Here is a 282592-nt window from a genome sequence, read left to right as displayed (position 1 = left end):
ATATCCTGAGATGAAAACTCATATTTGTCCTTCATTTAAATATTTAACGTTCAACCACCCATCATTACTCTTCAAGCGCGTGTACTCACTTTCTCGACCACCATCGCCACAACCAATTTCTCACGCACAACTGAACATTGCACAACCATTATTATTCAATACTGAGCAGTAGCCAGTATTATTGAACACCAAACATTACTCAGTCGAGTTCTCATCGCCATAGCCATTATTATCAGCGATGGATGATTATTATTTGCAAATGTTTACGCAGAGTTTGACAAAGAAGATAACGAGTATTCATGTTTCGGCAAGAAAAAACACAATTTATAACATCTATCAGTAGTTCAATCACATAATTTATATATGCATACACTATGGATAAATTAAAAAATAAGATTAATTAAAAAATAAAAAATACACTGCCTTGGAGGCTAGGGATGCCCCGAACCTCGGGGTTCGGGGCTTGGGGGATGCCCCGAACCCCGAGGTTCGGGAAACCCTTAACCGCCCGAACCCAAGCGTTCTGGGTGTTTAGGGAACCCCAAATCTCAAGTTTTGATAAGCACCCCGAATTCATAAATTCAGGAAAAATCAATTCTCCCGAATTCATGAATTCGGGAAAAACTATTTTTCTCGAAATCAAAAATTTGGGAGAATTGTATTCTCCCGAATCTATGAATTCGGGAGAATACAATTCTCCTTAATTCAATTATATAATATATTATATAATATTATACTATATAATATGTATATAGAATGCAATTGTATCCATTCTCCCGAACTCATGGGTTCGGGAGAATGGATACTATTATATTTATATTATATTGTTATATATTATATGTATATTATAACTATATATATTATAACTCTATATATATATAATGATTTTGTATATAAATTATTTTGAATTATTGTCTCCCAAATCTTTGGATTAATATTATATATTTTTTTTGAATTAATGTTGCTTTAATCTTAATTTTTTTTGAGTTAATTTTAATTTTTAATACCAATAAATCAACCTAATCTGATCCAAATTTTACTGTGCAAAATTAGGTAAATTTGGTTTCAATTTTGTATATCATTTACTTTCATATTTTATATAATTGGTATAATTGTTTTTATATTTTTAAAGAAACTCCTCACCCTTCGGGGAAGCCCTCACCCCCCGAACAACGAGATTCGGGGGATATGGGATTCCCCAAATCTCGCCATTCGGGGAAGCCCTCACCCTCCGAACAACGAGATTCGGGGGTATAGGGTTCTCCGAATCTCGTCATTCGGGGAAGCCCTCACCCCCCGAACAACGAGATTCGGGGGTATGGGGTTTCCCGAATCTCGTCCTTCGGGGAAGTTCTCACCCCGAAGAAGGGGCATTACCTAGTTCTGAGATTTCGGGGAACTCCAATGAAAAATGTAAGCGAGGCAAGCGAAGTGGGCGACGACGAAAGGTCGACAGTGGTCTGTGAGAGTGGTCTAAAGAAGAAGAAGAACAGGGTTTGATGCGCGAAGAATGAGAACAGGAAGAAGCCCAGGGTTTGATGTGAAGAAGAAGAACTTGGATGCGCGTGGGGTGTGTTTTTTGAGAGATGAGTGTTTAGAGGGTATATTTGGTATATAAATGGTTGGACAAACTAGTAAATGTGGCTACGAATAGTAAAATTTAATATTTTACGTGTCGTGGTTACGAAAAGTAAAATTTATGGTTGTAAATAGAATTTCCCATTGACAAACTTGTTTAAATTACAATTTAACCCTCCATCTAAAATTACAAATTTAACCCTCAGTCTCACTATCTCTTTACTGGCAGCTCCCGTTCTCTCACTTTCACTCCCTCTCTCTCTCAAAACCACTTTCACTTTCCCTCCCTCTAAAACCACTTTCACTTTCACTCTCTCTCTCAAAACCACCATCTCTCAAACCCACCATCTCTCCCCTATTCTCTCTCTCAAACCCAGTTGCAGCAGTGTCTCCCCCCTTATCTCAAACCCACTCCATCTCTCCCTCAGTTTCTCTCAAATCCAGTCGAAGTGTCTTCCTCCCCCCCTTCACCCTGTCTCAAAACCATTCTTGCACTGCCGTGGCCCAAGAATGGCCCCTCCGTCGTTGCCCGCCGTCGACCTCCCGCGTTGCTCGGACCGCCACCATCAGGCCCCCTCGCGGCTGTAAAAACAACATTTATATATATATTTATAAATATTTTTATTTTTTACATATACATATATACATTTATATATATTTATATATTTTCTTTTTTTTTTTTGGCTGTTAGTTTTTTTGCTTCTGTTGTTTTTTTATGATGATTTAGCTGTTGAAACAAAAATTAAAAAATATAATTTATTTTAAAGTATGAAAGAACATAATTTATTTTGATTGTATATTTGACAATTGAGTAAAAAATATTGCTTGTGTTAATTTTTCTTCAATTTAAGGATATTAATTAAATTACTTAATTTAAATTATTTATTTATAAAATTATAACATTTGTGTAAAATAAGATTAATATTTTACTTAAATCAGATTGGAGTAAAATTACTTGATAAAATTGGAGTAGTGTAAAATAAAATTGGAGTAAAATTATAACTTGATAAAATTACTTAAATCAGTGTAAAATAAGATTGGAGTAAAATTACTATTTTTAAGATCAAATCTAATATAATTAGATATATATTTTTATTATTTTAAAATTAAATATAATAATAACTTTTTTCTTATTATTTTACAATCAGATTTAACAGCAACAATCTTAATAGTTGTTATTAAAAATGTTAATATTAATATATATAATAAAATCACACAAGTAATTAAATAATTTATTTTTTCATTTAAGATCACTTTAAATACCAACTTATTACAACAGGATCAATTATATATTAAAATCATCTCTTATTTTGTATTAAAATTACACTTCTTAAATTAAAAAAATACATAACAGAGAATGGGTGAAGTTTGGGCAGTTCGAGCAGCCGAGGGGGGGGAGGCGACAGCGGGTGGGGGCGAGGCGATGTAGAGGGCGGGCGACGGTGGTTAGTGGTTGGTGGGGGGTGACGGCGTCGGCGATGGCGATGGCGGGCGGGCGGTGTTTGCAGGGTAGACGGTTATGCGAGCAGGGGGCGACGGCAGGCGGTGTTGGCGAGAGAGACGACGGTGAAGCCATCTTTGGGCAAGGCGATGCGAGAGGCTGTGTGGGGGGCGGGCGATGGTGGTCAGTGGTCGGTGGGGGGTGTTGACGACGGCGATGGCCATGGCGGGCTGTGTTTGCAGTGTTGGCAGGGGAGATGGCTATGCGAGCAGGGGGGCGACGACAGGCGATGTTGGCGAGGGAGACGACGGTGGAGCCATCTTTGCGCGACGGCGGTGCGAACAACGTTGGCGGGGTTGACGGCGACGGAGGCGTGAGAGCGGTGTGGGGGGCGGACTCTACACCCACAGGGGTGGGTTTGAGAGAGATTGAGTTTGAGGGGGGTGGTTTTGAGAGAGAAAGAGTGGGGAAGAGACACTGAGATGATGGTTTTGAGAGAGAAGAAAGAGAGAGTGTGGGTTTGAAATAGGCTTGAAAATGGGCGGTCAACTATAAAACAACTCAAAATTGTTTCAAGTTATCGCGAGATTTTGACACTAAAATCTCGCGATAATTTGGGTTTGTCAACTCATGCGTCGCCGCGTTCATCCGTCTAGCATAATCCATTTTGTTATCACTAGAGTGTTATTTCAAAATTGAAATTAAGGGTCACCAAATTCATTGATTTCCCTCCTACACTATCTGTTAGACTTCGGTGTGGTATGGGACGTCTGGACGCCAATCCCAAGCTTATTAAAAAATAACTAAATAAAAATTTAGTAAATCTCCTTTAATAATTATAAATTACTTTTTAATACTATTTTATATAAAATAACCTATTTAAAAAATTAATTACTAATACCAAAAGAAAATATTCACTTTATACTCTGTAAGTCAACGGCCCAAAGAAATGTTCTGTTTGAAAGTCAAAAGTCCAAGTCAATTTATAATTTTTTAATTGTTGTCTCTTTTTATTTTTTAAATAAAAATATCTAAATTTTGTTTATACTAGGCCCCCTAATATTGGAAAATAAAATCATATTCGACTATTAAACATGGGGTTTGAAGGAGTTTAATTAAGATATCTAGTTAATTTGATATATATTATTTTTTTTATAAATATAATCTTATATCTTATGGATAGAACTCAACCCATCAATTAGATTACTAAGATCGAGACTCGACAGGTTGAGATAATTTATCCCTTTTTCTAACTGTTTGTGGTTAGACATTAGGGTTTTATTATTTGTTTTTTAACACACAATTTAGACATTTTTAATTTAAATTTCTTTTTTCAAGAACGATTTTAGATCGAAAGTTTTAGTTCTTTAAAAATCAAATTTGTTTGTTGGGAGTTTAATAATTAGTGCTATAAAAAGTATATACCTTTATTAGCCCGGTACGTAGAGGCAGAGGATTTATCACTTGTTTGTTAAATATATGAGTTAAATATATGAGGCAAGGATTTATCAATTGTTTGTTAAATATATAATATAGGATCCATGATGTCAAAAAGAGTAATATATATAGGAGTGCGATTTTGTTCACCCCCGTTTAATGGGGATTAAAATAACCCCTGTGAAAAGCTAACGCCCATTTCTTTTCCTCTCTGCTTCCTTCTTCTTCTCTCTCCTCTCTTCTTTTCTCCTCTCTGCTTCCTTCTCCCTCTCTCCTCTCTCCCCCCTTTCCTGTTCTTCTCCAGTCAGCCCCGTGTTGCCTCTTCTTCTCGCGCGTCGACCATCTCTTCTCTCACGTCGACCGCCTCGCCTCGCCGACTGCGAGGCGGTGGCGCAATGCAGCAGCGAGGCAGTGCAAAGATGCGGCAAGGCGTTGCAGAGGAGCGGCAAGGCGAGGCGGGGCGATGCAGCGACGGGATATGATAGTGGGGTAATACCCAAGTTCATGCGTTGATGTTGTCCTTCTTAAACAGGATTGTGTTATGTCAATGTGTCAAATGTGGTTGTGTTGTCTTTAGAGAGATTATTTTTTCCCTGTGATATAGATTAAGCATTATACGCGATTCTCTTGGGTTGGGATATTTCGGGATATGTCAGTTTGTTCATAGTCTTGCATATATTCATGGAAATGTTTTGAACTCTCACTTAGATGATTTAGCATCTAATTTGAATTATATCCCTAAAATATTCAAACGTTCTAGTTGAAAGCAGCGGTACCAAGGGAAAAAAGGTTATCAAGATATAGACGTTGATTACATAGGTGATCCTTAATATATCTTTTGACTATGTCTGAGGTGTTTAGTTGTTGCTAAGAGATGAGTCTTTATGTATTTTATTTTGAAGATGTCATGTCAAACAATGATACGGTTTCTATATTATGAATAAAGAAATTACGGTTATGTATCATTTGAGATTTCGATTTTGTTTCTGCATTTATGATAAAGTTACTTGTCTTAACTTATTCTTTTTAACTTTGATACATTGAAAAGGTAGAATGAGATTGTTGAAGAATGATTTATGTTAAATGTATCTTAAAAAAAATAATAATCTCAAAATCCTAAATTAACGCATCTTGGAAAAAGCGAGGTGTTACACGAGAAATGGTGAATTAAGCATTCAATGAACTAAAAATCTTGTAATTTTTATTAGTAGGACACCTAATTCGCCTCCTTATTTCGAGCCCGGTATCATTATTCATATATATATATATATGTATATATTAGATAAAAAAGAAAAAAAATCAAATGACTAATTGCAACATATTGACTATTAAAAAAATTTATTCTAGAAGTGAAAGAGCCAGGTTACCCCTAATTTTCTACTTAATGACGTTAATCAATGATACAACCACTTAAAAATCATTTAGTTGAAAGCCAAGCACTTAATCCGATCCATAGAACAATTTTATTGTAATTTAATTAAATTGACTACAAACTGTCTTAATTTCTATGGTAACCAATTATTGTAATTTAATTAAATGGACTATAAAGGAAGAAGCTAGTTAAAGACTTGGGTGAGTCTTTCCTACAAATCTTTCAACACTTATGTCAATCTCAAGCCTGAAGTTTAAAAGATATGTAAAATTATAATTTGAATAGAATTGTGAACATATCTTTACTAAATGAAGAGTCTCTCATTTATAGGGGGAGCAAATTGACAAGTGGAAGGAAAGCCGTATTTCTTAATGGACATTCATAGGCGGGAACACCGGAAGTGAATAGTGTTTGAAGATTCAAGTCTTTTAAGATTTATACTCTCCTGAAAGAGTCTTTCCCGTAATTGAGAGAGAGGCTTTCGGGTCTGCGTAATCTTCAAGAGTCTCTCGAATAATAATGGTTAAGCAAGGTGTGAGATCTCAAAATGGTCTCTCAAAGGCTCAGAGAGAGATTCTTAGATGAAATCCCTCAGCTGTCTCTTGGTTTCTCGATTATCTAATAATTTCACTCATATTAAATGAATTTATTCTTTTGATAGGTTTTTGAGCCCTTTTCTTTGGATTGAGTACACTTTCTTAGACATAATCAAATTAATTTCTTATAAAATACATAATTCAGTAACTAACCGTGCGATTTTACGTCTTTCTAAACCTAACTCGTATTGACAAAAACCACTCAAAATTCATGAGGCAAGACAAAGAATGATAAAAGTGAAAGAGAGGGGGTTGAATTCAAGGCCTTTCTAGAACAATTGACCCTCAAGTGACAATGATACGAGGCTTAGGGTCAAGAGGGTGTTTAGCTTTGCAATTAATCTTTTCCACAAGGTACATTGACCTCTCAATTGTTCAGTAGCAGCACATAAGGAAGAAAAATATTATCTCAATACTCAATATTTTAAATAATGTTTATATATTTATATTAATGTTACATATAACATCATATATATATTTAATAGTATGACATATTGAGATACTATTGAGATACTTATATACCCATTGCGCAGTCGATTGTTTGTTTTTGGATACTGGTTATTGTGATCATAGAGCTTCATGCTTGATATTAGAAGCTTTGAGTTTAGATATTGGTTTCAATTTTTTTCTGACTATTGTATATATTTTCAGTACTTTTTTTATCTTTTTATTTTTATTTTTTGGCCCAGAGGATGATCGTTGCTATGTCTTAGCCCCTGGTTTTCTTTGATGATTTATATTGAGTTAACTTGCTCATATTAATTAAGTTTTGATGATTAATAAAAATATTTTTATGATATAAATATTTTTTTTATTCATGTAAAAAGTGAATTTATTTTAAATTAAAATAGATTATTTTTAAATATATTTTATTGTTTTAATCATTTATGTATCAAAATCTTATATTTAAAATTTTAATTAAAGGAGAATTATTTTTAGACATGATTTCTCTTACTTATACAAAAAATAAATTTATTTTAAATTAAAGAATATTATTTTTAGAGACACGTTTTCTTCTTTTAATCATTTATGTCTCAAAAAGCTTATATTTGAATTTTTAAATCTTGATTTCTCATGTAAAAAATAAATATATTTTTAATTAAAGGTGAGGCATGTTTTCTTATTATTTGAGAAAGTCTAAACATTTTTTGAATTTCAAACTTCATATTAATCATTTCTTTAGTGGCTAAAATACTTATAAATACCCCCCAAACTCATTTTTTGATAATCCATTTACTTCCATTGCATATCCAAAGTACCCGAAAACTCTCAAACTCTCTCAAGCAAAACATTCAAGCAATCCAAGACTCTCGAAATATTATTGCACATCCATCGAAGAACCACAAAACAAGAGGAGAAAAGTTTGTCAAGTCTTCTATGACAAATCTGAACTTCTCCATTTGATGTTACAAATTTATTTATTTATTTAAATATTATTGTTTTGTATAATTTGTTCTTAATTATTTATTTGTGTCCAAGTGTGGACAAATTATTTGTAAACATTTAAATTATTATTGAGGATTGTATAAGTTTTCTAGATCTATTAAAATCTAAATGAATCTAGTTTCTAAGGTAAGCTAGGAAGAAAATATTGGTGTAGTGGTTGTTTAGAACTATAACATCCCGTATCGAGCGATAGGAAGGACCATAACAACTTATCCTGATGGGCCTACACGAACTTCCCAGGGGGGTCACCCATCCTTGGATTACCCGAGATTAAGCACGCTTAACTTGAAAGTTATTTGCCAACATTCAGCCCAAAAAGTATCCAGCTAGTGTTGTTTCCTTTCTTACACTATCCTCGATATATACTAATTTCTCTGGGCTCTCAGGGTATTACATTCTCCCCCCCTTGAGAAGTTCGTGTAGACCCATCAAGGTAAGTTGTTCCGATTCTTCCTATCGCTCGATACGAGATGTTACAAATGGTATCAGAGCCGACCCTCGAGCCTCTGAGCGCGGTGGTGGGGCAAACTTCAGCGAGAAAGCTGAGTCCCGATGGGGGTGTGTAGGCCCCTATGGGGGGTGCGTGTAGGCACCTTAGGCGAATCCCACATTGGCCATGCAAGGGGGAGATCTGGGACCGGTTGTAAGGTTGCATGACGAGGACGTCATGTGCTTAAGGGGGGAGAATGTAATACCCCGAGAGCCCAGAGAAGTTAGAATATATCGAGAATAGTGTAAGAAAGGAAACAACACCAGCTTGATACCTTTTGGGCTGAATGTTGGCAAAAAACTCTCAAGTTAAACGTGCTTGACTTGGGGTAATTCAGGGATGGGTGACCCCCCTGGGAAGTTCGTGTAGGCCCATCAAGGTAAGTTGTTCCGGTTCTTCCTATCGCTCGATACAGGATGTTACAAGAACCCATTGTAATTTAGGTGTGAATCTAGTTTTCAAGGTGAATTAGTGTAAGCACCCCTACCCGGATATCCCAGCTGCCCGGACTATCCGAACGGGAGCACTTACGGAAGGGAAAAAATAATGAAACACGAGACAAAGACCATCCTGGCATACATACACAAAAATAAGAACAGCGGAAGCTAAACTATATACACATGCATGCACTATGGGTACCCCGCTAGCACAGCGGTCACAAGATAAGTAAAAGAATACGAACTCCTGTGCCGACATACACGAGACTCGAGGAAAGACCTGGCACAGTAAGAAAATAAGAGAATAGACCCTACACAACCATCAGAGTTGATAAGGATTGACGGGACTACCTGTACACCATACCGACTCGGCCGCTTGACGCTGACTCCCTTGCTCGAACCCATGCTGGCACTACCTGGAATGATGGAAAGCAAAGTGAGTGGAGAGACTCAGCAAGCATAAGGAAAAGAAAGCCTGAAGGCTGAACATAACCAGAAAACTTTCCCCAAAATAAACCCCCAGGTACACACAAAGCGTGAGACGCTACAACACAGCAAAATAGCATAATAAAACACATACCAGTCCCTAGGGCCCACACAAGACACACGACACCCAAGTCTCATACCAACCTGTCGCTGTCTTGAAAGGCAACAAATATCTCCACAAACCTGCGCACGCGATCCCGGGCTGGTACTCCCGATAACCGAGCCATAGGCTCCCTCAGAACGGTACTCCCGTCCGAGAACTAATAACTACTAGTAGCCATGCAATGCACATAAAAATGCAATGGCGTAGTGAGCATCAACGTGATACAAGGCGCCCATACATCCAGGCATCAGGCCATGCTCCGCCCACATAGTAAACCACACACCATGCATATGCTGCGTTGGATGCAACCTAACCAAGCTAGAATGTCCGTGTCCAAGCATTCTCAATAGATGAATATCCCAACATGCATCCCGTACCCATGTGCATATCAAATCATGAACAATAATACAATGTATCTAATCATGCAGTAAATCATATACCGGCAGAGCTTGTCAGCAATGCGTGGCACTGGTCAACGACCAGTGACTAGGGGTGTCCACCCGACGGTCCACATCAGGGCTGAACAATAGTCTACCCCAATGTCACCAACAATCGACCCCTGCCCTACTGCTCGATAACTCTAACCGAACCATAAATAAATCCTAGAAAAACTGTAAATAAACCCGATAAAATCATAAATAAACTCGCCCGTCTAGGAACCTAATTCTCAGGCTGGTTCGGCATCATTCCCAAGGGAGTGGGGACGGTACAAACTCTCATAAGCTCACAACAAACAAAACTCTAGAAGCCTCGGATTTAATTTAAATTAAAACAAATGAATAAGAATAACAAATAAGGTTAGGAGCCGAATTAGAGTAAGGGAGATGATAAAACATAGGAAATCACGGGGTCTTTCATGGGAATTAAAGATCAGGAAGAGAGGGTTAAGAGCTTGCCTCTATACGGCTGTTCCTTGCTTTTCTTGCGCACCCGCTGCGAAGTAAAACGTTCGCTGGCAATAAATAAAATCGCGGTTTTAATTAAATAAATCTACTGTGTAATATAATTAATTTAGCTGTCTAAAATCCCACGTAAGCGCACCACAATTAAAATCTCAACAAGTCTCATATTTATTTTAAATTAAATCACGTTAATAAAATTCTCGAAACCAGCTTAATAAATTAAATTTAAATCAAACGACTCAAATTTCCATAATTAATAAACGAATCGAAACAGACGAAGCGAGGGTATAAAATATGAGAAATCACAGGGTTTCTCACGGGAATTAAAGAATACGAGGAAAGTATTAGGAACTTGCCTGAAACTAGCTGATTCCGACCTCTCTCAAGCTCCCGAGACAAATTAAATAATTTCCTAGCAAATAATACAACCGAGATTCAAATTAATTAATTTTAATCACGTAAAATTTATAATTTAAACATGACATGCTTCGACTAATTTTTACCCACGTACCTGATCACTTTCCATGCCGAAAAATCCCAAATTCTATTATTTTTTTCACTTATTTTTCTTTCCTTCCCTTTCTTCTTTTTTCTTCTCCTCTTCTTTTTCTTTTTCTTCTTCCTGCAACAGCGCACCAGCGGCCGCTTGTCGCGGTCGAGCTCCACCGACCGCCGCCTCGACCAGCGCAGCCCTCGCCCGCCCCTAGCCGGCCTCCGCGCGCCACCACGCCTACTGCCACTGCCGCTACTCGCATCGCTGCCATGGCCGAGCAAAGCTCGGCTAGCCTCCCATGACCGCCACCTCATTCTCTCCCTCTCGTTCGATCTCTCTTTCTCACTCTCTCGATCTCGATCTCTCCCCTTCAATCTCTCCTTCAGCCGAGCCCTCTCACTCCCTACTCACTCTCGGCTCCCCTGATCTCTATCTCTCATTCTCTACTCCTCTGCTTTCCATTTGACCAGAAGCTTCCATGAGACAAAAAATAAAAATATCAAATTTTGGCCACTTTGCTTACTCTCTAAGCACACGCGCATCGCCTCAAATTTTAACACAAATTAATTAATTTAAATTAATTAACTAAATTTAGTTAACACTTTTATTATTATTATTATTATTTTTGGGATATTACAGTTAGTGTAGAAACATTGGTGATTTTGATTTAATGGAATCCCAATGGTGGCTAGACATTGAGAGAGTAGATTAGGTGTGTGTGGAAATATTGAACCATTATAAATTGTGTTGTGCTCCATATTATTTATTTTTCTTATATCTTGTGGTTTACATTTATTATTAATCTTAAACATAATTTATTATATTTATCAAATATATTTTTTAATAAAATATTTAATCAATAATATTTATTAAAATTAAAAAAAATTAATCACTCAATTCATCCCCCTCTTGAGTAGTTATACCCTAAGGAACCAACAATTCGAAATTTGTCTTGACCTTAATTTATAGTCGTTCTGGTGTTGTTTTTATTTTATAAATTCTTATTTAAAAAAAAACACATATTGAGATAAGGCTGATGGTATAGGAAGAATATATATATATATATATATATAATTTCATAATAAATGAATTATTATTTTTGTTACAATAGCCACTAAAATTAATTTTTTATATAATTTGATTTTTAAATTTTTTAATAAAAATTAATATAACATATATTAATATAAATTTTAAAATCACTTAATTATAGAGTTTGTGTCAATTCTAACACTAAGTAATATTGGGGTTAACATTAATATATCTCATATCAATTTTCGTTAACAAAATTTGACAAAAAATCAAAAGAAAAACTGAATTATAACAAAAATTAAAATTTAGTGGTTGTGGGACAAGTATAATAATCAATTTGTTATGAAATGTAAAATTTTAAAACTAAAAGTGTAATTTACCCTAAATGTATAGGCAAAATCTATATTTTTGTTTTTATACTTTTGTGATTCTTTCACAATTAAAATTTTTAATTTAATTTAACTCTTATACTTTAATTTTTTTTCATGTGATAATATAAATTTTTTATTCTTTCGATTACATTCATAAACTTATATTTTTTAGTCAATTTAACCCTTGTCCTGTGATATAAATAAAGTATGATATGTATTTTATCTTTTCACTTTATCTTTTATTTTTTTACACATGAAAGTATAAAGGTTAAATTAATTTAAAAATACATATCTAATAGTGTAATCAAAATAATAAAAAAATTAATTTGTCATATGAAAAAAATTAAAATATATAAGTTAAATTAACTCAAAAATTAAGTTTTAAAGATGTCATCAAAATAGTAAAAAAAATTGAATTATCACATAAAAAAACATGAAAACACTAAGATAAAAATATAGACTTAGACTATATATACACAAATACATGATAGAAGGATGACTCGTGCTACACATAGCGTAAAAAGTTAAAAATTCTAAATGAAAGTTTATCGGGTAGTATTTAACAATTAAAATATATTTTTAAATTTTTAGACAAAATTTAAATAAAATGAGTTATAATGTAGTGGTAAAATTATGTGAAAGATTAATTATTATTTAGAGGTTACAAGATCAAAATTTATTAACATAATTAATTTTTATTTTTAAAAAATATTTTATTAATATAACTTCATAACGCAAATATATATATATATATATATTTTTGAGTTTGGGGCCATTTCTTACTCAAAATAGAAAGTGGTGTCTTTACGTGTTGAGTAGTATTCCACAATAAGAACAAAATTTCCTCTGGGTTATTCTCCTCGTGAATGATATTTTTGAGTATAGTCACAAACAATTCTCGTTATGAAATTTCATAAGGTTATTTTTAGGGGTACAAGCCCATCGAAAATAGATTTTAAAATCAAAACTCATCGATTATGGTTTGAAATTCAATCCAATTCTAATCCACAAGATTGACTAACAGGAAGTGTTGCATCATCAAACAAACAAAGTCTTTGATTACACGTAAAGGAAAACAATAACTAAAGAACAGAAACCAGCTAGAACATTCAAATCGTGGAAGAAGATTAGTGGTTGATTACCCATTTTAAAAGATTTCATTTCCCAATTTGGTCATAAGACTGATTAAAAAGATTTGATTTGCTAAATTGGATTCGACAAAACTTGAGAACCATCTGTCTAAAATTAATCATATTTAAGGGAAAATGATCAAGAATTGATCCATTTTAAAAGAACTCATTTGTCTGATTATAGCATTGATTAATCCAAACTTAAGTCTAATATTAAATGATGGCTTCCAAACACTGCCAAGTTCAAGGATTGGTTCCTCATCTTTGTGCATAAAACACTTTGAGGAGGGGGAGAAATTTTTTTATTTTTAGAATTTATATAATTCTATATTTAGTTAGATTTAAACATTTTTAGGAATGTCGGATATTCTTTTTTGTAAATTTTACATTCTTATGTTTGGTTTAAATACAACATTCTTGGAGATTCATATTTTTTTTCAAAATTATCCTTATTTGATTTTTTATTTAAGAATAATAAATTATTTCTAGTATATAAAATATTGGGACCCATAACTTTTTCAGAAGTTTAAAAATGTTATTTTTTTTACACATTATATATATATACATTATATATATACATAATATATATATTTGTATGAATACGTTTGTGTATATATATACACATTTTATATGCTTGTATAATATATTACGTATATATTTGTAAGAAGTAAGTTATGACAAAGATAATCGTGAAAGGGTTATGGGGTTATAAGAGAGTAAGAGGTGTTTTAGACTTTTTATTTGTTAAAAGCTTTTCCAAGTTCATGGGAATTCAAGATTTCCAACCCCTCAATAAAAATCTTTTTGTGGAAAAGTTGATTAAAAATAAATTCTAAGAATGTTAATTTTTTAGAATTCTTTTTAAAAGAATTGTACCTGACATGAAAATATAGATTTCTAATTTAACATTTTCAAGAATCTAAAAACTTCTTATGTACCAAACGCCCTAAGTACATTATCCATCCATTTTCCAGCATTGGGAAGATTTTATAAATGCTAATTAAACTAAATTATCCAGACAAACACAAATGAAATTAATTAATTAAGAATTAGAGAATGAAATGTAAAATTACTTTTTGATGATATAAGGAATAATCACCAATAATAAATACAATATGATTTGAATTAGCAGATAAGTAATCGCATCCACAACTATCCGACCTATATGTATAATAAAAAGTTATCGAGAACCTTCCCAAAGTGCTAAGTTAGTGGAAAATTGAAAAAAAAAGTAATAATATTACATTTAAAGTTGTTCTTAATCTGCTCATCATAATGTTAGTCCTAATTAACCCCTCGGGTAGTGCAAGTGGTTGTCCGTGTGAGATTCGAGTGTTAGATATCCCAAAATTGTGTTCAAATCCTGGGCAGGGCAGGGTCTTCAACCCAAACTTATTCTAATTTGACCTATTTGTTGGTGTGAGTCTGATCCGTAGATTATAGAAAGAAATCGACAGCCCTGATCGAAAACTGTTGTATACCAGACTTTCTAAAAAATAATGTTAGGCCTAACTACTTACACCGTTGGTTGATAAAATGAGATTGCTTATCTTGGTTTCTAGATGGTTAGATACTTACCAAGAGCTTCAATCACAATGTGGCTCCACAGTCTGTCGACCTTGTGACACTTCCCCTGTGTGAAGGGTTTTATGGGTAATCATTTTTTTATTTAGTGGAGTTGGACCAGGAAAGAAGGGTCATTGGAGGAGACTTCAACTTTGATGGGACGTTGGAGCAATTTAAAAAGAATTTAGAAAGAGAAAAAAAAGAAATAAATGTGAAAATCCATCCAAGTGTGTGTTGTTGTGGAGGTTGAAATTTCTAAGAAAACGAGTGATGGAAAGAAGAATTGGAGGCATTTAAGTAAGCATTTATGGCCAAGTGTTCTAGAGCTTGCTTTTGAAACTAATTAATATGGCAACCCTTGCCATCTCATAAATGAATTTTTTTTTATAAATCCCATAAATGAATTATGATCACATATAATGTGTACACACACATGTATACACATATGTGATATTAATTCACCAAAATGGTGAGAAAAATAATGACACCTACAAAATTAGTACAAATTAGCTCAACAACTTATGTCAATAATGTCCCATGAAGAGATAATCGACTAGCTAAAGAAAACTAACTTGGGAGTTTGAGATAATTGGTCACATCACACATTAATCTTTTAATTATCAAGTTTTAGGTTGCACCAGATATACAACTATAATAATTTGATTATATTTCTCTATAAGTTATTATAATTGGTCCATCAATTACTATACCAGGATTATCTATTTATAGGTACCAAATTACAATTATAGGAGAATCAAAATGGTCAAACTTATTCTAATCATTTAACTAAAATCATCATCTGATTAAAAAATATCTGAGAGAGACTTCCCCCATCAAATTAATATCATAAGATAAGATAACAATCTTAATAAAACTAGAATTTGATAAGTTAGCTCAACCGAACCATTGCTCAAGGAAGAACGTAAAAAAAAAAAATGAAAAAAAGAGAGGGTATTTTTGTCTTTTTAAATATTTTACATGCTTACGTCACTTTTAGACATACTAGCATCATCCCTCTAAAACGATATATATATATATATATATATATATCAATGAACAGATTTTCCAAGGGCACTAGTGTGGTGGTGTCTTTTTTCTAAAAATTAAAGTTTTTGCCTTTGGAAAGTCACCAAAGTTTATCAGACTAGCATGCTTGATGCATTGACTAGAAGACCAAGACAAAAAAGCAAGTCAAGCACTACATATTAACGTATAATACTTTTTCTACAATTTTTATTCTTAATTATAATACCCATGAAAATGATACAACAATAGTGTTCTAACATTTTCTTTAACTAAAAGTTTACTTGACAAAGTAGCTAAAAGATACAGCTTAATTCGAAACAACTTAATTACAATGGCCAAATCTATATTTTTGTCTCTTGCACTTTTAAATTTTTTCTTATTTCAATTACACACCTAAACTTGCATTCTCTAATCCATTTAACTCATATATTTTAAACTTTTTTTTCGTGTGACAATTCAGACTTTTTTATTATTTGATTACACCTCTTAACCTTTATTTTTAAATCAATTTAACATCTTGTATTTTGACATGAATAGAGTAACATGTACCTTATCATCTCATTTTAAGCAGTTTCATTTTTTATTTAAAGATTTTCTACATTGAATGTTAACTGACATGACAAATGACAATTGGAATGCTTCAATTGAGTCACAAATGCCACTTTTGGTATCTATGACAATTAATGATAAATCATGAGAGTTCATTCATTAGGTCTGAAATACATTTAATGAACTCAAAAGATGAAACTGACAACATTAAATGTGTTCCGATGGGATACTGGTATGTTCTGGGTGGCTATTAGATGGAGTGGCAAGGGTACGTGGCAAGTCGCAAGTAGGCTAGCACTTCATGCTTTGGTGTATTTCATTTGGAAGGAACACAACAATAGATGCTTTTGAGATCAAGAGAGATTTGTTTCTCAGTTGACGTGTAAGCACCCTCGCTCGGATATCCCAACTACCCGGTCTATCCGAACGAGTGCGCTCACAGAAGGGAAGAGGAATAGACAAAAGACAAAAGACAAAAATACCCAGACATGCATACATAGACAATACGACGGCGAAAGCAAAAACAGTAAACGAGCATGCCCACAAGTACCCCACTGAAACAGCGGTCATGGAGTATATAAAAATACATACAGACCCTGTGCAGACAATAGGAGATACAAGAGACAACCTGGCACAGTCAAAATAAAAGACAGCAACTCTATTATCATTAATTAATATTCTTTTTTAAATTAAATTACCTTGATAATGAATAATTAATTTAAATCTTAATTATGGATCATTACATGACGCATCAAATCTAGTGTGTTGTTTGGGTCCGTCTAGCGACCGTTCACTTCAGGTCATCTTTGTAGAGTCACGCCTTTCATCTTGTCTGGTGGCTCTTGAGATCCCTTATGAGTTGATGTTTTTTGCTTCTAGATGATGGTTGATGTAATCTTATGGTTTCATGGTTAGTGCCAGTGCCTCCGATGCTTATGTTCCCTTGATGCCCTGCTAATCTTGGATGCCCTATTACTCTGGGCTCGTGTTCTTCTTAATATAGCATTTGCTGGTGATCATCTCAACGGATTAATCCTATATATTTTCGGATGCTTTCAATAGTTATCTTTTGGCCTTTGTTTATTTCTTTTACATATTTTTTTTATTTTTGTTGTTGTCCTTTCTCTTTTTGTTTTTCTTTGGTCCAGATAGTGATTATTATTGTTTTTCCCCTGATTTTTAGTGGTTTGAGGTATTCCTTGACCTTTATTTGTAGTCCATTTGGCGTTGGTTTTCGTTTTATGAAATTCCTACTTACAAAAAAAAAAAACATTAAATGCGTCCAACGATTATATTTTTTAAAATTTGTCGGTCGATACTCAATTAACATATAAGCTTATTCAACTGATACAACACTTTACTCAATTGGATATTTAATATAATCGATTATATGAAGGACTTACTCAAGCATGACCAAGTCCTTACTTAACTAACATATAAGTTACAAAAGCTTACATTAATTACTCGATTATAAGGCTAATATTACTTGAGTACAAACACTTGATACTTGATTATCTTTAAAATCATAAACTTAGCCAGCATCCAACCTTTGTTTATTCAATTAAAAAAATTATACACTCGAGTATAAAAACATATTGGTTAATTAAAAAGAAAGTTTTACTCGATTAGAAAGATACTCAAAAAATTCAACACTAAAATACTTGATTCTCAAAAAAATTTTACTCGAGTATAAAAGATTGATACTCAATTAGAAAAATTCCTTACCCTATTAATTTTTTAGATGATAGAAGATTGAGTAACATATTTGAATAGGAAATTATGATAATTGATTATAAAATATTTTTACTCGATTACCTGCTACATGCAATTGACTAATTTGAAAACAATCTGAGCATTACTTGATTAGATTCAAAGCATACTCGATTGATTTTTTCACAAATCTTTACTTGATTAACACAAAGAGATTACTTAATTGGCGGGTTAATTACACCAATAATAACCTAACTTTGCATTCTATTACAATTTGGTCACTAAATTTTGAAATATTATCTATTAGTCACTGAACTTTGAAATGTTACATGTTAGTCATTAATATTTCAAAACTGTTACTGTTTAGTTACTGAACTTTAAAATGTTACTTATTAGTCACTGATATTTCAAAACTATTATATTGAACTTTAAAATATTATCTGTTAGTTACTAATATTTCAAAATTGTTCCTTATTCGTCACTCGTGAACTTAAAGTTTAGTGACTATCGAGTGACGGGTGAAAAATGATTTTGAAATATCAATTATTAGCAGATAATATTTTAAAATTCAGTAACTAAGCAGTAACAGTTTTGAAATATCAGTGATTAATAGGTAATATTTTAAAATTCAGTGATTAAATAGTAACAATTTTAAAATATCAGTGACTAACAGATAATATTTCAAAGTTCAGTGATTAAACAGTAACCGTTTTGAAATATCAGTGTAACATTTCAAAGTTCAGTGATCAAAGAGTAACAGAATGCAAAGTTAGAGTTATTATTAGTGTAATTAACCCCTCAATTGGCTCTCATAAGCTTTATAAAATACTCGATTAATATAAAGATCTACTCAACCATTTTGAAAGTACACTTGAGTATAAAATCATCACACGTAAGAGTTCTTAAAAAATGTTTTGAAATTCATCAATAAATCAAATTTATTGAAAATATATGTTTCAAAAACTATTTTTTCAATAAATCAAAATATAAAATTTTCAACAAGAATTAATATATATATATATTAATCAAATCTATATTTGGGTCTGCAACTTAATGTCTTGTTAATTGCTAAATCAGGCCGATCATAAAATCAAAACTCTATCTTTTATGGTTTGAAATCCAATCCTAATCCACAAGACTGACTAACATGTAGTCTTTGCATCGTCAAACAAACAAAGTCTTTGACTACACGTAAAGTAGATTGGGAAAGAGGCAGGTTAAAAGACAAATAAAAGCACGCAAAATGAAATAGCAAAAGCGGTTGCCGTTTTGGCCCTCCACCCAGGGCCCAAAACGCTGCCGTTTTGGGCAGCCTTAGGGGTTGCCAAAAGGCCTTCCTGCCCTTGCCAAAAAACGTTGTCTTTTGAAGCTTCACCCAAAATAACGAATAATTAATTAATCACTACATTTGATTTAATGTAAGTTTTTTAGAGAAAAAATTCACCATTGATTGACACTTGATAAAATACTTTGTTTAACTATCATATTTTAATATTATATAAATATATATAGAATAAAGATATAAAGATAATATTATAAATAAATGAACAATTTTCTATAACTTAATTAATAGTTTAAGTTGTCTATTAATACTTCTCATAAAACCCATGCAAATGTAATACAAATTTTAGAGGCAAAAAACAGTTTGGCAAATTTTTGGAGGGAACAAAAATTTGCAAACTATTCTACTTTAATATAATATATTATATATTATTATATTATACAAAGATAAGATTTTATTTAATGAATAATTTTTCTTGACTTAGTTAATACTTTAAGTGCCTATTCATATTTATCATAAATAGTATTTATTTTTAATTGATTGACGGATTAATTGATGAGAAGATCTAACAGAAAATATTTATTTTTGATTAATTAATAGCATTAAAAAATTCATGCAAGTTTAATCAAATTTTAGATGTAAAAAATAGTTTGGCAAATTTTTGGAGGAAAAAAATATTTACATATTATTCTACTATATATTATTTATATTATATTATATAAAGATAAAATTTTATATAAATGAATAATTTTTTGTGACTTAATTAATAGTTTAAGTGTCTATTCATATTCTTCATAAATATTATTTATTTTTATTGATTGACGGATTAATTAAATATTTAATATTCACATAATAATGTATTGAAAATCCTATGATTAGCATTGAAAAACTCGTGTATTTAAAATTCATTATTAATTTTACAATAATTAGTACATATTATTTCAAAACAATTGAAAGATTTAAATTATTAAGGCAAATTACAAAATGTAAATTATTAATACAATAAATATTAAATGTAAATCATTAATGCAAATTTTGGGAGAAATTTTATTACTACTTATTATTTCAAAGAAATTGAAAGATTTAAATTATTAATGCAAATTACAAAATATAAATTATTAATGCAATAAGTATTAATTACAAATCATTAATACAAGTTTTGAGGTGAAATTTCTTTTTTCAAGATTATCCTACTTTTATATATATAAAGATTATAATACCCATGAAAATGATACAACAATAGTGTTCTAACATTTTCTTTAACTAAAAGTTTACTCGACAAAGTAGCTAAAAGATGCAGCTTAATTAGAAACAACCTAATCACAATGGTCAAATCTATATTTTTGTCTCTTACACTTTTAAATTTTTTTTCTTATAATTAATTAAACTTTTTCTTATTTCAATTACACACATTAACTTACATTCTCTAATCCATTTAACTCTTATATTTTGAACTTTTTTTTCGTGTGACAATTCAAACTTTTTCGTTATTTAATTACACCTCTTAATCTTCATTTTTAAATCAATTTAACATCTTGTATTTTGACGTGAATAAAGTAACATGTACCTTATCATCTCATTTTATCTTTTTTTTATATATATATATATACATTGTCATCTCACTTTATTTTTTTTATATAAAAGTATATTGATTAAATTAACTTAAAAATCAAGTTTAATGATATAAAAATTTAAATGATCACATGAAAAAAGATATAAAATTAGTGAAAAAAAATGAATTTGGCCAACTTTAAATAGAACAAAACTATCCCACGTGTGTTCTTATCTTCTTGAGCTTCTAGAAATCTTTCTTTTTTTTGTAATATAAAAATTTTATTTTTTAAAATTCTTTTTATAAAAAGTTATACCAAATATGAAAATATAAATTCTCAACTTAACATTTCTAATAATCTTAAAATTTCTTTTATACCAAATGCCTCGTAATAATATTATACTCTAGAAGTTAACAGCACAAAAAAATGTTTTATTTGAAAGTCAAAAGTTAATTATTATTATTTTTTTAATTTTTTAAATAAAATATCTAAAAATTATTTTTTACTAAGCCCCCTAATATCTAAGTGAGTACGGGGGTTTGAATTCAAGAAATTTTTAACACCCATGTTAGGATGAACAATTAACACTTAGTGACAATGACATTAGGACGAGGATAAGTCTCACACGGTCGAATAAGTGATATGTCGGTGTCAGCTAGGTGAGTCATGAGATCGATTCTTGTCCTACGCATTGAAGCGAAGTCTCATACTTACAATTTATCTTTTTTGAGGTAATCGAGGATACGAATATCAAGAATCGCGCAAAGACGATCATCCCAGATCTCAAGAAAGTGTTTAGCTTTGAACAATTAATATTTTCCACAAAGTACATTATCCTCCCAATTGTTCGGTGACATCACATAAGGAGAAAAATATTATTTCAATACTCAATATTTTAAATAATAGTTATATATTTATATTAATATAACATATAATATCATATATTTAATAGTATGGCATATTGAGATAAGGCTTATGGTAATTAAGAGGGAGACTTTCGGGTCTCGATGATCTTTAAGAGTCTCTCAAATAATAGTGGTTGAGTAACATGTAAAGTTTCGAGGTAATCTCTTGAGAGGCTCTTAAATGAGGTCACTCAGTTGTCTCTTGATCTTCCAATTATCTAATGATTTTATGCACATGTAACTTATTTACGTAAATTTATTTTTTTGATAAATTTTTTAGCCCATTTTTTGAGCTGGAGCACACTTTCTTAGACATAACATAATTAATTTATTATAAAATACATAAGTCAATAACTAATCGTGTGATTTACCTCTTTCTAAATCTAACTCGTATTGATAAAGACCAAAATTCAACGGGCAAAACAAGAATGATCTAAGTGAGTGATGCGTTTGAAATCAATACCTTTCTAGAACAATTAACACTTGGTGACAATGACATTAGGATGAGGATAAAGTCTCAGGAGGGTGTTTAGCTTTGAACAATTAATAGTTTCCACAAAGTACATTGACCTCCCAATTGTTCAGTGGCATCACATAAGGAAGAAAATATATTATTTCAATACTCAATATTTTAAATAATGTTTATATATTTATATTAATGTAACATATAATATTATATATTTAATATTATGGCATATATTGAGATAAGGCTGATGGTATAGAAAGAATATATATACGTGAGAGAGATTATACTATCACTGCTAGAATTTTTTATTTTATAATAAATTAATTACTATTTTTTTACGCCACTAAACTTTAATTTTTGTTATAATTCAATTTTTCTTTTGATTCTTTTTAAATTTTATTAATAAATACTAATATAATATACATTAATATAAATCTTAAAATCACTTAATTATAGTGTTTATGTTAATTCCAACACTAAGTAATTTAGGGGTTTATATTAACATATCTTATATCAATTTTCGCTAACAAAATTTGATAAAAAAAAAATTAAATGAGAGATTGAATTATAATAAAAATTAAAATTTAGTAATTGCAGTGATAAAAATTAAAGTGTAGGTATAACACTTAATTTTAAGTGTTTCAACTTCATAGCACTAGAATGTGGAAGTGAATCTTTGACATTGGGATGTTGAATGTGGAAGTGATTCATTGAATTTGAAGCGATGAGAATTGATAAAATTGTTACCTCAATAAAGGGTGATTTAAGGTTTTTTCACTTTTTTAAAAATTTAAACTTAATTAAATAAATTAAGTTGAAATAAGAATGTAGCACACTTGATTTAAAGTGATTCAGTTATAAAACTTAGTCTATTATCTTGATTCATAATCAAGGATTTTGAAAACACACAAAGTGTATTTTACTATATCTTATAGTTTTTTATGGACTTAGCTGCACAACTTTTATAGTTGATTTTTTTCAAATAAAGCTCGGCCACAACTATTGTCTTTCAAGGATAAGAATAACCTATACAGTTGGTTTTTTAAAACAAGGTTCAGCCACAACTATTGCCTTTCAAAGATAAGGCGTAGCCTATACAGTTGGCTTTTTAAACTTGGCTCAGTCATAACCAAATACAGCCCTTCAAAGGATCATGTGTTACCTTTTTCAAGTTTTACAAATATTGTGAAATGATTTATTAAGAGAAAAATATAAGATAAAATAGTAAGCATTTAACCTTTTTCTTGAAAAAGAGTTACAAGATTTGAATGTAAATCACTCTCTTGAAAAATCTCACTGAAAGATTTTTAAAATAAGCTCGTGAAAAATAGGAAGCTTTGAAAACGTTTACTAGAAGCTCTCGAAGATAGTTCTTGAGTTTGTATTCAATTCTTCTAACCATTTTCAAGCAGTTTCATTTTCTATTTATAGATTTTCTACATTGAATGTTAACTGACATGACAAATGACAATTGGAATGTTTCAATTGAGTCACAAGTGCCACTTTTTGTATCTATGAGAATTAATGATAAATCATGAGAGTTCATTCATTAGGTCTAGAATACATTTAATGAACTCAAAAGACGAAACTGACAACATTAAATGCGTTCCGATGGGATACTGGTGTGTTTTGGGTGGCTGCTAGATGAAGTGGCAAGGGTACGTGGCAAGTCACAAATAGGCTGGCGCTTCATGTTTTGGTGTATTTTATTTGGAAAGAACGCAACAATAGATGCTTTTGAGATCAAGAGAGATCTGTTTGTCAGTTGGCGCATAAAATCCAATGTGATGTTTGGGTCCATCTAGCGACCGTTCACTTCAGGTCATCTTTGCAGAGTCACACCCTTCATATTGTCTGGTGGCTCTTGAGATCCCTTATGAGTTGATTTTTTTGCTTCTAGATGATGGTTGATGTAATCTTATGGTTTCATGGTTGGTGCCAGTGCCTCCGATGCTTATGTTCTCTTGATGTCCTACTACTCTTGGATGCCATGCTACTCTGGGCTCGTGTTCTTCTTAGTATAGCATTTGTTGGTGATCATCTCAACGAATTAATCCTATATATTTCTAGATGCTTTCAATAGTTATGTTTTGGACTTTGTTTATTTCTTGTACATATTTTTTTTATTTTTGTTGTTGTCCTTTTTTTTTTTTTTTTTTCTTTGGTCCAGATAGTGATTGTTGTTGTTTTTTCCCTGGTTTTTGGTGGTTCGAGGTATGCCTTGACCTTTATTTGTAGTTCTTTTGGCGTTGGTTTTCGTTTTATGAAATTCCTACTTATAGAAAAAAAAAACATTAAATGCATCCAATGATTATATTTTCAAAATTTGTCAGTCAATACTCGATTAACATATAGGCTTACTCAACTGATATAACACTTTACTCAATTGGATATTTAATATAATCGATTATATGAAGAGCTTACTTGAGCATGACCAAGTCTTTACTTAACTAAGGGGTGTTTGTTAATCAAGATAAGAGGGAGAAAATGTCAGATATGGAAAGCATTCCGGATGTTTGGTCTTTTCAACGTGTTTGTTAAGCTTATCTGAGCATTTTCGGAAAAGGCCTCACGTGACCTATTATCTCCCCATTTCAAGATAAATTTATTCAATCTTCCCATTTAGATAAATTTATTTGGCTCTTTCAAGATAAGGCTCAATTACTTATCTGTCCCTTGTAAGATAGTTAATGCCATTTAATGTATTTTAAATATTTAAATTTATTAAAAAAATTTATTTATTTAACTCTTACAATTAATATTATTTAATATATTTTTAAATTATTATATGTTTTGACAATTTTTAAAATTTAAATGACAATATTCATTTCATTGATTTTTAAAATTTAAATTTCTATCTATATATATTATTAACTAATATAATTCCTTTCTTTAATTTTTAAATTATTTTATTTAATTTTATATTTTATTATCTATTATGAAAATATGTTTTCACCATTTTTAATTATCTAGGTGGAATTATTGTAATTCTAACAATTATTTATACTTTTAAACTCTTTTTAAATTTATTTTTGAACATGAATTTAGAAAATAAAATATTATTTTTAATTTTAATCTTAATTTTTTTGACAATTCATATTAATCATAAAATACTATTTTAATCATAAATTTGGTAATAGAGATATTTTGATAAAACAAAACTCTTATCTTGGTACTTATCATATGTATTAACGAACATATGAAAAGAAAAAGTACAGTTATCAGTGGATTCTAAAAAATTTAATAAACAGTCTGATAGAAATCTTGGAATGCTTCACGGCCTTATCTTGACCATTTCATATCTTGGTCCGGAAAGCATCACAATCTTATCTTAATACCATCATATCTTGCTCATTTTAACAAACACCCGCCTAACATATCAGTCACAGAAACTTACATTAATTACTCAATTATCGTTAAAACCATAAACTTAGCCAGCATCCAACCTTTGTTTATTCAATTAAAAAGATTATACACTCCAGTATAAAAACATACTGGTTGATTAAAAAAAAAGCTTTACTCGATTAGAAAGATACTCAAAAAATTCAACACTAAAATACTCAATTATCAAAAAATATTTACTCAAGTACAAAAGATTGATACTTGATTAGAAAAATTCCTCACCCCATTAATTTTTTAGATGACAAAAAATTGCGTAACATATTCTAGTAGGAGATTATGATAATTGATTATAAAATATTTTTACTCGATTAACCTGCTACATGTAATTGACTAATTTGAAAAAAATCTAAGCATTGCTCGATTAGATTCAAAGCAAACTTGATTGAATTTTTCACAAAATCTTTACTTGATTAACACATAGAGATTACTCGATTGGCTCTCATAAGCTTTATAAAATACTTAATTAATATAAACATCTACTTGACCATTTTAAAAGTATACTTGAGTATAAAATCATCACACTTAAGAGTTCTTCAAAAATGTTTTGAAATTCATCAATAAATCAAATTTATTGAAAATATATGTTTCAAAAACTATTTTTCAATAAATCAAAATATAAAATTTTCAACAAGAATTAATATATATATATATTAATCAAATCCGTATTTGGGTCTGCAACTTAATGTCTTGTTAATTGCTAAATCAGGCCGATCATAAAATCAAAACTCTATCTTTTATGGTTTGAAATCCAATCCTAATCCACAAGACTGACTAACACGTAGTCTTTGCAGCATCAAACAAACAAAGTCTTTGACTACACGTAAAGTAGATTGGCGGTTGATCACCCATTTTAAAAGATTTCATTTCCCAGTAAGACTGATTAAAAATATTTGATTTGCCAATTTTTGGATTCGACATGCTAACATCGCCCCTCTAGAATGATATATATATATATATACATGAGTTTTTTCTACATTATTCTATTTATAAAATTTTACCTAATTAATTTAAATTGTATGAATTTTGAATGGCTAAATTCATATTTTTACTACTATACTTTTATGTTTTTTTTGTATGTGTTCATTTGAACTTTTTATTATTTTAATTATATCTATAAACTTGTATATTTGAGTTAATTTAATATTTTAATTTTAATTTTTTTGTGTAATAAATTAATTTATTTATTATTTTAAATAAACCTAAATATTTGTATTTCATCATATGGTATGCATTTTTATATTCATAATCTTGTACTGAGTGCCGGACCTGAGTTTTTAGGGTCCTGAGGTGAGATGTGAAAAAGAGGTGAATTGTATAGTACATCCAAATTTTATTTTTTTATAATAAAATATAAAAAATAAATAAATATTTATACCATAAGAATAAAATTAATTTTTTTTAAATTATCAATTAAAAACTACCATAAACAACGAAACGAAATAAATGATACTACCATAAGCAAAACGAAATGAAGGAGCAACTAACCGCTGAAAGTTGAAGTAGATCTAGAGTTAGAGCATCTGAAAGACTGAAATTGATGACCCAATCGACAATTGAGAAGCAACGAGTCACCGGCCACAACCCACAAGGGTGAGCGACGGAGGGCGGTGGTCAGCCAGCGACTGAGCATAGCAGTGAGAGGTGATGCTTGTTAGGCGAGCGCCCGAGCAGCGAGCCACCGGCCACGAGAGCGAGGCAAGTTGGTGAGAACGAGCGATCGCCGATCGAGCAACGAGAGGCGAGAAAACGAGGGCGAGGGCGAGGGCGAAGAGCGAGGAGTAGCAAGAAGAGAGAGAGAGGCAGCGAGCTACCGGCAACGGAGCAGCAGCGCGAGGCGAGAGCAAGGGCGAGGCACGACGGAGCCAGAAAGGTAGGGCTAGGGCTGCGAGTGAAAGAGAGGGAGAGAGAAGGGTCGCAAGAAAGTGGTGGGCCAACGAAAAATGTATGAGGCCCTAAGTTGTGAAATTTCTATGGGCCCTTAAGTTGTGAAATTTGCATGGGCCACTTTCAATTTATTGGCCCCTAAATTGTGAAATTTCCATGGACCCTGAGACAGCCGCCTCATGGGCCTCATGGAAGGTCCGGCCTTGCTTGTACTTGTAGTGTATAGTTCACTGGCAAACCAATAACTTAATATATATGTTGTATCTAAGTGACATATTCAATGCCAAGATCATTTCTTATGGATGGCAATTGCAATCGAAATTGTGGGGAATTGAATCAAAACTAAATTGATCAACGAGGTTAAAAACCGTTTGACTGGGTAATGGTTTAGTTTGAAAAAAATTAAACACTGTTTCAATGGGTATGGTTTAGTTATAGTTTTCACTAAATCGAAATCAAAATCCGAACCGAATATACATATATATAATATATATTTATTTAATTAATATATTATATATACACATAATATATATTGATTAATACATTTTTTTACAAGTATTTTAACTAATACATTACAAATATATAAAATATTTAATATTTATAAAGTAATTAACAAATAAAAATAAAACATAATCTTAAATTATTTTATTTTCATCAATCAAATAATTATATCCAAGAAGTTTGAAGTTAATTTGTAACTTTATATAAGAATAAAGTAACTTTATTAGAGTTTATTTTTATTTGTTATGGAGTTATCAAAAATTTTTATGAATATTATTTGCAAGAGTTTGTCTTTATTTGTTGGTATAGATCAAACTAAAAAAATCATAGTTAAAATCGAAATCGAATGATTTGGTTATAATTTTTAAATTTTAAAATCAATGGATAGTGGTTTAGTTTTGATTTTAATAATTTAAATTTAATTTAATTATAATTTTGACAAAAATTAAAATCAAATCCAACAATTGCCAACCCTATCATTTGTGTCATGATTTAGTTACAATGTACATATAAAATTTGCCCCACGTTGTCAAATTGGGGCTGCGGGGTGAAGCCCGCGGTCAACATAAAATTAGGGACAATAAATTGGCGCCCATTTATATTTCGAAATCTCTCCAAAATTGGGGACATCGCGAAAAAAATTGATACATCGCGAAATCAACTAGATCGAATCGAACCAAATTGATCGGATCAATTTATGTTTTTGGCAGTTGAAAACAGTTTGAAGACTATCCAAACCGTGCAGTTCGCGGTTTGAACAGTAGACGGTTTGATTTTAACCGAACCGTCCAAGAAAATATAAAAAAAAATATTTTTATAAAAATCATCCCAACAGCCCCAACAACTCTTATTATTATAAAAATCACTCTATATTTTTATAATAATATATAACAAGTTTATAATAGTATATAATTATTATAATTATCAATAGATTATAATAATTTATAATAATATATAACTATTATATCCAATATTTTTATAATATGTTAAAATTTTAACAAGTTATAATAATATATTATATATTGCCAACAAGTTATTTTCAAATTGCAGTAAACCATATCAAATTAGACCACAAATGCGGTGCGATTTAGCCGCACCCAAACCAGACCGCAGTCTGATTTGGTCAAAAAATTGCACCAACAATTTGACGTGTTAAAAATGATTCAGAACGATCAAATTGCACCGTGCACACCCTTAATAAATTGTAAGTTGGCTTTGCATGTGGGCCCTCACAACCACAAAACATCGTGCGCCCATTTATATGATATATATAATCAATGGTACATGATCATACTAACACGAATTAATCTACAATAGAAGGAAAGATGGCGTTTTCCGGCAACGGATGGGCCTTCACCGTCCAAGTCCTCAACGGCCGATGGTTCAAGTTATTTGCCTCCTTCCTCATCATGTCCGTTAATGGCACGACCTACTTGTTTAGTCTCTACTCTAATAACCTTAAATCCTCCCTTGGCTATAGCCAAACCACCCTTCTCCTGCTGAGCTTCTTCAAGGACTTAGGTGCTAACGTCGGCATCCTCCCTGGCCTTATCAACCAAGTCACGCCGCCGGTGGTGGTCCTCTCTCTCGGCGCCGCCCTCAACTTCTTTGGCTACTTCATGTTTTGGCTCGCCGTAACCAAAAGAATGGCCAGTCCTCCCTCAAGTCTGGCATATGTGTCTCTACATTTTTCTGGCCGCCAATTCCCAACCCTTCGCGGAAACTGGCTCCCTCGCCGCCTGTGTTAAGTATTTTCCAGAATGTCTTGTCCTTGTATTGGGGTTACTCAAAGGCTTCGTCGGCCTCAGTGGGGCAATCCTCACCCAACTCTACCAACCATCTATGGCGAAGACGCCAACGGTCTCATTTTGCTTCGCGCGTGCCTTCCCACCGCCATATATATTGCCAACCTCCGAACCATTCGAACCATCAAGGTTGTCAGGCAGCAGCCAGGCAAGCTCCGAGTTTTCTACAAGTTCCTCTACATATCATTGGGCCTAGCTGGTTTTCTCATGATTGTCATCATTCTTCAAAACAAAACTCCCTTCAGTAAGTTTGAGTACGGTATCAGCACCGCCGTTATATATTGTGATCAAGGAAGAATATGAAATTTCTAAGAGCAGGACATAAGCTGTACTGGATGTCCCAGATCATTGGATAATCATCACTAGGACACCAGTCGCAGCACCACTGGAGCAAGAAGTTTCGATGTCCTGGTTCAAAGATGCATTTCGGCCACCGGAGAGAGGTGAAGACTATGCCATTCTCCAAGCACTCTGCAGCATTGACCTCGTAATCCTCTTTTTTGCCTCAATTTGCGGCATCTCAGGCATTCTGACAGCCACAAACAACCTAGGACAAATCGGGGCTTCAGTCGGATACTCAACTAAAAGCATTAATTAGCACCTTTGTTTCGCTAATAAGCATCTGGAACTATCTCGGCCGTGTCGTGGCCGGATTCGCCTCTAAAATCTTGCTAACCAAGTACAAGTTCCCACGACCTCCACAACTCACCATCGTTCTCCTCTTCAGTTGTTTCGGCCATGTCCTCATCGCCTTCAATGTCTGGAACGGTCTCTACGTCGCATCGATCATCGTTGGATTTTGTTTCGGGGCAAAATGGCCGTTGTTGCTGACAATAATCCCTGAAATATTTGGGCTCAAGTACTACTCGACGCTATTAAATTTTGGGGTGGCTGAGAGCCCAATCGGATCATATGTGCTTAACGTGGTAATCACTGGTCGATTATACGACAAAGAGGCTGAGAAACAGAAGAAGGCGCTGGGGATTGCTAGGAAGGGTCAGGACAGCATGGATTGCAAGGGTGAAGAATGCTTTATATTGGCTTTCATCATAATCACAATAGTGACGGTGGTTGGTGCAATGGTTTCGGCCTTATTGGTGCTTAGGACTTGGAAGTTCTATAAGAGTGGCATTTATAAGAGGTTCAAGAAGACAACGGAGGCCAAGGAGGAGGTGGAGATGGAAGTTGCCGGAAATAATAGTGATAGATGATCGGAGGTGATGCGGAGCAGTTAGTAAAAGAACATCCTAAACTAGTTGGAGAAGAGGAAAAACAAGAAACTTTGCAAGAGAGCACATTCTCTTTCAATTCTGCACAAACTTTGGCCAACATCGTCAAACTTTTAATTTTATATTTTATTATCTATTATAAAAATATATTTTAAATATTTTTAATTATTTATGTGAAATTATTGTAATTCCAACAATAATTATTTCTACTTTTCAACACTTTTTAAATCTATTTTTAAACATAGATTTAGAAAATGAAATATAATTCTTATTTTTTATTTTTTTAACAATTCATATTAATCATAAAATATTATTTTAATCAAAATTTTATTATTGATGTTAACAAATAATTTTCAATGAATATTTTAATTTAAAAAATATTTTAAATTTATTTTAATATTTCTTATCTTGCTATTTTAACAACCGCAAGGCTCATCAAAGATGAAAACATGAACAGAGCTATCACTACACAAATAATTGGAGTATTGGTGCTTAGGACAGCTAGAGCTTTAAACAGTAGACCCCAAGACAGAAACACAGATTGTTTCTGACATTTATGGCAATCTGATGAGATTTGGCCCCAAAAAACAAGAAGAAAAAGGGCACCCTTTTACGGCCACCAAATGAACATCACAAACCGGTGGGGTACCCCTTTACGGCCAAACCAGTGGGACAAACCCCTCCCTTTCAATTCTGTACGTATGTATTTGTATCAATCGACCTGCCTATATATTCTTACACCAATCAATCTCTTTATCCGACCTTGACCACCGGCGTCGCGGGTCCAACGCCATTTCCGGGGACTGTCATCTGCTCCGCCGCCTCGGCTGCCTTGGCCTCCTCCCTGAACTTCTTATAGATGTCACTCTTGTAAAATTTCCTCGTCCTAAGCACCAAAATCACCGAAACCATTGCCCCGACCACTGTCGCTGCCATGATTATGATGAAAGCCAATCGAAAGCACTCTTCCCCCTTGCAATCCAAGTCCTCCCCGTCCTTTCTATCAATCCCCAGTGCCTTCATCTGCTTATCAGCCTCCTTGTCGTATAAATGCCCCGCGACTCTCACGCTCAGTATATACGATCCAATCGGGCTAGCAACTCCACCAAAATTGTAGAGCGTGGAGTAGTATTTGAGCCCGAAAATTTCAGAGATGATGGCGAACAGCAGCGGCCATTGCGCGCCGAAACAAAATCCGATGATGACTGATGCGAAGTAGAGGCCGTTCTTGACATTGAAGGCGATGAGGGCGTGGCCGAGGCAGGATAGGAGGAGGACGAGAGTGAGCATTAGAGGCCGGGGAAACTTGTACTTGGTTAGGAAGATTTCGGAGGCGAATCCGGCCACCACTCTGCCGAGATAGTTCCAGATGCTCACTAGCGAAATGAAAGTACTAATGCTTCGTTTTGGGTATCCTAAGGAAGCCCCGATCTGTCCCAGGTTGTCTATGGCCGTTAAAGTCCCTCCCACGCCGCAAATCGTGGAGAAGAAGAGAATTAGCATGTCGATGCTAAAGAGTGCTTGTAGAATGGTGTAGTCTTCTCCTCTGTCCGGTGGCCGGAATATGGTTTTGAAGCAAGAAGGTTCTTGTTTCTTCTGGGTATTAGGTAGAGAACGATCAATTTGCGACGAATTTGAAGTTTGTTGCAGCTTTTGGGAACTGGGTAGTTCGATGGTGGACGGCGGGGGGGTCAAAGTGTTGTCTGCATTCACTATAACATCAATTTGCGGCGGATTTTCCGCTGATTTTCGGCCGGCAAATTTCTTGCTCAACCAAATGTAGTATTCTTCTTTGAAGACTACAGCGAGTGGTAGAAAGAGCAGAAGCAGGACGACGACGGCGCTGCCGGAGTACTCAGCCTGCGTGAAGTTAAACCTTTTCTCGAAGATGATGATGATCATGAGAAATCCGGCGAGGGCCAGCGATATGTAGAGAAAGTTATAGAAAACTTTCAGCTCGTTCGGCTGGCGCACAACCTTCATGATCCGAATCGTTCGGAGAAAGGCAAAGGATATGGCGGCCGGAAGCCAGCCGATGAGCAGAATGAGCGAGCTGGGGTCGTCGCCGTAGACGGCGTGGTAGAGCTGAGTGATGATGGCGCCGCTTAGGCCGACGAAGCCCTTGAGCAGCCCCAGCACCACGCCGCGGCTCTCCGGGAAGTTCTTCACGCACGTCACCAGCGCGCCAGTGTTGGCGAAAGCCTGCGAGTTGGCTCCGACGAAGATGTAGAGACACATTTGCCAGACGTGGGGCTTCGCTGTTCGCTTGGTGACGGCGAGCCAGATCATGAAGTACCCGAAGAAGTTGAGGACGGCGCCGAGCGAGAGGACGACCCACGGCGGCGTGACCTCGTTGATGAGGCCTGAGAGGACGCCAACGTTGGCGCCGAGGTCCTTGAAGAAGCTGAGGAGGGTGAGGGTGGTTTGGTCATAGCCCAGGGAGGATTTGACGGTGCCGGAGTAGAAGCCGAACATGTAGGTGGCTCCGGCGGCAGACATGATCAGGAAGCAGGCGAATACCATGAACCATCGGCCGGTGAGCACATGGAGGGCCAGGCTCTTTGTGTTGGCCCATCCAGAGCCTCCCCTCCCACCGCCGTCGCCGGAAAACACCATTTCTCGACCGATCTCCCCTTTGGAGTTCACAGAGACAGTGGTACTGGTGTGTTAATGGAAGCTCGGTCAGTGTGTTGAAAGCAAAAGTAGGGGTCTTTCCTACTTCACAATATATAAAGGAAAAGTCCTTGGGGCAGGTGGTCCTAATTCTCTATTCCGTTATGATTAAAATATTATTTTATAATTAAAATTAAGAGTCATTAAATTTCTTAATTTATCTCCTACGCTTTGAGATTTGATGGTGTAGAACGTTCGCGAGGGGACGCAAATTCCAAGCTTATGAAAAAATAATTAAATAAAAATTTAAAAAATCTCCTCTAATAATTATAAATTACTTTTTAATACTATTTTATATAAAATAACCTATTTAAAAAATTAATTACTAATACCAAAAGAGAATATTCACTTTATACTCTGTAAGTCAACGGCACAAAGAAATGTTCTGTTTGAAAGTCAAAAGTCCAAGTCAATTTATAATTTTTTAATTGTCGTCTCTTTTTTATTTTTTAAATAAAAATTTCTAAATTTTGTTTATACTAAGCCCCCTAATATTGGAAAATAAAATCATATTCAACTATTAAACGTCGTTCCTTGGGGTTTCAAGGAGCTTAATTAAGATATCTAGTTAATTTGACATATATTTTTTTTTTATAAATATAATTATACATCTTTTAAGTAGAACTCAACCCATCAATTAAATTACTAAGGTCAAGACTCGATAGTTTGAGATAATTTATCTATTTTTTTAAAGGTGTGTTTGATTGTATTACCTAAAATTTAATTCTAGGTAATATTGTCTAGAAAATAAAAACCACCTCACCCCCTTAAAAAATGAATTTCATGAAAATAAATTTTAAATACTTGTACCATACATATTTTTCATAGAAAAATTAATAATATTTGATTATTTTTCATAAAAAATGTGTAATAATTACATATTTTATATGGTAAATATGTGTAATCAAACACACTCTAAGTGTCTATGTGAATAGACATTAGGGTTTTATTATTTGTTTTTAACACACAATTTAGCCATTTTTTAATCTAAATTTCTTTTTTCAAGCACGATTTTTGATCGAAAGTTTTAGTTCTTTAAAAATTAAATTTGTTTGTTGGGAGTTTAATAATTAGTGCTATAAAAAGTATACACCTTTATTAGCCCGGTACGTAGAGACAGAGGATTTATCAATTGCTTGTTAAATATATAATATAGGATCCATAATGTCAAAAAGAGTAATATATATAGGGTCTAATGTTGGACATTATGATGGAGTCAAGATAACATGCTATAGTAGTTATGATTTAAATCAGACATTTCCTATTGAGGAAAAGTCCTTATAATTATATTTAGAAAATATTATTATACTAATCATTCCACCTTACTCTTCATAAAAACAAATATAAAAAATTTAAATTAATAGAGACACATGGAGTTTGGGTATGACATTGTGCATTATGATGGAGTTAAGGTAATGTGTTTGCTTTCCTGACAATAATTATGGTTCAAACCAGACATTTTCTAAGTAAGGAACCGTTCTCATAATTATATTTAAAAAAAGTCGTTATGCTAATCGTTTCACCTTACTCTTTATTAAAAAAAAAAAATGAAAGGTCTAAATTAATATAGACACATAGATGTAGATGATTTGTCACATGTTTGTTAAATATATAATATAAGATCCATGACATCAAAAAGAGGTTATAGATATAGGGTTTGACATTAGGCATTACGATGGAGCTAAGGTAGTGTGTTCACCTTCTTGACAGTATTTATGATTCAAACCAGACATTCTTTAGTGAGAAAGAGCCTTCATAATTATGTTTAAAGAAAATGATATATTAATCACTTCACTTTACTCTTTATAAAATAATTGTGAAAGATTTAAATTAGGAGAGACAGGTACATGCTCTTTGCATTGAGTGTAACCATTCAAAATTAAAAGCTCACAATTTTGGCATGATCTTCTCAGTTCTATAAAATAATAAATTATATTTATTATATTTAATTTTAAAAATATATTATTTTATTTTCTCATTTCAAATATTTAGATAGTAGCAAACCGCTTCAAGACAAGTATGAGTTGGTCAGCTTAAAAAAAGACAAAGAAACAATGAATAATCACAAAAATAAATTTTTAAGTGGCTCATAACTAATCTAATTGCTTCAAGTTTTGTATCTTGTACTCTTAAGAGTGATGGCCCTTTGTGTAACAAGTAAAGGGGTTCACTTGGTTTGAATCGAAGACTAGATCAATTATAACCCCGAATCGAATCAAATCAACTAAATATATTATATTATATAATTTAATATATATATATATATTATCGTTGATTTTTAATTTTAGATCGGATTGAATCAAAAATTTACCAGAGCTTCTAAGTAAAGTACGGATCGGATTGAAATTTAAACTCCTTAAATCATAAGCCATAACTTAACACCCTAGACATTGAAAAATAATTAATTAATGGGTTTATGATGGTTTGTGTATGATTATTGGTCAATTGTGAGGTTAGGATGAATTATTTGTGATTTATTAAAGAATTGAGGTTATGGGGATATTTATGGAAATAGTGAAAAAAAAGAATAAATTAAATTAATGAGTTTTTAGAAATTTTAGGGTGTAGGTGAAATAAGGAAAATGAGGTCTGGGGGTGTGTGTGTGTGAATTCTGAAAGTTCGGGGGGCTGAGTGCGATTTTTGGAAATGGCCTTGGATCACTTTAAAAGTAATGGGAGAAGTATAATGGTTGAAGGCAAGTGGCAAAGGAGTCCGGCGACCGAGCTGGTGCGGGATCGAATTCGCGCAGGGGTTGGGGGATTTTTTCACCAATATACGTCAGCCGGCGCGCACCCTGTCACGTGGCGCGACCATGCCCCCCACCCCAGCCACTCTCCCTCACTCTCTTGCTGCAACGTGACAGCATCTGGGGCCTCCCTTAGGCCCCAACACTTCACCTTATCGATTTTCCTCCCTCTCTCTCCTATAAATAACAGTGTTCTCAACGCAGTAAATTTTGGGAAGTACAGAAATATTTTAAATTTATTTAATAGTATTAATTAAAAATTAATCACATATTTAGTTATATTATTTAGCAATGTAACGACGATAATTAAAATTAATTGTGTATTTAATTAAATTATTTTATTTTATAATTATATAAGAAATTAGGGTGTGAAACTGACGCGGAGCAGGTGATTAATGCGCGGTAAGGTTTAATATGATTTGTGAGTAAATTTATTTTAGCGTGGTTTATTTTTGACTGTGGGAGAAGTGTCTAGGCATGGGGTTGTAGATTTGGGCCATGTGAGTCTCGAGATGGGGTCCTAAATGAAATCAGTGGGGCCACCAAAATTCGGATCAGGGTGAGGTGGACAAACCTGCGTGCATGATACACTTCACATTATTCTATGATTATCATGCATTTTAATTTACTGCAACTCATATTATCCTTATTGAATCCCCGAACTCACCCCTATATTTTTTTTTCCCACTAACCCAACAGGTGACTCAAGATCCAAGAAAGAAAAGACGATACTGATAGATGAGCCGCCAATTAGCAATTACCGTTAATAGTGAGGGTGTGGATTAACCCCTATGTTAATAGTATAATATATCTACTGTGTGTTAATCATAAGTGATGGTTATGGTTTAACTAGAAGTAGACTGAAATCAAGTTAAGATTCCCACTATGAGTAAACTCAGTAAGTGTAGGGAACTTATACAGGTCGATTACGGCTGGAATCTGGGATATGTTTAAATATGTCTGGCTGTTGGGATATTTATTTGTGCATGATGGTATTTGTTTACTTGAAATTGAATTAATACTCCAAGGGCCTAATCTGGTACGGGACTTAGGTGAGTTTTCGATGTCTACGCATTATACTCCTAAGTTCTTAAGCGATCGAAGACAGCGAAGCCTAAACCCTACTCAAGGCGTCCATATTATTTTAATACTTTATATTGGCATGGGCATAACCGTATTTCGGAGCAGGTCGGGATTGTATTGTGAGTTATGGTGGCACCCGGTAGTAGGGCCCGGGGCGTCACATAACTCTTCACTATATTTTTTCTTTCTTTTATATTGTTGATCTACTTAAAAAGAAAAAAGAAAAAGAAAAAAAGACACATATCATAGTCCTAAAATTTGTGTTTTTCGAAATGAGATGTAACACTCGAGATTTTTAAACTTAAATATGATGTAATACCTAAAATTTTTGGATTCAAATATTTGATAAAGTATGACATCTCAAAGAGTTATGAAGGCCTTGATGGAGAAATTCAGTTTATGAATCAAAGACAAAATCATAAATATTGAAATTCAGGTAAAAATATAATTTATCTAAAATCTTGGGGTATTAGCATAGTAAATCCTTTCTCTAAGGACATAAGTGCAATTAAAAAAATAGCAAGGGACCAAATTGCATGGGGTCTAAGTGCAATTACTCAAAAAAATTTGGTCAATGCATAATTCTTGAAACCTAGTAACTAGACCATTAAAACAACGAACAGAACCGTCTAACCATTGGAAGTCATGATGAGATTGTAGATGTGAGTTTATATTCCAATTCAATTTTGGATTATTTTGCATTTCAAATAACATTCAATTTTAACTTTGGATTTCAAATCTTATCTTTATGGACATGTGAAAACCAACCATTGACCACTTGAAGATAAAGATAAGGCTTCATAATAACCCCCTGAGGTAGCGAATAAGGCTTCATGATAATCTCCTGAGGTGGCGACACGTGATTCGCCAGAAAAGCTTATAAATAGGCCATATGTGGATTTGAAATCAAGCATTTCATTATAGCTTTAGATCAAATTGAGATTCACTTGAGAAGATTTGAAATGATTGTAGAAAATCTTAAAAGATTTGGAATGATTGGAGAAGATTTAGAATGATTAGAAAAGATTTTAAAAGATTTGAAATGATTGAGAAATGTTATAATATAATATAACATACTTGGTGGCCAAGTTTCAAGGGCTATAAATAGGAGGCACCATTTAGAGAAATGGGAAAAAGAATGGAGAAAGGGAAAAGATTGAATGTATACGATTGTCAGGGTACGTTGAGACTCGGATTTGAGAACCGTTAGAAGCCTAGTATGAGAATCAAAGTCGGGTACAAGATTTGAGGTGTTCTGAGTTTTGTTCAACATGAATGTTCCTACCTAAAATTTGGTATATACTTGATTTGGTTTCATGTAAATGATTAACCTGTGAATGGTTGTCTTCATGTGGGAGGTTCATCCCAAAATATTGTATACATGTGCATTGAATTTCATGCGTTAAAATACATGCATTGAAATGTTGATTTTATATGGTGCATGGTATGTGTTGTGACATTGGCATATTTATGTGTTGTTCTTGTGAGATGTCAACTTGGGGTATAGCCTTGGGTGATAGCACTAGAGATACGCACCAAGGATTAATGCTATGTGACTCACTTGTGATGGGACTGAGAATGGACATCATACTATGATATTTAAGTGACAAGACTGAGAGTGGACACTACCCCAGATGTTGATTCAAGTGGTGGGGCTGAGAGTGGACACCACCTTATATATACCTTTGAGAAATAGTATTATTATCGAGGTGAACATTGAGTCCAGGGATAGTGTTAATGTGATCCTCTTGTGGTCAGGGTTATGTTAAAATCCGAAATGCTTTTGACTGGGAACGTAATACCTAACATGATAGTGGGGTGATATCCAGGTTCATGCATTAATATTGCCCCTCTTAAGCAGAATCGTGTTATGTCAATGTGTCAAACGTGATTGTGTTGCCTTTAGAGAGACTGTTCTTTTCTCGTGGTATGGGTTAAACATTGTATGGGATTCTCTTGGAGTGGGACATGTCGAGATATGTCAGTTTATTCATGGTCTTGCATATATTCATGAAAATGTTTTGAAACCTCACTTAAATGATTTTGCATCTAATTTGGACTATGTCCCTGAAATATTCAAACGTTCCAGGTGAAAGCAACAGTGTCAAGGGAAAAGAAATTATCGAGATGCAGCCATTGATTACATAGGTGATCCTTAGTATATTTTTGTACTATGTTTGAGGTGTTTAGTTGTTGCTAAGAGATGAGTCTTTATATATTCTGTTTTGAAGATGCCATGTCAAATAATGGTACAATTTCAATATTATAAATAAAAAATTATAATTATATATCATTTGAGATTTCGATCATTCTTTCACATTTATGATGATATTACCTATCTTAGCTTATTCTTTTTAAGTTTAATGCGTTGAAAAGGTAGAATAAGATTGTCAGAGAATGATTTATGTTAAGTATATATTGAAACAAAAAAAAAATATTTCCAAAATCCTAAGTTAATGCACCCTTGAAAAAGCAAGGTGTTACACAAGATATGGTGAATTAAGGTGAGAGATTTCACCTTTTTCACCCAATTAAGCATCCAATGAACTAAAAATCTTGTAATTTTAATTAGTCAGACACCTAATTCGCCTCCTCATTTCAACCTAATATCATTATTCATATATATATATATATATATTAGGTAAAAAAGAAAAAAAATCAAATGACTAATTGCAACATATTGACTATTAAAATATTTTTAAAAAAAATATTTATTCTAGAAGTGAAAGAGCCACGTTACCCCTACTTTTCTACTTAATGACGTTAATCAATGATACAGCCACTTAATAATCATTTAGTTGAAAGCCAAACACTTAATCCGATCCATAGAACAATTTTATTGTAATTTAATTAAATTGAGTACAAACTGTCTTAATTTCTATCGTAACTAATTATTGTAATTTAATTAAATGGACTACAAACTGTCTTAATTTCTATGGTTACCAATTATTGTAATTTAATTAAATGGACTACAAAGTCTCTTTCTCAAATTTTGTTAACCAAAATCCACGTAATATACATTAATATAGCCTAAAAACCATCAGTATTAAAATTAGCATAATTGATTTATACAGGCGTGCTATGTTGTCCACTGGCAGGGCAACATAGCATGTGCCCGCCAGTGAGGGGGGCGCAGGCCCCATGCACGTGGGACTCGCCTCTACACATGAGTCCCACGTGCATGGCCCTCGCCTCCCTCACTGGCAGGCACCTGTCAGTGGGCAACATAACAGGACTGTTGATTTATATTAATGTATACAATGTTACTTTTTGTTAGCCAAATTTGATAAAAAAATCAAAAGATGAACTGAATTATAACGGAAATCAAAATTCGGTGATTGTGATGATAAAAATTAATGTATAAGAACATATTATTGTTCAAATACAATAATAAATTATTTTGTGAGGCAAAGTATCTCAATGAATTTGCAAATGACCAGTTAGCGAAAAAGTGTTTCAGGAGTAATCTTCAAGAGATTTGCAAATGAAGAAGCTGGTTAAAGATGTGGGTGAGTCTTCTCTATAGACCTTTCAATACTTAAGTCAGTCTCATGTCCGAAGTTTAAAAAGTAGATAAAATTATAATTTGAACAAAATTGTGAACATATTTTTACTAGTGGAAAAGTCTCCCCTTTATAGGCGGAGCAAACTAATAGGTGGAAGAAAAGTCATAATTCTCGACGAACATTTTTAAACAAGAACATCGGAGATTAGTAATGTCTGGAGATCAAATTTTTTGAGATTTATAATCTCCTAAAAAAGTCTCTCCCGCAAAATTCAAGAGGCAAGACAAGAATGATCAAAGTGAAAGAGAGGGGGTTGAATTCAAGGCCTTTCTAGAACAATTAACACTGAAGTGATAATGTTACGAGGATTAGGGTCAAGAGGGTCTTTAGCTTTGAACAATTAATCTTTTCCACAAAGTTAAGTACATTGACCTCCCAATTGTTCAGTGGCAGCACACAAGGAAGAAAAATATTATCTCAATACTCAATATTTTAAATAATGTTTATATATTTATATTAATGTTACATATAATATCATATCTATATTTAATAGTAAGACATATTGAGATAAGGCTGATGGTATAGAAAGACTATATATATTTATATATTATTTCATAATAAATAAATTATTATTTTTGTTACGATAGCCATTAGCCACTAAACGTTAATTTTTTATTATAATTTAGTTTTTTTATTTTTTTAATACAAATTAATATAATATATATTAATATAAATTTCAAAATCACTTAATTATAGAGTTTGTGTTAATTCTAACACTGAATAATCTTGGGGTTTACATTAATATATCTTATATCAATTTTCGTTAACAAAATTTGATGAAAAATTAAAAGAGAAATTAAATTATAATAAAAATTAAAATTTAGTGGTTGTGACAACAAATATAATAATCAATTTGTTATGAAATGTAAAATTTTAAAACTAAAGTATAATTTATCTTATATATATAGGCCAAATTTATATTTTTATCCTTATACTTTCACGTTTCTTCCAGGAGCTTTTGAGTTAATTTAATTATTAATATGTTTTAATTTTTTTGTATAATAATTTAAATTTTTTATTATTTTGATTACATTTATACATTTAAATTTTTGAGTCAATTTAACTTCTACATTTTAACGTGAACATAGTGTAAGGGTGTACATTGTCTTTTCACTTTACTTTTTTATTTTTTTTAATATAAAGGTTAAATTAATTCAAAAATATAGATTTAATGGTGTAATCAAATGAGTAAAAAATTTAGATATTGTCACATAAAAAAGATTAAAGTATATAAGTTAAATTAATTCAAAAATAAAGTTTAAGAGTGTAATTAAAATAATAAAATATTTAAGTGATCACACAAAAAAAATATAAAAATATTAAGACAAAAATATAGATTTAGCTTATATATACACACATACATAGTGGCGGAGCCAGAAATTTTAAATAGGGTGGACAAAAATTAAACCCTAAACTCTAAACTCCATCTAAAATTAAATAATATAATATTAAAAATATATATTAATAAATTATACAATCAATATATTTTAATAACGTCGCATAATAATATCATTATTAATTTTATTAAATATCTATTTTTGAATATAAACAACTAAATTGTCATTCAATCATTAATCTTTAATTTGATTATACAGCCGAGTCTTGATAAGCTTCCTGATAGACTGTTGTTCAATTATTGATCTCTAATTCAATTATATAGTCGAGCCTTGATTGTCATAGTTTCAAATATATAATTGATAAATTTGTAACAAAAAATAAAAAAAATTAATCCTTTTAATTAAAACATAGTTAAAGAAACGATCAAAAGAGATTAACATACACAAAGGAAATGTAGGTCAAATTTTTATATATCTTATTTTTAATTTTCAGCTAATAATGAAAAAATCACTGGCAGTTACCACCAGCTATCATGACCGATGATTTCCGACGATCAGAAACAATCACTTGACACCCTTATTCTCATCAACCAACATACCCAAAAACCAATAAAATCTAACGACCAAATTTCGTAAATCTAAAGTTAAACTTCGGGCCAAATCTAATTTGCATAAATGCATTGGTAATTGCCACCGGCCACTTTAGCTGTAGTTTTCGACAATCAGAGGCAATTATCGAACACCCTTATTCTCATCGATCAAAGCACTCCAAATCTAGAATTTTTTTAAAATTTAGGGTGGATATTTAAAAATAAAAATTAAAAAAATATTATATTATTATATATAATAATTTTTTAAAAATCTAAGATGAGCAATTGTCCACCCTTGAGTGTACGTGGCTCTGCCACCGCACATACATACTAGAAGGGTGATCCGTAGCACGTGCAAAAAGTTAAAAATTCTAATTGAAAGTTTATCACGTAGTATTTAATAATTATATTTTATTTTTAAATTTTTAAATAAAATGAGTTCTAGTATAGTAATAAAATTATGTAAAAGACTAATTATTATTTAGAGGTCACAAGTTTAAATTTAATTAATATAATTAATTTTCTATTTTTAAAAATATTTTATTAATATAACTTCATAACGCTAATATATATATATATATATATATATATATACAGACAGAAAGAGAGAGAGAGAGAGAGAGAGAGAGAGAGAGCGATTTGAGCTGAATCTTTGACATTGGGATGTTGAATGGGGAAGAAGTGATTCATTGAATTTGAAGCGCTGAGAAATAATATATTAATCAAATCCGTGATTGGTTCTGCAACTTAATTTCTTGTTAATTGCCAAATCTGCCACTTTCCTTTCAACCTTATTGTTTCTTAAGGATTTAACTACAACTGGTAGATCATCATCATCATCATCATCATGATCATCGTCATCTCTAAATCCAGATTTTACATCCACGTGTGATTAGGATTGATTGATGATTAAAGGTTTGTTTTTAAAATAATTATTATATAATAGTTATTGGATGAGTCTTTCACCCGACCCGTAACTACTCACACGCGACTTAATTTACATAGGTATTTAAATGGTGACTCAGTCTAAATTAGTTAATCTTATAAAATTCATTACGTCAGTATATTTTTTTTAAGATACACATGAACCATCAAATTAGAGACTAAACTAGAGCAAAAGATCCAAAAAATTAAAGGAAGTTTGGGGCCATTTCTTACTCGAAATAGAAAATGGTGTCCTTACGTGTGTCGAGTAATATTTTATAATAAGAATAAAGTTCTCTCCGGGGTATTCTCCTTGTGAATGAATTTTTTTAGTATGATCACAAGCAATTCTAAATTTGTAGGGTTATTTTTAAGGATACGAGCCCCAAAATCGATCATAAAATCAAAACTCATCGATTATGGTTTGAAATTCAATCCAATCCTAATCCACAATATTGACTAACAGGAAGTGTTGCATCATCAAACAAACAAAGTCTTTGATTACACGTATAGGAAATTAAACAATAACTAAAGAACAGAACCCAGCTAGAACATTCAAAGTGTGGAAGGAGATTAGTGGTTGATTTTAAAAGATTTCATTTCCCAATTTGGTCACAAGACTGATTAAAAAGATTTGATTTGCTAATTTGGATTCGACAAAACTTGAGAACCATCTGTTTAAAATTAATCATATTTAAGGGAAAATGATCAAGATTTGATCCATTTTAAAAGAACTCATTTGTCTGATTGTAGCATTGATTAATCCAAACTTAAGTCTAATATTAAATGATGGCTTCCAAACACTGCCAAGTTCAAGGATTGGTTCCTCATCTTTCTGCATGCGTTTCATACGGCAGAAATTTTTTGATTTTTAATATTTACGTAATTTTATATTTGGTTAAATTTAAACATTCTCAAGAATATTAAGTATTTTTTTTTTGAACATGTTACATTCTTATGTTTGGTTTAAATACAACATTTTTAGAAATCTGTGTTTTTTTTTTCAAAAATTATCCTTATTTGATTTTTTATTTAAAAATAATAATTTTTTTAATATATAAAATATTAGGGCCCACAACCTTATCAAAAATTAAAAAAGATCATTTTTTTACACATTATATATATATGTGTGCATATATATATATATACATAATATATATATTTATATCAATACGCATGTGTGTTTATATATATACATATTTTATATGTTTGTATAATATATTATGTATATATTTATATATGGCAAAGATAAGCATGAAAGGGTTATAGGATTATAAAAGCATAAGAGGTGTTTTAGAATTTTTATTTGTTAAAAACTTTCCCAAGTCCATGGAAATTTAAGATTGCCAACTCCACCTTCCCGATAGAAATCTTTTTATAAGAAAGTTGATTAAAAATAAATTCTAAAAATATTATTTTTTTAGGATTCTTTTTTAAAAAAAATGTACCAAACATAAAAATGTAGATTGTCAACCTAACATTTTTAGGAATCTAAATACTTCTTCTATACCAAATGCCCCCTAAATATATTATTCATCCACTTCCCAACGTTGGGAAGATTTTATATATTCTAATTAAACTAAATTATCCACACAAACACAAATGCAATTAATTAATTAAGGAGTAGAGAATGAAATGTAAAATTATTTTTTGATGATATAAGGAATCGTCGATAATAAATACAATATGATTTGAATTAGTAGATAAGCAATCGCACTCACAACTATCCGATCTACGAGTATAATAAAAAGTTACCCAAAATTTTCCCAAAGTCTTAAGTTAGTGGGAGATCGAAAAAAAAGTAATAATGTTACATTTAAAGTTGTTCTTAATCCAGTCATCACAATGTTAGTCCTAATTAATCCCTTGGGATAGCGCAAGTGGTCTTCCGTGTGAGATCCGAGTGTTAGATATACTAAGGTTGTGTTCAAATTCTAGACAGCATGGTACTATGTCAGCTTTTGCTAACTGAGAGGTCAAGGCATGAGTTTCAACTCAAACTTATCCTGATTTGGCCCGTTTATTCGTGTGGATTTGATCCGTAGATTATAGAAAAAAATCGACAATCCTGATCGAAAACTCTTGTGTATCGGACTTCCCAAAAAAAAAAAAATGTTAGGCCTAACTACTTACACCGTTGGTTGAGAAAAGGAGGTTGCTTATCGTGGCTTCTAGATGGTTAGGTACTTAGCAAGGGCTTTAATCAGTATGTGGCTCCATAGTCTTGACCATGGGATAGTTGCCTTGTGTGAAAGGTTTAGGGGTAATCGTATTTTATTTAGTTGAGTTGGACCAGGGAAGAAGGGTCATTGGAGGAGACTTCAACTTTGATGGGACGTTGGAGCAATTTAAAAAGAATTTAGAAAGAGAAAAGAGGAAATAAATGTGAAAATCCATCCAAGTGTGTGTTGTTGTGGAGGTTGAAATTTCTAAGAAAATGAGTGAAGGAAAGAAGAATTGGAGGCATTCAAGTAAGCATTTACGGCCAAGTGTTGTAGAGCTTGCTTTTGAAACTAATTAATGTGGCAACACTTGCCATCCCATAAATGATTTTATTTTTTTTATAAATCCCATAAATGAATTATGATCACATATAATGTGTACACACACATATACACATATGTGATATTAATTCACCAAAATGATGAGAAAAATAAAGACACAAAATTAGTACTATTTGGCCCAATAACTTCTGCCAACAATGCCTCATGAGGAGAAAATCGACTAGCTAAAGCAAGCTAGCCCCGGGCTTGAGATAATTGATCGCACCACATACTAAATTTTTAGTTATTAAGTTTTAAATTTTAAATTATACGAGACATACAATTATAATAATTTGGATATATTTCTCTACAAATTATTACAATTGGTCTATTAATTTTTGTACTAGGATTGTCTATTTATGGGTATCAAATTACAATTACAGGTGAATCAAATTACTCAAACTTATTCTGATCATTTAACTAAAATTATCATCTGATAAAAATTATCTGAGAAAGACTTTTCCCATCAAATTAATATCATAAGATAAGCTAACAATCTTAATTAAACTAGAATTTGATAAGTTATCTCAACCAAACTATTGCTCAAGGAAGAGTATAAGAGAAACCCCCAAGACATAAGTTGAACAGTTGGGCAAGTAATATGTCAATGTCAGTTCAGTGAGTCGTGAGTTCAATTCTCACCTTACGTAATGAAGTGAAGCCTCACAAATACAATTTATCTCTCCTAATATAATCGAGGATACGAGCACCAGGAGCCGTGCATGTGCAATCATCCCAAGGAAAAGTACAAGAGAAAGTGAAAGAGAAAAAAAAAAAAGATTTTATTTTTTAAAATATTTTACGTGTTTACGTCACTATTAGACATGCTAGCATCATCCCTCTAAAACGATATCGTTGAGGTAAGGGAACTAACTTATCTACTCTTGGTAGTCAATGGAAAGATTTTCCAAGGGCAGTAGTGTGGTGGTGGTCCTTTTTCTAAAAATTAAAGTTTTTGCGTTTGGAAAGTCACCAAAGTTGATCATACTAGCATGATTGATGCATTGACAAGAAGACCAAGACAAAAGCAAGTCAAGCACTACATACATATATTATCTGTCTTACCATTCACACCAAATGCATAATACTTTTTCTACAATTTTTATTCTAAATTATATTACCCATCAAAATGATACAACAATAGTGTTCTATCATTTTCTTTAACTAAAAGTTTACTTGACAAATAGGTAAAAGATGCAGCTTAATTAGAAACAACTTAATTACGATGGCAAAATCTATATTTTTGTTTTTTTGTACTTTTAAATTTTTTCATATAATTATTTAAACTTTTTCTTATTTCAATTACACACCCAAACTTACATTCTCTAATCCATTTAACCCTTATATTTTAAATTTTTTTTCGTATGACAATTCAGACTTTTTCGTTATTTGATTACATCTCTTAACCTTCATTTTTAAATCAATTTAACATCTTATATTTTGACGTGAATAGAGTAACATGTACCTTATCATCTCATTTTATCTTTTATATATATATATATATATATATACATTGTCATCTCATTTTATTTTTTTTTTATATATATAAAAGTATATTGATTAAATTAACTTAAAAATCAAGTTTAATGATATAAAAATTTAGATGATCACATGAAAAAAAATATAAAATTAGTGAAAAAAATGAATTTGGCCAACTTCAAATAGAACAAAACTATCCCACGTGTGTTCTTATCTTCTTGAGTTCCCACGTGTGTTCTTATCTTCTAGAGCTTCTAGAAATCTTTTTTTTTTTTTTTTTTTTTGGTAATTTTATGGGATTCTAAAATCTTTTGAATAGTCAATATTGGTTGGCAGCAACAATTTAAATAGATATAAAAAAAATACTATCAGTCGTATTCGTTGCAAATTGACTTCCACTTGGTTCGATTATTGTCATGGAGAACGGCCATTCATGCCAATAATATTTTTGGAGATATCTTTTTGTGGGGTTGTTTCCAAATTCAGATACTTTTGAGTGGGCCAACAAGGCCCGATGGGATTTGTTTTCTTCTTTTTATTTGTCATCATCCTAATTACATTCCCTTTCTGGTAGACCTGACCATAGTTTATATTTAATAAAAATTATTATTAAGAATATCAATTATTATGTATTGAATTATATATTTTATATTTACTTAATTTATTTTTTAACAGTTTGAAATAGTTCTAATTCTTTATTTTTAAGAATTGGAACTGAACCATAAATCTTTGGCTTCAATTTCGATTTTTGAACTGAAAGAACGGTTCACGATTCAAATAGAACCATGGTCAGGCTACCTATTGGTTGGTTTTGCTTTTGCTTTCTTTTGTAGTTCCTCGGGAATTGCCTTGGCATATATAATAACTCTTTACATTATTTGATCAAACCCACGCTCAATTTTGGTAAGGGTTGAGACTTAGGGAAGAATATTTGTCTTTTTGAAATTAAAATATATATCACTAAATTAAGAATGCGTAAAATTTTAGTTTAATCAAAATAACCAAACTGAATTAACTGAAATTGTTGTTTCGATTTGGTTTAATTTTAAAATTTAGCAATTTCAATTTTTTTAATTCAGTTTGATTCAACTTTTGTGTTAAAAAAATCGAAATAATCGAACCAACTGAAATTGCTATACTTCGTCGTTTTTTACCTAAACTGAGGAAGAAAAGAAGAGGAATAGAATAACAAAAAAAAATACGAATTGATCCTTTCACCTTTGAGCCTTCCTTTGCAATTATAATACTACAATCCCCAAATGTGAGTCTCTTGTCGTCGTCTTCGATTGATCCTGATCGTTTCTCTCTCCCTCTAACACTGACACGACTAGCCTTGTCTCCATCACTATCAATATATCTCTATTCGATTGTTTCCTCCCATCACAAGCGATTGGCTCCATCACGCCACCATACTTGGCCATCGATGGCGCCTTGGGCAACCACCATCGCCTCAAACGTTGCCTCTATTTCTCTCAGTGATTTATGACATCTAGGCTTTAGGCCCTTTCGATAACGTTTTCGACGATCTTCTCAGTTTTCTAGTATATCCACATATATGAGGTGATTATTTTAAACATTAAAACATAAATCTATTAAAATTTAATCCTGAGATTCTTTTATTTTTTGGGTACGTGAATCAATGAGTCAAATCAATGCTAATTTGATTATCAGTTCCAATTGTTGTAATTCGTCACAAATGCTGGCCTACAATGTTTTTCTAGAAATGCAAGTTTTGATGAAAAAAATTAATTTTAAATCTACAAAAAAATCAACTGTTAAGTCAAAATTTATTTTTAAATTATATGAACCATCACGATTAGAAAAATTTGATGACCAATTTCAATTATTGAAATCATAAGCCAGCATGATGCCAACAACAATAAGGTTAAAAATTATTTTGATTTTTTTTATTTTTTTAGTTTGTTAGGTTTTGTCAATTTTTTTGATTTATTGGATTTTTTATTTTTTTCAATTTTTTGGTTTTTTTTATTTTTTTGATCTATTCAATTTTTGATTTATTTATTTTTTTTTATTTTATTCGGTCAATTTAGTTCGATTTTTTACGCAACTTTAATCTATTTGATTTCAACATTTTGATCAATTTGATTCAACTTTTTACATAACTTTGATTTATTCAGTTTCATCATTTCGGTCTTTTCAATTATTAAATGAACTGTATACTCATCCCTACACTAAATCTAAGTTTAAAGTTTTTTTTTTTTTATTCACCTAGGGTGTACTACAATAATCAATAGCTAAAGACATACCAGTCCTCTCAACTTTCTCTATTTAACTATTTTGCCCTTTGAACTTAAAAGAGAGACCTATTAGCCCCTCAACTTTCAATTTTGAACCCATTATGTCCCTCAACTATCAATTTTGTAACAATTACATACCTAAGTCCAGCAAGTATTGTGCATGAGTTACAAATGCGATCTAACATGGGCCCCACATTGACCATGCCAATGAAAATGTGTCACGTGTCTCGCTGTTACAAGAGATGAATCAAGTCGAAGGCTAACGACACAATGAACAGTCGCCGGAAGACGACCGAGAAGGGTGTAATAGCCTCCAACGACACACCTCCTTGTTGATGATGAAAGAGGAAGACGACAGCCCACACTACCACGTCATTACCCGTCCATCTCCTACGCTGTCAAACCGACCGACAACTCGCCTCCCATGTCGTCGACCCAGATCTGTTCGCCCACACCCAACCTTTGTTATCACCGGCCTTCCCAACCCCAATCGACTTCGTCACCAACCACCAGCACGAGAAAGGTGAGTGACTGACCGCTAGCTTGCCTCCCACGTTGTTGGCCTAGATCTGCCCGCCCAACTGCTACTATCGACAACCCCTTGACCCCAATTGATGTCGTCGTTGGCCACTAGCACGAGAAAGGCGAGCTACCAATCAACCTCTCGCCTCCCATGCTATTGGCAACCACTAATAGAGAGTGAGAGCAAGAGCGAAAGAGAGGTAGCAATGAGGAAGGCTAGGAAGAAGGCAAGGGGTCATGCGGAAGGAGAGAGGTCGTCGACAACGATAAAAGCTAGGAAGGAGGAGGAAGAAGAAGAAGAAAATGATAGCACACTTCAATCGCATGTGTAACTCACACGCTGACCCATGTGTGTAACAAGTTCAAAATTGAGAGTTGAGGAGGCCAACAACTTTTAGGGGACAAAATGGTTAAACACTGAAAGTTGAGAGCGCTGGATGTGCCCTTAGCCATAATCAATTGATTCTTTCTCTGTTTGGCTCAAACAACAGGTTTTTTTTTTATACCTTTTTCCATATGATTCCACATCCAAATCCAACACAAGAAGCCAAGCAAATAATCCAAAGCAAACTTCCCCTTTCCTCAATCAAACACCGCGCAAATAATTTTGTCTTATGGTACAAGACCCCTCAATCATTCATTGGGGCAATGAAAAGCCCATATGAAATATGTGACATTTCCCTAAACTTTGAGGGCACCCTTACCAGACCAGACAGGGACGCATGAGAATGGAGATGCTGTCGCTCCGAACCTAACCGTAAAAAGCAAGCAAATCACAACAATGGGCAAACCATCTTAGTAAATAACAAGATAGATATAGCAACGTACTTCCACCATCAGACTCAATTTGCAGTTGGCAATATCAAAACATAGAACAGAGTTAAGGAGAAGCACCCATGGCCAAGGTTGCAATGCATCTAACCTAACTACCCAAGAAAATAGATATAGAACATCCAACAAGTTCAACAACTGCAGAATACTGAAAGCACTCAATATCGATCAAAAGAAGTTGGGCGGCCTCCCCTCCTAGGGCGGTCATAAGGACCCGGCCTATCCCTGTAGCTTCCCTCATAGCGTGACGACCCTCCACTTGCATACCTGCCACCGCCGCCCCTCATACCACCATCCCTGTCGTAGTTTCGATCTTTGCCATACCCGTTTTCAGGATAACGGTCTGAACTGACATACCTGTCGCCAACAAAGCGCTCTCCGCTGGATGGATATCTGTACATGGAACAACAGCTTTAATCAACTAATTACAGTTAAATTGCAGCAGCACCAACGGTCCTAACAAACAACATTAACATATATGAAATATTTGGCCGTCATTATAACACTAGGACCCAAATGCGAAATCATTATTTATAATCATATGTTCAGTTAATCATTCACTCTCTCAGATACAGATATAACCAAAAAATTAAAAAAGCCAAGAAATATGTGCAGCCCAGTTGTATCAATTGTATAAATATATTTACCACCACTTAATATCATATAATTAATTTTTATCTAAGATTACCTGTCACTGACATAGCGATCACGGCTACCATATCTCTCTTTACTGTCAAAACGGTCCCTATCTGCATAGTGCCCTCCGTCATATCTGTCATCAATGTATCGATCACGATCTCCTCCAAAGCGGTCCCCACGGCCACCACGCCCTGTGAATCTAGAACGAGAAGAGAATCCACCACCTCCTCGACCGCCACCTGCTGAAGGGCAATCACGGGCCCAGTGACCTGGACGCCCACACTTGAAGCATTCATCGTGACCTAAAGACCTATCTCCTCCCCCATAGCTGCCCCTGCTACCAGTTGAATAACCTCCACCATAGCCACGGACTGGATCCTCCCCCATCCTTGGCTGAGCCTTGTTCACTGAGATTACACGATCACCAAATTCCCTATCATGCATTTCCCTGATAGCATTTTCCACTGCACGGTGGTCTGAAAATGTCAAAAACCCAAATCCACGAGGACGCCCTGTCTCTCTTTCCACCATAATCTACACCAACAATACAGTTGTTGTAAAACAAGAACAATGGATGCACGCAAATAGAGTGATATTTCACAGAAATGAGATGATAAACAATTGAAACACACACATTTAAGAATGATGGCCAATAAATGCTATAAATGAGGTGGAAAAGCTGGCCATAAATCAATCATTTGAGTTTGATTAGAAGCATTTAAGGAGGAAAAGATTTAAGATCAATTGAGGATACAAGGAAAAGGAGCAAGAAATCACTTAGGGCTGTTTAGTTGTGGAAAACAACTCCAGTTTTCCAGAAAATTACTCCACAAAAAATGCAAAATTAGAAAATTTGTTCAAATACAAAAAAAAATCAAATATTTAGGAGGTTTGGAAAACGACAGTTTCCCAAAACTGAACTAAACTTGGAAAGAAAGATAGAAATGAGAGGGAGAAGATAAAAGCAACTTCTCAATAGAATATTGATTAAAAATTGAGTTATAACAAACTATCTTCCTTTATGCCCCATACTGCCAAGCCAGAAATCCCATATTTCATGAAACTCAAGCACAATCTTAGCCCACCACGCAATTAATATAATGGTCTTGGGCCAGCTCAAATATTGCTTGTAACCATGGTCCTTACCAAATTATGTAGTTGAAATTAACTCTTTTAACTTCTAGGACCAAGTAATATACCCAACAGCTCCCCATTAGGATACCAACATGGGGTTGAGTCATGATATTATTAAAATCATCGAGTCCTTAAGGGACCTGTGCATATCAAGTTATTTTATTTGGGAGTTGTTTGCCTCTCAATACTAAAGGTGTGGGCCCTTCCAAAACTTGTGATAGAATAGATGAAAATTCCATCTATGTACATTGTTACTTTCCTAGACTTGACATAAGGAGTATAATTGGTCACAGATGATAGATCAACATAAAATGCTAAAACAATCATCTAGATTTGTGTGCCTGTGTGTGTGTGAGAGAGAGAGAGAGAGAAAGAGAGAGAGACCTATTATATGTGTTCACAAATAGAAACCCGCCAACCACCATCAATAGAAAGTGCAGGAGCAAATACTTTCAGTTCAATCAGTTGATGACATTTCCAAGAAAATATAGACCAGTATTACAATTCCACAAGGAAGGAGGGGTAGGAAAAATTATGACTCACCAGAAGCATTCCATCTTCCTTTCAATTGAAATGAAGAACTTAAAGCCATAAAATACTTCAAGAAAGCTTCTTGCTAAGCACTTCTATGGATGACAGATTTACTATGGATAAGACTTCTTAAAGATCCTTGACAAATAGACATCCATCCATTTATAAACCAAATTGCATCTGGCCTTAATTCTTCCCAAAGCCGTTCCCAGCAAAACCAGATGAAATCCCACACTAACATGTATCTAATCCCTCTGGAAGTAACTAGAAGAGGACTTTTCATTTGAACATCAGCATCATAGTCTGTTAATTTACTCAGTCATTGCTAATAAGCCATTTAACCTCAATCTTAGACTGGCCAGCAAAACATACTGTTAACAGTAGCATGGCAAACTCATCGCAACACAATCAAGTACCATACAGATAAAAGAAGAAAACATAAAAGGGCATCTGGCTAGAAGACACCTGTAACAAAATCTTGTTCTAAAACTTATCAGATTAAATTCCATGTGTAGCATTCTCTTCTCATCACAAATCTTCGTTCAGATACTATAAACATTTCAAACATATTTTTGCAGACCATTATGTCATCTCTTCTAAACAGTTGGCACAGATATCAGTCGAACCAGCCAGTAGTGTGTTACTAAATGACACCATTGCCAATCTGAAACTGAGATAATTTAGATTATGTCTGCGAACTGAACTTTAACTTGGAAGAACCTTCATTTGCACATTGGTGAAATTATTAAGGTTAGAAACAGACTGCTCATTTGCAAACTTCAATCTAACTAATACAAACTGCTGACTCTCAGGATGCTTGCCACAGATAATCAGAAGTACTATTAACTGCACCTCTGGCAATAGAACTCTCAGAGGATAAGGTGAGGCTCATGAGAAAGAAACATAATCATTGAAGTATCAACAGACCAGTTAAACACAGAGCATTCTAAAGAGGCCAATGAAATTCTTCTGGAGTCCGTAAATTCTTATTTCAGTCCAAACACTACAAGCAACAGCTTTTAAGTACTAAACAAGCGCATCAACTTAGTAGTAAGTAGCAATATATTATTTTCCCAGTGCCCATGAAAGATACAGCTCTGGTGAGGCATAGTCTGAAAAAGAAATTTCAAAAGGTAGCTTCAGATATTACATGAACAGCACCTGAGGTACCTTGGAGACACATTCAAATTATTGTGTAGCCTAAATTTTCAGGAATGGAGATGTGTAACGAAATGGTCACCACTATGGGTTTAATAAATACGAAACAGAACTAATGTCTGACCAGCCTCTTCATAAAAAAAGGGAAGGACTTATTCCATCTCAAGAAACCTTTACTTCTTTTTCCTTAAGAGCATGGAAGACGTACCCACTCTTATTTTCCAGCAACAACAAACAATGTTCTCTCTTAGTTCTACCAAATTGTAAAAAGGGTCCGACAAAAAATAAGCTTGAAAGTAAAACCTTCCAAGCAGGAACAAAATCGTGAATATTATTAATCACGATAAAACAAACGGTCTGGAATTAATTGCAAAAATTTGCACTCCTGCAGCCAAAAGAAGACAAGGCCACTTCCTTGAATCACTTGCACATCATGCTGTTGGTGTCTCAAGTTCTCCCTACTACAGAACAAGCAAAATCACCTTTGTGAAATCATAATCAAATGAAACTGAGTATTTTCCGAATATGTTTTTGGCATCTAAATGTGGGAACATACACCTATGTATGTTATATAAGATTGTGATATTGGTCAATAAAGCATGATTATGTAGCAGATCAGAGTTGAAAAGTCCATGCACTTTTTACAGCAGGGACACTTTCATAGCAGTAGATGAACCCTTTGGACTCTGTGAGATAAGAATAGCACATCAAATAGATTTCTACAGATCCGCATCCACAACACAGCCTATCAAAAACACTGTCAAGAATCCTCTTTCAGAAACCATAGACAGCCTTGACCATCACAATCACTTAAACATTACGCACTTTCCTTCAGATACAAAGAAGCGTCTTCAGGTGACTGATGATGCCATTTATCCAGATCAAGTAAAAGTCAATTCAAGCTCTATAAATTACTAGTCACAATCCAAAACAAATATCTGTGGACGAAAATGGTGGAGTTCACCATAAAAAGTGAAAGCATTTCTAAGATTGCTACACCAGGAGCTTGTTGATAATTGAACTTCCCAATATTGGATGGACATAAAATGCATAATCAGAATTCTCTCAAGTATCTCAATCCGCAGTTTTCCAGGGATAACAATCCTCAGAAACAAAGATGCAATAAAAACAGACAGTTCATCACTTTCCTTCAAGAGAACCATGTTGTGGATCCAGAGGCATTTCTCTGTGGATACTTCTATAGATGACAGCCTCAACAACCATCCATACACTCTCTAAGCACCTAAATACTGTATGGCTTCAGCAACTCAGTCAAATCCAACTGTACCAAGACTTCTTCACATATTTGATTTAAATGAGTCTTAAAAGTGACAACAGAATCACAGAAAAAACCACAAATAAAAAACATAATCAATATGTAATGAAGAAAATAAGAGATGGAAATAACTTTAGGGCATGCAACTAAGAATCTTCAAATGAGAATTATTACAACAAAGCCACGAATGAGCAGATAACATAACAATGTGATCATTAAAAGAAATACCTTGATGGTAACAAAAAATTTACCAAACAATTTGTGATCTTCTTTCATAAAAGGATTAAGTTGACACCCTCATAATAAAACTGATATTTGAGTGAAAAAGTTATTTAACAGACAAAAATGTATAAATCCATTCAGAAAGGTTGCTTAGGAAAAGATCAAACTTTTGTTTCAATAATATCAACTAGAATGTCAGTCACATTTAAGTTTGAATTATGAAAAAATCCTGTACTTTCAGATGCTGACTTTTAAAGGTTCTTATCATATAACTAACCACAGATTTAATGATTACCATGTAAATATCAATATAAATGTCTTCAGAGAGAAAGAAAAGGCAAAGTTTATAACAGTTCCCAAAGAGATGATTACCACTCTATAGCTTAACTTTTACATAAAAACTTAAAAAATAAAAATATTATGTAGAAAACTTATAAAAGCATAAAGATTATGCAAATACCAAGACATCTTGTGTTAAACTAGAGATTATAACACCTGTCTATGTCAAAAATATGAAGACACACATCAGATATACCTACGGGTACCATATAGAACATTTGGCATAGAAGGTGGAGAAAAAAAAAACGGAGAGTGGGGGTCCGAAACTAAAAGTCCAGAGTAAAAGTGAAATTTTCTCAGAGACCATCTTTTTTGGCAACCAACAGAGCGTACATAAGTTGCTTACTTTCTCAATAAACAATAACAGACAAATTCCAAAAAATTTCACTTGTTCCATAATTTCCAACCTTTCGAGCAACCAAACGGAAGACAATGAAGCTTCATAGTTTCTCAAACATCCACAATAACAATACAACCTTAAGCCCACTAGGTGAAGTCAGTTACATGAATCTAGACCTCCAGCCATTTCTATACATGGCCACATCCCACTTTAAGCACACAAATTCACCAAAATTCACTTGTATCCATATTTCCTTACTTCTTTAAGAAACCAGAGTTTTTATAGCCCCTCAAATATCCTACCAACATTTGATTCAAGTTCGGTAACAACGCCAGTCAGCCCACAATTCCCTACTTTGAGCAACCAAACACAGGGTAATGAAGTTCTTCGTTCCTCAAACACCACCAGCAACAATATTGGGCACACAAATACACCAAATTTTCAGCTTGATCCATAACATCCTAATCTTCAAAACCAGCGACCGAGGGTGACCTAACAAAAGAAAAAAAAAAAAAAAAAGAGTAAATGAGACGGCAAAACCTGAGAGTCTATTATTTTGCCGAATCGGCTGAAAGCGGCTTCAAGCTGGCGCTCAGTGATGTCCCAACCCAACCCTCCCACAAATATACGGTGCTCTTGCTCCCTCCCTGCCATCTTCTTCTTCCGCTTCTACTTCAACAATTGAAAACCCTAAAACGTGCGGAATCACAAAGAATCGTTACGACCTTACAGAGACGAAGAGAAGCCCTAGAAAAGGGCTCAGAAATCAGAAGCGCCAAGTAGAGAAGATTGCTTACAGTCGGTGACAGTGTCGTCGTCCTCGTCGAGTCGGAAACCGATAGAGAGATGAAACCCTAGAAGCACGATCTTTACAGTATCCTAACCTGCGTCCGCCGCTATTTGAGGTCGCACGCGCCTTTAGCCACAAACCTCGCGGATTCTATTTTTATATTTTAACGAAAAAGTAAATATAACATTTTAAATATACGGTCGGCTATAGATTAATTTTTATTTTTTAAATAAATATTACCAAATATAAATATTGATGTAACAGTTAAAATTAATCTTATACAAATATTACCTTATATAAATAAATATTTGTATAAGGTTAAAGTTGTTCTTTAGTAAGAGATGATAAACGTATCAAACAGATCGAGTCACTTTGACAGTTCATCAAGTAATCTAGTCTGACATAACTCGTCACAATAATAAATAAATTATATTAACCCAACTCTATAATATAAGTCTATTTTTTAATTTGATTAAAAATTTTAATCTTTCACATAAAGGTTTATATATATTTATTTATTTTCTATATATTTTAATAATATATATTTGATGTATATATTTTTTAGATTATTACTTTTATATATATATGTATATATATTAATGACTCTTTTTAACTCTTTCTTTGATCAATTAAATCACTCCTTAATTTTACAAACATATTCATACATTTACTTATTTAATTTGATTTTATACACACTCATTCAAATCTTACCAACAATCTCGAATTTTTTTAAATTAAATTCAAATTTATTTTATTAGGCTTCCAAATATCCAGAAAATAAACTATAGTTTATTTAATATTTGAATAATAAATAAAACTTACAAATTTAATTAAGAGAAGTTCAAGACTAGCTGGTATTGAATAAATCAAATATAATATTTTTAATTCGTTTAAATTTAAGACAAGTCTTTCGTCAACTCACTATTATTTACCTAACAATTAGTTATGAGAAAGATTATTATATATATAATAATTTAAAATAATTTTATGAGATTTACAATTTAAATTTCAAAATTGATCAAATGTGAATTTTAAAATGGTTAAAAGTTTTTTAAAATTTTTATAAACAAATTAAAATATGTTTGAAATTTTTTTATTTATATTTTATAACAAATTTTGTATTTTAAAATAATTATAAAATATATTTTTAAAAATTTTATATAAAGCGACCCATTTGGCCTAATATTCTAAGTCCACTAAAACCAAGGTCGACTTGGCACATGGTCCTATTTTCTTGACCAATTATTTAGATTGAATCTTTTATTAAGACATGAAAATTACGTTAATCTATATATTTTTTTGCACGAGCCTTGTTAAGATGACCCATTTAAAAAAAAAAAATTAAACTTGGCTTGATCCAAAAATGGGCTAAGTGGGGGCATGTGTCCTAGGGGTATACGCGGTGCGGTTTGGTCGATCTGAATCATTTTTAACACGCCAAACTGCTAGTACGATTTTCTAATTAAACTAAATCGCGGTCTGATTTAGGTGCGGCCAAACCGCACCAAACCACACCGCATTTGCGATGTGGTTTGGTACGGTTTACCGCGATTTGAAATGCTAGTTAAAATTACTAAAAATAATATTTAAAAATGGTAAATAAAGATACAAATATTGATAAATAAAGATAAATAAATAGTAGCAAAAAATAAAGATAAAATAGTATAAAAAATAAATAAGAGGGGGCTATCAATTATTAGGTTTTTATTTTTTATATTTTTTTTATTATTTTCTTGGGTGGTTCGGTTTAAAACCGAACCACCAATTGTCTAAATCGCAAACCATGCGGTTTGGACAGGATCCAAACCGTTTTCGACCGTCAAAAGAAAAATCAACCAATTTAGTTTGATCTGACCAATTTTCACAGTGTACTGATTTTTTTAAATACCCCTAATTTTTAAACACCCCTAATGTGTCCATTGCTATTCTACATAGCAAGGGATATAATTTTACTTATTAAAAAATGTTGCTCTTTCTCAATTGTGGCATAGATATGAGTGAATAAAAAACATATATGTTTATGGTGTGTTTGTACTTTTAAAACTAAACTTAAAAAATATTTTATTAGCATAGCTTCAAACACCAAAATAAAATATTAACTTATATAATAGAATAAACAACTCATTTAATAATTAAAATTATCACCCATAATTAATATATCGTCATTTTATTACCATTATAGGGAATATTTTATCATATTTCACACATAATTAAATGGATTTTTTAATGTATTATGAAGATTATGTAGAGAGAAATCATCTATCCTTTTTTATTATTGACAATATTAAATTAAGAATTTTTATTAGTTTTAATTTAATATTTTTTCTCTATTTTATATACTAGTTCATCCCCTATGTGATGCACGGAAGTTCATATATATATTGAATTTATTTAAAATTAACAACCTCACAATCATAAATTTCATCTCTAGATTTCAAGAACTACACATTTTTTACAAACTAATAATTAATTTAACATATGATAAATATAAATAGTTTATACAAAATAATAAATAATATGACAACATATAATAAATTAGTAACATAAATAATAAAAATATAAAACATAATAAAATTTTCAAAAGAAATATGACAACATACGATAAATATAAATAGTCTATATAAAATATTAATTTTGTCAAAATAACTTAAACAACTTATTTAAAATAATTCAATTTTACCTAAATAACTAATTTAACATAACCTACAAACTAATTATTTTTCAAAATTAAGTAATAACATAAACATATAAGATTTGTACTTTTTTTTGTATGGTTATGAAACTAATTAAGGGTTTTAGAGTTTTGAATGGTGACTTTATTGAGAGAAAATGAAAGGTAAATTATGGAAAATAAAATAAAAAATTAATTTTATTTTTTAAAAAATATTATTTGGTAATCAGTATTTAGTGATATTATCTGATATCTCAAGATTTCTCTAGATTTAAAAAAATATAATTTTTATATAATTTATTTTAATTAAAATTTTATATTAATATTTAAAAATTAATAATATCGGTTAAATTTTGTCTCTTTATATACCAACATGCTTACACATTCTCTAAACACTATTTAATTATAAAAAAAATCATCTACAGATTCTAAGAATTACACATTTTTCACAAACCTAAAATTAATTAATGATCTATAAAAATTTCATTTCAGGTAAGCAAAAAAATAAATAAAATATCAAAATAAAAAGTGAAAATGAGCGAGAAAAATTTTGACGACTGTTTTGTTATAATATATATATAGATTCTAGATAAAAAAAAATATAAGAAAATATTTTATGTATAATGAATAGTGAAATATCTATTTCAAAAAATGTATTTAAATATCAATAAAACACTAAAAAATATAGAAAAAATATGTTTTATGTGCAAATTTTATCATTCAAAATTTTCTTAATAAAAGGATTAATCCAATGTCCCGAGCCCCTAATTTCATAAGATAAATTTAATATTTTGATATTTACGCTATGTGTAGGGGTCATCCAAGCCTTTAAGAAAAACCTTTTGATAAGTCACTGATAGTGTATCATAACCTCTTATCCCTTAATCTTTTGTCAAGCACATAGACACAACCCTCAAACTCGAGATTTTTAGTTCTCATTTGAGCGCGACTCTACCTAGCTTGTGACCCGAGCACATGGCGCATGAGCGTTGTTTCTTTTTCTACTTATTTAAGTTTTAAAACAACAGAACACATGGCCGGCTCAAGGGTTGTTGGGATCCTAGGCAGTCTGACGCCCGACAGGCAGTGTCAGCAGCGGACAGCGACACGAGCATCTCTTTCTCTAGCCTGGGTGTGCGTGAACTTCAACCGACGACTGCGCGCCCGTCACCGTCTCCTTCCTCTTGGGAGGTATCTATGTATATAAATACCTCCCCAAGTGTGGTGATTATTCAGATTTTGATTATTGAATATCAAATATGGATTATTTTTTGTGGTATTCCCCCTCTCTGATTCTTCCCCGTTTCTTTTTCTTCTTCCTCTCAACTGTTGCCTGTCTCTCCTCTGCAACTCTTCTCAGTTTCTTCTGCTTTTGGCATATACCCTTCCCTCATTATTTTCTTACCATTCTCTCTCTTCTTCATCGATCTTCTTTTGGTCCTACACTAATTTGTATCAGAGCTCAGTTTTGATCTATTGTTACCACTTGCTGTAGTCATCATTTGGCGAGGGCATAAAGTTGCTGCCGTTACAGTATCCCAGCATCTCAAATATCAACAGCTGACAACTACAAAAACTACAGAATCAATAGCCAACAACCACTGAATACACAAACAATCTCCCTTCACCATATCCCAGCATCCACTACCATTGGCCAGTCTCCTGAAGCAGCGAAGCTTCTGGCCAGCAATTCCCCCCCCACCCCCACCCCAACAGTGGCCTATGCCTTGAGCCGGCCGTCAGGACATGATAGCCGAAATTAGAATTGCTTGTGATGAGATGAACAATGCATAGCATTCCATTCCCTCAACAGAATAGAGTCACTTGGGGAAGAAAACGTGTACTGTACAATGGCAGCCTAAACTAACTAATTTCCCTGATAACTGTGGCCACACGATTCATTCCCAACCCATCAACTTCTTTGTAGCACACTCTTCGATCTCATTTCTGGGCAGAGGACAACCATCTCCATCGTCGAGCAAGATCCTGTAAACCTCCCACTCACGATCGTGAATCATGTGTCTCGCTATCTCCACCTGCAAACAACGAAGGGGAAGAGCAGCTAAAGCCTCGTCAGCTAGATAAGTATGCAGTGCAGGCAGTGCAGGAAAGATTTTGCAAATGAGTTATCGATGTATTACTGAGAAAATGTGTACGTCTAGAGTCTTGAGCGCGAGGGTTATGTCATGGAAAACAAGTGGTCGGCCTCTGCCAGATAGCTCGACGGGGTTTGCTACTAGTAGCTCGGTGTCAGGGCCCCGACTCAATACATCGACCCGGAGTGGGCGATCAAGCTCCATTCTCAGCCGAGAGCACAATGCATTTTGTTTCTCGGGGTCTACTATCTTCTTCCCGTCCACTTGCATTATGAACAGGTCCAACTCACAGTTCCCTTTTGGATTCTTGAAGAATCGACCATAAGAAATCTGAAAGGAAGTGCGATCAGTAGTCAGTCCTATCAGCACACCATGCCATTCTATGAACCCTATTGCAGTTTCATTTACTGGCCCCCAGTTTTCTTAACATGGAAGTAAAGCAACAAAGGGAGGGAAAGCATTTTCTAATTCAAGAGATTTTGCAGTTTAGCTATAACAACAACATGTCAAGCTGTTGTCCTACTCTGTAGGGTTAGCTAAATGAATTTTAGTCCATCAGTCATTTCGTGTCATTCCTACAAAAATGCCTTGCAAACAAGCGCTACGTGACTTATCCACCAAGAAGGAAGGTCACATGGGGGGGAAATGTTTCGGTAAAACAGGAGAATTTATTGAGATTGCAGGTCAAGTACCTGGATGTTGTAATCCTTTAGGGTTCTCATCACATCGTAGATGAGACCTTTGTGATCTTGGCAGAAGATTTGAACGTGGGTGTGAGAGGGGCTAAGGCAATTATCCACCGTAACAGATACAGGGGTGGAGGTGCGAAAACTATTTGGGTGTTTACTGGGCAGTTCTAAGCTGAAAATATCTTCCTTAATTGCTGAAGGGAGAAATGAGGACCCTTGCAAGCATGTGGCAACTTCTGGGCCAGCTGGTTCGATGTCACAACTTATCATGGCATCCCCTAACACAGCTTTCAAACGACCAGTCGCTTCCTCCTGTCTCTCCTTAGTGTGAAGAAGCTCTCTGGTCAAGAAAAGCATGCACATATATACAGTTTTAGGACGTAGCATAAATGAACGACAAATATTTAATAGAAGTAACTGCCAAGAAGGAAAATGGAAGGAAAGATCATTGTTCCTTATGGGTCAGAGAAATAAAGAACTAGGATATGAAGAAAAAAATGGAAGATTAAACGTCAATTTTGATTAAAGAACTATCACATTTATCCCCATGTTACAGGATATATTAGTGCAGGGTTAAAAGTAATTTTATACAAAAGCATTATAAAAGTTCATCTCTTTTACGATAAGTTATAAAAGTTCAATTAAAGATCAGATTTGATCACAATCTATAAACCATGATACAGATATCATATCTTTTCTTCTCTTTATTTTAGGAGTGATATAGACATCACATGTACCCAAGCATGCTGCCATCTTAGTACAGTCAATCCTTTACAGACCATCGACTGCCATGTGTGGTGTCACACTCATATGTAGAACACGATCACCTTAGAATGCTTTTTTTTGTTATGCCCTTTAGAAGAGGGTAATTGCTTGACAGCCCCAACCACCAGAAACGAGTATCTACTTGGTATTCTACCCTGGGATCCATAATTTTCTCCTGTATTATCTAGTTTCGGTTTTTTTCAGCTAGAACCATGTAGGATTTTAAGTGTTCATCCCAAACTGTCGAATGCCCATTACTACCCGTTGAGAAAACAATTGACAGTTGAAAGCAAACTGTCAACACTAATCAGATGGTTCAGTTTACTGAATGTACCCATGACACAAAGCAATTAAGCAAACACAAAGCATTTTCCAGTGCAGGGAGAACTTGACTTCCATTGCTGCTCTAGCCTCTATAGTTTCTGAGAATACGAGGCAAACAGCAAGATGTAGAGGAAATTACAAAACAATTGTGAGTTGACTCTCTGTTTCACACCTCTAAGGAGAATCATCAGATGAAGCATACAATATAAGATACAAAGGGAAAAAATATAGAGTAACGGTTATCCAATAAGTACAAACCTGGAATCTGTGACAAAAAAGAGATCCAATACTCTCCCATCAGGAGCCGTTGACACCTTAACTCTCTTTACCGTAAGCTCAAGCTCACACAAAACTTTGGTTACATCTATAAAAATGGAAAAGAACCAACAAATCAAACAAGAAAGAGAAGGCAAAGTTACAGAAAAAACAATACATGCCGGAAAATAAAACAAAAGTTGGATTGATTTTTTTTTTTTTCCTTTTTTTTTTGGCTATGCGAAGTTGGATTGATTTTAAGAGAGAACTCTACATAGTTATTTAAGCAATTATTCAAAATCCAACTTCCTTGATGTGACCCGGGATGAAGTTACTTTGCATTTTGATTTAGTAAAACAACTAACAGTTTGCTTTTAATAATTCCACTTGCATTGTATATAAGGCGATAATGTAGAGGAAGAGATTCCAATAGAGGCTTTTGAGAAAGAAAGCATATTTCCTTCAAGTAGATATAAACAATACAATTTAATGTATATGCACACTAAGAATCCTCTAAACATAGCAAGGTTCTTTTCCCAACATCTTTGGAAAATTTTGAAGTAACAAACCAATGCAGAGTCAGATCTAGACCTTGAATCTACGAATATACAACTAATCCCAAACCCCATAACATATCAACCCTTTATCCCATTACATGGGATTGGATACATGGGCTTATCTTTTATAAGGCTCTTATAACTCATATCATACAAATAACGTCACATTTGATTATATTGCAAAAAGGAAAGAATACCATGTAATAGGCCCTTTGGATCATAGTAACACCAGAACTTCAATAGGAACACATCTGGTGACTTGGGCTGCTGAAATTCTGGCCTGTAATAGTAAATTTCTGATGCAGCCGGTGAACAGATAGGGCAAACCTCCAGAAGCCTATTCTTTAACAAATCCCACCTTCTTGTTGGCTTCCCAACAACCCAGAAAACTAAGTAACACCATTTCCCATCTGTTGAAATATCTACACTCACAAAAAATTAAAATGTGAGTTCAATTAAGGAAGATTTGGAAAGAAATGAAGAACTAGGAATGACACGAGTTACATTGTGTTTGAACTTCAAGCACCCCCCCCCAACACCCAAAAAAAAATAGAGAGTAAATTATAATTGGGATAAAGAGAGAACAATTAGAATACCCTTCCTTTCTTTGGTAAGAATCTCACTGCTAGGAGAGAGAATGCCACATTGGGTGCGAGTCGGGAGAGATGTAGCTTATAAGCAAAGAGCCACTCCCATTCCCCCACATAGGCCCTTTTCGGGACAAAATCATGTGGACACGCCCAATACCTCTATGTCACAGCAGATAATATGCTCTCCCAGGCAAAGCCAAGCTTTGAGCGCATCACTCACAAGGACAGAATCATGAAAAATTGAGTTATCCATTAAATTGTTCCATCATTCATTCTTGAAGAATCCCAGATCCAATGACAGAACAAATTACAAAACCAAACAAACCCGACGTTATGTTTTGCCACAAATCTCAAGAATTAGCCCAGAAATTAAAGAATAAACTACTAAATTAACAAGAAAATACAAAAGGAGAAACAGCAATAGATTTGTGTATACCTCCCCTAGCAATGCTCAAACCAAACAGCAAGATGATTCTACACAAATCACAGCCCAGCCCAGTTTTGTCAGGGCAATTGACAGTAATCACAGTGTAATCACCTGCCTTCTCAGCCTCCTTTATCAACACTGCATCCTCATACAAAATGCCCATTTCTTTATTTATGCTCTTCTCTGTTAAAACACTGCAATAAACTCTCCTTCAGTCCTTCTTGCTGGTCACTTGCTCTCTTTGTGTTTCCAAGAGGAAGCAGAGATATATAGTGTGAGCAAACACAGAGCATTAATGGTTGCTCTCTCTCTCTCTCTCTCTCTCTCTCTCTCTCTATATATGACCAAAGGCCCGGACATTTCGTGAGAAGAAACCGGGGACGACCAATTACAACGGGGGTTAATTACAGGTAGACCCTTTAACAATAGCACTGTGTCTAGAAGACCCTTATGTTATAAGATATTACAAGCTAGCCCCTATAATGTAATGTTAATACTAGGGCTTAATGTTATAATGTTTGTACTAAGGCTCCTTTTGTTTTGAAGTAATGTGTTTTGCTTATTTTCTATGATAGCAAAAAATAAATAAAACGTTTTCATATCAAAGTATATTGAATAACTTTAAAATTTTTGATAAAATCTTATTATATCGATGTAAAATTGTAATTATATATATATATATGCATACTGAGAAAGAATATTTTTGTTTCGGTAATATTATAAAATATTCTTTTTGAAGTTGTTTATAAGTAATACGTATCTCAAAATATTCAAATTTATGTTAAGGTAAATCATTTTAGTGAACGGATAGATTTATCGTAAATTAAAATTTAAGAGTCTGATCCCTCAAATACACATATACAAATATATTTAAATCTACAACCTTGCAATATCCCAAACTCCTAAATGAATATGGTAGACTATTTGAGCTATTCCAAGAGATTAGAAAATAATTACTCATTAATATGATAAATTCAAGTTATAGTCTAACATGATAATGTAACAAATTCGAATAAAGGATTTAACACAAAAAAAATAATATTTTATAAAAAATATTTTAAGTAGAATAATCCATTTTTGGTAAACCCAATAAAATAAAAGGTGACAAATGAACACAATTCTATACCCAAAAAGGTTACCCACATTATCTGACTTTTAATAAAAATCATCCCAATATTGGATCATAGCCTGGGGGTTTAAATGCAATAAACTCATAAACACATGTACGACAAATGAGAGAAGACTGTAATTTTTGTCAAACTTTACAGGTCAAAAGTGTAATATTGCCTTTTTGACTAAATCCTGGGATCATGTGCCAAGATACTGATCTAATTTGACCAATTGTTCATTAGCGAGAGCTCTTATTTAATAATTAAATAGGTAATGTTAACTATCATTATTATATTATGATCATATAATAATAAATAAATTACTTTTAGATAATGTGTATTTATTATATCTTGTTTTTAATATTTAAATAATTATATTATTTGATTAAAATAGTTTAAAATACCATTTATTTATTATTAACTAATAGAATTGTTTGAAGGTTAAAAATAGAATATAATAAATGAATTTTATCTAAAAATGAAATTTATTTATTATTATTTAACCAATGTCATTAGAACAATAGTTAGCATTTTATTTATTAAATATATACATATAAGTATAAATTGTGAGTTTTATATGCATTCCCCATATCAAATCTAGAGTTAAATGTAGGGGTCAATGTATATATTTTTGACCTAATATAAAATTTGTGATTCTATTATAATATTCCAATTATAATTATACATTAATTACCAATACATGCCAACTATTTTTTATATGTAAATGACATATACACTTATAACTTGTGATTTAAATTTTAGATTAATACCCAATTTAAATGAATTTTCAAGTAAAAATTGTCACTTTTACCCAATTTAAATGAATATTTTTATAAATATTCTAATATTAAAAGAGAATAATATTTAACTTATATGTTAATATATTTTTTTCTTTTATAAAATATTTAATTTATACTAGAAGGATGGTCACATGCAAGTAAAAGATATAAAATTTTAAATAAAAACTCAATCTTAAGAGATGGCATTTAACACATTTAGTTTTTATTTGTTGTAAGAAAATTAATTTCAAACGAAGATGGGTCGTCTTGGGGGTACCCTAAATCAATAAACTCACTCAAAAGACTTTCATGATTTAAACGTGGATACAACCCAAATATATCCCCCACCCAACGCTTGGTTGCATGCATTTCACGTGCTGATGATTCCCTCCGCTTTCACACTTTAAAAGAGATCTGATCCTGATCCTGATCCTGGCCACACAAAATGGATAATGAATGCAGGAGATTATTATAGAGGACCTCCGCTTTCACGTGTTGTTGTTGTTGTTGGTGATTTCTTAATAGCCTAAATATTTAGAATACCCATAAACATATATATTTTCACTCAATTTGATTTATTTACTTAAATATCAAAATATTAACCATCAAATTATTTTTTTTTTGTATATGAGAAACCCAACCAAACATACATGTGACACAATTTAAGGAAATATGCCTGCAAATAGAGCATGTCTTCAATGGCTTCCATGACATGAACTTACAGGAACAGGTTTGTTCCACGCCATGACTGCATTGTCCTAGCCCACAAATAGCCAAGGGCATTCGCGGATCAAACACCCGACTTCACCAACATATCCAACCCATCAACACACTGCTCTGCATGGCTGTCCCAAACCCGCACCCTTTTGTTCTTGTCGCCGGAGTAAAGTTTGTCGGAGCAGGAAGGAAGCCCAATCCCCGAAACAACCTCCTCGTGCTCTTGTAGCTTTGCAAGCATTGGGAACCCATTATCATAGAATCATGAAAGCAAGAACTTGCGATCCAAATCACCATGTACGCACCCTTTTAACACAACGTTGTTCGGACCTGGCACATGAGCTAGTCTTGACACCACTGCTCTTTGTCTTCCTCCACACTCCTGCGCCAACTTGAAGATTAGCTGCCTTGCAACTGCTTTTGCTTCGATGGCGATGCTAATGCCAATTCTGAGGGCAAGGCGTGCGCAAACTTACATGGATGGCGAGTGCACCTCCCCATCAAGCCAAGAGGCACAAACAATGATCACCGGTCCTCGTCTCTGCAAAACCGAAGTCTGCCACCTCCTCTCTGAAACTCTTGCCACTGCTGTAGCCATACCTTCGAACCAGTTGGTGATGATTCTTGACAAGGGCGATGGTGGATTGACCAAGGTGATTTCCTCTGAAACCAAAATTTCTGTGGATCAGAGGAAATTCAACAAGAGATCAAACAAAGAAAGAGACCAGCAGAAGGAAGAAATGAGGATGCCAAGAGAAGAAGGGAAATATCAACAAAGAACCATAAGTGTTACAATTAAAACATGCAGCCAGATAAGATAAGGCAACAATATCAGCCCCTTGCAGAACTAGGATAATATATTTTGCCCAGGAACAGATCACAGATAATAGCTTCTAATAGGCAATAAACATGAAGCATGAAGAATCTTGTTGATAAGATTGTAATCAGATTTCTTAATAATCCCTAAATCTCCAATGCATAGTCTAAGGTAGGCTTTCTACTGAATTTCAGGATCAGTATTGAGCCAATTACCAATTAATCAATGGCGTATCCCAACGCATGTCAAAGCTCCAACTACCAAATGTAAAGCATAAATTATTTGAATTTGTGCATTGCCTAACACAAAGAGGGAAAAAAAAAAAAAATCTTTCACCACGAGGTAGTTGATAGATTCATACAAAGATGGTAGTACAAAAAAGAAATTAACTTATGTATTAAAGAGAATCATTATATATTCCATTATGTACAATGTAAAAACAGAAAGAATACCCTGAACAGGATATAGAAGTGGAAAAATATATTATGATATTATTCATTGATGACTATACATTAAAAAGTCAAGAAAAGGCCCATTAATTAGAATGGTCAGTAATTGCAAAAATATAAATATTATTGTATTATTTAATAGTTTTTACGAAAGTAATTTTTTTCCATATCAAAAGGAAATTTGTGATAAGAATTTTCACCTCATGTTCACATGGCACAAGGCGCTGTGAGATACAAAGAGTACTTCGAACTGAGACATGAGGCACACGCCTCATAGACACAAGGCACACATTTACTCAAAAATGTGTATAAAAGACTTATACACCAGCATTGTCAACATATACCCATAAAGAGGAAAATTCAAACTCATTAAATCATGAATAACAAATGATCAACACTATAATAACAATTAATTTTATGCAACACAATAAAACTGCAAAAGAAATTAGAAGAAAAACAGAAATTGCAAAAGAAATCCAACAATAAACAAAAATTCAAAAAAAAACACACACAGCTGCAAGCAAAGAAGCTGACTTGAAAAGAAATCACTCTGAAACAGAACAGAGCCACACACAAGCAGGCCAAATTTTTTTTATTGAAAAACAAAAGAAATTGCAAGATTACAGAATAGTTGTCAGAGGTGGTTTGCATGCCTCCAGCAACACTGTCAGAGAAAACAGGTCACAGGAGGTAACGCTCGGATGCCCACACACACAAGTTGTTTATTAGTGTGCGAGCCTCATGCCCCGAACGCTGCCTGGAATTTTCTTTTTAATTAGCATTCGTTTTAAAAAAAATTATGACATTAGCATCAGATTAAAATATTTTACTAAACTACCTTTGGCTGTTAGCCAAGCAAAAAATTTATGACATTAGCATCAGATTAAAGTATTTTACTAGACTAACTTTGGCTGTTAGCCAAGCCTGACCAAGAGAGACAGGCCAGTTGGACTTACAGGTCTCCAACAACACTTGGAAAAATTTGGTATGTGTTTTGGGGCAGCATAGAATCCACCAGTCTGAATGACGGGTCTTAGGCTGCGCCCAAAACATAAGTGAAACAGCCAAGCGAAAGACTGATGCAATTTACAGAGAAAGATGGAGAGAAGTGGAGAGGCCGTACTGCAATTTACAGATAGGCAAACGAGAGGGTGATGGAAGATACAAAGTGGCAGCAGAAGCATAATTTTTTTTTTTTTACTTACTTTTATTACCCATCTACCTACAATATAATAATCTATATGGAGCAGGGGTTTTGTTTTTCATCAGCTGTTGGGAACAAAATTGTTGGAATGAGATGAGAATGGCTAGAATAGGAAAGTGAAGAAAAGAAAGTCCTTTATATTTTCAGTGAGCATTAAATCTTGTCATCTGTTGTGACTATTTTCATTCTCATTTAGAATGGTTGTTCAAGATTCTGAAATTCCATGGTTTGAATGGACAAAGCAGTGTTATTAAAGGCCCAAGGCACACTAAGGCACAAAAGGGTGTTGAAGTCTAAAGCGCAAAGCGAGGCGCGCACTTGATGCAACTAGGTGCATGCTAACTAAATATATACATAAATATATATATATATATATTCTAGTTGAAGAATAAGGTATAAAATACTTCCTAACTCCTAATAATATATTCACAAGCATGTTATCAAGGAAATTAAAAAAAAATCAACATATACTAATGAAAATAACAATAAAAAATACCAAAAGATGCAATCTAAAAGTCTTCAAGTCAACTTAAATTAAATCTTAAAACAATTTATAGGTCTTAAATATTAATCCAAATTAACTAATTATGCATTTTAAATAATCTAAAAATCATCCTCATCATCAAGATCAAACATTTTCATATTTTCATCATTAGAAGCAACATCTCTAATATCTTCTTTCACATCATCTCCCTCTCCATCTTCATCTAGTTCAAATTCAATTGGAGCATTTCAAGTAGTAGCCCTTTTACTCATTGTCATATTTGTAGTTGAAGTAATAAATTTAAACCCTAAACAGTTAAAAATTAAATTTAGTAATAAATAGTAAAATAAAAATCTAAAAACAGTTAAAAAAACCCAGGCACGCCTAAGCTCAAGGCACCTTAGGCCTAGGCAGGCCTAGGGCGCCTTGGGCATGCCTTGATGATCTGTGCCCGCCTGGAAGCATTCCAGGCGCCCAAGGTGAGCCTAGGTGCGCCATTAATAACACTGGGACAAATGGCATTTGCCATTACCACTATACATTAAGCAGCCGGACAGGCCCCCGGGTAGAAGAAGAGAGTAGTACTTAAGATCTCAGACCCACCGTGAGGAAGTCTGGTCTAGTTTTGGCTGCAGTCTAAGACCTGCCAGTCAGACTGGTAGGTTCTATGCTGCCCAAACACTTGTTGGATTTTTTTGTGTTGGCATAGACCCGCCAGTTCGACTGGCGGATTTAGGCCAGAGGAAGACCAGCCAGTCCATCTGGTGAGCTTGGCGAGGCTAAGTTAACACCTAAAGCTAGTTTGGTAAAATACTTTAATCCAATGCTAATGCCATAAATTTATTAAAAAATTCATAATGCTAATTTAAGGGGAAAAATTGGCTGCCACAGCATGACATCTCTGAACACTTAAGAATGATAATAGTTTTTTTCTTTTTTTCCTCATAACAAGGATGATAGTTATTATAAAAACAGCGAAAAATGGTCAAGATGTTCCTAAACTATAGAAGATCAAGAAAAAAGATTGATAAAGGTAAATGCATATTTTACTCCCATAAACAAAAGGTCTTAATGATTAAAATCAGAGAAAAAGATTCATAAGAAAATACCATATTCAAAGAATAACAGGAATGCAGGAAAAGATGCACTAATCGTTAAGTTTATGAATCTACCTTTTACAACAAAGAGGATAACTGCCCTTAGATATGGCATACTCATTAGCAATGTTTGGTAGAGTTTTGGCAATTTTGGATAAACATTGAAAAGTTATGTGCCCATAGGAAAAGTTAAACATTGATCCACTTTGGCAACTCAGTAAGTAACAATTTAGTAAGATCGTAACCCTAATGGAACAAAAATTCAATCCCCACATTTCCAGTAAATAAATTAATTTTTCACTGGAATTCCCTGTTGCAAAGACAAAAGGTTAATCCCATCTCCACCAGAACAAACTCGTTCCCAGAATTATCCAAAAATCAACACGAAATTAACCAAAGATCAGAATTTTATGGTGCGTACCCGGCGGCATGGTGACCTAGGGCTTCGATCGAGACACCGCTAAATTGGGGAACATGAACGGCTTCTCGACGATCCGGAACCATCCACCAAATGCTTGCACTCATGGTTCTATGGCAATGGAATCTCAACACTTGCAAAACTACAAGGACACCATCGAGAATGTTCTGGGAATTGCGCTTCCTTCGGGCTCCGACAAACTTTGCTCGGGCATCAAGGACAAAACAGTACGGGTTTGGGACTGCCATACGGGGCAGTCGTCTTGATGGGATGGAGATGAATGATGAAGTTGGGTGTTTGATCGGTGAAGGGCCGTGGGTATTTGTGGTCTTGGAAAAATCTGTCGAGGCGTGAAACCCTAGTCGCAGAAATCATCATCCTCGTCGTCGTCTGATTCTGAAGATGCCGGATCCGTTCCTGCTGGGCAAGTTACTGCCATGGACGCCATTGACGATGTGCTCATTCCGTCCACGCAGGGTATCGCCGAATCACCGTGTTGGTACGGAGATTCGGCCCTGAAATCGGCAGAGACGAAGAAAATATGGACGTCTTCGTGATTGTGTATCAGAGATGGATGGGTATAAATAGCATCGTTCCTGTCACTCTTTTTGTTTTTATTACATTTTTGTAATAATGTTTTGGTAAATTTCACATTTGACCCAAAAGAAATTTGTAAATTTAAATTAGATCCATCAGTTTTTTTTTTTTAAATTAATATGTACCCCTCTTGAGTTTTTGTGACCCTAAATTACTCTTCTCTTCCCATTAATAAAGAGTTAATAATTCTTTACAAATCCTCTCAATATCTTATTCATTTTTTTTAATTTAATTACATAAAAAATAAAAAAATCACAACAAATGTTAACTCGTCATTTTCAAAAAAATTAATTTTTATGTTTGATTAAAATTTAAATATTTCAAATAAATAAAACGAATCTTACAGGGTCTTATCACGCAAAAGATGAATCAAATAGAAAAATATGTTAAAAAAAAAAACAAATAGAGATAAATTTGGAAGAAAAAAAAGAAAAATAATAATATATTGTTTAAATATAATAATAAATTAATTAATTTTTATATTAAATTAATTATACCGAGATTTGTATTATTTTTAAAAAATATAAAATTATTAAATGATTTAATTAAACTTTAAGAGTACCGTACCCTAACATTTATTATGTATTTTTTATTTTTAAAAATAATGATATCGAGTCACAATATCATGCCCAAGTGGGATTTTGAATTTATGTTATTCAAATTATAATAAATATTTGTTACCATGTATTTTTAATTCTTTCCATTTCCATCTTTATTTGTTACCATTTTTGTATCATTATTTCAATTTATATTAATTGGCGCAAATGATAAAGCATTTCAATTGGTTAAGTTTAAAATAAAATATTTCATTAAAGATGAAAATTTTGACACCTGGCGTGATCAGAAAGTCTATTCATTAAGAAATGTTATGTGTACCCAATTAATTAATTCCCTTATAATATCTCATTGTTTTTTAAAATGAACTCGACAGTTTTTTTTTTTTTATATCTCTTACGTTCTCTTTTATAAAATGATGGAGAGAGAGAGCAGTTCTTGCAGAGAAAAAAAAAATGATTTCTTTAAAAAGTAGAGAGAATTAAAAAATATATATAATTATTTAACAATTCAAACCATGGCACCAGATTTGAGAGTAGAGGTGTGCAAATGATTGATTTTGTTATTCACAAATAGAAATTCAAAAATTAAAAGAATTGCACCAAAATTTAATCAAATCGATTAAATTAATCAAAAATTCGAACAAATTAAAAATTCAAAAAATTGAAGAAAAATAAAAAAAAAGAAACCAAATAAACTGAACGATCACAAAAAAACCAAATCAATTGAAGATGTGGAAAAATTTGAATAACCAACAAAATCGAAGAAAATCGACATAATCCAAAACCACAAAAATAACAAAAAAATCAAATAGCCAAAATCCAATATAAGAACATATAATCATCAAAATAATAATGTCGTTTTAAAATTCAATTATTTTGACCAAAAAAATCAAATATCTAAACTTTTGCAAAAAATTAATTGAACCAAATCAATGTAAGAAAAAAAAATGAATTAAATTGACAAATTCAGTCGGTTTGTTTGATTCAGTTAGTTTGGACAGACCGAACTTTTTTCTTCTTTGTTTAAAAAATATAGAGGCGAGATAATTCTAAAATAAGGAAAAACAATCAAATTTTATAATTCATTAATTACAAATAAAGTGATTATTATTTTAAAAAACACAATAATAACATGGAGATTTGCATGTTGACGCATATACTTACTTACTTGGGTGGGGGTGTCGGCAGACGGTTTTCAAGAGTCCAGATTGAATTGGTATGTCAATAAGATATTAATAATGATTTAGTTTAAAGCAAAATTAATATGAAAAAAGAAAAAAGAACTCCGACCTGCCGGATTCGAACCAGCGACCTAAGGATAGCTATCAGGTATTTCACCCACTACAGTCCTCCGCTCTGCCAACTGAGCTAAGGTCGGCTTGTTGTTTGTAATGCTTCCACAAAAAGATATATTAACTCTCTTATTATTGATTGGATGTAAAAAAAATTTGCGAAAGTAATTTTTTTATATATATATATATTTTGTAATCTGAGTCATAAAATGTTTTAAAGTTTTTAATAAAAAAATATAAAAACAAAGAGTTATCAGAAACACTTAAAATGTTTTATAACCCGAAATATAAAAAATAAGTACATATTAGATTAAAAATAATCGTCAATTCTCGATGTAGATACTACACAATTCTTATCATTAAGAAACTACGAGTACAATAAGAACATTTGTCGATAAAATGATTACCCTAATATGACCATTTCATAATCATTAAGAACAAATCAAATTAGATGATTTTATTTCTCAAATTTTTTGACTTGCTCATATAGATTCATCTTAATCTATAACTCTTATCTCTTTTTTTCTCATCAATGGCAAAAAATTCTTTTAATTCCCAAAACAGGTTGGAAGTAGTAAAAAGTCTTAAAACCCATCTATTAAGTCTCAATGCGAGACGACCTCTAAGATTTATAAGTCACATAAATAAATTCAAATCTAGATAGGCATCCTAATCCTTCTTGATGCCATATGTCCATATCTCCATAAAATCAAATTAAGATAATCAGCACTCATTCAATAATTCTATATCAAAAAAATAATAAGGAATCAACTAATCCTCCTCAACAAAAATGGGATCATTTCATTCATACTATATCTTTTTTATTTCATTGAAAAGACAAAGAAGACCTTTTTTGTGCCAACAAATATAAAACCTTTTTTTTGTGCCAACCTGCCCCGTCATGTAACAAGAGAACTAGCTTGCAAATTAAGCTACTAATTATAGATTATCCACTTTATGAGCAGGATTGGTTGCTGAATGCCTATATATACATATATATATATATATAAGTCTTCGAGTCGGCCATTATTAGCGGATTCATTCGCCCGCCTGGATTTGGGATAATCAGCAACCATCTCATCTGCAGAGCGTTTTTCCAGTGCGCGGAGTTTTCACCATGCTGTGGCTCACTCACAGACTCCTGCTGCTGTCTAACCCCCAGCAGTCTTATGTGCTATCACTTTGTATGAATAATAGGACGAAGAGAGGAAATACAATACACGCACGAAAGTGGCCCAATGTATTCAGATTTTCACAACTGTTACCAATTTTCCTACTATTGTTTACATTCACCATGCTTGCTCACATGTAATTCATCTACTCAAATAGAAATATTATTGTCAGATCCTCGATCGTCTAGAGGACCGAGTCATCGGCGAGCTTTGGTCCAATTTTCGGATGGAGAAGCTTTGGCGTACGTTTGGGGAGCACATTCCTGACTTCGCATATCCGTCGCTTGAGCTCTCCGACGGTGTCGTCGCCGCACACCCTTACAGTGTACTCTTTGCCACTCCACTTCACCGTCAGCGTCAACTCCTCGTCCATCGATCGACGGCGATGAAGACGATGCCTCAGCCGCCATTGCAAACGGTCGGCAGCGGAGAGAAGAAAATGCTCACTTGGTAATTAAAGAGCAGGCAACTACTTACTAACATCGAAACTACGAGTACACAGCATGACTCTCGTTTGTGGCTAAAGAGTCAACACGAAGTTCACGTTTTGCTATTTAAAGAATTCTGTTGTACCCATAGTCTTGATGGCTTGAACTTCCTCATTTTGTGAATAGTCGGTCTTTCAACAAATAATATTGGCAAGTCACCAAGGTGAACAGAGTCGTCATTACACGAGCACAATACAATGGACTTGCCTTGTGCGTCTTCAATGCCTTGAAGCTTAAGAATGTCGTGTTTTTCTTTGCAAGTGTATATCATCTCTAGCCATTCCTTAGCAATCTCCTGAGCCTTGACTAAGTTGTAGTATTGCGGTGGCAGCATTCCTTGAAATTGGTCCTTTTAACAATTTCCAAAATCTCGTATTTTGCATGCGACAAGTATAGATGGGACAAGGTACTGTTTTATAAGAATTCAGATTGACATTAATTTAGTATCGGGCAATAATCATTCCTTTATTTTCTTTCTCCTTTAGATATAATTGTGTAAGTGATTGAGCTTAAATCTTATAATTAAACATAATTATTGACCAAGTTAATCCTGATAAATTTTGATTGAAGAAGGCGATTAGTTGATTTGAGTATATAGCATTGATCACTTCTCGTAGAGCTAGGGTTTTTTGCAATTCTAGGGTTGAAAAAGTCTTCCAAGTGTCAAAGTGTGGCAATTGCAATTTACTTTTTAATTTTTTAAAGTATTGACAAGATAATAAAATATTTTTAAAAATTAATTATTTAAAACTCACTAATTTAAATATTATTAATATACTTAATTTTTGTCATTAAAAAACAAAATACATAATGAGTATTTTAATATAACACTTTATTCGTAAGATTTTTTTTTTTTTTTGTAGAAAAATAAAGTAAAATATTTCATTAGAAGCTACCTTATTTTATTTTGAAAATGTTATCCGCACATTGTGCCATCTAATGTACCAGTTTTACATTGATATATTAAATTATATATCTAATTAATATAAATGTGCGATATATTAGAAGATGTTTTATTTCATTTCAAAAATGTTACTTGTACTTTCTATCATCCAATATAATACTTTTGCATTAATATATTGTATTGTATGTTTAATTAATATAAGTATATAATATATTAAAAAAAAATTAGTGTACTAAATTGAGTGTGCAAGTAATATATTTTTTTTATTTTTGTTTCTTTTCTTCTGAATAAATAGAAAAAAAATTAAATGCTCGGTAGGAAGCAAAGCGAAGAAGAGAAAAGGGCATTATATTGAGTGAGTGAGAGAGAGAGAGAGAGAGAGAGAGAGAAGGCAACTTCGTCTTCAAGAATGGTGGTGGGGGCAGCGGCCGTCCGGCGTCGTGCCCTGACCTTGACGGACGCGGCGGTGGAGAGAATACGGCACCGCGAACGTCCGTTTCTCAAGCTCCGCGAGAGGGCCTGCGGCTGCAACGGCTTATTCTAAACCCTCAACTACGCAGGTTCGAATCTGATTCCAAAATACCCTAGGAACTTCGAGTTTTGGATAAGTACATATTCTCTCCCTCCTTAAACTACGATGGTTTTCTGTTTAAAATCCATGAACGAAAATGGTGTCACAAATTGGCCCTCCAGGGTGGAACGAATTTGTTCTGGTGGAGAGAGGTTTAACATATTGTAATTGCAACAGGAGATTCCGGCGAGAAATTCATTTATTTCCTTGAAGTTTGGGATTTAACTTTTGTTTTATTTCCAGTGGGGCTGTATCCGTACTGAATTGCTACCTTTTGACCCCTTTTCCTCTTATTTATGGAATGAAGAAGTTTTGTGTGGGCAACGTGGATAAAGAGTTTGTGTTTCATTGAAATTAAGTTTACATTTTTAGTCGACATGGTCATAGCAATTCAAACAACAGTTTTCTGTTTTTCCAAACCACCACATGTAAAAAATTTGCAAACCACCACATGTTTAGTCGACATGGCTATACCCTAAATTTGTTCTGTCTCTTTGGAGGTTGCTGTGGTCATACTAACTCCAACCAAATTGCAAACTTAGAGCTTCTGTGTGTAGGTGTGCTCATCAGTTGCAAGACCTCTTAGTTGTATAAATCTACACTATAGATTGGTAAGAACGTGGTGTGCAATCCGGGCAAGTGTAAGTGGAAGATTTGGATTTGGGCCTAGGATGGATCCCGACCTAGAAACTATTTTGTTTGATAGGATACCAACATGAAACACTGCTGGTAGATCAATATGTTAATGACACCATACAACAACAACAACATATCCAGCCTTTATCCCACTATGTGGGGTCGGCTACATAAATTCTAGACTTCCATGTATTTTTGTCTTTTATCATATCTTCTTGATGTCCATACACTGCTGGTAGATCAATATGTTAATGACACCCTGTTGAAAAATAAATATATTCATAAATTCCAAAACTTCACAAAGCATTGCTAAGGTGATACAGTCATAAGTCTATTTTTGGGAAAAGATAAAGAGCTCAAGAATATGCCATCTGTAAAGTCAGTTATTCTCTTGTTGTAAAAGGTACCTTATTTTCATAAACTTTATGATTGGTGCATCTATTTTGGCATTCCTATTATTTATTGAATCTAGTGTTCTTGTTATGATTCCTTTTCCCTAATTTTGTTCGTTTAAGATTTTTGTTTATGAGTGTCAAATTTTTTCCTACCTTTTTCAATCTTCTTTTCTGATCTTCTATACTTAAGGAACATGTTGACAATTTTTCACTGGTGTTTGTATAATTGCTAGTACTAATATTTTTCACTGATGGAACGATGAAGGCTTCGGGTACTAGCGAACCTAGGGACACAGAGATCATCCACACACAAATAGCACATGGATTCCCACTTTGTTGCACTAGAGTCAAGATGCAGAAGCCACACACTATGTCTTACTCACGCAATTGACAACTATCTGCCTGTACTACTTGCTGTAATTCTCTGAAAGGGCCGGCTATTTGCAAACGAGAAGTTCAAGCTACTCAAAACAGTGATTTCAACCCTCTCTTTCATTATTGCTCTCTCCATCTGTGAGTGTTGGGCAGTTAAGAGAGTTGTGGTTGACTGGTATTGTTCTATCTATTTGTGGCATCCCACCACCAAGTTATCTGCAGGTTGACAATTGGAGCATGTAAAGCACCTCACAACAATCTTAATTGGCATTCAGTTGGTCACTGTATGGTTTCCATGGACACAAAACATTTTGAAATTTCGTGAACAGTTTTTCTTTTGCGATCAGACTGAGATAAAGTCACAACAATTGGGACTCACAAGATAACAACTAAAGATACTAGTCTATGCATTTTAGTTTTGTTAACAATTCTATAACACAACCCTACCTTCTTGTTTTTACAAATCATCGAGGCAACCATCTCTTGTTTTGGCTCTTCATATTTATTCTTGACTGTCCTGGAAAACATTTTTAGGATGTTCTATTTTTTCTTTGAATCCTGCAGCAGCAAGGAGCACCCAGTTGTTATTTAGCTTCCAGGAAGACCAGGTTGTAGCATTGCTGTGGCGATGTTCCTTGAAATTGGGCCTTTAACAATTCCCAAAAATTAGTCTCTTGCAGGTGGCGAGTAAGGATGGGACAAGGTACTGTTTCATGGGAATTTGGATTAACCAAACGCTTACATTGATTTAGCATCGTGCAATGATCATTCCTTTATTTTCTTTCTCCCATAGGACAACTGTGTAAGTTGGCCGAGCTTAGATCTTGAACATAATTCTTGAGCTAGTTAATCGTGGTAAATTTTTATTGAAGAAGATGATCATTTACCACCTATCTTCATGTTAAGCTGGTTTTACTGAACTACAATTTCGATTTACATAAAGTTAATTGCGCTTGCCTCTTAGAGCACTTTGTCTTGTCAAACTTTATTTCCATTTCTTACTTTATCATTGTTGGTTTACATCTTCAGAATCCTGCTGGATCGGCTTCTTGACATTGAATAGAAGAACCAAGATATGGTGATGGAGGGCATGGAGGTGCTGAAGATGCAGAAGATCATTCTCGAGAATGGTGTATTTCAAGAGATGCAAGCAGTGAAGGAGTATGATATTGTTAGGTTAACTGATACTCAAATGGGGGTAATTGTTTTAGTACTTTCCTTTCTAACTATTGAGCGGTTAATTCTCTTCTCTTTTGTTTACTTGGTTTTTCTGCATGTAGAGTATGCCTATTATTTGTGTGATTAGTTGATTTGAGTATATAGCATTGATCACTCGTTGTAGAGCTAGGGTTGAAGAGGTCTTCCAACTGTGACAGTGTGACTGTTGTAATTTACTTTTTAATTTTGTAGGTAATTTTTTTTAAAAGTATTTGACAATTAACAATTTTTTTTAGGAAATTAATTATTTACAGGCCATGAGTTTAAATATTGTTAATATAGTTGATCATCAACTTGTACAAAGGTATGGTTGCAGCAGTGGTGCCGAGAATTTTGAAGAAGGGAGGTGCACTCGCATCCATGCAAGTTCTTGCACGCCTTACCATTAGAATCAGTGTCGGCAGCGGGTTTGGTGTCGAAGCAGAAGCAATTCCAAGGGCACAAATCATCAAGAACTTGGAATAGGAATTCAGAGGAAGATAAGAGTAGTGGTGTGAAGATTAATTCATCTACCAAGCCTGAACGCCATCGCATCAAAAGGGTTGAAGGGAAAAAGGAAGTTTGCCAAGCTTGGTTTTCTAGAAATTGCGTGCATGGTGATGAAGATTTCCAGTAGTTGCATGCTTGGTTCTATGGCAGTGGCTTCTCACTACTTGCAAAACTTAATGGACATAGCGACATTGTCATGGGCATCGCACTTCCTTCGAGCTCTGACAAGCTGTACTCCGAAAATAGGGACAAGACAGTGTGTATTTGGAACTACCACACAGGTAGGGCAATGAACCACCCCCATTTACACAATGCTTGTTTTGATAAATTTTCAAATGATGCTTGTACATGTACTTCAATTTTGTATTTTTTTTTCCACTTTAAATGGGGCTAATTGGGAACCACCTGTTTACATCCCTGCATGCAGGGCAATGTGTTGATGCGATGGACATGTCGAGCAAGGTTTGTTGTTTGAAGAGTGAAGGCCCTTGGCTATTTTTGGGCTCGAAGAATGTAGTCAAGGCTTGGGGGATCGCTAAGGAAGGAGATCACTTGGAGATGATCAACACTTACAAAGAAGAACATGTCCTTAAGCTTCGGCGCATTGAAAACACACAAGGCAAGCCCATCATGTTGTGCTTGTGTAACGACAACCTTGTTCGCTTGTATGACTAGCCGTTAGTCGTTAAAAAAGGCCGACTATTCGCAAAACGAGAAGTTCGAGCTATCAAACCTGCGGGTACAACAAGACTCTTTAAACAACAACACGAGAAGTTCGTGGCTAAAGAGTCAACATGAACTTCTCATTTTGTTGTTTAAAGAGTCCTGTTGTATCCTTAGTTTCGATGGCTCAGACTTCTCGTTTTGCGAATAGTCGGTCTTTCAGCGAATAATGGCAAGTCATACAAGCGAACAGAGTCGTTGTTACACGAGCACATCAAGATGGGCTTGCCTTGTGCGTCTTCAATGCCCTGAAGGTTGAGGATGCCGTGTTCTTCTTTGTGAGTGTCGATCATCTCCAAGTGATCCCCTTCCTTAGCCGTCCCTCAAGCCTAGACTAAGTGGTATTAGATTGCGATATTAGGTAGGAGTAGTTTTGAAAGAGTTTTATCAAGCCCTACATACATGGCACTAAACATTGCAATTGCAGGAGCCATTCGCACTGTTTTTTTTCCTTGTACTTTATTGTTTTTACAAATTATCGAAGCAACCATCTTTTGTTTTTGCTCTTCATATTTATTCTTACCTGTCCTGGAAAACATTTTTATTTCCAATGGGGCTGTATTACACCATACTGAATTGCTACTTGTTGACCATTTTCTATTCTTTATGGAATCAAGAAGTTTTGAGTGGGCAATGTGGATAAAGAGTTTGTGTTTCATTGAAATTAAGTTTCCATGTTTAGTCGACATGGTTATAGCAATTCAAACAACAGTTTTCTATTTTTCCAAACCACCACATGTAAAAAAATTGTCTTTGCAGCAAGCCTTTGATTTAATTGGATACATACACACACATATACCTGGTTAGATGTTATGTGGAGTGTTTTAGATGGCTTACTTGTCTAATTGATGATATTAGTGGTCTATTGAGCTTTTTCTTTTTCTTTTCCCTCTTTTTTCAGGGAGAGAAATTTACAGTTTTCTACTTTTCTCTACAAGTAAAATAGAGTTCAGTTGAGCAATATATATATATTGACGCAGCGTGTAGCGCGTGTGTGAAAAAAACACACCAAAATAAATTCTTGAAAAAACAAACTTCAATGGCCAAAGCTTGGCTTTGAAGAAGACGCAAAAATAAAACTGTTTTGTTAAGAAAACCCAAATAGGTTGCTGAAATTTGATTGAGAAAAACTTGATTACAAACTCTAGATCCTAGGCATATTTATAGTATTTAGCTAATCCAAATCCATCTAATATTTGTAAACAAAATCCAACTAGAATCCTAATAGAAATAAATCCTAAGTAAAAGTTAACTAGAATCCTAATAAAAATAAAACCCTAATCAAATATGAAGTAGAATTCTAAATGAAGTAGAATCCTAAATCAAGTAGAAACATAAAGTAGAATCCTAAATCAAGTAGAATTCTAAATCTTAAGAAGTATTAAAATATTATTCCGGCGCTACTATTCCGGTGATACTGTTCCAGTTTGGTCGAGTCGAACTTGGTCCGAGTCTTGATTGGTGACCGCATCATTCACCTCCACTTGAGAAAAAATTCGATCTCGAATTTTGATTCGAGTAGGACAAATTCATGTTCGGTAAGTACAAAGAGAGATTAGCCACATTGAATGTTTAAAAATACCCATATAATTAGGCAAATCTACAACATAAGCATTGTCATTGGTCTTCTTTGGAATCTTGTAAGGACCATACTTCTTTGGTTTGAATTTGTTCTGCTTTCCTGCTGGAATCCGTTCCTTCTTCAAGAATATCATGATTTCATCTCCAACCTCAAATACTTTGTGCTTTCTATGCTTGTAAGCTGTCGCCTTGTACTTCTTATTTGTGCAACTTTTGCTTGGCATCTTCTTGAACCGCTTGAATTTTTCTGCTAAGAGAACATGAGCAAAGACATTCATCCCCCTCTTAGCCTTATCTTCGTTAGCATGGGTCCAATCATCGCCATGTTTGTTGCCCTCTACCTCCATTGTATTATTACTGTTAGATTGAGAACATTGAACATTCCATTTTGAGCGCTTTTCTAATTTGGTAATCTTATCACAGGTTCTTCTCCTTTCATAAGCTTTCTTAATTTTGACTCCTCAACAGCTTCTGAATTCATCTGTAGATTTTTCTTGTCTGGAGAAGCATTCTTTGCAATTGTTTCGAATAAAGGCTTATTCCATGACTACTAGTAGTCTCTCCATCACTTAAAATATTGATGCTTGAATCCCTCCTTTGGTGTAAGCACTTGATCAGCTATGGTAGCAGCTGTTACAACATTCTTAGTTTCGAAATCTAATTTCAGATTAATATCAAAAGCAGTTGCACTATCCGAGTTAATTAGCCTGGGAGATCCAACACCCCTATCCACAAAGCGACCCATGTGACCATCTTGTTTTTGCAATCGCAAAGGTGAATATGTTCCTATTGCCTTCGATTCAACCATGCCAGAGCTTGAACAAACTGTAGAAGAATTTGCTACCATGACATCCATCTCCTTTATAGTCGCATCCCTATCAGAAGAAACACCACCATCCTTGAATTGTGAAGCAATGCCTGAGCCCTCGGGACTAGAAAATACCCTAGTATGAGTCAATAACCTTGGAGTTTCTATCATGTTAGCAGCATAAATCAGACTTGAGTTTGCAAACGTTGAGGTTGCTGGGACAACATAATCTTCAAAATCAAGCTCCAAACTCATCGAAAAGCCATTCTTTAGTTTATTCTCATCGTTGCCCCAATGGTTGTGTTGCTGCACATTCCTCCTAACCCCTTTACCACTAGGATTGGCTATCATACGACCAAGATCATCTTCATCGTCTCTATCATCCATCATTGGTCTTCTAGGATTAATGAGAACAGGATTAATGGCTAGTCTTCCCGGTTTAATGTAGCCGGCTTGATTCACACCATTAGTCCAGTTCCGATTATCCTTAACTTGTTGTAAAATGCTCAATTGGTTGCTGATTCGCTCCAATTGCTACTCCATTGTACGAGTTATTTCCCGTTGTTCTTCGATTGCTCTCTAAACCGCGGGCAGCCCCTGATCACCGTCAAGAGGCTGGTTGTTACCATTACCTTCAAGATTGGCCATCTGATTGGTTGATGAACCGCTCTGATACCACCTGACGCAGCATGTAGCGCGTGTGTGAAAAAAACACACCAAAATAAACCCTTGAAAGAACAAACTTCAATGGTCGAAGCTTAGCTTTCAAGAAAATGCAAAAACAAGACTGTTTTGCCAAGAAAACCCAAATAGGTTGCTGAAATTTGATTGAGAAAAACTTGATTACAAACTCTAGATGCTAAGCATATTTATAGTATTTGACTAATCTAAATCCATCTAATATTTTGTAAACAAAATTCAACTAGAATCCTAATAGAAATAGATCCTAAGTAAAAGTTAATTAGCTAATCAAACATGAAGTAGAATTCTAAATCAAGTAGAAACATGAAGTAGAATCCTAAATCAAGTAGAAACATAAAGTAGAATTCTAAATCAAGTAAAATTCTAAATCTTAAGAAGTATTAAAATATTGTTCTGGCGCTACTATTCCGGTGATACAGTTCCGGTTTGGTCGGGTCGAACTTGAGCCGAATCTTGATCGGTGATTGCATCATATATATATAGAGAGAGAGAGAGAGAGTTCAGCTAAACGAAAGGGCATATATAAGCTCCCCCCGTCTCCCCCAAAATAGATTAATGGAATGTAAGTTCTACTAATGGGAGGGTTAGCATGTATTGCACCCACCTATGTCTTACTTGATAATGAGCCTGGTTTTAGGTTGTGCTGTATGGGGCTTATCTGTATTTGTAGCTCAATTGATCTCAATTACTATATGACTGAGTGAACTATGACTCCACTAAAAAGTGAAGGATCTGCTAGTTTGCACTTTGGTATGTTGCGTAATGGTAGGTGATACACTTTTCAGGGATTTTCTGCAAAGCAATTAGTCCTATGTACAAAAGGAAGATCTCTATTTGATCCCACATTATGTTCATGAGTTTAGTTTGCTTTGTTATGACTAAGTGTGGATTCAATTGTAAAAGCCTTGACAGATTAAGCGCTTTCTTTGGGATTTGAGGTGCTTGAATTATTACATCCTGATAATCTAGGGTAATCATACGCCTTGTGCTTGTGAATGGCTTCAAGCTATACCCTAGATTTGTGCTGTCTCTTTGGGGATTGATATCTTCATCATTACTCCACCCAACTTGCAAATATAGAGCTCCTGTGTATAGGTATGCCCATCAGTTGCACAACCTCTTTTTTTGTATGAACCCACACTATAGATTGGTAGAAATGTGATGTGCAGTCTCTCCAAATGTAAGTGGAAGACTTGGATTTGGGCCTAGGTTGAACCCCAATGAAGAAACAAAACCTAGTTTTTTTTTTTTTTTATTATCCAATTGACACCAATGTTTTTGTTTGATTGGATACCAACACGAAACAGTACTGGTAGATCAATATTTCAATGTTTCTATTTAAACATAAAATGATTTATGAAAAATTGCCAAAATTTTATGTAACATTGCGTGATATAGGCATAAGTTAATTTTAGAGAAAAGATAAAGAGCCGAAGGATATGCCATATGTAAAGACATTTATCCTCTTTGTTGTAAAAGGTGCATTCTATAAACTTTGCAATTGGTGCATCTTTTTCTTGCAGTCCTATTATTTATTGAATCTAGTATTTTTTATGAATATTTTCTCCAAATTTAATCATTTAAACCTTTTGTTTATGATTGTCAAATCTTCGTGTACCTTTATCAATATTCTTTCTGAATCTGTATTTTAGGAACATCTTGACCATTTCTCACTGTTGTTAGTGTTTCTTTTCTTTGGTTGCAAGGGAAAAAAGGGGAAAGCCAAGTAACTGGGGACACAACATGCTGCCACTTGGTGGGGGTCAGCACACTAGCCATGCAGAACATCTAGGAAAACCCTTGTTAAGAACCATCCAAGGCAGCCATCAGCAATTTTGGTAAGTTTTGATATGTTATCTCATAATTAAACCTTATGTGCATTTGGAATCAGACATACTTGGAGTTACTAAGATTGATTTGTACTAGATCAATTTTTCTCTTATATTAAATTTACTTCAAATTGATAACTTTGGCTGTGTGTAAAACGGAGTGTGTTTTTTTGAACACGTTGAATTATTTAATCAACAAGTTTGGATAAAATTTAGGTAGGTCTTTAGTTTTGTTTCTAGACATTTGTATATGTTTGTAATTTTTCTTTTCTGGTTTGTGTTATTGACATGTTTAAGAAAGAATCATGCTTCCATGTTAACTAAAAGAAGTAAATTGAAATGAGAATTTCATTCTTTGCCCAAACTAAGCAGCCATTACACTGTAAGAAAGGGCGGCATGTTTCCACCTTGTACTGTAAGAAAAGGTGATTCACAAACTTCCTTTCTCCTTCCAAAAGATGCTTCTATTGAGGCTTCATTATTTATTTCTCATCAATGACAAACCATAGTGCATTTATCCTGTGAGGATGCGTTCCTGAATTAATCTGAATTCATCAATTATCCATTAATGTTACAGGGTTAAAAAATATTTTCCTGAATTAAAACTCTGATTCCAAAATACCTTTCCTTGGTTAAAATTCTGGTACCACAACTGTAAAAGCCTGCCTAAAACATCCTGATAAATTATTCAATTAGGTAGTGTTTGTTAACCTAGATATAGACCGGAAAAAGTAAGATATGGAAAGCATCCCAGACAAAAGTGTTTTTCATTGTATTTGTTAAATTTATTTGGAAAAAAGTCATGTGATTTCTTATCTTAGACTTTCCAGATAAATTTATCTCTTCTCCCCATTCGGATAAATTATCTTAGACCTTACAGATAAGTTATCTTGATACAACCTTATTTTACTCATTTTAACAAATACTACCTTAATAAATTTTGGGGGATGAAGGCTTCTTCTTTTATTGTATATAATTTTCTAAAATCATCAACTCCTCACACCCCTGATTTTCCTGCTCCTTTTTCAAGTCCTCTTTCAAACAATTTTCAGGAAATATATTTCTTCAGGGAATAGACCCTTTACATTTTTTTTTTTTTTTAAACAAAATAATTCAAATTAAATCAAGCATCACAGTACAGAAATTACCAAAAAAAAAATTCATGTATTGAAATATTTTTTGCAAAAATATGAAATTATGAATAGAAAGGTAGAAGCATTTACCTAATGCCAGTTTAGTGCACATTTACTATTACCAAGTTTTTGCTAACCTGATATACATTATTGTTCATTATTAAATCTAAATTTTAATAAAATCTAAGGATTTTAGGATTTTTTTATAGAAAAATAGTCTTTAATCTATTTTCCCCTTTATTTTCATTTTTTGTACTCTCTTTGCTTAAACCTGGTGTGATCGGATTTTCATATCGGGTCGGGTCATGGGCTTCAACCCCTGTCCTTTTTCATCTGGGGGAAACCCACTTGAGTTTCATCTTCACGGGGACAGGCAAGGGAGAGAGGAAGAGATAGGGGAGAGAGGAGAGAAGGGGGAAGGTGCCAGTACTCCAACAAGAGCAAAGAGCCTCCACCAGTGGATTCGAAGGGCAATACAGCCTTACCTTAGGTCATGCACCACCAATAAGTTCACTGATTTCGCTCTTCACTTGTCATTTATTTCCCTTTCTCGAACAAACTTATTCTCCAGTGAAGAGCAATTTGCTGCCATTTTTCTGTACCCTTATTTAATGCCCTCTGTTAGGCTGCTCTGGTGGTCACCCTATATTGTAGCCACTGCCCTCCTTTTCGGCCGTTGACAGTCTTTTCCATTGCAAAGACATGCGGCATTGTAGAGCTAGGGTTTTATGCAATCCTAGAAGAAGCCCTCATGGGCTTGGTCGCTTGGGTTGAGCTTTATGTATTTGAACCTCTCACTTGTTGGGTTGATTTCTATAGTTGGGCACGACTTGCAATGAATTAGATTAGTTTAATCTGTTGCAAGGTTGATTTGATTGGGCTTACGCCTGGTTAAAAGAGATGAATTGTGCTCAGTTGTGTAAGAAAATTTTATAAGTTTCTCAAATTTTCCTTTTGGTGGTTACAGTCGCGATGGATACACAAAGAGATGACCAGCAGTGCTTCCAAGGTGTCGACAAGTCAGAAAAACAGAATGAACAAGCAGATAAACAAAGAGCTCACCACAGTTCTGATGTTGGCCAAACTCTGGTAAATCCTTCTTTCTCCTTTTTGATCTTCTGTAAGCATTCTTCAGAAATCTCTCTTCTCACTTTCTTTCTTGCTCTTAACTCTGACCTCTCCACCTTCTCCAATGTCCATCTGGTGGGTTGCCTATAATGCCCCACTTGGATGTTTCATCATGGGTAGATTTCTAGGTGAGAGATCTCCAAGTTGGATTCGGTTAAGTATTTATAGAGCTCAATCCTATTGAAACCTGTGATTGCAACATTAAGTGGGAATTCTTGTCCAACTAGTTATCTGTTAGGTTTTACAGTGTTCACACTTACTTATAGAAACATATTTTGGAATATTCTTAAAGGATTGAACAATTGAAAGATTATTATCAATTTTATTTCTCCCTTTCTATGAAGTAGCTGCATTCATTATATGTCTTGCCTTTAAAGATGTTTTTTGACATTAAGGCATCCATCTTTATATAGTTTTCCTGAGGCGGAAAAGGAAAGGAATAGACAAAAAGAGGTAAGAGTTGCATGTTTCAGCCAAATTACTGTCTTAAATCATTTGAATGCATAGATCTAGAAACTGTCAAGGCCCTCATTGTCGCATATCTACTTCTTTGTGAGGTGGCAGAATTTGTTAACTCTCTTTTGTAAATCAAAAAACACCTGTGGAGCTTTTACGGAATGTCTAGAAAGGTGAAGGGACCAAAATTTTGTGCCATCTTCTTTCTTCAATTAGCACAAGAAGGGAAACACTTTAAGATTGACAGAAAGGATACATTGGGCTGCTTGGAAGCACATATTCAAATCTAGCTGAGTTTTATTTGGAGAGGTTTTACTGTATTGGAGAAAACACAAGAATCATTCTATCATTATTGTTTTGTTTCATTTGGCAAGGAAATGGAATTTGGCATGTTATGATAGAAACAAATGAAGATGTTATTCCTTGGTGATGACTTAGGACTTTTACCTGCATTTCATTTGAATATGTTGCCTGCATGAAACAATTTATTGCAAGAACATGCATGCAAGGAACTTGCTCAAGTTGAATGACATGATTGAACATTGCTGGCAGTTCAAATTTCATTGGATAAATATTGAACAGTCCACCTTTTCTGATTTCTGTGAGAATTTCTCCTATAGTGACTAGACTTGTTTGAGAACAAAGCAACGTATCAAGCTTTAATCCCACCATGTGGAATTGGCTATAAGATTTCTAGCCTGCTAGTCATTTCTTTCTATGACCTTATCTTTTGTAAGATCTTTACAATTCATATACCCAAGAGTCTCCCACTAAGTTTTTCTAGTTCTTCCTCTTCTTTGTTTCGCTAATGACTTGTTCCGTTCTATCCACTCTTCTCACATGAGCTTGTATTGACTTTTTTTTTACATGACCAAACCATCTAAATTATGTCTCATGCATTATGTTTTCAATAGGAGGCACTCCAACTATATCACAAATAAACTTATTTTTTTTTCATCTTTTCTTGTATGGCTGCATATCCATCTTAACATCCCCATCTTTGTTGCATTCATATTTTGTGCATATTGGTGATCTACAACCCAACATTCTATGCCATAAAATTTCTACTTGTTTGAGAACAAATCATATCATTCCTTTTATATGTGGATCAACCCATTGGGATTTGCCACTGGTAATGATCTCACTGATCCTGAAATTCGGTTTAAACCCTACTGAGATTATGTATTGAAGATGGTGATTATTAAGAAATCTGATAATGATCTTATGAACAAGATGCTTGTCATTTGTGAACCAACTCTCGTATGCTGGTTTCTTTGCTAAAGTGGCTCTCAAGTTAGATCAGGAAGCTTTACCTATCAGAAGCTATTATATCTCTATTCTAGGCCTAATGATATTATCCCTTGCATGGACTGATGCTGCATTATCTTGTATGGTTTCATGTTTTGTTTGCAACAACGTATCTCTCAAGTTTGCTTCTCTATACATAGACAAGCATGCATGAGAGCAGATTTTTGTTGATATTTCCCTGCTTCTGTATGCATCCCCATTTCTTCCATTTGCCTATCTTTTTCTTCTTTTGATCTTCTATTAAATTTATTCTCACCGTGGCAATTTTGTCTTCAGAGGATACCTCAATTGATCCACCGTCACCATCATGAATCATATTTCACCAAAAGTATGACTACAGCAGTAGCTAGAGTTTCAGAAAGGAGGCTGTCACCTCCTCATTGGCTATCCAAAGCAGGACCGGTGAACATTGTTTGTGCCTTTTGGCTTGAGGGGAGGTGCAATCGCCATCCATGCAAGTTTTTGCACGCCTTACCATCAGAATTAGTGTCGGCATTGCCATCCAAGCAGAAGCAGAAGCAGAAGCAAGGCCACAAATCAAGAAGTTGGCACAGGAATCTGGAGGCAGACAAGAGTGGCAACGAGATTAATTCATCTTGTAGCGGAGAAGGTGGTAAGAGACGGGAGGTTTGCCAATCTTGGCTTTCGGCTGGGAATTGCTTGCACGGTGATCAAGACTGCAAGTACTTGCATTCATGGTTCTATGGCAATGGGTTCTCACTGCTTGGAAAGCTACAAGGACACAGTGAGGCTATTACAGGTATTGCCCTTCCTTCTGGCTCCAACAAGCTTTACTCGGGCAGCAAGGACAAAACACTGCGGGTGTGGGACTGCCACACAGGGCAGTGTATTAATGTGATTGACATGTCGGGTGAAGTTGGGTGTTTGACTAGCGAAGGCCCATGGGTATTTGTGGGCTTGGAGAATGCAGTCAAGGTGTGGAACACTCAGAGACCATCATCAGCATCTGAAGTGTTGACCCTTCCTACTGGACCTGTTCCTATTGGGCAAGTTCATGCCATAGACGCCATTGACAATATGCTTTTTGCAGGCGCAGAGAATGGCACCATACTGGCATGGAAATTCCGGTCTGAAATTGAAATCCCTGAATCAGCCACATCTCTCAAGGGCCATAGTCGTGCTGTTACTTCTCTTATTATTGGAGCAGGGATGCTCTACTCTGGTTCCATTGACAACACCATAAGAGTGTGGGACGTGCGTAACTTGCTCTGCGTCCAAATGCTGGAAGAGCATGCCGGCGCAGTGATGTCTGTTCTTTGTTGGGATCGCTATATGTTGTCGGCTTCTCTGGATGGGACAGTCAAGGCGTGGGGCATTGCCAAGGAAGGGGATCTCTTAAAGACGATCTACTCTCATCAAGAAGAACAAGGTGTTCTTAAGCTTCGTGGCATCGAAGATGCACAAGGTAAACCCATTTTGTTTTGCTCGTGCAACGATAACTCTGTCCGCTTATATGACTTGCCATCTTTTGCTGAAAGAGGCCGGCTGTTTGCTAAACAAGAAGTTGGAGCTATCCACGCCATGAGCCCAACTGGTCTTTTCTTCACCGGTGATGCATCGGGACAAATAACTGTGTGGAAATTAGGTTAAATCAAAGAGTTGGAAGATGATGATGATGATGATGATATGCCTTGCAAAGACAAAGAGAAGTTGATTAGATTGAGAAAATTAAAGATGGATTGTATCTTTCGTATTTGACTCTTTATATTATAGTTTCTGATTTAGTAACCTCTTGTTCGTAATATGAATAAAGTGCAAATGAAAGGTTTTTTAAATTATTTTTGTGACTTGTAATTATTATAAAAAAAAAAAAAAGACACAGTCTGGAGATTTAGTATAATTTTTAAAGTTATTTTTTAATGAAAAAATTAATTTATTTTTTGAATTTTTAAAGATTTTAAAAAAAGCCTCAAATATGTAGGTTTTCAAGTTTAAATTGTATTATTGTAAGATATACTAAATAAGATCTAAGCGTGATAATTTATAAACAGGGGACTTAGTAAAGATTGATGGTGATTTAAGTAATTTTTAATAAAATTAAAGTAAATAAAAAAGTCAACAATAATGTCTAAGCAGTAGACGTGAGCATTGGATTGGTTTGATTATTAAATTAATTAAAATATTAAAATTGAATAAATTAAAGTTGTTTAAACATTTAATTAAATAAATTAAAAAATCAAAAAATAAAGAAATATAAAAAAGTAAATCGATTGAAAAATTAAAAAAAACAAACAAATTGAAAAAAAAAACAAACTTAACAAACAAAAAAAATTCAAAAAATAAAAAAGTTTTATTTCAATTAAATAAAAATAATTAAAATTATTAAATTTAATAATCGAATCAAATTAACATTTAATTAAAACTGTATCAAATCAGCAGTTTCATCGATTTAATTTGATTATTTTAATTAAATTCAACTTTTATACACTCATACTTAATAGGAAAAAAATATTTTTTTTACTTGAATATTTATTTATAATATTAATATTAATATGAGATAAAATATAACGTGTGTGTGTCAAAATGTCACTTGGGGAGAGAGAGAGAGCAATTGAAAGAGATCGATAGAATGGGGGTGAAGAAGAAGAAGAAGAAGAGTAGCGATAGCGACGAAGACGACACTTTCTACCACCGCTACGCCTCCGCCCCACCCCCCTCCACCGACTCCAAAGCCCAATCGAAGCCCTCTGGCGGCGGAAGCGGCGGCCTCGCGCCTTCAAAGTCCACCGTCTACGTCAGCAACCTCGATTACAGCCTCACCAACTCAGACCTCTTCACCATCTTCTCTGCCTTCGGCAAGATCGCCAAGGTCACCGTCGTCAAGGACCGCCATACCCGCCAGAGCCGCGGCGTCGCTTTCGTCCTCTTCGTCTCCCGCGACGATGCGCTCGCCGCCGCCCGCGGCGTCGACGGCAAGGTCCTCAATGGCCGAACCCTAAAGGCCTCCATCGCCGCCGATAATGGCCGCACCACCGAGTTCATACGCCGTAGGGTTTATAAAGACAAAAGCAGGTGCTATGAGTGCGGGGAGGGTGGGCATTTGTCGTACGAGTGCCCGAGGAATCAGTTGGGGCCTAGGGAGCGGCCACAACCTTCAAAGCGGTCCCGGCGCGGCGGAGAAGACGAGAGGAAGGTTTGGGAGGAGGAAGAGGACGATGTTCCGGAGGTGTTTGAAGATGATAATTGGGCGTCCGTGGTAGATACAGGTGCAGACCAGAGGCTATTGACGAGAGATAAAGAGGAGGTTAGGAAGAAGAATGGGAAGAAAACTAAGAAATCAAGCTATTTTAGTGACGAGAGTGACGAGGATGAGTGACTCTGAAGTATCTTTAATTCGGAGCATCTGATCTGAAGGTATGGACTTTTCATTTCGTTTTGTTTGTGTCTGATTCTGCTTTATTTGGTTCTTTATGATGCCAATTCGGTTGCGTACTGTAGATGGGATTCATAAGAAGTTAAATCAGAGAAAATCAAGATTCATAAAATTCATCATTCATGTAATTTTTTCAGTTAAAAGATTCATGTTGGGAATGCAGCAATTATAGTTACTTAAAGAGTACAATTGTCTGGTCTACCTTTTCCCCTCTTGTCTAGCTGAGAAATATCTTTAGCTTGTAATGCTTAAGTTGAAGAGGAATTGGGAACATTTGTAATTAGGATTGAAGGTCAGTGCGTACAGCTTTCTCTGGTTCTAATGTCTAAAAAGCTAGAAGCTGAAACATTCATGTCATCATCTCAAAACTTTGAGAAACATATTCAAGTGATCATCTCATCTGACTGTAAACTGATGCAGAGACAATATTCTGATAGAAAAAAAAATGATGCATATTAACCCAACAACCAGAAGAGATTTACAAGCTGGTTAAGAATATTGACCACATTCATTTGCAATGAGTGAGATCACTGGAGTGCTATATGGTTTACCAAGGCATGCAGACTATTCTTGAAACTTTCATTTGCATTATCCATTTAAGGTAGACCTGTGAACTTTTGCCTCTGAGCTTCTGTTCGTGCTGGTCTGTTCTGTTGGTCACATGATAAAGACAGTTTACCAAATGCGTATGAACCCTGTGGTGCAAAGTTTGATCTGGTTGATGCTTGAGACTGACCTACACACAAATGTACGCCCAATTGCTTGAGAGATACATACACTTGGTCTTCCCTTGCATGGTAAATCATTCAAGTGACATTCTATGAGATGCGCTGAAGGCAAGGGAGCTGTGTGTTTTTATTTTATTTTACTTTTACATAGGAATGGTGTTGGGTTCTAACACACAGGTGGCTCCGGGAGGGAGGTCCCTCAATTCTATTTCTTCATTTCAATATGCAAGTGTTACCTTCCACAAATGATGAGGCTTCAGTGTGAGGATCCATGGGACTAGAATTAATTCCTGTATCACAAGATTGTCTACATTGTTAAGGATGACTGTTGAAAAGAAGAAAAACGAAATTGTGTGAAGATAGTAGTGGCTGTTGGAATAAAAATGTTTGCGGAGGTTATAACTTGTTACTAGTTTGGAAGGAGGCTAGTAAGTTTGTGCTTCATTTTTAAGTGATCAGGTGTTTCAGTTTTGGTGGTGGTTGTTAAACCATTACTTGCATCTTTGTAAGAAAATGGATTTTAAAATTATGCATATGACATTCAAATATAAGGGATCATTGCATGATAAAATGGTAAAAATAAAATTGTGGCTAAGAGTTTGAAGGCAGCCATTTCATGCAATTAATAGGGTCTGTTTTGTCCTGTGTAACAACTATTCCTTCATGTACATTGATTGACTCATCATATGGCTTAGTGGCAGAAGCCACGCAATCCTTTGTTCTTTGTGCGCCACTCCCCCCCAAAAAAAAAAGGTGAAATCTAGGTTTTTTTTTCCCCTTCAATGTATTCAATCAGCAAAATGAGAAGGAAGACCACTGAATGTGGTTAAAAGGATCTCAAAAGTCAAAACAAAGGAAAAAAAGGAGTACAAAAAGTGACCATTACCATTATTGGCACTTGAGCAAAGATACGTTGGGTTCATATTATTGCTCTCTCTTTTTAGTACTCTCTTTTTAGTACCAATAATGACCATGAAGTTACCCATTGTATGTTAAGCATGGATTTGGTAGCTGTAAATTTTCTCAGAGCAAAAAAAAAAACAAAAATATTGCAATTTGAGCACACCAATATAGAGTTGTTTACTCCTTGCTCACCAATATCAGTTATTGCTTTGGAAACATGGTTGGTTGATTTATTTATGCCAATCTTTTGACAGAGGACTTTGCACGGGCCAAAATCTAGTTGTGACCCTAGCTCATGGTGATAACTTCTAACAAAATGTTCGATTTAATTAATGACCCTAGGAGGAAGGGGAAGTAATGACTAGTGGTAGAGGGGAAGCTAGACCTTACACTCATTGAAGAGGGGAATTTTTTTTTTCAATAAACTTGTCAGTAAATCACTTTGTCCTGATTTTCATCTGGCTAGAGTTGGTTGCCTTTCTTGCCTCTATTTTTTGGCATTCTTTCTGAATATGGAATAAGATCTGTACTGGATCTAGGAATTGGCCCTAGGTACAAGCACAATCAGGAACAAAAATGCTTATAGTTGATAAGACTTGAGCAAAGATATATCAGCAGGACAAGTGAATCCAGTCTTTCCCTTCCCTGCTTAAAACCGTGAAGTTGATATCCATACCAACAGGTGATAAAATGACAAAATTTAAGATGCTACTTCCTAGGATTGGTTTTATCGGAATACTGCGGAGGGCATTCACTTGCTTCCTGAGGTGCAGAGTTGATGAATTTACTGACGAGGCTCATGGAAATCTGAAACAGGTTTGGATATTAGTGTTTGTGGCATTTAAAATGTAAATGACAAAGGTTGAGTGAAAAAGATTAAGGTTCATACAGGTTATGAGAAATGCTATAGGATTTCTTGATCAACTAAAAGAGCCGCGTGGCTAGTTTAACACTTCAAGTTGTCTGGATCTCACTTGTTCCAATTTTTTCCTCAGCTTTGTTTTATTTTGTTTATGCTTGACTATTTACTCAGTTTGTGATGGTAAATAATTCTTTCAACTTACTGATCAATCGACGTTCTGTTCAGAAATGGTCAGTTGGTCCCATCAATTGATACTTGCAGAATTTGCTGCTCTTGTGAAGCAAAACCAGTAAGCCTATTTCATCCATTCAAGAGCATGTGAAAGTCATTAAGAACCTGAGATAGCCTGCCCAGTACCTTGTACAATTGGAGGAAAAAGCTATATCCATAATGTGTGTGGAAGATGAGGAGAGATTTCTTTTAGCCATCTCTGTTTTGTTGTAGGGTAATGTACAATGTATATCCCTAAATCTTTCAAAAATAAGCTCTAGGGTCAAGGCATGTTTAAAGAGATACTGCATGTGGCATGGTAAGTTCAAATGGAATTATCATTGTTAGGCCTATATTAATTGCTCCTTGCCCCAGCCTATATCAGGCATCGGAAGGTAGGGTAAGACCATGTTTGATGTTGTTGTTTTGTCATGAAAATAATGTTGATAAAGTAATGTTTGATCATTGGGTGTTCTGATGTGCTTATTAATGTAAAGGCAAGTAATGCATGTTTAATTCAGATTTTATTATTAGTGTTGTAGATTGGCATGATGACTTAACAAGATACTAGGATATTGTTTCTAGGGTATAGGTCGAGTAGTCAAATGAGCCATATGTCAGTGTCAGTACGATGGGTTGTAAGTTTAATTTTCGTCATGTGCAAGAGCTAAAGGCTTAACTTACGATTTACCTTTCTTGACGTAATCGAGAGCACAAACATTAAAGATCGCACAAGGACAATCATCTCAAGATATTATGATATTAAATAATTATTTTTTAAAGTGGCGTAATTATGAAGAAATATTGTGGTTATTAATGATTGTGGTTATAGGATTTCTTGTTTTTGCTTAAATACAACTCTATATTTTTTTTTTTCCGGAAGTAACTCTGCTTTAAGAGCATAATACTACTTTACCAAATAGTACTTTTTAAAAAAGGAAAATAAAGTCACAAATAGGCACTAAGTTCATGACCTTGTAGCTGTTTTGCATGCGAAAAACTTTTCATACAGCTGCCAAATTTACCAGTTGACCAAGTAAAATGACCATATTGCCCTTGTTTTGGTTTAATTGCTAAAACCAAAGCAAGGGCATTATGGTCTTTTTAATTGGTTGGCGGGCAAATTTGTCTATCTACCTCAGCAGCTGCATCATTATTCATCCAATCATCAGAAAATCAACCTGGGTGAAACGAAAAAATGACACATTCAATTATCATAGAAGTGTCGAGATACCATTTACAAACAAGTTAATCTCAAAACCTTCCTTTTTCCCCGCAGCTAAAGACACTACCATCTACTGGGGTGTGCCAACAATAAGACATCAGAAATTTGATCTCTTGAACTTCCACATCTCAAATCAAATCCGCATTTTGGTGATCTCTAGCCTGATTCCTTTGCAGACTATTGAAGTTGAGAATCACTGTGAGCCGATGAGCAGATAAGCTTGAAAGAAAAATACATTTGCAGGGAGGGAGAAGTCAGCTTACCAGCATTTCATGATCCCCCATAATCTCTTCTATCAACTCCTGGAGCAGTTTATCTGCACTGTTGGGAACCAGAGCTGCAAATACTGCAGGTTCCAGTCCTGTAAAGGATCAAGCAATGAGGATAAAGTTTTAACAGTATTTTCATGGAAAATTTTGCATCTTCAGATGGAAGAAACAATGATGGAAAATCTTTCCAAGACAAGCTACAATGAGTTCCCAAAGCTGGTCACTTATCCCTGCTTACTATCATGTATTTAGAATCTATATACATGGCAAGATATATCTAGACTCGGGGTATCATCTTATCATGATGGCAAGATGTCGCGATTGAGTTGAATATTTTCTCTAGTTCTAGGATGAAAATTGCCATATTTTTCTCCGGGGAGAAAATTTTCATCACAAGTTTGGCCAGCCCATGTTCCAAATAATTCGATGTTTTCATTTAATACACACTGCTTGATGCTGAAGCATTTTGTTTTCAATATAAACCAAAACTTAAACCTATTAATATCGAAACCTGATAAGCTATCTAGTACCAGTTTCTGGGAATGCATCGATGAACATCATCATCTCCTCCCCCGTGAGGCCAGATAAGAAGCAAATTCGTGGCACTGATCTTGCAACCTGCAAAGATTGGGATATGTAGTATCATCATAAAGCCATTACTGAACTAATAGCAGAAACATCCATTTTGATCAGAAATGAAAAGGTATTAGAAACCCCTAAAGAGACTTTGCTGATTCACATTGCTTCCTGGAAATGAAAAGGCAAAATGGAAAAATGAAGAAGCCATGCAGGTTAGAAACCTTACCTTTAAAGTATCCAGATTGGGTTGCTTTGTGTTCACAGCCTCCCACAGCGAGCATGTAATCATGTCTTCAGTGCAAAATATAATCTGCAGAATAAAAATCACATGTAGAAATCACGATAAATACTAAGTGTTCGATCTTGTAAGTAAGTAAGAACGATCGGTTGTTAGACAGAATGATAAACAACCATAATGGCCCAGAATGAATTAGAACATGAATCACCAGAAAAAGACAGAATATCAAAAATTCCTGAATGATGTTTACAGGTAGTGTTTCTGGTGGTTGAAACCTTTTTGGGCTCGAATTTTGTATAGGCCTGAGAAAATTCATGACAGGGTCTAGAAGACAAGGCAAAAGAAAAAGACGACAGAAACTTTGAGAACTTGTTGAGCTGTTCTTTACACAGAAGTCATTTTTTTTGGGTGGGGGGGGGGGAGCTGCAATCTGGAAAATTACCTCTAGGAATTCACCATCCAGCTCTTTGAGAAGCTTCTTTATCTGAAACAGGATACATAAATTTAAGGACTAATTACGATAGTTATGAGACCACTTTGTGGTCATAGAATGTGGGAAGTGTGCTTGTGAGAAGTTATTGGTTTGTTCAGTTCGAACGGGATAGTTCCTCAAGAAACTATAACAGGTGTAAAGAGAAAAAGGAAATTCAAGAATGTTGAAACATTCTTGAACGACAAATATTGTCTTTAAAGATGAGATAAAATCCAAAATACTGATAACACAAAGATCATTTAGCATGCAAAAGAAAAAATTACCATTTTTGTTGGAGTAATAATTAGGCTTAGTTATGTGTTTTAGGTATCCAAAAAATCATCATATTTTGTAGATTTTAACCCAAAAAAAGTTTTGAAAACAAAAGTTTTTTCATCCCATCCTTACCAAACGCCCCACCCTCAATGAGTACCGTGAAAAACAATTTAACTGAAAGAAAAACTTAACTGAGGTGATCTGTGCATGTCATCAATAATGCAAAACAATTTGGATCAAACATCAGGTCAGATGGAAAAGGCAGCTCATAGATTATAAAAGTTTACCTTGACAGCTTCCTCCAATTCAAAGCCCAACAACAATAGAACCTGCAAGAAATATAAGAATCCCAGTTCTCAATTTTTGCACAATATGAATCTCATCCTCACCAAAATTGAGAGAGAATCCTGAAATTTCATTTTTCCTCAAATACTGGAAAGTTCATATTTGGTAATATTGATGTCAAAAAACTTTCTATTCTCTGAACATTTTTCATAAATAGAGAAGCAAACAAAATGGAAAAGGCTTATAGAAAGTAGCAGTCTCAATATACATACCACATACCTATATCAAGCATTTACATCTATGCTTCTATATTCTCATTTATATCTATGACCAGAAGGAAGTAAACATTAACTGCAACAAGAGAAAGGAAACATCAATAGAAACTGGCAAAGAACTAACCAGAACTTACAGGTGGGCCGTATTGAGGATCATCATCTTTCAAAGGAACAAACTTGGAATCTTCAATCAACTCAGTAGGAGCCCCTGTAGTGCGATCCAGGTAATTTATAAAAGAAATAACACTCAAAGGAAGTATGGGTATTCAGAGAATATCACATGTAAAGAGAACCATTTTGGTACAATTTAACAACAGCAAAAAGGAGTTGTATGCCAATATAGTACCGACCTATCTACCTAGTTTACTTATTGATCCTTCAGTCATATCTATAAGGAACATTTTCAAGAGATAGTGCCTGCATACAAGGAGGACTAACAAGGCATCACCCTCAATTTCTTTCATTTTAAACAACACTCATTCAAATGTTTTAACTCTTTTGGTCCAAAATCAGGTTGGATTTGAGCCCAAATCCAAATACTTAGGGCAAAATGTTTCCAAACAAATCAATTTTGCAGGATGTGAAATGTCAAAAATTCCAAATAATTGCCATAAATTCATTCACCCAAAGTGCACCCTAACCAAATTGTGCATATATATTGGGGTCATTTTATCACTCAAATACCCGTTTTTAAGTCTATAAATCAATTCTAAGAACTTCAAGAACTCATCTTTTATCCACTTGGGGAACCCATATAAGGGGGACGTGGAAATTGTAAAAATTAACCATATCTCAAATAAAAAATTCGTTTTTAACCCTTTTCCTGAAAAAAAAAACATTTTTAGTCTCTTAAACAAATTAATTGCACTCTATAATCACTTTATCAGTTTTAACCCACTTTACCAGCTATGGACCTTATTAAGATTTTAATGGCAGTAATTGGCTTGGCAAATAGGAAGTATATTTCTTCATCTTGACAATAGACCCAGAAACCAAATTTCAATTTAAAACAAAAGAGAAAAAAATATAAAACAGCTTCTGGATGTTATTTTCCAACCACAATGCTTAGCCCTAGAAGAAACAAACCGCTCAAAAATAATTCAATTGGACTTCCAATACTACTGGCAATAAAATCGTATCAAAAACAACCAACTATGCCAACAGATTGTAGAATCAAAGTCAAGGCAATAGAAATAGGGAAAGTGCGAAGGAAAGCAGACCATCGGAGGATGCTCTGGGAAGGGGCTTGACCGTCATGAAATTGGCAGTTTTTGGAGATGAAAACTTCGAAACATTTGAAACTGCAAATGGGTTTGATGGAACTGAAAGCTTTGGAGAACGCAGGAAAGAGAGGCCTTGAAGGGTGATTGAAGCAGAAGCCATGGCAGTCTCTCTCCGCCCTTTATCCTTCCCTCATTTATAGTTATACTCTTCAGTTTCTATTTGTATTTTCATTCTCTGTTAGGTAAGTGTAAATTTTAAAATAAAAAAATTATATTATATTAATTTTTAATTTAAATTTATTATTTATTATGATCTAAATATAAATATAATTTATATTTATTATATTAATTTAGGGTTTAGAATCTAAAATTTGCTTGTAATTTATAAGTTAAATGTTTAAATTTTGTTAATATAGTTTATAGTTCATTTTTATTTTTTAATCAAAATATACAAAAAATATTTAAAAAAATGCTTTATTAATAGAATCTCGTAACTTTAAAATAAGACACATGCTTATATGGTAGAATAAATAATATAGATAAAAGATGTTTTATATAAAAGTCTAAATACATATATGTATCTATACTATTAGATAAATAAATTGTTGTGGTGTTATAAATTTATACTAGTAAAGTGAATTTTTAAAATATTGTTTATATATTTTGTTGAAAAATAAAAATAAATTATATTAATAAGATTTAAACTCGTGATCTAAAATTTATAAGTTGGGATATACAAATAGTTAGTTTAATAATCAAACTGATTGAAATTTAATAATTAAAAATATTGAATTACTTTAAAAATTCAAAATTTACTTAAAAACAAAAAATTGAAAAAACCAAACAAATTAAAAATGATAAAAAAAATCTTAAAACCTTAATTGAAACTCAAGGATAACGGTGGACGACAAGAGATAAGGATGACAACATCAATGGACGAAGATGAAAGGAAATGTGACAAAAAAAAAGTCAAAGAGTGACAAAAAGAAAGCCGAAAACAAATGAAACTTGATTTTTCGTTTAACTTGAGGGTCATCAATTAAAGCAAATAGGATGACAGGAATGATGATGACCAATGGGAGAGGACAACGATCTTCAGTTGAAGATTGAGAATAAAGGGAAAAACGAAAGATGGAAAGTTGAAGACGAATGGTTAAGGCTAGGTTTTTCTTTTTTAACTTTAGACTTATTTTCCTTTTATTTTCTTCTTCAATGTGTGCAATAGTGCTAGCCAAAACAACATCATTTTATAAGTTAAGTTGGTTTGGTTATTTTTAACTCAAAAATCAAATTAAAACCGATTTACTTAAATTTCTAAAAAAAGAAAAGAAAAGAAAACAAACTGAACTGACAATTTCAGTTAATTCGATTCGATTATTTCAATTAAATTAAAATCTTACACAAACCTATTTATAAGATATTCAATTTTACAATTGTATTAAATATACATTTTATTTATTTTTTACTTAAATTTAAATAATTTTTTTTACGTAAAATTATTATTTAATTTACACGTATATAACACACATTACACTTATTTATTATCTAAGATTATTCAAATCTTGTTTGATGATTATAGTTTGTTTTTTAATTTATTTTAAATAAATTTTAGACAAAATAAGTCTTAATATAGTAATAATTTTGTTTTAAAAATCCGCTATTATTTAAAGGTAACGAGATAAAATATTTTTAATATATTTAAATTTTAATTTTTAAGTAAAAACACATGAAAAATATTCATTCACTTGAATGCATTTTTGGGAAGAACCCACTATTTAGTGACATTATTTGAAAACAAAAAAATAAGTATTTACTTAGAATAATATAATAATAAAGAGTATATATTATTAATTTATGTTTTAAAAATAATAAATATTGTCTAATATACCAATAATAAATATAATCTGATATCTAATTATCGTATTGATAATTATTAATAAATAATAGTTGATAAGCGAGTTAACATAATTGATGTCAATTTAACCTTTATTGTTGTTGTCAGAATAATATTTGAAGTTATGACTAATGATAATATTATTAATAATGTGATATTTTATTTATTAAAAAAATTAAAAAAATCATCTATTATTATTTTGGGAGTCGTTCTACAGAGCTTGATGAGCTTATTGAGCGACTAACAGAAATAAGGCAAAAAAATGATTTTGCCCTCGCCTATTTTGTAAATTTGCAAAACTGGCCATTGTCCCTTATTCTGTGTGTCTCTACTGCCATAACTGTCGTCTCACTGTTGTCGCATCACTTCTTTGCCATCGCCGCCTCGTCTCACCGACAGTAGATGCAGCGACTGTTAGAGAGGGTAAGGCGAGGCGAGACGAGACGATGATGGCAGAGAGACAACGAAGATGAGGCGAGACGACGATAATAAGACACAATGGCGAGGTGAGGCGGCGGCCATGGCAGGAGAGACGGACAGAACATGGGGGGAATCCACAGGAGAGGGAGGGAGAGAGCAGGGCGTGGGGTAAAATTATCTTTTTACCCCTTTCGATAAATTTGTCCATAAATTCATCGGGCTTTCTAGCATTTTCCTTATTTTGGTGCAGTAATATTTGGAGCATTACTTTTGCCACCGACGCTAGCGGGTCGACCCAACTGACGTCAACTCAACCCTCACTGCCACCGACACTGAGTTGGCATATGACGTGGCATTCGAAAAATTTAGAGTTGTAGATTGCATCGCATAGTTTCGTAAATTACACTAATCTTTAAGAAAAACTCTTCTCAGTTCTTTCCATGTCCTCTATCTCATTCTCGTTCTCGACTCTCTCTCTCTCGTCTCTCTATCCGAGCGCTGTCAATCACTCTCTCTCTCTCTGTTCGTCTCTCCCCTCGCTTCAAGTCTGCATCAGTGACTCTACTTCCTCCTTCAACGCGAGGTAAGTACTTATGTTTTTTCAATTTTATAATTTCTTCATGTCGTCTCCCAGATCCATCCGGATTCGGTCGACTCGCAGATCTGGGACTGGAAGTCGCAGCTTCATCTTCTTCTTCTTCTAGGTTTTTCCTTTTTAAATTGTCGTCTCGCATATCCGTCGGGATCAAGGAGTCGGCCGACTCCCTGAGATCTCTGGGAGTCAGCCGACTTCCGGGTAAAGGTTAAAAAATAGGGAGGTTGTTGCGTTTGTTGTAATTTTGCTCATTTGAATTTCTTGTTTTTAATGTTTACGATCTCCGGCCAGCTGATTGGTTCGAAATGGGGATTTTCGATGGGTTGCCTGTTTCCAGAGACAAAGCGGTACGTGCATTTTGTGAAAGGTTATATAACACTTTTGCACTGGTAATTGAGCTAGAAATAATTGTACGCTGTTTGGCCTTGCGAGCCGGCTAATAGAATTGGATTTTAAAGAATAATGATGTCTAAGATTGACTTTGACAAGAAAAAATCACTATTTCCAAATTGGAATGCAATACTATCTCAACTGAATTGCCTTTAAAAACAAAATTTTGATTGAAATTTGCTAATTATTCTGGGAGTTTCCAGTTTTTCCTGTTTTGATGAGCTGTTTGCCTCTATATACTTGTTCTTTTGCTAATCTTAACTTTATGGGCAGTGTGTTGATCATATTTCTTTTTATGATTCTCGATCAATGTGCAGTTCTTAAAGGAGGAACTTTCGAGAATAGATGAAAGCTGGGCTGCTGCCCGTTTCGACTCATTGCCCCACGTTGTTCATATTCTGACATCCAAAGATCGTGAAGGGGAAGTCCAGTTTCTGAAGGAGCAGAGTGATATTGTTGAGGAAGTGGTGGATGAAGTAGTTCACGCTTACCACGGGGGCTTCAACAAAGCAATTCAGAATTATTCCCAGGTTTCTTGATTCTTCTTCCTCTTTGATGAAAGAAGTCTAAAAGATTTTTTTGTGTTCATTTAGGGCTTATTTACTTGCACGAGTGGGATTATCTCTTGTAAAGAACTAATTCAAAATTTGCGAACATTTAAATGTGTTAATGACTCGGTCACTCATATTATGATTTGAAAGAGAGCTATGAAAAGAAGAAATAAAAAGGAAAGAAAACTATTATTTTAGTTGAATAGACATTAATATCACAATTTGAAAGAGAGCATATGCAGATTCTTCATCTCTCCCTCATTTTCCTTTTATTTTCTTTCTCCCTATTTTCTTTTTTTCAACCCACAAGCTGCTCTTGCTAAGAACCAACACCATTGAGACACCAGTGGTGGTTTCAAGCATCTCAGCTTCCATTAAATCCAGAAACCTCCATGGTTGCCCACCACTTCTTCCTTTCCCCAGAATCACCTCCACAAACTCCTCATCCCACTCAACAGTGGGCTTTGTGCTAATCTACAATAAATTAGTTCTTTTAAAGAGAATTAGTTATTTGACAATTTGGATTTAACCATGTTTAATTTTACATAATGTTTGGGTTGGAGTCATTCAAACCTAGATACATCATATTTCTATATCTTCCATTGGAATTCTCATGTGATGTTTGGTTTTTGAGATGGGTTTAATGTTTGTATGCTTTGTACTTCATATAGTCATTATGTTTATCTAAATGTTATCCTAGATTTTTTTTTCCTAAATTTAGTTTAGATATTATGATTTGTGTTATTCTTGTTGGTATCATTGCTTCTTCTTTATGTTTTCCTTTTCAAGCGTTTAACCTAATAAGACACGCATGGAATTTATTTTTGGCAAATCCTAGTAATTTTCCCTCCAACTTTTCTAGGACCACTTGGCTTCATGCATAAGGGTAAAGTGGTTTGGGAAAGGGTTATTCAAAGATGTGAATCTAGACTGGGAAAACAGGTGAATGCAATGCACAAGGCTCCCACATTGCGAGCTTTGGAGAAGGTTAATTGTATGCAACCTTAGCCTTCTTTAGCGGAGAGGCTATTGCGCTAAGACTCACCTTTACTACGAATCTAGATTAGCTTCTTGAAAATACATGCAATTGTTTATGGGTGGGAGAACTCTCTCTTATTAGACGTACTTTTATCTACTCTTCTCACCTATAGTATATCATTGTTTACCATCCCCACATTTTTGGCAATTAAATTGGAGAAAGTGGAAAAGATTCCTTCGGACTGGTCTTGGAGATGAGTTGAAAAAATACTACATTTTAAGGTTGGGATGCAGTCTATCTTCCTAAGGCAATTGGTGGGTTGGGTCACTTGGGTGTAACATACAGGGCCCTCGCCCAAAAGTGCTAGTTGAAGATGACTTTTGGGTTCATGGCACGAGGAATATACCTAAGACCTCACTTGTAGACTATAATGTGGGATTGGATCATTATAAACTCCCCTCCTTTAAGTCTTGGTGACCTCGCTAGTCTAGAAATCTGAAATCCCGTATCTTAATCTAATTCAAGTTAGTCTCAAACACTTTCCTATGGTGCACCACTTCTTAGTGGTCTTAGGTTGGCTTTGAAAATCAGTTGTAGCACCATGGATCCTCTCACTAATGTGTTAACTGAAGATGACTTTTGGATTCATGAAACTACGAATGGCAATGGACCAGGTAATCCTTCCTCCATCCCCATTTATAGGGAGTGAGCACATTAAGTTAAAACTGAATTTTCGAACCGAACCATTTGGTGTTTTACTAATTTGGTTTGCTTTTGGATTACCAAAAAAAAAATCAATTTGTGGTTTGAGGTTTGATTTTAACACTAGTGTTTCCTTTTTTAACCAAATAAACTGAATTGACCGAAATATACAATTATGAATTATTTTACAAAAATACCACTAAGTTTCAGTTCAATTATGACATAATTTGGAAAAATTGTGGGACTTGCTTGGATTTGATTTTAAGTGCTGTTTCTCACTTAAGTTTGCTAATCTAGTTGGTTACTAAGGGCAGTCCTGTTTAGAGGGTCAGTCTTTGGGAAGTTATAATTGTATTCTTCTGACTTAATATTTGTTCTTGGCAGTACTTGCTATGTTACTTGATAGAGTTGAACTCCTGAAGAAAACACATTCAGTTGAGTTTTCAAACCTGAAAGTTTTGTTGTTGGGTGTGTTTTTTTCCCCCTTCTGGTGAGCTGTTGATATTTAGTGGTAAGATCTTAAAAATTTATTGATTACATTCTGAAGAAGTGGTTTAAGAAGCCGTTTCACTATCTGGGAAGAAGTAAGTTACTTGAGAGTACATAGATGACCTCAGTTTACTGTTTTGAAGCTTTTTTGGAGTGGCCTTGCAATTTTTGTGCTTTGAATTGGTTTATTGTTTATGTACATATTTTTTTACCTAATGACCAAGGTTGCTGCTTATGTCTTATTTTTTTTCATATATTATATATTTTGACTTTCTAACTCATTCTATTTAAATTTATTTAACATTTTGTACAATTATAATCCTTACATCTTAAAGTGTCCTGAAAGTTCCATTTCTTTCATTTGTTATTTCAGCACTGGCTATATGTTTTAAGGGATGGTTAAGTTTTAACTTTATGGTTTATTCTCTTTGATTCGTTCTCAATTTGGAAAATAATTGTTTTTTAAAAACCATTTGGGAAGTAATTAAGCAGTCATGATTTATCTTGATTTGTGGCAAAAAACATGTAGAAACAATTAAGTACTTAGCAAATTCAAAGCTTCAAGATGACTGCAAGCAATGGTGGATCAATGGCATGAGTTCTATTGACATCGTTCTGATTTAGATGCAATTGACAAACTGTGGCTGGAAAGGTACTATCTATATGCATATTAACCTCAGAATGCTGGACACTGATATCTTTTATCACTTTTGCTTGACTAATAGGGATAATGGCTAGCAGACAATTTATTTTATTAGTATTTTTTTATAAGAAACAAATTTATTGAATGTGCCCCAAAGAGGGGGTGGACATAGAGTTTTGGTGCAGCTCGTGACCAGACTGCTTTAATATTCTTGCTTTGTTGATGCATATAAATTTCTTTGTGCATGAAATGAAAGCAAAGAACAAATATCGTTTGGATCGCTTTTGCCTTTCCTATCTTCTTATTTGACCTGTGATAAAATTTTGAATCAGGGCTTTTGTATGATTTAGTTGTATTTTTTTTTTAACTTAAAAATGCATTTTCGGTATGGTTTCATTTTTACCATACACAATCCTGTTCAGATGGCCTTATTCCTGGAATTGGTTTGTCATTTATAAATATAATTATATATGTATGTCCGTATGTATTCTCTGTTTCTTAAGTTCTTGTTCTTCTTGTTATTATTTGTTACCTTCTGAACTATTTCTTGTGGTCCATCCATTAGTTTTGAATTTGAGTGGTTGCCATGGATACGGAAAGTGCAGTCATACAGATTGATTCAATTCTCAGATTAAAATGGTGCAAATTTTAGACTTGACCCCAAAAAAATTGTTTTGTTTTTTTGGGTGGGGGGGGGGGTGTTCTGGAGAATACGCTGCAGGTTATATAATTCGAAGTCACTGGTGTAACATTTAGGTTGTTTGTTTCGATATACGATTTGGTTTTGAAATAAGCTTAAAAAACCTTGAAAGCTTGATTAATTTCTATTGAATACATGTGGTGCATATATACAGGTTACATCCTACTTTTTCTCCTATAAAGTAGGAGAAAATTAGGTCATTTATCCCCTAGAAACTAGGGAGAATTATCTCCTAAAAATTAGGAAACAGATCAAACTAAAAAACTTGAACAAAACTTTAAACTTTAGAATTATCTATCTGATTTAAACTTCAACGTGTGTTGCTTCCTTTATCCTCAACCTCTATCCATCTATCATGCTCCCATTTTAACTTTGAATCTTCTAATCTCGTCCAACACTCCCCTTCAAGCTGGAAAAGATACAAGTCATTCTCAACTTGCCAATTAATGATTCAAACCCTGGTCTTGTCACAACTTTTGTGAACACATCAACTACTTGATCAGTCGTGGGAATATAGGCCAAACTAATCTCTCATTCTTAATCTCCCTCTTTATGAAACTTCGATCTATTCTCACATGCTTCATCCGATCATGCTGGACCGGATTTTTCACAATACTGATAGCTGATTTGCAATCACTGTGTACCTTTGTTGGTTGAGATAAATGTATCAGGTTTTCCATTAGCCTCTCTAACTAGATCACCTCACAAATTCCTTGAGCTATGGCTTGGAATTTTGCTTCAGTACTGCTGTGAGCAACCACTGATTGCTTCTTATTTCTCCATATAACCACATTTCCTCATACCTTGGTATAATAACCAGAAGTTAACCAGTTGTCCTCATGATGCCCTGCCTAATCTGCATCAACAAAGCTTTCAATTCCCCTTTCCTTAGTTTTTTTGGAACATTAATCATTTCCCAAGTGTCCATTTGAGATATCTTAGAACATGAAACACAACATTCATATGCCTTTGAGTAGGAGAATGCATATACTGATTAATTACACTTACTCCATAGGTTATGTCTAGCCTAATAAGTGACAAATAAATCAACCTCCCAACCAACCTTTTGTACCTTTCTTTTTCTACAGGAGTATCATCATCTTTTTCTTCAAATTTTCAGCCTTTTTCTAAGAGAGTCCTTTCAGGTCTGCATGCTAACATTCATGTATCTTTCAGCAGATCAAATGTATATTTCCTTTGTGAAATGAATTGGTCTTCTTTGCTCCGAGCCACCTCCATTCCTAAGAAATATCTCACGATTCCTAGATCTTTAACTTCAAATTCAGCCCTTAATTGCTTCTTTAAGTTTTCAATTTCCTGCAAATCATCCCTTGTCACAATAATATTAACAACATAGACAATTAGTATAGATTTCTTTCCATTTGCTGTGGGTTTTATAAACAAGGTATGGTTTGCTTGTCCTTGTTTATACCCTAATCAGTTTAGGGTTATGCCGAATTTCTTGAACCAAGCCCTTGAGGACTGCTTTAATCCATATAGAGACCTTTTTAGTTTACAAACATTTCCACTGCCAACTTCATGCTCAAACCCTGGGGGGATCTTCATATATATTTCTTCATCCAAATCACCATTGAGGAAGGCATTTTTAAGGTCAAATTGGAATAGGGGCCACTCTAAATTAACAACAATAGAGAGTAATACCCGAATAGAATTAAGCTTAGCAACAGGAGCAAAAGTCTCCTCATAGTCAATCCCATAGGTTTCTGTAAACCTTTGGGCCACCAATCTAGCTTTATATCTTTTAACACTCCCATTTACATTATGTTTCACAGTAAATACCCACTTACAACCAACTACCTTCTTGTTTGGAGGCAGTTTCATAGTATCCCAAGTATCATTTCCAACTGGGGCAGCCATTTCTTCCATAAGAACAACCTTCCACTTAGAATCATTCATAGCACTTTGAATATTTTTTGGAATTTCAATGCTGTCAATTTTTGCAACAAATCCTCTGAATTGAGGAGACAATTTTGTATAAGTCAAATGGATAGAAATATGGTACTTGACACATGATCTTACCCCTTTTTGTTGAGCTATAGGAACAACCCAATCCAAATCATCCCCCCTTGTAGTATTGTTGTTAGTACTGTCTCCCCTTGTAGTATTGCTGTCAATGCTGTGAACAACAATGTTATCCTCTGATGGACTAGCCTCTAAAAGTGATGTTTGACTGTGCTGAGGTTCTTGATGGCCTTTAGGTTGTCTGGAATAGACGAGTAGAGGGCTGTTGGCTTCTGAATGTGGAGGCTGATGAGGGATAGAAACTGTCATCTCAGGCTTAGAGTCAATAGGAGAGACAAAAGAACCTTGTTTGGTTGTTCTAATGGCTGACTTGAGTACAAAACATTGAGAGGAGTTTTCCAAGTCCGAGTACATCTCTTGGACTGAATCCCATATCTCCTTTGTTGTCTTGTAAACCAGGTATGTTATGCGAATTCTTGGCTCCATATAATTTATCCGCCATGCCATGATAGTTGAGTTTTTCGCCTTCCAAATGCCATAAGTGGCTGCAGTTGTTGGTGGAGTGGGGACGGAATCGGTTAGATACCTTGCTTTGCCTTTTCCTTTAATCATCAGTATCACCGATTGAAACCACTCTCTAAAATTACTCTCATTTAACTTGTGTTTAGTAATTTGTAGAGGGTGATTATCAATAGGAATTGTGGAAAAATCTGGTGGATAAGGAGGAGGAGGAGGAGGAGGAGGAGGAAGGGTGCTCGGAGAGCTTGTGGTTGAGGCTTCGGTTAGGGTTGGATTTTGTTAGGTTTCGGCAATGATCGAAACAGCCAATACTTCAATGCTGTTTATGATCAAAACAAGGCTCTGATACCATGAAACAAGCTTAAAAAACTTTGAAAGCTTGATTAATTTCTATTGAATACATGTGGTACATATATACAGGTTACATCCTACTTTTTCTCCTACAAAATAGGAGAAAATTTAGGTCATTTATCCCCTAGAAACTAGGGAGAATTATTGCCTAAAAATTAGGAAACAGATCAAACTTTAAAACTTGAACAAAATTTTAAACTTTAGAATTATCTATCTGATTTAAATTTCAACGTGTGCTACTTCCTTTATCCTCAGCCTCTATCCATCTATCATGCTCCCTTTTTAACTTTGAATCTTCTAATCTCGTCCTACAGGTTTTAAAAACCTTATCCCCTTCCCCTTTTATAGTTTCATTAGTTGCATCAATCAGTAAAGTTGTGCTTTGCAGATTCATATTTTTGGGAAACAACATAACATTATCAACAGTGTTTAGATCTCCAGAGGGGGGAGGGGGTGATTTTTTTCTTTGCATGACTAGGACTTCATTGAGTGATTGTATGCCTTTGTCTTCCTTATTGGTCTTCGTTTTTTGCTTTATTTCCTCTCTCTCTTCTTTGGGGCTTTGAGATTGTACTGATTAGCTTACCTTTACCTTTTGATTTATAATGATTTTTTTTTTTCTCTTTTTCTCCAGATTTTGCGTTTGTTTAGTGAGTCTACTGAAAGTATTGCTGTCCTAAAGGTTGATTTGGCTGAGGCAAAGAAGCTTCTCGGTGCCCGTAACAAACAATTACATCAGTTCTGGTACCGGTCTGTTACATTGCGTCACATTATCTCCCTGTTAGATCAAATTGAGGGCATAGCAAAGGTTGGTTTGTTATTTTTGTTGATACTACTTTCTCTCCTAATGTTCACTTTATGTTCTGAAATGTTTTGTGATATTCTCATTCTTGTGGCGACTAAAAGATTTCTAGAACATATGTCTTCTAATAGGTTAATTATATTATGCTCTGGTATCATATCCAAAGTTATCAGATGTCTTCGAGGATGAATGTGGTGGCACGTCCTTGGTTTAGATTTTCTGTCAATTAAGTTCCTAGAAGAATGTCCCAACTGGGATGTGCTGGGTAAGAGAATATGCAGTGACATCTAAATGGCTTCCTTCCTGTTATCTAACCAAAGCTTTGTCACTGTTGGTGCTGTGTAATGGACTCAAGAAAGAATTGGCGATTTCCTGTTAATTCAGCAAAATGGTCTAATGATGTAGCAGTGTTCTAGTGTGAACCAAAATTACTACCCCTTGAACAGAGCAAGAAAAGGACATTAGGCTCCGCATCTCCTTGAATAGGTTTCTATCTTTAAATTAAGGGGGAAAGACCTTTGAATGCTGGGTGCTTTTGCTGTAGGAATTATTTTCTATCTTCAATGACTTAAATTAGCAACATAAAGCTGAATGAGAGCATGCATAGAAGTGTTGCCAGATATGGTGTTGGTTGAGATTACTGCCACTGGTTCCATGCTGAAATAACTGGAGGTTCATATGCCACCAAGTCTGACATCTCTTCAGATTATAGGGACCTTTTTCTTTTATGTTCTGGATGGAACTTGGGAATGAGGAGATTAAAGAGTTGATAATGATACCTGCTTATACTGTGGTGATTTACTGGATCTTGAAGTTGGCAGTTGGATGAGTTTTAGTGGTGGGAGTGCCATGATCTTCTCAGTATAGCATAACAAAGGCAAGGGTTTACTGCACTCATTGCACCATGGCATTATTTTTTATATGTCGTGAAAATTTCAGGTGAGACTATTGAATCTACCAGGTTAAAGTGACGCAGTGTGTAGCGCGAGTGTGAAGAAAACACACCAAAATAAATCCTTGAAAGAACAAACTTCAATGGACGAAGATTGGTTTTCAAAAAGACGCAAAAACAAGACTGTTTTGCTAAGAAAACCCAAATAGGTTGCTGAAATTTGTATTGAAAAAAACTTGATTACAACCCCTAACTTTTAGGTATATTTATAGTATTTGGCTAATCCAAATCCATCTAATATTTATAATTAAAATCCAACTAGAATCCTAATAAAAATAAATCCTAAGTAAAAGTCAACTAGAGTCCTAATAAAAATAAAAACCCTAATCAAACATGAAATAGAATCCTAAATCAAGTAGAAACATGAAATAGAATCCTAAATCAAGTAGAATTCTAAAACTTAAGAAGTATTAAAATATTGTTCCAGCATGGTCGGGTCGGCTTTGGGCCGGGTCTTGATCGGTGACCGCATTATTCACCTCTACTTGAGAAGAATTCGTTCTCGAATTATGATCTGGGTATGACAACTCAACATCTGGAAAATATAAAGAAAGATCAACAACATTGAATATTTTGGAAATACCCATATGATTAGGCAAATTCACAACATAAGCATTATCATTGATCTTCTTTGTAATCTTGTAAGGACCATACTTCTTTAGCTTGAGCTTGTTCTGCTGTCCTACTGGAATCCGTTCATTCTTCAAGAATATCATGATTTCATCTCCAACCTCAAATACCGTGTGCTTCCTATGCTTGTCAACTGGTCCCTTGTACTTCTTATTTGCCTTGTGCAACTTTTGCTTGACATCTTCCTGAACTGCTTGAACGTGCTCAGCTAAGTCACTAGCTGCAACATTAAAACCTAGTACCTTTGGCAATTTTACCAAATCCAATGCATGATTAGGAACTTTCATGTATATGATGGAAAATGGTGATCTTCCTGTTGAGCTATGCATGACGTTGTTGTAGGCAAATTCCGCTTGAGCGATGATTAGGTCCCATTGTCTTGGCTTGTCTTTGCAAACATTATGAATCAGATTTCCCGAGGTACGATTCACCACCTTTGCCTGTCCATCAGTCTGGGGATATGCTGTGCTGCTAAAATTCAAAGATGAATCGAACATCCTCCACAAGGTAATCCAGAAGTGACTCAAGAACCTTGTATCATGATCAAAAGTAATAGTTTTAGGGACTTCACGTAGTCGAACAATCTCCTTGAAAAACAGTTTGGCTGTAGCTACTGCATCTGTTGTCTTCTTGCATAGAAGAAAGTGTGCCATCTTGGAAAACCTGTCAGCCACTACAAAAACAGAATCCATATCTCGTTGGGTTTGCGGTAGGCCTAACACGAAGTCCATAGACAAATCTTCCCAAATAGCATGTGGGGCATATTCGGGATGTGTTGAGTGTGTTGAGGGAAAACAAACTTAGAATGTCAACTTTTAGTTTATACTCATCGTTGCTCTAATGGTTGTGTTGATGCGCATTCCTCCTAACCCCTCTAACATTAGGGTTAGCTATTACTCAACCAAAATCATCCTCTTCATCGCTATCTTCAATCACTAGTCTTCTAGGATTAACAAGGACATGATTAATGGGCGATGTTCTCGCCTCGGCTTGATTCACTCTGTTATTTAGGTTCCTGTCATCATCAACTCGTACTAAGGTGCCCAATTGATTGCTGATTTGCTCCAATCGTTGCTGGATGGTACGAGTTACGTCCCGTTATTTTTTGATTGCTCTCCAAACTACGGACAACCTCTGATCACCATAACGAGGTTGGTTGCTACCGTTACTTTCAAGATTGGCCATCTGATTGGTTGATGAACCGCTTTGATACCATTTGACGTAGCGTGTAGCACGAGTGTGAAAAAAACACACTAAAATAAATTCTTGAAAGAACAAACTTCAATGGCCGAACCTTGGCTTTGAAGAAGACGCAAAAAGAATACTATTTTGCTAAGAAAACCCAAATAGGTTGCTAAAATTTGTATTGAGAAAAACTTGATTACAATCCCTAACTTCTAGGTATATTTATAGTGTTTGACTCAAGGTAGTTAAAATCGGGATTTTAAGTGGGATCAAAAAAGGGTTCATAAAATCGAATCGTAAAATCATAAGATTTTAGAGACAATTAAAAATACTCTTTAATTTTTATAAATATATGTTTATAATAACACAATTTTATAAAAAATAAATTAATATCATTTAATAATCTGATTATTCTTTATTATAACTCAAAAGATAATGCTTCCAAAATATAACTCAAAACTAACATGTTGGTATAGGCAATTTAGAGGCAAAATATAGTTTAAAATTCTTTAGAGGATGATTCCAATATTCTCCATTAGATTTAAGTTGCAATTTATACTTGAAGCGTAAAATCGTTTGGGGGTCTCTGAAGCGTAAAATCTTAAAATTATACACTTAAAATCGGGATTTTATAGGATTTTACCCCAAATAAGATTTTACTTGGGATTTGAATCATTTGGGGGTCTCCAAAGCGTAAAATCGTATGAGTAAGATCGGGATTTTAACAACAACGATTTGGCTAATCCAAATCCGTCTAATATTTGTAATTAAAATCCAACTAGAATCCTAATAAAAATTAATTCTAAGTAAAAATCAATTAAAATCTTAATAAAAATAAAACTCTAATCAAACACGAAGTAGAAACATAAAGTAGAATCCTAAATCAAGTAGAATTCTAAAACTTAAGAAGTATTAAAATATTATTCCGGCATGGTCGGGTCGGCTTTGAGCCGGGTCTTGATTGGTGACCACATCATTAAGGGGTTGACTTTGTTTGTAATTTCTTTTTTAGTAGTGAAATGGAACAATTATCTACAGAACCCTTGGTGTGATGCCTAGAAGCTGTTCCTCCCTCTCTTCCCTAATCTTCAGTTTCAGATTATTATATTCATAACCCAGCTTCTGTACCTGTTTTTAGCCCCAAAATTTGTTGTTCCAGACATGCTTTACCTCTAAATTGCCATAAACCCATTACATATCTAAACCCTAGCCTTTTCAACAGTTTTCTTTATCCTTCTAACACTAAAAAAGCCTCCAGTTGGTATTCTCATGATATCCTATCTATCCTAAATCACAATAGTTGTTAGTACTCCATTTGGAATTTTAAATATGTTCTCCTGCCCCTTGCCCTTAATGCTTTAGGTTTATGGGCAGGTAGGTTCTAATGGCTTACCATATTGGTTGGAAGAATTTTCAGCATGAAATTTTTCTTGCCTCTTGCGACCCTTTTGAAAATTTCTTTACTTGTAATCTGTCTATTTCTTTTTCAGAACCTATCTGTCTGACTCATTTATTTTCTTTCTTACCTTTATTATATTTGTGTGATATATATATATATATATATACATATATATTTTTGAAGGGGGGGGGGGGAGTGCGATTTTGTTCACCCCCCTTTAACAGGGGTAACTTTACCCCCGTTAGTTTGGGGGGGTAAAAAGGTCATTTCGGGGGGGTCTTCACCCACCCGTTTCCCTCTCTCTCTCCCCTTCTCCCCTTCCCTTGCTCTCGCCATTGTCGACCCCCTCGCCGCCTTCCGCTGCATTGCCCCGCCTCACCGCGCCTCTGCAACGCCTCACTGCGCTGCGCCTCTGCACCGCCTCGCTGTTGCATTGCGCCATCGCCTCGTGGTCGGCTAGGCGAGGCGGTCGACGCACGAGAAGAGGCGGCGGCGGCGACTGGAGAAGAAGAGGAAAGGGGGGAGAGAGGAGAGGAGAGGAGAGGAGAGGGGGAGAAGTAGAGAGAAGAAGAGGGAAACAAAGAGCAGAGAGAAGAAGAGAGGAGAAGAGGGAAGCAGAGAGGGGCCTCGCGGTCGGCGAGGCAAGGCGATCGACGTGCGAGAAGAGGCGGCGGCGGCGGCTACTGGAGAAGAAGAGGAAAGGGGGGAGAGAGGAGAGGAGAGGAGAGGGGGAGAAGCAGAGAGAAGAAGAGGGAAGCAGAGAGAAGAGAAGAGGGAAGCAGAGGTGTTAGTTTTTCACGAGGGTTATTTTAACCCCCGTTAAATGAGGGTGAACAAAATCGCACTTGGGGGGGGGGGGGGGTTGCGTTTAGGTTGGCATTTTGGAATTTTGGAGTTATGGTTATGTTGCTGCTAATCACTTCTTCCCTCCTAATGAAAATCCTTATTTATTCATCTAAAGCATGTTTAGTTTGGCATTTTATTGTATAATTCCATTTTAATTTGACTAATTTCCAGATTAAAAGCCTTAATGTTTCCTCAAACCTTCAAAAATTAAAAAGATCAATGTTGTGAAATTTATTTTCTTAAACTAGATTGATGTTTCATTGTATAAATCTTTCCAACAAAAAATTGATTGCTATGTTGCAATTTTGGTTTATCGAAAGAGTTCTGATTGACTTTGTCTGAGATGTGCTCAGGTTCCCAGCCGTATTGAAAAGCTCACTTCTGAGAAGCAATTTTATGCAGCTGTACAGTTGCATGTTCAGTCAACACTCATGCTTGAGAGAGAGGGCCTTCAAACGGTTGGTTTATATAATTTTTCTTGCTCTAAATATCAGACTATTTTTTTTTTCCCAATGGAGAGACATCTCTAGTGAAAACTTCAGACTCATTTAACTCCCAAATTAAGATATCTAACCCAAGTGTCATAATTTGTTTCTTTGAGTTCAAACTTGTTCTATATCAGTTTTGATGGGCATGATCAATGTTTAGAAAACTGGACTGGGGTATCGAACCGGAAAGAGAAGAGGTTCATGGTTTAATGGTTGGACTGAGATTGAACCAGGATGTATTTTTATGAAATAAATAAATAAAAATTAATTAAAATGATGATATAAAAAATTAAAAAAAATTCACATAATACTTAATAAATTTAAAAGTGTATTAAGTAATATTATTCTACTATTAGAAAAAATTTATACAACAATTTTAACACAAATATATGATGAAAATAAAATAAAACTCAATCAAATATTTAAATTACAAATTAAAAATTAAACAAAATTATCCATGTATTAACAAAATGATAGATGTATTCAAATAGTAAATATCAACTCCTTTCAAATATCAGTATCAAAACAGAAAAAACTCCTTTCGAAAATCTCAAATTATTAATTTATTATCATATTTTCTATCATTTAAAAATAACATAAAATAATAAAAAGACAAAAATAAAAATAAAAAACCTTGACCGGATCAACCAGTTTAACCGGCCTGGTTCACCAGTCCAACTATGGTTCTTTGAAAAAAAAAAAATGACGATGTTTGCCATGAACTGAACTGGTTTTCTTGCTGGTTCAGTTCAATTCTCATATCACTGGGCATGATGTTATTTTTTCATTTTTGTATTTGGACAATGTTTTGAATATGTGAATTTAGACCTCTTTCACATTTTTTTTTATGATGTAGTGGCATCAACTTTAATTGGATAAAAACCATTGTTACTCCTTGCTTCTCATAATTATTATAGTTGTCTTTTCCCTCATAAAAAAATGGATTTTTAGGGATAAAACATGAAACCTAACTGTTGACATTTCAGTTATCTGAAATGTTAATTTTGGATAATATTTGCAAACTTGTGGGAATCGCATTATAAACATGTTGAGGGGTTACTTTTCATGTTTAATCTTATTTTGGCTAGGTTGGTGCACTTCAAGATGTTCGCTCTGAATTAACAAAGTTACGTGGAGTTCTCTTTTATAAAATTTTGGAGGATTTGCACGATCATCTTTACAACAAGGGTGAATATAGGTAGTTATTTTTGTTTATTATTTCTCCGTGAAGTTTCTTGAATTGCCATTCGTTTACAATACGAACTCCTTAACTTTATTTATGCTCTCTTTATTTTTAGACAAGGGTGAGCCAGGAATATTGCTGGTATTTATTTACATTTGCTTAGGGAGTCTCATTCTGGCCGTGCAATGCAAGTCATATTTTTGCTTTAGATGCTGCATTTAGTTCTATGAATGCTTGCCATTAAATTGTGCTCTTTTCTTAAAAGGCATTTGTTTCATTGCTTAAGCTCTTTACATCTTTTGCAGCTTAGCTTCGTCGAGTATAAATGACAGGGATGATGAAGTGCCGACCACCAGTGTTGCATTTTCAGTGAACAGTTCACAACCTCTCTCTCGAAGAACCAGGCTACTAAAAGGTGACAATCAGTTTGGTGCTTTTGGGCTTGGAGATGGATCTTATAGACCTAGTTCTGTTGATGGGGGGTAAGACAAGAACTTTGAGATACAGTTCTGTAACTGATGTTTTAGCTTTATTTTTAACTATTGGTGGCTCTTATATTTGTTCTGAACTTCTGTTCTACACTGGCATTCATATATATGGTCATATTGTATTACTGATAATATGCATTTGATTGTAATTTCCTTCCATTTCATTCTAAGAGTGCACTGCTGTGGCATTCTATGGTGTGTACACATATAAAAGAGATAAAGAATGAGAAGATTTGCATTATCGCAAATTTTTATATTTAAGATATGAATACTATGAGATACGACAGTACATTGCTTATATGGAAATTTGTATAGGCACATATGGAATACAACTGTTATATATTTTATAAAAGTAATCAGTTTTTCACTTCAATCTACTGAATATATTGAGTTCATGTTTACAATGAAAATCCTACAAGAAAGCAATAATTACTTGCATTCATTTGGTTTTGCATTCATTCACCACCATCTCATGAAACTTCTCCATATGAAGATGGTGTTGAAACTTCATTTCATCATTACTCCGCAAGGGGATATTATCCATTGCCGGTCTCAAGCCCGGATAAAGGAAGAAGATTACGTTAGGTAGCCGACAACCAACGTAAAAGTTAGTCGGATCCAAATAGAAATTCTAGGCAAACTATCTGTTGGGGCGTAACCCACATAGAAATCTAGAATTCATATAGCCGACCCCACATAGTGGGATAAAGGCTGGATATGTTGTTGTTGTTGTTGTTTTTGGATCAAATTTGTTACATTTCTATTTTTGTATCTCAGAGTTCTATTTCAAAATATTCCTTCATTGGAAAGCCTGCTTATGTTTTCCTCATTGTTAATTATTATAAGCCGCATCATGTTATTTAATAACATGTTGGATAACTTGGATTTGTGATGTGCTAAGGTTGAAGAAAATTTGAGGCTGTTCAGTTGTGGAAAACAGTCCTAGTTTTTCAGAAAATTACTCCACAGAAAATGGGAAAGTAGAAAAGTTGTTCAAATACAAAAAATTTCCAAATGGAAATGGAGATTTGGAAAGTCCGGGTTTCCAAAATTGAACTAAACTTGGAGAACTCCTAAAATGAGTTGTCTAAGTTTTCTTTATTAATTTGGAGATTTGAAAAATGTGGGTTTCCAAAATTTTTTCACAAATCATCTCCATCTCCTTCAAAAAAATTAAAACCTCTCTCCTTTTTTTGAACATATGTTCTAATTTTCTAGATTGGAAATTAGTTTCTGTATTTCTAACATTTAAATGGGTTTTCTAAATTTTCTATGGAAAATGAAAACTAGACATTTTATAGAAAGTTGGAGATAGAAAACTGGAAATTATTTTCCACAACTAAATAGCCCTTTTGTGTTTTAGATTTTACATTATCATATTTTTGAGATTAGGTTTTTGAATTTTGTATTTTGAAATAGATATAATGGCTTTACAGAGGATTTGACCTTGGATAGAAATTGGGGGATAATAATTGATGCACCCAACCCCCCTAGTGGGATTAGGACTTTTGGTTATTATTGTTGTTTTTTGCTTTTAAGTTTAATGGGTTTTGTGATAAAAGTAGTTTGAAAGTCATACTTGTTTGAGGATAGATTATTGATGTAAACAAAACAATATGATATTGGAATAACATTGATTATGTGGGTTTCTCTATGATTTCGCTCTTCCCATCTTGTCTTTGCCTCCCTTCTTATTTCCCTGATTTCTTCTTTCTGTTCTCTATCTCTCTTGGTTTCCTTTCCCTTCTTTTTCTTCCTTTTCTGCACATTCTTCTTCATCCCACATCAATTTTTGGTATACGAGCTAACCTTGATTCATCATCATAATCAGTCACAACAATCAAAATACCTCGGTATTGTAGTTCCATCTCCTTTAAACACTACGACTTGTTACCATTCTTCAGCAAGTTTTTTTCCTGTTGCTCAAAGTTATGTAGCTCTGTTTGATCCTTGTACATGAAACCTGAATGCTTTTCATTGATTCATCATTGTCTTACATGTGGCCTGATAGGCAACTGGAGAGAGGGGGGGGGGGGGGGGGGGGGGGTGAGTTGGATTTCAAATATGAGTGAGATTTCAAAACTTGTTAAACTGAAATCTTATTAGATAGTTTTAAGGGTGAGATATGTGCTTGCTCTTTTTAATATGAATAAAATAGATCCAAAGCAAATGCAAGCAAGAGAGGGATGACTCTTTCTGTCTTGGGAGGGAGGACTCTTTTATAGAGGTTTAGTTATGCTTGAAACGAAGCCTATGTCCTGTCTTCTCAAATCTCAATTTGCATGTTTCACTGTGGAAACAATAACCACCATACACACAGCACAATCCCCTAGCTTTGCAGGTGCTAGTAAACCTTCCACAATCGTTGATTCTGCAAGATCCCTTGCTCACAAGCTAGAATACAACAACTCCCTTACTCTCAAGTGAGAATCAATTAACGAGGTCATGGTAACTCACACCTCCATAGGTCAATGATTACAACAAGGGTAGTATATCAAATAAAAAGTGTTTCTCTTCATCTTGTTGTATAATCAAATATCAAATGCTAGAATGAATCGATGTAGGGATAAACAATAAGTTCTCAAATCTTCTGAAATATGATTTCTCAAAAGCTCTTCTTCCTCTCAAGATTTACCAATCAGGCTCAATATCACTTCAAGTGATTTTTCACAACAATTTCACATGAGTAAGGATTATAGATTTTGTTATGATCCGACTTAGACTGTAGTGATTCCCTTTGGGATTCATTTCCTAGTTGCAAATTCATATGGCTGGTCCTTCTAAAATTTTAAAGCAGCTGCCATTTGCATGTCATTGATATACCATCTAACTTTAAGTTTAGCTCTACATATAATGTCGAGGACCTTGTTGCATATAAAGTTCATTCTACTTCTCCAGATGATCTTTTTGTTGACCCATTAATCATTATGGACCTTGATCTAGAGCCCAACATCCCATTACAATCAACCTTTAGTTCTACATACAAAGGTAAAATTGATACTATTTTAGATGAGGGTTATTTTCACTACAGATGGAGATTCAACATTTTCTTGTTCGTTGGTGGATCATCCAGATATAGATTGCATATGAATTACTAGAGAGGAATTGCAATAGCTTGATCTGAACCTATTTGAGGTGCACAGGAGTTTGCATGATCTTCATGTGACAATGTCAAGTTCTTCTGCTCTTGGTGAGTTGGTGTTGACATCAGGTTTAGACCACTGTTTACACACATGCATGGCTGACACTGGCAAAAGATCATCCAACTACTGATCTTATGGTTGAGTGATTTACTCACCTTATGTTGGGTGATTGAGCAGGTTGCGTCTACAAAGCTTCAAGGTTGAGTTTTTTCTAGGATAAGAAATTTTTATATTTTAGATTTAAAATTATCATGTTTCAGAGATTCAGATTTTGGATTTTAATAAATTTTGTGATTGGATTAGTTTGACGAGTCAGTTGTTTTAGGATTTTAAGTCTATAAATAGAGATTATACATGTAAACAAAACAATGATTAATATAGGAATAACATCAATAAGTGATTTTTCTCTCTTTGATTTCTTCTTCTCCCTTCCCCTGATTTCTTATCTCCGTTCCCTCTCTCCCCTTTCTAATTCATCTTCCTTTTTTTCTGCACTCTCTCCTCCGTCCCACTTCCATGTGTCTCCAAGTACTAGGAGTTAGTAGACATATTTAAATTGAAAAACCTATGGGAGATTATACGTACTTTTAATCTGATAAGCAAATATTCAGCTCACAAGTATTTTGGAGGTCAGCAAGTACAGTCTGTTAAATGGTCACTTTGGTTTCTGAAACTCAAATATGCTTCCATAGGCTTCATTGAGAGAAATTCACATCTTTTTTGTTGAAACTACGTCTGAAGCTATATCCAATTGCTATTCTGAGAGAGTGCTTTTTTTCTTCTCTCTGTCCCCCTCTCTCCTGTTTCATTCTTAGTGATACATGCTTTATGAGCCATATCTCCTAATATGTGCTATCTGAACATGCTTTTCAGGTCATCATTTGATGGCCATGATGAAGATGGTGGTGTGGAGATAGGTGAAGTTGCATCAGATGGGCATACTGCAATAAGGGCCAATGGCGGTGATACTACTCCGAAGGATGTGAAATTAGTTTCTCGTCAGATTCCGACTTGGCTTTCACATTCCACTCCTGATGAATTTGTTGTATGTGTGCTGTACATAATTTACAATCATATCTATTACCTTCTAATTTGTTTTGTCTTGTCTTGTTTCTTATGATTTTGATTTTAAATTTGCTTTCAGGAAGTCATGACTAAGAGTAATGTTCCACTTCATGTGAAGTATTTACAAACAATGGTCGAGTGTCTCTATCTACTTGGCAAAGTTGCAGCTGCTGGTGCTATGATATGGTATGCAGTTCTTGATCTGGTTCTTTGCACACTATACCTGTTCTCACCCAAACCAGGCCTTTCTATGGTATGGATATATGAACTATAAGGCCTAGGACTAAATATGTTGTGTATTCTCTTTTAACTAGATTCTGATTGCTTGCATTGAAAATAAGGGTAGGAAACCAACAACAGATTGCTACCAACAATTCAACACTAGTATATATGTTACAATAAGTTTTGGATGCTGTCTTTAAGTAAATGTGATTTTTTAACATTTTAAGTAGTCTTTAACATTGTGCTATGATGATGTGATACTTCCGTGAAAAAGTGAACTGATCTGGATATGAATACCATGTTGAGAAATAATTAATTCCCATTTGGCCCCTCTGTTTTATTGATGACTGATGATGTTGGGTTTTACTTGCTTCGGGGAGCTCCTTTGCAGAACTGATAGTGATCATACTGTGAGGTTAACCTTTGATTGGTATTTCAAAATGATAATTTTTTTAACCTTTTTTTTATAATTTTCCTTTATAACAGCCAAAGATTGCGTCCCACAGTTCATGACATTATCGCTGGCAAGATTAAAGCTCATGCAGAGCACTTTAATTGCTCAAGGGCTGAGTTTGATCGGGTTGCCCAAACGGCTACTGCTGGTCTCCATTATCTGAAAGGACAGTTGGAGGGCTATCAGTTGACAAAGCAGAAGCGGCAAAATGGAATATCATTGACTGGAACGCTATTGGCAGTCAGCCCAGTTTCGCCTGTGATGGCTCCAATGGGAACTGCACAGACTGCAGCCAAGGAACTTCTTAATTCAATTTTTGATACTGTCGTTCGGATATTTGGTAAGATAGATACTTACTTTTTCATATTATTTTTCCCCTACATTGAATTTAAATTTAACCATTATAAATATTCAGAGAAGTAGGATAAGGGCTTGGGTTGTGGTTGTTGTTGTTGTGATGAATGTTCAGAGAACCATGTTATTGTTGGGGAGCTTCTAGAATCAAAATCCTCACAACAAAGTGACATGAACACACCAAAGTCAATGGCGGAGATAAATTGGAACTCTGATCCTGAAGCTTCTCATGGTACTGGAGGTTACAGTATTGGCTTTTCCTTGACAGTATTGCAGGTAGTTTTTCTCGTGTCATGTTTGTTGTTGCTTTTTTTTTATGCAAATATATTGGCTAATTGCTGAATTTTATGTAATGAATTTTAAAAATTTACACGGAGTCTTAAGTACTACTTCAGATCCTTATTCCTCATTTTGTTTGCCCAAGGATATAGACTTAGTCTTATAGTTCAAAAAATATATATTTTTGTTGTTGTAGAGTGAATGCCAACAGCTCATATGTGAAATTCTTCGGGCAACTCCTGAAGCTGCATCTGCAGATGCTGCTGTACAAACAGCTCGACTTGCAAACAAGGTTTCTTCCAAGCAAAAGAGGCTAGTAACTCTTAACTTCTACCTTATTCTTTCTATTTTTGTATGGTTTTCTGTATCCATTTTCTTTGCATACCCAGTTCTGAAATTTCTATTTCTGATTTGAATTTGAGGTTTTCCTGATAAGAATATTCTTGTTGTGTATTTTTGTATATACTCCTATTCTCACACACAAAGGTTGTCCAGGGACATGAAAGTGACTATTTCAAAATATAGTATTGCTTTCGGTAACAAAATCAAGCATGGAGATTGTGCTGGGGAGGTCTTTGATGTGTAATGATCATGAGATGGTGTTAGTTCTGATGGTGATTTGATGACTGCATGTTACAATGAGGAGGACAGGTGGGGCAGTTGCACTTTTATGCAGTTATCAATGATGAACTATCGCACATGGTGGGTGGTGACAGTGATGATTTGGTGGGTGGTTATGCATACTGAGATATGCTACACATGCATTTATAACGCAGTATTGGCTAGGATTATAATATTGGTTTTGATCGACTACAGGAACCAGTAGTAATGGCTAGCTGTAATGTTGCTGACAGTGAACTTCCCAGATTTATTAGTATCATGGTCCACTAATATGCATTAGTGGTGGAGTGGTTTCCTTCTCTAGTGCCTGCAGGGGGGGGGGATAGGAAAAGAGGAAGGTGGTGGTGACCAGCATAGCAACCCCTCTCATGAGGGCCCTTCCTTGCTAGGGAATGTCTGGTTTGAGTGGTAGGCCTTGCATCCATCCTCATTTTGGCTTCATGTGTTTGAGCCATCATGCAACTAGGATGGGTTTAAGGTTTGAACCACAAATCTAGGGGACACAACAGAATGCCTGAACCGCAGTGCTACCACCATGGTGACCACCGGGGGTGGATTGTTGATATTTTTCAAGGCCTCCAAGAAGGTGCACTTCATGTAACACTGGGAAATGATTGGTTTGCAAAGGCACTTCCAGTGACCTTTTCTAGTTTTTTTTCAAATGATGTCTTATTGAGGATAGTGACTTGGCTTTTGCTTTTTAACATGGAAGGTAATATGGAAGTCAACATAGGATAGGAGCCTATTTTTGCAATAGACTGCCTGGAAAAGGTGTATTACTATGACAGGCTGGTGTTGTCTAACACATAAGAGTAAGGTGATATTATCATTCACTTGTTACATTGTTTAGTGGGCAAGATATTTAGATTACCATCTTCTGTCTTCAGAACCAACTGGGGTAATGCTTTGTCTCGGTTAGATATGGTTTAACTCTGGATTTGGTATGGTTTGAAGCTAGGGCTCGATGGTAGATTACAAATATTGAACCTTATGAGTCTCCGTGTCATGTGTGGTGCAGCTGGAGAATAAGGAATATGAGATCTTTTGAGGAGTTTTCAGAGTTCTGTATGTCTTTGAAAGGATTCACGTTGCTGTTTATTAATTTAAATCTTTTGGATGTGGGGAAACACTCGAGTTGATTTTTTTTTGGGGGGGCTTGTAAATCACTGTAGCTAATTGGGTTTGTATATAGCTTTGTATATGTCCCATTTACAACTTGCCCCTCTTTTGGAACCTTTTAATCCTTTATCAATTCATTATTTAACAAAAGGATGGGGTTGAAAATTCTCTCTTAATTATCTTAATTACCCGTGATACCATCTGCCCTTGAATCCTGTTTCCCATTAACTCATCTAGGCTGGATATCGTGGCACAACAAAATGCATAGCTGGGAAGCCGTGGTCAGGCCATTGACACGTACTTGGAACCAGGGTGGACCAATTTATAAGTCAATTAGGGTGTTGGGTGTTATTGGGCATACTTGGGTACCTTTGTGGGCTATTAGGTTGATCTTAGCCTTATCCTTCATGGACTTAAGGTATGTTCTATTTTCTGCCACAAGACTGTTGATGGTTTCCTTCAAACTATCGACGATTATTTGTACTGGAATTGTTGATCAGCAGTTTTCTTCTCAACCATTTCACGCTTAAACCTTCAACCTTTTCATAACCCAACAGTTTTTCGGCGGAATCCAATCATCTATCGATGGAAACAATGCCTGTTCTGGGCTGGTGTAGCAAACTGTCTTCCATTTGGTGTAAATGGTCAACCATTAGTATTCAGTTGCCTAGCCAAGCTGACTGTCTCTGTTGTGCTCACTGTGTTTTGCTTACGGATTGTCAGTTGTTCCCATGGAACTATTGACAATTTACGATTCTAGGAGCCATTTTCTCACTGATTGTCAACTGAGTCTTGAATCCTGTCGATAGTTTTTGGTCTCCTGTGTCCAAATGCTCTGTACTTTGTTCTACTTCTCCCTTTCTGGTTAGGGCTTTTATTTCTTTTGCACTTAGTTCTTCACCTGTTCCTTAGTCTTTTAAGCCTTAAAAGCTCATGGTTTTACTGCATGAAACACCTCATTTAACCATTTCATGTATACTTACGCAGATTCACTGAAATGAATAATAGCACCAACACATCACTGAGTTAATATCCCCTTAAAATTCATTGTTCGAACATCCAACGTGAGGCAATATACATCCATCAAAATGTACCCAAATTCTTCATAATCACAACCAACTTCAATCCCAAAATACAACATGCTTCCATCACAAATATACATCAACAAAATCATCAAAATGAACATGCTCTAAGTGTCTATACACCTCATATAGGCAAGCTTCTATTCTTCATTCCAACCACGTCCACTTGCCCCCTCATCTGAAAAATGCTGAGAATACATGCATTGAGCTACAACAGCTTTGTAAGATCACATGTGCAAGCACAAGCCGTGAAAATGCAACGAAAACCATTTTCCACCATGTACCCCTATAGCCACAAGGCAAACCTGCACATTCCAACCCCATGGTTGATAAACCATCCTAGGCAGCTCCTATTGCTTTAAGTCCAATCTATCTAGATGAGTTTTACACCATATATGTAGCCAAATCAGTTTGTATGCTCATATTAGTGTGCAAAACATTAATCAATGCATAACATACTGCAATGTACCAACTCATGCCTAGGCTATGCACATGTATGAATGAGGGAAGTGATCTTGCCACAATGAAGATGTAATACCCTGGGTTGTAGCGAGACACGTGATGAGTGAGAAAATGGCCAAATTACACATTACACACACATGCCATGCTTTTCATGCTGAATGTCACAGTTACGTCCCAATTATGTATAGAAAAGTCAAACTTAACCCCTTTGCAATGATTATTTGATTAAAGGTATCAGGTGCTGGGAAAGAGGCTGGAGTCAAAAACCAACCTTTAAACCACAAAAAATGTGTACTGCAATCATCATTGGAAATAAATACATGTTCGGTTGGATTTTTTAAATTTCTTGTTACATGATGCAATTATGTTTTGATTTGCAATACCATAATATGGCTCCTCTAAGAAAACTAACTTATGTTTTAGTGTAAAATACTGATCAAGCATCCGTCTTTTGAACATAGTTCAACACTTACTCTGTCATTCTATTTATGTGAAACCATTGGGGAATTAAGGCGTGTTGTTCTTTCCTCTACAGGGATGCTTCAGAAGATGGTCTTACCTTTGCTTTTCGGTTCACAGATGCTACTGTATCTGTTCCTAACCAGGGTAAACCAACAATGATGCTGTTGTAATGCTTGCATTAAATGTTTTATGTCTGCTTTCAAAATATGGATATGTACACTGGCTTGATGTTTTACTTGGTCAGGATATTAGTGAACAGAAACCATCTATCCACATAATTAATGCCAATTAAAGTGGAGATCAAATTATATGTTCTGTAGAAAAATGCTATTTTAGTTTTTAGAGTTGACAAGCACTTATTTGCCTTTTATTTTTTGGCTGGAAATCAAGGGGTGGATTACAAGGGTAAGGTACAAAAAAGATTCTACAAATGAGGAGCTGTTAATTATATGGAGAATATAACCCATCAATTCTAGTTTTTATATTTTTATCCTTTATTTGCAGAAAATCATCATTCTATTTCCTTCTCTCATGAGCTTCCTATTCCATTTGGCAGAGAAGATACTTAATTGTAAAATAACAAGAATTTTGCAATCTGTCTTAGAGTTAAAATAGTTCCTTTTAAGAAGGTTCTGTTGGGTTTTCTGTAGTGTGTTAAATGTTCAACCTGCAATTACTTAAAAGGAATAATTGAAGTGGTCAAACTACAGTACTGCATAACTTGAAAGGAAATATGCCAATCCTCAATCTATTGCATTGATTGATTGTAACAAGTAACAACCGGCTGTTTGAATATCATGAATCTTCTTCTTGGTCTTTGATATTGTTGGTTCGATCAGCTATTCAAGAAAATAGTTGAATGGTTTCTAGTTATAGGTATTTTGTTGGAATGTAACTTGCTCTTACGAATTATGGGTGCAGGCCCTTGAGACAAATACAGTTATTATCCTTAGCTGCTAAATGATGTTCAGATGTATCTGTATGAGTAAGGGCTTTAAATCAAATTGTTTGCTATTAAACATAACATTTTAAAAACAAAAAGAAGGAAATGAAGTCAAAAAATAAGACAAGGGCCACATGAAAATTAATTGTGTGAGTAATGATGTTTTAAGCATTGTATTCTTGCCTGATATATTATTTATTATTTATCTAGGAAGAAGCTTTAGCTGATATTATCTACTGCATGTGTATGAATTTGTCTTATATGAAAGCTATGTGCTAGAACAACCTGGTTCTTATTTTATTGTGCTTTTTTATTTTTGATAGGTGGTGAAGACTCCAGCATTATAGCTGGATAGACTAACTTAAATCAACGAGGAATTAATGTAAATCTTTTTTGAATTAAATTCATGGAGCAAGAAAGACTGAAGAACTTTAACACTGTTGTATCAGATGCCTTTAAGATGTTAACTTGCTAGGCTGAGATGCAACCATGATTTCATGTTTTGGGCAGCTAATGCAATATCTTGTTTTGTCTCTATGGTTTCTTCTTTCAACAATTGTCTTAATAGGGATCTATGCCTATTCTTCATGGTGTTGGCTGGATTGTGTGTGCTAAATACTCATTATCTGCATGTTTGGCACTACAGGCATTGCTGATATTGATTTTTTACTTAGTTGAATTGGAAGGAGTCCACGTGGCATTTTAAAATTATGAGAACATAATACAGAAGAAAGTACAGAAATTCCGTGTTGTTTATAGCTGATAAACCTGCCATTGACACCCACATAACGATTCTTTGAACAGTCCTTTTCTTCTTGTATTCTTTTCATTATTCCTCTTTTCTTGTCATTCAATGATTTTTTTTTCTATTCTTTTTTAGAAATTTGTTGATGCCAATTTATGATAGATTAATAATTATTTCAGGGGCTGATCTTCTTCGCCAAGGGTGGGGTAGGAGTCGTCCTAATGTACTCCAGGAAGGTTATGGGACTGCTGCTTTCTTACCTGAGCAAGGCATATATTTAGCAGCATCTGTGTACCGGCCAGTTTTGCAGGTTTTTCTCTTTCATGCATTCGTTCATTTTATCTTGACTTTGGATATGGTACTCTGTACCTAGCCTTAGCTGACATGTGCAATGCAGTTTACAGATAAGGTTGCTTCAATGCTGCCTCAAAAGTATTCCCAACTAGGGTAAGTTTGGAACCTAATTTGCCTTGCTTTTTTAAGTAATATAAGTGCTAACTTCCTGTTTAAATGAACAAGCACAGTGGTGAGCCCCTGGAATTGTATGTAAAATGATCTCAGGAATGAAATTTTTGGAAATGACCACATTCTACTGCAAACTCCTTATTTAAGTATGGTGTTTTCCTTCCCACAAAATGCGGGGCATCCTTGGATAGCCTGGTATTTTGAGTAAACATAGTCAGCCAAAGTGGCTAAGGTACAGAGATACACTTTGCATTTCGTTTGTTCAATGGATCATACAGGATGAACTCTGCAGGCTGACATCTAGAGATTCAAGTTGAAAATTGGAATTGTCTTTTGTATGTGGTTGGTTCTTGGGTGTAGTTGATTCATCCCTAACCTAATTTTTGGAATTTGTACTTTTTTTTTTTTATAATCTTCTAGAGACAATAGATTTCCTTGTTTGGGTGGGCACACAAGTACCGCAAATGTGGTACCTTCTGGGTTGTGGTACGATAACAAGTGTGCGGAACATTAGTATGCTAATTTTGTGGTATAGAGGATATAGGATTAAATGGCTCGTTATTTTAAGTTGTGATGTGATACATTTTATAGTTGTAATCAAGCCAAAATTAGTTGGATTGATACCTTGCTATTTTAGAAGCTGGTTTGTTTTGTTTTGTTGAATTCTTTTCTATGTTCTTCTACAACTTATGCACTGAAAACTTCGTTGGCATTCTGATGCGGTCACCAATCAAGACTCGGCCCAAGGCTGACCCAATTAAACCGGAATAGTATCACCAAAATAGTAGTGCCATAATGTTATTTTAATACTTCTTAAGTTTTAGAATTCTACTTGATTTAGGATTCTATTTTATATTTCTACTTGATTTAGGATTCTATTTCATGTTTCTACTTGATTTAGGATTCTACTTCATGTTTGATTAGAGTTTTATTTTTATTAGGATTCTAGTTGACTTTTATTTAGGATTTATTTCTATTAGAATTCTAGTTGGATTTTGTTTTCCAAATATTATATGGATTTGGATTAGCCAAACACTATAAATATACCTAGGATCTAGAGATTGTAATCAAGTTTTTATTAATCAAATTTCAGCAACCTATTTGGGTTTTCTTAGCAAAACAGTCTTGTTTTTGCGTCTTCTTGAAAGCCAAGCTTCGGCTATTGAAGTTTGCTCTTTCAAGGGTTTATTTTGGTGTGTTTTCTTCACACTCGCGCTACACGCTGCGTCAGGTGGTATCAGAGCGGTTAATCAACCAATCAGATGGCCAATCTTGAAGGTAACGGTAGCAACCAGCCTCGTGACGGTGATCAGGGGTTGTCCGCAGTTTGGAGAGCAATCGAAGAACAGTGGGAAGTAACTCGTACTATCCAGCAGTGATTGGAGCAACATAGCAACCAATTGGGCACCTTACTACGAGTTGATGATGACAGGAACCTGAATAATGGGGTGAATCAAGCCGGAGCGGGAAGACCACCCATTAATCATGTCCTTGTTAATCCTAGAAGATCAGTGATTGAAGATAGCGATGAAGAGAATGATTTTGGTCGAGCAATAGCTAACCCTGGTGGTAGAGGGGTTAGGAGGAATGCTCATCAGTACAACCACTGGGGCAACGATGAGTATAAACTAAAAGTTGATATTCCTACCTTTAGTGGAGATCTTGATATTGAGGGGTTCTTGGATTGGATCACTGAGGTTGACCGTTTTTTCGAATACATGGAGATCCCAGATGAACGACAAGTAAAGTTAGTGGCTTACAGGTTGAAAGGCGGTGCATCTGTTTGGTGGGAGCGATTAAGAGAAACGAGATTGAGGGAAGGCCGACTGCCAGTTAAGACATGGAGACGAATGAAGCAGCTGTTAAGAGGTAGATTTTTGCCCCCTTACTATGAACAATATATGTTTGAAGCTTATCAAAGATGTACACAGGGAATGAAGAGTGTGAATGAATATACCTTTGAGTTTCTGCGATTGGCGGAGAGAAACCAATTATCAGAAAGTGACAATCAACAAGCAGCTCGTTACTTGAATGGATTGAACCCTGCTATTCGTGATAAAATTGGGGTTCAGATGGTTCTGAGTGTGCAAGAAGCAAGGAACTTAGCTTTAAAGGCTGAGTTAATGTTGAGTGAGAGATCTCGTAATGACAACTATCGTCGGTATAGTGGGAATGAAAATAAACAACCAGCTTTTGATAAAGGCAAGTCGGATCAAGGAGCGCAACCCTCCAATCCACCCCATACAGTCAACCTTAATAAGGTTACAACGGGGGGAAACATTCGAGGTACTACTTCTTATCTTCCAAAATCCCCTAATCCTTATGCAAAGCCTATTCTTTTAAAATGTTTCAAGTGCAATGAGGTTGGGCATCGATCTAGTGATTGTCCAAGGAGGAAAACAGTTAACATTGTAGAAAAGGAAGAGGAAGATGTTGCTGAAGAGGAAGTATATTGCGGGCTTGATGGGGAGGATGACGAAGAAGATTATGGACATGGGCAATATACCTATGTAGTGAGGAAGTTAATGCTATCTCAAAAGAATGAAGATACTACTCAACGGCATAAGCTTTTTCGCACGAGGTGTACGGTGAAAGGAAAAATCTTTGAGTTGATTATTGATAGTGGAAGTCAGGAGAACATCATAGAAAAAGACGTGGTGGCAAAGATGCAGTTAACTCCTGAAAAACATCCAAGCCCTTACATGATTGGATGGATCAAAGAAGTTGGTGGCATACATGTAGATGAACATTGCAAGGTGCCTTTCTCTATTGGTAAGTACTCCGACGAAGTCTATTGTGATATTGTTGATATGGATGCTTGCCATATTTTATTTGGGAGGCCTTGGCAATTTGATGTGGATGCTACGCACTCGGGTAGGAAGAACACATATCAGCTTGGAAAGAAGGTGTGCGTTATACTTTGTTACCCATAGTGGAAAAGAATCAAACCAAAGCTTCTAAAGTGGAGCTTGATTTCGAAGATTATGTTGTCCCAGCAACCTCAACGTTTGCAAACTCAGGTCTGATTTATGTTGCTAACATGATAGAAGCTCCAAGGTTATTGACTCATACTGGGGTATTTTCCAGTCCCGATGGCTCAAGCATTGCTTCGCAACCCAATGATAGTGGTGTTTCCTCTGATCGACTTGCTACTATAAAGGAGATGGAGGTCATGGTAGCAAATCCTTCTACAGTTTATTCAAGATCTGGCATGGTTGAATCGAAGGCAATAAGATCTACTAGATTAGAGAAGCGCTCAAGATGGAAGGTTCAACGTCCTCAATCTAACAGTAATAATGCAATGGAGGCAGAAGGCAACAAACATGGCGATGATTGGACCCATGCCAATGTTGATATGGCTAAGAAGGGGAGGAATGTCTTTGCTCATGTTCCCTTAGCAGAAAAGTTCAAGCGGTTCAGGAAGATGTCAAGCAAAAGTTGCACAAATAAGAAATATAAGGCGACAACTGACAAGCATAGGAAGCACAAAGTATTTGAGGTTGGAGATGAAATCATGATATTCTTGAAGAATGAACAAATTCCAGCAGGAAAGCAGAACAAGTTCAAGCCAAAGAAGTATGGTCCTTACAAGATTCCAAAGAAGACCAATGACAATGCTTATGTTGTGGATTTGCCTAATCATATGGGTATTTCTAAACATTCAAAGTGGCTAATCTCTCTTCGTACTTATCGGATGTGGATTTGTCCAAACAGGATCAAAATTCGAGGTCGAATTTTTTCTCAAGTGAAGGTGAATGATGCGGTCACCAATCAAGACTCGGCCCAAGGCTGACCCAATTAAACCGGAATAGTATCACCAAAATAGTAGTGCCATAATGTTATTTTAATACTTCTTAAGTTTTAGAATTCTACTTGATTTAGGATTCTATTTTATATTTCTACTTGATTTAGGATTCTATTTAATGTTTCTACTTGATTTAGGATTCTACTTCATGTTTGATTAGAGTTTTATTTTTATTAGAATTCTAGTTGACTTTTATTTAGGATTTATTTCTATTAGAATTCTAGTTGGATTTTGTTTTCCAAATATTAGATGGATTTGGATTAGCCAAACACTATAAATATACCTAGGATCTAGAGATTGTAATCAAGTTTTTATTAATCAAATTTCAGCAACCTATTTGGATTTTCTTAGCAAAACAGTCTTGTTTTTGCGTCTTCTTGAAAGCCAAGCTTCGGCTATTGAAGTTTGCTCTTTCAAGGGTTTATTTTGGTGTGTTTTCTTCACACTCGCGCTACACGCTGCGTCACATTCTATATAGTCATAGACTATGAAATTCATATTTCATTCATAGGAACTAGTTCAAAAGGTTACAAAACAAAAACTGCAATTTCAAAATAATAAAAATTAAACAGCATAAGACCTTAACGTAGTATTCCATTTTTCCTCTCCTATAATGCAATAGAATATACAAGAAAGTCAGGTAGGCAAGATTCATCCCTAAACTCCCAATTCATTTATGAATAGTTTTTTAAAATAGATATTAGAATATTTGCTCACACTTTTTTGATAAGACAAAATATGGAAATAATGTAGTAAGTGTAAATGTATTTGCAATGTGAAAATGAAAAAAAACAACATATCAAAGCTTTAATCTCACTAGCTAGGGTCAATTACATGAATTCTAACTTGCCAATTATTTCTATCCATGACCATACCTTTTGTAAGGCCCTGATAACTAATACCATATCTAAGAGTATCCCATCAAGTTTTTCTTGGTCTTCTTCTGCCTCTTTTGCTGACAACTTTGTTTCATTCCGTCCACTATACTCACAGGAGCTTTTATTGGTCTTCTTCTTACATGATCAAACCATCTTAATCATGAGTCACATGTGTTATTTGCTTATCTTCAATAGGTGTTGTTTTGGCCTTATTACAAATAAGCTCATTTATAATTTTATTTTTTTTATATGGCTGCAAATCCATTATGACATCCTCATCTCCATTACGCTCATGTTTTGCACATGTTAGAGCTTTACCACCCAACATGGTGTCCTATTATTTTTGTAAGACATGTAAAATACATATTTATCCTATTAGCATATTCTTCCGTATCATGTCCTAGTGTTTTCAAAAATTGTTGTGTTGGGGGTTATCCCTTTCCCATATCCGTATCTGTGCTTATTAGGTCAAATTCAGCTTTTCTATTTGGTATATGGGTGTTCTTAGTCCTGTTATTTGATATTTTACTTCTTAGACTATTTTGTTTTAAACCTCGAAGTTTTGCAGGAATGATGGATTGCTGGCATTTGTGGAGAACTTTGTGAAGGACCATTTCTTACCAGCTATGATGGTAGATTACAGAAAGTGTGTCCAGCAAGCTATATCAAGTTCGTCTAAACCCTTGAAGTTTTATTCAGCCAATAAAAGTTGTTTGAAAATCCATCTTCTTTACTAAACTTTTAAGCATGGATGTGGTAGTCAAATTACTTGAATTTGTTATTGTTCAATTCTGCACAATTAGGGTCAGTAATGGGTTAGTTCTTTAGCTAGCATGTTTGCCTGGTGCAATTTCATAGTTGTCTCTGGTGAAACCTTTCTTTGGTTATGATATTTTCTCCCATTGTGTATGATTGTTAAGAATATAAAGGATATATTTTTTTTTACACTACTTTATTTTGTTGTTTTCTTACCAGTAAAGTAGTTGAATTAGGAAGGTACAATGGGGTACCACCTGAGTAAAATGAATCAAAAAATAAAAACAAAAAGTAGGATCTTTGACATCTTCACATCCTAGCTTTACTCACAAAAACTCTGCAAATTCTGAATAATCAAAGAACAGATCTACTCTCTCTCAACGAATCAAACAATCTAAAGGGCAAAATTTCTTATTGTAAGTTTAAACGAGTGCACCTTTCTTCAATTGTTCTCATGTTGACTTCTTCCCAGATCCACAGAATGGGCAGTAGTAACGGATTTTTTTCATCTTTCCCCCACTGTAGTCCTTTACGTGGATGAAATAATTCCCTTATCTTACATGGATGAGAACTGGACAAGATTAAGAACCATAGTTCTCTTGCTAGTTGAATGGACAGGAAGATGGTTAATTGCATCTCTATCTTGTTCATACACAAATCAATAACATGGTTTTGCTGTCTCATTAAATTGTTTATCTTGGATAATTTTCCATGGGCAATGATCTTGGAAAAGAAGTTATTTTAGGGAGGACACTTGGACATATAGATGCTTAAGGGAAAGAGAGGCATCCTCATAGCCCATCAATACGTCATAACAAGGGTTCAGCTAAAAGATATGGATTTCAAAAGCATGCAACACGAAGAGTTTTCAGGCTCACCAGTAGGAGGGATGTGATGCAAGATATTCACAGGAGCCAACCAGTCATCCACCCTCTTTCTTTCTTCCCCCTTCCTTCCCCCTTCTTCCCTCTTCTGTATTGTTCTTCGATGTAGAACCAACGGAAGAAGAACAAACTTAAAAGGGAAGGGCAATCAACCAGAAATTTCAAATCAACATGGAATCAATACCAAAGCTGCCCTCAAGTAATCCTTAATTAGGTCTTAGTGGAAACATAATAATAAACTACTAACTAGGAAATAAATAAAAATATGCAAATTCCTCCTATATTTATGCCTAGAATAGTATTGACGTAGCAAAATTCCTCAACGTAATCCTGCAAAATCTCATTCTCCCTAAGACTCATCCTATAGTGTGATAGGTTAGGAAAACTAGCATCAGGAACCAAATCAATGTGGTGTTGAATATCTCTCATAAGAGGTAGCTCATTAGGCAACTCCTTAGGAACCACATCATGAAATTCCTCCAACAATCCTTGCACCTCCATTGGAATTTGATTCACCTTCAGTGGCTCACTCATGCTCTCGCCCTTTACAACCAACAAGTGAACCTCTCGAGTATCCTTACACTCCCTCACAAACTCAGAATGTTTATGTGTGATGGTAAGAAAATTCCTCCCCTCCACTTTAGAAGCTTTGGTTTGGTTCTTTTCCACCATAAGTAACAAGGTATAACGCACACTTTCTTTCTTAAGCTGATATGTGTTTTTCCTACCCGAGTGCTTAGCATCCACATCAAATTGCCAAAACCTCCCAAATAAAATATGGCAAGCGTCCATATGAACAATATCGCAATAAACTTCGTCAAAGTACTTACCAATAGAGAAAAGGTACATTGCAGCGTTCATCCACACGTATGTCACCAACTTTTTTGATCCATCCGATCGTGTAAGGGTTTGGATGCTTTTTAGGGGTCAACTGCAACTTTTCCACCACATCTCTTCTTATAATGTTCTCTTGGCTTCCATTATCAATAATAAGTTCAAAGATCTTCCCCTTCAGCATACATCTCGTGCGAAAAAGCTTATGCTGCTGAGTAATAACTTCATTCTTTTGAGACAGCATTAACTTCCTCACTACACATGTATACTCTTCATGCCCATACTCTCCTTCATCATCCTCCCCATCAGGCCCACAATATACTTCCTCTTCAACATCATATTCCTCCTCCCTTTCTACAATATTAATAGTCTTTCTCTTTGGACAATCACTAAACATATGCTCAACCTTATTGCACTTGAAACACTTTAAAAGAATAGGTTTTGCATAAGGATTAGGGAATTTTGGAGGATTAGAAGTAGTACCTCGAATGTTTCCCCTCGTAACCTTATTAGGGTTAACTTTATAAGGTGGATTGGAGGGTTGCGCTCCCTGAACCGACTTGCCTCTATCAAAAGCTACTTGTTTATTTTCATTCCCACTATACCGACAATAGTTATCATTCCGGGCTCTCTCACTCAACATTAACTCAGCCTTTAAAGCTAAGTTCCTTGCTTCTTGCACACTCAAAACTATCTAAACCCCAATTTTATCACAAATAGCAGGCTTCAACCCATTCAAATAACGAGCTGCTTGTTGATTATCACTTTCTGACAATTGGTTCCTCTCCACCAATCTCAGAAACTCAAAGGTATGTTCATTCACACTTCTCATTCCCTGTGCACATCTTTGATAGGCTTCAAACATGCATTGTTCATAATCAGGGGGTAAAAACCTACCTCTTAACAGCTGTTTCATTCGTCTCTATGTCTGAATTGGATGTCGACCTTCCTTCAATCGAGTCTCTCTCAATCATTCCCACCAAACAGATGCGCCTCCCTTCAATTGATAGGCCACTAGTTTGACTTGTCTTTCTTCTGGGATCTCCATGTTTTCGAAAAAACGGTCAACTTCAGTGATCCAATCCACGAACCCCTCAATATCAAGATCTCCTTTAAAGGTAGGAATATCAACCTTTAGTTTATACTCATCATTGCCCAAATAGTTGTGCTGTTACACATTCCTCCTAACCCCTCTATCACTCGGGTTAGCTATTACTCGGCCAAGATCATCCTCTTCATCGCTATCTTCCATTATTGGTCTTCTAAGATTAACAGGGACATGATTATTGGTTGGTCTTCCCACTCCGACTTGATTCACGCTAATATTCTGGTTCTTGTCATTATCAACTCGTAGTAGGGTGTCTAATTGGTTGTTGATTTGCTTCAATTGTTGTTGAATGGTACGAGTTACTTCCCGTTTTTCTTCAATTGCTCTCCAAACCGTAAACAACCCCTGATCATCGTCACGAGGCTGGATGCTACCGTTACCTTCAAGATTTGTCATCTTATTGGTTGATTAATCGCTCTGATACCACTTGACGTAACGGATAGCAAGTGTATAAAGAAACACACGAAAGAAGCCCTTGAAAACAAGCTTCAATGGCCAGAGCTTGGCTTTCAGAGAAGCGCAAAACTGAACTTGTTTTGCTGGAAAGAAACCTGAATAGGCTACTGTAATTGAATTGATAAAAAGTTTATTACAAACCTTGGTTTCTAAGTATATATATATATATATATATATAGTGTTTGGCTAATCCATCTAATACTTGTAAATAAAATCCAACTAGAATTCTTATAGAAGTGAAACCCTAACAAACATGAAATAAAATTAACATCATAAAACATATGAAGTATTAAAATCTTAAAAACTTATGAAGTTTCGGCCCTATGGAATTCCCCCCCGCCCCCATGGACTGTTTCACTACTGTTTGGACCATTCTAGACTGCCCAGTTTAGGTCGGGTTGGCCTTGGGCCGGGTCTTCAAACAGGAACAGTGACTGCATCAAGTATCCCCCAAAATGTTTGCTTCCATGCTCTCCATCATTCTTCTTTCTGCTGCTGCTACTACTGCAAATCCTGCTTCTGCAAGTTCTCTTACCCTTTTAATCACCTCCGATTGCATCTTTTCTCTCTGCTTCCCTACTGGTGTTCGCAGGTTCTCTTCTCTGAAACTCTCTTATTCTCCTTTTCCCTATTCTTCTTGGTTCTGCATCACTTCTCCTGTTGTCAGCTTCTGTGTGAGGCATGATGACTCATCCCACTTGTACGGAGTACCCTTCCATAGCCTGATTCCATATGGATTGGAAACTTTCCATGCATTTTTACATCATTTGATTCTTAAGCATAATTATGCTTACGATCATCTCTCCATTGTTTATAGCTTTGAAATGATGATAACTAATGAAGTTAATACCTAAATGAAATAAATCTTTTTCACTTCAAGGAATTGAGTTCAAAAGAATCTTGGGTTCAGTGTTAGCTTGATTGTTCATTACTGACAGATTGCTTATTTTTCCATGGTAAAACTTGGTGGTTGACTTTAGCTGCATGGTGTCTTCGCCATTATAACCCTATTCGCTCAACCATTGTTATAGGTCCAGCTGCATTTCGGCCACGAGCACATGCTGCCACCTCTTATACTTCATCAATTGAAAAGGGACGGCCTGTGTTACAAGGTCTTTTGGCTATAGATTTCTTAGCAAGAGAGGTATACTTGAACTCTTCTCTTCATATCTGTCTTTTCTTTGTTGCAACAAGACAAAGAAAGTGCAGCATTGTAAAATATGTTACACTATATAAAATATAAAATTGCAAAGGCTTTCTTCCTTTGGAATATGTTTACAGTCTCTTCTTACTTTTAATTTTAATGAATGCCATTCCGTATTATCTGACTTACATATCTTTCACTCTAGGTTATTGGTTGGGCTCAAGCAATGCCTAAATTTGCTGGTGATCTTGTGAAGTACGTGCAGACTTTACTTGAACGAGCATATGAAAGATGTCGGACTTCATACACAGAGGTATGGATATCTTAACCATCATTTATTCATTTATTTTTATTCTTCACATTATCTAATAATCTCATGTTTAAATTGTTGAAGTGTTTTTTTGAAAATATGATTCTTTTCTAACCCCAGCTACTGTTAAATGGTATAAGCAATCTATTTGGAAGAAAGGGAATGAATTAAGAAGTTCTTGCCTGCAGAGACAATAGTACCTAGAAACATTTAGGTGTGCTTTCTCTTGAAGGAATATTTATTCCTCTAGAAGAACTAGAATCTCCCAGAAAGGAAACTGAACCATTTGAGATGAAAGTGTTACTCCCATTTAATTTTGGACACCAATTTGAGCTTAGTTCCCGTTCAAACCTTTGAAAACTTACTGAAGTTTACCCTTAAAATCCAATGTTCTATTTATTCATCACTTTTTTGTGGTTGCTTGGTTTCCTCTTACCAGAGAGAGAGAGAGGGCGAGCCCTGTTGTGGGAGAAGAAGTTTTTTTTTTTTTTTTTGGGTGGGGTGGGTGGGGGGGGGGGGGGGGGGGGGGGGGGGATTGAGAGGGTTTAGTTAAAGATTTTAAAACATCACTAACATATTTCCTATTCCATGCACATAGACAAGGGCTTTACAGGTTGACACAGACCTGTCTTCTGAGATAGGGACATCCAGAAATAAAACATACATGTAGTGCTGACTTTGATGTGCTATAACATGGGTTTATAAGGATCCTTACACTGAAAAAGATGAGAAAAATAATTGAAGGAGAGGTAATTTTTTAATGCAAAAGGTTTTAGGAATCTTATGTGAAGACTGATATATTGGTAAAGTAATAAATGGTCAATCAGAGGGTGAGCCGTGGTAGCAATGATATGGTTGCTCTTTTGTGGCTGAAGGTTACAAAGGTTGCATACAAAGACGACGCTCCCCTGACCCCTTGCAAAATGGGGGAGCCTCGTGCACTAGAGATGCCCTTTATTAAATGGTCAATCAGGTGGTTGCTAATAATTTCCCTTGATCTCTCTTCATGTGGATTAATCTGACTTCTCACCATTTAATTATAATCTATTCCATCTTTCCTTTTGTTGCACTAAGTGACATGTTTTAGCCATACTTGTTTTGCAGGTAACTTTTGTTGACTAACAAGCACTCTATGCCATACTAATTAAGATTGTACAATTTTTTACATGTTGCAATAAATGGCTTAACAGGAGAACACATTTGATAGGACTCTGAATAATTTATTACACTGATTGATTGATTTTTTTTTTTTTTTTTGGTCTTTTTTGTCTCTTTAAGGATCATTGGTACAATTCAGTATAGAAGAAAAGTGGTGACTACGTTTATGCAGTAGTTGTCTGTTTAACTAATAGCTCTTACACATTTGGTAAAATTATTCAATAGATGTATTTTTTTTTTTCCTTTTATGAAAAGTACTGATGAATAAGAAAAGAAAAAAACTGCCTTAAGGGGATGAATGTTGTACAAAATGGGGTGAAAGATCCCTGAGAATCAACTGAAGCCTGTGTATCTATAGGTGCATACAAAACTTCCTAATACTGAATAAAGCCCGTCCCTCATCCACAAAGAAGAAAAATAAGAAAGGCGTCCCTTAAAAAAAAAGCTGAAGAAAACTATAGTGTCGCATAGGTTTGCCCCCTTGAGACAGTTCTCTTTTATTCAACTTTACTTATCACAAATTAAAAAAAAAAAGAAGAAGAAGAAGATCCAAATAATGTGTGATTGATCTCTCTACTTTAGTTCCTGCTGGAACAAACACCACATCTCAGAAACAGAAGAAATCTGCCACTCTATGTAGTATGACTGTAGCACCCCCTAAACCAAGAATGTAGTCTTGAACTTCTGTATTCTGAAGGATCTCTGTTTTCTCCTAACTAAAAGTTTGACCAACAGTAATGCTCAAATTGGCTGCAGTAAAAGAAGCGTCGTGTTATTAAGGATACATCTGAGCATGTCATTAGTTTCTTCTTCTTCTTCTTCTTCTTCTTCTTCTTCTTCTTTTTTCTTTTTTTTGGTTTCGCCCCACAGGGGGTGGGGGAGGGTTGCTTCACAACTCTGTCTGCACTAACACTTTTATGCTTACCCTAACCCACCTAATTGGATTAAGGTTTCATGCGTTGTTCTATTGATACTTCTGCAAATTGCTTCCTGAACAGTTCATTTTGATTGATTGCAGAAGCCAGTAATAAATATTTTTCCATAATCATCTTCTGTCATTGAAAATATGTGTTTCTTACCCCTTCATTTTTTCTTTTTTCTTTTTTATAACTGTGGATTTGCAGGCTGTTCTGGAGAAGCAAAGTTATATGCTCATTGGGAGGCATGATATAGAGAATCTAATGCGGTGTGATCCTGCCAGTGCATGCTTACCAAATTCATTTGGTCAGTCAAACATGAAAAACCTTGCTTCTGACACTAATAATCATGAGGTAGAAACGGAAATGAGTGACTTGTTAATGAACTTGAGGCCTATCAAGCAGGTATGCATATTATGTTTGGCAATCATTTGTTGCCATTATTCATTGGAACTTTATTTCATTCTCATATCAGGCTGTTATAAATTGGGTTTCTACAAAGTACTATTTATGCTAAGTTTTTAATCAGGTGATATTGGTGCTGTAAAGGCCAAGAGGATATCAACCTACTGTTACAATTGTTTCTTTTCTGCAGGAGAATCTAATTCGTGACGATAACAAACTCATACTGTTAGCCTCCCTCAGTGATTCATTGGAGTATGTTGCTGACTCAATTGAAAGGCAAGTGCTGGCATCCTAGCAGTTGTGACTTTATATGTATCCCTTTTATGAAACATAGATTTGGCTGAATAAATGTTGATGTCTGACTTTATATGCGTCCCTTTTATATGCATCCTAGCAATTGTGTCTTTTTGGGTGCCATAAGATGGATCTTAATAGCTTAGTAACTGTAAAATATTCTTCATGCTTTCTTTCACAAACATCAATGGTACAAGAACATGCAAGGGCAAGACTAGGTACATCCAACCCTCCCTCTCCCTAGCACCACTATTGCGGGAACTTTATGCAGAACACTACCCCTATTTTCATGAATGGTACTAATAGCCATACAATATAGATTTAGAGATAACGGAAGGGCTGAAACACAACTCTTTTGACATAGAGGCAAGCTTCTTAGCTAGTGGACCACTCAACATTCACAAGTAGTAGTAATTTATGCTTGATAAATCACATTCATAATTATATATGTGCTTCTGTTCTCTTATCTGTTTCAACAAGTGATCTGTATCATGTGATACAATTTATTCCATTAGCAATCAATGAAAAAAAGGAGAATTTCACTTCAAATTCCTTTATTGATTTGGCGTATTTGCTCAGCATCAATTCAAATTGGAATCCTAGCATGAGGAAACTTTTAAGTTTCTTGAAATCTTAGCAACAAGTGTACGTAATGGCTTATGTGGGGCTTATTTTTCTTGCAATAAACAGGCTTGCAAAAATATGCACTGGGGCATCTAACTATGTAGAAGAAACTACCAAGCCGAAAGCACCACGTCATGTTCAAACAAATAGTGGAGTGCCTAAAGATCTGGAAACATTTGCTGAAGAATATAGAAAACTGGCAATTGATTGTCTTAAGGTTTTACGTGTAGAGATGCAATTGGAAACAGTTTTCCATATGCAGGTTTGCAAGAGATGCATTAGTTATCTATCTTTTACCTTAGTTGAAACCCGAATCCATAGAAACAATCATGCAATCACAGTCTATGAACTAAATGAGCAATCAAATTTAACAGGAAATGGCTAATAGAGAATACTTGGAGGACCAAGATGCAGAGGAGCCTGATGATTTTGTTATTTCATTAACCGCACAGGTAAGTGTTGTCATCTCTAATTTCTGATATCAAGACTAGGTGTTTCATTGTTGGCCTGCAGGTGGCCTGCAGGAATGTGAAGGGGGATTGTGTTAGGTAGCCAGCAGCTAGCATAAAACTTGTCAGATCAAACATTGTGAATTCTAGACATGTCTAGAATTAATGTGGCCAACCCCACTTAGTGGGATAAAGGCTTTTGATGATTGTTTTAATTTATTATAAATGGAGAGAACAGTGAGATTTAACTTGAGACATTAACCGCAGATGATTCATCATGAAAAGAAATAAACTGGCTTCTGTCCTTTTCTCCAACTTCCTCAATTCTTCTTGAATGATTATCTAAATTCATAGAAGCACATTTTTCATATCCTTTATGCTTCTGTACATTCAGATAACACGCAGAGATGAGGAAATTGCCCCTTTTGTTGCTGGAATAAAGCGGAACTATATCTTTGGTGGAATATGTAGTATAGCAGCAAATGTGTCCATCAAGGTTTGTCTGAGAATTACATCTTATTTTTGAGATTTTTTGGGGGCCTGAAATTTGTAGGAAGGATTCTTCCTCCTCCAAACCCAACTAATGAAGACATGGTAAATGTGTTTTAGGCTTTGGCTGATATGAAATCCATCAATCTTTTTGGAGTTCAGCAGATATGTCGGAATTCAATTGCATTAGAGCAGGTCAATTTCATTTGATATTCTCCTGTTTGGCATCATTAACAGTTGGAAGTTATCCTTTATTCTAACACTTCCTTTTGTAATGTATCTTATTTCATTTTATCTCATTTATTGGAATTAACTTAAACAAGCAATACAATTTCCCTAATCTTTTATGGACCAAAATGAATAATTGCTCTTTTTACTGTGCATGGTTTGTACTATAGTTTTTGTGTTTTTAATACAAGATAGGGATCGTGACAAGAAAGATGCATGCAGAGGGTAAAAGAGTTCTCTAGTCCAGTGGTCTGCCAAAATGCATGAAGGAGAAAAACAGCTTTCTGATTGCCTAAGTGTTGTAGCCACAAGAATGCGCCCCCCCCCCCCCCCCCCCCCCAACCCCATCTCTCAATTTTCCTTTGACATCCTAGTATTTTTAATTAATTAAAGTGAAATGAGTATGTAATGGTAGATGTGCAGCCATACTAGAAAAGATGGAGTTAGAAAGGAGATTTTTCCCTAATAAGGTTGGAATGGTCTCCATTGAGATAAGATATGCAAGGCACGATTAAAATGCAATGGAATGTGAGGAGAAAATTAATAGAAGTAACTATGAGGAGAGTGAACGGAATTGAAGTTGTTCGTGACAAAAAAGATATAGGAAGACCAAAGAAAACTTGGTGGAAAGCTCTTAGCATGACATAGATATAGTGGCTTGGAAAAAGACAATGTCATTTATGCAAATGATTGGAGAGCAAAAATCCATATGACTGGCCCTTCCTAGTAAGATCAAGGTTTATCATTTGTGAGTATGACGATCCTAGGATTTGAAATTATTATCTAGAAACATATAGTTCCTTAGGGTTCACATGCACCCAATATGTGAGAAACTATTACTACACTATCAATAAAGGCTCTTCCTTTAAGGGCATAGTTAGTCCTTCTAGGAAACAAATGGTACTGGGTCCCTACTCATGTGGTATTTTACTATTGTGATTCCTATAATAGATTGAATACATTGCATCTTTTGTGAGCGCTGCCCCCCCCCCCCCCCCCCCCACCAATTTTTCTTCAAAAATTTAAGTCATCGTTGTGCTTTTGTTGATAATAAGATGTGTAGGACACAATTCAGATGGTTTTGTCATGTCATGTGAGAAGAAGTGTTTAGCAAAATAGGTTGAGGAAGACCAAGAAAAACTTTGTAGAAGACACTTATAAAAGATAAGGCTATGGATAGAAATAAATGGAAAGTTAGAATTTTGTAGCTGACGTTTTCATAGTGAGATAAAGCCTTCATATGCTGCTGATGTATTTAAGTCATCCATTATACAAATAATGATTTTGTTTCTCCAATTAGCAAAGTTCCTTCTATCCGCTAAGATCTTTTGGAGATGATGGTCCCTTTCAGACTTAATACTGACAAGGAGAAGCAAGTTGTGTTGGATTATGTTTATATGCAAAAGTTGGTAATGACTTAGGTGACGACCTCCATTATTAAGAGGATGGAGTGGTTTGGCACCTTGCTTCTACCATCTTCAACACATGGTATATAATGTCAATGTCTGTATTGGTATTAATGTGTTCATGGGATGAGGATTTCCCAACCCACAGTATTAGATACATTTGGGACGCTACTACTTTTTGTGTGATGTGGTCTAAGGAAAAAACTAAGCTTTATTTAGCCAAAAAAGGAAAAAAACTAGAACTTTGAAGATACATGGAATCCAAGAAAGACTCTAAAGATCTGGGGCACAAATCCGTTCTCTTTAGCCAGCCCTTCATTGTTCCATCTATCAGTGAAATGCTTCTACTCTACATATTAACTTTCCTCTCCCAGCACTATTAAGTGTAGGATAGTGAAAGCCTCTACCCTGCCTGTGCCCAACAGTGTGTGTCGTGAATGCTCAGATCACTTGCCTTCAGTTTGTGGTAGGAACTGGATTAATTAATTGCCAAGATTTGACATTTCACTTAAAACTGCATGATCTGTTCTAACTGTTATTTTGTAGGCACTGGCTGCTATCCCGTCAATTGACAGTGAAGCTGTACAGTCCAAGCTTGATCGTGTCCGGACTTACTATGAACTGTTAAACATGCCATTTGAAGTGAGTGCCTTAACTTTCACGCTTCTAACATTTATTATCGTTACAATCAGAGATCATTCTTCAATTCTTGTCTGCAGGCCTTGCTTGCCTTCATTTTGGAGCACGAGCACTTGTTCACACCTCCAGAGTGAGTTGCTACAAAATGCCACCTAGTTGTGTAGTTTGCAAGTAGTTCTATGCATTTGTACTGTCCTGTTACCTTCCAAACATTTGGCATGATTATAATACAAATATTTTTCTCGTCCTCCTTATGAGCTGTGGAACATACGTTCACAGAAGAAACCACAGCTTAAATGGTAATAATACAAACCTGCACATAATCAACCAGTTTCTGAACTTCCCTTTTGCATTTTGGAAGAATGAAGAAAAAGAAAATAACTTGCCTTTATACCGTCTTTTTTCTGCTTCATTGTTCTTGCACCATTTCTACTCTGGAACATGATCACAAATTTGCACTATGAATCTCCTCAGGTACAATAATCTTCTTAAAGTTAAGGTCCCCGGAAGGGAGATTCCCGTTGACTCACAAGATCGGCTGACGGAGATTTTGGGCCATTAGCCTTTTCCCAAAATGAGGATTGCAGATTGATCTTTTCCATGTAGCGGAATATCAGAGGCTCTTTGCATTGGCTGGCAATCTGGGTACTTAAAATGTTCTTTCTAAATGGTGGATGCTAGGGGTGGTGGGAGAAGCCATTTCCATCAGAAGTTTTTCCCATATGCTTGTCACCAGGCTCTGGTAAATTTTTTTGAGCGTGTTATTGAAAGTGCGACATTGGTTAAATTTGACATCATAATTCTATTCATTTTGTAGTATCAATTTTGTGTCCCCTGTTTCCATGTAGAGGATCCATGAGGCCTTATATTTGGTGGTTGTCAGGAACAAGTCAAAAAGTACATATTGTAAATCTCTGATTGATTGTTTACCTGTAAATTAGTTGTGTTAATAGTCAGAAATTTGTTATTCTATTTTCTGTAATTCGGAGATTGTTAGGGCTCGATGACCATTCTATTTCTAAAATTGGAAAATCAATTCAAGAATTAAAGAAATTTTCCTATGGATCCTAGACATGTATTGCCGTGTCCATGAGATTTCACAGGTTTAACATGCTTGAGATGTGGATTATGCTTGTAAAATTATTAAGTTTTAACACAATCAGTTCTGGGTAAGTAATTAGGGGTGTGTAAAATTTTAATTAAATTAAAATAATTAAATCAAATCAATTGAAATTGGTGATTCGATTAGGTTCAATTTGTATCAATTTTGTTTAATTTTTAAATGAATTTTTCAGTTATTTTAATTTGGTTTAGTTTTTTTATTAAAAAATTAAAATAATTAAAATGTAGAAAAAAAATTAATCAAGTAAAATTATTTTATCTAAAAAAAAATTAATCAAATGATATTTTTATTTAAGTAATAATTTTTTAAAATTAAAATTTGCTTATAAAAATTAATAAGTGAAAATTATTTTTTAATCAAGTATCATTTATTCTTATTCAAGTAATACTTTTTTTTTTATATTTTTTAGTTTTTTTCAATGGGATTGATATTTTTAATTTTTAGTTTGTTTGATTTTCGTATTTATTCAGTTCAATTTGAATTTTTACACAAGTTTGATTATTTCAGTTTTAACATTTTAATCAATTTACTTGAATCATTTAAAACAAGTGTGGGGCCCAAGAGCCATTTGTACTGGATCATGAAAGATCTACAAGAGAAATACCTCTAAAGACTCCAGTTGCCACAGGATTCCCCTTCAGTTAGTAATTACCTTCTCGTGTGCCTCGTGTGTATGTTCTAGTCCCCTTGTGGTGAACAGTAATTACAGAAGGAAACAAGAAATACTGTTATATCTATGGCAAGCCCAGCAGGAGGAGCTTCTTCAGAGCCTTAATTTACTTTCAATTATGTGATGATTCTTCTATGCTCAATAAAACAACAGAAGGCAGCAATGCTGCCAGCACGTGTTCCAGTTCAAGAGTGTGTACATTGCTTGGAATATACAATATAATAAGATTGTTGAAAGAGTTAAATAGCTGGGACAAAAATTGGATGGCTCCAGCATAATCTATTATTACCTGTCTGCATGCGTTTCCGCGCTAAATGTTGGACTCAATCTCAGAATCTTCTTTGCTAAGCTACGGATATCTTCTCGTGTGGATTCAACTGATATCCGTTCCAGTTCCTTCACCCCTCCACTGGATATGATGTCTCTTGCGTTGTCATCTGCAACAATCATCCAAAGTGCAGTTTAAGAATTAAAACTCTCCACCTTCGGCTTCAAAGCCAGCCAATTTCATGCTGGTTTCCTTAATCCAAGAAAAATGAAAAAGAAAAGAGAAACACTGATGGATAGAGATGAAAGTTAAATCGACAATGTCTGTATGATGGAATATAAGAAATTTAAAATGATACATATAGGAAGGGCTGCTTCTAAGAAAAATGTGATGAAATTAAAAAGTTAGAACACGCAAGGGCGCAGCTATATCACTATCAGGAAGAGTTCAATTTATTTTGTTCCATTTATGTATCCTTCATTTGGTGTCTTCATGGCATCAGAATTAATGACAGATCCTCACGTATTACATATCTTTAGGTTCATTCAAAATTTGTAAGCATTAAAACATCACAACGCATACTGGAAAAGAGGCAGATTAAGATAATGAAATGGACAGAGAACACTAAAAGAACTATAACGCCAAGCTCAGTATCTGACATCAAGTCCTATTACCCAAGGAATAGTATAGAGCATTTTCTTGTAAGATCCCTTCACGAATTTGTGGATAGTAGAATAAGTGAATCGTATCTCACATACATACATACATACATATATAGGAAAAGGCAGAAATTGGGTTAACGATGCAACAATTGCATTCGTAGTATCTTATCTAAGAAAAGAAGACAGCTAGACTTGAGGACTAATTTCTATAATATGTTAATCTGGATTCAGGGAATACAACATTGAGCTCAGTCATGCTAAAATGCAGAAGCAGCCTCAGTTGCACCAATTGAGCTAGTGGAAGCCAACAAATTTAATCTCCACTTGGAAGTGGATGGATGAACAACTGCTAGGGCTGTTAGACCAATTGGTGGCGCTCTGGGGGATTTGGAAAAGCCTATTGAGCACATTACATATCTCTGATTGAGATTATGAAGGGAAGCATGATACCTTATGTTTGGTTGAGATTATAAAAGGCTTAACTGGTGGCTGAGGAAAAGAAATCACCGTAAAATTGTTTTGGAATAAAACTGACAGAAGAATGGCTTCCCTAAATTACAAGGAAAAGAAATGAGAAGAGTTCTAGAAAATATTTCAAAAGCTAACGATTACAAATAAATAAAATGGAATTGTTTAAGAAAATAAACTTCCTATTTTAGAAAATTGTTTCCATATTGAAATTTTGAATTAAGACGATAAGATTAGAGAAGAACCTGAAAAATGAAAATAAAGTGAGATTTTTATTCATGGAAGAAAGTATAAATCGAAAAATTATATCCAACAAAACACAGTTTTTCATAAAAATTTAGACAGAAAAAGGAAAAAGATCTTTGTAGAAGGATGCCAGATTTCAGTACTTGTCTGACTGAGATGTACTTCTCATTTAGAAGTGTCCAACCAATGTAGATATAAACCACAAAACAAGGGGTTCTTGAGGTTCACGGGTTAGGATTACACAATTGTTGGGTCTCCAGCAAAATAATCATGCATCTTGATATAAACAGTGATCTAGCCTCAGTAATTCGTGGAACAAAGCAGTGATAAGTTGAGACCAGGTTGTTAAATATCCAAAGAAATACCATCAATTCATCCCCAAAAAGCACAGAATAATATCACTACAAAAAGCCCAAGATCCTTGTAGATAACTTTTTTTTTTTCCTTCGGCTAAGTATAGATACTATTTTCAAGATGTTAGTCAGAATGGCACTGCATTTATCATCTCTTTTATAAGGAGAAGCAATTCTAAAAACACCTGACGTAATTAATTTGGAATGAACAAGCTGCCATTAATATGATCTCTCATACGATCCTGTCATTAAAAATGCATGGGCCAATCATTTTAACATTATCTTTTTCTTCTTTACAGGTTGATTAACAAATTTATATGCACGTACTGAGAATTGCACCATTTTTAGTCCAATTAACTTTTTAAGTTGACCAATGATCAGTTACATCCTCCTTTTTTGGCATAACAGGATTTTGTTCAGTCTTTGTATGTTTCATACTAACATTTCAAGTTCCCCACTATTGATTGGAAAATTGTCCCCCGGTCCAAGACTGTTTTACAGAATTCTTAATCAGTTCATATGATATATATATATATATATCTCATGTACAAGTAGCTTACCGTTTTGTGCTAAATGGCAAAGAGCAAGCTCAATATGGCGTCGACTTGAAGCTGAAGCAGTATTAGAGTTTGCAATCAACCACGTAAGCATGCCATCTTCCACTAGAACTGAACGGCCTCTTCTATGTCCTGCTGTGGAAAAGTATTACATGTTTAGAGAAAACAAATGATTCTAACTGCAAGCATATTAAGATATAACTCTGCATACCTTGGATAATTCCTCGCGATTCACACTTTGCAAAGTTGGCTATTCCTCTTGCAACCTGTGCAATGACATCACTATTCCCCGATTGAACAATTCCCAAGAGTGCCTTTACAGCTCCATCTTCTCTCAAAGATGCATGCAACTTCTCTGTTATACAACAAATAGCTCTCTTTAATATAAAATACTCTTCCATATAGTATAGCTTCTCTACTGCTCATGAAAAGCTCAAGAAATAGGTCCCTTTATCTGGAACTCTAGATCAGAGGAGCAAGTGTAATAACTTTCTCAATATGAGAGGCAATAACAAGTTTTCATGTTTTCAAATTTATTTTCCATTGAATAACACTAAAATGTTCCACAAATTTTGCAATATTGATTGTTGTTGTACAAGTGAGCTCAACAAACAGGAATCCAAACCCCTTGATGATGTAATTTAAGCAGCAGAAATAACACGATGAAGCTTCACAAGATAACAGTAGATATTGCAGAATCACCTGAACTTACCATTGCTAGACAAATTGGCAATAGCTCCAGCTACCATTCATAAAGTTCAGTAAAGAGATTGATTGAAGTATTTATGAACCCACCCTTTTGAAATGCAATCCAAGCAGAAGATGGTGACAAAAATGCTTGAAGTAACTATAGATTTTGCTAAATCACCAAAAGCTTAGCATGTCCATTCAAATTTGCAATGGCTAACCAACAAGTACATTCTTTATCCAGAATATTATCAGAAGTGTCTCAATAATGTTCTCAATGTGAGGCTGTTGTTAGTTTTCAAATTTATATTCCAGCATTAGCGATGAAATAGACTAAAGTACATAGGTATCTAAATCTGTCCTTGAATATGCAAGTGAAACTGTAGATGACAACATGATGCTAGACAAAACTGTAGATTTTTCAGAACACCTTTGAGATTACCATTTCCACACAAATTTGCAATGGCTCCAGCTACCATTCTTAAAGTTTGGGGATCATCTGTTCTTGATGCAATATTTGCCAACAACTGAGCACCTCCTTTGCTCATTATTAAGAATTGATTCATCTCTGCAGAGATAGAAATGATACACTTCAAAGAAATCTCAAAGACAATTCTAATAACGTGCAGACATTCTTGGCTGTATTGGTGAACAAAAAAATTTCTGTGAGGTTATAGAGCATTTTCAAATGCAGCAACAAGGCACATTCCAGCATCTAAATCATTTAATAAAGAGTAAGCCTTGTTGTGATAAGTAGATGTGCATGGATGTAGAGATAATTTGATGAATTAAAATGTCAAATTTGAAACCCAGCAAGCAGAAGTGCCTGAAATATAATGGGGATCAAGGCAGTTATGCAGCACTAATAAGAAAATGAACAAAAAATAGCATCATGTGTATCAAATCCAGTAATAAGAATACTAAGGGAACAACTTTTTACTGGAATCTTGTAAACAAGTGCCTTAACCAGAGATACATACATTTAAAAGTACTGGCAAACAGGAACTAAATTAATTACAACAACAACTACTACTACAATAATGCACCAGGCCTCATCCCTCTATGAACAGAAGGTGTTATTTGGCAATAATGGACTTTACATAAATGTTATGTATGTGATGAGACTAAAGGAAGTGTGTCAGCATCAGCCATCAAATGATTCTTTATGCCCGGAATTCCCTAAGAACACAACATTCTGTGTTCATTTATATCAGTATACTAATTAAATTTTAGAAAAATGTAAATCATGGTGTAATATGAATAAGAAAAAGTTAAAAGGAAAGAACCCCTCATTGGATATACATTCTTAATTGTGAATAAAGGATAATAAGAGGAGTTAATCTGAAGATCCAGTAGTACCATTCATTGCCAAATTGGCAATTGCACCAGATGCCACCCTAAGTATGGTTGTATTTTGTGATGATCTTAGCAGCATGAGCAGTGCATCTAGACCACCTTCCTCCACAATCTTTGTCTGGTTGATATCTGAAAAAGAAAAAGAAAAAAGGACAGAAATTTTGCTGAGATTTTCACATATCCAATATACACTTCATGTAGTCACTAGAGCAGTAAATTCCCTTTCAAAATAGTATTTTTCCAAACATAGCCTCTTATAGCCATTAAATTTTTTTATGGATAATATTTTACACCGCAGAGAGGGCAAACTATGGTGGCAGAATGGTAAGGTTGCTCATTTGTGACCAAAAGGTCATAGGTTTGAGTTGAGAAAACAGGCTCTTTTCAAAAATAAATAAACAAATAAAAGCATGGGGAAGACTCCATACAGATAGACCCTTCCCCGGCCCCACAAAATGTGAAGTCTTGTGACTGTTTAATTCTTTTATTCAAGCCACATGAAAACAGAAAAAGGCTGCATGGTCTTTCCCACATAAGAAAGATACAAGCACCTTATGGAAAAAGGATTTGGACTCGAACAAACAGCTTAACAGTTGCAACTTTTACGATGTTTTTATTTATTCATTGGGGACGGGGGGGGGGGGGGGGATATGTTTGTTCATGCTAGGCATGCTGTAATATTCATTTTCTTCCATTAACAACCACAAAGGTGATACATGTCACGACCTTGCTCTTGCAATTGGAATTACTTCTATTTCGGTAGGAATGTGGGAAGGTTTCAGAGAGTAGAATAGAGAAAAGTAAAGAGGAAAGGAATTAGAGAGAGAGTATAAGGTAGGAAGGAAAACAGAAAGCTGGTATTCTCATTCATGCCTCCTCACGATGGAGGGGTGCAGATATATATAGGCCGTTTGGAGGGGATATTCCCCAGTCAGAGATGGGCCCACACCTGGTACAATTCTAACAAACTATATTCCTTTTTGTCTTCTTTCCAGGTCTTTTTGTCTTCTTTCCACCTGGCCAATCATTACTCTAATTCGGCTAATACCTAAATATCAAATGGCAGTTTCCAACATACCAACTACTGCCAAAATAAGATAAATGCAGAAATTTAAAATGCAACAGTAATAGATGCTGGAGTAACGGATCATTTCATGACAACTCCCCCTCCGTTAGCCATTTCTTGTCCTCAAGAAATGCTAAGGAGGTTGGTCGCTTGTGGGAACTGCTTGAGGAATTCCGGAAGGTATTCCCATGTGTTGTCTTCCGAAATGTTGCCTCGCCATTTGACCAATACTTGGATAAGTGGAGCTCCGTGTCTATATATTACCCACCTATCGATAACAACCTCTGGCTCGATCCTTGCACTGATTTCCTTGGGGAGAGCTGGTAATACCAAATTCGTTGGTTGAGCCCCCACCGACTTCTTTAGGAGTGAGACATGGAAAATGGGGTGAATTTGTGACCCTGGGAGAAGCTTCAACCGGTAGGCCACCTTCCCTATTTTGGCCTCAATAGGGAATGGTCCATAATACTTGGGGCTAAGCTTAGTGACATTTTCTCGAGAAATTGACTTTAAGTGGTTATACCTCAATCTGAGATACACTTGATCCCCTGTCTCAACTCCCTTTCGCTCCTCTTTCGATCAGCATTCTGCTTCATGCGATTTTGGACCGAGGCTAGCTCCTGCTTCAACTACCGTGTTATCTCCCTCTTTCGCTGTAAATATTCCCCAACTGAAGCCACATTAGAGCCTCCTCCTACTACTGGCAAAAGAGGTGGTTTATACCCGAATAAGGCCTCAAAAGGGGACATCTTAATCAACGAATGGTGGCTAGTGTTATACCACCACTGAACTAAGGACAACCACTTATGCCACTCCTTAGGTTGCAACAAGCAGACACATCTCAAGTATGTTTCAAGGCTCTGGTTCACCCTCTTGATCTGCCCGTCGGATTGAGGGTGATAGGCAGTGGACAATTTTAGTTTTGTCCCCAGAGACTTCATTAGCTCTTGCCACATCAAGCTAGTAAAAATCTTATCCCTGTCAGAGATTATAGTCTTAGGAGCCCCATGCAATTTAATCACCCTGTCTAAGAAAATCCTAGCTACATCTTGAGCCATGTAAGGATGGGTTAGCCCGATGAAATGGGCAAATTTAGTCAACCGGTCAACTACAACCAAGATGTTGTCCTTACCTTCCGATCGGGGAAGTCCCTCCACAAAGTCCATTGAGATGCTAGACCAAGCCTAGTCTGGGATGGGCAGAGGCTGTAGTAACCCAGGGTAGGCCACTGTCTCCGACTTACATCTCTTACATGTGTCGCACCTTCGCACTAGCTCTTTAATCTCTGCCTTCATTTTCGGCCACTGGAACACCTGCTTAACCCGAAGATAAGTGTTTTGCTCTCCTGAGTGCCCTCCTAACAAGGACTCATTCAAGGCTTGAAAAATCCTTTCCTTAATCCTTGGATCCTCCCCAATCACAATCCTTCCACAAAACCTCAGCAATCCTTGATTTAGTGTGTAACCTTCCGTCTCCTGAGCTCCCATTGTCAATTTTTCGATCACCCCCTTAATTCTGCTGCCTCCTTCGTAACTGTCAATAACTTCTTGATACCATTCGGGTACCATGGTGGTCATAGTTGTTAGGTCTCCCTCCTCATGACATCTGGACAGTGCATCGGCTACTTTGTTTTCCTTTCCCTTTCCGATATTGATTCTGTAATCCAAACCCATCAACTTAGTCATCCCTTTCCTCTGTAGCTATGTTTGGAGTTTCTGTTGCAATAGGAATTTTAAGCTCTCGTGGTCCGTTTTTATGATGAACCTATTTCCCTCCAAGTACTGTCTCCAACGGTCTACAGCCATAAGTACAACTAAGAGTTCTTTTTCGTAGATGCTGAGTCCTAAGTATTTTGGACTCAATACTTGGCTCAAGAAGGCTAGCGGTCTCCCCTCTTGAGCTAGCACTGCCCTTACCCCGATTCCACTAGCATCAGTTTCTAAAGTGAAAGGCTTATCAAAATCTGGGAGCCCCAACACGGGCACTCTGCTCATAGCCCCTTTAAGATTCTCGAAGGCTTCATCTGCTCCCAGTCCCCAATTGAAACCTCCCTTCTTCAGCAAATTGGTCAATGGTTTGCTGATAACTCCATAGTTTTGCACAAACCGGCGATAATACCCTGTTAGCCCTAGAAATCCCCTCAAAGCCTTCACAATAGTGGGTCTCAACCAGGACACCATTGTTTCCACCTTCCTTGGATCAGTACTAACCCTACCATCTGATATGATGTGCTTGAGGTACTCCACCTGCCTTTGGGCAAAAGCACATTTGGACTCCTTAATAAAAAGCTAGTGGTTTCTTAGGATTTCAAGGGTAAGCTTGAGGTGGGCTAGGTGTTGATCGAATGAAGGGTTGTAAACAAGTATGTCATCAAAGAATACCAATATGAATTTGCGGAAATAAGGTTCAAAAATTCTGTTCATGAGGGATTGGAAGGTTGCCAGGGCATTGGTGAGCCCGAAGGGCATCACTAGGAATTCAAAATGTCCATGGTGGGTTTTGAAGGCGGTTTTTGGTATGTCTTCAATTTTCATCCTAATTTGATGGTATCCCACCTTTAGGTCCAGCTTAGAAAAGAATTTTGCATGGATAAGTTCATCTAATAGATCCTCCACCAAGGATATGGGGAATTTGTCCTTAATAGTCATGGCATTTAGTTGCCGATAATCGACACAAAACCGCCATGTTCCATCCTTCTTTTTGACTAAAAGGACGGGAGAAGCAAATGGGCTTTGGCAGGGTCTAATAAGGGATTGTTCGAGCATGGTTCTGACCATTTTCTCAATTTCATTCTTTTGGTTGGGAGGATATCGGTATGCTCTAATATTGACTGGTTCTACACCTGGTTTGAGGTTGATATTATGGTCGAACATTCCGGTAGGGAGTAAGGTTTGGGGTTCCATGAAGAGATCCTTGTAATCCACCAACAGTTTATTAAGGGAATCAGAATGGCATACCTGGTCTTGCATTCCTTGGGGTGTGCTTACTGTCAACCCCATTTCCCCCTGCATTGCTGGCCCTTCTTGATCTCCTTCTGCTGCCACCACTGAGAAGAGGTGAGCTATCCGACTCCACTTGCCCTTCAACACTCTTTGTAGCCTCCTCCCTGATATCATTTTACAAGCTCCCATCTCATTTTCCCCGGATAGTGTCATCCTCTTACCATCTTTCTCAAAGGAAAACCTCCATCCTATTGAAATCGAAGCTGATGGGGCTCACCCCTTTCATCCAGTCCACTCCTAGGACCACATGGCACCCTCCCAGCTGTAGCAATCTCAGGTTGGTTTCAAACTTCTCCCCCTGCATCTCCCAACAGAAGCCATTGCAGGCGTAATTACTTAACACCCTTTGGCCTTTAGCTACTGTCAAGCTCAGGGGAAGGGTTCCCGTGAGCAGGCACTTCAATTTCTTAGCCATGCTTTCATCAAGAAAGCTATGGGTGCACCCGCTATCTATTAAAATCATGAGATTGCAATCCTTAGTTTAGCCTCCTACCTTGATGATCTTGTTGTTAGCCACTCCCTTTAGGGTGTGTATGGATATCTCTCCGTTGTCTTCTTCTTCACCCTCTACTACACGTTCTTCTCTAGCCTCATCCTACTCCCCTTCGTCCTCTCCTTCCAACAACAAGATCTACCTCCTGCACTAATGACCCAAGTGGTATCTATCCTCACATTTAAAGCATAGGCCAGTCATTCTTCTTTGCTCTCATAACTGTTCCCCATAGGGGATGGAGCTCATTCCCGTAAATGGCTTCCCTCCAGTGCTTCCTTTGGTAGCATCACGGGTGTGACCCCTTGCCCCCACACTAGACGTTCCCATGTTCATTCCCCTAGGGTAGTTGTCTTTGCTTCTTGATTAAGGCCTCCACCATCATTTCTTGCAAGCGAGCACTCTCTAAAGCTTGCTCGACTGTCTGAGGCTTCATCATTTTTACCATTGGTCTGAGTTCTTCACTCAGCCCACTCATAAAGCTTGATACGAAATAAGCCTCTGAGTGATGATGGTTACGACTAACCATATACGACCTAAGCTCTTCAAACCTCCTCAGATAGGATCCCACACTCCTAGTCTGCCTTAGCTTATTGAATTCTTCGATGGCGTCTGCCATACTTCTCCCCCCAAAACGTTCACATAACTTCTCAGAGAATTCCTCCCAGGTGTATTCTCTCCTTAACCTTAAACATCCCTGAAACCATGCGTCTACCACCTCATTAAAGTATGCAGTGGCCAAACTTACCCTCTGCATTCTCGGTACGTTGTACCATTCGAACAATCTCTCACACTTCCTCAACCACCAACGAGGATGAATCCCTTCAAATACTGGGATTTCCATCCGAGGCATAGGGAATCCCAGAGGGTGGTTGTTCTGTTCTTCTCCTCCCCTTCCTCCTATCCCTTCTATTTCTTCCTGTCCTCCTTCTTCTCGGTTAATCATAACTCTTTATAGGAGGGGTTCATTCTCCTCCCTATGTGGAAAATATGGAGTTAATCTGACCTGGTTTTGCTAGGTAAACATCATCATGAACTACTGGATTTGAGCTCCCAGTTCTTCTCGCACCCGAGCGACCAACCCTTCCAATCTCCTTTCGAGTCCCTCCATGGAGTCTTCCATCTTTCGGTCCATGGCAATCAATGCTTCGTGGTTGCGGCTAGCCTCCAACTCCGTCCTATCCATTTTGTTCTAGAATTCGGTCACTACCGATCCCGACTGCTAGAGCCGCGTCTCCATGTCCTTCATACGAGTCCCTTCCACTATTGTTTCTCAGTCACCAAGCCCCTGGCTGAGAATCTCTACTCTGATACCAAGTTGTCACGACCTCGCTCTTGCAATTGGAATTACTTCTATTTTGGTAGGAATGTGGGAAGGTTTCAGAGAGTAGAATAGAGAAAAGTAGAGAGGGAAGGAATTAGAGAGAGAGTATAAGGTAGGAAGGAAAACAGAAAGCTAGTATTCTTATTCATGCCTCCTCATGATGGAGGTGTGCAGATATATATAGGCCGTTTGGAGGGGATATTCCCCTGTCAGAGGTGGGCCCACACCTGGTATAATTCTAACAAACTATATTCCTTTTTGTCTTGTTTCCACCTGGCCGATCATTACTCTAATTCGGCTAATACCTAAATATCAAATGGCAGTTTCCAACATACCAACTACTGCCGAAATGAGATAAATGCAGAAATTTAAAATGCAACGGTAATAGATGCTAGAGTAACGGATCATTTCGTGACAATACATAGAAGAAAGATGTTCCTCTAAATCACAATAACATCGGAAATAAAACACAGAAAGAAGTAAAACACAATTTCTACTGCTTTTAATGTTTAGCAAGAGAAATAAGCACTGCTTTGAGTATTGTATCAAATTTTCATGATTTTGAGAATTCTGCTATACTTAACAAAATTCAGCAAGTTCATATGAATTTGATTTTCACAATAATCCAAACTTCTGATGCAGCAGCTAAAATTTTGTGAAGCCTTGGGTATCATTACAAAGACTTGACATTGGAATTTTGTGACCAGGAGTAAGAGTTGTATGGATACAGAACCCGACTTTGCTATTAGGTCCCTCCTCTGCCATCATTCATCACCATAAAATAGGAAGACAAAGAATTCACATTTTGGAACTTGATTAAATTTTTGAGGTAAGATATGGACTATAATGATTGATGACATATGTTTATAATGCAAAAGTAGTGACAATTGCTATCTTAGTGACCATTGCCCCATGGCTATCCTTTTCCACATGTAGAACACCAATATATGTTTTAAGCTGATAAGCACAGGAAGACCCTTAATCCAACAAAATTATGCTAGTACGAATCTCTAAGACTGACTGTACAACAAAATAGGAAATACGTGAAGATGCAGTTGCCATTATGAAGTAATTGAGAAGGAATCACAAGAACCAAATTGGTTGCTTAGTTTGAATATCCACACAACAATTATGAAAGAATTACAGTTCACAACTTCACGTGCTTGCAATACAAGTTTTTCACACTTGGATATAGCTCAAAGAACAGTAATTTTTTTATGTACCTTCAGCAGCAAGATTAGCAACCACCTTCACAGCATGAATTTGAACATCTATATCTCCAGATGCCAACAACTGTAATATCTTTTCAAGCCCAACTGGAAGCATGAACCATAAGTTATGTTAGTCATCTGAAATGAGAAGGGGGGGGGGGAGGGGTTGTTTGAGATTTACATGAATAAGAAAACTGTTCCCATGAGAGGGTGAATGGCTAAAATGTGATGCTTGCAATTATTATAAATTATGTACACAATCTTGATGACCCCACCTAGCAGGATTAAGGCTTGACATCATGTTGCTGTGCATGCATAAATCTTGCTCTTTCTAGATATGCCTATACCGAATAATGTAACTTAAGATTTCATGCCTAAGACTTGGTTAAAATCTCCATAATTTCTTGGTCACCTAAATCTAACACAGAATTAGTGCATTAATGTTAAGATAAATAAAGTAAAATTTCTTGCCTTCTTCACAAATCTTTGCAATCGTGGCCCTCTGACCCAAAATTGTCTCCCTTGATTGGTTTGATTTATGCGAACTCAGTGGTTGAGATATATTCTCTTTCATATATGATCTCTTGTCCTGTTAAACATAAGGTGTAAATCCTGAGAAGATGTTACGTACATGGTGAAAGCAGAATATCAAACCACTTGCCTCAAAGTCCTCCTCATTTTCAGGTGCTAGCTTCTTTAATTTAAGTAGCTCGGATTCAACAGCTTTCCTTTGTTTTTCCTCAATTAGGAGGTTTTTTCTTGCAGCATTGAGTTCATCCATCAATTTTGCCTTTAAAATTGCAAATAAAGGAAGAAATAGAACAGTTTTAGTGCATTTCCAAGAAACTCATCACAGATATGCTCAAAATACGTTGATCTCAACATTAAGTAGGGAAGATTCGAGCACAACATTGCAAGTACCCAAATTATACCTTTTCTGTTAACAGAACCTTGTATTCTGATTTAATAAACTCAAGTTCATTCGCAGCCTTTTGATGCAGGCGATGACTTTCTTGTAGTTTCATCCTGACCTCATCAATCTCTTTTTTCCCCTGAAGCTGTTATAGAAAGGAAAAGGGAAAAAAAAAAGTAAAATAATTATTAAGGAATATAAAATGCTATTAGCAATCCAAAGGACAGTCTCACAAATTTCAGTGTCAATAAAAAAATTGTGTAAGTTTTACAGAGCTTTCTCAGAATGAAACATCATCAAGAAGATAACATGTGTTGTGTTGTTGGACATGCATAGCTTAAGCATATCCATCTGATGCTTAAAATTCTATGATATCAATTCTTTTCACAAAGAAAGAAAGAAAAAGGTGAGGCTGTTAGAGTTCTATCTAATTCCAGGTGAAAGACACCACACTGTTGAGGATTTTTTGGTGGTAAGATTTCATGATTTTTAGAGTTTCCAAGACACATCAACCACGACAAAGGAATGCAAAAGTCCACCCTCTGATGCTGCTGTTTAGAAGTAACTACAATTCAAGCATCCCTTACCAGTGCCTACAATAGGAGCCCCTATGTGTCAGTATGTCGTGGTATACCTTGAAGAATGAACTTGATCGTATCCTTTTACAGCTTTATTTATCATATACACGGAAATAAGGAAAGATGGAAGATGTCCAGTTAGTCAAGAAAGTGGCTACAAATATGTGGAATCCTCCCAAAACCTTAACAAGATAGTCTACAGGTCAAGAGTCACTGCGTTATTGATCTACAATTTCTGTGCCTATCAAACATGAAAAAGTGACTTCCTCAAATTGGCAGGAAATTTTATGAATACTTATGTGCTGTGCAACTACCGAAAAGAAAAAAACAAACAGTTTTGAGTTTCTGATAAAACTTTGGTATATTGATGGACTGTTGTACTTCACCTACAATAGCTTTTTGAAACTTGCATTACAAACTTATACCATAGTTCTGTAAACTATCCTTTCAAGTCACAAAAATTATTCTATATGATTATCCCACTATATATATATATATATATATTACATAAGATTAACATTTTAAATTTAACTTCTTACATATAAGTTTTTCTTTATTCTTAAAAGGGGACCAAATTTTTATTACAAAAAAACTCTCACATCATAAGTTAAAGTTGATCAAAATTAATTAATAAAACATGGCAAAGCATTCAAAAGATTCATATTTGCATTTTGAATATGCATAGATAATAATATAAGTTTTAAATCATTTAGTTTGTATGCATATATTCAATGGTATTGTTATAACTCAATATTGAACAAAATAAATAGGTAACATTATATTATATAGGTTAAATTTTATAAATAAAAAGAATATAATAGATATAGCAATAAATTTGAAATGGTATTCCAAAGTACACTGGTACTGGTAAGTGCAATACAGATAAAGAAAAGGTGCATTGTCTCTAGTACAACGTTAACAACTATGAAACATGGCTTTGTACAAAGTAGGGCTAGATTATTTGCGTTCATTGTTACTGTTGTTAAATTTGTTAACATTGGAGAACATAAAATTGAGGAGCATATAGGTAACCTAACCTGAAGCATGCAGCAAATATGTCTTATTTAACTCAGACACATACCTGATTCAACTTTTGATGATCACTTAAAAGCTTCTTTGTTTTCTCCAACTCTTCTGAAATTTCAAAACATGCATGCTTATCATCCAGTTGCTGATTTAGCTCTGCTATTTTTCTTTCATACATTTGAGTTGTGTCTGCAAGGGCCTTTTGGTACATGGAACTTTCCATCTGATATTGCTGCTAGAAAAGAGAGCAAAATGAAAATAACTCCATTTGGATCTAAGCTACTTAAGTAAAGGGAAATAGAATTTAGCATCCATTGAGGAATATTAGTACAGGCATTGCGCAAAATTTGTTGCACGGAGAATGAATTTCCCAAAATGCATATCCACATATATTTGTGCTAAGCTTTGATTCAAGGCATGGAAAGACACTATTGAAAGTGCATATCTAGACAAACTTTATCCTTTCCATATTTAGTTAGATGGTTACCTGCATTGACTTTTTATGATCATTTAGCAGCTTCTCCATCCCATCCAACTGCTTTTCAGCTCTTTCAGAGTGAATCTGCTCCTCCTCTAACTGCTTCATCAACTCTGCTATTTTCTTCTCATACATTTGGGTGGTATCCGCAAGCACTTTCTGATATGAAGAACTCTCAAGCTGGTATTGCTACTAGAAGATTAATCAGCACTATAAGAGTTGTGCACATTTGGACTGAAATGATAGTGAGAAAAAAATACAGTGGTTTGTAGTTGAAAGGCAAAATTTAAAACCAAGGAACATAGTATTTGAAAACTAAAAGAAAATGTGCCGATAACTAATGTCATGAAAAGACTTCAGATGAAACTGATTGTAAGTTTGCTTTTGTCCTGGAAAAAAATATTGCTTAAAAGGATTTGGAACATCTGGATATGATAGCATAATTCACTTTAAGACACTCTGCCACACTGTTAATTTAATCACAAAACTACCCATACCAATATAATGATAAGAAAGAATCCAGAGTTTATGTCAGCTTCTTTACATTAGTTCAGATATGAAAATTGAAGTCTTACGCACACATGTAGAACCCCAGGTGCAGAAACTTTACTAGGCATTGCAAATATTTTCCATCTGTAATTCATACAAACATATCTGCTATGTGCATGTGACACTGTCATGTAAAATATGTTTTGGTTGATACATTACAAATAATAGCAGCCAGTTTTTCCACATATGCTACTCTCTTAGAACTCATTGACCTACGGAAACTCCGTACTCCTGAGTTAATCAAGAAAATGTGCTATGTGCTTTAGTTTAAAATTGGAATGTCAACATTAAAGACATGTTACTTCAAAGGTATTTCCAGAAAGCTATGAAACAGAAACCTTTTAGCGCATTCATGGGATTATCTGATGCTCTCTCACTATTTTAAGATGATTATTTTTGCCTTTCAGGAGATGGCTGTCAAGCTGAAAGACTTTATCAGAAGTTGTTGAACCTGTTTAAGGAAATGGGTTTTCACCACTTGAAATAGCACAGACATCGACACCACGCATTTGAAAACTTCAAAGATATTTTTTAGTTACTGAGTTATGCACTTGTGATTTGGACTTTCTCCTCTTCCTTTTGTTTAAAAACCAAGGGTGATGTAGAGACAAGTTTGTACAGAATTCACTTTTACAATTGACAAATATTTATCGAAATAAGTGCCCAAAATTTTAATATAGTTCGGGTATCCAATCTTCTACTGAGCGCACAAAACTCTTTTCCATTGCCAAGGAATAAGCCTTTTGGATTCCTTCATTTAGCTACTTAGAGCTGAACCCACTTAAACCAATTCTCATAATTACAGTTTTAATATCATACGCACAAACCAGTTTATGTCAAAGAAGGGTGCATCCATACGTCAAAGAAAGTCAAAGGGAAACACCAGATTTTTGTTTATTTTTATAGGCATCATATAGGATAAATAATTTAAGACAATATGACGAGAGAAATACAGCTTCAAAAACTATATACTAGAAAAATACTTGATTATCCTCAGCAAAAAAATAAAGAAAAATACTTGATTAACAAAATGAATATGTCAAATACCTTGCTGTGTATTAAATTCATTTCTAGCCTCGCAGCTTCACCTTGCATATAATCATTCTGATCTTTTAGACAATTCAATTCCTTTAACGTATCCTTCATCTCTGTTTCCAGGCGAACATTTTCCTTCTCTAGAAACTGCAGATAATTGTAATGTATTCAGGAAAAAGTAATGTAAAAAGTACATCAAGAAATGCTGGTGAACATAACATGTTGAAACATGCTTGTAGAAATGTAGACAACACATAAGAAGACAAAAAAGAATCAACAAGATGGAAGATTGGGAAGTTGGCCTCGAGCACAGCCAATCTACGATTGAACTTATGATACACATAACAGCAGGAGAGACAACTACCTCAGACCTTGTAACTAAACACTTTTCAGTTTCAGCAAAGGATTTCTGACACTCTTTAAGCTTTCTTTCCATTTCAATTCTGTCATTGTCCCTCAATTTTTGTTCCCGATCAATCTCTACAGTTAAATGCTCCACCTGATTCTCCAGCTTCCGACATAAACTTTCATAATCAAATTCTTCCTTAAGCTTTACCATATTCACAACTTTCATGGCCTGCAAAAGCAATAGAAATTAGGTCTTCCTGCTTAAGATAGTTTTTCCTGCAAAGTTGCTGAAAAGAAAGTATCCATACTAATGATTCAGAACAACTTCACAAGTTCTTTACGATTTGATTATAGATTTCATGCATTTGAAGTGCAAAAAGAAGCACTCCTGTAGAATGTAAAATATATACTAGCCAAATATGAGTACTGAATGGGAATCTACCAGTTGATGCTAAAAAAAGGGCTAATGTCTCAATCCTACTCCATTGCTAAGTGCTGGGAGGGGGAGGACTGGCTACATCCTAGCTAACAAAATATTTGAAGAGGTGGCTGTCCTACAACTAAAATCAGCAGTTGCGTGTAAACAAACTAATGATTTGTTCTTACACTAAGCAATGAATATGTTCATTGACCACATTTGTTATTACAGCTTCTCGGAATGGATTTGTTTATTAAGCTCTGGAAAATGGCTAAGCAAGCTTTACCAATAGTTTCTTAGAAACTTGGTTTCAAATGTAAAATCCTGTTTCCCCCATAACTTATATAGGGAATTGAGCTGAAACATGTTAAATACAGGAAAGGGTAAAAAACACTTGGGAAGTTTAAGATGTTGAAGATTTTCAGAAGCTCTATACAAAGTCCATAATCAATGACAACCCTGTCCATCAGTCCCCAATTCAATAAACATCACATATACAACACTAGCAATGTCTGCAACGGTGCAACCTATACTTTTTGTCTCTGAAGAGAATTAGATCAATAACAGAATAGCATATACCAGTGTCTTAGCAACACCACATATTCAAGAACAAGATGTATTTAACATTTGATTGATTAGTCAGAAGGAACATGAAATAGATAGAAACAGAAACAAACATGAGACGTGAGAATGTCAAGTTCGTGTAAAAAGAGATCAGTTCAATCATTATCAGCGAAGTGTCACACAGCTTGTAATCTCAAAATCAAGAGAAAGTCAGCAAAATATAGAGATGACAGGTGATCAAGGGTAAGAAATGATGCATATTCATGAATTAATTTATCCAACTCACCCTTTGTCCAAACATTATGGTGCTTGTGGTTTCAGCATAATGTCGAGAAGATGGCCCAATTGTTATTATAAGTGAGGTCCTCACTGATCCTGTGTCATAAGAGTAAAGATTAAACTAGAACTTGAAGCAAACATATTTGAAAAAATTAAGATACAATATTTCCACACTGTCCTTGTAGTGTAAGCAAACTTCATCAAAATCCCAAGTGTAATTAAACACGAAATGGAACTTTTTGACAAAGTCAATCAACACATGCATATATGTCTGGTAAAACATCCACAAAAAAAGTATTTCTACATCCAAAACTTAGGGTACTTTATGGATAACTATTTCAACTTTCAAGAACAAGAGGTGAATGTAAGAGCTATCAGGATCACCTCCAAATGAATCGCGAAGCAGCCTAGTTAGTTTAGAATCTCTAGTAGGTATGTGAGGACTGTTCTCAGCCAGTGCATTTATACATTTTCCCAGGGAAGTAAGAGAAAGATTGATGAACTTAGCCTCTTCAATCAAGTAGCCTTCACTACCTGCAAAGCATAAAGATAACATTGAGTTCTGAAAGACAATATGTTAGAATGAGACAAAAGAAAATCACTATTCTAGTATTCTACCATACAAATATTAAACATTAAACAGAACACTTTGCCATTTTATTGAAAACCAGTAGAGATAGATAGATAGACAAACACACAGACAGACATATATATATATATATGCATATATATATAGAGAGAGAGAGAGAGAGAGATTTATTAAGAACTTATACTATTATGTAACTACCACTTATAATCTATTAAATAACATGAATGAAGTGACTGCCCTCAGAAGAAAAGGATGACCAGGAGAAAAGGACAAACAAAAAACAGAACCAGAGGTAAAATGTGGAATCAAAATGCATGGAATTTTTCAGCTGTGGTATGAACAACAAACCAGACTTGTCCAATCTCTCAGATCCAGCAAGATCCACAATCAGCAGCTTGCTTTTTCGAATTATTGGTATGCCAACACTATTAGAGAAATCCTTTCCACTGTTGTTTTCTTGGATAGGAGTGTCATTTTCCTCCTCATGGACAGATCTTCGAATATTAACCTGTTGAATAAGGGAAAAGGTGGATACTAAGAGTGGGTTTGCAAAAACAATCTAAAAAGTATTGTGAAAATATAAAAAGGATCAGGCAAATGAAGAAAACAAATTCTGACATGAGCCCACCATAAGAATTGCATGACTACGCGAAGATTCAGTATTAATCTTTGTATTTGCTGCATGACGGTTTGCCTCACCAGTCTGGAGTAGTTGCAAAAAGTGATGAAGGTCTCGAATTTTAACTACTACTGCACCAGGCAAAGTTACTTCTCCCGTTTTAGGATCATCAACAATTGGGATATTAATCTTCTCTGGTGCAAGCAAATCTTGTACAGCTTCCAGATACAACTGGTGCAATAACAAAAGGCATGATATATGTTATGGAATTTGCAATTGAAACAATTCACTACAGAAGGAAAATGAATATGTTTCAACCACGTGACTAATCTGATGACAAGGTAAGCTCTAAAGTTTGCATTGAAAATTGCATTGCTCTTAAATTATTACCAAGACAAGATTTCCTCTTGATTCCCAAGACCACAACAACAATAAATGAAAAAACTGAAAAAGAGAACAGCAGAACTTCTTCCCAGAACAAAAGAGAACAGGAAAGTAAAGTGCCACAAGTACAAGAGATCAAGCTTCTGACCAGAAAAGCCTACCATCTTACTGGTCCTCTCAAAACTGAAAGACATCTTTCCTTATCAGTCAACTCAAACAAAATGACATCTTTCCTTATAAGAAACAGTCTGTATAGAAATTAGGATAGACCAGCAGGTTCTTGTTTGTTATTAGTGGAAAAAGGGCCATTATACAAGCCTAACATTATTTGCCTCACCATCTCACAACCTCCAAAAAAATAATAAAAGTAAAAATAAAGTACCCACAATTAATTGCTTCTCATTCTTTGGATATGTTATGTCTCTTAGACATGTCAAAATTAGGTATATGAACAGAAAACTATACCAATACAAATAAAAGAACCTAGAATGATTACAACCCTCGACACCAAGGGTTTAGCAGCATATTATATTACTTAGATAGCCATTCAAATGATCACACATTTACTTATTCTTAAATGTTTTCTATTCAGTTATTTAACTTAATTTGATGGGCTGCAGTTATTGTATTAGAGTAAAAGTTTACAGGTTACGTCCTTCACAGTTGCATATATCTGTGACTCTCTCAAATAATTTTACTGAAAGCATAGGTACATTTTTTCAAAAATAAAAATAAAAAAATGATTCACTCAAATGGGATCCTTCAGCATGCTATTTCAGTTGTGCATATTAATAAATTGATCTCCATCATAAAATAGAAGTTATATTTTGAGGAAGCTGAAATATTATTAAAAAAAATGTTATTGGAGGAAGCTGAAAGAAACCCAAAGTATTTCTCAAACTCCCAGTTGAGGTCAAAATGCAGAGAACCCATATGTCCACATAAATTGATGCATTCCCAATACAACTATTTTATAAATTTAGAGTAAAACTACAAATGTTTATGCAACTAAAGAAAGGAAATTTGCCTGAATTAAATACACAAAAGTCTGATATGTGGGATCATCTTACAAGCAGACTTAATATCTTCTATAAGTTTAAAAGAAATTTTCAATAATTTTTTGAAAAGCAAAACACGTTAAGATTATATAATAATGTCCAACACCAAGAAAATTATCAAAGCAAGGGATTTCACTACGATCTGACAGAGTAAAACGAAACCAAATTTTGAAACCAAGAAATAATAAAAAATGGTAGGCTTTTGGCTAATTTTTGAATGCTGGGATGGACGCAGGAGTCAGTTCTATGTTTGTAGATAGTTAAAAAAAAAAAGAAAGTGCAACATATGTCCTCTGGCTGTGGTGTATTACACATATTATTATATCAATATAATTTCTGCTTCATGCATCTCAAGTGTTTCTTAAGTTCACACAATTGCACGTTATTTTTGTGTATTTAAAGGCAATCTCATTTCCCAACTGACAAATTCAATTCCAAAAATAACTTTGAACAACAGAAATTAATGAGAAAGCATTTCAACAGTAAGTAACAATCAGTTTACTGAAATGTAAAAATCTTTAACTCTGCCAATTCATTTGCAATACCTCCTTACCAGCAGAAACAAAAAAATAACAGCGATACCTGCAAATAGGAGACTTCAATGCTATCAGATGCAGGAGATGTACTGGAAATTATGTCTTCCATAGCTCTAACCATAATACCACGTTCGGATGCTTCATCTTTACCCAGTCTACCAAGAGTGTAAGTCTTACCAGTACCTGTTTGACCATAAGCCATAACTGTCCCATTATACCCATTCAATACACTCTGCAAAAATTTATGAAAGCTGCATTAATGTGATGAACATATCAACCAAAAGCATTCATGTTTCTCTAAGAAAAATACAATAGAAGAAAACATTTGCCTTTTAATGGATCCATTTGGGAACTAAACATACACATTTACTTCATTAGCATTCTTAAATGCTCCTAAATTACCATATAATTTCCAAGACAACGTGATAACAAATGATGAGGTACCTTCCACATTAGAGAACAACATTTTCGGCAGTACCACAATCTCATAAGCTTTGGTATCAAAGAGGGCATATACATACATCCATAAATAATGTGATACAAGCATAAATGAAAACAAATAATTCTATTAACTCCAAAATGACTGAGATTTTGATCTTACCTCAATTACAGGTTTTGCTACCACTTCATAAACACGCCTCTGAGAAGCACTTTCTGAGAATACTTCATCAAATCTATAAGATTCAGAGCTCCAATTGTTCTTTTTCAACTTTAACTTCTTCAGCTACAAGAACAGGGAATACAAAATTATTTATCTAAAGGCATAGTCATGACTCAAAATGCCAGGCACACATTCATGCAAGAGAGTGGCAAAGATTATGAATAATAAATGTATCCCTAGGAATAAACTGAAAAATGTATCAAGTGCATTTGCTTTAATTGATCATTCTTGCCAGCATAAGACAATCACCTCTGGTTGCAGTTCAACACAATCAGCAAAATCAGCATCTGATAGAAGATCCTCTGTATTTCTTGGTCTGAGTCTTACAGCAACTCTCACCCGTGCAGGCTCTGTGGTAGATACTAGGAACAGAGAGTTAATATTGATTTGTCAATTTTCGATAACAGCTAGCAGAATGTAGCAACAACTGCCCATGAACAGGACAAAATAAAAGACAGAAATTCTTTAAAATATATTATGTGTTTTTGAAGATTTCCTTATAGAGGGAAACTGTAACCATTTTCAATTCAAGATCAGCTTCAAATGATGCACGAATAAATAACCAACTATTTGCCTCAAATGACTTAGGAAGCTGAAGTTGACACACATAACCCTTTAGCCACTGTCTTTTGCCAACTCAACCACCCTACGTAGATTATGTCTTTGTGAAATACACGATGGCATTTATGACTTTTTGTATCTGAGCTTCCAGAGCATGCAAAGGAAATAAAGCAAGAATAAGAAGTGATGACACATACAAGAACCACAGGTTACATTTGTCTTTCATGCAAATTATTGAGGTTGATTATGTCATAAAACTGCCCTAATGGCCGATGGACTATTGTGCCAACAGCTGTTGGACATGTCACTCACCAATATGAATGTATTCAAAAACATTGATAGTTCCCATATAGAGAAGCCAAAAATTTCACATTTTTCCCATAGTAAAGAGAAATGCAATGGCCAGATTTTGGAGACTTTATGGAGACTATAGTGCTCAATTAACACAAAACACCATTACGGGAAATCACAATTAGTCTCTTAAGCTTGCCTGCTGCCACACAGTTTCATGTGTTCTACATCTGTATGCTTTATTCTCAAGACATTTCAAACATATCAAGTAAAATCTTACGTTGGATATTTATGCACTTATAGACCTATCTTAAATTTAAGATGAATATCCATCCATTGATGAGCCTACCTGTATTTTTTAGGTTAAGAAATACATATAAATTTAGTACAAGATGATGCATATCCCTCTTACAGAAATAAACAGCCAGCTTAGACTAGAACATGAGAGTCCACTTTTCCAGTAGTTTTTTTCTGACATAAGTAAGATTTGTTTTGTACCAAATGGAAGCCTAAGTTAATAAGAATTGTTAATATCTCCGTGGAGCTGCCCCATTTCCCAGATCATTGACTGTTTGACTAATGGTGATTGGTCAACCACTCCAGACTTTCTTTATTCTTTTAATTTTTTTTTCTTGGGGGGGGGGGGCGCATTTCTTGAAGAAGAGACCGATAAGGTCATCAATTGTAGTAAATATAGTACAGTCCCAATATTTGGTGATTAAAAATTGGAAGTTAGAGAATGGAGATTCGAAAAAGGAACAGTACAGCCTTTTTTTGAACCATTATACTTGCTTAGAGACCCTGCTAAAGTCCTTCAATGTAGTAAAGATCTAGGGTCCGTTTGTTTGGGGATTGGTTTGGGGTGATTAGGAGTACCATGAGATAAAAGTTGGGATCATGTGTACCATAAATGATAGGATAACAGAGGGTATTAAGTACTAAAATTACATCAATGCCTATATACAAAATAAATATGTAGTTTTATATATAATCGTTATAAGTTAGTAAATACTTAACAAACAAAATATATACAGAGACAAATTTATAATGTAAAATTATTAAATTATTAATGAAATATCCAAAACGCATGGTAACTTTAAGATGAATTATAAATTGAGGATTGACATTTGAACACTACACAAAATAATAGTACAATACATGACCATAAGCTCATGCTCTATGAATTGAAGTTCAATAAGTTTCTTTTCTGTATGCTGTATTCACTTAGACACAGTCCTACCAACTTTTGATTCAACTGTAACAAGAATTTCAAAATAGAGATATTTATACTTATTAAATCAATAATTTCAAAACTAAAACGCAACCATGGAATTTTCGATCCATTTCACCACAAAACAGTAGCATTAAGAAACTCAACATTCGTACTTGTTAAATCACCAATTTTCCAAACAACTTAACCTGTCCAACCACGGAAATCAAACCACCTAACACTAACCCTTCACCTATGACATCATCAATCGAAATCCATGTCTAACAGTAATTGAACGACGTAAACACCATTTCCATGGAACTCCGAGAGGGGGGGGGGGAAGGGAAAACGATTTATCAGCGAGAAAAATATACATGAAACGAGAGAAAGAGAGAAAGAGAGGGACCTGAGGCGTCGTCGCCATTAGGTCGAGTTCGCGAATTAGGAGTGACAGAGCGACGGGAAGCAGCAGGCGCTTTGGAGCGAACGGAGAGGCCGGACGGCGGTTGGCCGTCGATGCTTCTCGACAGATACGAAAAAGCCGAGCGTCCGTGAGGAGGGTGTTGTCTCGGCGCCTGTGAAGGCCTCGACGACGAAGAAGAACTCGACGCCATTGCCGCCTCACCTCTACACACACACACAGAGAGAGAGAGAGAGAGTGATGATGAAGAAAACTGAAAAGCTTTTTCACAGTGCGATTGAGGATCTAGAGAGAGAGAAGGGGGGGGGGGGGGGTAGTGTCTCGTTAAGGGCGGCACGATTGAAGAAATCTTTAATAATTAAATTCCCGCGTTGCATTATTTTATTTTTCTCCGGACGGCAAAAAAAAAAAATAAGGGAAGAGAATGTTATAGTTTGATATTTTTGCGGGGCAAATGCATATTTTGATCCCTATTGTAATTTTTTTTTTAATTATATTTTTGAAGTTAATTACACATCTCAATTAGAATATACAACACAAGCGCACTAAAATATTTAAACTACTCTGTAACCGTCATCTCTGCCACATTTTATTATTTTAATGGCCAACTATAAGGTGAGTAAGGCTAAAGGTTATGGCAAAATGTGCAAAGGCCCACATCAATTGGGATGGGATCAAAGGTAAAGAGGCAAAAACATCAACAGTGACGGAAGGTGCAAAGGCGAAGGCATCAGCGGTGATAGAAGGTGCAAAGAGCATCTCAATAATGGTAAAAAGTGAAAAGAATAAGGTGTCGGCAATGTGGCAGAAAACGTCGATGATGGCAAAAGGTTGTTGATGACTTTTGCACATTCTGTCATCGCCAACACCTTCGTCTATTCATCTTCTACCATTACCAATGCCTTCACCTATTCGCCTCCATCAATTGATGACGTCTATTGCATCTTCTGCCATAGTCATCACCCATCGACTTGCATTTGTCTCGTCACCCGCCACTGAATGAATAAACTGTTGTGGAGATAATTGTCACATAAAGGGTAATTTGGACATTTTAGTATGTGTGTGTTGCATGTTATAATTAAGGTGTGCATTTGACTCGAAAATGTATATTTCAACAGTGTAATCAAAATACCAAGTTTTAGTACTCACATAAAAAAAAATCATGAAAATACATGAATAAAAATATGTATTAGGCTATATTTGAGTCAAAATATCAACGTAAAAACATCAATATAAAATGTTAGTCAAAATCTCAAATTTAATTATTTAAATAATTATTTCATCAAGGGTCATTTGAGCCATAATAAAAATTCTTATCCAATTATTTGAATTCCATTATTTATGATAGACAATCTCACCAAGTGAGAGATAGTAAATTATATCTTCTTACAAATAAATCACCATTCCTTTTACCCACAATTGTTGCCCGTTTCTATGGCAAAATTGTTCAGACCAAACCCATATGTCCTTGCCCAAACGAGACAATACATCATGGAAAATGCAATCAAAATTTTATTTGCATAATATTACATTGTCTAGGAAGTTCGATACTAACTATTTTGTACACATAACTCACCTTTAACTAAAGGATTCCATTGAAAAGATAAGTCCCACGTCAAATATAAATTTTAAAAAAAAAACTTATAACTTATAAATAACAAGTCATTAAACATATAATACAATACATTAAGAAAAATGTTATTAGTACACATTTGTGTACACTTTGGGCTATATAAAGGTGTACCAATGACAAAAAAAGTCTCTCACGAGGTGCATGATATTTTAGTCATAATACTCCTTTATGTAGTTCAAGATGTACAAAATGATTGTACATCTAGCATGATTCATACATTAATAAAGAAAAATATTATTTGTACACATTTATATACATCTTGTGCTACATAAAGGTGTATCAATGATAAAAAAGTCTCTCGTGAGGCGTATAGAGGCACGTGAGGTGCATGTGAAATATAAGGTATTTTATTTATAATACCCCCTTATATAACTCAAGATATACAAAATATGTGTATATCTAGCATGATTCATTAATAAATGAATGTTACACTCCCTAAGCGTGGAAATAGCAATTTTGAAAACGAAATATTACTGAGTGTACCCAAAAAATTATCTCAAGATTCACTCCGGAGATAGAGTTATAATTGTTTCACTTTTAGGTGATACGGCAAAATATCATAATAGGAGTTGGACCCCACGAGTTCATGCAAATTACGGAAGCTTCAGCTACAAATTGGCGTTATGATTTGACCTTTCACCTCAAAGTCGGAACCTGCCGCTTCCAATCACTTTATCAGTTCTCAAATGGGCTCTGTTCGTGAATCTTGTGTCGTTCGTATATGAGAAAGGGGGGACCCCGCTGAAAAGGAGTTTCCGTAGCTGGGGTCCAGCTGGAAATAAAATAAACTTTAGGGCACTAGTCCCATCAAATGACCTTTTCTTGTGAAGAACGCTATTCAAACTTTCATGGCTAAGGCCTGAACCTTGTTTTCATTTAGTACTTAATCAATTATCATTAAATTCATAAGAAGATCATACTTTTGGTTAGCTATATTCAATTTCACTTATGCTACTTATATATTATTTATGTATATTTTAAATTATATAATACATATAAATAATATAAATATTATTCATTTTACTGTGCCTCGTTGCACCTTAACGTCTTGAGTAAGGATATTTTAAATATTAGAACATCATTATATAGTCCAAGATGTATACTATAATTACTAATAACATTTTTCATTCAATTTTGACCTTATCTAAGACTTTCTTAACCCATAAAAGGAAAACGATTCGCGTTGATATATTATTCGTCAATCTCGATATTATAGATATAATATAATATAATAATTATTCAATTAATGATGTAATTGACTTTGGAACTCATGCATTTTATATAAAAATGTAATAGAGTGGGCTTAAAATGTAATAGAGTCGATTAAGCCTGCGACCATACCACAACGACTATATGCAAGGCTAACGAATGATTATGATCATGTCACGTGAATAATAATTGAATTATAACTCATAAAATAATATTATTAAGGAGTTATTTGAATATTTATCAAAGTGTAGACTCAAATATAATCCATAAGAATTGATATTTCATTTGACTTTAGTATGTCTCAAAATTAGATATTGGTCTGAAACTTTAGATTTATGGTGCCCACATAACTTGATTTAAGTATGAGATGTCCTTAGTCACATATCGTACTTAAAGAACTTATAGTAAATAGTATTTTCATATTTTATTGTAAAGTAAGACGTCCTATCACCAATAAGTTAAAAAATATACTTCACAATTGAAATTTAATTTTTAAATTTGTTTAGACAATATTCATATGAATATATATTTAGATTGGTGGTTTTTAATTAATTTTATTTTATACATAAGAGGTCACAAGCTTAAATTTTGTTTACATTATAAGCTTTTATATTTTAAATAAAATATTTTAAAAATTACTTCGTTAACAAGGTTTTACAACACAAAAATAGTATTTTGTTTATATAATAATAGAAGAAGAATAGATAAGTAAATATATAAATATTACTTAGTTTTCAAAAATTACCCTTCAAGTTATGTGGGGTATCCCTAAAATCTTTTAAAATAATATAAATTTATCAACAATTGCTGAATTGGATAAAATTTGGTATAATTTTGAAAATGTAGGAGTAAACATTGTAATTCAGTAACACTTTAGGGTAATGTTTAAGTATTAACAAAAAAAAGAGATATTTTTTTAATTCTCTCAATGCTATAAATTTTGTCTGTTAAATATTAAACGAAACTTTATATAATTTGCTTAATTTTATCTCGTGGTCAAGATTAGGGGTGACTATTCAATCGATTTACTTATTAAATTGATCAAATTGCTCAAATTAAATAGATATAATATTTTTTAAAAATCAAATTAAAGTAACTAAATAGACGTTCAAATTGAAAAAAATTGAACAAATAAAAAAATAAAAAATAATAAAATATAAGCAAACGATTGCACTTAAAATTAACATAACCAAACCAAATTAGTCAATTTTAATTAACAACGATATCGTTTTTGATATTTTGATTAGTTTTATTATTTATTTTTTTAAATAAAAAAATTAAATCAAACCAAAATAATTAAAAAATAAATAAATTTAGAAATTACACAAATACGATCTTCAAATTGAATCAAATCCAACCCCAATTCAACGTCCAAGTTGAGGGAAGCGTTGGTGTTTGTCAGCATATGCGTTCATTGGCATCCATGCAAGTGCAAGGCCACATGTGAGCATCACAGTAACGTGGGCTGCCGCCCGGACAGGTTGGAGTTTGCCGAAGCATCGCTATCTCTTGTTTAATTAGTTTATAGATCGTACGACCAATTCATCGTGATTAATTAATCATGAATGTTATTTAAATACAACAGTTTAATATTTTAATCAATATTTTGTATTTATATTTATTGTTGCTGGAAGAAAATAATAAATTTATTGGCTATAACTCACTTGGAATCTGCGAGAAATATAACAATAAGAAGGCAAAATGAAATTTCCACGAAAATAATCTAATACTTAAATTAGATATTGAACATATGCAATATTGAAATTAATATCATATATGCATTATTTTTTAAATTAATTAGTTTTTATGAATAATGTTTATTTTAAAATTTCAAAATCTGCTAAAATTATGATCCTTCTAAATGTTATTTATATTTTTGTAAAATTCTGTGAAGAATTTTTTAACATCAAAATTATCCTATTTACACTTTACTTAAAGACCTCCCTAATTAAGAAAAAAAATTACATAAGAGTTTATAGTCTCTTGAAAACAAAAATAATCCCCCAATATAAGTCGAGAGACTTAGGCTGCGTTCTCTTTGTTGTTTTTAAGTCATTTTTAGTTTTCAGTTTTTTAAAATAAAGAAAACTCGTTCTCTTTACTATTTTTAAAAATAAATTTTTAAAAATAAAAAAATAATTACAAATAAAACTCAAAACAACAAAAAGTTGTTTTGAGTGTTTTCATCCAAAATAAACTCAAAACTCAAAACACATTTATTTATTTATTTGTATTTTATTATTATAATAGGAAAAAATATTATAAAATTTATTAACTTTAAAATGTATATATTTTTTAATAATATATTAACATTGAATATTTTTAATTTACTGAATAATCAAATTTATTGAATAAAATATTATTAAAAAATTATTTTCAAAAGTTTAAAGAGAACGTATTTTTTAATTTTTTATTTTGAGAAATAGTTTTTCAAAATGACAAAGAGAACGCATTTTCAATTTTTTAAAAATAAACTATCAAAACATAAAACTGAAAATGAATTCAAAACTCAAAATTAAAAATTAAAAAAGAAAAATAACGCAAACTTAGCTTTTAGTTGTTGGGTAGTTTCCCGAAGACTAAGGTCTTCCAATTTCAGAGTCTCCTTGGTTCATTATTTCTGATAGACCATTAAGATCTCTCAATTTCATTCCACGAGAAAATCGTAAAAGGTCCCCCATGATTATGCTTTCCAATTTTATCTTTTCAAAAGTTCAAATTTTCTTTTGGACCTTTGGGATTCTTTAGTTTTTTTAATAAATTTTTGCTTAATATGATGCAAACTATAATATATTCATATATAAAATGTTATCATAAATCTCAAATTTTAATATCCACACATTATTTTTAATAATTAATATAATTCAGCTTAACTTATAACAATCTAGATCGATTCAACAAATATTTCCTAAATTAAAATGAAAACAGTCTTGGCCCATGGCCCAGTCCAATGGGCCGTCCTAGGCCCATCTGAAGAGTATGATTAAATCTAATAACAAAGTATTAATTAAGATATAATTCTTAAAGTTATAACAATATAAATCGATTGGTCCAAACTATTATAGATTTGAGACAATGCTTGCCTTATCACACATAATTTTGACGTTATGTTATCTACCATTATTGACTTTTTCTCTTATCTTAAATGATGTGATTAATATTGTATAGTAAAATTATTTTAATCTCGTAATATTTAAGGTTTTGATTTGTCTTTGGCACTTTACTAATTATAACTAAGAGAGAATTAAGTTTGCCATGTGTTCTCAGTTAATGGGTTTGAGATTATTTTTAATATTAACGAATCTATCAATTTTCATATTAATTAATATTTGAATTTAGAGCTTAAGGATATTATTTATGTCGCATGAGTTTAAAATGAATTGTTTTTAGTTAGACCCAATTCATCGATAACTTTAAAATCGTGTAAGTGACTTTAAGTGAAATCTTTCGAATAAAGGGTTTAATAACATTGAGATGTATTTTTATTCTCTTACCTTTCTCAAAATTGTTGATAAATGTTTAAAATTTTTACAAAAGAGTAAATTTTATCTTACTCACAGATTGAATTGTTTGGCCTTCCATCAAATTGGTAATTTTTTCCCTAACTACAAATCCCATACTACCCCAAAAAGAAAATAAGCCAATAAGTTCTTATTGTTTTGATAGATCGTTTATTCACGAGCAAATGTGCACTCGAGAAGTCAATTAAATACTTAAAAAAAAAAAAAAAACATAGCTCACAAACATCTCCCAAATCATTTGAATTTGTGTTTGTTTCCCTACAAAATTAGGTTTTTGACTTTTGTTAATTAATGTTGTGTTATTAAATATAAAATAAATCACAAAAACTTATAAATAAAAAAATAAATTATATAGAATCTTTATGAAAATACCTTGAATTACTAGATATTTGGGAATCAATTTTTATTTTTTTTTTATTTCACCATTCCTTAACTGAAAAAGTGCTCAGTGAATTGTTTGTATCTTTTAAAAATAAATCCATTTTTAAAAAATATAATTATTTAAATAGTGTTATTTTGTTTTTATGTTGATTAGGCCGATTTTTTGCAAGCTCATAATTTTATCCCGATCACATCTCACTCGATAGCATAATAACCATTTTCTAATAAAAGATTGGTATGTTTTAAGCATAAGGGAATTTTTTAGATGTTTAATTATTTAATAACATATACAAATTTCTATTACTAAAAGTCCAAATTTATTTATATTTTCTTAATTTTAAAAAACAAACATAATATTAAACACAAGCCCAAAATGCACGACGTGGCCCAGCCCATGAGCCCAAAATGTATAGTCTGCAAGCCCAATATACCAAAAATGTATTTTAAAATTTATAATTGTAAATTGTAACACATCATTTGTCAATATTTTGAAATAATACAAATAGATTGAGCATTAATTTGGCTTGTAAATTGTTTTAGTGTATTATTTATATATTTTATTTTATAAATGAGTTTGTAACAAGATTTATAATGTACCGTCAAATACTCAATATGATTATACAAAATTTAATTTCATTCAAGTAACGGATTCTAGTCAATTGAAAGGATCTTCCGATCAATCCGACTTAACTTTATTAGATAAATTTTTATTTTAAAAGCGCATTAATTATAATATTTTTAAAACACATATATGAAATGTTTTAAAAGGTATTGACTCCCTTTTTATTTATAACACAACTACATGCTGGCACTCAATTAGTAATATTGGCGTGTCACTCGGAACCCTAAATTTTAAACCCATTATGCATAGTTGACCCAAAAAAAATATGAAAAGGGGTTAGATAAATTTTTTGTTGTTGTTGTTGATAACCTCATACCAATCAATTAAATAACATTGATTAATACATAATCAATTGAATGCTACTTGGAAACGATTTTTCTACTAAAAAACAAGATGTTTCAAGTATTCTTAGATATTCTTGCTCTGTCAATATTTTGAGATAATAAATAATAATTTAAGATGTTATTTAACACTTAACATTAGTATTGTTTTAAAATTTGTATTTTCGAATTATAAATAAAAATTTGTATGTTATAAAAAAAAATACAAAACACCAATATAATAATAAAAATACTTATTCCTCGAATGATGTGCCTCAACTGCGGTCAGGTTGAATGGATTAAGATTTTATAATAAAAAATAATTTTGATACAAATTGAATTGGTCAAATTAATGGGCATATTAAGTGTATTGTTACTTAAATATAATAATAAATTTATTTATACATATGAGTGATGTGATTAGGATCAGCGAGTGACCTACAAGGAGTATGTGACTTACAATGAGTGAGCAAGTAACTTGTAGAGAATAAATTAGTTATGAGCACGAGTGATCTTTAGATACTTAAATCAATATTTCGATGAGTATGTGTAATACAGATAAAGTAAAATTATAGTAAATATATAATTTTGAGTGTACCTTTTGCTAGATGATGAGTTTTGTATTTATAGGAAGAAAAAGCCTAATAGATGGAATGAGAACTATAATATTTGACAGGCATATTAGATGCATCACAAATTTATAGGCGAGTATATTGGAGGTAAGTTTGACCTGTTATTTATGGTATCATATAAGTAGTATATAGAGATAAGGTATTTTGAGGTCCATAACTTAAAAAAAAAAGAATTTTACATAGTATGAATATAAATTTTTGAGTCTGAATGACCCACAAGAATTTATCGAATTCATATTTTTTTGTGAATGAGTGATCTATAAAGCACTATTGAAAGGTTCTGAAATGACATATCGAGAGAGGTTTTCAGATGGTTACTTAAATTATTTGGTTAGATCAATCGCTTAGTTACTCAACTAACTCCTCGATGTCACTCGACTAATAGTCATTTGGGATACTTGAGTAATTTTAGTTTATCGATTATTTACTCGACTAATCTCTTAATTATTCGACTAATTTCTCTAATTAATTGACTAACATTTTCATTTACAGTGGAGTATTTAAATGAGCACAGGTTTTTTTTCTTATACTCAAGCTCATCATTGGAGTATATCAAGGTGAAATATCGTATATTCTTTTCGCTAATTAGTTGTTAGTTGACTTGATCTTGTAATGATTCTTATATTTTGTAGGTATCATTGGAGAGTTTTTGGTTGATTTAATAAGTTTATTTATAAAAATAATCAAAATAAATAAAGGGGGTATTTCAAGCAATCGGGTCGGGCTCCTAGTTCGGCCGTCAGTTAATTTTTCTAATTATTCCATTAAATAATATCATAAATATGTAGAACAAATTATATTATTGACATAAAAAAAACTTCGAAAATGGAAAGCAAGGAAGAGGGTTTCCATCGGACGGGGAAGCCCAATTTCAAACCCGATTAAATTGAGAAGAAACGGGTCGAAGCCCAAACGGAGCTATAAAGCATCCGTCGTCTTCCTTTGTTCGCGAGTTCACAGAGCGAGAATGGCTCAGATTCCTAATCTGGAGAACGCACCGATCAATCTCACCTCGATAAGGTGCGTCATTGCCTTCACTTTTAGCTTTGTAATTGATCTGCGGTAACGTTAATCTCTTCCATTGTCTTAATTTTGTGTATTTGTTTGTGACAATCAGAGATCAGTCTCAGAAGGAGCTTATTAACATCCTGAAAAATGTGAGTCCAATCTCAGTATAAATTTGTTTTTATAGGATATTTAAGTGCACCTGATTGTTTGTTTCCTTCTCTGAATTAATAGATTCGAGGCAAGAAGTGTTTGGTCATTGATCCAAAGCTTGGAGGGTCTCTCTCTTTGATTGTCCAGACCTCCCTCCTCAAGGTAATTCGCTACACCCAACTCGTCTTTGCTTTTGATTTCGTCGTTTTAAAGTCTTGAGTGAATGAAAAGATTCTGATATGCAACCTGTGAATGAGCCTAGTGGATTGCAGCAGCCCATTGTTGGTGTTTGGCTCAAAGAACTGATAATGCATGCATTGATAAGTATAATTGGGTTGATGTAAACGTAAACTGGAGCTTAAGTAGTGTGGTTATTTTATTATAATTCATTACTTATTTAGTTCAAGCTATTTTTTCAAACTTGGCTTATTGGTAAAAAGCCAAGCTTGAATGAGCATTTAGTGAGCATGCTACGAGTTGAAATCAAGTAGGTTGGTCATTTTATAACCCTATTAATATGAATTGATAATTAGCCTTCATGTAAATGCACTTTGAATGGCATGTTTTCTGTTTTTAAACTCAGATATAATGCATAACTTGTTCCTTTGTGGTAGTCTTGAAATTTTAGTGACTGATTGCAAGCAGGAGCATGGGGTTGAATTGCGTCATCTTGCTGCAGATCCACTTCAGACTGAATGCACCAAAGTGGTTTACCTCGTCAGAGCTCAAATTGATTTGATGAAGGTGATTTGCTCGCATGTTCATAATGACATCTCTAAAGGACTTCAAAGAGAATATTTTGTCTACTTTGTTCCTCGTCGTACAGTTGCGTGCGAGAAGGCAAGCTTCTTTGATCTTTGATCATTGATCACCTGGCACATTTTAACATTATATCAATGACTAAATCCTACATAGACACAACAAATTGAACTCTGTCGTTGCATGTGCATTTTGTTTGTTAATTCTGCAGATACTGGAAGAGGAAAAAGTTCACAATTTTATGACTATTGCGGAGTATCCATTATATGTAGTGCCTTTGGATGAGGATGTATTATCATTTGAACTTGACTTCGCCTTTAAAGTAAGCTATAGCTCTTACTATCTTTTATGCACTGGGATTATGTTCTCTTAAGTTGCTGATGTGGAAACTCTTTGCTTGATAGGATTGCACAGTTGATGGTGATACGAGCTCTCTCTGGCATATAGCAAAATCAATTCACAAGCTTGAGGTTCATGTATCTGTTTTTAACATAATTTAGTTGACTGATGTAAAGTTGAAGCCAGAGTATTTCAACTGCATTTTCTCTAAAACTAGCACCAAAAAAGGCCCATTTCACAAAAATTATTGTATATCTTTGTGTTCTCTAGTTCCGGCTTTCCATCTCACAATTGTTTATGGATGTGTGAACTGCAGTTTTCTTTTGGACTGATACCAAATGTGAGGGCTAAAGGCAAGGCATCAGTACGAGTTGCTGACATTCTGAATCGGATGCAAGCAGAAGAGCCTGTTAACTCCGATGTAACTAATTACATCATTCCACTCCTTTTCATGCTAGTGTAGAAATTTTCTATTCTTAAAATGTTATCTCATAATCAGAATTTTTCTTATTATTATAGATGGGCGCTCCTGAGATAAATACCCTCATCCTTCTGGACAGAGAGGTAAGCTTCTTTCTTTGTATGCCACTTTCCACATTAGGACAGTTTGCCATGTACTTGGTCACTGAGTCTGTGACACTGTTTTGCTCTACAAAATTTGCTTTAATTCTTGTAATGCTATAGTGTAATCCTGAAAACACTTATACTATCAAAATACCAGTTAAAGCATATGAAAATCATATGCTATGCTGGGGGCCATTTCTTGTTATGCAATGATAACTACATCAATTGACAGCAGTCCCTAACTTTGGTGCTAATAAAAGTAATTCGTATACTTGAAAGCTAGAAAAATTTAATAAAAGTCAGGTTATATATAAAAACATGTACAGATTTGGTTGTGTTGTGATCTCAAGCTAGATGTGAAGCCATTGTGTTGCACCCATCTCCGTTCCCTCTCTCTATTTTACTTCCCATTAAAATCTTACTCATCCTCCACCTCTCTAATCTGGTGAAGTGACAGGCAGAATAGCATAAAGGATACCTTTCATAGTGTATGACAAAACTTTTCATTTCTATGTACATGAGAAATTTAAAAAATGAAGTTCATGTTGTGGTGCTTAATTGGTCCAGTGTTTGTTGCTATTATTTACCATCTAATAAGTACAAACATTTGACATGTTTGTGTTAGACATGCATTAAACACTTCCTCAAATATATTAGATGTGTGATACATGTCTTTTATTTTATTAAATTTTCAAAAACTAGACACTTCACGATGCTAAGCTGGATGCACAGTGTTTGTTGCCATTATTTACCATCTAATAAGTACAAACATTTGACATGTTTGTGTTAGACATGCATTAAACACTTCCTCAAATATATTAGATGTGTGACTACATGTCTTTTATTTTATTAAATTTTCAAAAACTAGACACTTCACGATGCTAAGCTGGATGCACATGTCCACCATGGAAACACTTGCATCTAGTTCTCAGATACTCGTGAAACACAATGCAAGTTTAAGGAAAATCACCTTTTTCCCCTTTATTTTATATTCATGTATTTTGGAGAAAATGCCAAAATTTTGGAAAATTAAAAATTTTGAGTTTTTCCTCTAAAAATTGGTAATCCATCAATGGATTTATTTAAATGGTGATTTTTCATGGAGCCCGGTAAAATTCTCGGATGGAGAAAGAATTAAAATAAATAAGAAAATGGCGGTTGGGCATTTTCATGAGTTTTCTTTTAATCAAATGCGGTGTGGTTGAAGCCCAATTCTGCTAGTGAATCTTGGGGTTGAGGGAAGGGAAGGACGAGCCTAGTTCCCACCTAGGGCGTTTCCTCTGGAAACATGGTTCACCCTTCACCTAAGGCCGAGCAGGTGGACAATTTGGGTAATTGTTCATGAGTAACACCCGTAAGTGGGAGCGATTCTTTTTTTTATATGCATTTTTCAGAGAAATATATGTTTGTGCTGGTATGTCCTTGCTTTTTATATTCTATTTTTCAAAAAATTGTGTTAGTGTGGTGTCAAATGCATGTCTTGTGCACATTTAAATTCCATGCTTATTAGTTTTCCATCTTGAGTAGTAAGGTATGAATTATATCATAGACAATCGATTCTGCAACTTTACTTTTTATTTGTTGTTAGCAATTCTTTGTTTTATTTTCATTTTGTCTTTACTTCTATTTATTTTTTTTTATTCGAGGACGAGCCTTGATAGCACTCCTTTGTGTGTGGATGGTCAAAGGTTGGAGTTGTGGAAATGAGTTTTTTCTTTTTCTTTTTTTTTTTGCAAAGCAAGGGGTAACACTTCGTACCAAGACAACTCTCCCCTAACCCTCGCAAAGCGGGAGCCTATGCAATGGGGACACCTTTTGTTTTTCTCTGTAGCGATTAATCAATAAATTGTGGAGATGAAACAAGTAGCATTTCTAAAAGGTAGAAGCCATAAATGCCAATTTTAGGTTTTCTTATTCTTGTTCTTATTGTTATTATTACCTTTATGTTTTTAGATAGCTTTCAGGGACGTATTATCTGCTATTAATGTTGAGATTGTAGGTATGCACCCCACTCACTTGCTCCAGTCTAGAGCTCAAACATTCCTCTTGGTTGATGGGATCATTCTCTCACCTAGCTGATTGTTCCAACCCTTGGAATCCTGAGAAGGGATTCTAATGTCCTTCCACCTATTAGGGCTATTGTTGGTTCGTGGCAAGAGACCAGAGTCTCTTCACAGGTCTTGTTACCTCTTGAGGGATTTGATTGTAACGAGTTTGAAAGAGAGACTAAAGGTATCCAAGTGGTCAACTGTAACATCTCGCATTGGGCGATAAGAAGGATCGGAACAACTTACCCTAATGGGCCTACTCGAACTTCCCAGGGGGGTCACCCATCCTTGGATTACCCTAGGTTAAGCACGCTTAACTTGGGAGTTCTTTGCCTACATTCAGCCCAAAAGATATCCAGCTGTTGTTGTTTTCTTCCTTATTTATCCTCGATATATACTAATCTCTCTGGGCTCTCGGGGTATTACATTCTCCCCCCCTTAAGCACATGACATCCTTGTCATGCGACCTTACAACTGGTCCCAGATCTCCCCCCTTTGCATGACCGATGTGGGATTCGCTTAAGGTGCCTACACGATTTGCCCCACCATCGCATTCAGAGGCTCGGGGGTCGGCTCTGATACCACCTGTAATATCCTGCATCGGGCGATAAGAAGGATCAGAACAACTTACCCTAATGGGCCTACTCGAACTTCCCAAGGGGGTCACCCATCCTTGGATTACCCCAGGTCAAGCACGCTTAACTTGGGAGTTCTTTGCCTATATTCAGCCCAAAAGGTATCCAGCTGGTGTTGTTTCCTTCCTTCCTTATTCTCGATATATACTAATCTCTTTGGACTCTCGGGGTATTACATCAACCCATTGGGGACTACTTCTGACACATGGGCTTATGGAAACTTTCTTGAACCATTTCCTGGATTTCACAGGATGCCTTTAACTGTGCCCCAGATTCTTTGGGATGAAAAAGCAGCCTAGCCTGAATTTCTTTGGGTTGTTATTACAATCCCTCATCCGTCATTTATAAATAGGTAGGCAAATCAATGGAGGGGTCATTCACCTTTTTAACCGGCTGTCATTCTACTGAAATTTCTGTATAACTTCCTGCTTCAGTCTCTTGCCACCCACCCCCATAACCTATGGTGCTCCATATCAGCAACTACTGGCACCTACTGTCACTCCAACTCTGGGCAGCCACCTTTTAAGAGAGATATATTTTTTGTAACAATCCTTCATCAATTTGTACTTAAAGCAAATTTTGTACATTGTAATTAAACTATCTTTTCTATGGGGATGGTAAATTATTGTGATTTTGAAGCTGCTGTTTCACTTCATAGTTGTTTGATATAATATTTTTAAGCTTTGCCTTAAATTTTTCTTTTAACTTGGATACAGGTGGACATGATTACTCCTATGTGCTCCCAGTTAACATACGAGGGTCTGTTGGATGAGGTAAAATAGCATATTGAATTAGGACTATAATGCAGCCTAGTTTGTTCTTGAAATTTTGAATGCATTTAATATCTGGCATGGAAGATAGAGTATGAGACTGGAACTACTAGCTCCAGTTACTTTTTTATGCTAGAACAATTTTAGTCTTTGTTATCTTAGTGCCCAGCTGGTTCTATTAGTCATGAATGATTGTTTAAAAGAATTGATTATGGTATAAGTGATTATCATGAATTTTATTCCTTGATGTTGTTTCAAAAAGTGCTGGTAGTGGTTGAAAATGATTGTTTATCTGTTTTACTCCTGCAGAAGTAATTGTTGATGATGATCAGGTTTTCCATTGGATCAATTAATAATAAATCTTCTATTTATTGTGAGCAGTTACATAATTGATAAACATTAAGATGAATATTATTATCTTTTATAAGAAAAGTTAAAGAAAGTATCCTTTCAATGTGTACACGTGGTCTAATATGCTCATGTGTTGCCCATAGTATCTCTAGCAATAATGTCAAGTGCACTCATTCTTTTATCTAGGTTAAAGAAATTTATTTTTCTGTATATTTTCAAATAAGTTTCTTTTGTCTAGGTTAAAGAAATTTATTTTTCTGTATATTTTCAAATAAGTTTCTTTTATCTAGGTTAAAGATATTTATTTTTCTGTATATTTTCAAATAAGTTTCAAAGCAGAAAAAAATACAAAAATAGTTGTTGATACATTTCGTAAATGCATTTTACAATATATTTAGCTTGATGGAAGTAACAAAGAAGCTTATTGCTGACTAGCATAAAGAATAGGTTGGAGTTCAAATCTTTGTTGTTGCTATGTTTCCATTTAATTCAGGGAAATATTAATATCCTGAGAAAGTAAGAGGCATGATTTCTACATAAATGGAACAATCCAATGTGCATGATTGTTTTTGGCTAAAAGCACACGAACTGCTGATGTGAGAAAACGGGTTTGCATGTTTGGTGCATTACTGAATATTGACCAAAATTTTGGTTTCCCTATCACAGTTTTCATAAGGTGCTTTAATTCTAAATTATTTTAGAGCAATATCGTCTCAATATTCTTATTTTCAAGAATTATTTATTCAATTGTGCCCTTCCATGGGATACGTAAGTATGAAAATAAATTATTATTTCTTTTATTCGGAGTTTGCCATAAGCCACCTCTAATAGGTTTCATGCAGTTTCTTCATGTCAATAATAGTGCGGTGGAGCTAGATTCATCTATCATGGGCACTCAGCAAGAGGGGAAAAAGATCAAAGTTCCACTTAACTCAAGGTAACCCGTCTCTAGAGTACATATTTAAAGCAGGAAGAAGTCCTTGCACTTGAAATGCAAGCTCAACCTCTCTAAAATTGTAGATAAATTTGCTAAGCTAGTTCAAACTATTTGAAATTCCAAGCATTAACATGTTGACTTTTAGTTTGTTATTGTTCTTAAGTTGCTCAAAGGCAACATGCCCATTATAGGCTTGTAATTTTGTTGGCAATTTGAGAAAGGAATCCTCTGCTTTCTCAGAATTGTATATGAAATGGAGTGATCCTGGAGCATGATGCTCAACACCAAAATTTACTGAAAGGAACTTAGTATTTTTATATTGGTTAGAAAGAAAAGATTGTGGGCATGTAAGTACATTGGTAGGGCAATAGCATCTGAGTTGCACTTGATAGTGCTTTAGTGCATTTTGTCTCTGCTAATTTGTTTAGTATTGCTATGTTTGTCCTTTTTCCTACTACCTGTTTCTTAAGCCCCCCCCCCCCCCCCCCCCCCTCTCTCGTGGAGATCAATTATTTTTTCATTTTCCTTTTCTCAAACAAAAGGTGTGAAGCCATGAGTGTTATAGTCTTGGTAGAGGGGACCCTGACATTTGTTCTCTGTCTTATTTTCTCCCTATGTGATTCCACATTGTTGTGATGTTAAGTTGTCTTTTTAACAGTGACAAACTGTTCAGAGAGATAAGGGATCTTAACTTTGAAGTTGTTGTTCAGGTTGGTCTATTTTTCACCACAATTCTTCCTAGGAAGACTGTGAACTTAACATTTGCTTATTTGCTAAGTTTGCTCCTAGGATTCATTTTTAGTTTGCGTTTGTATTATGATTTCAGGTTCTACGTCAAAAGGCAACATCCATGAAGCAGGACTACACAGAGATGACGACTACAGTAAGTCAATTATTCTTATTGAACTGTTTTTATGTTTTTGGTGCCTGTTGGCTTGGTTTATATACCTAGAATGTGGAACTCACCTACACACAGGTTTTCACCAGAAGCTTAAAGGTACTCACATGATGCCACCCTAACAAGTAACAATTACCTGCCCATAAAAAAGGCAATATCATCTTTAATTATATGATGACGTAAGTCATTTCTAAAATGTCCAATCCTACATCACCATGACTTGGTTTGTAGACCAAGAATATGGAACTCACATGCACATTGAAGCTCTCACCAAAAAGTGAAAGCTTGTTACATGATGCAGCCCTAACAAGTAACAATCACTTGTCCAGGAAAAAGGAAAATGGATATTTAATTATATGATGATGACCTGAGCCATTTATAAGATTTCAAACTGTCCCATATCTGTATGACTTGCACATTAAGCCATTTTTAAGTTTCAAAAACTGTCCTATAAAGTTTGCATCTCTGTGTGGGACACAACAATATTTTTTTGTGCTTGTTTTCTTTGCTAATGGGATGCCATATAAGACATGTACAGACTCAGAGTGTATCTGAACTAAAGGACTTCGTCAAAAAGCTGAATTCACTACCAGAAATGACTGTAAGTGTCTCATTTGACATTTATTATAGTCCTAACTAAGCTGCAAAGGACCAAGTAATAATTGTTCTTGTTATTATAGAGGCACATAAATCTTGCTCAGCATTTGTCCACGTTTACATCAAAACCTTCATTTCTTGGACGACTTGATATGGAACACACAATGGTGGAGGCTCAGAGCTATGATATGTAAGCTAAACTAGAACTTCCTATTTCCAGTTTGTAAAACCAGAAGTGTGTATGATTTTATGCTTTTGCTGTTAACAAAATCTTTTATTCCTTACCTGGTGAATGGTCTTAGATGCAGAGGCTGTTGTAAATGCTTGGTTTCCACCAAGGATCATTCTTTTGCAGATACTTGCTAGTAGTTCCTTTTGTTTTCACTCAGGCAAATTTGATTATTGTGGATCCAAAAATAACCTGATAGTTGTTGTTGAAAAGTTAACCACTGTCTCATCTAAAAGCTTAAGCTATTAGATAGAGGGTTAACTTTACCGTTTGCATTATCATTTTTACTCTAAACACATCCCTTATGTGGCCAATTTTCATTGTATAACTGGTCCAAACATGTGCAATTATTTACATATTAGGTTCAGCGATGAGGATTGAACTCAAGACCTTTACCTACCTTAATACCATGTCGAAATGTTACTATTGACTTATCTAAAAGCTTAAACTATTAGATAAAGGGTTAACTTTATCTTTTATCATATAATTTTACTCTCAATAGTTGTTTTCCTATTTGCTCTAGTAACTTAATTTCTCTAATGAGAATGCTTATATTTTACCTTTAAGTGACAGATTACGGTGTTTTGCAACTTTCTTAAAAAAATCTGATATTTTTTTGGTTATTTTTGTACAAAAGCAAGACCAGTCAATTCTATTCCTCTTGTTTTTTAGCTGAAAAGAAGAATTAATTGACCCTTTGACAAAAAGGAAAAACATGTACCCTTTTCATGTATAAACTATGAACCATAAAGTAGATGGTCTTTGTATTTATTGCTTATATGTAACGAGTGGCTGGTTGGAACACTTGGTCAAAAATTAAAGACAAGACACATTTGTCCTATGGATTGTTGTGTTAAGTTCTTGATAGATTACCATCTTTTTTGTTGTCATCAAATTGAGACATGATTGAGATGTTTTGATCGTATAAGAAGAAGACAAATAGAGTCCCTTTAACCCTTTTGAGGGAGAGTGGATGGAATGAAACAAGTATCTAGCAAAAGAGCTAGGGGAAGAAGACAAAGAAAAACTTGGTGGGAGACAATTAGGTGTGATATTATTTATAAGGGCCTTACAAAAGATAAGACCGTAGATAGAAATGATTGGCAAGCTAGAATTCATATAGCTGACCCCGCATTGGGATAAAGGCTTAGTATTGTTCTTGTTGTACTTTATCACATGTCAATGTTCAGCTTAAGTAGAGGGGAAAACTAAATAAATGACCAGCTGTTCCTTTATTAGCAAATGCAATGATGAAAACATCAAAATATAATCTATGGCTTTTTTAAACTTTAAGACCACAATAAGTGAACACAAAGCCATAATTTTCTGCTCGTGTATCTTGGTTGGTGCTTTTGTATCATCTAAGTTGGAATTATCTTGTTTTGTTTCATTCATTCTACTGCATGTGGGAAATCATTGTGAGATTATGATTTAAGGTGCTTGTAATGGCACTATCTTAATTTATTCCCTAGGGTTGTTGTATTCATGCTATTTTTGGATTTCACAATTTACAACATTTCACTCTTTAGAGCTTGGTGGTAATGCAATTTACCAATGCAGATGCTTTGAGTACATTGAAGAAATGATTCACAAACAGGAACCTCTTGTCAATGTCCTACGGATGCTTATCTTATTTTCTGTCACAAATGCGGGGTTGCCCAAAAAGAATTTTGACTACTTGAGGCAAGTTTTAAGCAGTTTACATGAATTTATCATTCTTTCTTGGTCTCAATTACTGTAGCTATTGGTTCAGTGCCCTTGGTATTATTTTCAATGGATATTTTATTTCAACCATTTCCCAAATCTTTTATACATTTGCACTCCTGGTTTAGGCGAGAGCTACTTCATAGCTATGGTTTTGAGCATATGGCTACTTTAAATAATTTGGAAAAAGCTGGATGGCTTAGAAAACAGGTTTGAGATCTTCTGGTTTTTATCATGTCACATTTCTTTGTCTTCTGTCCACATGATATTCAAATTTAATTTTGATACATTTATTGAACTTTTGTATGACTTGTGCCTTGCAGGAGTCAAAAAGCAATTGGCTAATGATCAAACGTGCTCTGCAACTTGTAGTTGACGATACTGACACAGCCAAGTATTATTCTTTTAACCATGGTTATTTATACTTAATGCTGTTTTTACTTATTAAAATCTTATGCTTAGTTTTATTAGAACAGTAAATATTCTTGTCTTGGTGTCAAAATAAAGTTAGAAGATGAGCAATATCAGTGTGCTGGCCATCACCAATATGCCCGCAGCCCGTATATATAGGGATATCTTTGGCTGTACAGTTCTGTGGTATACTTCATGTATACTGGTCTGCAAGCTTTGCCCATGGTTTTTTTTATTTTTTATTTTTTTATTTTTTAAAATTCATGTAGCGACTCTACATGGTGTGGAATAGAGGCTTTATATGTTACTGTACTAGTAGTTTTCTAATTCTACATTTCTAAAAAGATTTTTGATTTTGTTGAAGACATTATTTTGATTTCTTTCTCTGTAATTCTTCTGAGTATTGAGCCATTTTTTGACATATGTTATCCCATTTCCCTTTTTTGACCTATGTTTGGTGTGACTTTAAGAGGTGAAACACTGTCTCGCCACCTAAACTTATACCATGTGCGTGATACACTCTACATGATGTTGGGATACTATCTGGCAGCATAAATAAAGGCCCTCTGGAAGATAGAACAAGTTTTCATCATATTTTTCTTATAATTCACCTTTAATAACTAAAATATGCTTACACATACAATACATATATAGTTTATAATTTTGATATTGTCTCAACTCTATGGCATAAAATATAGTATTATAAAACCGTTATTTAGCCACGATATTGGTATAATTATATGTTAGAAGTTATAGCAATATAATAACATTACTATTTGTATAGCATATCAATATTATTATGAAATATAATATAGTTGTAAGAACTTAAAATCCAATGACATAAGCATATATTTCATGTCAATAAACAGAATATTGTATAACACAGTTAGCATAATTGTATTTTTTTAATACTTCACTTAATATTAAATATATTACTTTAACAATAACATAATCAATCATCAAGTAAATGTGGATAGTTATATTAGCATATATATGATATTAAAAAATATGTATAACAATAATTTATGGTTTAGAATATAATGATGACAATGACAAATTTATCTCTTATATCAAATGCATAAATAAATGTTTTAACATTTATTTCTCCAATTTATCCCACACTTAACAAGCATGAGAGGAAAAATCACCATGATATATTTTCCTATTGTATCATCTCTTGGGAGAATATTTTCTAAGAGATTGTATATCCCATCATATCTTATTTTGTGAACCAAATGTCCACACGAGTAAGGATCTAAGAAATTAGGACTTGGTGTTATAAGCCTTTGGAAGGATCCTGATGCTTAATGGTTCACCAAAATAAAAACTCTTGATTCAACTTTAAGAGCAATGCATGTAGAAAAAATGCATCCTTTATGCTCAAATGATATAACAACCAAAAGAAAAAGAAAATCAAAGATCATCTCTAAGTTACTCCCTTGTCAGATTCACGGCCAACAGAAAGGAAATATGAGTATTGAGATGGTTAAGATACATCTGATATTGTCATTTCATTTAGTTAACAGTTGGATTCTTTGATTTTCAGACCAAAATGTACCTATGTGATATTTTCTGATTCTCCGACCCAAAAAGTGTCATCTTTTTCTTTCATCTATTATAAGTTAATTTTTTTTGTAAACGGAATGGGACTTGATTGGAGAGAGGGATGAAGAAAAACTTGTATTGCAGAGGAAAGAATCACAAGGGGAAACATAAAAAATTAATAGACTTGGTGGAAACAAGGATGTCAGACATCGAAAGAATAGCTTCATGAAGGTGTAGATCTTGTAACATATTCTGTAACACCAAATTTCTATTAATAAACTGTGAGTCAGTTTTGCAGTTGCTGTTCTAAGTGCAGAAGTGAAAGAACAACTCACAAATTATTGAGAGATGAACTACTTTTCCAACATATAAAAGGCCCTGCTAGGGCTTCCACCACCTTTGTTACTGGTTGACATTTGAGTTCTGATTTTCCACAATGATAATGAGCACTTGAGTGATGGGAAATATAAAATAACTATATTTTCTCTTGATGCTGAGGCCTGCCTCCTATTATTGTATTAGCCCATCAAAACAGAAGCTAACTCTGAAGTATCTTGCAAATTTAAGTTGTACCTGGAATTAAATACTACAACACTTTCAAGCTGTTTCTCACATTGATAGTTATGCATTCAATTTAAACAAGTCTGTACTATAAGAACTTCTGTTTTGAGATTCTTATGTGTTGTTGTTTTGTTTTGGGTAATTTACTGTTGTCTTAATCTTACCTGTGGATAACTTGTTTGTGTGACAGCCCAAATGATATTTCTTATGTCTTCTCTGGATATGCACCTCTCAGTATTCGCCTTGTTCAGCAAGCTATTCGATCAGGATGGTGAGGTTAATTTCCTCAGTGCTGCCTATGATACCTATTATTGCAGTGGGCAAGCCAGATTATATTTTCTTATTCCTTTAAAACCACAAACTGTACAGGTGTTAGAAAAAATTTGTCTATGATCTGCTTTTTGGAATCTATACTAGAAATAGTAATATGCAATGTTTTGCAGCCTATGTGTCTGGAGGGTAAACTTCAATCTCTTTTACAGTGGGCTATGATAAGGTTCCAAGTTTTCATTGGAAGAGGAATCAATTCAATTCAGTGATACTTGATTATTATTATTATTTATTTATTTGCTCTTCCAGTTCCATTATTTTGCATGCCACATAGGAACAAAACTGAGAAGATCTGATTTTTCATGTTTGGAAGAGTAGCTTGCTTTGTAATTCATTGTGAACTCCATGAAAAGGGTAAGAAGTTGCAGCAGTCACTTGGCATTCATGATTGATCATCCTGCATGGAAGGACAATTTAATGTTTTTGTTTCATGCGCTTCATAAATTTTCTTTCTTTACTTAAATTAAAAATGATTCTGTAAGCCATTATGTGTACTTGTATATTCTTTAAGATTTCTGTTAAAGACCTGAACAGCTGCTTAATTTGAAAGACCCCAGAGTCTGAACTTGAAAGGATTCAGAAGTTCTGGTTTTTAAAGTTATTGTTAGATCTCTTAGGTTTCCATATTTTAGAACTAATGTCTCGTATAATGTTTGGGGTTTTTGTTTGTTTTTTTTTTTTGGGGGGGGGGGGCGCTTTGCATTTACAAAATTGGCAATTGAACCTTGTACACAGCTTTTTTATGCCTCTTTAGTAAATGTAATTAACTTGATTCTTCAGGCGCCCTGTTGAAGAAATACTGAAGCTGTTGCCTGGACCTCATTCAGAGGCAAAACGGGTTAGTCTTTTGTTTTTATTTGTTCATTCTGTCTGTTGCATGTATTGCTCATTGTTGTTACCTTTTTTCTTTTATTATGATCTGTAATATATATTTTACAGAGTGGGTTTGCAAACAGTCCATCTTTTGACACACTGCCGGGGGCTGTTCCCAATATGGACAGGTGAGCCTGAATAACTTATTTCTTGTCTCCTATCAAAAAAATTTCATGGATGTTTCCTTTTCTAGCATTTGTTAGTGGTGGCCACATATAAACTCATTGGAAAACATACTAATTCAATGGTTGACCCAAAGAGGCCTATTTGTCTGAGGACTGGAAAAGAGGCTTAGTAAAATGTTTGGCAAGTTACAAGTCGAAAATTTATTTTCCACCTAGCTGTGGAAATAAGTAACTAGAACCTTTCTCTTTAGATACATCTGAAAGGGTGTTGAAGTTTAAGCCCAGTGACTTCTTCAGTCTGGAAAAAGTAACAGTAAGATGTATTCACATTTTTAGTGTTATATTTCTCATATTGCAGAGTAGGTGATGGAAGGCGTGCCCTAGTCCTAGTTGTTTTCATTGGAGGGGTAACTTTTGCAGAGATTTCTGCACTGCGGTTTCTCAGTGCTCAGGTATGTCTGTACTTACCAGCCGTCTTGTGCAGCATATCAACTCCAGGCAATTTATTTCAGTGATCATCTGTAATAGAATATCCTTCCCTTTTTAAGACTGTTCATCCTTGAAAGAAAAAACTTTTGAAGGAAATGCATGATAACTAGCTCCACTACTTTTTGAAGAGGCTTCTGAAATTCGATCACACTAATCCTGAATTAGGAACATATGACAATATTTTTGAAGGAAGCAATGGAAGCTAGGACTTTATGCCCCAAAATGAACCGATTGTGAGCATATTATAGATACATTTTTGTCTATCCAAGTGTATGTACACTAGTTAAATGGGGTTGAAAGACCAAGTAATATAGGCAGGGAAGTCTAGTTTTCATTTATCGGAGATTGCTTATTTTTGGCTAGGTGAACATGCTTTTTTCTTATGTGGTTTTGTATCTAAAATGATGGTGTCTTGTGATAGTGATCCTGTAAATGGAAGTATACTGCTATAGAACATGAATTGAACTTGTATTTTGGCCTCATTATCATGGCGTTTCTTTCCATCCTTTTAATGGGCTTGTTGGCTTCTGAATTTACAAAAGTCACCATCCTGAATTAGTTGTACTTGTGACAACAAAAAGGTTGGGGGTAGGGGCAATATTTTTGTACAGCTGTGATGTTTTTTACATATATATGCATGGACATTCATTTAATTGCACGTGCAGGATGACAGTCATTTCTGCATGTCTTTGCTGTAACACCCATTTGGATAAATGGAATGTCTGTATGTGCAATTGTAATAAGCTTGTAACGAGTTATTGTAGTGATCAGATCCATCTAAAGAAAGAAAAACAGAAGAAAATTATGATGCTCTACAGCAGTTTTCTTCTTCCTTGACTAACATAAACTTAAAGATGAAAGTACGTAGATAGGATATAACAACATTAAATATAATTTTTGGATTGTTCAATCTGGAAATGATATCATTGTCTTAATCTGAAAATGAGAATGAACGATCATATTTAATTGCCAAAACTGGTAGGGAAAAATCTTGATTTCATCTGCTACGTGGTCTTTATGTTTTTCCTGTGATTTTATCCCGAAAACTCACTGGACTTTTCTGGTAAACTTGAAGAACTAGTATGGATTGGTTGATTTTTGTTGCCCGGCTGGCTGCTAATCAAATCTGTATATCTTTATGCTCAATGGATGTGCTATTTTTGTCTCCTCGTATTTGTTTAGCATTACCCTCATTCGTCCAATACTCGTTTCTATTTGCATTTAGTGAAAACAGTATATCTTCATTAATGGATGCCTTTTGTAAGCGCAAGTAAATGGTGCCACACAACCTTTCCATCTAATTGCCAATTTTCCTTTCACAGGAGGGAATGGCCTATGACTTGATTGTTGGCACAACAAAAGTCATCAACGGCAACACCTTAACTGAAACATTTATCGAAAACTTGGGATGAGTCGCAAAGATTTGTCTTCTGTCGAGGAATTTTCCCCCTGCTCCTTAACAGCTCGGTTCTGAAGATTTAGACAGCTGCTATTTCTGCTCGTCTGCTGCGCGACATTAATGTCTTGTTTCTTCCACTGTTATCTTTTACTAGTGTTGTTGTACAAAACGCAATGGTGGCTCCTTTTTTCCTTCGAAGGGGATGGGAATGGGATGCCCTCTCTGCACTCTTGTATATGTTTTGGTTTGGTTTGGTTTGAAGGGATGGTGTTGTTTCAACTTTATTTAGTGAAGTGGCGATGTGATAGTTGAAATGTCTTAAAGTAGATGTTTTAGGGTCTGGTGACAACATCCTGAGTCATCTTTTACTCAGATTAGCAGCCAATAGGAGAAGTGTGGCATGAAGTGGACACATACAACAGAAAAAATCAATGGTTGGTTCTTTTATGTTGTTTTTAATATTGTTATTGGTGTCTTGTCTGTTAAACAAGGGTGAGCTTAAATTGCTCCTTTGTGATTGAATATTGAACATATTCGAGTTGTGAAAATAGTTTCTTAATCTTTAATATGTGAAGATTTTGTACCCTAAGTATACGTATACATTTATGATTCATACACACACATATATATATTATAACTAATTTTTGAAAAATATTTTACAATATACAAACATCATGAGAAGATCACTATTAGTATTACGTTTTGGAACTATTTAAAAATAATCTAAAGAAAATACATTTCTTAAGTATTATAACTTAGGGTGTCAAAATAAATTCATGATTCAAATTTAATAGCAAAAGATATGCAAAAGAGTTACTTGTAGGGTCCAACTAGGAGGAACAACAACATATAGAAAGACCGTTAATTTATGATATTTTAAAATATAAAATATTTTTTAATATAAAATATTTTAAACAAAATTTAAGAGAAATATTTTTTATTTAATATTATGTGATTAGTCAATAATTAAATTACTAAAAATAAGTACTGTTATAATTATTATCGGTTGGTACAAAATATTTTTATCATTTTCTTAATTTTATAATTAGATGTTTTTATCATTTTCTTAATCTATATATATATTATAACAAAATAGTCGTCAAATTCTTTTCCCGCCCATTTTCAGTTTCTATTTTGGTATTTTATTATGTTTTGTTTATTTTTTTTCTTACCCGAAATAGAATTTTTGTAGATCATTAATTAATCCTAAATTTGTGAAAAACGTGTAGTTCTTGAAACCTGTAGATAATTTTTTTTAGCTGAAAAATGTTTGAAGAATGTGTGAGCATGGTATATGAAGAGACAAGATCTAATCCATAATATTAATTATTAAATATTAATATAAAATTTTAATTGAAATAAATTACAAAAGAATAAAACTTTTTTAAATCAAGAGAAATCTTGAGATATCAGGTAATACCATCGGATAACGACTGTCAAGTAAATTTTTTTAAAAAATAAATTTAATTTTTTATTTTATTTTCCATAATTTATCTCTCATTCTCTCTCAATAAAGTCACCACTTAAAACTCTAAAATCCTTAATTAGTTTCAAAACCATGCAAAAAAAGTACAAATCTTATATATGTCTATGTTATTACTTAATTTTGAAAAATAATTAGTTGATAGGTTATGTTAAATTAGTTATTTAGACAAAATTAGATTATTTTAAATAAGTCGTTTAAGTTATTTTGACAAAATTAATATTTTGTATAGGCTATTTATATTTATCACATGTTGTCATATTTCTTTTGAAAAATTTATTATGGTTTATATTTTTATTATTGACAGCAGAAATATGTGAAGTCATATATGGATAATTAATTTTGAAAATTTGATTATTATCATTTATATAATTAATTGATTATTTAAATTATTTTTATTTTTTATATATAGTTTAATTAATTTAAAATTATTTTTTATAATTTTAAATATTATAATTTTATATATAACTTCAATATTATAATTTTATTTTTTAACTTTTTTTTTTGTTGCTTTCTTACAAATTTGACCTGTCTTGAATGTGGTAATTGATTGCCAGGAGAAATATGTAAAATCATGTATGGATAATCAATTTCAAAAATTTTATTATTGTCATTTATATAATTAATTGATTATTTAAATTATCTTTATTTTATATATAGTTTAATTAATTTAAATTTATTTTTTATAATTTTAAATGCTATAATTTTATTTTTTAATTTTTTTTGTTACTTTCTTAAAAATTTGACCTATCTTGAATGTGGTAATTAATTGTCAAAAGAAATATGTGAAGTCATGTATGGATAATCAATTTTATTTTGATTATTATCATTTATATAATTAATTAATTATTTAAATTATTTTTATTTTATATATATATTTAATTAATTTAAATTTATTTTATTATAATTTTATATATAACTTAATTAATTATTATCATTTATTTAATTAGTTTAACCATATTTTCTTATTTTAAACCAATTAATTTTAACCGTGTTTTTGGTTTATCAATGTAAGTGAATTTTGTGTAACAGTTTAATTCTTTGGAAGTAGTCCTAGCATTAAAATTTTCAACTAATAGTTATTTTTTAACTTTAAGTTTTCTAAAAAGAATATGTAAAATCATGTATGGATAATCAATTTTGAAAATTTGATTATTATTATTTTTATAATTAATTGATTATTTAAATTATCTTTATTTTATATATAGTTTAATTATTTTATATTTTTATAACTAGTGGATCACTCATGCGATGCATGGATGAATAGATATCGTAAAAAAAAAAAAAAATTTGTTAAAGTTAAAATTATATAATTTAGTAGTTACAATAAATAAAAATCACAATAAAGAAATAAAAAATAAATAAAATAATCGTGTTACAATCATGAAAATACAACAAAAAGATTACAGATTTTGAAAGATTTCCTTATATGCATTCAATGATAGACGAACAATTAAAAGCACATAATTCTATTCCGAAACCATGTAAAAATAAACCTAAATTAACATGTAATACAATAAGCCATGCGTAAAAAATAAAAAAATTACATAATAACAGGAAAAAAAAAAAATGATAACCAACCTCTTTATTTTGAAATATGCATTCAGGGGTAGATTTTTTTGGGGGGAATTTTTACGTGTATTTGTCTCATATGTGCATACCACACGAACCCTCAAGGCCTAATTTTTCTTAGTTGCATTCAGATTACTCACTTGACAGAATAGTGGTGATATGTTACACCAGAAGACCAAATTGGATAAAAAAATACGGTTAAAATTTACTAAATAAAAGTAAAGAATAAAAGAAAATTTGAGAAGAATAATCAAGAAAGGAGAAGAGAAGAAATGAAAAGGTTGAACGGGAATGGAGAGGAAGAAGAGAGAGAGATATTTACTTTCTTTAATTAATTTCTCTTCCTTCAAATTCTCCTATTTCTTTCAATTTATCAAATCACATGCCACCATTAAGTTTCTCTTTTTTCTCATGCTTTGCTACACAATTTGAATCTTACTCACTTAACATAATTTTCAAAATACAAATTTAATTTACATTTAATTTCTCCAAGTCTAACATATAACACATCTTCAGTGTAGACTAATGGGAAAAAGGAGAATTAAATAAATGATAATAATCAATTAAGTTGAAAAATAAAATTATGATATTTAAAATTATAAAAAATAAATTTAAATTAATTAAATTGTATGTAAAATAAAGATAATTTAAATAATCAATTAATTATATAAAATAATAATAATTAAATTTTCAAAATTAATTATCCATACATGACTTTACATATTTCTCCTAACAATTAACTATCACATTTAAGATAGGTCAAATTTTTAAGGAAGTAAAAAAAAAAAGTTAAAAATAAAATTATAACATTTAAGTTATATATAAAATTATAATATTTAAAATTATAAGAAAAGTAATTTAAATTAATTAAACTATATATAAAATAAAGATAATTTAAATAATCAATTAATTATATAAATGATAATAATCAAATTTTCAAAATTGATTATCCATAACTTTACATATTTCTCTTGGTAATCAATTACCACATTTAAGACAGGTCAAATTTTTAAGAAAGTAACAAAAAAAAAGTTAAAAAATAAAATTATAATATTTAAATTATATATAAAATTATGATATTTAAAAATATAAAAAATAAATTTAAATTAATTAAAAAATATATAAAATAAGAATAATTTAAATAATCAATTAATTATATAAATGATAATAATCAAATTTTCAAAATTAATTATTTATACATGACTTTACATATTTCTTCTGACAATCTATATTTAAGACAAATCAAATTTTTAATAAAGTAATAAAAAAAAGTTAAGAAAATAAAATTATAATATTTAAATTATATATAAAATTATAACATTTAAAAATATAAAAAATAAATTTAAATTAATTAAAAAATATATAAAATAAGAATAATTTAAATAATCAATTAATTATATAAATGATAATAATCAAATTGTCAAAATTGATTATCCATAAATGACTTTACATATTTCTTCTGACAATCTATATTTAAGACAAATCAAATTTTTAAGAAAACAAAAAAAAAAAAAATTAAAAAATAAAATTATAATATTTAAGTTATATATAAAATTATAATATTTAAAATTATAAAAAATAAATTTAAATTAATTAAACTATATAAAATAAAGATAATTTAAATAATTAATTAATTATATAAATGATAATAATCAATTTTTTAAAATTAATTATACATACATGACTTTACATATTTCTTCTCGCAATCAATTACCACATTTAAGACATGTCACATTTTTAAGAAAGCAACAAACAAAAATAAAGTTAAAAAATAAAATTATAACATTTAAGTTATATATAAAATTATAACATTTGAAATTATAAAAAAATAAATTTAAAATAATTAAACTATATATAAAATAAAGACAATTTAAATAATTAATTAATTATATAAATAATAATAATCCAAATTTTAAAATTGATTATCCATACATGACTTTACATATTTCTCCTAGCAATCAATTATCACATTTAAAACATGTCACATTTTTAAAAAAGTAACCAAAAAAAAAAAGTTCAGAAATAAAATTATAACATTTAAGTTATATATAAAATTATAACATTTAAAATTATAAAAAAATAAATTTAAATTAATTAAACTATTTATATAAAAATAAAATAAAAAATTTACTTGACAGTCGATATTCAACAGTATTACCTAATCTCAAGATTTTTCCCGATTTAAAAAAGTTTCATTTTTCTGTAATTTATTTTAATTAAAATTTTATGCTAATATTTAAAAATTAATAATATAGATAAATTAATAATATTTATCTTGGCTCTTCATATACCAGCATGCTTACACATTCTCCAAACACTATTTAATTATGAAAAAAACTATTTACATGTTCCAAGAATTACATATTCCAATAACTACATGTTCCAAGAACTACATCTCCAAGACTTAATTAATGACCTATAAAAATTCTATTTCGAGTAAGCAAAAAAAATTAAAAAAAATAATAAAATATCAAAATAATAACTGAAAATGGGCGGGAAAAATTTTGACGACTGTTTTGTTATAATATATATATAGATTTTAAATGTTATAGTTTTATATAATTTTATAGTTTAATTAACTTAATTTAATTTTTTTAAATTTTAAATGTTATAATTTTATATATAACTTAATTGATTATTATTATTTATTTAATTAGTTTAACCAGGCTTTTGGTTTTCAATCAATTAATTTTAATCGTGTTTTCGGTTTGTCAATGTGAACAAGTTTTGTGTAACAATTTAATTTTTTGAAAGTCGTCATAGCATTAAGTTTTTTAATTAATAATTATTTTTTAACTTTATTTTTTTATTACTTTCAAAAAAATTTAACATATCTTAAATGTGGTAATTAATTGTCAGGGAGAAGATGTGAAATTATGTATAGATAATTAATTTTGAAAATTTGATTATTATAATTTATATAATTAATTAAATTATCTTTATTTTATATATATCATTTAATTAATTTAAATTTATTTTTTAAATAAGTTGTTTAAGTTATTTTGACAAAATTAATATTTTGTATAAGCTATTTATATTTATCATATGTTCTCATATTTTTTTTGAAAAATTTATTATGTTTTATTTTTTTATTATCGGTAGGAAAAATATGTGAAGTCATATATGGATAATTAATTTTAAAAATTTGATTATTATCATTTATATAATTAATTGATTATTTAAATTATCTTTATTTTTTTATATATATAGTTTAATTAATTTAAATTTATTTTTTTATAATGTTAAATAAAAATAATTTGTATAGGTTATTTATATTTATCATATGTTGTCATATTTTGTTTAAAATTTTTATTATTTTTTATATTTTTATTATTGGCAGGAGAAATATATGAAGCTACATATGGATAATTAATTTTAAAATTTTGATTATTATCATTTATATAATTAATTGATTATTTAAATTATTTTTATTTTTTATATATGTAGTTTAATTAATTTAAATTTATTTTTTTATAATTTAAAATGTTATAATTTTATATATAGCTTAAATATTATAATTTTATTTTTTAACTTTTTTTTGTTGATTTCTTAAAAATTTGACATGTGTTGAATGTGATAATTGATTACTAAGTGGAATATGTAAAATCATGTATGGATAAACAATATGTAAAGTCATATTAATGTGAACAGAATTTGTGTAATAGCTTAGGTTGCGTTTTCTTTACTGTTTTTAAGTCATTTTTAGTTTTTAATTTTTTAAAATAATGAAAACGCGTTCTCTTTACTGTTTTTAAAAATGTATTTTTGAAAATAAAAAAAAAATTGTAAAAAAAACTCAAAACAACAAAAAGTTGTTTTGAGTGTTTTCATACAAAACAAACTCAAAACTCAAAACACATTTATTTATTCATATTTTATTATTATAATAAAAAATATTATAAAATTCATTAACTTTAAAATGTAGATATTTTTTTAATAATTTATAAATATTAAATATTTTTAATTTACTGAATAATCAAATTTATTGAATAAAATATCATTAAAAAATTATTTTCAAAATTTCAAAGAGAACGCTTTTTCTAATTTTCTGTTTTGAGAAATAATTTTTCAAAATGACAAAGAGAACGCGTTTTTAATTTTTTAAAAATAGACTACCAAAATAGAAAATTGAAAATAAATTCAAAACTCAAAACTGAAAATTGAAAAGTAAAGAGAACGCAGCCTTATTTTTTTAGAAGTTCTTGTAACATTAAGTTTTTCAATTAAAAGTTAGTTTGTTTTTTTTGTTGCTTTCTAAAAGTTTTGATTTATCTTGAATGTGGTAATTAATTATTAGGAAGAAGAAATCATGTATAGATAATCAAATTTGAAAATTTGATTATTATAATTTAATTAATTTAAATTTATTTTTTTAATTTTAAATGTTATAATTTTATATATAACTTAAATGTTATAATTTTATTTTTTAACTTTTTTTTTTAAAAAAAAAATTGACATGTTTTGAATGTAGTAATTAATTGTCGGAGGAATATGTGAAGTCATGTATGGATAATTAATTAATTATTTAAATTATCTTTATTTTATATATAGTTTAATTAATTTAAATTTATTTTTTTATAATTTTAAATGTTATAATTTTATATATAACTAAATGTTATAATTTTATTTTTTAACATTATTATTTTTTTTGTTACTTTCTTAAAAATTTGACCTATCTTGAATGTGGTAATTGATTGACAAGAAAAATATGTGAAGTCATATATGGATAATCAATTTTGAAAATTTGATTATTATCATTTATATAATTAATTAATTATTTAAATTATCTTTATTTTATATATAGCTTAATTAATTTAAATTTATTTTTATAATTTTAAATGTTATAATTTTATATATAACTTAAATGTTATAATTTTATTTTTTAATTTTATTTGCAAATGTAATAAAGTTTTTAGTGTGATGATATAAGCATCCCCGCCGGGATATCCCTGACCACCCGGACTACCCGAACGAGAGCGCCTATGGAAGGAAAAAGAATGAGACACAAGACAAAACTACCCTGGCATGCATACACAAAAATAAGCATAGCGAAAACGAAGCTAAACACATGCATGCACTACGGGTACCCCGCTAGCACAACGGTCACATGATAAATAAATAAACACAAACACCTGTGCCAACATACATGAGACTCGAGGGATGACCTGACACAGTAAAAATAATAGAGTAAATCCTACTTAGACATCAGAGTTGACAAGAACAAACGGGACTGCCTGTACACCATACTGACTCTACCGCTAAGAGATGACTCCCTTGCCATGGCCCACGCTGCCACTACCTGGAATGATGGAAAGCAAGGTGAGTCGAGAGACTCAGCAAGCATAAGAAAAGAAAGGCTGAAGGTTGTATGAATCCAATAAACTCTCTCCCAGAATAAACCCCCATGTACACACAAGTCATGCGATGCTACAACACAATAGCATAGCATAATAAAAGCATATATCGGTCATTGGGGCCTACACAAGACACACAACACCCAAGTCCATACCAACCTGCCATTGCCCTGAAAGGCAACATGTATCTCCAACAAACCTGCGCGCGCTGTCCCGGGTCGGTACTCCCGTCACCCGTTTATGTCGGTACTCCCGACACCCGAGCCATAGGCTCCATCGGAACGGTACTCCCGTCCGAGAACTAATAACTATCAGTAGCCATGTAATGCACATAAAAATGTAATGGCGTAATGAGCATCAACGTGATACATGGCGCCCATACATCCAGGCATCAGGCCATGCTCCGCCCACATAGTAAACCACACGCGATACATATGCCCGTGCCGGATGCAACCTAACCAAGCTAGCATGTTCGTGTCCAAGCATACTCAATAAATGAATATCCCAATATGTAACCCGTACCCATGTGCATATCAAATCATGGATAGCAATATAATAAATCTAAACGTGTAGTAAATCACATACTGGCAGAGCTAGTCAGCAGTGCCCGGCATCGATCAACGGCCAGTGACTAGGAGTGTCCACTCGACGGTCCACTTCAGGGCCGTACAATAGTCTACCCCAACGTCACCAACAACCGACCCCTGCCCTACTGCTCGATAGCTCTAACCGAACCATAAATAAATTCGAGAAAAACTGTAAATAAACCCGATAAAATAGTAAATAAACCCGTACATCTAGGAATCTAGTTCCCAGGCTAGTTCAGCATCATTCCCAAAAGGAGTGGGGGCGGTACAAACCCCCATAGGCTCACAACGAATAAGATTCTAGAAGATTCGGATTTAATTTAAGTTAAAACAAATGAATAATAATGCAATAAATAAGGTTAGGTATCGAATTAAAGTAAGGGAGATGATAAAATACGAGAAATCACGGGGTCTTTTATGAGAATTGAAGAACACGAGGAGAGGGTTAGGAGTTTGCCTTTACACGGTCGTTTCTTGTATTTCTTGCACTCCCGCTGCGAAGTAAAACGTTTAATAGCGATTAATAAAACCCGTGGCTCGTATTAATTAAATCTAATCATCTAAAATCCCACGTAAGCACACCGTAAATAAAATCCCAATAAATCTCATATTTATTTTAAATTAAATCATATCTATTACTATTATTATTTATTTAGATAACTCAAATTATACTTATAATCTTTAAGCAACATTTACATAAATGTATATATGTGTATAACCACTTCAAGCTCCAAGTGCACAAGGATGTGCTGCTGCCTCTAATTTCATCCGTCGACATTATATATATATATATATAAATATATCACTTCAATTTCTCCCCTCATGGACACACCTAATGATCACACCCATTAATTATCTTAAGCTTCCCCAGTGAACACACACACAATGATTATCACACGCACACCCTCCTTGCTCACTGCTCACTGTACACACCTGCACTTGCTTGTGTATCAATATATATTTTTATATTGGCATCCTCGATCACATATATAAATCCCCACGACAAGCTCCCCTGCCATGGCGGCCATTCGTGCGATAACAAGGCCAACAGGAACCATATATGTATATCTATATAATCAGTCAAGACCACTGCTGCTTACATCGTTATATATAAATATATATATATATATTTAACACTGCTGTATAGAATGTATAACAGCGAGAGAGAGGCAACAGGCTGCGAAGAGGAACCAAGAAGCTTGGAAATCAAAGGAATTAAAAGGATGAGAGCTTGCCTAGAAATTACTTCTTCTTCTTCCTCTTAAATTCCCAAATATTCAATAATATCCTCAAACATCGGTTTGAATATTCATTATTTATTTCTCAATTTTCAGGATATTACGGATGAAGTTGGTAATTAACCCTAATTTAATCTCTAAGTGCACGTGTATGCTAGGACCAAGTCAAGTTAGTATAGTATTTAAGATTTTAATGTTTGCAATGTGTTAAGAATGACTATGTGCTAAAACATGTTTTAATGTGTTATGTTCACATTTCTCAATAGCAAGAGTCTAATCTTTATTGAAAGATTGAAAAGACCGAAATTGAGGGGGAAAATGTGCTTCATCAATTTTTAGAATTTAATATTTATATTTGTAAAATAAGTTTGGGGTTCCTAATATGTATGACGTAAGTACTAATTAATGAAATTATATTCTAAATTTCTTTATCTAATGATGAAGTTACTATGTTGCTGAAGTCGGGTTGTGAGTTATACATACATTGGAAAACTATGAAGGATGTTTTGTCAAAAGGGCTTTTCTTGGCAATTTGTTGACTAATGCAACTAAGAAAATTCAATCGATAATCAAGAAGGAGGATAACTGAAAAAAGTTTATTTGATTGGTTTTGGATTACAATGTTTTTTTTTTCTTTGTTATGACCTATTCCTATAAAACTTTTGAGGTTGTTTTGTTAATTGCTACTGAATTTTATTTGTTAGTTTTTGTTATAATTTCTTATGCAAGGTAAACTTGGTTTGCTAATTTTTTATTTCTAAATATTTTGGCTGTTGTTGGATTTATATATAGGTAATTTGTTTGATCTACATGTTTTTGTTTTCTTTTATTATTTAGTTTTTTTTTTACTGATTCACACTTATGTATTTGTTCATTTTTTATGTTCTTTCACTTCTATTTATTTGTATATTTTTTTTGATCCACTAATTTATAGTGGGTGTTTAACGTTCCTACATTCTTACCTGCATTCTTTTTTTTTTTTTCACTGCACAAATTATTCTTTCCAGCGTATTGCACAAAAATTTATCATAATTGAGCTATAATTTAATAACATACACAATATTAAAATCATAACGAACGAGAAACATTTTCAATCAAATAATTAATAAAATGAATCGAGAAATTACCATTTATACTGAGTAATCAACTACCTTGCTACTAAGAGTTCAGAATAAGACATGTCACATTTTTAGTATTTCGGGCATCAAAGTAAAAATAGTGTGTTAGAAATGATAGACGTTAACCTCACTCTAATAAGTCACGAATACTATAGACGTTGGATACAATTTTTTGTTAAAGACACACATATGTGTTAGTAGAAAGACCATAATAAAAGTATAAAAAAGGTCAAAAAATAAAAAAAAAGGTCAGACAAAAAGGAGCATACATATTCCAGAATAATTGAATAACTAATTTTGTTGTATGTTTGTTCATTTCTCATGATTGCAACATGATTATTTTATTTATTTTTTACTTCTTTATTATGATGTTAATTTATTATAACTACTAAATTATATAACTTCCGCTTTAACGATTATTTTTTTTCTTGCGATATTCGTGCATTGCACGGGTGATTCACTAATTTCTCAATTATAATGATAAGGTTTTTATCATTTAATTATTAAGAATCTATCACTTTTGTACACTAAAATTATTAAAATAATTCAAAATAAAAATACTTCTTTTAATTTAAAAAAGAAAAATACCTTATAATTTAAAGTGGAAATTTGAAACATTGGCTTAAAAATTCAAGAAAATTAATAATTCAAAATAAGTACCCTTATTAAAGTAGAAATTTGATCCATTGTTTAACTTACCTTATCAAAAGGATAATTGTTATCCTAAAAAACGTTATAATTAACAAATGATCAACTCCATTAACTAAAATCATTTTCTAACCTAATATTAAGCTCTTCGAAATTGTTATATTGTCCGCGTTTGCCTGACACGAGCAAAATTAGAAGACATTTCTCTTAAGCTCTTATCCTATATGAATTTGTATCCAATGTATTCTCTTTTTAATATTTTCATGTATTAGCGATGAAGTTAAATTGAATTTCGTACAAATTATTAAATAAGAGACAAAATTAAAAAAGTTAAGACCCTGTTCTCTTTATTATTTTCAAATCGTTTTTCAGTTTTTTAGTTTTCTAAAATAGTAAAAACATGTTTACTTTCATATTTTTAAAAATGTATTTTCGAAAATAAGGAAAAATTTTGTGAAAAAAATTTAAAATAATAAAAAATTATTTTGAATGTTTTCATTACAAATACGATCAAAATTTTTAAAATACAAAAAATACTATACACGAAAAAAATACGTTTTTAGTAATTTCAAAATAGACACTCAAAACTGAAACACGAAAAGAAAAACCTTTAACTCTTTATATACAAAAATAAAATTGTAATTTGAATTGAATTTAACTTTGGTTAAGCGGACAAGAATGAAAGATCTAATTAATACATCAATTACTTAGAAAAAAAAAATATTGGTAGTTTGCTTATACAGTTCCATCAACCAGAGCATACATACAAAGAGAAGTCTAAGCGATTATCACTCGAAAGCCCAGCCATTCTCTCTACGAATCTCCTCCTCTTCTTTTTGCGTGAAATCGTTCTTGATGTTGAATATCTGTCGAATCTCCTCCGGAGACTTCCCCTTGATCATGTCGGCGATCTTCCCAGACAGTTTATCCAACAACCCTGGGATATTTAGATAATTTGCGGCCATTAACAGATCGAACAACGTCGCCTGGTCTTTGTCTACGAATTGTGCGTCAAAGGCCTCGAGATCAGTTTTCCCCGTTGGATCAGCATGCCGCTTGCAGAAGTCGATCACCATGGCGAGCGTCCTAGAGTCGACGTTCGGCATCGGAATCGTGCCGAATGCACAATTGTCTTCCACCATGAGCTTCAACATCTCGGACTGAACCGCTGCTCGCTCTTCGAGCGTGAATATGCGACCATCGGAGCTCTTCAACTTCAACTTCTTCTCAGACATGGCGGTGAGTTACCTTAAAAGATTGAATGATTGATTTTGGTGCGGATATGGGTACATATAATATAATGAATGAATTGATCAATCCTTGTCCCAATAGGGTTTGGAATCCCAATTAAATAGGAGAATTTTGCTGAATGGGGATTCCCTCTTCTCCAAGGATTTAGTAAGAATTTGACAATCAAAGTGATAACAATTGTATTTTGGGATGCATATATAATAGATATTGTTTTTACATTGCTTGTTATATGATTTTTAATTAAATTTAATAAAAAATAGTTTTTTTAGTTTAGCATTTTTAACTGTATCTATTCTAGAGTGATGGTCCATGTAAAAAAAAAAAAATTAAGTAAATATTCATCGAGTGGCATTTGAAAGGAACTGTTTAAATTTTAGTTTTAAAAATAAAATTAATTTTATTGTAAGTTTAAAATTGTTAATCACTTCAATTATTATTTAGAGGTCATGAAGTGAAGTATTGGTAAGATAGTTAATTTTTGTTTTTAAGCAAGATACATAAAAAGGTGTTTTAAAAAAATATTTTATTGATAAAGTTTTATTAAGGGTGAGCAAAATTTTGGTTAAATCGAAATTGGCAATTTGGTTTGGTTCAATTTGTACACAAGTTCGATGTAGTTTTCAAATTTAAATTTGTCGATTATTTCAATTTGATTCGGTCTCTTCATTAAAAAAATAAAAATAACCGAAACGATCAAAATGTTAAAAATAATGTCTGTTTTTTTTTTACGAAAATTAGCCGATTTGGTTATATTATTTTAGCTTAACTGAAATTTTGTTCATCCCTAATTACTTATATATGCTTACACTTTGTTATTTTTAATTTTTTTTTTAGTTTGAGCAATTATTTGATCAATTCAATTTGATTTTTAAGAAAATATTTAGTCTATTTAATTTGAGCAATTCGACCCGTTTAGTAATCAAACCGATCGAATGCTCACCTTTAGATTTCATAACATCAAAATTTGATATTTGTTATATAATAGAACAAAGGCAGGTAAGCTCGATATATTTTTACAAAAAGAATAAATCATAAAGTAATTAATTGTGACTTGTGCAAGCTTTATGTATATATATTTAGGTAACGTTTGTTAATCAAAATATAGACAAAAAAAAGTGGGATATGGAAATCATTCTGGACAAGAGTGTTTTCCATTGTGTTTGTTACATTTTATGAAAATAAGTCACATGACTTCTTATCTTGAATTTTTAAGATAAATTTATCTTTTCCCATCATTCGAATAACTTATTTTGAACTTTACAGATAAATTATCTTAATAGAGATTTATCTTATTTATTTTAACAAACACCACCTTAGAATAAAATGAATAGTGTTAATTTAATGACATACTTTATATAATAGTTTGAGTTAGTTTTATTCTGACTCTTAGATAATGATTTATAAATCCTTGTAATATCTTCGAACTTAACTTATTATATAAAAATTACTGAAAAAATTATATTACATCCCTTTCGAGATTTTAATAATAATATCATGAACATCTTCATCCCATAAACCTAAATTATGCAGTAATATGGACCACTTAGAGACTCAAAGGTCGCTCTTAATATTCAATCTAACCATGTTTAACAAATAAGGTCAAATACATATTTTAGTTTCTATATTTGTGTGTTTTTTAATTTACATATTTTAATTTTTTTATTATTTCAAATACACTTCTAAACTATACAATTTTAAGTCAATTATATCTTTGAACGTTTTATTATTTCAATTACATTTATTACTATGCAATTTCAAGTTAATTGCACACCTCGATAAATTCGTTGAGGACAATATATTCAAGGGATGTAATTGAAATAATAAAAAATTTAGGAATATAATTGGTTCAAATTATAAGTTAATAGGTGTTTTTAAAATAATAAAAAGTTTAATTATATAAATAAAAAACGTATAAATATAAGAATTAAAATATATATTTTATCAAACACATAATGCTCTATTTGTTCTTCAAGCTAGTCAATTAAATTTCCATTTTAATGGTGTGAACTTCAATTGCACTAATTTAAAAGTCAAATTTATTCTCACAAAATTCAATATGTTTTTTTTTTTCCTTACTAAGTCAATATGAGCTTTTCTAAGGATTGTATTTTATCAAGTCATTATGTAAAGAGATCTTTAAATTTTATAGCTTGAATTTATGACCTTCTGATAAAAAAGAAATCACTTTACCTTATTAGCATGGGCCATGACTACTCTCATCCTATAAAAATTAATTCCACTTAAAATTGGAATACTCCATATTGCTTGACATGTTACTCTTAATAATTATGTTAAGGTAAGTGATATTGTTTTTTTTTTTTTATAATATGAGAAACTAGAAGGATTTTCGAACATAAATAATTTTTAGATCTGATCATCTAACCCTATCCAAAAAACCCAAGATTTACTTTGACTCAACCTAAGTGTATGGATGGATTCATTATAAGTTGAATCTCGGGATATGGCCACTAGAATAAATATAAGTGATTGTACAATTTTATATAAAGACATAATTAAATTCACAATCTCATGATATCTTATGTTCCCAAATACATGCGATGAGCTCTCTATGCTAATTCTTAGGGTTTAGGGTAAGTGATATTGTTAGTTTTTAAATTTTTTATTTCGTTATAAATTAATTATTATAGTTCAATTTTTATCACCATAGCAACCAAATTTTGATTTTTGTTACAATTCAATCCCTTTTTTAAATTTTCATCAAATTTAATAACAAAACTAATATGATATACATTAATATAAATTTCAAAATTACTATATTTTAGGGTCTATACTGATTTTAATATTAAATAATTTTTAAATTTATATTAACCTGTATTATGCTATTTTTTGTTAATCTGACTACATCACATAAAGATTAAAATTTAATAAAAAAAATTTAAGATACAATAACTAATTGGTTATGAAATTTAAAGTTGAGGGACTACTAATTTAATTTACCAAATTACATTACAATTAATATTTTCTTATTTTTTATTACCAATATTTACAAAATTCTTATGAAAGAAGGGAACTTAAACGAAGGGATAAATATAATTATCTTAAAGCTGCTAATGTAATGGTCAGGATGGCCGAGTGGTCTAAGGCGCCAGACTCAAGTTCTGGTCCTCGTGAGAGGGCGTGGGTTCAAATCCCACTTCTGACAAGGTTTTTATTATTTTTGAGCTTTTAAAAAAAAATGCTATTTGGGTACTTAATTATAATATTTTTAATAAAATTTATATATTATTTTATTATATTTGTTTTCGTATCAATGCAAATCACTAGGAGCGGGTTCGAATCTCACTTGTGGCAAAATTTTAATTAATTTTTGGCCGAACCCCACTTTTGAGTTTTTTATTTTAAAAATACTATTTAGATACTCAGTTATAATATTTTTAATAGAATTTATATATATTATTTTATTATATTTATTGTTATATCAATGCAAGTCGTTAAGGGTGGGTTCAAATCCCAGTTGCGACCAAATTTTAATTAAGTTCTAGCCGAGTCCCACTTTTGAGATTTTTGTTTTAAAAATACGATTTAGTTATTTAGATGTGATATTTTATTTAAAAATATTATAATTGAATGTCAAAATAACATTTTTATTTCTCTTTTTTATTATAAAAAACTCGCGAAGACCCCGTAACACAATCAGCATTCGACTCTACATATCTCATCATTCTCTAAAATTCACAGGTCAATTCGTTTAAATTTAAAGTGTACGAACATGTAAGTCACATATTAAAATTTGGGAGAGTGATTCCTCGAATAGACATAGATTATCATAATTTGTATGGATGTAGACATTTTTATTTTTATTTCTATTGGGCCGAGCATTTAAATTTATTTTCCATAAAAGGAAATTATTTATTCTAGTATATTAATGGAAGCAAATGCACATTGTTTTACATTACAATTGTAATTGATGATTTTATTTTTACTTTTTAGAATATATTTTTAAGTAGAAAGGGCTATGGTCATACCTACTTTGACATTACAATTGTATTAAATTTTCATCTATAATTATAATAAAAATGAAATAGTTAATAGCTTTTGAATAAAATACTTAAATAAACATGTGCGCGTCTTGAGTTAGCATTATCGAACCAATCAAATTACTCAAATTAAATAGATTAGTTTAAAAAAAATTAAATTAAATTGATTAAATATTTGATCAAACAAAAAAAATTAAAAAATCTAAAATAACAAAGTGTAACCAAATAGAAGTAATTAAGAATGAGCAAAAATTTGGTTAAATTGAAATAATTAAACTAAATCGGTCAATTTTGATAAAAAAAACTGATCATTTTTTACATTTCAATTGGTTTGGTTATTTAGACTATTTTTTTTATAAGAAAATTAAATTAAATCAAAATAACCAAAAAATTTAAATTTGAAACGGCGAATAAAATTTCACTCACCCCTAGCACTAAGTATCTAGGATTTTGTTTACTAATTTAGTTCGATTTAATTAAAGCATATAGGGTTATATTAGGTTAAAAGTATATGATATGCGACTTAACATAGTTTATTGGTGAATGAGCTTAGATTTATTTTATTTGAAGAATAATTTTTTTTAAATTTATAAAAGTTACAAATTTTAATAAATTAATTATTTCTTATAATAATTTAAGTTTTAAAGATAATATTATATTTAATATTTAATTATTTAATCATTACTCATTATAATATTACGCGATAATCTTATTAGTAATATTACAATGAATTACAATAAATTTAACTTTTACTTTTAAAATTATAGGTTTAGTTAAAGGATTTTAAAATACCACTTGTGAGTTCGAGTTTACGAGTTTAAATTATAATTTTACTAATATTTGAATGGTCTTACATCGTAAAATTTGCAAGTTTGATTAAGAGCAAGAAATAAAATATTTTTAAAATTTATATGGGTCAACCCATTAAGCCCAATAACCTAACCCACCAAGACGAGGGCCGGCCCGACGAATGGCCCGATCTTTTGTAAGAGATGATAATAAACAGAAAATCATAACCAAACAGATCATCTGCATGCTTCGAAGATGTGCACAAAACAGAAACAGAAGGAAACAAAAGGAAGAAAGTAAACAATATTTGAGGGGATTTTTCAAACTAATCCGTTTGATATACATTCAACAAAAGTTTGCTTTGGCCCTTCGGTCATGGCCGCCGGTATTCCTGACAAATTCGCAGTCAACTCACTGCGATTCCTCCAGGTGTCCGGTTCGCTTCCCGTCCACACGATCGTGCCCGCCAAGCTCTGACTTCTTAGCAGACACCAACGGCTTGAACCGGAATCGTCCCGGTCCAGCATCCAACTGATTTGACCCGGCAGTTGTCCCGAGTCCGGTTCCGAAAATTCGCCTTAACCCGGCCCAGAACCCGCTTCGTTTTTCTCTTCCCTTCCTGGAACTAACTCTCCCCATGCACGAAACTCGTGGAGAACCCGGTTCAGACGCAGGGGGTTTGCCTCCCGGTTCGGACTGGCTCCGGAAGAGCCGGGCATTTTCTGGCTTGAAGCTCCGGCGGAGGCTTCTGCCGGGCAGCCCGATGATGGATGCTTTGGGTCTTGGATCAAAAGCTGAGGTTTGGGAAGGTGAAGTAGTTGAATTGAAGTTGGATGAGGAAGTGATCTTGGTTGATCCCTTTCTTTGGATGAATGCATTGTGGTTGAGCCACTCAAGAGCCTGATCTCGGGGCACCCAGAAGGATTCGGGTGGCCGATCCGGAGTCTCCGGATTCAACCCACTATTTGAGAGATCAGAGGTGCTTTCATGGAGATCAGACTGTGTTGGCATTGGTTGCAGAGAAGGAAGAAGAAGAAGAAGAAGAAGAAGAAGAAGAGAGAAATTAGAAATCTGATGGTAGCCCTTTGAATTCTGTGATGTATGGAATGCAGATTGGACAGAGTACCCATAAGAGAGTGACAGGCCATTATTGTTTATTGCATTAGAGACAAAATCAAATTTGCTGGCCCATTTGTCCACCCTAAGATTTTAGCGCATAAGATTTATTATTTTACAAAGATCGAGAGAATATCCTATTGGTAGTTAGTTTTTTCTTTCATTTACGTTGAAAAACTCACATCTTAATATAAATTCATAAATTTCCAACCACCTTATATATGTCCATGTTTGAAAAAAAAGGAGGCATTTCCACCACTTATTTAGTCTAATTTTCGAGTTAGTATTTAGCTGGGAATGTCATATAACATTAGATGACAATGGCAGTGGTGATTGTCACTATAGATAACAAAATATATAACTCTATATTCTTGTAACAACTTCAATTTTAAATAAATTTAATGAATCAAGAGATGTTAACACAGGATATATGTTTAAGTTATATATTAAAAAGATGGTACAAGTGAAACTAATTTTTCACGTAAAATGTTATGTGATGGTTTACATTTTGAAAGATTTTAGTGAAAATGAAATTTACATACAAATGATAAATTTTGCATTTGTACATAAAAAATATGCATCAAAAGAGTATATTTTTAATATTGTTTGGAAAATATGTTTTTTTTAAATATTATTGAATGTTAAATATTATACATAAAAAAATTGTATTACATAAAATAATGATATGATCCGAAGCATGGGACAAAATCTTAAACCCATAACAACGTAGATTTAATAAAAATATATGTAAAAAATTTCCTTTTGATATGGAAAAATAAAAATAAACTTAAAAATATATGTACATTGTTATTTTTACAGAATTACACTTGATTTTTTCTTGGTATAAGATATCTTTTTTTTTTTGGGGGGGGGGGGAGGTCATCTTTACAAAAATAATGCTTAAAAATAAAAATATAATTAAAAATATATAAACCTCGTTATTTTTACAAAATTGCACTCGATTTTTCTTTGGTATAAGATATATATATATATTTTTTTGGGAGGGAGGGGGGGGGGGGGTTCATCTTTACAAAAATTTTGAATCAACTCAAAATGTCACATGAAAAATCATAATGTAATATGAATTTATCTTGGAAGGTATAAGGGGGTAGAAGAAAAAATCTTGAAAGATAAGAAGGGTATGTCATGAAAAAAAATCTTGAAATGTAATTTAAATCTAAAAACTTGACAAAAAATATTATCCTAATCCCTTAAATTTGTTATGAATTCGAAAATCTATTTGTTAAGAAGCTATTAAGATATTGCTGGATTATCCTCTCTTATCTGAGTGCATTATCTGATTTCAAAATTTAACTTGCCTCTCAAATTTGGTTCTCTATATATAGACAAGCTCTCATAAGAAAAACACACATGTTTTTATTGATATTTCCCTTCTTTTCTTTGGCATCATTTATTCTGTCTTCTACACATTTCTTTCTTGGCCTGATTTGCTGTTGAATTTTCTCTTTTCTACTGCAACTTTGTTTGCAGAAGGAATTACCTGGATCAATCCACGATTGCCATCTTCAAGAATCATCATCAATTGGTATAGTACTTCCCTTTGTAACTTTTGATTGATTAATTCTCTCCATGTTGGTTTCCTTGGGTTTTCTCCATGTATGTTATATTTGTTATCTATGTGATTAGTTAAATTGGGTATATATCTTTGATTGAGTGGCTTGTGAGCATGAGGTTAAAATTCTTCTAAAAATTTTTCTTTTGATATGGAAAAAAAATAAATAAATAAACTTGAAAATATATGTATCTCGTTATTTTTACAAAATTACAATTGATTTTTTCTTGGTATAAGATATTATTTTTTTTGGGAGGTGTCTTATGTACAAAAATAATGCTTAAAAATAATAATATAATTGAAAATATTTGTGCTTCGTTATTTTTACAAAATTTCACTTGATTTTTTCTTGGTATAAGATATATATATATATATTTTTGGGGGAGTCATCTTTTCAAAAATTATGAATAAATTCTACATATCACATGAAAGGCCATAATGTAATGTGAAATTATCTCCGAAGGTTATAAGGGGGTAGAAGAAAATATCTTGAAAGGTAGGGGTAAATAAAAAAATCTTGAAAGATAAGTTTGGTATGTCATTAAAAAGATCTTGAATTGTAATCTGAATCTGAAAGCTTGACAAAAAATATTATCTTATTCTCTCAAGTTTGTTATGAATTTGAAAATCTTACCAAAAGCTATTAAGATATTTCTGCGTTATCTTTTCTTATTTGGGTGCATTGTTTGATTTCAAAATTTAACTTGCCTCTCAAGTTTGGTTCTTTATATATTTGCAAGCACTCCTTGAAAAAAAACACACGTTTTTGTTGATATTTCCATTTTTTTCTCTGGCATCATCTCTTTTACCTTTTGCTCTGTTTCTTTCTTGGCCTGATCTCCTGTTGAATTTCCTCTCTTCTGCAACGACTTTGTTTACATAGAGAAATCCACGATTGCCATCTTCAAGAATCATCATCAATTGATATGGTAGTTCTCTTTGTAACTTTTGATTGATTAATTCTCTCCATGTTGGTTTTCTTGGGTTTTCTCCGTGTATGTTATATTTGTTATCTATGTGATTAGTTGAATTGGGTATATAGCATTGATTGAGTGGCATGTGAGCATGAGGTCAAAATTCTTCTAAAATAATTCATTTTAATACGAAAAAATAAAAATAAACTTGAAAATATATGTACCTCGTTATTTTTGCAAAATTATACTTGATTTTTTCTTGGTATATGATGTTATTGGGAGGGGGGTCATCTTTACAAAAATTATGAATCAATTCTAAATGTCACATGAAAGGCCATAATGTAATTTGAAATTATCTCTGAAGTTATAAGGGGGTAAAGGAAAAAATCTTGAAAGGTAGGGATAAATAAAAGAAACTTGAAAGAAAAGAGGGGTATTTCATGAAAAAATCTTGAAATGTATTCTGAATCTGATAGTTATGTTATCCTAATCTCTCAAATTTATTATGAATTTGAAAATCTGACCAGAAGCTATTAAGTATTGTTGCCTTATCTTTTCTTATCTAATTGCATTGTTTGATTTCAAAATTTAACTTAGGCTCTCACGTTTGCTTCTCTATATATATGCAAGCTCTTCTTTAAAAAAAGCACACGATTTTGTTGATATTTCCATTCTTCTCTTTGGTATCATCTTTTCTACCTTTTGCTTTGGCTCTTTCTTGGCCTGAAATCCTGTTGAATTTCCTCTATTCTACAGTGACTTTATTTACGGAGGGAATTACCTTGATCAATCCACGATTGCCATCTTCAAGAATCATCATCAATTGGTATAGTACTTCCCTTTGTAACTTTTGATTGATTGATTCTCTCCATGGTAGTTTCCTTGGGTTTTCTCCATGTATGTTAGTTTTGTTATCTATGTGATTAGTTGAACTGGGTATATAGCATTGTTTGAGTTGCATGAGGTCAAAATTCTTCTAAAAAATTTGCTTTTGATATGGAAAAATAATATTTTAGTAAAAATAATCATCAAAAATATTGTAAAACTGTTATTTTTGCTATTATTAAGAATTATAATGGGTGCTATATTTTCTTTCAGAATGTATTTTCATTGATTAATAATATCATTTTCTTTCTGAATGCGTCCTTGTCATTGATGAATTGTATAATGTAATTTTCTATTATTTTTTTTTATCCTAGTTAGGTAATTCTTTTTTCTTTACATTGCACGTAATTGAATATGTAATGATTCTCTTTAATTAATCATATTTTTGTAACATGTATTCCTAATTAAAGCAACAATAAGTAGGATTAAGAAAAAATTGCATCTCTAATAACATCATCTGGTTATCTCAGTTAAATGTGTGGCATTTTTCTTGAATATATTTTATGATTATAACAAACAATGTGAATTGAGATTAAGATAATAATTTTTTTTTAATAAAGATAAGATACCAAACCTAAACATATTGTTAGAGAATATAACATATTGGATTCCACATCTTTAAATATATATATTTTCTCAATTTTTTTGTTTTTTTTTGTTTTTGTTTCTGATTTTTTATTCCTTTGATCCCAAATAGATTGATGGAGCTGTTCAAGCTTTTGTCTTTTGCCTTGTTAAATTCACGCTTTCTTCTGTGGTTACACTCCCACGTAAGGATTTTATTTAGAAAAGCAAGTACCATTCCTCCATTCATCTGGCCGGCGAGCAAGCTGCATTATTGTCTTGTTATGGCTTTCTGAAGGAACTGATTATTATTATTATTTATTTATTTTGCAACTGATTTCAAGCTTTTCTTCCCCCAATAAATATTACTGTTATTCTTTGCCATGTCGTAGCTCCTAAGATATATATGCTTTGTATCGGAATCCCAATATCCCATGCGTGCTCCTCCTCCGCCTGCCTAGTGTTGTTTGTACCTTGAAGAGCAGAGCATGTAGTGTCATCTGCTAAAACTAAAACTGGCCAAAACAGCCAGAACAACCAAAACGCTCCCAGGCCAGGTTGGTTGCCTATAACAGAGAACCTACCATAACCATACCATCATCATCATCATCATCATAATCATATATGGATTCTCCAGTAGTTTTCTCCACCTGTTCAAATCAAATAACATTAGTAATGCCCTGTCATTAATTACAAAATCTAAGCAGAAAGCAGAAAGCAGAAAGCAGGGCCCTGGATTATCCTCTCTTATCTGGGTGCTGTACGGAGGATGGATTATAAACAAAAACCTAATTAAGCAGAAAGCAGGGCCCAGCTGGTTCTAGCCGTACGTTTTCTTCAAAAGTTACAAACTCTCAGATATATATATCTTTGTCATGATGGTGCAGTAAGAATGAATGCTTGAATTAGCAGGCTAGCTCCGAGCTGCTTGCGTTTTCGTCAGGGTTCCCAGATATAACTAGCTACAACCCTGTCTCTCTGGTTCCAGGATGTGGTTCATGGATTAGCACCTTTGCCCCCGAATTAAATCTGGTTTACGTACATTAGAGTTCATTTTTTTTTGGATCAGAGATAAATAACTCAACAGGTAATTACATATCAACAGCATCAATTGGAAAAGCAACACACACCTCTCTAATACGAGCCAGATTACTACCATTCTCCCCATAAACTGATCGAGTCGATAACATTTTCAGCTGGAACTACAATTTCCAGCGTTGTATATAGCTGATCATCTGCTTCCACGTACTGCCACAGAAAAAAGAATAACCACCTGATCAGAAGAAATTGAAGTTAATTATAGGAACCTTAATTACTACCCAGGGCACGGGATGATTGATGCAGGGAAAGCAACAACTTGAATGCTTGATGCTTTACTACAGCGTGGAAGTACGGGTGGTCAAGATTCATGCTGCGACTTGAATCCATGAAGAGGTGTTGTATATATTCATGGTATTTAAAGAAATGTAAGGCCATATATACATACAGGTCTTGAATGAAAGTGATTCATAGATGCCTTACAAGTCATTGATGAAAAGTACTGTGGCAAATTCAATATTTGCCCAAAGGGAAATATATATATCATGACTTGGCCTATATATGGATTTTGATCACAAGATTTTTTTTTTTTATTTTATAGATAAAAATGATCAAAAATGGGGGGTAAACCCTATACGTACAAAAGGTCAAGCAAGCACACAGGCTGAATGACATTACCTAGGTAAATTACAACTAGACCTCCCATAATTGGGAAGGGTACCACATTTTTAAAACTTGTAAATGCTGGTTTAATCTCTGTAGCATACACATACATAATATATATCTCCATGATGAAGTTAACTTATTCAAATAGGAGAAATGTGTCCTAATAGCAAAACAAAGGTACAGCACTACTGCTTAAATGTGTGGCATTTTTCTTGAATATATATTTTATAATTATAACAAATATTAATGTGAATTGAGATTGAGATAATAAAAAAAATTCGATAAAGATAAGATACCAAACCTAATTAAAGATATTGTTAGAGAAGATAACATTTTGTTGGACTAGCTTAATTAGCTAGGTACCAATCCAAGAACATATTTTGAATTATTTTCAAAGTAGCTTTATATTTTATTCCTAAGTTATATGAATCATATGAGACTGTATATTATCAAATCAATTGAGGAAGATGACAAAAATTAGAAGTTTCATTTTATGGCACCCGCAAGAAAAAGTTAAATAGGTACGTAAAAGATTCATTTTAAGTCAATGAAATTGAAATAATTTATTCCTTAGTTTTTTTTATTTCATTTATGGCAAAGTATTTCAATATCTGTTCCTTTTTTATTTGTTTTATGAAAAAATAAAAAATTATATTATAAAGTTCAACTGTATTTTGATATCTCTTTTGACACTCTGCTTGTCATAAAGTACAACTGTGTTTTGATAGAATTTTTATTTATTAATTTTTTTAAATTTGGATAATTCCTATTCTCTTTTAAGATTGTAAATTTGGAAAACAAAAAGATAAAGAAAATAATTTTTAAACAAAGGTATATATTTGGCACCACATGAATGTTAATAACTCATTTTTTATCTAAAAATTAAAATTAAAACGTTACATAAATAACAGTAAAAGCTTCTTTTCTCTAAAATAATATTTTTACAGGTAAAATTTAATGTCATAAAATAAATGTATTGTATAACAAAACATACTCTCCAACTAACAAGAAAAACGGGTTTTAATGATGGGAAAATCAATCATTAAAAGTTAATTTTTCGTCGTTAAAATATTTTAACGACAAGAATTTTCCTGTTGTCATCCGTCGTTATTGTCTTCATAGATAAAAACATTTAACGACAGGAATGATAAACCCGTCGTTAAGTATATTAGTGACCATATAATTCCGGTCGTTAAAAATAATTATCGACGATCGAATTATAACCCAATAACAACAATATTTCCCGTCGTTAATAGTGTGAATAATTAACAATCGTATAATTCCCATAATTAAAAATAATTATTAACTACCGAATTATAACCTAATAACTACAATATTTTCCATCGTTAATAGTATGAATAATTAACAACCATATGATTCCTGTTATTAAAAATAATTTTTAGCTACCAAACTCATTAATAATAACGACAGTATTTCCTATTGTTAATAGTGTAAACAATTAGCGACTGCATGATTCTTGTCGCTAAAAAATATTATTTAGCTACCAAAATATAAATCAATAACGACATTATTTCTCGTCATTAATAGTGTAAAAACGACGATTAGTCATCAATAACGACAACATCCTGTTTTGATGTAAACTACCAAACTTATATATCATTGTCCATATCAAATTAAAATAAAATTCATAAAATTAAACCTATCATTCAACAAACTTCAAAGTAATATATGTTCTACCAAAATAAAAAACATCATTATTCATTAACATTTACACACCAAAAATAGTATTTATATAAGTGTTAATTGCCAACGAACTACAAAAAAAAAAAAAAATATTCAACTAAAAGCAACACTTTGACAACCGTAAATACTATACAAAAATGTACACCAAAACACTATAGTCATAGAACTATTCATGTAGTCCAAGACAAAAGTTGCTTCCTTCAGAGTTCTGATGTCTCATTGACCTACAAAACAAAATAAAACATAAAATTAGAGTAAAAAATGTGATCCATGTTTTCTTTATAAAATATTAGAAATAAAATTAACAAAGCACAAGACGTCTTCATTATAAGCTACATAACATACAACCACTAAAATGCACCAAAACACAACAAAAGTTGACAAACACACTCTATAACCCAATAACAAAATTTGACAAACACAAATCATACTCATTATATCCATAAGAATGCCTAACTTTCTTGTAATGCATAATCAATGTTGGCAATACCCAAGACAAAATCAATGTCTTACCCCAACTTCTTATAGTTAACGCCAAATTAGAATCTCAATTAACAGAGCGTTATTATTCACACAAAGCCTAACTGTAATTTATATGAGAAGAATGCAAAGTATCAAGCTTGAGTAATTAGAATGGGCTTAAACTTTGAGAATATCAAGTTCTAAAATTCTACCTCTTTTGGGAGAATGGAACTTGTAGACGTATACATCTCTACTGTCATAATCCAATGTACCAAAATTGTATCTCATCATAAATTTTCCAAGAATTGGTCCACAATAAAGGGGCTCCCCAACACCAACCCCTTTATTGCCTCAGAAACAAAATGCTGTGAACTTTTACTAGTTCCTTTTTCATTTTTCTCTGTAATCGGGACTTTTGATCCTATATAATTAGAAGAACATGTTCCTTGAAGTTGACAAACCCCTTCCCCTAAGTAAAGTACCTGGAGATATGAAGACATGTTTACCAGTCTTTGGGCCTTCCTTGTCTTTTGTCTCTTTCATATTACTACAAAGCACAACCAAAATAAATTAGTAACATATACCAAAATAAACATGCATGCACATATAAAACTAAATGCAAAAGAGTTAAAATTCATAACCTTAGTTTCTTTCCTTTCTTTCCTTTATTTTCTTTGAATTAATAGTTGTGTCAACGACCATTGGGTCCATGTCTGCCTTTGTCCAATGCACATTATCACCTATATCCATTGAGTTAGAAGCTTGAAATTCGGGTCAATCAGAACTTTTCATAGCATTAACCCAGCATCTACCTTCATGGTTAGTATATCATGAGAATTTAGGTTACAGACTTACAGCATAAGCTAAAACAAAAGCAAGGTGCAAGAATACAGTTATGTAACCTGCTGAAAAAAATTACTGTCTGGGTATAAGTTACTCAGAGCAATCCTGAGAGAAGTAGGGGCCACAGTCTCTCTTCGCAAATCTGTTGATGCCATGCTCGGCAGTAAAAATATCATACAGTGCACAGGTAACACAAGGATCTCCAACATGCACATGCTTTGACAGTGATCTCCCCAAAAATTTATCCTGAAAACATCTTACATGCCATAAGGACTGAAAAGTCACAAACAGAAATATGTAACTCGGGCCACAGAGATGATATCCATACAAAAATGACTTTACCCAAAGAAGTAGGGACATTCTGTAAACCAACCTGTATAATGACGTTCGGAAAACAATTGTATTCACCAACTTCATTCTTCAGGCCAGTCCCATACAGACCTGCTCCATCCACATTTCCAGGTGTGGCTTCATTAACTGAAATGCCAAAGTCATCCATTTCAGAGGACATCTTATGCAACCTCCTTCAATTAGAGACCAACAACAATTTCTCATGTGCATGAAATATCTTGGGAACAAGAGAAATACAATGGTAAAGGGCACTTTAGCAAATTTTGGGAAATAAGTTAAGCAATTCTTGCTCAAGTTGCCGATACTGCAGTGTTAGCAATAAAAAGAGCAATAAGACATGGGTTCAACCTGCCACGTCTAACTTACTGGCCTCAACTGTCTCATTGGAAGATCAGACTAAATCAGTAAAGTGAATAGTAGTTGAAGAATACGGTACATGTTGTCAATGTATAAATCTGTCTAAATGTTAAGTTACAGCAAAACCAGATGTAAGAGGACATTATGGGTCTGAATGCAACTACATCTCAATCCCTAATTCATAAAGCTCATTGACAGTACACAAACTAGTGGCTAATGAGTAGGCGTGGATAGAATACAGCACTATGTACAACACTGGACAGTAACATTTCTTTCCAAACCTATAGTACCTAGTTTAAGACAAAGAGGGCAACCACACAGTGTAAGATGAACCAATGCTGTTAAAAAAGTGCAAGCTTTCAAGCATAAACTGGCCAACAACATCCCAAGCCTTAACCCTTCTAGGTTGAGTTGGCTACATGAATTTTATTTCTCTAATCATAGCTCTCCACAGACTCCATCCATGGCCATATCACTGTAAGGCCATAATAGAAACTGGCAAATACATGAAAAACCCAAGCCTATAGTAGCTTTTTGTGAATTAACAGATGAGGTCAGATAAGCCAATTACATTGATAGCTCAATCAGACAAGTTTTCTAAAGAACTCAGTTCAGAAAATTCAAATCATATAATTAACTGTCAGATTTCTAAAGAATTCAGTTTTCTAAAGAATGAGGTTAGATTTGGAAAAGATTAGATGCTGTGGCTTTCTTTTTTTATTCTTTTGGTTTGATAACAGTACGTAGTAACAATTAACTGTTCGTTGGCTAATGTCACAAGCACTCAGAAACTTGCTCTTTTTTTTAACATCAGAAGCTTGCTCTAAATAGTCAAATTAAGAAGGAAAGAAGCAGGATCGAGCATATGCAGAAATAATTTTTTTATAGTGTTTCAAAACCGTTCATAATATTGCGACGACAGTACGTAAAGCACTTTACACTTTGAAGATTCTTAAAGAAACCAATTAGAAACCTAATTAACAAGATTATGTAGCTTTAGCGCCACACGATCAGTCGAATCAAAGAATCGAAGAATCAAATAAAGATATATACATACACACATAATACATATACATACACGCAGAATACATATATACACACATAATACATATACACACACAGAATATATATATATACATATACCTTCTTTGAGGCGGCGAAGGCGGAGGCGGATTTGGCAGCGCCGGACGCGGAGGCAAAGCCCGATCGAGCTGGAGGCGGCGGCAACCGGAGGCGGAGGCAGCGGCGATGACGGGAGGCGGAGGTAGCGGCGAATGGGTCGACGGCGGGAGTACTTCAGAGGGAGAGAGAGGGGGGGGGGGGGGGGGGGGAGGGGTGAGTTAGGGTTAGATTTAGGGATTTGCTGATCTGGGGAAGGAGGAGGGGAGAGGGAGAGGGAGAGAGAGATACAGCGGGAGTATTCCCGCCCACGTTTTTATTTTTTAAATATTTATTTGTTAATTAAAATAAAATAATTTATTCAAATAATATTATTAATTATTTAATTAATAAAAATAAAATAATTTATAAAATAAAATAATAATCTAAAATATGATAATAAAATAATTTAAATTATTACGTCAAATTAATATTTATTTAAAAATATAATTATATTATAAATTTAATAATTATAATAAATTAATTATTATAAATAATATTTAAATTTTAATAATTTTTATTATTATTTCTTGATTAGAATTAAAAAATTTAGCCAATAAACGACAGAAAAAATGATTTATTAACGACAATTTATTTAATTTGTTTTCAAAATTTATCTTGTGACGACATAATTTATATTTAGTCATTAATAATATTATATTAACCACCAAAATTAATCTCGTTTTTAGTTTTTGGTCATTAATAATTTTTTTTTATAATAAAAAAAAATATTTGATAGAGTAAGATTAATAGTTTAAAGATATATAGTGTTCTTAATTCCACATCTATAAATATATGATATTTCGTCAATCTTTTTCATTCCTTTGATCCCAAATAGATTGATGGAGCTATTCAAGCTTTGTAGTGGATACAAGTTTCTCCCCACTGATCAAACGTTGATAGAGGATTATCTTTTGAGAAAGATGAGCGGCAAACCATTGCCGGTTGATGGTTTCATCAAAGAGTGTGACATCTATGATGAGGCGACGCTGAAGGGGGTGTTTGCAGATGTGAGACGACTTCAAGATGAAGAGGACAAGGAAGGGGACAAGACGAACCAGTTGTTCTTGTTCACGCGGTTGAGGAAGAAGAGCAAGAATGGGAGTCGCGTCGACAGGACAGTTGGGGTGGCGGGGACATGGAAAGGGTTGGACAAGGGAAACCCCATTGTGGATGGACGTGGAAAGATCATAGGAACAAGAAGATGTTTCAACTATGTCAACGCAACTTCCACAGAGACTCTACAATGGGACATGAAGGAGTGGTCCCTGGCCGATGATTGTTTGAGTAATCGTGATGATATCAAGGTAGTGTTATGATTCTCTTCGATCTTCTTGTTATGTGTAGATTTAGGACTTTCGGGATATATATCTGTCTAACATTGGACAAAACGTTAACTTTCACAATATTTGTTTGGCGCAGTTCAAGGACTACGTAATATGTCAAGTCAATATGAAAGTGAGGGGAAGAAAGCGACAAAAGATTGAACGAGTTCAAGAAGAAACAACTAGAGAAGAACAACAGGACTTTGAAGAAGAAACTCAACAACCTTTGGCCCAAGAAAACCGAAGCTTTGGAGGTGTAATCCAAGAAAAAGATCAACAGTATCTGCCGGAGCCTGAAACTGCTCTCTCTGTCGAAGAATATGAAGATTGGGTCCGAGCTAATATTAGCTTTGAAGATTTAGACTTGTGGTAGATTTATTTTCTTACGTAATTGTACATTTGCACGAACGTTTATGTACTATAACTATATATATGTACTAGAACTACGTATGGCTTGATCCTTGGTTTAGGGTACGTAGGCAACCTTACTAATTAGAAGGTGCAGCCACTTGTATTAATTTCAACAAAATTTTGTGAAATTGTTGGCTTCTTATAGCTATTTGCCTGATTGATTTTGTTCATCTCCTTTCATCTTGTTTGTTCCTATATATATATATTTGTAGTGCGTATGTTGTTAATTGGTTAGAATGTTTTGATTGAATAAATATTTTGGATAAGAATTAAGACTGCAAATAGTAAATGAAAAATGATTATTTGTGTACATAAGATTCACTTGTTCCGTCTTGTTAATATATACCTGATCTCATTAAAATGAACTGTATTTCGATCTCCAGATTTCTTAAACACCTTTAAAACTTAGTAAGTTCTAAGAATATTGAATTATTGGATATGTTATCTAACAGTGACAATCACAATTGCATCATGGACAGTCATTTAACGTTACGTTTTAATTTTATTAACTGACATCAACTCTAGTCTACAATGAGGCAGAATTGCAAGAGTTGTTTGCTAGAGCGAGATTACGTGAAAAGGAGGAGAAAGAAAACCAACCAGCTCTACTTTTTTACGTGATTGAGGAAGAAGAGCCTCAAGGGCAGTCGTATTGATAGGACGGTGGGAAGTGGAACATGGAAAGGTCTTGATAAGGGAAAGCAAATTGTGGGTGGACATGGAAGGCTGATAGGAACGAAAATGTGTTTGGATTATGTGAACAAATCTTCATGCGAAAGTGACCAGTAGGATATGAAGTAATGGAGACTTGACGACATTTCTTTGAATCATGAACTCAGGGTACGGAATGTTCTTGATCCATCATTCTATTTAATTCTATTGGTTCATCTTTTATTTGATTATTTGTTTCAATCAATGATAGTCTACTCGATCTTAATAGTCTTATGCTATTTAACCAAAAAGAATAAGGAAAATATTTTTGAAGAAAAATTCCTTTACATCAAGATGTAAAAATTGACTTATTAAGAACATTTCAGTTCAGGATGGAACACTAATTTTTGCTAGATTTGTTTTTGCCAGTTCAAGGACTACGTGATATGCCAAGTTCAGATGAAAATGAAGGGAAGAAAGCGACGAAAGACTGAACAAGTAGTACAAGAAGAAGCCGATTTATTGATCAAAGATTGTGGACATTGGAACACGTTTCTTTCTGTAGAAAAAGACCAAAATCTTCGAGAACAATTAGTCTCAGAAGAAGTTCAACCTATAAACCAAGCTACTCCATCAGTTGATAATTATGTAGATTGGGACAAGCTTCTTTCTCTAGAAGAAGAACAAAATATTGGAGAACTTTCAGTCCGATGATTAAGAAGCTCAACCTGTAAACCAAGAAGTTGTTATACCTGCTGATGATTATATGTAGAGTGGGGGAAGCTTCATTCTCTAGAAGAAAACAAAATCGTAGAGAACTTTCAATCCCGAAAGAAGTTCAATCTCTATCAAAATTTGCTCAAGAAGATGGTGAAGATTGACTCTACTCTAATATTTGTTTTGGCGACATTTTGGCAAGTTTAAACTCGTGAGTGTTTGTTTGCATATTAATTTTAGAATTTAGTGTAGTTTGATCCCAAATTCAGGGTATGTAGATAGCCTTTGACATTAAAAGGTTTAGTTGCTTGTATTTTTCACCACAAATTTGGGTGATTATGGTGACTAATGAGCAAGAATGTGTAACTAAAATAAACATTTAGTTGTATTATGGTGTTGCTGTTGTCATGTGATTGAAAAATTTCCATTTGGAGAAAGCTAACAATATATGCTTTTGTAGATATCTTTTGTTGATCTCCATTCAAACTCATGGCTGTATATTTATGTGTTAATTGCTTAAGCTTGTAACAAAATTATGCTGCACGGTCTGATCTCCAAATCAAAATATAAGTAACATTATAAACTAAAAAGTCCAACTATATATATATATATATTATAATAAATTTAAAATAATTGTGATACTAATAAATTAAAATAAAGGTCTAAAGTATATTATGTTGTTCTTACTAATTATGTGATCATAAATTCTCCAATTCAATAAGCTAGCAACATATGTTTTAATACACGTCTTTCTTATTGATCCCTATGCAATGTATTAGTTACTTTGATTTGGAACTTGAAAAGTTTCTTGAAAAACTCTTGTAATTTGTTGACGTGTAAAGAAGTTTTCAAGAAACAACCAAAATACTTCAAAATTGGTAGTAGTAACATCTAGAAAACTGTAAAATAATAAATGAACAGTAGCAATATAGCCACAAGTCAAATTCAAAGAATTTTCATTCAAACCCCACGAGGGCCACTACAATTCACAGTGTCCAATAAAGCCTTCAAGACATCAGTGATCATCATACAATGTAAAGAACTAGATAAACTTAAAAAGGACATTGAATTCAGTTCGGTTTTGTCTCCAAAAATTGGTGTACTCGAGCCGGAAATCTTTATCGCAACCAACCAGGTATCTTCTGATGAAGAGTGCATGACTTAAAAGGGCTACAATACAGGAGATGTACCACAACCATCCTAGCTAAAAGGGTATCAAAATCTTATTGCTAGGCAATAGTCCGAGCAAAAGCTGTGTTGAAATTATTATGTCTTTCAAAAATTGATCACCGCTTGACCCACTGGAAGCTCTTTCTGGCTTTTGCTTTGCCGGGTTTCTTCCTTTCCACAACCCTCGAGTCCCTTGTCAAGAAACCAACTGGTGACAAGTCATGGTAATATGTTCAGTGTTGATATCTAAACGCAAAAATACAAATATAATGCATTTACCAATATACACACATTTCATGTGTTCAATGAACAACTAGACTAAAGTGATGAATGAGGACAAGCAATAACATAAAACTGATACATAAACCATATGATGATCTATCGAACTCAATAGCATTTAAACCAGAGCCAAGTGTTTGCTACACAAATTGTGTAAGCATTAACATGTCATTGCTTCTCAAGGAAAGAACTGGCGAAACAGAAAAAATATGAATGAATATGTTTCCACTGTGGGTAAGATGTGCAGGTTATCACAGAGTATCTTAAGGCATCAAGTTTTGAAGGGAAACGAAGTAAGCTTGCATGTACCATACCTGCTCGCAAAGGAGACCTCATATCTGGTTCCCAGTTCTGCAAGGCTCGGCTGATACCCAGTTGAATCGCCCCCACTTGACCTGTTCCATGCAGAAGGGAAGTGAACAGGAAGAAATGCAGAGCTTGAGATCCAAATTTTGTTAATTGTGAGAGAGAGAGAGAGAGAGAGAGAGAGAGTATTTGTTTGCATATTAATTTTAGAATTACGTGTAGCTCGATCCCTGATTTGGGGTATGTAGATAGTCTTTGGGATTAAAAGGTGTAGTTGCTTGTATTTTTCACAGCAAATTTGGGTGATTGTGGCAACTAATTTACTAGAATGTGTAACTAAAATAAACATTTGGTTGTATTATGGTGTAACTAAATTAAACATTCAGCAGGGGGTTTACAAAACACATAAATTGGATCAGAAGTTTAATAAATTTCTAGATTCATGTAATTTAAACTGAAGAAATATAAATAGCGTTCCCTGAACTGTACTTGGTAAAACACAGGAAAAGGATGTGGTGATAAACCATAAGATGAGGATGGCAACAAATCATAAGATGCAAGTAAAAATTGCTCTACCTGAGAGACCGCCTCCCTTGACAGTACAATTGACATCCCAAAGCCCCAAAGTCTTTGTCTCAGTAAAAGGCCGAAGAATTGCAGCACGATGGTCAAGCATTGGGAAATAGACATCAAAATCTTTGTCATTTATTAGAAATTTACCATCACCAGGTTGAACCCAAACACGGGCCACACTGCATTTCCTTCTTCCTGTTCCATATGCCCTTCCTTTTTCATCTACTTGTCTTACTCGAGCATTGGCGACTTCCTCCTGTTTCTGGCGCTCTATTTCAGCTCGTGTGGACTTTTGTGTATTCTTTGCATAACGCATGTCTTCTATTTCTCTAAGTGGGGGCAGTCCTTGGACACCATCCAGGTCCTTCAGAGCAATCAAACTGTCCAGCATATCTTCTGTGATACCAGATGCTGCAATTAAGTCACCAAATGCACGATTTGGGCCTGCAATAAAAAATATGGGTTGTTTCAACTTCAGTAAGAGCATGCACTGATAAAGCAATGAATGAAACTTCCAAATGATGTGGAAACTTATCCTGAAGAGATTTCACAGCCCAGAAGATACTCTAACAGCAAAGTATAGATAGCAATAAAGCAAGTGAAACCAGGGGCATGCATGTTTTAGAAACAATCAATATCTTCCCAAGCTATATATAAGTTGTATCCAAGCAGAAGCAGGACTATTCTGCGATCGTGATTAGATTTAGTGCAGAAAAATAAAAGATACTAAATGCAAGACTACAGGATAATTTTCATGCCTCATCTTTAATTTCTCCCTTTCCTAGCATGGGTCAGGAATCATGTGCCTGTGCAATGCTCAATTCCCTGATCTACATAAGGAGCAATTTTCAAAATTATGTACCTGTTGATCCATAAGGAATGACTTTTACAAGTACAACATGGAGACGCGATTTACACGAGCAATTTTTTTTAAATGAAAAAAAGGACATGCTAAAAATCTAATTTATACAAGTTCCAGTTTTTGGAATCATGTCATTCACATTTTCAAAACTATGTCTTCCTTTTAATTTTAAGAGTTGGCTTTAATTTCTGAAAACGTAAGGCAGGTGCATTAGTATGACAACCAACTATAATCATGTATAGTATCCGCACGCAAAACACCCTGACATCCACGTGATTCTTACTGAACACCATCATGTACTTATGGATACAATGACGACATATTAAACCTTTATCCACTATGTGGTGAATTCATGTTGTTCGGTCCAATGAGTTCTACTGCAAAATTCCTCCTTTCTCCGAACTTGGGACTGGCTGTAGATAGGAATCCATAGGTGGATATTTACACATTATCACTGCAACATGATCTTTTAAAAAAAGAAAAAAAAAGAAAAAAATGACAAGGTCTCTAAGAAAAATAAAAAAGTTGTCCAGTATTTTCCTAGAATGACAAACATTCAACTTCTTCAAATATATACCACTTATGGGTGTGGTCCAATGGAGGTGCTTAACTCTCTCAAGCAGTTTTTCTTTCTTTTTTCCTAAACCGATTGCTGAAATTAATTAAACCTAGCTTCAATTTCTGTATTTTCTCTTCCTATTCTTTCGTCAATTATTTTCCTTCCCAAATGCTAGCAATAAACAGTAGAAAGAAATGTTGAGGCTTGCCTTTAAGCACAGCAGAGAGAAATTTCTCCTCCTCCTCAAGCTTCTTATGCTCCTCCACACTCTTCACAGTCTCCGCTTGCCGATTATCCCCAACATCGCCACGCAGTTCCGGCACTTCCTCTCCTATACCAAACACGTCTTCTCCCTTCTCCTCTTCCACCAAACTCCACGGCTTAAACCCCTGCGCCGTCGCCCACTCTTCGCCTCGGTCTCTTAACCAGGCTTCCTCATCCGCCTTGGCATCGGGGCCGGCGTCTTCCCCAAAGACGGCCTCTACAGTCTGATCATTCTCCGGCGAGATCTTCCACCAGTCCGAGGCGGATTTCGTCCGATCATTCTCGTTCCCGTCACCGTTGTTGCGATTGCTAGAGAAGAATTTGGACCGCAAAAAGGAGAAGCTGGAGCTAGGGTCCCGAATTGGAGAGTGAACTTTGGGGATTGAGAAGCAGTCCTTTGAAGAGATTAGGAGGGTTACAACACGAAGATTGGAAGGTTTTGCAATGAAGCGAGAGAGCATTGTTGGAGAGAGAACGAAAAGAGAGAAAGTTGGGGAAGAAAGGGAAAGGGTTTTGTTGAGAATTGTTCCCGGTCGGGCACATAGACACAGGCCGGCCCGGACCGAACCGGCCCATCAATATTGTTTCAAGCCCATTTTCCTTGGGCCGTTTTATACCACAACGGCCCATACCGTAAAATAATTTTGAGAAAAATAAAAAATACATACAAACACTAGTTTTAACAATATTTACTATAAAATTTTGATGATAGGATCATCAACTCGTTTACTAAATTATGGTAATCGACTAACTTGAGATATCAAATCTTTCTTTGAAAACTTCAAACTCTCTCACCACTTATTAAATTATCAATTAATTTAGCTTTAGATAAAGCAATGGATGAATTGCTTATTGATTTCCTAGCCTAGAAAATATAGATAGACAAGAAATGAAACATGTGAAAGCAAGCATAAACACACAATTTTAGAAACAACCAATATTATTCTAAAGTTTCATTTGAAATGCGCGATTTGATTGCATCTAATGCACTTTATTATGACACCAATGTTTTGGGATGCAAAGCAAGAAAAGTTAAATCAAGACATCACTTGAAAGCCCAATCATAATTTCTATTGAACGCGTGTTCTTCTTCCGATATGAAATCGTTATTCAAATGGAACATTTGTCAGATCTTCTTTAGTGACTTTCCTTTAATCATATCAGCAATCTTCTGGAACAACTTATCCAATAACGATGGGATATTGAGATAATTTGCAGTCATTAGAAAGTCGTACAATGTTGCCTGATCTTTGTCCACAAATTGTGCGTCAAAAGCTTCGAGATCGACTTGCTCCACTTTTGGATCCACGTGTTGTTTCCAATAATAGATCACCATCACTAGCGTTTTGGAATTGACTTTTGGTAACGGAATTGTGTTGGATGCGCAACCGTCTTTCACCATAAGCCTGAGCATAATGGACTGAATGGCAATATGTTCTTCAACAAAGAATATACGAACATCAGAGCTCTTCAACTTCAACTTCTTCTTCTCAGACATGGCGATGCTTGATTTCAGAAGCCTCTATTTGACAAATGTTTTTGATAGATTTTGCTATCTTGGCTCCTTTACATATATATAATGCTTCGATTGGCCCTTTTTCACATTAGGGTTTGGAATATTAGGGGAAAGTTTATTAATTGTGATTTTCATTCTTTCATATGATTCCACATTAAGCTTTTGTATTGGAATTCGCAATTATAAAATATTATGATTTTAATATTATTGTTGTGAATTTTAGGCATTTGAAAAAGAAATTTTTATATTTCTAAACGTCACAAGACCAATACTTCTCTAATGTATTGGGCATTACCTCACCCCAAATAACAATCAATTTATAAATAATTTTATCATTGCATCAAAATTTATTTTATTAAAAAATTAAAAAACAAAATACAATTGTCAAGCATCACTCAATAAGCTTTCATTTAAATTTTTTTAAAATCATACAAATCACCACTTTAATATTATTAAAGAAAACCAAAACTTTAAATTATAAGAAAAGATAGACAAAACTAATTAATATATTTCCTATTATATATTATTAAAAAAATATTTTATTTATAAAGATAATTTTAGCATGACCCCAATGTTTAGGACATTTTTGATCCACCAAGCAAGCGATGTGAAAGGCCAATTTGTCTCTCTTATTCAACAAAATTGATTAATTTTAGTCAAACTATCTAACACGATCATTTTTATTGACATCATATATAATTTAATTTTAACATTTTAAATTTCAATTTCTTTCATAAGAAATATGTTATTAGATAAAAATGTTTGTTCTTATTACAATAATATGTTTAGAAAAATAAAAAAAGATGGATTTTTCTTTATCAATTTATTATAATCTATATAAATTCATATAATTTGATAACCTTTGTAGGCCATTTGTAATATTTTAGAAATCTTTGGGTCAATTCATATTTTTAGTAAACTTTTGGACCAATTCCGAGCTATAAAACTAAAAGGCTAAATTCATATTTTTATAATCATATGGGTCAATACATATTTTTTATAACTTTTAAAGCCCAAACCATAATATCTCAAATTAATTTTTATAACTTTTAGATAATGTGTTTAAGAATATATGATTTTTCATTATTAAATTCTATTAATAAAGTATTTTTATTAAATATACATAAGGTATCTTGCCTAAAAAATAAAAATTAATTATGTTAACCAAATTTTGAACTTATGACCTTTCAATAGTAAATAATTTATAAAATGTTGTACCATGGCACCAATCTTTATGTTATTTAAAATTTTACCCAAAACAGTAAAAATTTAAATTGCAATTGTTTTTCTTTTTTATTTAAATGTGCATAATACAAACCATTATTATACTATAACTAAAAAAATTATAACTTTAAATTACAAGAAAAGAAAGACATAACTAATTAAGATCGTTTGAAATAAGTTGAAATCACTTAAAAGCCCAATCGTTTTGTCTACGAATCTCCTCCCCTTCCTCCTCTAGCGTGAAATCATTTTTTATGTTAAAGAATCGTCGGACTTGCTCCGGTGACATGTCCTCAATCATATTAGCGATCTTTTGGGCCACCTTGTCCAACAGTGCGGGAATTTGTAAATAATTCGCAGCTATCAATAAATCAAACAGTGTTGCTTGATCTTTTTGTACGAATCGATTGTCAAAGGCCTTGAGATCGGCTTGTTTCACCAAGGGATCGCCGTGTCGCTCGCAATAATGGATCACCATGGCCAGCGTCCTGGAGTCGACGTTTGGCAATGGAATTACATCCGATGCGCAGCCATCTTCAATCATGAGCCGCAACATCTCGGACTGTACTGCCGCCCACTCATCAATCAAGAATTTGCGACCATCGGAGCTCTTCAAACTTAACTTCTTCTTCTTCTTCTTCTGTTCCTCAGACATAGCTCACTAGTGGTGATATTTTGGAAGATCCGATAGCTTTGTGCTAAAATTTCAAACAGTTTAGAAGTTCGATTCGATAGCGTCGGAAGAGTGCAGTGGAAAAATATTAGTGCGTCTGTGTATATATATAAGAGTTTATGAGACCTTTACACAATAGGATTTGAAATCTCAAAACAATGTCCTAATCCACAAAGGATTTAGGGATTTGACAACAAAAATAATTAATTATTTCTAGGATTTAGTCAGGGCCAAATCAAAATTATAATTTAACCTTATCTAAAAATTATATTTTAAATACTTATATTTAAAATTTAATTATTTGGAAAAATAATTAGATATGATTAATTCAAGATTTCAGAAGCAATTAGTTTACTTGTATATATATATACGCAATTAATAATTTAATATACTGTATTAATATATATATATACGTAAAATATTAAGATACCTTTAATTATGAAATTCAAATAAAAATAAAAAATACTTTCTAAAACTAAGTGGAGTCTAAATATTTAAAAAAATATTTTGAAATGCAAAATTCATGATTTGAGATTTGATTTCAATTTTAAAAAAATTAAAACCAAACCGTACACTATAATAAGAATAATATATATGATTTATGTAATATTGCAAATTCAAGTCAAGATAAAGCTCAGAAAGGGACTGATGATGCTACAATGAATCCCTTCATACAAATCTAAGTATTGAACACATGACATTCTATTGTTCTGTCGAATTTCTATCCTTCTAAGTTCCAGCATGGAAGTTAAGTTACAGAAGCACATCATGATCATGCATCAACATTTCAACAGGGAGACACAAGCCCTAATATTTATTGAAACTAGATGGAGGGTACTAGCAATATAATGTGTATCATGGGCAAATACACTCCACATGGCTAATGCACACTTCATGATCTTTACAATTCATTCAGAGAATAAGGGTGGATTATATATGTCGCATGAACATTACAAGCAGAAGCAGGTAAATATACCATTCTCATGAAGGAGATGGGCGGGGCAGCCGCTTAGCAATTTCCTGCAGAAAAAGAAAAAAAATCGTTAAGGACTTGTGTGTGTGTGTTTGGGGGGGGGAAGGGGATCTATGCTATATTTTGAGAGAAATAATTATATAAAAGTTACAGTCAACCTTTTATCTAACAGCTTAAACTTTAAAAATGAGATAAGTGGTTAACAATTCCACATTCTATATTGGCAAACAATAGACTTAGAATATTTATTAATTGAAGAAACACTACACTCCAATAGTATATTGCTACATGAATACAAGGTAAAAGATAACAGAAGCTAGTTTTGACAACCAAAGCTAGAGTTGGTATTTTTTTCCAATGAAGACTGTCTAGAATGGGTATCATACTATTATGCACATGCCAATGGTTTTTTCCCCGTAAAAAAGAAGTGTCTCTAAGAGTAGCAGAAATGGGAGTCAAAAGATGACAATGCTGACCCAAAAGTAAATTGAAAAAGGTTAAATGGAATAAATAGCAACTCCCAGGTAGAAATCAACGTTCAAAGTGCAGGAAAAAACTTGTGGCTCTCTGGTATGTTATGAACACCTGAGACAGTTGCCCTAGCAGCTATGATTAGTATAATATTTCTTGGAACCAGATTGTTTAAATGTCACCTCTTGGAAGCAGTAATCATGTTGATGAAGCATCTCAGTGTATTTTTTAATTTTTTTTATTTTTAGATAAGCAACAGTAAGCATCTAAGTTTTATTCATCCGAGGATAGCGTAAAACATGAATTTGTTCAATGGTTAGTTTCCCACCCGCCAAGAACAGTGGCAGTCACCAACCTAGATCATCGTGTTTACTACTAATTATAGAAATAGTGGCCTTTAATAGAGAAGGAATATGTTTTCTTTCCATTTTATCCATAAAAATAATGAAAAACTAAACATCAACTGTAGTAAAATCCACCTCAAACAGCTCGTTTATATTATCTGCTGTCTTTGCAGATGTCTCAATGAAAAACATCCCATTCTTCTCAGCATAGTCAATGCCATCCTTCATAAAACAAAATATTGAAATAGATATGTTAAGCCACTAATCTAACTTAATTGTTTAAATAAAAAAGGAAAAGCTGATGTGGGTGTGTGTTGAGAGAGAGAGAGAGAGAGCTCCACTCTACTACTCACCTGAACTGGTACTTCTCGTTTCTCTTGAAGATCAGCTTTGTTACCCACCAAAGCCATGACTATATCAGGGCCCCCATGTTTTTGTAGTTCCTGCAGAAAGCCACTACAGATAAATTATATGGCTAGATTAGCTTAATCAACAATTATAGAGAAGCACTCCACTGTCAAGCACTCCAAGCTTAAATCTCCTGGGAGAGCACACTGATTGATTTTTTAACTAATACATTCTCATGTTACCTGGAATGACACAGGTTTAAAGAACGTGTGCCCCAAATCTTATTTTTAATGTTCATATCAGATAAAATCATACATAGATAAAAATAAAACTGATGCAAAGGTGTAAGGGATCATAGAGATGAAGAGAAAAATAATCATTTAAGCCATGTGTGTCTATGGAGGGAGAGAGAGAGAGGAATAAGAAGAGTACTATGCATCTATGATCATGACTTGTGATGGTCGCAAAACAAATTGAACAGACAACAGAGAATGCTCAAAGCTTCTAAAAAGTTCCTCTTTTTTTTTTTTGGAGGATGAGAAACACTCTCCTGGAAGGGCCACAATGGACCCAACCGACATTAAACCCAGTATTTTAAAACCGTCTGGAGTTAAACACAGTATGTCTTGAGACTTGTAACTTGGGAGAGCTGAACCGGGAGAGCTGAACCAAAATCCTCAAGAGTTTACAGTTGATCCAGAGTTCACAGTACTAGGCTATCCATGTGGGTTAAAATATTAAAAATCTCATAAAAAGCCATTCAATAATACCTATTGACAACCTTCAAAACCCTCAATTAACTTTAGCACGCCTCTGAAAATTGATTGCATATAAAAAAAATGCAGTCAAGCAATTAATTTATTAGAGAAACCATACATATATCCCTTTTTCCTTAAAGGTAAGAAAGTATAAGAAATAAGTGGCCATAAATGAGTAAACCCTTAACAAAATAGACTTCAAACTATTTACACCACATCATCATGTAAATACTTTCACAAAAGATTCAAAAAGAAAGACAAATCCCATCTAAACCACAAGAAAAAGAAAATGAGAATTGTTCCCTTCAGATTACAAAAACAGAAATTTTCAAAATCTCTTGAAAGAAAAAGGTGGAGCATTAGATACAAGGTCATTGCCAAAGTGTTGCCAATTAGACTTAAAAAAAAAAAAAAAGGTAATTAGGAGGGTATTTTGGAACCAAAATGCTTTTGTGGATGGTAGTCAAATCTTTGATGTCTCAGTGGCTGATGAGTGTTCAGACACCAAGCACAAAAGTGGCTGTCAAGGGCTTATTTGTAAATTGGATGTTAAAAAGACCTAGGATCACATTAATTTGAATTCTCTCTTTTTGTATTGGAAAAGATGCATCCTTTATGTGGATTTCTATTGTCAGATTTTCAGCCCTTAGATCCTCCAAGGTTTCTTTTAGAGTTTGAGAGGTTTGAAGTAAAAGGATCCTTGTCTCCATTTTTGTACACCTTAGATATGGAGGTTTGTCATATGATATGTAAACTGGAAGATCAGATCAATGGTTTTGAGGTATGTGATGGTTAGATTAGAACTTGAGGATCTCTCACCTCTTTTATGGTAATGATATTTTACTTATTTCCAGAGTTTTAGATAGAGAGTTAAAGAGTTTTGAGGACAGCATTGCTCTGGTTCAGGAACAAGGTGGAAAGTCTTCCTTCTACACATTTAGGCCTAAGGCTTGGCTTCCCAATTGAATGCAATTTGGGAAGGAGCTATTGAAATAATCGAAAAAAGGTTGACCCTGTTTTTTTTTTTCCCTTTGTTGTGGGTGGGGGGGGCCTTATACCTTGTCTCTTGCCTCAGGCATTGAAAGAATTGGAGAAGATGTAGAGAGCATTTCCCATGGGATGCATAGGGGCGGGTTTGGGTTTAGAATTTAGAAACTTGGGGTGCGTTTATATAATGAGTTCAATTATCATTTTGTTAAGCAGGAGCAGTCGTGCATAGGGGTGGGTTAGCAATTAGAAACTCGGACCTTTCTAACAAGGTTCTATTGGGGAAACACTGGAGGATTGCTTTAGAGCCAGATTGCTTGCTGAGGAGAGTGATTTTTGTTAGGTATAGGTTTGAACAAGTAAGATGGCACTCTAGTAGGATTCTTTCCCTATGGGGTTTGTTGGAAGGCTGAGCTGTCGAGCTAATGGAAGGCCGAGCTAATGAGGCTGAGCGCCGAGTTGATGGAAGGCCGAGCTGTCGAGCTAATGACCAAGTTGCCGAGCTACTAAACTCGTTATCATCTGATTTATCTTTTGTGATTTATCTTGATTTATATTGTTGTTATATCTTATCTTTCCTTTTTTATTAGATTTGTTTGTATTTAAGGTTGTTGTAATCTAGTCCTAAAAAGTAGGAATCTAATCTCTAAAATTTAGGAAAATTATTAGAAACCACTATATATATTTGTGGCATTCTCAAGGGAATAATTGGTGGAGTATTATTCTTTCAAAAGAAGATTTCTTCATGGTATCAGAGCCTGCTCTTCGATCCTAAAGCAGCCTCTATTCTATTTTTCCGTCCACGCCTTGCTTCATCAATCAGTTTTATTTGTTTCTTCCGTCTACACCATGTTTCATCAATGGAGGATACTCAACCTAATCCCACTCTAATCGAGGCTTCTGCCACAAGTTCTCCAAATCTTTCCAGCAACTCAATTGATCATCTTCCTATATAGATTACTCACCATAAGTTGAATGGGAGTAATTTTAGAGAATGGTTTCAGTCAGTTATGCTGGTGATCAAGGGAAAAGGCAAGGCTGGTTACTTAACAGGCTCTACTCCTTCTCCACCGAGCACAACAGCCACATATGGTACCTAGGAAGCCAAGAATTCCACCATAATGGCCTGGCTGATCAATTCGATGAAACCTAGAATAGGAAGAACTTACCTATTCTACAAAATCACAAAGGAGATATGGGATTCGGTCCAAGACATGTACTCAGATTTGGAGAACTCATCTCAATGCTTTGAGATCGGATCTACCATTAGGACCACACGACAAGGTAATCTAAATGTTACAGATTACTTTAATGTTTTGGTTGAACTTTGGCATGAGATAGATCTGTTTTACACTATTAATTGGGAATGTTCTGCGGATAGTACAAAATATAGTAAGATGATTGAGAAGGATTAGGTGTTTGATTTTCTACATAGCCTTAACCATGATTTGGATGAAGTAAGAGGCAAAATCTTGGTACAAAACCTCAACCTTCACTTCGAGAAGTTTTTGCTGAGGTTCGAAGGGAGGAAAGCTAAAGAAATGTAATGCTAAATCAGCAAGATGAGTTCCCTTTAACTCACCAAAATTCTGCTTTAGCAAGTTTTAAACAAGAAGAGAGTCTACCAAGGAATCTAGGACAAGAGAAGCAGTGGTGTGACCACTGTAAAAGGCCATATCATACGAAAGAAACATGTTGGAAAATTCATGGGAAACTAGCTAACTGGAAACCAAGAGAAAAAAAAGAGAGTGGAAGGACTGCCTACATGGTTGATGCACCAAAGGAAGCAAGAAGCAGTACCAGCCTTAACCTATCAAAGGAGCAGATTCAGACCTTGTATAAGCTGCTGAATCAAGGTATATCCTCTCCAAGCCCTCCTATGGCAGCTACTGCTTTACAAGGTAATCCCCATTACTCTCTAAGTTCCAGCAAACTCTCTAAGAATACATGAATAGTAGATACGGGTGTTTTTGACCATATGGCATGTTCAACATGTTCAATGACATAATACACCCCTTGTGACAACTCTATAAACATTTCAATGGCTGATAGTACCACCTCTCCAGCCAAAGGACATGGAACAGTTTGTCTTTCTGGTTTAAAACTTAAATCAGTTTTACATGTTCCTGGTTTAAGATGCAATTTACTGTCAGTCCATAAGATTATTCAAGATATGAATTGTTGTGTGACCTTCTTTCTTTCATATTGCTTATTTTAGGACCAAGTATCGGGGAAGATGATTGGCAATGCTAGAGCTAAGGATGGGCTTTATTATTTGACAGAGGATAGGATTTTTTCTTCTACAAATAAGGCTGTTTTGACAGCCACAACCAATGCCAAGATTTTGTTGTGGCATAATCGTTTAGGTCACCCAAGTTTTCCTTATCTTAAATTCTTATATCTGCATTTTTTCATCAATAAAAATCAAACTTTCTCATATGAACAATGTACCATTACCAAACAGTCTCGTCTTTCTCATCCAATTCAATCCTATAAGCCATCTAAACCATTCCATTTAATTCATAGTGATATTTGGGGACCATCTAAAAACTCTAATATTTCTGGTTCTAAGTGGTTTATAACATTTATTGATGATCATTCTAGGGCATGTTGGGTGTACCTTATGAGGGAAAAATCTGAAACTTGTAACATTTTTAAGAAATTTCACAAACTCATCTTAAATATGTTTCAAACCTCCATCCAAATTATTCATACTGATAATGGTCGAGAATATTTCTCTCGTGACCTTACCAATTATCTATTTGAACATGGCATTTTACATCAAAGCTCTTGTCCATACACACCACAACAAAATAGTGTGGTGGAAAGAAAAAATTGCCATCTTCTAGAAATAGCTCGCGCTATGATGTTCACCACCCATGTCCCACATTTCTATTGAGGGGAAGCAGTCCTTACAGCTGCATATTTGATCAATAGACTTCCCTCAAAGTCCCTAAAATTTCAGACCCCTTTTGCTATCCTTCGTTCTCTCTACCCAACTGTTAGCCACTTACATTCCCTTCCTCCAAAAATTTTCAGCTGCACTGTGTATGTTCACAATAATCAGCTTAACCGTACAAAGTTGGACCCCAAGGCCCTTAAATGTATCTTTATTGGGTACTCTCCCTCCCAAAAAGGTTACAAATGCTATCACCCACTCAAAAGACAAGTCTTGGTCTCCACAGATGTCACATTCTATGAAAACCAATCATTTTACCCCTCACTAGTTTCAGTTGTTGTATATCCATCCCTCCCAGATCCAAATCCTATTTCCTTTCCTTCCCTTGATGCTCCTTTGCCCTTATGCTCTCAAGGGGGAGAATTTATGGCCTCTCCGCCTATTAAACCTTCAAGTTCCGATAGCACAAGGGCAAATCCTTCAAGCTCTTCTCCTATTTCTCCTAATCCATCTTCTCAGCCAGAAACTACAGCTGAATCTCATGTTCCGACTCCATATTCAGTTGCTAAAAATCCTCTGCAAGTGTATTTTAGACGTTCAAAGGCCCATCTTGAGAGATAGAAAAACGAATCATCACTTCTAGATGCTGGTCTATCAGAAAACATCATTGAGAATGAGTCTACTAGTAGGGATAATTTGGATTGGGCTATGCCTATTGCTTTAAGGAAAGGGTTAAGATCTTGTGTCAAGTATCCTATGTCTAATCACTTGACTTGCGCTAAGTTATCCCCTCAGTACAAGGGATTTGTTGCAAGTATTGACACCATTGTCGTTCCAAGGAATATTCAAGAGGCTATGAGTGATCCTAAGTGGAAAGTTGCAACTATGGAGGAGATGAGTGCCTTGGTGAAAAATAACACATGGGAGATTGTTAAACTACCTTCAAACAAAAGGGTGGTTGGTTGTAGATGGATTTTCATAATAAAGCATAATGCAGATGGAAGTGTTGAAAGATACAAGGCAAGATAGCACAAGGGTTTACTCAAACATATGAGATTGACTATGAGAAGACTTTTGCTCCTGTGGCCAAATTCAACTCAATTTGGGTATTAATTTCTCTTGCTGTTAATCTTGATTGGCCTCTACTTCAATTTGATATTAAAAATGTTTTTTTGAATGGTGACTTGTATGAGGAGATATATATGAGAATACCCTAAGGATTTGAATAGGAAATTGGCAGTGAAAATGTGTGCAAATTAAAGAAATCCCTATATGGATTAAAGTAGTCTCCAAGGGCTTGGTTTAAGAAATTTAGCATGACTTTCAATCGTTTGGGATATAAGCAAGGGCAAGCTGACCATACCCTGTTTATAAAGTCTACAATAGAAAGAAAAAAGACCATATTAATTGTTTATGTTGATAATATTATTGTGGCAAGTGATGACTTACAGGAGATTGAAAATTTAAAGAAGCAATTAAAAACTGAATTTGAAGTGAAAGACCTAGGAGTCATGAGATATTTCCTAGGAATGGACGTAGCCCGAAGTAAAGAAGGGCTATTCATCTCTCAAAGGAAGTACACACTTGATTTGTTAAAGGAAACTGGGATGTTAGCATGCAGACCAGTTGGTACTCCTCTAGAAAAGGGTTGGAATGTCGAAGAAAAAGAAGACACTCTTGTTGAAAAAGAAAGGTACCAAAGGTTGGTTGGTAGACTAATTTATTTGTCACTTACAAGGCTAGACATAGCTTATGCAGTAAGTGTCATAAGTCAATACATGCATTCTCCTACTCAAAAACACATGAATGCAGTGTTCCATGTTTTAAGATACCTCAAGGGAACGGCTGGGAAAGGGCTGATGTTCAAGAAAACTAATGAAAGAAGAATTGAATGTTTTGTGGATGCTGATTGGGCTGGTTCACGTGGGGATTAACAGGTCAACTTCAGGTTATTGCACAAAGTTATGGGGTAATGTGGTTACTTGGAGGAGCAAAAAGCAATCCGTAGTGGCTCGAAGCAGTGCCGAGACCGATTTTCATGCTATTGCTCAAGGGATATGTGAAGTTATTTGGCTGGAAATAATGATGGAAGACTTGGGGATATCCTTATCTCAACCAACAGAAGTTTATAGTGATAGCAAATATGCTATCAGTATTGTGAAGAATCCGGTTCAACATGACCGAATGAAACATGTAAGAATTGACAAGAGTTTTATAAAGAGAGAAATTAAAGAAGGAGGAATCAGCTTATCCTACATCCCAACTACTAATCAAGTGGCTGATATTCTCACAAAAATTGTTACAAGGCCAGGGTTCGAGTTACTAATTGGCAAGCTGGGAATGACTTGTATCTATTCCTCAGCTTGAGGGGGAGTGTTAGAAGGCTGAGCTGCCGAGATAAGGCCGAGCTGCCGAGCTGATGAGGCCAAGCGCCGAGCTAATGGAAGGCCGAGATGCCGAGTTGATGAGGCCGAGCTGTCGAGCTAATGGCCGAGTTACTGAGCTACTAAACTCGTTATCATCAAATTTATGCTCGATGATTTATCTTTATTTATATTGCTGTTATATCTTATCTTTCCTTTTTTATTAGATTTGTTTGTATTTAAGGTTGTTGTAATCTAGTCCTAAAAAGTATAAATCTAATCTCTAAAATTTAGGAGAATTCTTAAGATTCACTGTGTATATATTTATGGCATTCTCAAGGGAATAATTGACGGAGTATTATTCTTTCAAAAGAAGATTTCTTCAGGGTTGGTTAATGGAAAGCTACTATGAGAGTCTGGGTTAAGTTTTGCTAGTTTGTTCATTTAAGGTGTGAGGTGGGACTAGGATTATATTTTAGGATGATAGGTGGTGGGGTCCTATTCTGACCTCGAAAATAAAAATGCAGTTGTGGCTGAGTGCTCCTCTTTGACTCCTAAGCATAGTTGACAAGGCACATCTAGGCGCAAGGTGAACCTCTATGCCCTTCATCACCACTGAGGTGTAAGGCACATGAGGCACATTACTTGTGTATGTGTATTAATAGATCTTATTTTTTGTTGATTTGATTGCATATTCTTGTATATCGGTGAGAGGCAAACCTAGAAGTGTAAGCTAGAGGTCTTCCGAATCTCTCACTAGGAACCTTTGGCAGTGATGTTAACTCACTAGAGAACCACTCGCATCCACATTTTGCTTCATTTTTATTTCTTTCTTCTAATTTTTATTGCAATTTAGAAGAAATTAATTGCTAACAAATGTTTTCTTTGTGTGATGTACTAATTTTTTTCCTCTCTTCTGATTTGCAATTTAAAAAAAAAAACTAATTTTTTTTTGTAACTATTTTGCCATCTATTGCTGTAATTAATTTTTTTCTTTCGTCTAATATCTTTTGCAGTTAGAAGAAACTAATTGCAAATAGAACTAATTGTTTTTCTGCAATAATCTTAGTTGTTATTATAGGGTTGATTAGTTGTCATTTATGATTTTTTACAATAGTGTATACTTACTTTAATTCCGCTTGGGGATGTAATCCACTGCCGGTCCCAAACTCGGATAAAGGAGGAGGGTTGTGTTAGGTAGCCGACAATCAACGTAAAATCTAGTCGGATCCAAAACATAAACTCTAGACAAACTATAAAAAAATGTTGGGACATAACCCTTCATGGCGATGCACTACACTGCCTGCGTGTAGTGTCAAGTGAACTAGGACCGCTGTATCAACGCCCGAATGTAGTGACAAATGAGCAAGAGTCCTCACATTTGCTTGGACAGATGCAGGTAAAAAAGTTAATCCAAAATCAAAACTAAAATAAAAAACAAATCAAATTCAAAGTCAAAGCCAAAATCAAAATCATAAATTAAGGATTGGGTCATGGAACACAAGAACATTAACAGGCAAAGTTATGGAAGTGATAGATATTTTAATATTATGTGCCTTTAAAAGACGAGATGGGTAGGAAAAAAAACAAAAACTTTATCAAAAACTAGATATAAAATATAGTACACAGGAAATGATCGAGCGAAAAATGAAATGGGAATTATTATAGATAAAAGCTTAGTAAATGAGGTAATGGATGTAAAGAGAATAGGAGATAGGATTATTATGGTGAAGGTTGGTCTAGGAAGAATGACTATGAATATCTTTAGCACATATGCACCACGAGCGGGGTTAGGTGAGGAGAGAAAAGCAAAATTCTAAGAAGACCTAGAGGGACTCATACAAATGATACCAAGATGAGAGAAAGTGATTATAGGAGATGATTTAAATAGTCACATGGGTAGAGACGGAAGCGGCTATAGAGAGGTACATGGAGAGTATGGATTCGAGAAAATTAATAATGAGGGTAAGTCTATTCTAGATTTTGCTATAGCATATGGACTCATCATAACCAATACTAAGTTAAAAACATAGGACGAACACTTAAAATCACATATAAAAATGTTACATCAAGCACCCAAATAGATTACTTCCTCATGAGACAAGAGGATCGCTTATGTTGTAGGGATTGTAAGGTGATATTGAGGGAGTGTTGACTACTCAATATAAACTTTTGGTACTTGACGTTCAAGTAAGAAATTGGAAGATAAAAAATCACATAAAACAAAATCCAAGAATTAGGTGGCGGGATTTAAAAGGGGAGGAACAATTAATCTTCAAAAAAAAAATTAAGTGATAGAAGGGAATGGAATGGAGAAGAACAGACAAACCAAATGTGGAGGGAAATGGCTACTGCCCTGAGAAGCACGGCAAAGGTAATCCTTGGAGAGACAAATGGTAGAGCCCCAAACCTTAAGAAGTCTTGGTGGTGGAATGAAGAGGTACAATTGAAAATTAAAAAGAATAAAACTTGCTATAAGACTGTATATCAGTGCAGCAATGAAGAAAACCTAAAAAATTATAAAGAAACAAAAAAGGCAGCAAAAAGAGCTATTAATAAAGCAAGGTCAAAAGCATTTAAGAATCTATATAAAAGACTTGATACAAAAGATGGAATAAGCGACATATATAAATTAGCTAAAGCAAGAGAAAGAAAAACAAGGGATCTAAGCCAAGTGAAATACATAAAAGATAAAAACCAAAATGTATTAGTGAATGAGGGAGCGATTAAGGAGAGATGGAAGGAGTATTTCACAAAATTATTCAATGATGGTGGGGACACAAGAGTTAGGTTGGGACATCTTAGTAACTCCGAAGAGAATATGAATTATACATTTTATCAACACATAAATTCAAAAGAAATAAGGCAAGCATTAAAAAAAATGAAAAATCATAAGGCGGTGGGACCAGATAATATACCAATAAAAGTATGGAAATGCATGGGAGAAGAGAGCATTTCCTGGCTAACGAAATTATTTAACGCGATCCTTAAATCAAAAAAGATGTCAAATAAGTGGAGAAATAGTACATTGGTTCTTATATACAAGAACAAATGAGATGTTCAAAACTGTGAAAATTACAGAGGAATTAAGTTAATAGGTCATACCATGAAACTCTAGGAAAAAGTAATAGAGCAGAAGCTCAGAAAAGAAACAGACGTCTCGGAAAATCAGTTTGGTTTCATGCCTGATAGGTTAACAATGAAAACTATATACCTACTGAGACGCCTAATGGAAAGGTATCAGGATCATCAGAAGGACCTGCATATAATGTTTATAGATCTAGAAAAGGCCTATGATAGGGTCCCTAGACAAGTATTATGGAAGGTTTTAAAGAAAAAATGAGTCTGAATAGCCTATATACAAGCCCTTAAGAACATGTATCACAGTGCAGAGACAAGAGTCAGAACATGCAAAGGGGATACTGAACCGTTTAAAATTACAATGGGACTGCATCAAGGTTATGTACTAAGTTCATACTTATTTGCTTTAGTAATGGATGAACTCACTAAATACATTCAGACAGAGGTGCCATGGTGTACATTATTTGCAGATGATATAGTGTTGGTGGATGAAACAAAAAGAGTGAACACTAAGCTTGAGTTGTGGAGAAATGATTTAGAATCTAAGGGATTTAAATTAAGTAGAAGGAAAACAAAATATATGAAATGTAAATTTAGGAAGAATGCAAGAGTGAAAGATGTTATAATAAAATTGGAAGACCGAATTATACAAAGAAAAAACCATTTTCGATATTTGGAATCAGTGATTCAAAAAAATAGAGAAATTCACAAGGATGTCACGCATAGAATTAAGGCATGTTAGCTAAAGTGGAGAAATGCATCGGGGGTGTTATGTGATGATAAAATTCCATTAAAACTGAAAGGAAAATTCTATAGGATAGCTATAAACCAGTTTTGTTGTATGGCTCAGAATATTGGACAGACAAATACCAGTATGAGCAAAAGACGAGCATAGCGGAGATGAGGATGCTAAAATGGATGTGCGGCCATACAAGAAAAGATAAAATTAAAAATGAGGTTATTCGTAATAAAGTAGGAGTAGTGCCAATCTAGGAGAAGATGAGAGAGACTAAACTAAGATGATTTGGTCATGTGAGAAGAAAACCAAGAGATGCTATTGTGAGAAGAGTTGATAAATAGAACAATTAGTCAAAAAAAGAGATAGAGGCAGACCCAAGAAGACTTTAGGAGAGACATTAAAATTTGATATGAAGTGTATGGGCCTAAATGAAGATATAACAAAAGACAAAAATACATGAAAGCCTATAATTTATGTAGCCGACCCCACATAATAGGATAAAGGCTGGATATGTTGTTGTTGTGTATACTTATTTTATAAGCATTTTGAATAAATGTGTGCGTCATGTGCTCAAGGCTCCTACCTTGCAGCCTTCCGTGCAGGCCCCAAGCACTAATCTTCATCTTAGTGCATCTTGTGCCTTTGACAACTATACTCCTAAGGGAATAGTGTGGTCTACAGAGTGTACACGTAATTTTCAAGACTTGGAAATTGGCTCATCATCAGTTTTCTCAACTTGCTCTAAGCCAATCCTATGAGCTATCCTATGATTGACAAGTGGGTGGACAAATGAATATAGAGCCCAACATGCCAGGCGAAGGGAGAAGCTTCATTGCTCATTTCTTTTACTGTTCAATGCTCGGTTGCTTGGGAAGTTTGGACCTTATGTTTTCTATTTTGGGATACAGTGGGTTATGCCAGTTCTAATAACTACTTTCCTGGGTTCTTAGAGGAGAAGTTGCACAGAAGATTTTCATAGATCCATCTGTTGACTGTCCCTTTGTGCAAATGGTGGGGCATTTGGCGCAAAAGAAACAAGAAAGCTTTTGAAGATTTTGAGGATGGAGAATCCATTTGTTTGACCTCTGTTGCACAGTTTTAGGATGATCTTTATTTTGCTTCTTCATTTCTAGCAAGAACCCCTAGCTCCCCACTCATTCTCCTGTACAGGGTTCAGCCCTTAAGGTGTTCTATTTCTATATCCTTGTTTAGTTAAAAAATAAAAAATAAAATAAATTAGATAAGAGCTCTTCCAATAAATGCAAATCATACCTTGACCCAATACTGTGCTTTGTCAAATGATTCAGGATTGGTTATATCATACACAACAATTGCAACTGCAGCACCTCGATAATAAAGTGGGGCTAATGCTGCATATCTGAACAAAACAAATTCATAAGTTGCAATGCTCTGAGACCCTTAAGAGACAAACTTCATGCAACAACAAAGTGTGATAGGAACTTAAGAAGGAGGCAGAAAGTTGAGAACACTAGTGAGTCTGGGATGTGCAAAACATTAACTATAAGAAAAGAGGAAAAACCAAAAAATAACTTAGGCCACCAATACCTCTCTTGGCCAGCAGTATCCCATATTTCAAATTTAACTGTTGTAGAATCTTGTAAGGCAATTGTTTGTGTCAAAAATGAAGCTCCAACGGTTACCTGATCTTAGAAAAATAAAATAAACTTCACAAATATAAGTTCTTAATATATCATGAACTTACTTTGCAACATACTTAACAGAGAAGATAAAAAACCTTGCATTTCAAATGGTTGGGCAAAATTCATACTAGAGACTAACACACAGCAATTGTGCATCATTACCTTTGATATTGGGTCGAACTGACCACGAACAAAGCGAAGAACAATGCAGCTTTTCCCTACACCAGAATCCCCTAGTAGCACCAGCTGCATACAATGATGAAATTCAACATATTTATAAAAGAAAAGAGGGGACAACAGATTTTCCACACTCAAGTCAATAGAAAAAGGGTTTCAACTTTGAAATCAAAGGACAATCAGTTGTACTAAATCCTGTACGCTTTTATCTCTAGCAACACATACATAATCCTCACACCTCTGACAAGTGCACAGTAATTAAAATTTAAAATTGGACCACAACCTCAAACGGCGTCCGCATCAACTTACAGGATAAAATGGCAATTTTAATCCAAAACATTTGACACTGTCATTCAAAATGATGTAACATATTATGCACTACAACGAGACCATTCAGCTCAAAAACACAAACATGAGTACGGATGGGGGCACTAGAAATGATGATTTAGAGAAGAGGAATATACGGACATGACAGAGATATGCCAGAAAATTATATTTTTGTATATTTTATCTGCTATTCCTAATAGAAGTACTGTCCACAAATTGCCTAGAAGGAGGAGAAAAATATTAACATTTAATTCATAAATATAAACATCACTAAAGACTATTTCCTCAATTATATTCAACTACACCCCAATTGGGGAAAAAAATTGAATTCAATGCTCCATAAATTATCCATAAAAAGAAATAGGTCAAGTGAAAAAAACTGCTGAAAATCTAATGTTCATAACACCCCCCCCCCCCCCCCCCCGCACGCCGGGGATGGCGCACAAACATTAAGAAAACATCTTTAATTTCAAGTATATCTAATATTGACCTAGTTATCATAATTGAAAATGACAAACGAACATGTTCTCGATACATGTCAGAAAGAGATATAATATCCATTTTAGAGTGTGCAAGCTTCATATTCATGTCAGGCACCAAAAAGACCATATCTATAGCATATCCATGAAAATGCTTGCATTGTCTAAGTCTACAACTATAAATTAAACAAAAAAAGTGTTACACTATGTGCTATGTGAAATTTTCTATCCCGAACATAGATATAACAAGGGTAAGAATGCGAGATATGTGTCCAACACTTGTACCTGATGGTATACCAAAGTATCCAATTTTTAACCAATTTGAAGATAAATAAGCTCCATTGATACTATATGTGGAATTAAGAGATCAGGAGGCTAGCAGGCCGAGAATGGTGCAAGATAAGGATCCGAAATCTTAGGGAAGTTAGAGATAAAGGATAATTCAGTTTAAATTATATTCCTAAAATTTAGAGATAGCTAGTTTGTATTTTAAATAAACTTAGATATCTTGTAAATAGAGTAGACTTCTATAGGAGGTAGATGTCTTATATATACATACATCCCATGCACGAATGAAGAAGAAGCAAATTTCCTTTCTCCTAAATATTTTCTACATGGTATTAGAGCAGGATTTTTTTCCTGTTATCAAACCCTAAGGGATTACCCGCCGCATAATCCAGCAAACCTACCCATATCTGCCAGTCTTGCCATGATTCACAATGGCCGACAAAAGCAGCCAATCCTCCAAGATCATTCCCCTACCAAACAGCAACCCTGGAACCATTAACAACAACAACATGCTCACCATTACGGGGCACAAATTAAATGGTCACAATCAGTGTTATTGTTTATATGCGGCAAGGGAAAAGATGATTATTTAACAAAAGCCACAACCAAACCGGGAGAAGCAGAACCAGGATTTAAAGCTTGGAAGTCTGAAAATAATATGGTGATGTCTTGGCTCATCAACTCTATGACAAATGAAATAGGTGAGAATTTTCTTCTTTATGACTCCGCACAAGAGATTTGAGTGACTACTAGGGAAGCCTACTCACATATTGAGAATGCCTCTGAATTATTTGAGATAGAGAGCATATTTGATGATCTAAAGCAAGGAGATTCTCATGTTACACAGTATTTTAACTCCCTAAACAAGTATTGTCTTCAATTGGATAAGTATGATACTATCCAATGGAAGTGTACAAATGATTCAGCAAGGTATAAGTAGATTGTGGAAAAGAAGAGTCTATACAAGTTTCTCAAAGGTTTGAACAAAAACCTACATGGAATAAGAGAGAGAATCCTTGGTACAAAGCCTCTGTCAAGTCTTAGAGAAGCGTTTGCGGAAGTTCGAAGGGAGGTAAGCCAGATGAAAGTCATGTTGAAGCCTACAAACCCAACCTTTGAGCAATCAGCTTTAATCACTCGAGGAAGCCATCAAACTTCAACTAAACAAAAGAAGGGGCGTCCTTGGTGTAACTACTGTCACAAGACAGGCCACACTAAGGATACTTGCTGGGAAATCCACGGGAAGCCACTTGATTGGAAGCCGGCCCATGAAAGGAAGAGTGGAGGTACCTTAGCCTCCACAGAGGAAACCACAACAGCCCTATCACCCAACCTATTCAACAAATAACAAATGGAATGGCTTCAAAATATGTTTGGCAAGACACAAATTTCTCAGTCTCCTACATTGGCATCCAGTTCTATAGCCCATAAAGGTAACAACTTCCATGTCTTGACTGCTAAGAGTAATTTTTCTACTGTATGGGTTGTTGATTCAAGCACTTCAGATCACATGACTAGAGATACTAATCTACTAACTAGATTTCAACCATGCAAGCAAGATTTGATGGTAAGAATTGCTAATGGCTCGTTGTCAAAGGTGGCTAGAATAGGTTCAGTGGCTGTATCTACAAACCTTACCTTAACTTCTGTACTCTTGGTGCCAAATCTAGACTACAACCTATTATCAGTTAGTAAGTTGTCTGCCGATCATGATTGTGTGGTTAAATTCTCACAAAATAAGTGTGAATTTCAAGATTGGATTTCGGGGAAGACGATTGGCAATGCTGAGGCATGTTCGAGACTCTACATCCTTCAAGGGACTACTTCCAGCAATAAGCTTGCTCATTTCAGCAATGGTTCCTCCCTCCATTAAACCCTTTGTTTGTCTCTCTAATTTTCATTCTAACAATAATAGTGCAATCATGCTATGGAACTATAGACTAGGATATCCTAATTTTGTTTACCTCCGAAAACTGTTTCCTTCATTATTTGAGAATCAAGACTCACATATGTTGCAATATGAAATTTGTCAATTCTCTAAACATATTCGAAACACTTATCCCAGTCAAACCTATACTCCATCTTACCCTTTTTCTTTGATTTATAGTGATGTGTGGGGGCTTCAAGGGTTAAAAAAATTACAAAGGCTCGTTGGTTCATATCCTTTATTGATGATCATACTCGCCTCACTTGGGTGTTTCTTATGAAAAATAAATCTGAAGCTGATCCTATTTTCCAAACCTTTCATTCCATGTTACAACAGCAATTTAATGCCAAAATTCAAATCATAAAGACTGATAATGGCAAAAAATTCTTCAATTCTATTCTTGGTAATTATCTCTCCCAACAAGGCATTATACATCAAAGTTCATGTGTCGATACCCCCCCCCCCAAACAAAATAGGGTTGCTGAACGAAAGAACCGACACCTATTAGAAATGGCAAGATCCTTATTGTTTTCTACTAATGTTCCCAAACATTTTTGGGGTGAGGCTATCCTTACGGCCACGTACCTTATAAATAGAATGCCCTCACGCATCCTAAAGCATCAAACTCCTAATCAACTTCTCCTCACATCCTTTTCTCACACTCGGATTCTTTCACAAATTCCTCTAAAAATTTTTGGTTGTTGTGCATTTGTTCATATTCACAACCACCTTCGAAGCAAGCTTGATCCTAAGTCCATCAAATGCATCTTCCTAGGCTATACTCTCCTTATCAAAAAGGTTACAAATGCTACTCTCTCAAGCTTCAGAAATTCTTCACCTCTATGGATGTAACATTTTCTAAACATCAGCCGTATTATCCCAAATCTGATATTCAAGGGGAGATTGTTCAAAACAATCAAAATAACACTTCAAAGTACCAGTTCTGGGATAAAGGGGAAGGAACACAGCCACTGGTGAGGATTCTAATACTACTTCTATTGATGATAAGGATTTGCATTGGCCCATTGCCTTGAGAAATGGAGTAAGATCATGCACACAACATCCTATACAGAACTATATCTCATAAAAGGGTCTCTCACCCAAATTCAGCACATTTGTTTTAAATGTGGATAAAGTGCAGGTTCCCAACACTATTTAAGAGGCTTTTCAACATCCTAAGTGGAGGGAGGTTGTCCTTGAGGAAATCAAAGCTTTGGAAAAAAATGAGACATGGGATATCACTGATTTACCTCCCGAAAAGAATCATGTGGGCTGCAAATGGGTTTTTACAGTAAAATACAGGGAGGATGGAAGGATTGACAAATTTAAAGCCAAACTAGTGGCAAAGGGATTCACCCAATCCTATGGTATCAATTACCAAGAAACATTTGCCCCTGTAGCAAAGCTAAATACCATAAGAGTGTTGTTGTCCCTATCAACAAATTTGAATTAGCCTTTGGACCGGTTAGATGTAAAGAATGCATTCCTAAATGGAGATCTAGAAGAGGAAGTCTACAAGGAAATTCCCCATGGATTTGAAACTAAGCTTACAAGAAACAGAGTATGCAAGCTAAGGAGATCACTCAATGGACTTAAAACAATCCCTAAGAGCCTGGTTTGAGAGATTTACAAGGGCGATCAAGAAGCATGGATATGTCATGACCCTAAGGATTTCCCAATGATAGCTTAGTAAATATAATAGTAGAAGTTTACATTTCCTTTTGTATTTTCTGTTATAGGGCTTTGTCTTTAGCTAATAGGCAATTGAGTTGTTTGTTACATTGCACATGGGTGCAAGTGGGAGGCTATTAGGCTATATATAAGCCACAACTGAGGATAGAAGGATTATGCTTGAATTGATTGAATGAAACTCTAATTCTCTCTCTCTACAATTCTCTCCAATCTCCCTCTTGTTTCTCTCTACTGCTTTCCCTCATTTCTCTCTAAATTCTCTCCAATCTCCCTCTCGTTTCTCTCTACTACTTTCCCTCATTTCTCTCTAAATTCTTCCCCATTTCTGTCCAATATTCCCCTAATTCCCTCTATTCTTGGACTTAGCTCTATCGAATCCTTCCGGCTGCCAATTCGACCCCTAGGTACATGACAAAATACAATCAATGCCAAGCAGACCATCCCTTACTCATCAAGCGCTCCTTAGAAGGTAAAATATCAATTCTTATTGTATATGTGGATGATATCATTGTTATGGGAAATGATATTATTGAAATCAAAAATCTCAAATAAGTACTTGCAAGGGAATTTGAAATTAAAGATCTCGAAAGTCTAAGATACTTCTTAGGCATGGAAGTTGCAAGGTCCAAAGGAGTTTCAGTCTCCCAAAGAAAGTATATCCTAGATCTCTTAAATGAAACAGGGATGTTGGGTTGCAGACCAGTAAATACTCATATGGAATCTACGGCGAAATTAGACAGTGACAGAAAGCACGCCAGTTGACAAAGGGAGATATCAAAGGTTGGCGGGAAAGCTCATTTACCTATCACATACTAGATCGGATATAGGCTTTTATGTGAGCATTGTAAGTCAATTCATGAATGATCCCAAAGAAGAGCATTTGGAAGCAATTTATCGCATCCTAAGGTACTTAAAATTAACTTTAGGCAAGGGATTAATGTTCAGGAAAAACGCAAATCGAGGGATAAAAATCTATAGTAATGTTGATTGGGCTGGGTTAATCCTAGATAGAAGATCAACCTTTGGATATTGTTCTTTTGTATGGGGAAATCTAGTTACTTGGCGCAACAAGAAACAATCTGTTGTCTTTAGGAGTAGTGCGGATGCTGAGCTTAGAGCTATAGCTCACGGATTTTGCAAAAGAATATGGTTAAAGAGGCTATTTCAAGAATTACAAATCCCTATGACCGAGCCAGTACAAGTATTGTGTGATAACCAATTGGCTATTAGTATTGCAAAAAATCCAGTTCATCATGATCGGAGAAAACATGTGGAGATTGACAAGTATTTCATCAAAGAGAAGATAGAAGAAGGGGCATTCAAGTTAAGCTACACTCCTACTAACAGTCAAGTAGCTGACATTCTCACTAAGGCTCTATCAAGAAGAATATTTGATGAGTTAAGCTACAAGCTTGGCCTAAATAACATATTCAGCCCAGCTTGAGGGGGAGAGTGGAATTAAGAGATCGGGAGGCTAGCAAGCCGAGAATGGTGCAAGATAAGGATTCGAAATCTTAGGGAAGTTAGAGATAAAGGATAATTCAGTTTATGTAATTCAGTTTAAATTATATTCCTAAAATTTAGAGATAGCTAATTTGTATTTTAAATAAACTTAGATATCTTGTAAATAGAGTAGACTTCTATAGGAGGTAGATATCTTATGTATATACATACATCCCATTCATGAATGAAGAAGAAGCGAATTTCCTTTCTCCTAAATATTTTCTACACTAGAAATAAGGGTAATAATTGAGTTAAAAAAAAATATTTTCTACACTAGAGAAATTTTTCAAGACTCTTAACTTGAAAAAGAACTAGAATCTCATTCTTTCTTTATGTTTCAATTAATTTGAAGTATCCTTCTAACAATAAATATCATTTTATTTTAGAATATTACGAAAAACACATTGTGTCTCATCATTCATAGTATGTTCAAATACCTGAGTCCTACTTCTAGATACATATCCTCGCAAACTACGAAACTTTTAAAAGTAAGGTTTAGGAAAAAAACTATCACGACCCTAGTGGCAGTACTGTAATTGGGGAACTAACCTTGTAAATCGCTGGGGGTCTAACTGAATAGGGCGGGTGGTTAGTAGGCGAGAATCTATTGTAACAATTAGTTGTTAGGCTGTTGAGTAGTTAGAAAGGGAATAACTATTGAATTGGCTAGGGGTTCTCTATATAAGGACCCTCAGTGCTATGGGAAGGATTATGGAATGAATAATATCTGATCATCACTTCCCTCCCTCTCATTCTCTCTCCCTATATCTCTCTTTCTCTCATTCTCCCTCTTTCTGTTATGTTTCCTTCCCCATATTGTTCTTCTAAATTCCTATCATTCTTGCATTCTGAGTTATCGAATTGCTAGCCCTAACTCAAGCCGCAGTGAAGGTATGCAGGGAAGTTGGGCAAATTTTGCAGAGGGGTTATGTGAGCGTTTTGGGGAGAAGAGCATGGCGGATGTAGTGGAGGAATTTAGTAAATTGAAGCAAGAAGGGACTGTAGTGGAATACCAAACCTGATTTGAGGAATTGAGGTCCATGGTGTGCACTGTGTAGCCAGGGCTTACCGAACAATACTTGGTATCCAGCTTCATCGGCGACTTGAAGGAGGAATCGCGACCCATGGTTAAGATGATGACACCCACGGAGGTGAGGCAAGCTGCAAAAAAGGCCAAGTTGCAAGAAATGACCTTAGAGACCATTTTTAAGAAGCATAATGTTCCCTACAAGTCGAGTTTATTGGCTAGGCAATACGAGGGTGGTAACTCTAGGCTTTTGCTTACAGAAACTAATCAAGAGACAGCCACAGCACTTTCCTATAATAATGGCACTAAGGGTAATTTGATAGAGCAAAGGAGACAACTAGGGCTATGCTTTAGGTGTGGAGACAAATATAGCCCCGGCCATCAATGTAAGAGGCAGCTGATGAATATGGAGGGTTATGATAGAGAAAAAGAAGAAGATATTTCCCATGAGGAAATAGGTGAGTGCAGAGTGATTATCAGAGAGGAATCACGGCTGCATTTTATACAGACTAAAGTGTTTGAAGGAAAGGCTGACGGTGCACCGGAACGACCAGAGGCGGACGCTACTACACTTCTACTACTCAAAGGGTAAAAGCAAAACAATAAGAAGAAGAGAATGAGGCAACAAGTCTTGAAGGTAAGGATTGGTTGAACCACAGTCGTTGCTGTCAATTCTTGGGGACAATAATTGTTTGAAAGGGTGGGGATTGTCACGACCCTAATGGCAATACTGTAATTGGGGAACTAACCTTGTAAACCGTTGGGGGTCTAACTGAATAGGGCGGGTGGTTAGTAGGCGGGAATCTATTATAACAATTAGTTGTTGGGCTGTTGAGTAGTTAGAAGGGAATAACTGTTGAATTGGCTAGGTGTTCTCTATATAAGGACCTTCAACGCTATAGGAAGGATTATGGAATGAATAATATCTTATCATCACTTCCTCCCTCTCATTCTCTCTCCCTATATCTCTCTTTCTCTCATTCTCCCTCTTTTTGTTATGTTTATGTCATTCTCCCTCATTCTCCCATTCTGTTCTTCTAAATTCCTATCATTCTTGCATTCTGAATTACCGAATTGCCAACCCTAATTCAAGGGCGTGACAAAAACCCTAAACAAATAATAACTACAAGCTAATTCTAGTAATCACGATAACAACAGCAGCAATCACAAGCCTTAATCCCACTAAGTGGGGTTGATTACATGAATTCTAGCTCTCCTACCATCCTTATTAATGATCTTATATTTTTTATAAGACCATTATATCCTATGCCATTTTTTTTCTTCCACTATCTCCTTTTCTATAAATCTCTTCCATCCACCAACCTTACTTGTTTAAGTTTGTTGATCATTATCCTCTAGAGGTAGCACCCTTAAACTTTATCTTCATCTAATCACTAATTAATTTAAGGGTGAAATAATTATCTTCAAAGCATTAGGATTGAATTTTAACATTAATTCGCAATATAAATCTTTTCCTAATGTGTAGAAATTTCTTCTATAACACTTGGAAATCTTTTCCTTATAAATTGGAAACCTTTATAGTAATCCTTGATCACCGAGGGACCAAGCGTCTAATATTTTGACGAGGTTTTTGTCCTTTCTCAAACACATTTATTACACTCTTTTTGTTTTGTACTTTTTCCATTCTCATCATCTACTCTTTTTCTTTTTATATACGGCAGTGTTCAGAGCATTCTGTGCACACATAGGGGGCTGGCTAAACCATGTGCCCATGGGTCGCTCCCCAATTGGAGTGTTGTCTTGGGGCATCCCCCGGACTGCATGGCTTCCTGGGGTAATCCACTATTTTCACTTATTATAATAATATATTATTATCATCTTTTCTATTTGTTTATAAGACTCGCCATGCCACTCTGTGGCATCCAACATCACACCACGCTAGCCATTCAATTGGACAGAGTGGTGTTTTCGCATGCTTTTTTGCATTTTTTATTAGTCACTCTAAATCATTCAACTAATATGGGTTTTCTTTTCTACAAAATTAAAACTATTTATACCACAAACTAAATCCATAATCAAATTATATCCCACAATGAAACTCTCATTTCCTTGTCATCCCTCTCTTTCAATTCAAGAAAAAAAAAAGGAAACAAACAATTCTGAATAACCAAGAACCAAGGATGCAATTTCTTGCAAAAGCAAGAAACCAGATATGTGGTTGTATGTGGTTTGAATAATGATACTGGAGCCAACTTGGTATGTCAAAATCATGGGCTGAATGAGTAAAATGCCCATTCTGCCCGTGCTTTTATTTTCACAATACTCTGATTTTGAAAACCAAAGCATGGGAAAAATGAGCATTTTGCCCATTCTGCCCATGATTTTGGCCAACCAAATCAGCTCCAATTCAGTGTTCCTGTGGTTTTTGCAGAACCACATTTATTTTTGCTGCCAAAAGAACCACAATTGTGGTTCATGCCCGGGAACCTAAAGGGCAAGAACCACATTATGGCATGTCTTTTGGTTCCTGCCAAAAGGCAAGAACAGAAGTTGCAGTTCGTGCCAATTGACAGGAACCACGTTTGAGCTTTGCCCCCTTTTCCAGGAACTATGTTGCGCCTTTTGCTTTTTCAGAGATTATCCTAACTTCTTGTTTTGATGTGGATTGAAAGAGGCGGCTGACAAGCAAAAGAAAGTTTTATTTTGGAAAATCATTTGGTGAGAGTTTTAGTTTGGGAAAATTGTGTATAAATAGTTTTAGTATTATAAAGAAAACTCCACATTCATTGATTAACTACTTTTCATCCCCTCCCTTCTTCTGGTTGGGAACTCTCTCTGGCTCTCTCAATGCCGCACACGAGTTTCCTCCAGTGGCAGTGCCAAAATAGGCATTGACTCGAGACAAGTCCAACGCAGTTTTGAATCAGTTCAAGTTTTCGCAAGTATCAGTACATCTATAACCTTTACTCTATCCCAAGAAAGAAGAAGAAGAAGAAGAAAGCAGTTGACCTTCGCCCGTAAATTCTTGGCATCGAGCACTCCAGAGCCCTCGGAATTAGCCCTGCCCAGCTGCGGTGGAGTCCTGGCTGCAAAGACCAAACCCTACAAATCAAACACAAAACCACTTCCAAAAGGATCATTGATCCAATGCTCCACACCGACAAAAAAAGTAAAAGCTGGACTGAAACCACCGAATTAAGAGAGCAATTAGAGACAATTCACAACCAGTTCAATCCGTCTCAGATAACGAACCAAAGAAATTAAGGAAGTTGTGAGGATCGCAGAATCGATCACTGAAATTCAAGTTTTGAGAACCGTAAAACCCTAGAGGGCGATGGAAGCGTAAATTTTACCTGGAACAGAGGGAGCGCAGCCCATTTCTGAGGCCGGGGCGCCCTGCAAGTGTGAAAGCACAAAGAATATACAGACGAACAAAAATAATCTACGATTTAGCGCAGAAAAGAGACTCAGAGAGGGTTCTCTCTTTGTACGGTGGACACACACAGAGAGAGAGAGAGAGGAGAGAGAGAATGTTTTGGCTCTAAAGTTTTCTAACTTCGGAACGCAGAGAGAGAGAGAGAGAGGGGGGGGGGGGGGGGGGGGGTGCTATTTGGAGTCAATAATTGCTATTGCCGGAGCGACACTGGCTGCTTCCAAGTAAGATGTCGCTTCGCATGGTTGTACAGTACAGGGGAATAGAGTCTGCCGCTTGCTAACATCCGATTTGAATCAGAAGATCAACTTTGCACGAATACAAATTAGAAGGATAAAATTATTAAAGAAGCATTGAACTTATATTTAGTTTTTAATTGTAAGCTGATTTTATAATTTTTAATAATCTGATCTATTTTTTAAAAAAAATTAACTATATATTATCATTTACTTTAATAGTTTCAATTATAAATGAAAATCATATAATATTATTCACATATTTATAATGATATCAAATGCTTTTTTTGAGAGAAAAAAAGGGACGAGGAAGCACTCGGAGTCTGATCGAGTTTTAGGAAGATATTTACAAATAAATTAAAAAATCTACTATTTACATACCATTTTAGATTAATTTTATCTCTTTTCAATATTATTAGCAACTACTTTGATTGTTTGTGGAATCCAATCGCCCATTTTCCTTTCTCATTTTTCTTTTCTCTTTGCACTCGTCTTTTTTAATAATTTGATATGTTTTTTTTTTAAAAAATAGACTATATTATTGGTTACCTTGATAGTTTTAGTTATAATGATGACGTATATATTCATGTATCTTATAATATTGTTACGCATATTTATAATAATGCCAAATGCATTTTTGCATGAAGAGAAATGGAGCGAGGGTGACGAGTTAAGAGACGAAAAAACACTATGAACCAAAATAAGATATCTATACAAGAAAAATAAAAAAAATCTACCATCGACACATCACTTTAGATCAATTTTATCTATTTTTAACATCAAACTTCATTAGCGACTATTCTGATAGTTTGTGGAACTCAATCGCCCATTTTCCTTTCTCTTTTCATCTCGCACTTAACTTTTTCCCTTTGTTGGCTGACGAATTTACCTATTTGGTCCCCTTGTCTCTTCATTTTATAATTTATCCACAAACTTCATTATATGATAAAATGGAGGACAATAAAATATACACAAATGGAAAATATAAATATAATAAGGATGAAAATATTACGATAGATGTCCAATTATATTTAAAAAATACAAAAATAAGAGAAATCTAGAAAACCATGCACAACACTCTCGAGATTCTATTAAGTTATAAAAAAACATTTTACATAAAATAATTAAATCTCTTATTAAAAAATAAAAAGCTCAATTATTTAATTTTTAAATTTTATGCTATGAATTATAAAATATATTTTTTTATTTTCTAAATTTACTAAAAGTCAATCATTTGACTTTTGAATTAGAAAATGTTAAAACATCTTTAATTATAAAATTGGAATTGAAAACCATAAAATGTTTTTTTTTTTTTAAATTGAACGAGCCTTTAGATATCATAAGAGTAAAAATATGTCTGCCAATGAATCGATCTTATTTATCAAGATTAAAGTCTAATAATCATTTTGTAAATGGGGTGCCATTAATTAGAATTTTGATCCAATTAAGTTGGTCAGATCACTAAAACCTACTTAAATTGATTCAATCAAGTTTTTGGCCTAAATCCATGTCAATATTTAACTATGTGTGATATAAAAAATAAATATAGAGCTTATTAGTCCATTTAATGAGACGGTCCATTAAACAAAGCTTAGCACCAGCTCTCTCCCTTATATAGGATTGAATTTTTTATTTAAATAAAAATTTATAATTATTTATCTCAATGAAAACTTCTATATAGTTGTTAAAGATGGAGAGGAACCACCTAGTCAAAATACGCAAATCTTCTTGTACTAACTCGATCTATTAATGTACACTAGTAATTTATGTTATAGAAAATTGAAGTGGATTCAGATTGGTGTTTATTTGTCCCTCATGGAGTAAGATCATTGTTGGTTGGTGCTTTGAATTATAAATATGTTTATGTATTATAAGTGATTATTTTAGTGAATATCTTGGTATTGTTAGCATTGTTGTTAATGTTGAATGACTAAAACTAATAAAATTCTTAAAAAAAATCATGAATGGATGGTTGACATTAGCGTTCGTTGTCAACTTCACTCGTTTAGCTACCTGGTAATTGAGACTTGACATCACAAATGTCAACACTTAAGTGATTTGAACTATGAGTGTGCTTATGCATTCTCAATGATTATTTTGGTAAATATCTTAGAATCAGCAATAACCGTTATTCTGTTTAATATTTTTTTTTTAATATTTTTAAGAAGTGACGATGATAAAGATTTTTCATGACAGTTGTATATATATATTTTGTCCTTTAATATTAAGCAGATTGTGTATATTTTTTCTCTTTTAAAATTAAGAAGATTGTACATTTTTATTAATTGTTTAAATTCTTTAGTGTAATTTTTTGTTGTGAGCCTCGAAATATATCGTAATTTAAAATTGCATACGTTTTTCCGGATTGATTTCAATAAAATTTTCATTTACAAAAAAAACATTATTGTGGGTTGAAAACTATAATTATTTGCACTTTCTTGTGAGCTAAAACAGAGCAAACAAAGAGAAAGGAAAAGTCATTTTTCTGAAACATTTATTGGGCATTTTGTGTAGACGCCCAGAGAGCTAACAAAGGATAAGAAAATGGTCATTGTGTGCACTTTTTCAAGTAACATCTGTTGAGTGTTCTTTGTAAAGCCCAGAAAGAGCAAACACAAATGAGTGGAAAAGCCATATTGAATTTGGGTAATGTCCCCCTAAGAGAAGTTTTATACAAAAAATATATATATATTTTTATCTTTATCATTGAAAGAGAAAAACAAAAGTTTATTGTGACGATTAATCAAAAATGTTATAGCATTTAAGGTATTAGTCTCCTATACAATGCGAAAGTGTCGTGTGGTCAGTTTTTTAATTATCAAGGTTCGCTTATGAATTTTAATTTGACTATTCACGTAATTCAATCACAACCCTCTTCTACTGTGTAATATAATTATATAAAAACATAAATCATAAGAAATAAATATGTCATTGACAACATATCACTATGTATTGTTTATCTAGTGATATGTTGTAGCAAGAGGACTAAACCCTACCTTTAGAGGTTGAACAAATTTTAGATGAGTTCGAGCTCGAAAACAACTAATAGACACACTCAACCAAAAATAAATTTAATAATAATAGACTCTAAATTATCATCAATTACTAAAATAAAATTAATAATATCATTAACCCCTTCCTTAAAAAGTCTCTTATGACATGACATTTTTTCCTCTTCAACATATCACAAATCTTGTTAATTAATGAGAGCCAATTGGGTGTGGTGGGCGACCTATCTTATCAATTTGGAGAAATTGACATCGTTATTTATCTACAACCCATCCCCCCATCCAATCCAATTGCTTTTAATAAATAAATAAATAATTTATCTAAAAAAAATTATCAAAGTAGTAATATATAAATTTTAAAAATATTATTTACACACTTAATTGTGATATTTTTTATAAAACTTATGTATTAATGTGTTATAAAATGAAAATTATAAAACTTATTAAAAACAATTTTTTTTTAAATAAAAACTCAAGGTTTGAAAATCAAGATTTTTCAAAATTAAACCAAACTTAAAAAAACACTTAAATTGAATTTCCTACGTTAGTCCTTATTAATCTAGAGATTTGAAAATTACAAATTTTTAATTCTTTTTCCAAATCATTTCCACCTTATATGTTTAATTTTTTAAGGTATATTTATTGTATTTTACTTAAAAATATTTGTATTAGTCGATAATAAATACATTGTACTCTACAATATTTTATTGACTACTAAAATAATTTTAAATTTAAAATAAAATATAATAAATCTATATTATTTTTAAAATAATATAGATTTATTATCTTTAACCTGAATAAAATTCAACGTGTCATAAAAAATGATGGAACCATTATGCGTCCTGTATGTCAAATTGTGAATGAGTCGTTAATAGTTATATTAGTTATCAAATGACTAATTCGCCCATTTACTTAAAGTATATTATAATTATAACAAATATTTTTAAATTCTATAAAATATATTTTGTTATAAGATTATTTAAAAAAATTGTATCCCTAACCAAAAATGCCCAAAAAATCAAATATGATAATATTTAGCATAATATTATTAGATTATATAAAATATGATAATATTTAGTATTATTTTAAAATAATTTTTATAATTTTATTTAAAAAATAAAAATAAATTTTAATTACTAAAATTTGATCTCTTGACCTAACAAGTATAAAATATTTAATTTTACTACTTTACCAACCCTAATATTTGTCTTAAAAAATAAAAATTAGATCACAACTATTAATTATTATTTAAAATATTTTTATTGTCGATCAAATACAATAATAAACTTATCAATTAGAAACGTCATTGTTAAGCTGTTGGGACTCTATAAGAAATAAAATGATCAAATAGCATAAGATACTTCCGGCATAAATACTCTAATACTTAAGTGAGATACTGAAAATTTGAATACTGTATTGTAATCAATATTAAATACTTATTTTTTTTTAAAACAAGCACTCATTTACTTATGAAAAAGTATAGAATTTTTTTCATATCTATTAGAATTATGATTTTTACAGATAATATTTATTATAATATTTTGATATTCACAATAAATAATTTTTTATAAATAATATATATTTTATATTTACAAAACTTTTGGAGAATTTTTTAAATGTCGAAGCCAATCTTATTTACATTCTATTTGGTACCCTCAACCAAGACAAAATTTGCATGATAGATTCTAATATGTTATAGTCTTCAAAAAAACTATGAAAGTCTCCCGACAATCTCTGAGAAATTGTGTTTCTTGAAGACATGTCTATTGTATCACTCAAAGAAATGTATTTTTTTTTTTAGAAATTTGTCTATTCTACCTTTTAAAAATATATATATATATTTTCAATTTTTGAGAGACGATATTTAAGTGGGATGATTCCTGTCCATTTTTTAAATTTTAAAAATTATTTACAACTTTTTTAAAAAGTTTAATCTTTTGATTAATTTTTAATTGTGACACATCAATTTTATTTTTTAGTCACACAAATAACACTTCTAACAATAATAAATTAATAATGTAGCAATAGTTAACAATGCACAAATATATAAATAAATTATTAAAGTAAACGTACAATAAATGCGACATGACTTTTCTAACGGGTGAGTGGAACGCTAGTCTCGTGACGTGACACGGAACCACTAGTCCCACTCAGGTACACGTGTTGATCTTACAAGCCTGTCCCTCGCCCCCTGGGCTTGCCCATGACTCCGCCCGCCTTCGGCCCCCTCCCTCGTCGCCCCTTTCACACTGCCTCGTCAATTGTTTATCGTTTGTTTTGAAACGAACACATGCTTTAGGAGGAGACTGACAATATGACTGATAGGTGTAACATAAACCTATAAATAAAAGAGATATAGGATTTTTTTTTGTAATTATATTTTTTATTATAAAATAATTATTTAATTTAAAAATAAAAATAAATTACATAATAAATTCAAACAAATATAAACTATTATGTATGAGCCATAACTTATTAATTAAAAATAAATACTAAATTTTAAAAAATAATCAAACATAACTTAATTGAAGATATAATTTTTTTCATTTCTAATCAAACGAAAATTCATTTTTGATATTGTTATTAATATTACCAAATTAACTTGAAATATTTTTTAAATTATAAAATGATTTGAAAATATTTTTTTAGATGTTTCTTAGCATTTCAATACAAGAAATATTTCGAAACATTGAAGTGATAGTTCCAAGCATTTTCGTTCATCATAATTTATTTTTATAATCTTGAATAAACAAATGAAGGGTCTTAATTAATTATAATTTTTTTTTATAAAAATATTAACTTTATAACGATGGTGTTGATTTATTATTGATAGCAAAAGAATTGATTTGTATTTGTTTGCCACCTGATCGATCAATTTGAAAATATACGTGACTTTTTAAAAATAATTTAATTACGATAAATAATGAGATATAATTCCAATAAGAAGCCATATTTTTGTCAATATCATAAATAGATCCCTTATTCTTTAAATTTGAATAAATACACAATAAAAAAATACACATGACTTAAATAAAAATAAATTAATATAATATTTTAAATATTATATTTAATAAAATTATAATTTGAGTAGGGTGAGTATTCGATTTGATAACTGAACTAATTATATTGTCCAAATATAATAAACTGAACTTTTTTTAAATATCAAATTGAATCGATCGAATAAATACTCAAACCGAATAAATCAAAAAAAGTAGATTAAAATTTTGAAAAAATTCAAAAATTTAGTTAAAAAATGCATTAATTTTGACATTTCGGTCTGTTCGAGCTCAAACTAAACTCAAATAATCAAATCATTCAAATTTAAAAAATAAATTAAATCAAAATATAAATTGAATCAAATTAAATTGTGAATTTCAACTAATTCCATTTAATTATTTTAATTTAATCGAAACGGTGCTCCTCTAGGCATGAGACAGTGAAACAGAACAAATAACAAGGTCTAATTTTGAATCATATATTTGGCGTGGTGGGTGGCCGGGGGAAGGGGGAAGGGGGTCGGTGTGGTGGGTCCCAGGTTGCAGAGTGGCAGGAGGAGGAAGGTGTGGAATAGTTGAAAATGGGGAGAGCGCACGAGGGCTGGGAAGGGACAGTCAAAAAGCAGTGAATTCAGAAAACGCAGACTACACGGTCCGTATAAATAAATATTAATAGGGTACAACTCACAAGGCCTGATCCACCGCACGAGCGCCTAATTAATTTCACATGCCAATTTGCTATTTAATTTACACACTTCTCCTCAACAATTTTTTTTTTTTATATTTATATACTAATACACAAATATCATTAAATAGTGTCGATATTTAACGATATTAGTAATTTTAAAAAAATATTTATTTATAAAGTTTTAACATTTTATACGGCGTCTAGCATTAGTAATAAATAATCGCTAATAAGTTTTTAACTATTAATATTGATTGTGACACAAAGTGTAAAAATTTTATATCTAAATAATATTTTTATTGCTGATTAATGCCCATTTTTGTACAATTTACTCAAAAAAATACTATACTTATAAATAAGTTTGACAAATAACCCTTACCTAATATGATTAAAATATATTATGAAATCTTAATAAATTATGATATTATATATATATACTTAGATGTTTCTTATATTATTGTTATATTGAATATTTTCTACTTTCATATAATTGAGCTTAATGTTTTTATTTTCTTTTTTAGTTAATTACGTAAGGTACATGTAGATGCATATCGTAATATTATTGTTATATTGAATTTTTTTTTTATATTTGTATATCATTTATATGTTAGGATGAATGTAAATATATATTGGTAGTTTAGATTATTTATTTTCAATCTTTATTGTGATGCTTATGATGAGTTATAAGTGTTAAATACCACCAAACTTAACAAACTTTTATTTAAATTTTCTTATTTTTTTGTGTGTACGAACCACGAGTTACTCCTCTAATTATTATATAGATAAATAAGGTGTTTTAATGTTATGAAAAGTGAGTTTTCGAAATATGCTTATGTATTTTGTTTAAAAAATAAATAAATAAATTTTGCTAAAAAGATTTGGACAACATGATGCATCAAGTTATAACATACTCAAATTTATCATCATATTAACTCTAACCTTTATTTAAATATTACCTAAAAATATAGATTTAAAATTGCTTAGAGAGGTGAAATTAAGTATGACATTTGTTTATATGTTTGAAGTGTGACTTTATTGATGATTTTTTCTTGCATGACGTCTTCTTTATCGTTTATGTTGTAAGTGGTGTCTTATCTCGAATGATAATTTAGACTTTATTGTTTTAATTTTTTTTATAATACTAGAAATATGTCCTAGTTAAATACGTAGATTTTTTGATTTTTTTTAAATAAATTCTTAATTATAGAAAACAAATATATATATATATAATCATAAATTTCTTCATTTGGTAAGCTAATTGCACATACCTTACATCTCATGGGGAATTTATCCCTTAATAGAAAAAAAAAATGATATTTTCCCATAACGCCTGAATAAATAAAAAAATCATCAAAATTGCAGAATTTCAAGCCCATCACACACACACACACACACACACACACATATATATATATATATATATGTTTGTGTGTGTGAGTCAGCCACCATGAAGAAGATGAAGTGACAACACGAATCAAATAGAAATGGAGAGAAAGCAGATAGAAAGTGTGGGAAAATTAAAGCTCTCTTACGTCAAATTAGCTCAACTAATTAACTACATATTCATGAACAACAGTCAGTCAATACATATTGGGCCGATCATCAGTTGTCTGAAAAAACACCCAAAGAGAAGAAAAAAAAAAACCCTAAAAGATGATGATGATGATGATGATGATCATCGTCATGAGGAACTATATATGTATATAGAGAAGATTAGAGAGAAGAGATGGATAATGAAGATGAGAAATGAATAATCTAGGTGTCAGCACAGTCGTTGTTCCAGCAAAGGAGCATGATGACGCAGCGACGGAGAATGTAGAACCTGGCTCTCTGCTCCTTCACCAGCCGCCTGCATCTCCTCCCTATGGATCTGCGCCGCCGCCGCTGCTTCACCTCCTCCTCTTCGCAGAAGCTTCGGTTCTCTTGACCTCCTTCCTTCATGCCACACCTCCACATCGAGAGAGAGAGAGAGAGAGAGATTAATTATATATGCCACAGGCAGCGATTAAGAGATATTCCCTCACTTCATATAGAATCAGCTGAGCCCAGAGAGAGACAGAGACAGAGACAGAGATTATGCCACTGGCAGCGAAGTAGAGATTTTCTTTCACTTAATATAGGAGCAGCTCAGCTGAGAGAGAGAGAGAGAGAGAGAGAGGGAGAGAGAAAGAGTTCTTCAAGTGATCGGTGAGCAGTGATACGTACACTCGGTTTGCCCCATTTTAAGTGGAGTTTGATTGGATTCGTGTAATTCTCCATTAAGTTTTAATTAAAGTCACAATGAAAATAATATTTAACATTTTCGTTTCATCCCTTTCTCTTTATATATAAATATATTATTTATTTTATTAAATATACAATTTTAAAATATATTATTATACATATATAAATATATAAATTTGTATTTGTCCCACTCTTGTCAAATTATATAGGAGAAGGAGTTTGGAGTATCTTGATCCCACCCACCCACCCCGCTAGGGTGAGGTATTCAGGTTCGGGGTTGGGAATAGGGTAGGCCTACTCCGACTAACTCGGTTTTATGAAATTCTTTATTATTGAAAAAATAAACTGACCTTAAAAAATAAGAAGGAATTATTTGATAATTTATTATTTTTTTGGGTCAGATGAATTTCTTGTTTCTTGGCCCAATAGCAGAGCATTATAGCCCAGCCCATTTATTGACTGGGCTTTATCAGGTTCGGCCTTAAAATCCGTTTCAGTCCTAATATAACTGATTGGACTTTATACAATTAAATTATTCACTGATTGGACGCATCCGTGTGCTTAAACATCCTTTATCTTATAATTCCACTAAAAAATATGATTATTAGTGGAAAATTTTTTAAACGGTAAATACTACAATCCCTTTAAAATTTATTCCCCCCCAATTCTCATTTTTACATATTTTAATGCATGCATTACAAATATTTAAATACAAATATTAGTTTTAAATTTTAAATTGTATAAAGAAAAAAATATCTTTAATAAACTCTTTAAGTAACGATAATAGTCCACCACACATACTTGAGAGTTTGGCTCACTACAAGATTAAGGAATTGAATTTATCTCTCTACTTACGTGGATAATTTGTGTCTATTCGTGAGGTTAAGCCATGGGTTTGGACCTGCAACTTACTTGCTTGTTCACCCCAGTTTAAAAGGTAAACATTACAGATTTCGAGAAGGTGGAACGATTCTATTAAAGACTCTCGTGATTTTTATGTAAAAAAAAAAAAAAAAAAAATTGTATTTAATAAGATAACGTTTCTCAATGAAGCTGGGCTTTAGTTGGCTTTAATCGGAATTTCTATTTTGGAATAATATCCCTTCACGTGTTATTTTAAATGTTTAATTTTGGGGGTGTAAATTCATGTGGATTTTAAATTAAAAAAAAGGGTCTTTCATTCAAATTCAAATATTTTAAATAAAATATATTTACACCATAATTATTAAAATTAGATTGAATATAACAATTTGACTAGTTGAATAAATTGATATGTTTAAGAAAATGAATCTAAATTCAAAATAGACTCGAGGAAGAAACCCAAATAGGGAAGCTCGAGAGCCCCTATGTGAAAAATGCATCAACTCACATTCAAGATCTTCGTCTAAATATTAGAAACAATTAATACCGAAAGACATAAATACTCCTCCACCTGTTAATCTTAATATTTATAAATAGAGAGTCATCCACTCGATCGAGATATATGCAATAATTTTCATATAACCTAATTACTTCTTTATTTTTCAATTAAATTGACTTAAACATCAGAGAGTCCTGCGGGAGACACCCACGCCCCTTACTGTATTATGTTTTATAGATTTCCCAACGACTATAATCTCAAGACGAATACTCTCTCATATCTATAAATTTATTATTATATTTCAGCACCGACAATAATAAATATACAATGTGAGTAATTTTTACTGTTCATGTTATTTGAATACTAATTGAAATAATATTTAAAAAATATTAAAATAACATAAAATGTAATGACATGATTTTAATGTGGTTGGAGGATAGGGAGAGTTATAATGATATAATTTTATTTTTTTAACTTTTAATCATATTTTTTCCATTTTATATTTTCCACAAACTAGTTTTACTCTCTATTAAAAAAAGAAAAAAAGAATATTTAAAATTTTGGGAAATTTTAATATTTCTTAACAAAAATTAAAATTGACCAATTTATTATATAGTTTTAATGACAATCAATTTCTTAATAAAAATCAATTTTGAATTAATCTAGTATTATATTTATTTATCTAATTTGGGGTGTCACTACACCTAAAAGTACGAGTTAAAGCCAATAATTAATATTAAACACCCCGTGTTTATTGATAAGAAATTATTTTAGAAAACTTGAGTTTTCAATCTCACTAAACATTTAGTAAATTTTAGTTAGATTTTAAAAAATTTAAATATTTCATATTTAAAAATTATTAAATTAATTAAGATGTAACACTTGAACTGTCACATGGGTTTGATTCTAAAAAAAACCCATTAAATCACCATCCCAAGTTGGAGTAGGGTGTCTATTAGTTGTTTTGATACTCGCTTGTTTATGTAATTTATGAGTTTAAAAGCGATAGAGTTCTTACTTGTTTATTGTTTTTCAACAAAAATTTCTATTAATGCTTTATTTGTAACATCAAATACCCCTATTTATTAATTGTGGATTGTAATTGATGTGCTATAGAAAAAAAAAATGATCAAAACAATTTTTGAGGGCTAAAATTAAAAATCGATATTATTGGATTTTGAGAGAAAATAATATCTCAGAGACCATCTCAAAAACATGTGACAGAAGATTATTGGCCTCCTAAAAACAGTGAAGTTTGGAGACTAATGGGTCTCCCAAAGACTTATATCGGGAGACTATTTATGTCCCACGAAAATTGTAAATTATCATGTACATTTTCTCTGGATTGGGAGTCTTTGAAAAAATGACAAAAGTGTACTAATGACAAAAATATTCCTCATGAGGCGTATAGAGGCGCATGATATTTTAGTCATAATACCCCTTGTTTAGCTCAAAATGTACAAAAATGATATACATGTAATATGATTCTAGAAATAAATATAGACCAATTAAATATTCTCTCCAACATATGTCTATATTTTTCTTTTAGTATTCATACACGTACGTATCTTTCTTAATCTTTAATGCACGAAAATATTGAAACTGTGTCATTTCGATGTTTCTTATCTTAAAATGTCAAAAAACACTAAAAATTTTTTGAGCCATTTTTTTATAATTTTAAAAGTATTTCAAAACTATTTCACAATATTAGAAACATATTAGAGACTGAAGTAACTTATGTTTATATTTATTTGAATGGATGATGAAATTTATGTTAATGTTTGATTGAATATTTTTTTTTATAATTTTATGTATTAAAAATTATATTTACAAAGAAATTCATATTTTTTTATTTACGCATTTTTCAACATTTTCATTTCTTATTTTTTTAAAAAGATTTAATTTTCCATTCCTATCTCAGTATCTATTTTTTATTTTTGTTTATGTGTAATCTAACTATTAACTAATATACTTAGTTCCATATTTCGATCTTTATTAGATATAAATATTTATTGGATTCACATATCTATTCATTTTGAATTAAAAAAAAATCCATTAATTCATTTCTTATTTCAAGTTTTTTGAATCAAAATTTAGAATTAATGTTTGTTTGGTTATGGTTGTTGAATGTTATTTTTTTATTTAACCATATTAGATCTTAGCTGTAACATTCCGTTCGAGTGATAGGAAGATCCGGAACAACTTATCCTGATGGGCCTACACAAACTTTTCAAGGGGTCACCCATCCCTGGATTACCCCAGGTCAAGCATGCTTAACTTGGGAGCTCTTTGCCAATATTTAGCCCAAAAGGTATCCAGCTGGTGTTGTTTCATTTCTTACACTATCCTCGATATACACTAACTTCTCTGGGCTCTCAGGGTATTACATTCTCCCCCCCTTAAGCACATGACGTCCTCGTCATGCGACCTTACAACCGGTCCCAGATCTCCCCCCGTTGCATGGCCGATGTGGGATTCGCCTAAGGTGCCTTCACGCACCCCCCATAGGGGTCTACACACACCCATTCGGGACTCAGCCTCCTCGCTGAGGTTTGTCCCACCACCGCTCTCAGAGGCTCGGGGGTCGGCTCTGATACCACCTGTAACATCCCGTTCGAGCGATAGGAAGATCTGGAACAACTTATCCTGATGGGCCTACACGAACTTCTCAAGGGGTCACCCATCCCTGGATTACTCCAGGTCAAGCACACTTAACTTGGGAGTTCTTTGCCAACATTCAGCCCAAAAGATATACAACTGGTGTTGTTTCCTTCCTTACACTATCCTCAATATATACTAATCTCTCTGAGCTCTCGAGGTATTACATTAGCTATCAGATACTAATAGCCAATCTGGCTTTAGGTAGGCTAATTAGGCCTGTTCTTATATATATCATCCATTTGACACAATGCTACATTTATATATTCTATTAGTTAAATGAATACTCATTTTGAGGTTACAAACTTCTCAAAATATCATACTTTTGATGATTTATTTTAAGAAATATCTCTATCTATTACTTATTATAAGAAATTTAAAATTTAAGTAACAACTCCCGTTTGTATTTTAACATTTAAAAAAGTCTCAACTTGCACGACTATCAATTAAGATTTATTTAAAAATTAAACATTAATTACAAATTTGTGACCACCAAGGAGACATCACTTAAAAGCGATTTTATTTAAAATTAATTTAATTTTTTTATTGACAATCATTATCACTTGTCAACTCTCTAGTATAATAATTAACATGGATAACTCGAGTATGATAAGCGATCTTATACTAATTTCCTTCCTCGTACTTGTTTAGGTATTATTTTTTTTATTAATTTTACATTCATTTTTATTATTGTTTGAACATAATAATAAATTTAACTATTAAATGAAAACGTTATGGTTAAACTGTTTGGAGTCTACAAAAAAAAGAATAATAAAAGGGTACAAAAAAGTTTCTGCCCAAATACTCTGTGTAACGACCCGTTTAATGGGTTTTAGATGATATTTGCATTGTGGGTAGAGCATGTCAGGGGGGCCTTAATTGTTAGTTGTAATTAAATTAATAATAGTATTTTTGGTTAAATTTTCTTGAAAGTAAATTATTTTGAGTGTAAAAAATTGAAGTTCAAATGTGTTATGAAGCGGGCTTGGATCAAGGGTTTGTAACCCAAAGGAAGTGATGGGGTTAAGTGGTTTTATGGGCCTAGCATGGATGGGATTTTGGAGTGGGCTTGGGCCATAGATAAAAAAAAAATGGGCCTTGGCATAAATTATATATATATATATATGTGTGTATATTGTGTGTGTAAATGGAAGATTAAAGAAAAAGAATAAGAAAATGGAAATAAAGCTAAAAGTCCAAAATGGGACTTGGTAAAGTGATGTGTGTGTGTGTGTGGTGTAAGGGGCAAAAGAGGGAAGAAAAGAAGGGTTTGGTGGGTTTTGGTGGCTGCTTCTTCTTCAAATTCTCTCATTCTCTCTCTCTCATTCTCTCTTCCTCTTCCTCTTGGCAGCTTCATCTTCATTTTCATCTTCATCTTCTTCTTCTTTTTTTTCTTCCTTTGAGTGTGTTAGGATTAAGCTATAAGGATGGGGAGATTTGAAGCTCTTGAGGTGTTCATTTTCTCCTTGATTTTCTTCATAAAAAAGGCAAGCATCCTTCTTTGTTTCTCATATTTTTGTTGCAAGATTATATCTTTATGCTTAGCCAAGTTAATATGTTCATATCTTTAAGTGGTGTTTTGAAGCTTAAGTTGAGTGGTTTGTTTCCAACTTTTTCCAAAAATGTGGGTTTCTTTCAATGGCTTCATTGAGTCTTGTTCTTGGTCTCTTTGGGGTTTGTTTTCCCCATCTTTATTTCATGGAATGGCAACTTGAAGATATGAGATTAGCCATAGTTTGTTTTGGGATTGTTTTGGAGTCATTTCGTGTGTTTGTGGGTGATGAGTCGACTATTTTTGGGGCTTAGTCGACTTATCGGAGGCCTGTTTTTGCATGTTTTCGGTGCCAGCCTCGGCCCAGTCGACTAAGCATTCTCTTAAGTCGACTAAGCTTCAGTCGACTATCCCATCCCAAAAGTCGACTAACCAACATTTTTTAGCACTGCGCAGGTTGTGCTATTTTGACCATAACTTTTGATGTAGAACTCGGAATTGCGGTCCGTTTGAAGTGTCATAAACTAAACTTCAAGAGATTTAATTTGATATATAATATGATATATTTTGGATATACTTTGAGTCAGTTGAGGCTTTCTTAAATCTATACTAACTATAACAAGCTTGTTTGGGAAAGTAGATAAGTAATGTTTTTGGGTAGCATGCCCACGGAAATCTCTTCTCTTGTATGATGCATTGCTATCATTATTTTTGCGCCTCTTATTATTATTTTAGAGGGGCGGTTAAGTCCACAAGTGTGAGTTGGGATATCCCATTGAGCGCCTGGCGCGGGTAAGGTGGCCATAAACCCCGCATGTGATGCTTCTGCCACTGTGGTGGCTGATGGATTTTGATATATATATATATGTATGTATTCTAGTCATGGATGTGGAGGCCTAGACGACCAATATTATACATGTATTTTTACCATGATATAAAAATTGCATGAGCATGACTTAGTGGCCTTTTGTGCTATGAGTCACATATGGAAAAGAAATGAGTTTTATGTCATCGTTAAGTTGTGCAAATATCACTATATGAGTTGCATGTGAGCCTCGTTGTTAAGTAAAGACACCCACTTATTGAGGTTTTGATAATGTAGAAGGCATGATTTAAAGCTTTATTCTAAATATTGGGTAGAAGTCTTCCATTGACTCTTAAGTTACGCATGCCTTCAAGGATCCATCTATCTTATTTCCCTTTGCTATATTTATGTTTGCTGAGTCTTATGGCTCACTTGTTTGCTTGTTGTTATTCTAGGTAAGGAAAAATTGATAGCAGAAGGGGAATCTAGTGGGGTTTGAAGTTGAGTTCAGTAGTGTACAGAGATCTCCCCTGACCTAAAGATTTTTGGGACTTGTGAGGAGGGTCAGTGTAGAAGGTTATTCCTTTTGTATGTTATGGACCCTTGTTTATTTTGAGAATTGTATGGCTTGTAATCCTAAAGAAATATTGTAAGAAAGATTATCGCTCCTAGTAGAAGTGAGCCGTTTATTTGATGAAGTTTTGGTTATGTTTGCTTCTGTAATTCCATTTTGGATGGACTTTCTTTCGGATGTCCTATGCTAGCGGGTATATCCGAAAGCGGGCCCTGATACTCTGATACTTAAATTAGACACTAAAAACTTAATGGTTATATTGAAATCAGTATCAAAGACGTACATTTTTTAAAATAAGGTATCCTCTATTTATATAGAAATATGAAACTTTCACAAATCTCTTTAGAATTAAGATTTTTCTAGATAAAATTTATTCTAATATTTTGATATCTATTAAGATTATAATTTTTATAAATAATATTTATCATTTTTTACAAAACTCTCGAAAGAATTTTTGAATATTAGAATTATTTTGTTTGCGATTTATTCCAAATCTCTCGATAAAAGGAAAATTACACCTTTTTAGCCATACAAATTATTTTAAACTTTTAATAGACTTTTACATTGA

At 33.8% G+C, this 282592-nt stretch overlaps 16 protein-coding genes, 1 long non-coding RNA gene, 2 other non-coding genes and 1 pseudogene across 42 annotated transcripts; 7 read left to right on the top strand and 13 right to left on the bottom strand.

The window, feature by feature from the left end:
- The first annotated feature begins 29480 nt into the window (after positions 1 to 29480).
- On the top strand, positions 29481 to 31221 carry LOC127797001 (protein NUCLEAR FUSION DEFECTIVE 4-like; annotated as a pseudogene).
- A 410-nt stretch (positions 31222 to 31631) lies between these two features.
- On the bottom strand, positions 31632 to 33890 carry LOC127798136 (protein NUCLEAR FUSION DEFECTIVE 4-like). Its single transcript, XM_052331478.1, has one exon. The coding sequence runs from the start codon at positions 33803 to 33805 to the stop codon at positions 31943 to 31945; it is 1863 nt and encodes a 620-aa protein (XP_052187438.1). The 5' UTR covers positions 33806 to 33890; the 3' UTR covers positions 31632 to 31942.
- Positions 33891 to 51706: 17816 nt separating this feature from the next.
- LOC127797310 (glycine-rich RNA-binding protein RZ1C) lies at positions 51707 to 58322 on the bottom strand. 2 transcript variants are annotated; one of them, XM_052330108.1, is made up of 4 exons: positions 58179 to 58322; positions 57922 to 58071; positions 52431 to 52915; positions 51707 to 52135 (listed from the first exon to the last, which is right to left on the bottom strand). In XM_052330108.1, exons 2-4 carry the CDS (start codon positions 58033 to 58035, stop codon positions 51901 to 51903), a joined length of 834 nt encoding a protein of 277 aa, XP_052186068.1. In that variant the 5' UTR covers positions 58036 to 58071; positions 58179 to 58322; the 3' UTR covers positions 51707 to 51900. The 2 variants fall into 2 exon arrangements, with proteins under 2 accessions (XP_052186068.1, XP_052186069.1); XM_052330109.1 differs by lacking the exons at positions 57922 to 58071; positions 58179 to 58322 and adding an exon at positions 54059 to 56525.
- Positions 58323 to 61714: 3392 nt separating this feature from the next.
- Positions 61715 to 66884, bottom strand: LOC127796590 (ACT domain-containing protein ACR10-like). 3 transcript variants are annotated; one of them, XM_052328786.1, is made up of 6 exons: positions 66555 to 66884; positions 65726 to 65950; positions 64975 to 65080; positions 63631 to 63967; positions 62999 to 63268; positions 61715 to 62878 (listed from the first exon to the last, which is right to left on the bottom strand). In XM_052328786.1, the coding sequence occupies exons 1-6, from the start codon at positions 66706 to 66708 to the stop codon at positions 62741 to 62743; spliced, it is 1230 nt and encodes a 409-aa protein (XP_052184746.1). In that variant the 5' UTR covers positions 66709 to 66884; the 3' UTR covers positions 61715 to 62740. The 3 variants fall into 3 exon arrangements, with proteins under 3 accessions (XP_052184746.1, XP_052184745.1, XP_052184747.1); XM_052328785.1 differs by having other exon boundaries at positions 61717 to 62878; positions 62984 to 63268; XM_052328787.1 differs by having other exon boundaries at positions 62775 to 62904; positions 62984 to 63268.
- Positions 66885 to 68991: 2107 nt separating this feature from the next.
- Positions 68992 to 74168, bottom strand: LOC127798512 (uncharacterized). Of its 3 annotated transcripts, XM_052332126.1 has the most exons (3): positions 73623 to 74168; positions 73277 to 73511; positions 68992 to 69813 (listed from the first exon to the last, which is right to left on the bottom strand). In XM_052332126.1, exons 1-3 carry the CDS (start codon positions 73630 to 73632, stop codon positions 69651 to 69653), a joined length of 408 nt encoding a protein of 135 aa, XP_052188086.1. In that variant the 5' UTR covers positions 73633 to 74168; the 3' UTR covers positions 68992 to 69650. The 3 variants fall into 3 exon arrangements, with proteins under 3 accessions (XP_052188086.1, XP_052188084.1, XP_052188085.1); XM_052332124.1 differs by lacking the exon at positions 73277 to 73511 and having other exon boundaries at positions 68992 to 69828; XM_052332125.1 differs by lacking the exon at positions 73277 to 73511.
- A 1889-nt stretch (positions 74169 to 76057) lies between these two features.
- TRNAY-GUA (transfer RNA tyrosine (anticodon GUA)) lies at positions 76058 to 76151 on the bottom strand. Its single transcript has 2 exons — positions 76115 to 76151; positions 76058 to 76093 (listed from the first exon to the last, which is right to left on the bottom strand). It is a non-coding gene; the product is annotated as a tRNA-Tyr (tRNA).
- A 2833-nt stretch (positions 76152 to 78984) lies between these two features.
- On the top strand, positions 78985 to 93780 carry LOC127796520 (zinc finger CCCH domain-containing protein 48-like). Of its 8 annotated transcripts, none has more exons than XM_052328692.1 (8): positions 78985 to 79189; positions 81171 to 81309; positions 81636 to 81804; positions 82129 to 82594; positions 82741 to 87965; positions 90057 to 90178; positions 92258 to 92741; positions 93033 to 93780. In XM_052328692.1, the coding sequence occupies exons 6-8, from the start codon at positions 90062 to 90064 to the stop codon at positions 93590 to 93592; spliced, it is 1161 nt and encodes a 386-aa protein (XP_052184652.1). In that variant the 5' UTR covers positions 78985 to 79189; positions 81171 to 81309; positions 81636 to 81804; positions 82129 to 82594; positions 82741 to 87965; positions 90057 to 90061; the 3' UTR covers positions 93593 to 93780. The 8 variants fall into 8 exon arrangements, with proteins under 8 accessions (XP_052184652.1, XP_052184647.1, XP_052184644.1 ...); XM_052328687.1 differs by having other exon boundaries at positions 78986 to 79189; positions 82741 to 83397; positions 87843 to 87965; positions 92258 to 93780; XM_052328684.1 differs by having other exon boundaries at positions 78986 to 79189; positions 82741 to 83397; positions 87834 to 87965; positions 92258 to 93780.
- LOC127797000 (zinc finger CCCH domain-containing protein 63-like) lies at positions 81682 to 82988 on the top strand. The gene is made up of 3 exons (XM_052329394.1): positions 81682 to 81782; positions 82464 to 82594; positions 82741 to 82988. The coding sequence occupies exons 1-3, from the start codon at positions 81682 to 81684 to the stop codon at positions 82986 to 82988; spliced, it is 480 nt and encodes a 159-aa protein (XP_052185354.1).
- Positions 93781 to 94527: 747 nt separating the features above from the next.
- Positions 94528 to 99964, top strand: LOC127796521 (U11/U12 small nuclear ribonucleoprotein 31 kDa protein). Of its 3 annotated transcripts, none has more exons than XM_052328695.1 (2): positions 94528 to 95356; positions 99480 to 99964. In XM_052328695.1, exon 1 carries the CDS (start codon positions 94572 to 94574, stop codon positions 95316 to 95318), a length of 747 nt encoding a protein of 248 aa, XP_052184655.1. In that variant the 5' UTR covers positions 94528 to 94571; the 3' UTR covers positions 95319 to 95356; positions 99480 to 99964. The 3 variants fall into 3 exon arrangements, with proteins under 3 accessions (XP_052184655.1, XP_052184653.1, XP_052184654.1); XM_052328693.1 differs by lacking the exon at positions 99480 to 99964 and adding an exon at positions 98094 to 98543; XM_052328694.1 differs by lacking the exon at positions 99480 to 99964 and adding an exon at positions 96281 to 96512.
- On the bottom strand, positions 99265 to 103114 carry LOC127796523 (uncharacterized). Its single transcript, XM_052328696.1, has 8 exons — positions 102918 to 103114; positions 101832 to 101905; positions 101425 to 101466; positions 100832 to 100873; positions 100378 to 100461; positions 100103 to 100190; positions 99567 to 99664; positions 99265 to 99480 (listed from the first exon to the last, which is right to left on the bottom strand). Exons 1-8 carry the CDS (start codon positions 103078 to 103080, stop codon positions 99460 to 99462), a joined length of 612 nt encoding a protein of 203 aa, XP_052184656.1. The 5' UTR covers positions 103081 to 103114; the 3' UTR covers positions 99265 to 99459.
- A 2553-nt stretch (positions 103115 to 105667) lies between these two features.
- On the top strand, positions 105668 to 150300 carry LOC127796304 (exocyst complex component SEC8). The gene is made up of 27 exons (XM_052328377.1): positions 105668 to 105817; positions 106121 to 106176; positions 106537 to 106749; positions 113771 to 113944; positions 119304 to 119408; positions 120527 to 120636; positions 120927 to 121103; positions 125126 to 125297; positions 125397 to 125503; positions 126026 to 126333; positions 126463 to 126623; positions 126823 to 126938; positions 130446 to 130516; positions 132240 to 132370; positions 132458 to 132507; positions 137777 to 137877; positions 142278 to 142390; positions 142596 to 142703; positions 144983 to 145180; positions 145371 to 145456; positions 146165 to 146360; positions 146473 to 146550; positions 146942 to 147043; positions 147157 to 147231; positions 149217 to 149312; positions 149390 to 149439; positions 149784 to 150300. Exons 2-27 carry the CDS (start codon positions 106135 to 106137, stop codon positions 149869 to 149871), a joined length of 3228 nt encoding a protein of 1075 aa, XP_052184337.1. The 5' UTR covers positions 105668 to 105817; positions 106121 to 106134; the 3' UTR covers positions 149872 to 150300.
- Positions 150301 to 151153: 853 nt separating this feature from the next.
- Positions 151154 to 175604, bottom strand: LOC127796305 (kinesin-like protein KIN-UC). 8 transcript variants are annotated; one of them, XM_052328378.1, is made up of 21 exons: positions 175296 to 175604; positions 173077 to 173189; positions 172768 to 172890; positions 172213 to 172398; positions 170198 to 170419; positions 169918 to 170077; positions 169365 to 169514; positions 168988 to 169076; positions 167736 to 167948; positions 167384 to 167518; positions 165797 to 165976; positions 165365 to 165544; positions 163725 to 163850; positions 163454 to 163582; positions 163264 to 163381; positions 162805 to 162897; positions 155703 to 155828; positions 154774 to 154911; positions 153868 to 154011; positions 153660 to 153791; positions 151154 to 151539 (listed from the first exon to the last, which is right to left on the bottom strand). In XM_052328378.1, the coding sequence occupies exons 1-21, from the start codon at positions 175501 to 175503 to the stop codon at positions 151388 to 151390; spliced, it is 3117 nt and encodes a 1038-aa protein (XP_052184338.1). In that variant the 5' UTR covers positions 175504 to 175604; the 3' UTR covers positions 151154 to 151387. The 8 variants fall into 8 exon arrangements, with proteins under 8 accessions (XP_052184338.1, XP_052184340.1, XP_052184341.1 ...); XM_052328380.1 differs by having other exon boundaries at positions 153660 to 153788; XM_052328381.1 differs by having other exon boundaries at positions 154786 to 154911.
- Positions 175605 to 184467: 8863 nt separating this feature from the next.
- Positions 184468 to 200809, top strand: LOC127796417 (vacuolar protein-sorting-associated protein 33 homolog). The gene is made up of 22 exons (XM_052328552.1): positions 184468 to 184648; positions 184746 to 184785; positions 184868 to 184948; positions 185432 to 185626; positions 185757 to 185867; positions 185950 to 186015; positions 186201 to 186305; positions 186404 to 186448; positions 189848 to 189904; positions 191095 to 191189; positions 191848 to 191899; positions 192016 to 192072; positions 192626 to 192688; positions 192768 to 192874; positions 194474 to 194596; positions 194746 to 194827; positions 194941 to 195011; positions 197325 to 197405; positions 198245 to 198302; positions 198404 to 198465; positions 198821 to 198914; positions 200274 to 200809. The coding sequence occupies exons 1-22, from the start codon at positions 184596 to 184598 to the stop codon at positions 200361 to 200363; spliced, it is 1788 nt and encodes a 595-aa protein (XP_052184512.1). The 5' UTR covers positions 184468 to 184595; the 3' UTR covers positions 200364 to 200809.
- A 12229-nt stretch (positions 200810 to 213038) lies between these two features.
- Positions 213039 to 213585, bottom strand: LOC127796421 (SKP1-like protein 1A). The gene has a single exon (XM_052328557.1). It carries the CDS (start codon positions 213583 to 213585, stop codon positions 213139 to 213141), a length of 447 nt encoding a protein of 148 aa, XP_052184517.1. The 3' UTR covers positions 213039 to 213138.
- A 3095-nt stretch (positions 213586 to 216680) lies between these two features.
- Positions 216681 to 216764, top strand: TRNAL-CAA (transfer RNA leucine (anticodon CAA)). The gene has a single exon. It is a non-coding gene; the product is annotated as a tRNA-Leu (tRNA).
- A 9957-nt stretch (positions 216765 to 226721) lies between these two features.
- Positions 226722 to 230165, bottom strand: LOC127796422 (uncharacterized). 3 transcript variants are annotated; one of them, XR_008022002.1, is made up of 6 exons: positions 230005 to 230165; positions 228527 to 228677; positions 228213 to 228426; positions 227952 to 228122; positions 227793 to 227857; positions 226722 to 227072 (listed from the first exon to the last, which is right to left on the bottom strand). It is a non-coding gene; the product is annotated as an uncharacterized LOC127796422 (long non-coding RNA). The 3 variants fall into 3 exon arrangements; XR_008022000.1 differs by having other exon boundaries at positions 228527 to 228630; XR_008022001.1 differs by having other exon boundaries at positions 227952 to 228050; positions 228527 to 228630.
- Positions 230166 to 234052: 3887 nt separating this feature from the next.
- Positions 234053 to 237635, bottom strand: LOC127796418 (30S ribosomal protein S9, mitochondrial). Its single transcript, XM_052328553.1, has 4 exons — positions 237081 to 237635; positions 235455 to 235895; positions 234887 to 234967; positions 234053 to 234501 (listed from the first exon to the last, which is right to left on the bottom strand). Exons 1-4 carry the CDS (start codon positions 237595 to 237597, stop codon positions 234410 to 234412), a joined length of 1131 nt encoding a protein of 376 aa, XP_052184513.1. The 5' UTR covers positions 237598 to 237635; the 3' UTR covers positions 234053 to 234409.
- A 627-nt stretch (positions 237636 to 238262) lies between these two features.
- On the bottom strand, positions 238263 to 238634 carry LOC127796999 (SKP1-like protein 1A). The gene has a single exon (XM_052329393.1). It carries the CDS (start codon positions 238632 to 238634, stop codon positions 238263 to 238265), a length of 372 nt encoding a protein of 123 aa, XP_052185353.1.
- Positions 238635 to 239934: 1300 nt separating this feature from the next.
- On the bottom strand, positions 239935 to 240756 carry LOC127796420 (SKP1-like protein 1). The gene has a single exon (XM_052328556.1). The coding sequence runs from the start codon at positions 240529 to 240531 to the stop codon at positions 240061 to 240063; it is 471 nt and encodes a 156-aa protein (XP_052184516.1). The 5' UTR covers positions 240532 to 240756; the 3' UTR covers positions 239935 to 240060.
- Positions 240757 to 241119: 363 nt separating this feature from the next.
- Positions 241120 to 266130, bottom strand: LOC127796419 (ras-related protein RABF1). Its single transcript, XM_052328555.1, has 8 exons — positions 265908 to 266130; positions 265564 to 265640; positions 255336 to 255419; positions 255079 to 255173; positions 254785 to 254890; positions 242691 to 242780; positions 242473 to 242559; positions 241120 to 241569 (listed from the first exon to the last, which is right to left on the bottom strand). Exons 1-8 carry the CDS (start codon positions 265930 to 265932, stop codon positions 241531 to 241533), a joined length of 603 nt encoding a protein of 200 aa, XP_052184515.1. The 5' UTR covers positions 265933 to 266130; the 3' UTR covers positions 241120 to 241530.
- Positions 266131 to 282592: the final 16462 nt, after the last annotated feature.

This window comes from Diospyros lotus, chromosome 3, assembly GCF_014633365.1.
Source record: "Diospyros lotus cultivar Yz01 chromosome 3, ASM1463336v1, whole genome shotgun sequence".
NCBI classification, from domain to species: domain Eukaryota; kingdom Viridiplantae; phylum Streptophyta; class Magnoliopsida; order Ericales; family Ebenaceae; genus Diospyros; species Diospyros lotus.
The sequence above is the reverse complement of the archived record's forward strand: the minus strand, read 5'-3'. Positions and strand labels throughout refer to the sequence as shown.

What these genes read in the sequence shown, in the direction of transcription:
- LOC127797310 (XM_052330108.1), bottom strand. Translation starts at nt 58,035, where the DNA reads ATGGCAGGGAGGGAGCAAGAGCACCGTATATTTGTGGGAGGGTTGGGT. An exon ending in GCAAAATAATAGACTCTCAG is followed by an intron (nt 52,916 to 57,921) that starts GTTTTGCCGTCT and finishes TTGTTGGTGTAG; the next exon opens with ATTATGGTGGAAAGAGAGAC. An exon ending in GATCGCTATGTCAGTGACAG is followed by an intron (nt 52,136 to 52,430) that starts GTAATCTTAGAT and finishes TTCCATGTACAG; the next exon opens with ATATCCATCCAGCGGAGAGC.
- LOC127798512 (XM_052332124.1), bottom strand. Translation starts at nt 73,867, where the DNA reads ATGGCAGTCCCAAACCCGTACTGTTTTGTCCTTGATGCCCGAGCAAAG. An exon ending in CTAGGTCACCATGCCGCCGG is followed by an intron (nt 69,829 to 73,622) that starts GTACGCACCATA and finishes TCTGATCCACAG; the next exon opens with AAATTTTGGTTTCAGAGGAA.
- LOC127798136 (XM_052331478.1), bottom strand. Translation starts at nt 33,805, where the DNA reads ATGGTGTTTTCCGGCGACGGCGGTGGGAGGGGAGGCTCTGGATGGGCC.
- LOC127796419 (XM_052328555.1), bottom strand. Translation starts at nt 265,932, where the DNA reads ATGGGCTGCGCTCCCTCTGTTCCAG. An exon ending in CTGCGCTCCCTCTGTTCCAG is followed by an intron (nt 265,641 to 265,907) that starts GTAAAATTTACG and finishes TGGTCTTTGCAG; the next exon opens with CCAGGACTCCACCGCAGCTG. An exon ending in AAGCACAGTATTGGGTCAAG is followed by an intron (nt 242,781 to 254,784) that starts GTATGATTTGCA and finishes GGCTTTCTGCAG; the next exon opens with GAACTACAAAAACATGGGGG.
- LOC127796999 (XM_052329393.1), bottom strand. Translation starts at nt 238,634, where the DNA reads ATGTCTGAGAAGAAGAAGTTGAAGTTGAAGAGCTCTGATGTTCGTATA.
- LOC127796417 (XM_052328552.1), top strand. Translation starts at nt 184,596, where the DNA reads ATGGCTCAGATTCCTAATCTGGAGAACGCACCGATCAATCTCACCTCG. An exon ending in ATCAATCTCACCTCGATAAG is followed by an intron (nt 184,649 to 184,745) that starts GTGCGTCATTGC and finishes TGTGACAATCAG; the next exon opens with AGATCAGTCTCAGAAGGAGC. An exon ending in AAAGTTCCACTTAACTCAAG is followed by an intron (nt 191,190 to 191,847) that starts GTAACCCGTCTC and finishes TCTTTTTAACAG; the next exon opens with TGACAAACTGTTCAGAGAGA.
- LOC127796590 (XM_052328785.1), bottom strand. Translation starts at nt 66,708, where the DNA reads ATGGGCATTTTGTATGAGGATGCAGTGTTGATAAAGGAGGCTGAGAAG. An exon ending in TAAAGGATTACAACATCCAG is followed by an intron (nt 63,269 to 63,630) that starts GTACTTGACCTG and finishes ACTTCCTTTCAG; the next exon opens with ATTTCTTATGGTCGATTCTT. An exon ending in TAGACGTACACATTTTCTCA is followed by an intron (nt 62,879 to 62,983) that starts GTAATACATCGA and finishes CGTTGTTTGCAG; the next exon opens with GTGGAGATAGCGAGACACAT.
- LOC127796304 (XM_052328377.1), top strand. Translation starts at nt 106,135, where the DNA reads ATGGGGATTTTCGATGGGTTGCCTGTTTCCAGAGACAAAGCG. An exon ending in CCACTCCTGATGAATTTGTT is followed by an intron (nt 125,298 to 125,396) that starts GTATGTGTGCTG and finishes ATTTGCTTTCAG; the next exon opens with GAAGTCATGACTAAGAGTAA. An exon ending in TGTACCGGCCAGTTTTGCAG is followed by an intron (nt 132,371 to 132,457) that starts GTTTTTCTCTTT and finishes TGTGCAATGCAG; the next exon opens with TTTACAGATAAGGTTGCTTC.
- LOC127796421 (XM_052328557.1), bottom strand. Translation starts at nt 213,585, where the DNA reads ATGTCTGAGAAGAAGTTGAAGTTGAAGAGCTCCGATGGTCGCATATTC.
- LOC127796305 (XM_052328378.1), bottom strand. Translation starts at nt 175,503, where the DNA reads ATGGCGTCGAGTTCTTCTTCGTCGTCGAGGCCTTCACAGGCGCCGAGA. An exon ending in ATCATCAAAAGTTGAATCAG is followed by an intron (nt 163,851 to 165,364) that starts GTATGTGTCTGA and finishes TTTCTATAACAG; the next exon opens with CTTCAGGGGAAAAAAGAGAT. An exon ending in TGGAAATGGTAATCTCAAAG is followed by an intron (nt 154,012 to 154,773) that starts GTGTTCTGAAAA and finishes GTTGTATAACAG; the next exon opens with AGAAGTTGCATGCATCTTTG.
- LOC127796523 (XM_052328696.1), bottom strand. Translation starts at nt 103,080, where the DNA reads ATGGCTTCTGCTTCAATCACCCTTCAAGGCCTCTCTTTCCTGCGTTCT. An exon ending in TCCCAGAGCATCCTCCGATG is followed by an intron (nt 101,906 to 102,917) that starts GTCTGCTTTCCT and finishes ATCGCACTACAG; the next exon opens with GGGCTCCTACTGAGTTGATT. An exon ending in CGATGCATTCCCAGAAACTG is followed by an intron (nt 99,665 to 100,102) that starts GTACTAGATAGC and finishes GATCCTTTACAG; the next exon opens with GACTGGAACCTGCAGTATTT.
- LOC127796418 (XM_052328553.1), bottom strand. Translation starts at nt 237,597, where the DNA reads ATGCTCTCTCGCTTCATTGCAAAACCTTCCAATCTTCGTGTTGTAACC. An exon ending in TCTCTCTGCTGTGCTTAAAG is followed by an intron (nt 235,896 to 237,080) that starts GCAAGCCTCAAC and finishes TTTTTATTGCAG; the next exon opens with GCCCAAATCGTGCATTTGGT. An exon ending in CAAGGGAGGCGGTCTCTCAG is followed by an intron (nt 234,968 to 235,454) that starts GTAGAGCAATTT and finishes TGCATGGAACAG; the next exon opens with GTCAAGTGGGGGCGATTCAA.
- LOC127796521 (XM_052328695.1), top strand. Translation starts at nt 94,572, where the DNA reads ATGGGGGTGAAGAAGAAGAAGAAGAAGAGTAGCGATAGCGACGAAGAC.
- LOC127796520 (XM_052328689.1), top strand. Translation starts at nt 90,062, where the DNA reads ATGGATACACAAAGAGATGACCAGCAGTGCTTCCAAGGTGTCGACAAG. An exon ending in CTGATGTTGGCCAAACTCTG is followed by an intron (nt 90,179 to 92,257) that starts GTAAATCCTTCT and finishes TTTTGTCTTCAG; the next exon opens with AGGATACCTCAATTGATCCA.
- LOC127797000 (XM_052329394.1), top strand. Translation starts at nt 81,682, where the DNA reads ATGGTGATGGAGGGCATGGAGGTGCTGAAGATGCAGAAGATCATTCTC. An exon ending in AAGGAGTATGATATTGTTAG is followed by an intron (nt 81,783 to 82,463) that starts GTTAACTGATAC and finishes GTTCTATGGCAG; the next exon opens with TGGCTTCTCACTACTTGCAA. An exon ending in TATTTGGAACTACCACACAG is followed by an intron (nt 82,595 to 82,740) that starts GTAGGGCAATGA and finishes CCCTGCATGCAG; the next exon opens with GGCAATGTGTTGATGCGATG.
- LOC127796420 (XM_052328556.1), bottom strand. Translation starts at nt 240,531, where the DNA reads ATGTCTGAGGAACAGAAGAAGAAGAAGAAGAAGTTAAGTTTGAAGAGC.